The 288,358-nt window shown below is 41.0% G+C and overlaps 3 protein-coding genes across 8 annotated transcripts in view; 1 reads left to right on the top strand and 2 right to left on the bottom strand.

The window, feature by feature from the left end:
* The window catches only part of taf2 (TAF2 RNA polymerase II, TATA box binding protein (TBP)-associated factor), a 97,727-nt gene extending 79 nt beyond the window's left edge, over window positions 1-97,648 (bottom strand). The window contains exons 1-26 of one of the 3 annotated variants that reach the window (XM_048528915.2): window positions 97,146-97,648; window positions 94,336-94,390; window positions 94,087-94,247; window positions 91,648-91,766; window positions 86,170-86,311; window positions 85,174-85,405; window positions 81,889-82,073; window positions 77,080-77,193; window positions 74,349-74,448; window positions 71,884-71,969; window positions 67,636-67,771; window positions 61,728-61,882; window positions 61,294-61,408; window positions 59,602-59,711; window positions 56,109-56,174; window positions 55,745-55,997; window positions 53,618-53,758; window positions 45,524-45,634; window positions 42,654-42,847; window positions 39,597-39,736; window positions 34,428-34,497; window positions 27,375-27,484; window positions 16,010-16,239; window positions 13,023-13,175; window positions 5,809-5,914; window positions 1-3,155 (exon numbers count right to left, since the gene is read on the bottom strand). The exon at window positions 1-3,155 is cut by the window's left edge and continues 79 nt beyond it. In XM_048528915.2, coding sequence (XP_048384872.1) covers window positions 2,890-3,155; window positions 5,809-5,914; window positions 13,023-13,175; window positions 16,010-16,239; window positions 27,375-27,484; window positions 34,428-34,497; window positions 39,597-39,736; window positions 42,654-42,847; window positions 45,524-45,634; window positions 53,618-53,758; window positions 55,745-55,997; window positions 56,109-56,174; window positions 59,602-59,711; window positions 61,294-61,408; window positions 61,728-61,882; window positions 67,636-67,771; window positions 71,884-71,969; window positions 74,349-74,448; window positions 77,080-77,193; window positions 81,889-82,073; window positions 85,174-85,405; window positions 86,170-86,311; window positions 91,648-91,766; window positions 94,087-94,247; window positions 94,336-94,390; window positions 97,146-97,198 — 3,603 coding nt within the window. In that variant the 5' untranslated portion in view covers window positions 97,199-97,648 and the 3' untranslated portion in view covers window positions 1-2,889. Of the gene's footprint in view, window positions 3,156-5,807; window positions 5,915-7,097; window positions 7,318-13,022; window positions 13,176-16,009; window positions 16,240-27,374; window positions 27,485-34,427; window positions 34,498-39,596; window positions 39,737-42,653; window positions 42,848-45,523; window positions 45,635-53,617; window positions 53,759-55,744; window positions 55,998-56,108; window positions 56,175-59,601; window positions 59,712-61,293; window positions 61,409-61,727; window positions 61,883-67,635; window positions 67,772-71,883; window positions 71,970-74,348; window positions 74,449-77,079; window positions 77,194-81,888; window positions 82,074-85,173; window positions 85,406-86,169; window positions 86,312-91,647; window positions 91,767-94,086; window positions 94,248-94,335; window positions 94,391-94,735; window positions 94,835-97,145 lie in introns of those variants that run through there. The other 2 variants (XM_048528913.2, XR_009445727.1) reach the window with 2 other exon arrangements.
* Window positions 97,649-120,801: 23,153 nt separating this feature from the next.
* On the bottom strand, window positions 120,802-155,245 carry dscc1 (DNA replication and sister chromatid cohesion 1). The gene is made up of 9 exons (XM_059646321.1): window positions 155,031-155,245; window positions 152,372-152,540; window positions 150,291-150,425; window positions 146,660-146,750; window positions 144,122-144,260; window positions 135,228-135,280; window positions 133,301-133,458; window positions 128,376-128,524; window positions 120,802-121,477 (listed from the first exon to the last, which is right to left on the bottom strand). Exons 1-9 carry the CDS (start codon window positions 155,222-155,224, stop codon window positions 121,372-121,374), a joined length of 1,194 nt encoding a protein of 397 aa, XP_059502304.1. The 5' UTR covers window positions 155,225-155,245; the 3' UTR covers window positions 120,802-121,371.
* Window positions 155,246-169,309: 14,064 nt separating this feature from the next.
* On the top strand, window positions 169,310-242,217 carry deptor (DEP domain containing MTOR-interacting protein). 4 transcript variants are annotated; one of them, XM_048528402.2, is made up of 10 exons: window positions 169,310-169,422; window positions 170,257-170,370; window positions 199,260-199,438; window positions 201,923-202,046; window positions 207,909-208,087; window positions 218,622-218,804; window positions 225,306-225,482; window positions 228,576-228,646; window positions 229,042-229,146; window positions 237,743-242,217. In XM_048528402.2, the coding sequence occupies exons 2-10, from the start codon at window positions 170,285-170,287 to the stop codon at window positions 237,869-237,871; spliced, it is 1,233 nt and encodes a 410-aa protein (XP_048384359.1). In that variant the 5' UTR covers window positions 169,310-169,422; window positions 170,257-170,284; the 3' UTR covers window positions 237,872-242,217. The 4 variants fall into 4 exon arrangements, with proteins under 4 accessions (XP_048384359.1, XP_048384360.1, XP_048384358.1 ...); XM_048528403.2 differs by having other exon boundaries at window positions 169,310-169,549; window positions 225,306-225,443; XM_048528401.2 differs by having other exon boundaries at window positions 169,310-169,549.
* The last annotated feature ends 46,141 nt before the right edge of the window (window positions 242,218-288,358 follow it).

Raw genomic sequence — 288,358 nt, 5'->3', positions numbered from 1 at the left:
ATTCTCTGAAACACTTGGCTGATAAAACCAGAATCATTTGAATCAGAATAATCTAAAGTACGCATTTGTGACTTTTAAGATCTTGCTTATCACGATGGAAGAAGCCATGCTAAATCTTCAGCCTTCTTTTTTGTCACTGTACTACTGTTTTCAAAAGATGTCCAACTTTTGTTGCTTTTCTAAGATCTGGTACCAGCCCAGAATCTAGTAATTTTGAACTAATGCATCCTTATATTGTAACTAAACAGGAGCTGAATTTTGAAACTTGAAGATTTAGCATTTCAGTCTCAAAAGCAAATTTATGGAGGAAGACAACTTTGCAAAGCTTACAAGATCTTTTAAACAATATTTTCTAAATCAAATAAGTTTCAAGAGATGAGTATACAAATACAGCATAAAAGTAACATGGTTTTAATTTTTTTTGGGGGGGGGGGCGCAAACTATTCCAGAATATTTTGTTTGCAAACTTCAATAAGATTAGAAATACTTGTTGCATTGATGTCCTATACTCTTAAATTAGTTTTCTATTATTATTTCCAACTCAACACTAAAACAAATACATTGAAAAAACTCTGCACCAAATATACATATTTTTAAAAATAATGAGTTTAGAAATAAGATTTGCTTATTTTTGTCAGCGTTACATCAGAATTATAAATGGAAAGTACATACATTTTCAAAGTAAAACTGATGTAATATTCAGTGTCTTAGCACTGTAGACAAGTATGAAAACCATAGCTGAGCTTTAAAAAACTTAATTTGATTAATTACATTTACTGCATGTATGTTAGTATCCATCACAAAAAAATTTGTAATGTACTAAATAAATGCACAAATTTCATAAAATTATACACTGAATCTATAGTTTATAAACATTTTCAAAATCTCACTGTACAAGAAAAAGATTACAAAGTTAGACGGATTGCTAAACAGAAGCCTGTAAAAAGTCGCAGCTTTTACCTTTACCAGGTATACATGGAAAATGCCCTTATTGTTGAATTTACAAGAAATCTTATTCACCGTATTTTAGATGCACGACTCAGCAAATCCATACCCAAATTAGCAGGGCCATGCTAAATATTATGATGTAGGAATTATTTGATCTTCAATAATTATTATTTAATATAGCTGAGAAAAAGTGTTAGCTATATTTAAACCAATAGCAAGTTAATAAGCACTGATGTATAAAAGTGAGAAATACTTTTATTAGATCTTTCATGGTTGGCCATATATAGTCTAGTTTGGAGCCTGTTGTCAAGTAATTTGTATCCTTATATTTCTGCAGTAAACAGCTAGTTAAAAAATCTTAAATCATCACTGTTGTAACTCACCAATTCCACAGCCTATTCAGCTGTAGTGAACATGTGCTGAATGAACAGTGTAAACTACAGTTTGTAATCTTGGGTGTTTGGGAATTATAGGCTAACCTGATAGAAAAGTTGAAGGGTTAAAGACTTGATAGGGAATGCTACAATGTATCATGTTTGTTTCTGTTGTACAAAGTCAGGAAAACATGGAATTGGAGCTTTTACTGTTTGAAAGGGCAGACCGACGGTATAGTTTCGTGGGTGAGAAACTCGTTACAGCTGTATCGAGAGAATTTTTTTTGCTCTAATATGCTTTTTGTTGTAGTGTGTTTGGGGATATTTTTGAGGAGAATGATTGAAGAGAAATTTTAAATGAAGGTTTGTACAATATGACTCAGACGAATATTGGAAACAAACAATTGTAAATAAGAAAAACACAAACTTAATGAAAAATTAGAAGTACTTGAATGATGGGACAGAAAAGATATTTTACCAATAAGAAAAGAAAACAATTACTTGTAACAGACACTGTAACAGCTAAAGACAAATCTTTATTACACAGACCCACCTGAGTTCTGATCAAACCAGAGGAAGTTCTTTGGAGCGACTAAAAGAACTGCTGCCATCATTAGTTACTACAGTATCCCAAGTGAAATTTCTAACTATATGCAACTACTAAAAGGCAAAATAAGTTGGCAGTAAACTCATTAATTTTTTTTAAAACAACTTGCAACTAAGTCATGGAGGAAGATGGATCACTAAGTGCACATCTATGCCAGTGACCAGTGGCAGCTTCATTCAATTGGCCCCATTCTGGAACTGAGATGCATTGCTTGCAAGAGATTAGAAAATACAAGCTTAGTCCACCTGAATTCCTCTCCATTTTACCCCACCACTTTCCAATTCTGTCCCATTTCCCTTCCCACCCACTTTCTACATCAAGTTTACATATTCAGTGAGGTTGTGGAGAACCTCAAGAATTTCACCATTATGTATGGGATTGAGCCACATTCTTACACAAGGAACAGTTGTTCTGGTACAACAGATTCTCAGGCTCTAACTTTTTTCTGTACTACATGATCATTTTTAGTTATGCTTGTTATATACATGGTTTTACTTGGAAAAACTACTGCAACCCTAAATCGCAACAACAAATTTGAACAAGGACAAAATCAGAGTGAGAAATGTAAAGCAAGATCCTGCTAGTCCAATAGACACATTAGGAAAATATGCTACAAAGATTAATTAGAAGGGTGGGGTAGGGGGTGGGGGGTGGGGGCAGGGTGCTTATTTTCAACAGTTTGAAAACAGCAATAAATGTCAGTTGTATAAACCAGCAGCTATTAGTTCAAGCCAGTTAAACACATCAAACAAGTGGAATGAGGCTTAGATTCCATTTGACACGCACTTTGATCATTGTTGACAGCAGTTTTGGTTACTTCCTCAGAAAGCTAAAAGTTTGACAAAAGAAAGGGGCAGAAGTGGTCTTCCTCATTTAACATTCAGTCCTTTACTTTCAAAAATGTTTGATATACATTTGATATAAATGTTTTGATAACTGCTTAGATGGTTCACCATATAATTAATCTGAAATTGATGGAGAGTTTAAAGACCGCCCACTAGCTGGGCTGCTTGTAAAAGTAAACATGTCCTTTTCCTTGTCTTTCCCATCATGTTTGTGCTTGTGTTTATGTTTGTGTTTATGCTTTTTCTTCTTTTTCTTGTGTTCATGATGGTGGTGGTGATGGTGTTCCCCATGTCTCGATGAACTGGACTCTTTGCCAAGTGAAGGAAGTGGAGCAGCTGAATTGGAAATCATGGCATTTTCTATGGCTGTTGTTTCTTTTCCTATGAAAATGGCATATAATTACTTTACTAAACCACATTGCTTTTTATTTTATAAATATGAAAATTTGTGTATCTATATACATTTTGTACTGACTTTCAATATAATTGATAACATAATGATAACATAACATTAACAACATGAAAGGGCATACAGGTCTAACAAACATATGCATACATGGGTGTTGTTGAATTGAGTTGCACTGAATAAAGGCAGTTTAATCAAAGGGCATGTCAACTGTTCTGTTTTCATACAATTTCCTATCCTATGACTTGTTTAACTGCAATTTCAGTAGCCTACTGAACTTTGCAACTGGTTTACAATGAGCTGTGCTGAATGCATAATCACTATAAATCAGAGGGTCCCTACAGTGTAAAAGCAGGACACAGAGCTCACCAAGTCCACACCAAACCTCCAAACAGCATCCCTCCCAGACCCAACCCTCCCTGTAACCCTGCATTTCCCATTGCTAACCTACCTACCTATCTTCCTGGATATTATAGGCAATTTAGCATGGCCAATCCACCCAACCTGTACATCCTTGGACTAAAATGACTACAAGCAAATGTTCAATTCAAATACTAATTATTGGCATGGGTACTTCACTGTCGTTGAGGATCTTGCTCTGAAGACAGTAAGATTTGAAATAAGACAAATATATTTGTTTTCCAATATATGCTAGCTCTATTTAACTGGCAGATTTAGCTTTACTTTTAAGTTTTGTTGTTTTTTTGAAAGCCTGTGCTTAAAATTTGTACCTTTTCATGGATTTCAGTTCCTGACCATTGATATGTTTGTACCTTGACAATGAGTGAAGTGTAGAGGCAACTATAATGCAATCCTTCAGTTATATCCATTTTTCCAGCAAAAGGGGATTGTTAAGACTTCTAGAACAAATAATTCCAAGTGTACTATGTTTAAGACATTCAATTCTGCATTGTAATAGAGGAGTGGTTTATTGTGAGGTTTTCAGTTGGCTCTGAGGGGAGTTCGGGGATCACTGGAAAGGGGTTCAAAGATTGTGTGAAGGGACTGAGAGTCAGTAAGTGTGTCAAGGGGAATGGAAAATAGAATCCAAGTTTAAAGTGCTGCTCTTTAGTTGTGTTGCAAACAATTCAACAGCACAAATGAAGTCGAAGAGTAGTTGAATATTTATGCTGTTAAAAGCAAATCACACAGAAACAGTTCCAGGAGATTGTAAGGTTCTAAAAGAGTCGCCGCAGGTAGATAGGATAGTGAGAAAGTGTTTGGTATGCTTGCCTTTATTGGTCAATGAATTGACTATATGAGTTGGGAGGCCACGTTGCAGCTGCACAGGACATTGATTTGGCCATTTTTGGAGTATTGCATGCAATTCTGCTCTCGCTCCTATAGGATGGATGTTGTGAATCTAGAAAGGGTTCAGAAAAGATTTACGAGGACGTTGCCAGGGTTGGAGGGTTTGAGCTATCAGAGAAGCTGAATAGGCCGGGGCTATTTTCCCTGCAGCCTCAGAGGCTAAGGGGTGACCTTATAGAGATTTATAAAATTATGTGGGGCATTTATAGAGTAAATAGGCAAGGACTTTTCTCCAGGGTGGGTGAGTTCAAAACTAGAGGGAATAGGTTTAAGGTGAGAGAGCAAAGATATAAAAGGGACCTAAGGAACAACTTTTTCACGCTGAATGGGGTGTGTATATATAGAATGAGCTGCTAGAGGAAGTGGAGGAGGCTGGTACAATTACAAGACTTAAAGGCATCTGGGAGGGTAAATGCACAGGGAGGTTTTAGGGGGATAAAGGCCAAATACTGCAATTGGGGCTAGATTTATGTAGGATATCTGGTCGGCACAGACAAATTGGGCCAAAGGGTCTGTTTCCACGCCTTATATCTCTATGACTAAGATTAACTTGTGGTGGTTTTCAAAAAGTTGGGTGACATAAACAGCTGAAAAGTGTTTGCTCGATTTAATTAGAAATATCAGAGCTCAGCAAAAGCACAAGAATAATCTAACTCACTGAAGTTAGCCATTGGCAAAAAGCTGGAGTCGTGTCTGTAAATATGTTATGCATGCAGTTTTTGGAGTCTAACGATGTGTGGATCCAGGACAGGAGGGTGATCTAGAGGAAAAGCAGTTGCTGAGGAGCCCATATTAGAGGGTCTTTTGAGGGGGGAGTTTCAAGACTAGGTCTTCCAAAGTAAAGAATTGCAATTCTTTGAAGTTTAGTGAAATTCGATGACCGATCATGTTATTAATGTCTGGAAGCATTTTGTAAAATCTACGGGATCAGAGTTGATCATGTGATATCTAATATGCACTGTGGGTTGTTTGCTTAAAGTATATTATCCAAGTTAACATATTAATTCTGGGTGTTAGAAATAAGTTGCACATGTATTATAGATTGCATCACTGTTTTAACTTGCTGCTTGTTCGAAACCAGGGAATCTTTTAGCTTTATTCCTTTATTAAATCCTTTCAATCCTAGCTTTTGACTGTTTTTAACAAATGTTTTCAGATCCCTAAGTAAATCATAGAGAATGACAACGCGATTTAATGATTTCATCAGAAACTCCAAAACAATAAATACACACTGGCATATGTCAGGTAACTCCAACTCTGTGTACAACTTGGTGCCCTTTTCTCACATTAAATGCATTAATTTGAGATTTTTCTTACCTGGAGTGGATGGTCTTTCAAGTATGTTTAACTGGTGATAAATGAAAGCCTGACTATCATGAACAGAGTCTATGTCAATCTCTTCATCTTCTTGAGAATTAGAAAACTAAAACAAAACAAAAATTCAGCATCAATAACCTCTTCTAATAAGGCAGAAATGTCACACTACAATTTTACAATGATAAGATTTTAAAAAATACTAAATAGCTAGTATGTAGTCATTACAAATTCATTGTAATCACTCCACAAGGCTACTTGGTTTTGGTTATTTAAAACTGTGAATACACCAAGTCATAAAACAAATATTTCAGCAGAGCAATTGGTTTAATTATGTGTTGCCAACAAGTCTCACTACTTGGAGGCAGAGTTGCAGCTAAATGCACTGGAGGTCTTATAAGGTGAAATCTCTTAAGGCTAAGTAGGCATGCAAAATCTCCCTCCTCTGCAAAAGAAAGTTTAAATATTTATAGTAACAAGCCATTCTGTAAGTTATTACAATAAAGGCAGTTTACTGAAATGCTGAAATCTTGTGATAACGACTTTATCTGGAGGTATTATTGGTTTTTCCCTGTTATTCATAGTAGTGTCTGCTGTACCTGTTTAATCAAGTTGTTTTATTCTTTTAACGTCTTCCTGGAAACCTCTACCTCTTCTACTTGCTGCTTCAGCGGTTGCTTGGTTTATTGTGTTGCTGCTCAAGTTCTCTCATGGGAGAATCAGCATTGCTGCCAGTTATTTCTGAAATGATTACAGCTCCTTTCTCTATGCATTATGTATCACCATCTGTTTTTGCATATTTGTCATTTCCTCCAGCATTGTTTCGGACTCAAGCTAATTCTTCTGCAGCTACTCATGTTGAACCTAATCTGTATTACACGCAAGTTGCTGGTGATCTTATCACAGAGTGATAATATTTGCATTGGATTGATGATTCACAATTTATGGTTCATCCTGCTTCCTTTCTTGCTCTTTCAGCTATTTGCTCACATTTGTGAACTGAATGTAGGTATCCCTCAAAGACTTCATAGTCTCCGAGACCTTATTGTCAATTTTAATTTATTCTGAACTAGTTGTTCAGGTTTTGATGTCGGAGTTTCACTTTTAATTCCACAGCAGATAGCCGAGATTTTAGGTCCACTCATTCAGAAGAAAGTAAGGTGTTTCACTCTTCTTTGATATTCAATTCTGCAAGTGTTTCTTGAATAACGTGCTGTGGTTTCTTGGTGTCTCTGATGTTTGAATAATTCTTTGCATTATAACTAGTGCAGTGTAACAGCATTATGGCTTACCTGCAATTGCTGGCTCAGTGCTGACTACAGCCCAGAGCATTTGTGGAATCCAGGCACATTGATTGTTCTTGCACCCCAGGCACTACTGGCCTTGCACGGGGAATTGATAAGCCATTATAGATCAAGAATTTCGTATTTGCAGATCTCTTCATGGCTTCCCACTGTGGGTACATGCTTTTTAGAATTTGCAGGGTAGTATCTTGGTATTTGTCCATGCTGGCTTATAAGGTCATAAGAAATAAGAGCAGAATTAGGCCATTCAGCCAGAATCTGCTACGCCATTCGATCACGGCTGACATGCTTCTCACCCCGATTTTCTTCGCTTCTCCCCATAACCCTTCAACCCAGTTAAAAATCTGTCTACCTCCTCGTCAAATTTATTCAGTGTCCAAGCATCCACCCCACTTTGGGATAGGGAATTCTACAGACTCACTATCCATTGGGAGAAGCAGTTTCTCAATTCTGTTTTAAATTTGCTACCCCTTATCCTAAGACCATGACCTCTCGTCCTTGAATGCCCCATGAGGGAGCATCTGCTCCAATTCTATTTTACCTATACCTTTTATCATCTTGAATAGCTCGATGTGATCTCCCTCATTTTTTAAAATTCCACAGAGTATAGATCTAAACTGTTCACAATTTCTCTTCATACAATAAACCCCTCATCTCTGGGATCAATCAGGGAAACCTCCTCTGAAATAACTCCAATGCCATCACATCCTTCCCCAAACAAGGGAGCCAAAACCGCGCACAATACTCTGGGTGTGGTCTCTTCTATGCCTTGTATAGTTGCAACACTACTTCCTTACCTTTATATTCTATTTCTTTAGTTATAAAAGCCTACATTCCATTCACTTTCCTTATTATTTGCAGTACATGCACGTTAGTTTTCTGTGACTTATGGACGAGGACACCCACATCCCTCTACATCAGAGTGCCCCGAAGTCTCTCCCCTTTTAGACAGTAGGTTATCTTCCCATTTTTCCAACCAAAATGCATGACCTCACACTTATCCACATTAAACTCCACCTGCCACATTTTGGCCCAAGCTCCAAACATATCTATATCCAATTGTAAGGTTATTTCCTCATTGCTATTTACTGTCTCGCCCACTTTTGTGTCATCTGCAAATTCAGCTATTCGATCCCTGTATCCAAGTCATTAATATAGATTGCAAATAGCTGGGGTCCAATGACTGAACCCTGTGGCACCCCACGAGTTACTTCTTGCCATCCAGAAAAAAACATTTATCCTGACTGTCTGTGTGTCTTCTTCCATCAGCTAGTCACCTATCCAGCTAATAAATTACACCTTATCCCATATGACGTAACCTTGTGAATTAAACTTCTGCATGATCAAACACCTTCTGGAAATCCAGATATATTACATCTGCAGGATTCCCATTATCCACTTTGCTGGTTATATCTTAAAGAACTCTAGCAAATTTGTCAAACATGATATGCCCTTCATAAAACCATACTGTCTCTGATAGAAAGTGTTTTGACTTTCCAAATGGTTCCTTGATAATCGATTCTAACTCTTTCCCAACAACAGATGTTAAACTAACTGGTCTGTAATTTCCCACACATTACTTCCCTCCCTTTTTGAATAGGGTATTTCAGTGGCATTTTTTCAATTCACTGGAACCTATTCTGGACGCTACTATCTCTGCTGCCACTTCCTTTAATAGCCGAGGATGCAGGCCATCTGGCCCAGGGGACTTGTCGGCGCTCAATCCAGAAGTTTGCTGAATACCTTTCCCTTACCATTGTTGATTGTTCTAAGTCTTATTCTTTCTATTGCCTCTGACTTGCACATCTCAATAGGAATGGTACTATTGTCCTTCACTGATAAAACTGAGGCAAAGTATGGATTTAACATCTCTGCCATTTTATTTAAAGTGTTCCCGACTATTAACACTCTGGTTTCATCTTGCAAGGGACCAACATTCACCTTCGTGGCTCTCTTCCCTTTTACATAGCTATAGGAGCTTTGGCTACCCTTTTTGATATTTGTGCTAGTTTTCTTTCATTGTTTATCTTGGCTCTTTTTATTTCTATTAGTATCTCTTTATTTATGTGTGAAAGTTTCCCAATCTTCCAGCCTGCCACTGGCCTTTGCAGTATGATATGCCTTAGTTTTTGACTCTATAATGTCCTGGACCTCCTTGTTTAGCTATGGATGTTTTTTACCCCCTTGTCAGCTTTCTTCCTCACTGGGACATATTTTAGGTGCAAGAAATGGAGTGGCTCCTTAAATAACCGCACCAGTTCATCCACTGTCTTATCTTTTAGCCTTCCTGCTCCATCTATCCAGGCCAAATCTGACCTCATGCCTACGTAATTCCCTTTAATTCTACAACACTACTGTGGGACTCCACTTCTTCACCCCCAAACTGAATTTTGAATTCTATCATACAATGGTCACTTCTCCCTCAAGGATCCTTAACTATGATGTCATCAATTAATCTATCTTCATTACACAATACCAACCAGGGAGCAGGCTGCCCTGGATTTGGTTCCACAACAAAATGCTACAAGAAATTATCTCTAATACAATCAATGAACTCTGCCTCCAGGCTAATCTTGCCAATTTTATTCTTCCAATCTACATGCATGTTAACATCGCTAATGATTATTGTCATGGCTTTCTTGCAATCGTCTAATATTTCCTGGTTTATACTGTGCCCCACTGCGGAACTACTGCATGGGGACCTATCGATACTTCTACCAAGTACTTCTTCCCTTTGCTTTTTCTTATTTCTATACAGGCAAATTCCATACCTGAGTCTCGTGTGCTTACGTCATTTCTCATTAAATGACTGATCTCCTCCTTCACCAGCGAAGCTGAACCACCTTCTTTTCCTTTCAATCTGTCTCTCCAAAATGCTGAGTAGCTTTCACTATTCAATTCCCACACCTGGACTCCTAGTAACCATGTCTCAGTAATTGCTACCAAATCATACCCTCTTGTTTCTATGTGTGCCATTAATTTGGTTTCGAATGTTTCATGCATTTATATACAAAGCTTTAAAATTTGTTCTACCAGTAAATTGCCCTGTTCTCTTCTCATTCCTTGATGCATGCACCCGTTCTGTCCCTCACCTTTATTATCTGGTAACCATCCACCATATTGCTAATCTGCACTCTTACCTTCTCCTTTAAGTTGGGTTTTCTAATTTCCCCTACAACTAAACCCATCCTCCCATCCCATTAAGTTTAAAGCCCTTAATGCTTCAATTTATATAGTAAATCTTTTTAGAAAAATTCCATAGTTATGAAAACTAGCTCAACAATTCTAACCACAAAGCATATTTCGTCTGTATCTGTTCTTGAAGTGGTCCGTGGATTCTCTAAGTTTCTAAATTACAAATTCTAGTTACGAATACAGAAACTCAATCAGAGTCCAAATTGGTCTTTTATATGTAGTCCAAATGTTTTTGTGTAACTTTTGGCTCCTCAGCTGTTAAGCTTGACATATTAAATCCACCTGGACTTTCTGTCCCACTGGTAAGCAAACCTGAATTATTTGCTTATCTGTATTGGACACATCCAAATCCAGAAACCATAGCTCCCTAAAATCTATGTGAACATGTAAAGAAGTCTGCTGTATCCCAAGTTACTTGACATTCTGACAAAATGTCTTTGATCATCCTTAACTGGCTATTAAAACACTGTATGTATAATTTTTTTTTTAATTCTCAGGTTGGGATGAGGGTTAGGGGGAAGAGGAGGGGAAAGGAAGAACTACAAAAAGTTTTCAAATATAAAAGATTCAAAAATCTTCAATTCCAATAAATCTCTTAGAACATTTCTCACAGCAAGTATTTGAGTCTACTCAGTCTTCTTGAATTCTCTTAGAAAATGGCAGTATTTTCCTATTTTCAAAATGGCAGTAATGGGATTCTCTGATTTTTATTTAAATTTAAATTCCAGCTTCGATTAGAGTTTTTCAGTCTTCAACATTATTTCCCCAGTCTGACTAGTTTGTTTTAACTTCAGAAACAGCTTTCTTGCAGCAACAAAGCAATTCTGCTTCTTGTATACAGGTCCAAACATTTCAATTTTTCTGGGGCTTTCCAATTTGTTTCCTTAAAGGCATATTTCATTAAAAGTTATACTCACTGCTCTACAACATTTTCTTCTCCTGTTTCTCTGCTGATTTTCTTTCACTGCTTAAGTATTTTATGGATTCTTTACATTTTGACTGTTTCAAAGCTTTAAACACCCGCCAGTCACATCATATTGATGAAACTGCTCTAAGAATCACTCATCAAAGCTGGGAGGCATAGTTTATTTAATAGGAACACACAGGTTGTTAAAATAAATATTTCAGCACAGGAAGTGCTTTCAATGCAAGTGCTACCTGCATACAAACTGGCTGGTAGGTGCGGTTGCAATCTTTTAAACAGTAGCTGGAGGTCTTAAAGATAAAGTTTCCTAAAGGTAAAGTACACATACAAAATCTTCCATCCAATTCTTTCCTTCTCCGAGCTGTCCTTTGTATTAGCTAGATAGCTTAACATCTGTGCAAGTGAAAATTCTAGAATCCTGCTAATAGGGATAGAGCACTTGAAAAAATCATATAACTAAGAAACATGGCACCATGGAAGGGAAATAATGCTTTACAAAACTATTAGGGTTTGGCTATCAGGGATAGACAAGAGAATCCAGCAAGGTGTATTATATTTCAACTTCCAAAAGGCATTTAAAAACGTATCACATAGGAAATTATTGCATAAGGTTAAGATCTTGGATGTGAAGGTATATATTAAGATTGTGTGACGACAACTGCTAATGAAACAGAAGACAATAATGGAATAAAAAAGATATTTTCACTTCAGCAGGTTAGAAAGGATCAATGGTTGCGCCTCGACTATTTATATTTTACTTCAAATCATTTTGGCTAAGTATTCAGTAAACAGCATTCAGATTTTCTGCTGTTACAAAGGTACAGTGAAGAAAATAGCTGCCAAGTTTACTCAAGTTAACATTATTCACTGACTATTCCTTCCATGACATGCTGCACCCTCAACAAAATGATAATTCCTCCTGATACCTCCAAACACAAATGTCAGTTACCTTCCCATCATCCAGGCTCAAAATATTCCTGTCAGCAACACAGCCACTGCACTTTTTCCAGCCTTGTACACTCTATGCAAGTTTTGATTTTAGGAAGGCCAGTGCCAAGTAAGATATTCAGCAATGCATTTAGAGCAAATGCACGATCCTGAATTACTTATTGCTATTTTAATTTTTCACTCCACTGTGACATTTGTCCTTCAGTTTCAACAAAGCTCAATACAAGTTCAAGGTCTCGTTTTGTTTTTATTCATTTTACAGTTTTCCTACCTCAATATGCTGTTTACAACTTAGAAATAACACTACTTTTTATTCTCTAGGGTACAGAAGAGCTGTACCTGAGCCACTGGAGGGGTATGTGGTGTGAGCTGGTATTTGGGACACGAATACCTTATTGGTACACAGCTGGTAAAGTGATGTGCACATCCTGGATCTAAGTACATTTCTTCCATTACACTCCTGATCCATGGGCACATCCTCCTCACGACATTTTCCCTGCATCATGCCCTTTTCTCCACTCACTTGCAACTATGTGCATCTCCTGTGAGCGCATCATTTGTTTTCAAACTTGTATGATTGTTGCCTCTTTCTGCCTTGCAGTATCACAAATTTATCAGTTAATTGCTCCTGCGTTTCCCAAATTGCTATGCTGTGCTGATTAAAAGCTGATCATCTTCTAGTTCTGATGGATGCTGTTTCAACTAAAATAGAGTCTATTACTCCCCACCATAGATGCTGCTTTACCTGCTCAGCATTTCCAACAATTTAGTTTTCTTAAATTAATGTGAAGAATTCTCCTTTTTCTATAAATTGCATTTGTAATGATTGAAGAGAACATCCTTACTTTGATTTTAAGCTTAACCTTATTATCTTCATCCTTCTCCAGAACCTGTCCGGGTTCCAATGGGGAACCAAGTGGTGTCTCAGCTTTTCTCTTTATGCTCGGCGGAACTCCAGACCCAGTGCTTGCAGAGTCTTTGGTAAGATGCTCCTCTTCCTGGGAAAGGAAAAAAAGGCATTTATGTAGTTCCTTACAAGGCCACAGAAACTTCTCAAACAAAAACAGAAACTTCTGAAAAAAAACTGGGACAGGCAGCATGTGTACAGACAAGACACAGTTAACGTTTCTGATCCAGTGACCATTTTTCAGAACCGTTCAGATGGAGGTCATTGAACTCCGAAATGTTAACTCTGTTTTGTCACCACAGATGCTGTCAGACATGCTGAGACTTCCCAGCAATTTCTTTTTTTGTTTCTGATTTCCAGTATCGATAGTTCTTTGGGGTTTTTATTGTTTTGTACAGAATCTTCTTAACTGCTTCTCAAAGTAGTACTTTTGAAATTCATTCATTTCTAAGATGAGAGGACATACTTCAGCCAATCTGTAGATAGCAAGATTCCAGGGGGGGGGGGGGGGGGGGAGAAAGGACGAAAGAAAGGACGAAAGAAAGGACGAAAGAAAGGACGAAAGAAAGGACGAAAGAAAGGACGAAAGAAAGGACGAAAGAAAGGACGAAAGAAAGGACGAAAGAAAGGACGAAAGAAAGGACGAAAGAAAGGACGAAAGAAAGGACGAAAGAAAGGACGAAAGAAAGGACGAAAGAAAGGACGAAAGAAAGGACGAAAGAAAGGACGAAAGAAAGGACGAAAGAAAGGACGAAAGAAAGAACGAAAGAACGAACGAAAGATGGATGACTAGCTATACTGTTGTTAAGCCGTGGTGATTGATGGATAAACATGGTGATGGGACTTTCTACATTAAATTTAACGGGCAGGAAGGCCAGATATCTAATCTGAAAGATGGCACACGAGACAATGCAACACTTAACCAGTACTAAACACAGCTATCAACCTAGGTTATGTGAAACATCTTGAGTAAGACCAATTCTGAGTCGCAGGGCCACTGCTAAACTAAGGTTGATCTCCCAGATGAAACTCATTATAGGTTTATAATTCTGCTGCTACACTGTAAGAAGGGAAGAACATCTTTCACAATTTCAGGGTGCCCCGAAGCACGTTATGACCAATGCAATTAGACTTCCAACATCACATACATTGACATTAATTTGCACTACAACTTCTTGGATGTGTGAACTGATCCTGTCACACACAACAAAATATTTGGGACTAACAGATTATCTCCTTAACCAATGACATTCAAGGACTGAAAAGAAATGGGACGAGTTAGAATAAAATTAGCAAACGGAAAGTAAAATAAACAAAGGAAAGACTGGATTAAGAAAGGAATTGAGAAATTGATTGCGTACTTGTTTTTTAAAAATAAAATTTCACTGATCCTCTACCCTCAGGAATTATTCCATAGTTTTAAATACTACAAACAGTGTTTCAATTGGCACCTGATGAACCAGCACACTCAATAAACTACCAAAACTGATATCAGATCTTGCCAATGTCCAAGTAGTCATCTGAGGGCGCAAGTGAGAAGTGCTGCTAAGTTTTCAGGCAAAGTTGCATTAAGTGATGTATGCTGTAAATAAAGTATAACAGTGATGTGTATACACTATTACATTTCTACTACTTTGTGTGTTTTTACATTGATTATGTGGACCTCTTGATCAACCAGTAGTACTCCTGGTCCCATAGGTGTTGTTAAAAAGAAATTCAGTGCGTTTCCATTCTAGATCAAGGAGATTAGTGGAAATGTAGGAACATAATTCTAGTTATTAAAAAGACAGTTGCACTCAATTACTAGCCCTAAGTTTAAGGCAAGTTTAACTGAATGTACAAATGGAGCAAATTTTTGAAGCTTCAGGCAGTTGAGAGAGATCCATCATTTTCACAGTGGACTGAGGAATGGTGAATTTATTTTTGCTAATGTAAAATACAACAGAGAACGGATGGCGACAGAAAAGGAAATAAAATTACAGGTAAATTATAGAAGATAACTTGGTAAAGAAAGATACAAAAGCCTAAAGATTTAACACTCACTTGATGAGGCCAATATTTAGAATTAATGTTTCATCTGATTAACTTTCCTTCGAAACCCGAAAATGAAAGGAAGAATTTCCAACATGGCTAATCAGAAGGCAGGAGACTTGGATGAAAAGTGGTTCTGTCAGAGAATACAAACTTCCCCAGCATTTTGTTTTGTAACATCAAGATTAACTTTTTAAAAAAATGAAGCTACATCCTGATGGCTTCATAGAACAGACATTTTTTTGTGAATGAGCATTACCTCAAATTTTTCAGCACTCATGCTAAAAAAAATGCTAACTTGTACTAGTAGTTTAGCCTGCAACCAAACCTACTTAAAGGATCAAACTTGCCTAATTAAGATTTTCAGCATCAGTAGGAGCTTCCTCAATCTTGATGGAAACAGTATTTATAATGACTTAATTTTCTGGAGGGAAGGAGATGAATGAGAATTAAACGGTTGAAAACACTGCACTTAAATTATGCCTGCTCTGATCCTGGAATAGAGGTGTTAATAAAGGAGACTCATTGCAAAAAAAGTAGATTTTTGACTGTTTTTAAATAATGTCCAATAAGTGTACAATTAGCTTATACATTGCAGTCAAAGTTGCTTCAGAGCAGCATTATGAAACATAACCTAGTAACAGACTTCAGAAGGAACAACTGACCAAATACATGGTTGAAGAGGGAATCTTTCACAACCCTTTTAAAAGGAAAGAGATGAAGGAAAACTCAGATCTTGGTGTCTAGACAACTGGGGAAGAGTTGGAACAAAGATGAGAATTTTGAATTGAAAATAATTAGAAGATGAGCCAATATTGTTTGTAGCAAATAATGTTGAAAGAGAGTTGAATCAGCATCAAAATTAATTGCTTGAAAATACTATTATTCGCTTACATTTGTCTGGAAGCCAGGCATTAATCCATGTATGCTTGCACTGCCTACAGTCTCTTGGCCACTCGTCCCCGTTTCAGGTATAATAATAGGATTTAGAACAGTCTTCTTTTCCTTCAAGTTGAGCACAAGACCTAGCTCTGGTAAAGGAAGGCAAGACGGTCTGCTGAGGCCAAACAAGGTATAGTACACGTCCACGGCATCACAGCGAAGTCGCCAGTCGTGGGAAGTTCCTTTAAGTGAATTAAGAATTATTGACGTTTTCCATTAATTACAGTACTGATTTTCAAAACGGACACATCACTTATTTCAAATGACATGTAAAAGACATAGAAACCTCAAGTAATGGCAGCACAATGATTCTGTGCATTGAGAGTGGGGCCTACTGCATAGATAAAAAATTTCCCACCTGCTGCTGAGATGTTTTCACAGCTAGGTTGTTGTGCAACACTGCAAAGCAGAATGGTGGGAGTCATACTTGTCTCCTATATTTTGAATCTAGTTACACGGTTGTCACCCCGTTAGCTAAATAAAAATGCACAAAAGTAATTTATTTTCTGAAGGTAGACTTTCATTTTTAATATTGGATATTTTTATATTGAAAATTATCTGCATCAAGCTTGTCAATAATTCTATTTCATATTTTAATTCTCTAATGATTTGAAGTTCTTATTAAGCAATTGTGAAAACATTGTTACAATGTAATAAATTGTGTGGGAGTTCAGTTATTAATATTAAATAAGGCAAATTTTAATAAAGTGGCAAGCAACATCCACAAAACACAAATGTCTGGCAATGGTATCAGAGATAATGGGAACTGCAGATGCTGGAGATTCCAAGATAATAAAATGTGAGGCTGGATGAACACAGCAGGCCAAGCAGCATCTCAGGCTCCTGAGATGCTGCTTGGCCTGTTGTGTTCATCCAGCCTCACATTTTATTGTCTGGCAATGGTCATGTCAAAGATATGGTAATACCACCGAACATCACATTTTGATGTTCAGCAGCATTACTATTGTTGAATATCCTGTCATTAACATCCTGGAGGTTACCACCGTCCAGAAACCAAATTGGACACATGAAAGAATACCATGGCAGGTCGGAAGTTACGAATTCTGCAGTGCGTAACTCTCATTCTATCTCCCCAATATCTGTCCATTACCATTATGGTCAGATAGCATTTGAAATATTGTGAGCAGTTTTGAGCCCCATATCTAAGGAAGGAATTGTTGGTCTTGGAGGACGTCCAAAGGAAGTTTACAAGGGCTTGTCATATGAGGGGCAGTTGAAGACTCTGGATGTGTACTCCATGGAGTTGGAGTCGCTGATGGCCCTCAACACCCAGTACGCATCTGTTGGCTTGCCATGGTGGCTGAAACACAATGGCCACAGCAGATGGCTATGTATTATTGCATGTCAGCTACAAGAAACTGAAATTCACAATATGCTGCTTCTGGCCACAGACAAGCAAGGCAATGAGCATACAACCAATTGTGCTTTGAAGAAAGAGGTGCCTTCAATTTGTTGAAACCTTCAAGTTGGCTCTGTTTGCGTCTCTCTGATAAAAGTGAATAAAAAAAGGCCAAGAAACTCAGCAGGATTAATACAGAACATAGAACAGTACAGCACAATACAGGCCCACGGTGTTGTGCCGACCTATCTATTATCCTACTAAGATCAATCTACGCTGCATTCCCTACATTTTACTATCCTCCAAGTGCCTATCCAACAGTGGTTTATCTAAAGTACCTGACTTCTGTACCATTGCCAGCAGCATATCACACACATCCATTACTCTGAGTAATGAACCTTCCTATGACATGTCCCCTATACCTTCCTCCAATCACCTTAAAATTACAGCCCCTTGTAAAAGTAATTTCCACCCTGGGAAAAAGTCTCTAACTATCCACTGTATCTACGCCTCTCATCATCTTGTACACCTCTATCAAGGCACCTCTTATCCTTCTTTTCTCCAATGATAAAAGCCCTAGCTCCCTCAGCCTTTCCTCATAAGACCTGCCATCCAGTCCAGGCAACATGCTGGTAAATCTCGTCTGCACCCTCTCTAAAGCTTCTACATCTTTCCTGTAATGAGGTGACCAGAACTGAACTCAATATTCCAAGTGTGGTCTAACCAGAGTTTTATAGAGCTGCAGCATTACCTCATGGCTCTTAAACTCAATTCCCTTCCCAATGAAAGCCTCCAACACACCATATGCCTTCTTTCCAACCCTATGAACCTGGGTAGCAACTTTGAGGGATCTATGGACATGGACACCAAGATCACACTGTTCCTCCACACTGCCAAGAATCCTGACATTAACCCTGTATTCAAATTCGAACTTCCAAAATGAATCACTTCACATTTTTCTGGGTTGAATTCCATCTGCCACTTCTTTGTCCAGTTCTGCATCCTGTCAATGTCCCGTTGCAACCTACAACAGCTCTCCACAACTCAACCAACCATCGTGTCATCGGCAAACTTACGAACCCACCCTTCCACTTCCTCATCCAAATCATTTATAAAGATCACAAACAGCAGAGATCCCAGAACAGATCCCTGCGGAGCACCACTGGTCATTAAGCTCCAAGCTGAATATTTTCCATCTATTACCTCGCTCTGTCTTCTATTGGACGGCAAGTTTTGTATCCAGACAGCCAAATTTCCCTGAATCCCATGCCTCCTAACTTTCTGAATGAGCCTACCATGTGGAACCTTATCGAATGCCTTCCTAAAATCCATATAACACCACATTCACTGCTCTGCCTTCAATGTGTTTTGTCACATCCTCAAAGAATTCAAGGCGGCTTGTGAGGCATGGCCTGTCCCTCACAAAGCCATGCTGACTATTTCTAATCAAACTGCGATTTTACAAATAATCATGAATACAATCTCTCAGAATCCTCACCAATAATATGCCCACCACAGAAGACAGACTGACCGGTCTGTAATTCCCAGGATTATCGCTATTCCCTTTCTTGAGCAAGGGAATGATTTGCCACCCTCCAATAATCTGGTATTACTAAAGTGGATAGTGAGGATGCAAAGATCATTGCCAAAGAGGCAGCAATATCTTCCCTTGCTTACCGTTTGAACCTTGGGTATATCCCATCTGGCCCAGGGGGCTTATCTATCCTCATGTTTTTCAAAATTTCTAGCACATCCTCCTTCCTAACATTAACCTGTTTGCACATATCTGCCTGTTTCATGCTGTCCTCACAAACGACAAGTTCCCTCTCACTGCTTCAATATTCACCAAAATGTATTCAGTAAGGACCACCCAACCTCCTCTGACTCCGCATACAGGTTTCCCCCACTATCCCTGATAGGCCGTTCCCTCACTCTGGACATCCTCTTGATGTTGTTCAAGACGACTGATAAATCCATTTAAGAACAACACACTGCGCAGCATCTGCCAAAGCACTTTCTTTGGACTTTTGAAACAACTACAGAAAACACAACAAAATAGCAAGGGCCAGAATTCAACTAGCAATTCAGTTCTAAGTAGCTGCTGATTCTTTTATGCAGTGCTTGAGGGGATTTCTTCCTGATACTTGAACATCTTCAAGCATGCAACCTTGAAGAGGAACCTGGCTGCAAAATGACAACATATCATAAGGTCAGCTTCACGAGTTGACTAGCATTACCTTTCTGCTTTGCATAATTCCAAAAGGCCTTCAGTGTATTCACGTAAAAACCTGCAAAATGGCCTTCAGTATGCTTTATGTCACAAATGTACTTGATTCCAGAACTCTAAAGCCACTACTTAATGCAACTTCTTGCCCCATTATTTCACAGCAACAGCTAGGAAAATTAACTGAAATGACAAAGAAGTTCAATTTCCTACGATAATAAAAATTATATTTCAACAACTCCCAATATGTGAAATCATGCATTACAATTTAGCAAAATACATTTTTAGTTGGATTGTTTTGACTTCCATTTTCAACATGGAACTGAACTTCAACTGCGATAAATTAAAGAATCAAAGCCTCTTGTATGCATTAATATTTCCAAAACAACTTTAATCAATGACAAACAGCAAATTCTCAGCTTTAGAATTTATCAAAATTGGGTATATATAGACGTTGAAGCTGAGGACATGCTCTAGTGTAATCAATATCTATGCAGCATGCAGGGAAAGAATAAATTGCCAGCAGTCTCCCAATAACCTTTACAGGCTCATTAAATCTTCAACAATAAATTAACAAAGCAAAACAAAAATCAATTTCATTGCAAGAACATACTATAAAATAATGAAGTTTCTCTGAAAGGCTCTATTCATTAGCCAAGTGTTGTGAAACAGTGCATTAGTAATGCTGGAAAACTTTGTGCAGTAATAATCACAGCACAGATCAAGAGGCCCCTGATAAATCCCAGCTGGCCCACTTATTCTGAACAGAATGAGACCCCATAGCCCCATGTATAGGATAACCAAAAGTCTGGATTGTGTTACAAGGCAGAAACACTTCAAGGAAATTGAGATGGTCACAAACTTTAAACTAGACCATTATGTCATTAGCTTAACTCCAAGATACATTATTTGAAATATGCTCCAAAACAGTTCTTTGTAACTCATATGCATAGTTATAACAGTATTCCCTCTCCACTTTTATGAAACAGCGTTTCCTTACATTAGCCTATCCCCATTATACCTTCAGCCAAGTTCCACAAATACAACATTTGGTCTACCTATTAAGTCAATGGCCCGAAGAGCCTTTCTTGTCTTTGTTTTTGAAATGCAAGGTTCATTGGTAAAGTTAGCATTTATTGCCTGTTTCCCCACTTGTTTCAAGAAGTTGGTGAGCTTTGACTTTTTTGGATTGGAGTTCCAAGATTTTAACCCAGTGTAGGAAAAGCAATTTTCAAGTCAACATGGTGTGAGATTCGAGCTAAATTTGCGGATAATTGCATTCAAGGTTTCTAATTTCCTGTCTGTCTAGGTTGTCGAGGTTTTTAGTTTGTAAAGTGCTGTTGATGAGTCGTCACAGCTCAATTAAGATATATGCACTACTGTAAGGTTGTGCAGGAAGTAAATGTACAGGGTGGTTGGAGATCAACAAATTAAGTGGGCTACGTAGTCAGGAATGGCATGCTGCTTGGGTTTTGTGCAAGTTGTAGTCAACAAAATGAGAAGAGTATTCCATCATACTTCTGAATTGCAAGTTGTAGACAGTGGGCAGGTTTTGGATAGTTTAGGCCATGTCTCGTATCTGTTCCTGCCACAGTATTTCTATAGGTGGCCAAGTTCTAGTCTAGTCATTAGTACCTCCAAGGATTTCAATGGCATAGGAATTCAATGATGGTAATGCCACAGGAAGATGGTTGGAGACAGTCATTGCCAGGCATTTATGTGGTGCAAATACTACTCACCGCTTATCAATCTAAGACTGAACATTATTCAAATCTTGCTGCAGGCAAGACGGATTGTTTCAGTATCTGAAAATTTGCAAAAAGGTAGTCAACACTGAAATTATCAATGAATATCCCCACTTCTAACTTTATGTTCAAGTGAAGGTAATTGATAAAATAGTTGGGCTGAAGGTGCTGCCCTGAGGAACTCCAGAACTGATTTCCTTGGTATTCTCAATAACTCCAAATGTAAAAGGGCTCCTTAATGCCATAGTTGTTTAAGCAACGCTTTGATGTCAAGAGCAGTTGACCTCATACTACCTCTGGACTTCAGCTCTTTTGTCCAAGCCTAGAACAAGGCCATAAAGAGGTCAGAAGGTGGGTTGGCCTGGTAAAACCCAAATTGGGAATCAATAAACAGGTTACTGTTGTGTTAACGCCATTTGATAGCACCATAGGAGCAAAGTGATTAAAGGTCTTGTACTGAGTGTAAACCATTAGGTCAGTAATTGGCCAAGTTAGATTTATCCTGCTTTTTTGCAGGCAGGCACACAAAGTTTCTACATTACAGGGTAAATGTCAGTGTTGGAACAGCTTAGTTTGAAGCTCAGCCAACTCTAGAACACGTCTTCAGTATTTATGCCAAAATGTTGCCTCAGTTGATGGTTTCTGCAATATCCAATGCCTTCAGTTATTTTTAATACATGGAGTGAATCAAACTGTCCGAAGAGACAGATTTGAGACTACGAGGTCCTCAGGGGGTGGGAGAGATGGATCAACTTGACAATCCTGGCTGAAGATGGATGAATATGCCTTGTTTTCTGCACTGATTTGCTGGGCTCATCTACATTTGCAGTTTGGGATATTGGTGGAATAGACGCCTAATTGTTCACCACCATTCATGACTGGATGTGGCAAAACTATGAAACTTAGACTGGACCTGCTGTTTGTGAAATTGCTTGGCTCTATTATATAATATTTCTACTGTCTGACATGTATGCTTCAACAGAATGACTTGTTGTGCTCAACATGGATGAGTGCAGATTCATCAGCTGAGGGGGGAGTGGCATGTAGTAATCAGCAGGTTTCCATACCCATGTTTGACCCATACAAGACTTCATGGACTTCTGAGTCAACGCTGAGGAATGCTGCAGCTACCCCCTTCCAACTGCACGCTACTGTACCACCACTTCTGCTGGGTCTGTCACATTGAACAAAATTTAGATGATGCACTGAAGGTATCAAGGGCCTGCAAAGTACAGAGTCACAATCTCCATATTTAGCCGTGCCTGTCCATGTTCTTAGCATGCTTTGTCACACTCTACTTCAATGAAGAGTTGATTTCCTGGCTTAATGGTAATGGTAGATTGGGGGATATCCAGCCACAAAGTTATGGATTGTAATTAAATACAATGTTGATAGCCCCGACAGGACCTCAGGAGTGCCCAATTTTGAGCTGCTATTCCTGTTCCAAGTCTATCTAATTTAGCACAGAGATAATGCCTCAGCAGACACTGGAGTGTATGCTCAATATGAAAGATCTTTGGCTTCACAAATTCTGCCTGGTTGTCACTCCTACCATGTGGCAGGTAGATTGGTGATAGTGTGCTCAAGGATGTTCTTCCCTCATATTGGTTTTCTCACCAGCCACAGCACGCCAAGTGAATATCAGGACTCATGCAGCTCGGTCAATAGTGGCTGCTGTGAGCTACTGCTGGTGACTGTGCTCACTAAAGATTGCGCAATGCTCAGTAGCCAGCACAACTTCAAGTACTGAATTGTCTATACCCAAACACAGCAAGACTTTGACAATAACTAAGCTTTGGCCAACAAGTAGCAAATAACAGGCTCCTGCCTGCATTAAAAGAATTAAGCCATCATCATCACTGCTGAAGTCCCCAGTTCCCACTATCAATGTATACCACAGTGCTGACACCACTACTGGAGCTATCCTGCTAGTGACCAAAAGTTAATCATGAAAAGTCTGTCATGGGAGCTGGACAGGATCTGCAGTTGTCGTTTCCAGCACTTAAGTTGATGCTAAGTGGTTGCTTTGATTTTAAGCCTAGAAGTAATCATGAACATCACTTTGCACAGGCCCCAGCAATATCATTTAGGTTTTCAACAGAGGAAAGGACCATTTCTCCGTGGTTCCTCTAAATTGCTTTTCTTCCTCCAGAGGCAAAAAGTTTCAAGCAGAGCACAGCAAGTCTGCTGTCAGTTGGTATAGTTCCCTAGCAGAAAGTGAGGAGAACTATCAAAAGAAAAGCCAAGTTGCAGAAGAAGCTTGGAACTTCACATTCAAGAAATACTACTAAACACCGAGGCCATTTTTCATATTGTCCAAGTTTTCGAGGTCTTCAACTTTTAATTACTGATAGAGATCTTCATAACCCAAAGCAGTTTCAATCGTAAAAAATGGCCAATCAACTGAGAATTTGGGTGCTCTTGGACGTCACAAACTAGATGATGCATTACTGGAGAAAGTCAAATCAGTTGGGTTCATGAACAGACAGTCTATGATTTTTCTGCAGTTGCAATACTTACTGCATCAGGACCACAACATTGGCTCCTTGTGAAGTGCATATATACGCCTGTCATCTATTTCTCCGAAACAGCAAACACCAACTTGTAACCTATCAGTATCCACACTGAACGGATGATTGCCCACCATTTCTGTGACCTTACACACCTTCCCTTTCCCTCCAATCAGCATTTGAAAGCAGCTCCCTCTTCAGTTCTCTGGTGTACTCCTCAGTCAGCCCCAACACCACTCCCTGCTTTCCTCCCTCTAACGTCCCTTCTGCACAGTTGAGTGCAAGCAAAGTAGTTTAAGCAAGAGACTTCTTAACTCCTCTTTCATCATCCAAGGCTCGAAGCACTCCTTCCGAATAAAACAGCAATTTACTTGTACTTCTTTCAGCGTATGATATCGTGCTTCCTTATTATGGGGTCTCCTATGACTGCTTTGCACAACACCTCAGGTCCAACAAGCATGACTAGGGTCATGTCCATCGTCATTTCAATTTTCCACCTTACTCCCATTCTGACCTCAGCCTGCTGCAATGCTCTAAAGGAATATCAACAAAATCTCAAGGAATAGGGCCTCACCTTTTGACTTGAGACTCTTTAGCTTCTGGATTCAGTGCTATATTTAACAATTCTAGATCATAACATTTCTCTCCATTTTGTTTATTTTTTTTCCAGCTAGTTCATCGTTTCTTGTTTCATTATTTGTTCACTTTGCATATGGACAATTACTATTCAGCCTTCTAAACTTCACGTAGGTTGCACTGTTTGTTTACTCATTACAATAAATCCTTTTGTCATTTAATTACTCCTGCCCTCAATCCTATTACAGGCATCCCTATTTGTTCAAAACTGTTTAATTTCTACTTTTCCTCAGTTACGATGAAGGTTCAATTTCAACCTGAAACATTAACTCAGTTTCTCTCCACAGATCCTGCCTGATCCACTGACTGGTCTGCACATTTTCTCAAACTTATGCATATTTTATCATATAATTATTTTCATTGGACATGTACGTCTAGCACCCATTAAATGCTGTCTTTCCCTCCTATGCATAACCACTCGATAGGTTTGGATTATCACTGATGCATTCTGGAACTATTTCTCACAAGGAGCCTCAAATTTAATTTATTAATTTAGCATCAATTACTGAGCTTAGTTGTATAAAAATCATGTCAAAATGGTGGAATAAAGGTATGTTGTCCTTTTACCACTTCTAGAACATAGAACACAGAACACTACAGTGCAGTAGAGGTCCTTCGGCCCTCGAAGTTGCGCCACCCTGTGAAACCGAACTGTAGCCCATCTAACCTACACTATTCCACTATTAACCATATGTTTATCCAATGGCCATTTAAATGCCCTTAAACTTGGCGAGTCTACTACTTCTAATGCAACATTTTATTACTTCAGATCAATTTTATTTTTTAAAAATCTGAACATTGAAAATATTTTGCACAAACAAAACTACTGTTATTTGCCAATTTCTGTCCCATGGACCACGGCACCACACAAATTTCTAATGCAAGTATTTCAAATATTTCAGAATAATGACAACTTATTGCAGCACAGGCTTAACCTTCATACTGAGCAAATTTGATACACATCTATGAAGCCTGAATTCTCAGATGTGAATTTCAATTATAACATAATCAAAGGACAAACAGCAAAAAAAAACTGGGAAATATTCAAAGGAAATAAGTAAAAAGAAAATCAACAGGAGTACACCACAAGATGTGTTATTGCTGAGGTCTAACTAAAGATCTTTTCAAAATGGAGGATCTTAAACATTTGGTTCAACACTGAACGCCACCCGTCTAACAAAATACTCCAAGATTTTTCTTCCACCTGTCCTAACTGTTGTGCCGGGCCTGGCAGAAGAACAAAATAATTTTTAAAATTGTGGAAGACTGTACGTATTGTTATCTTTCAGCTTATGGTTTTCTTTCAATTGCCTTCCTGCCGTGGTTAAGAAACACTGAGATAAAACAATTTTAACAGGTGGGAACAGTCACGTGACTCAAAGATGGAAGCAATTACTTTAGCTTATAATCAGATTGGTTGTAACAGCCGTCATAAACACTAGAATTAGTCTGACAAACCCGAAGTCCATTTCAAGTGTAAACAGAATCACCATCTGTCTTGGGTTGAGATATTTTCTGAATTACAATGAAATCTCACAGGCATAATATAAAACCATATCGCTGTAATTATTGCAACTACAATGGACGGTCATTTATAATCAAAGGTTTTTATACAACCAAACTACTGAAAATTTGGGTCAATTTGCCACCTGAGTATATGGCTACACACAGCAGCTTCTCTGGGTGAATATTAAACATTTATATAGCAACTAGAATACAAAAATGATTCTTATTAACAATTAACATCTTTTTACAAAAGGTGCAGCCTATCATGCCTGCCTTCCAAAACAACATTTATACAAACCCTTTTATTTTCAATCTGTTCCTAAAAAGTGATAATAAAGTTGTTTCTACTTTTAAGTTAAGCCAGGCATTACAAAAAATTAAAACCCATTCTTTGCTACATCTCTTATTATAATTTTGTGCGGATCTGAAACCATTAACTACATCAAATATTTCATTCTAAAGTCGAACAGACTTCGAAGCAACTGTGTCCTTCAATTTGCAGGTCTCTACACAAAAAGAAAAAACATCTGGAGCAGACTTTCATAACAATAAGATACCAATAAATAAATCAGAGCTTCTGGTGCCCTAATGATTGACCTTTTTATTGAGCACATCAGATATCATAGTTAAGAGTAAAAAATACAAATACATCTCACCCCCACAGCATGAAATAAGCACATTTACGGCAGCTGTAGAAATAATTTGTCTGAAAGTAAGTCTGCACGAGAAAAGCAGGTCTAACAACATAATTCTCATAAAATACTCAGAAATTTAAAGACCAACAACAATAAGTTGCCAAACACTGAAGGAAAGATTTAAGAACAGCCTGTCACTGCCTTTAATTTTCCACTGACACCACTGTCCTGAGCCTTAAAATGGTGCAAAAAGCCACAAAGAACACAAAATTGAAAAAGTGTGGTTGTATTATGTACAACTAATTGTTTTAGTTGGATTTTTGAGGCTTAGAAACAGTAATTCTCAAAGTACACCTATGTGTGAATTAGTGGATAGATCCGCAAACTACTTAACCTATAAAAAAATCAGAAACTGCAACAAAAATTTCAGCCACCATTTCATGCATGATTTTCAAATACAGTTTACTAATGCACACACTTGACTTCAATTTAGCATAGAATAAGCAGAATAGTACTGAACAAGCATAACAGATTACAAATTAACATAAAATGTATGAAGCATTCCCAATGGAATTAAAATCAAAAAATGCTTTAAGTATACAAATCATATGTTTTATTTATATTTTAACTAGTACGTTATATAATTTGGTTAAAAATAAAAACCATGACAGAGAGTCTCACTTAAGAGACTTTCAATTTACCTGAGTTCATTAGTTTCCACAGCTGGTCCACCAGGGCCTCACTGCACAGTGGAGAATCTGTACTCTTGGTGAAAGGTGGGTTTTTGTTGAGCATACTCAAAACCTTATGCCTGTCATGTATAAAACAACAGAATTGTATGAAAGGGAACAAATCTTAATGAGCCTATTCTGCAAGCATATTAGTGAAAAATGTTGTATATAACAAAACAGATTATTATTAAAGTCAGTTAAACCTGGCATTTAGTTGAGAGGTCCACTATCTTTGATTGTAGCAGTACCACCACTTTCTTGGTGCATTACTTGCTATTAACCAAGACCAACACCCCACATTGTATGTCTACATTAAAACTGTTACAAGCATTCAGTCTCTCCACCACCAATGCTTGATACACAATGCTGCTACTATTTACAAGATGCACTGCAGAAATTCACTAAACATCTGCACACTACTCCTTCCACTTTCATCTAGAAGCACAAGGACAGCAAATACATGGGAATACCACCATCTGCAAGACACTCTCTATCCTGACCTGGAAATATATTACTGTTCCTTCAATATCACTGGGTCAAAATCTTGGAATTCCCTTCCTAGGGGCATTGTCGGTACCTACAGCTCATGGGCTGCAGCAGATCAAGAAGGTAACAAACTAGCACCTTCAAAAGGGCATCAAGAGACAAGCAATAAATACTGGCCAGCCAGTGACACATACATCCCATGCGTGAATAAACAAAAAATTCTTTAAGTCCACTTTTGGTTTGTTATACATTTCTTTTTAAAAGTACTTTTTGCTTGAGAAGTTAATTTCACTGTCTCAAAACATTCGTTGTAGATAAACATTTGATCTCTATGTTCTTTAACCCTTTTAATAAATTAAAACTAGTATTTTTAGAGAATTAACTGGGAATCCTTCGCATTTATCTTGGGTTTCTGTTTTTATCGTGGAACTAGAATGAAAGTCTAACACAACACTACACTAGAGCTTTTATTGGGAAAAAAAATCCAAAACAGACTTTACTAATTAATCAACTTAGCTTCTGTAGGCATAAAAGCATATCTGGCCTGACTTACTAATGCTGAACGCTTTATATGAATCAACTAGGTTAAGAAATACAGTTCAGAAAATGATGGGGGCAAGCCAAATAAACAAAAGTCTCAATTTTTCAAACGAAAAAGCCAAATATATATTTGAGCAAAGTCCAAAAGATGCTTTCATTGGAAGCAAAGAGCTTGGCTCTTCTCTTGGCAAATGATTTCATCAAAATGCTTAAAATCTATCACATTTGTATCAAAACATCATATTTTCCAAAGAAAGCTTGCTTTCAATTCCTCTTGGGCATCAGAAAGAAAATGGTAAAACAGAACAGCACATTTTTTTTTTGAGTGAAGCTCATCGTGAGCACCTAATGTTAAAACAAAATCCAAAGCTATTATTTTTATTACAAAATGCATGTTTTAAAAGATGCTGCGTCCATGCATGACTTTTTCTCTATTCTTTCCCATTTTGTCTGCCTTTGCCTCTCAAGAGTATAAGGCCACAAGAAATAGGAAAAGGAATAAGATGTTCATCTCCTCGAGCCTGGACTGACATTCAATAGAATCATGGCTGAATCGATGTTTCTTTTGTCCATTTCTGTGTTTTCCCCATAACTCTTGATTCCTCTAAATGATATAAAGGATCTCAGCCTTAAATATATACAAAGTCTCTGCCACCACAATTCTTTGTGGCAAGGAGTTCCAAAGACACACAAACCTCAGAAGACATGCCTCCTTATCTCAGTCTTAAATTTGCATCACTTTATTCTGAGACTGTATCCTCTGGTACAAGACTCTTCCTAAGGGGGAAAATATCCTCTCAGCATATATCCTGTCAAGTCCCTTAAGAAATACATATGGGATCATCTCTCCTTCTTCTCACCTCCACCGAGTCAAGTCCCAACCTGTTTAGCCTTTGTTCATAAGACAATCCCTCCATACCAGGGATCATTCAAGTGAACCCTCTTGGAACTGGCTTCAATAAAAGGATCTCTTTCCTCAAACAACGGGGAACAAAATTGCTCACAGACTCCAGGTGTAGTCTTAACAGCACCTTGGACAGTTGCAAGTCGACTTCATGACTCTTACACTCCAACTCTCGTGAAATAAGGAGCCTTCTGCACCAATGTGCTAGCTTTCTGTATTTTGGTGCACAGGTACCCCTAAGACCCTTTGTGCTGCAGCTTTCTGCAATTTTTCTCCATTTAAGTAGCACAGCTTTTTTGCTCTCCCTTCCAAATGAACTTTAAATTTTCCCACATTATATGCCATTTGTCAATATTCTGCCCATTTATTTAACCTATCCATATTGCTCTCTAGAATGTCTGCATCCGTCTTGCAAATTTCCTCTTCATCTATTTTTCTGCCATCTGCAAATTCAGCTAGACTACATTCGCTTCCAACCTCAAGTCATTAATATATATTTTGGGCCAAGTTGTGGTCCCAGCACTCCCCTCTGTGAAACACCACTGATTACAAATTGCCATTCTTATCCCCATTTGCTGTTTCCTGCCCATCAGCCAATTCCCTATTCATGTCAATGCACTACCTCCAATATAATGAACTCAATGTGATTCATTCTGCCTTCCTCCTTCTGCTACATTTTCCCCATCCATGGCCAACATTTCTTCCTGCTCAAGCATTTTTTAACATTATTCATTCATGGGATGAGGTCTTCTCTGGCTGGGCGAACATTTATTGTCCATTCCTTATTTTCCTTGAACTCTGTTGTTTGCTATGCCATTACAAAGGGCACTTAACAGTCAACCACAACGCAGTAGGCAGGGTCTCACATGCCAGCCAAACCAAGTAAAGTTGGCAAATTTCTTTTCTTGAAAGGGCTTAGTGAATCAGGTGAATTTTTGCGACAAATCAACAAGAGCTACATGGTCACCACCAGGTTCACTGCTAATTTTAATTCCTTTTAAATTGAATTCAAGTTGCACCAACTGTCACAGTGGGATTCAAATCCATGTCAACAGAACATTAGGGACTCTGCTACTCATCTTGTGAGGTTATCTCTATGCCACAGCCTCCAAACTTACAGTATGTAAAAATGAATAGAAATGTATGTGTGTGAGAGAGGAAGTGACCAATCACAAGTACGCAGCACTTCAGCTGTGAAAGAGATCAGCAAAATAAATCATTACGCTCAGGAAGAGTCACAACTTGTAGTCAGGACAAAAATCCCACAAAGGTGTTTCAAAATCAAGATCGAGGAAATACAACTCCAAAATAACATTTTCAAAATGTAACAGCACGTTAAAGAATGGTCCTTTAAAGAAACATAATTAAAAAAGCAGAAACTGCATACAATTTTACTTTGAAAGCAGCAGGGAGGGATCATAACTGTAAAAAACAATGGAAACAGTACAGGAAAAATATCTAAACTCCCCTTTTCCCATCTCTAAAGCCAACAGGGTTAAAAAAAGCAGATTCACTAACGCAGTAAACAACTATTTCTCAGGTTGAAGTGAAATGTGCAGTGGTGTTGGCAGCTCTGCTCATTTTAATATGTATTTTAAGGTAAAAGGCAAAAATGTTTAAAGGGAGATGTGAGGAAAGGGTGTGAGAGTAGTGGGGATCTGGAGCTCACTGCCTGTAACAGTGGTACAGGCAAAAACCCTCATGACATTTAAGTATTTAGATTTGCAGCTGTGATGCTAACGCATACAAAGCTATGAGCCAAAAAAATGAGACTCGAACAGCCGGTCGTTATTTTTGACCAGTGCGGACACAATGAACCCCAAGAACTTTTCTCCGTACTTTAGATCGCTCTGCTTCCATGATTCTATTAATGAGGTATATACGGAGTACTCAGGTGTACAGGACACAAATTCTGAAGATAAAAGATGACATGAAAATTAGAAATGTGACCCATATATTTACAACACAGACATGCAGCCATCAGCCCACTGTGTCTGTGGCAGTCAAAGATCTGACTAGGGTTCCGACCCAAAACGTCAACTTTCCAGGTCCTCTGATGCTGCCTGGCCTGCTATGTTCCTCCAGCTTCATACTGTTATCTCTGACTACACTAAACTCTATTTCCAAGAAATTGGGCCGAAAGTTGGAGGCCATGATAACAGAAGAGCATAACTAAAATATTGTTACAACAGTTTGTGACTTAACCACATTTTCAGGTAGCAAGTTCCAGACTCCCGTAATGGAATGAAAAAATTCTTAACTGTCCTGTTAGCCTTCCGGCTCTTACTTAAAATCTACGTCCCCTGGTTACTGACCCCTCTGTTAGTGACAAAGTGCCTTCCTACCCATCCTCTCTACGCCCTTCATAATCTTAAACAGTTCTGCCAGGTCTCCCCTCAGCATTCCCTGTTCCTAGAAAGACAGTTTCAGACTAGCCAATCTATTTCTCTCAGCTTAGATCCTCCAAACTCAAGGAAGATCTTGGTAAATCTCCTCTGCATCCTCTCCATTGCAATCAATTCTTTTGTATAATGTGGTGACCATGTCACATAGCGACAAGATGACTTCAAGAAAGCACAAGTAAGGCATGTGAAATTTAACATAAATATGAAGGGATTAAATCTGGTTGGAAGATTAAGGCAATATAAACTTTGTAATTTTAAAAGTAAGCAAGAACTGAGAGACCAGAGGCATATATAGACAGGCTTTTGAACATGGCAGGACAAGTACAGAAGTTTATTAAAAAGCATATAAAAGCCTTGCCTTAAAAGGCAGAATGCACAAATGCCAGAAGTTATCCTAAAACATTGGTGAGCTCTCAGATGGAGTAATGTGTACAGTTCCGGACATCCCTCCTGAAATGTGGTAACAAGACCTTAAAAAGGATGCAAAAAGAGATTTATCAGAATAATTTAGAGGATCAGGACTTCATTTATATAGATGGCCCTGAGATTTGGGGTTGCTCCCTTAGAATGCAAATGGTTCTTCGCTAAAAGGTATTCAAAGTCATGAAACATTTCTGTTGAAGAAACAGGGAGAAATTTTGCCAACAGAAGTAGTAACCAGCGAAAGAACCAGAGGAAGCATGAGTAAAAAAATTGCTGAACAATTAGTTATGAATTTAGAATGCATGGCTTGAAAGGATAGTCAGGAATCAGATTAGTGTTCCAACATTATGACAGTGGCTAAACTTCAAAAGTACTTCATTAGCTGCAAGTATTTTGAGTTATCACGAGGTCATGGAAGTGGCTTATCAATGCAAATGTTTTCTTTCTTTTTACAACAGGAATTAGATTAATACTTGAGAAAAAATTGTTAGGCAGTGGGCAAAGAAAAGGAGAGCTAAAGTAATTGGATAGGCCTGTAACAAACCAACACACATATAATAGGCTGAGTGATGAACCTGTCAAAGTTGTTAAGTTATACAGGTTAGAATAGCTGAACAGTGCTAGCTGGCACTGACACTCTGCTGAGTAAACACAATCACAGCTTGGCAAAATAATCAGGAAAATTTAGAAACTTCTTTATAGTGATTCAAAGAATTTAGTAATAAACCAAACATTGAGAACTTGATTTCAAAATACTTTGCCATGCCTTCAACTAAAACCAAAAGTGATGGAAAAAAATAGCTTGGCAGAATGTGTGGATAGAGTTAACGTTTCAAGTCAATTAATTTTCTTCAAAACTGGGAAAAGGTGAGACACATAATGGGCTTAAGCAAGAGAAATTGAAGGGGCTTAGGGAAAAGAACATAAGAAAAACCTTTAATAAAACGAAAAGGCAAACGGATTAAACTACACGGGGTTGATAGTAAATGGAGTTGTCGAACTGATAGTCATGGGAATGATAAGAAAAGAAATAGAAGATGTGGCCAGAGGAAGAGAAGTACGGGATCATTCATCAGAAAAAGGATTGTGAACAAAAGGAGACAGTTGTAAACTACTCTACAAAAGAAGCAAACACAAGGTAAGAAAGAAAACCTTTCACACAGTTGATAATTAACAACTGGAATGCACTGTCAGATGTGTGGTGGAGGTAGGTTCAATCAAGGCATTCCAGAGGACATTAGACGATACTTTAAATTGAAACAATATGCAGGGTGACAGGGAAAAGGCAGGAGATTGACAACAAGTCAAGATAGACAGAGCAACTACGTAGTCACGACTGGCTGAAGGGTTCCTTCTACACCATAAGCAGCTGCAATATGAAATCTAAGCAAACATTGGAAGAGGAGAGAAAAACCAAAAATAGTTTAAGAAAAGCAAACAAAACAGAGGCAGAGGCAGAGTAATTAGCTGAGTTATTAAATGCAATGGTGAGTCCAGAATACTGCAAAATTATTGACTTAAATACAAAGTGCCTGTTCCTCAAATTAAAAATGAGCTTCAGTAGCACAGATCAGCAAGCTGAAGACAGAAAGCTCAGAGTACAAATGGGGCAAGGAACTGAAACATTAGGTGCACAGAAACTCAAGGACACTCTTATGGGCTGAACAGAGGTATTCTGTAAAGTGTCTGGACTCCATTGTGTAGTCACTGCCACATTCTAAGTAATTCACTTGCACATTCTTGTCAGGATGTGGTCTCTGTGGTCTCTTCTGCTTTGTTTTCCTGTAGACTATGAACAAGTACCAGTCAAGCCAGGACATCCTGTAACAATACATTTCTTTGGTCTCCAACTCACCAATACTTAGTTTCCCAAGCCCATATTCGGTCTTCACAGAAACTGAATTCCTGCTGCATTGACTCCCATTTTAGCCACACTCCAACGAAGAAATATAAATCTTACACATGTAAATATATTTTATATATAAATCTTATATATTTTATAAATATATACAAGAAAGACCAAAAGATTGTCTTGCATACAAATGTAAATTGTGTATTAGAGAGAAATATTAATGAACTGACAAGTAAATAGGTACCGCTTAGAGGATAACATATATCTAATATTGTTAATATTTCACAATTTTGACGAATAATTCAGTTATAAAGGAAAAGACCAAAAGAACACTGAAATGTTAAAGAAAACATTTTTCCTTGTTAGAACCACATGGCTACAGATTTATAGAGGACTAGGTTAATAAGACTCACCTTATGTAAGGCACAGCATCATTCTGAACAAGATCCAGCAACCATTGTAATTCTTCAGTACTCCTGTCCACTGAGGGGAAAATATTAATTAACAACGCAAATGTGGGACAAACCAAATTAAAATATTCAAACTCAAAACACTAAACATATAATGTGTATCGTTTAACAGACATCTATAAAATATTTCTGTAAACATTTACCATGATTTACCAAGACTCAAAAGAACAACCTGTAACTGGATTAAGAAAAAGTCTCTATGAAAAAAAGCAATCAATAGAAAGGTACACTTTCATAAAATTACAATTCCACACAATGTCTCTGCTTGTAGTTCAAGCATGTCACCTTTTCTATTGATCTTTGCTTTTGTGAACTTTATACTATTCCACAGAAAAATGTTTAAGTTACGATTAAAACACTTTAATAAAATCAATGTTTAAAGAGTGTTGAATATAGATTCTAGTACCACTTGTTGTTGGTAACTTGTGGGGATCAAAATCATGCAATGGTCAAGGCAGACTCCTGATTGTTGCCTTTGTTACTTCATATTTATGATCGACAAGCTATTTTCTTTAAGGACTTCTCCTCTAATGCAAAACTCAACTACATACTCCTTCAGACTGAAGCAATTGCAAACACTCATTAGACACTGTGTGCACAAATTAGCTCTATCTATTTAATTTTGACATAGATAATGGGATCATTTGACTGGTATCACATTATCATATGGTTACAAAACACAAAGGTGGCTGAAAACGGGTGAACAAATAATAGATAATAAAGCTACAAGACATGGGAGCAGAATTAGGCCATGAGGCCCATCAAGTCCGCTCTACTATTCAATCATGGCTGATATTTTTCTCATCCCTAACAGACTGTCTTAGTGCTTCTTCCTAATCAAGAACCTTCCTCTGACTTAAATACACTTAATAATTTGGCCTCCACTACCTTTTGCAGCAATAGGTTTCACAGATTCATTACTCTCTAGCTGAAGAAATTCGTCCTCATTCTGTTGAGAAACAATTGTGCCTTCATGCTGAGGCTGTACCCTCTGGACCTTTTTCCTCCTACGAGTGGAAAAATCTTCTCCACGTTCACGTTATCAAGACCTTTTGGTATTCTCTAAGTTTCATTGAGATCCTCTTCATCCTTCTAAACTCTGCTGAGTGCAGACCCAGAGGTCCTCAACAGCTCCTCATGACAAATCCTTCGACCCCAGGAACATCTGGTAAATCCCCTGCAGTGCTAGCACACCCCTCCTTAGAGTATGAAGCCCAAAACTACTCATAATACACAGCATAATTAATGCAGTGAAATATTACACAGTAGGGGAGGCGTTGGCCTGGTGGTATTACGCTGGACTGTTAATGCAGGGACCCAGATAATGTTCTGGGAACCTGGGTTCAAATCCCACCATGGCAGATGGTGGAATGTGAATTCAATAGATGTCTGGGATTAACAATCTAATGATGACCATGAATCCATTGTCGATTGTCGGAAAAATCCATCTGGTTCACTAATGTCCTTTAGGAAAGGAAACTGCCATCCTCACATGGTCTGGCCTATATGTGACTCCAGACCCATAGCAATGTGGTCGACTCCTAACTACCCTCTGGGAAATTAGGGATGGGCAATAAATGCTGCCTAGCCAGCAACTCCCTCATCCCGTGAAAGAATAAAAAAAAGTTCAGAAAAATGGTAATGAAATAAATTTTGACATCATGCCTCATGGGAAAATGAGGGCAGATACCCAGAAGCATTATCAAAGTCATACATCTAAAGCAACATCATACAGGCATCGGCGGAAGGGTTCAGGCAGAGTTTCTGAATTTAGATCGTCAGCAGCAATCCTGGAAAGACTAACATTGGGGTGCATAAGATAAAGAAATGGAACAGCACTGATATCTCGAAACTTTGTAGCGCTAGAAGAAGTTAAGAGAGATAACAGGATCATGGAAGAATCTGAAATGGAATTAGAATTTTAAAATTTAACTTACTTAATTGGTGCCAATTTAAGTCAAAGAGCACAAGTTGATATACACTGAGTTACGCGTGTTACAAGGTTGGGTAGAGTAATTGTGAAGTGGAAGGGAGGAAGCTAAAATGCCTGGTTCTTTACGAGATGTGTGCCTTGTCTATATTTAGAAATTTTTTTTGAAAGTATATGTGAGAGCAGCAGCTGAAGTTGCCAGTACAGAGAGCATCAAAAAATTGAAACAAGTGTATCAAAAAGCCTTTTAGGTGGCATGCAAAACAGCAGACTTGTTTTGATGTTGTGACAACAAATTTGAATTCAGCCAATTAATTTAAACAAAGCACCTAGTCACAGAAAGCCAACTGAACTTAAATCTGACGATGTCGACAATCTGAAAGCAATCACATTAGAAGAATTTAGTTATGTCATTACAGGTAGACAAGACAAGGACAGTGGAAAATCAGGGAGCGCCAACTGCCATCTGAAAAAGAGAGCCATCTGCCACCTGCCAGAATGAGTACTATTCAGCTTTCCGAGAAAGCTCATCTAATTATTCAAAGACACCATGGTATTTTAGCTCAAAGTCATCACTGACAAAATTATAGACAGAAAACATCCCTGCCAGCAGAATTAACAGAAGAAATGTATTTGTGAAAAGAGCGCAGATGACAGAATACTCCAGAAGACTGTCTGTGCGAACTTGGAGAGATTAATTTATAATTTATTGCTTCTCATTGACTGGGTATATATTAGTGGGACTTGTCCTTATTTAAACAGCGTTCCAGTAGAATTTAGGAACAAAAACAGAGTTGCTGGAAAAGTTCAGCAGGTCTGGCAGCATCTGTGAAGAAAATAAAAAATGAGTTAACGTTTTGAGTCTGATGGCCCTTCCTCAGAGCTTTTCTGGGTGTTTTGGGGGTAATTATTAGAGCAGAACCCTTACTTCTGTCATAACAGACTGGGGCTTGTGTTTTAGTTTAATTATCACAGGGGTTCAGTCATTCTCTGTCATAACAGCAGAGTTTCAGATGACTGAGTTTGAGAGTGAAACAGTGAAGTGTTCTAACAGGGGATACATTATTTTTTGAGGATTCATGTTGAAAGATTGCAGACGGTGGTGCAATTGGGTACTGGACCTTCTTTTGAAAACAGGCAATTTGAATGACAATAGGAAACCTTTTCTTAAAAAAAATTTCTTGGAAGTCACATGGCCTATGATTGGACCCACTACCTGGTTGGATTTACAGATGTCAGGAATTGGGTTTTGTTTGGAGACAGTTTGGACACTTGTCAACCACAACCTGCTGAAATGAAGAAGCTATCCAGCTTTGGCTTTTCATTGAAACCCTGGTTGAATGTTCAGGTTGAGAACTGAAATCCAGATCCAGTTTTCTCCTGAAAAACATCCGAGAATTCTTTATCACAATGCTACACATAAAGCATCCTGTTCTTGGATTTCCTATAGGCATTAAATAAGGTGGCATATGGTAGTACTTAGTAAGATTTAAGTGAGATGATTTCAGTGGAAAAGAATCAGGGCCCTATAAAACCTTACGTTACAATGTTCAATTACAAAAAAAAACTGATAGATGCAAGTCACAATTACAAGTGAACATTTCTATCTCATAATTAGCTTATAAAATCATGTTGGATAATTGAAATCAAAGCACTACAAGCATCCATTGCTAAATGTTGATAATATTTTGTGTTAGAGTGATAGTTATACTGCATGGAAACAGATCCTTTGGTGCAACCAATTCATGCCAACCATAATCCCCAACTAAATTAGTCCCACCTGCCTGCATTTGGCCCATATCTCTCCAAACATTTCTTGTCCATGTAATATCTATGTGTCTTTCAAACGTTGTAACTGTACCTGTATCCACCACTTTCTCTGGAAGTTCATTCCATACAAGAACCACTAACAAAAAGCAAAAAGATTCTCCTCTCACATTTAAAATATGCCCTCTAGTTTTGAAATCCCCACCCTAGGGAAAAGACACCTGCCACTCACCTCATCTATACCCCTCATGATTTTATAAACTTAAGAAGGTCACCCCTCAACCTCCTACACTCCAGTGAAAGAAGTCCCAGCCTATCTAGCCACTTCTTATAACTCAAGCCCTCTGTTCCTAGCAACAAGCTGAAACTTCTTCTGGACAGTCTCCAATTTAATAAATTCATTTCGAAAACTGGGTGACCAGAAATGGACACAGTACTCCAGGAGAGGCCTCACCAACGTTTTGTACAACCTCAACATAACCATTCCAACTCCTATACTCAAAGGTCTGATCAATGAACACAAGTGTGCTAAGTGCTTATTTATATATGGGTCAAACTTCAAAGAATTATGTACATGAACCCCGAGGTGTCTCTATTCTACAACATTACCCAAGGCCCTACTTTTAATTATATGAATTCCTGTAATACTTCGCATTTATTCAAATTTATACTCCATCTGCCTCTCTTTAGTCCATTGACCAGCTGATCAAGGTCTCTCTGAAATCTTAGATGACCTTCTCCACTGTCTAGTATGCCAATATTGGTGTAATTGTCATCTATATCATTTACATAAATGACAAAGAAAAGTGGAATTACACTAATCCCTGTGGAACACTGCTGGTCACAGACCTCTAATCCAAAAAACAATCCTCCACCATCACTCTGTTTCCTGCCATTTAGCCAATTTTGCATCCAATTGGCAAGATCACCCTGAATCCCATGTGATCTAACTTTACTAATTAGGCTACCATGCAGAATCTTGTTGGTTTTACTGAAGTCCAAGTAAACAATGTCTACTGCTCTCCCCTCAATCTTCTTGTTTACTTCCACAAAAATCTCAAATCAAGTTTGAGAGAAATGATTTCCCTTACACAAAACCATGCTGACTAACCCTAATCATTCCTTGCTTCTCCAGATGCATACAAACTCTTCCTTTCAGATACACCTCTACTCACTTACTCACCACCGAAGTCAGACTCACAGATCTATAGTTCACAGGCTTCTCCATACATTCCTTCTTAAACAAAGGCCCAACATGAACCACTCTCCAATCATCCATCATCTCACCCATAGATATAGATAATGTGTATTTCTGCTAGAGGCCATCAATTTTCTCCCTAATTTCCATAACATCCTGGGATACACCAGAAAAGGCACCACATTAACATTCATATGTAGTCACACAAAGACCTAACCTTGCGTATAATCCACAACTGCTTCCAAAGCTGCAATGCGAACGTCAACAAAGTGTCCATAGTCTGCGTAAGATTTGAAGAGTGACGGATCGCTAGGAATATGTCCATTCTTCTGTAGCACTCTAATAGCTTTCAGGCAGCTGCAAATTAAACAAAGCAAAATGTATTTTTAAAATGTTGAAGCCAATATGTTCTTTGTTGTTCAACGATGGACTGAGTTTAAAAACTATTAGTGCATATCTAGAGACAATTAAGTTTATTCTGTTCCCAGTCATGACAAAATTAAGTTTTCCATCTTGAAGTTAAGATGGGAGATGGCAGAAGAAAGAATAAAAAGGCTAGAACTGAAGTTGTGGGGGTAGAAGATTAAAAGCTTGGAGGTGATTGTGTTGATCATTGTCTGAGGCTAAGAATAGATTTGAAGATTAGAGAAGTTTAGCAAGATCAATGCTTTGTCAAATAGGTAACCAGTCAGCTGAATGAAGTATGCAAGATTACCTTACACAGAATGACAGTCAGAATGGAGGATACTGAAGAAAAAAATAACTATTTCTTTGGCAGGCCTGAGAAATGGGAGTATCAAGCATAGAGTTTTGCCATAAATGCTGATAAATTATATTGGAGCTCTTTACTGATTCCAGCAATATCATAAATCGCTCTATGTTGTCTGTTTGGCCATAAGTCATTAAGTGATTGAACCACGAACATTTAATCTAATTGAGGCATCAATTAACCCTACTGTAATAACAGCAAATTTCACCAGTCACCTGTCTGGACACTCTCTTGGGTTGCTGGAATTGCAGCTAAATATTGAACTCCACATCATATACACTACCAACAGCATCTGCACGTCTTTAACACCATTTGCCTCCATCACACATAAGCCCCGTGTCTAATCTGTGCTTTCCCAAGTTCGTAGCAATGTTATTGTTATATAATCTTACCATGACAGCTAGAAATATATAAGCACTGTTGTACTAAAAGGAAAACAGCTGCATGAAGAGAGATGGACAGAAGAATGAATCAGTTAATTACTGATTCTTTCAAATTGCAAGGATATCATTAGTAGTGGGTCTTGATTTATGCTGAGATTGGTCTAATTTTCATTCATATATTGTTGACAAATGCACAAGTTGAATAATATTTACACTTGCCAAGGTCAATTAAACAGCATAGTAAAATAATGATGTTGAAATTACAGTTTTGTGATTAGATAGATAACAGGTGCAGATTCATGCAGAGAAAGTACGCAGTATATTTTGCAAAGACTTTAAAAAAGGAATAGCCTATTGAGGAACTTTTATAACAGCGGGGAAATCATGATTAGTGGGGATGAAACCCAGGATCTTAAAATGATGGGAGTTCAGATATAAAGGCCATAAATAATTTTGGCTTTAAAGACGGATTCTGAGTACAAACAACTTAAAGAGGGTAAACAATGAAAGATTCTTTCCGTATTGGCAAATTGCTAACCGGAGGAGAGAAAATCAAGACCACTGGATGAATGAAGAACAGTCAGAAAAATATTACATATTGATGCATTAAATACCCCTCCACAAACAGCTACTGGTTCAGCCACTTTCTCAATTTAGAAGAATAGGGCAAGTATGTGAAAAGGCAGAGGGATGAAAAATTAGGCTGAAATATTATGACTGCAGATAATTCTAGTTGGAGACTTCTAATTTAAATTCAATGGGTTGAGAGGCCACCTCTTTTCTATACATCGCACAATTCACTTAATACTGCCCTGAGGAACATTAAAATTAGAATGTATTTGGTCTGATAACCGAAGTATGCAACAAAACTGAATTACATCACATGAAGTGGATCAAATGGAAATATGCTAGAGGGTGGTAAAATACACAGTTCATACCCTCAAAGTCATAACTTGGCTTGTGCTTCAAAGTGAAAATGTCAAAATGAAGACACAATGGGGTTGAGCATGGATGAGATGAAGGAAAACTAAAGGAGCAAATGGCTTAGAACAGCACAGAAGACTGCCTGGAAATGGGTCTTGCCATACCTTTTTGATCATTGATGGTCTATCCTCTAGCCCGAGGATAAAAATAAAAGCTTGTTTATTCGCAGAATAAAACAGAGAAAAGCACACAGGATCAATTCAATGCTGCCTTTGAATTTTGGATTGGATGAGCATTGTAAGTTACTAAAGCTATACATCTTTAAAAATTCAAACAGTACAAAGCTTTAATTTTTCACAGATGCACAATGTCTTTTTGTTACTTGAAATTTAAGAATTATTAGATATATGAATTGAGCATATGGTTGTGTAATGTAGTTATTCAATCTCTGCTGCCATAACACTGAGGGAAAAATTAGGATTTAATTAAGCATCTTTAAAAGCTATCATGAATAAATAAAAAGTAGAAAATATTCAACTGACACATCCATAGATTTTGTTACAATAAAATAAGAGTGAAAATCAACAAGCAGCGAACAGGGTGCTCAGGAAAGTGCATTGTTCCAAGCATGCTGTGTTAATGCAACATTATTACACATGCTTTTTTCCCCTACTTGATCCATGCTCTCTAACAAAGCTAAAGAAATTCTTATTCAAAGCATCACTCTCACTAAGGAATCTTCACGCTAATCCAGACCTAACAAACTGCACTGAAAACTCTTCACATTTTGACAACCGTTGCAAACCACAGCACTTAAGACAAGCCACTCACTATGTTATAAAACTCAATATTGTAACTTAAACAATCCCAATATTCCTTAACAAAAGGTCAATTGCCACAATGACGTTATCAGATTGTTTCTTCAGCATTCAGGTCTTCGCCAAATACTAAATCTGTTCTTCCTTAGTCCATACCCTGTCTACCAAAATGCATTGAAATCCATCTATTAATTTTTCAGGTACTTTGTTTAAAAACAGACTAACAAATGGGGTGAAAACAATAGTTCCTCCCACCTTCAGTAGCAAGGTAATTAGAAGTTTCACTCAATCATTACTGCTGAACCTAATGGTTAAGAATAGGGCTCCCAATAACTTAACAGGCTGCTAATTTGGGTTTGTAAATATTCATCAAGTAGTACCTGACAGTTATTGTATTTCTATAACTTGGAAGCAGCTTCTCCATGTTTAGAAATCTGGTGATCTCTTCCAGAATTAGACGAACATCAAGATTGAGATTGTCCAACGTTCGAACCTCATTATTGATGCTAATTGCAGGTGTCACCGAGTTGGCAAGTGCGTCTATAAGTTCAGCACGGTAATAGTTGTCTGAAAACTTGAAGCAATTTTTAATAGTAATGATTAAAATAAACCAGATGAAAAACAAACAAACAAAATCTCACAACCAAAAAATTCTTAACTTAATGTACATTTCTTGGAAACATATTAGTTGATATAGTTGAGATGGCAGTTTTTTTGAAGTCACAATCTTCAAATCCTAAAACTTGAAAAATTTAGAAAGAAATGGTAGCATAATGGTTAAGTGAACTCTGACTCAATTTCAAATCCCACCATGGCAGGTCACGACCTGGTATTTAAAGAAATATAACACTAACAGTGGCCAACGGCCAAATGTTGCCAAAAATCCACTTAGTTATGTCATTTACTGAAGGAAATCTGGCGCCATTATCCAATCGTAATTAAAAGGTAACTCCAGATTCTTAGAAATATGGCTGACTTCTAAACCATCCTTAAAATTCTGAAGACTAAAACCAGTAAGACCACTCGGAACAAAAACAAAGTTGCTGGAAAAGCTCAGCAAGTCTGTTCTGAGGAAGGGTCACCGGACCCGAAATGTTAACTCTTGTTTTCTCCTCCACAGATGCTGCCAGACCTGCTGAGCTTTTCCAACAACTTTGTTTTTGTTCCTGATTTACAGCATCCACAGTTCTTTTGGTTTTTATTAAGACCACTCAGAATATACTTGTCCACTGCCTAAGATATGGGCACATGGAGTTAAGTGATGTGTGGTGATGGACAATGAAACAACTAAGAAAATGACATTAAACACACCCATTCATCAAGAATGCAGACCTGTGTTTCTTGCTGACTTTAGCTTTTGCAGTTTCAGAGGATGGTTAAAAGTCAGCCATATTACTAAGAATGTGGAGTTACCCATAAGTTGAGTTCAGATAACGGCGTCAGATTTCCGTCACTGAATGATATAACTGAGTGGATGTTCGGCAATATTTGGCAGCTGATCACTGTTAGTGCTGTTATTTTCTTTAATTCCAGATTTACTTAAATAATTGCATTTAAATTCCTGACCTGCCATGATGGGATTTGAAATCAAGTCTCAATTAACATAAATGCACCTTTCCTTTCTAAATCTTTCAGCTTTAGGATCTGAAGTGCAAAGATATAGCTCAGGTATATGCAACTGTCCTCAGCAGAAATGTTAATTGATGAGCCTATGTTGGCCATGTACAAAGATCCTCAGTTTCACAACTGCTAATCTTGACCAATTCAATTCATTCCAAGTGCTGTCACAAACTGGCTGACAGTACTGTATTCAGTAAAGAAACTAATAATGTCCCAGATGTAGGGTTGAAGACTTGCACAATAAAGCTAGACAAGTCTCTAAACAAGCTGTTCCAGTACAGGTGCAATATTAACATCAAACTAAATGAGGAAACTTATCCAGGTACATATTGTCCACAAAATGTTGGCGTATCTTTCTCCAGTCAATTATCATTTCACTCTCAATCACCAAAGTTATGGGAAGTAGTACTGACAGGGCTATATTCTGGTACTTAATAACCTGCGCATTGACACCTAGTTTAGCTTCAGCCAGAACCACTCAGCTCTGGTTCTAATAATAATTCTACTAATCAAAAGATTAGAATTCTGCGATTGACATGAGTAGACATCAAAGCATTTGACTCAGCATGGGATCAGAGTACCCCAGCTAAATTAAAGTGAATAAGAATCAGAGGGAAACATGATACTCACTATACTCATACATAGCACAACATAAAACAGTTGTGGTTGTGAGAGACAAATCATTTCTGCCCAGTACATTGCTCAGTGTTCTTCAGGACTGCCCCCGAGATACAACCATCTTAAACTTCCTCATCAATGAACTTCCTTCCACCAAAACCTCAAGTATGGATGAGAGTTGATTATTGCAGCGCTGGATTTCTTTTGCCACTCCATAATATGAAGCAGTCCTTGCCAAAATATGCACAATATTCTCACGAGCTGGTAAGTGGTGAGTAAGATTTTCATCACACAGACAATAACAATTTCCAAATGACAGTCTAACCACTTTCTTAACATTAAAAATTACCAACAAATTCTACATATTATCTCAATCAATCTTGATCAGAAAATGAACCAAACTACTTGCATAAATTCTATAGCTTCAAAAGCAGGCCAGCAGCTCATATTCTGCAAAGAATTTAACTGAGTTCCTGAAAGCAAGATACAGGTCAGTCATATGATGGAATTACTTCTATTTGTCTGGATAAGTGCAGTTACATCAACACTCCAGTCTGACACTGCCCTGGGTAAAGAAACCCACTTGACTGGCATCCTATCCACTAACTTGGTCACACTTCCACCAACGCCACTCCATGGCTACATGACTTACCATTTACAAGATGCTTTACCGCTATCCGGGAAGGGTTTGTCAACAATACCTTCCAAACCCATCACTTTTGCCAGCTACATGAACAACAGCAGTAAGCGTATTTGAACACCACAACTCAAAAGTTCCCCATGTCACACACCATCTCAACCTGGAGCTATATTATCAATTCTTCACCTTTATTTGATCAAAATTCTGAACATCTCCACCAAACAGCAATTTGTCTGTGCCTGAATCACAAGGACTACAGAGTTTCAAGAATATCACCGCCTTTGGAAAAAGTAATTCAGGCTGGGCCAGCCTTGTCAGGAGCATCTACTGGTCATGAACGAATACAAAATGGAAGCTCAAAAGATGTATTACCTTATTCTTTCTGTTGTCGTTGTATTTAATGAGGTCCAAAATAAAGGCCAATACTTCCTTGGGACACTGGTTATGGATATCCCGTAGCAACGCCATAGCAACAGGCATTGTCTGTGAACACGTGATGCGCATTGGTTAATTTCCTTAAGAGTATATTTCTCTAAAATGTGACAAACAAGTAGTTTTTTGGAAACACCTTAATGCTCTAGTAATCAATAATTCACAGCAATTTCATATTTTAATATAGTGAACAATTAGCATGCTTAGAAAAACATATATAACATTTGTTCCAAGATTGCTAAATTTACATTACAGTATGGATAGGGACCAGTAAATTTCCTTTTTGCTTAAAGTCAAAGTTTGACATGCTGGATACTTAACAAAAAGAAGAAAGTCTCAAGATTCCATAGGATTGAACCAACAAATTAAACTACTATACACATTTAGAACAGTAAAATAATCTATAACAGACACACAACTTGTACTCTAACATCCAGAATTAATACAAAGTAAATATGTTTAACAGTGATCAAGCACGCCAGAGAATAGCAAATGCAGTCAGGCCAGATCCCACAGATTTGTTAGCAACTCATTTAGACAACAGTAAAACTATGGGTCACCAAAGTTTTTGAGATGTTGTCACCTTTGACTGCAATTGCAATTCTTCATTTCCAAAGATCAAACTTTAAAATTCACTCAAAAAATCACTACATCACAGACTGCCTCAATGACTGCTGAGATCTTAGTTCTTCCAACCCCTTCCCTTAAACTGGATTTCTAAAACTGTATTCCAGCCATCATTCATGGGCATAATTCTAACCCTTTCACAAACAGCTAACTTCACTAATTGATACTATTGCTGGATTTCTTCAAGCTCCAACGCTTTTCAGCTGCACTGAACAACGCTGCTTATGAGTTCCTTTCACCCTCACACACACTGGACTATCAATGGATCCCAGGGGCTTTTCCTCTCAAACGTTCTGGACTGCTGGCATAGCCTTTCCTGACTGTAACCATCGCCCCAGGTTGCACCTTCTGATTCTCAGGACTTCTGAGAACCTTTTGCAGGGAACCTGCTACAGCAGCATCTTTACAGTATGGAACCTCTTCCCGTACTCCTCTCCACCTAACTGCTTCAGATTACAGATCAGTCATTTGCTGCTTCAATTGCTTCTAACTAATTGGTCAAAAGCCAACTGTTCAGTGACTCTTGAATCATCAAGTAACTTACTCAACCTAAGCAGAACCAAATGTCATGACAATTCAAATATCCTGTGTTGCAATGTTCACATACTGCCAGGCTACACAGCACAAACGATTACAAAAAAAATGTTCATCACATACCGAGTGAATCCAACTGCCTGGGTTCAGTTCCCATAATGGCTGAGATCACTGAGAAAGCCTGCCTTCTCAACTTGACACCTTGCCTGACATGTGGTAAGCCCCAGGTTAAACTCACTAGCAGTTGTGTCTCGCTCTAATCAAAGGGAAGCTTATTGACTATGGAGATATCAGGGAAGCTGGTTCATGGATTATGTGATAAATCAAGACACAACTTTGCTATTCAAATAGGGTGAAGATCCCAAGGCACTATTTGAAGTGTCAGATCGCTATGGATTTTGATCACCACTAATTCCTTATGCAACATCGAAGCAAGTTATCTAATTCTGTCTTGAAAGAAATCTGATTGAGCAACTTGGATGCCTATTTGCCTTGAAAAAAGCAACTACACTTCCAAAGTAATTATATGGATGCAGAGCTAAGGATGTGAAAGTGCTTAACACATTACTTTTTTCTAGTTTGGCAGGGAGATGCGTAATAAGAGTAAAGAGTAAATTCAGTTGGGACAAAAAAAAATGTAAGGCAGAAAATTAGTAGACAAGTCTGAAAGGCAAATGAAATAAATGCTTGAGATTAAGTAAATTTGGCAGTGCTGAAGTATATCTTTTTTTTTCCCTATTCATTTGTTGAATGTGGGCGTCGCTGGATAGCCAGCATTTTTTGCCCATCCCTAGTTGCCCTTGTAAAGGTGGTAGTGAGCCAACTGATAGAACCACTGCAGTCCTCGTGCTGTGGTTGACCAACAATGCTATTAGGGCTGAAATTCCAGGGTTTTGACCCAGCGACAGTTTAGGAATGGCGATATATTTACAAAGCAGAATGGTGAGTGACTTGGAGGTGGTGGTGTTCCCATATGTCTGAGGATCTTTGGTAAATTTCTGCAGTGCATCTTATAGATAGTAAACATTGCTGCTACTGAGCATCGGAGGTGGAGGGAGTGAATGCTCGTAGGTGTAATGCCAATCAAGCAGGCTGCTTTGTCCAGGATGGTGTCAGGCTGCTCAAGTGTTGTTAGGGCTGCACTCATCCAGGCAAGTGGGGTGTATTCCATCACACTCCTGACTTGTGCCTTGTGGATGGTGGTCAGGCTTTGAGGAGTCAGGTGGTGAGTTACTTGCCGCAGTATTCCCAGCTTCTGGCCTGCACTTGCAGCCAGAGTTAATGTGGTGAGTCCAGATGAATTTCAGGTCAATAGTAACCCCCAGAGTGTTGATAGTGGGGGATTCAGTGATGGTAACACCACTGAAAGTTAAGGGACGGTGGTCAGATTGTTTCTTATTGGTAATGGTCATAGCCTGGCATTTGTGGTGCTTGAATGTCACTTGCCATTTGTCAGCCCAAGCCTGGATATTGTCCAGATCTTGTTGTATGTGAACATGGGCTTTTTCAGGATCTGAGGAGTCACAATTGGTGCTGAACACTGCGCAATCATCGGCAAACACCCCCACCTTATGATGGAGGGAAGGCCATTGATGAAGCAGCTGAAGATGACTGGGCTAGGGCACTACTCTGAGGAACTCTTGCAGCGATGTCCTGGTGCTGAGATGAAATGACCTCCCACAACCACGGCCATCTTCATATGTGTCAGGTATGACTCCAACCTCCGGAATATTTGCCCCCTGATACCCACTGATTCTAGTTTTGCTCGGGCTCCTTAATGCCACACTCGGTCAAATGCAGCCTTGATATCAAGGACTGTCATATCTCACCTCTGGAATTCAGCTCTTCTGTCCACGTTTGAACCAAGGCCGTAATGAGGTCAGGAGCTGAGTGGCCCTGGCAGAATCCAAACTGGGCGTCACTGAGCAGGTTATTTCTGAGCAGGTGCTGCTTGATAGCACTGTTGATGACACCTTCCATCAGTTTACCGTTGTTCAAGAGTAAACTGATGGGGTGGTAAATGGCCAGGTTGGATTTGTCCTGCTGTGTGTGTACAGGAAATACTTGGGCAATTTTCTGCATTCTTGGTACTGGAACAGCTTGGCTAGGGAAGTGGCAAGTTCTGGAGCTCAAGTCTTCAGTGCTATTGCCAGAATGTTGTCAGGGCCTGTAGCCTTTGCAGTATCCAGTGTCTCCAACCGTTTCTTGTTATCACTTGGAGTGAATCAAATTGTCTGAAGGCTGTTATCTGTAATATTGGGGACCAATGGAAGAGGCCGAAATAGATCATCCACTCTGCATGTCTGGCTGAAGATTGCTGCGAATGCTTCAGCCTTATCTTTTGCACTGATGTGGTGCACTCTTCCATCTTTGAAGATGCGGATACTCATGGAGCCTCCTCCTCCAGTGAGTTGTTTAATTTTCCATCACCATTCACAGCTGGATGTGGCCGGACTGCACATTAGATCTGAACCCTTGGTTGTGGGATCGCTTAGCTCTGTCTATCATTAGCTGCGTTTGCCGGCTTCACCAGGTTGTTGCCTCATCTTCAGGTATATGTGGTGCTGCTCCTGGCATGCCCTCCTGCACTGTACATTGAACCAGGATTGATCCCCTGGCTTGATGGTAATGGCTAAGTGGGGGGTATATCAGGCCATGACGTTACAGATTGCACTAGAGTACAATTCTGCTGTTGATGGCTCAGTGCCTCATGAATGCCAAGTCTTGACTTGCTCGGTCCGTACGAAGTCTGTCCCACTTAGCACAATAATAATGCCACACGACACATGAAGGTTCCTCTCAAAGCAAAGGTGGGACTTCGTCTCCACAAGGACTGTGCAATTGTCACTCTTACTGATACTGTCATTAACAGATGTAACTGCAGCTGGCAGATTAGTAAGGACGAGGTCAAGTATGTTTTCTCCTCTTGGTGGTTCCCTCACCACATGCCGCAGACCCAGTCTAGCAGCTATGTCCTTTTGGACACAACCAGCTCAATCGGTGGTACTGCTGCTGAGCCACTCTTGGTGGTGGACATTGAGGAATACTGATTCACCAGCTGAGGGAGGACAGTTTGTGGTAATCAGCAGGAGGTTTCCTTGACCACGTTTAACCTGAAGCCATGAGACTTCACGGGGTCCGAGTCAATGTTGAGGACTCCCAGAGCAACACCCTTCCGACTGTTTACCACTATGCCACCCCCTCTGCTGGGTCTGTCCTGCCGGTGAGACAGGACATATCCAGGGATGGTGACAGTGATGACTGGGACGTTGTAAGTCATACTCATAGAATCATACCTATGTCAGGTCGTTGTTTGACTAGTCTGAGAAACAACTTGCCCAATTTTGGCACTAGCCCCCACATGTTAGTGAGAACGACTTTGCACGGTTGACTGGATTGTTTCTGGTGCCTAGGTCGATGCCAGGTGATCCGTCCAGTTTCATTTTTTTGAGTCTTGGTAGCGATTACTACCTTTGAGTGGCTTGCTAGGCCATTTTAGAGGGCAGTCGAGAGTCAACCACATTGCTGTGGGTCTGGAGTCATGTGTAGACCAGACCAGGTGAGGGTGGCAGATTTCCTCCCCTGAAGGACATTAGTGAACTAGATGGGTTTTTCTGACAATCAGCAACAATTGCATGGTGATTAGTAGATTCTTAATTCCAGACTTTGTTTTTAAAAATTCCAATTCCACCATCTGCCGAACCCGGGTCCCCAGAAAATCAGGTGGATTTCTGGAATAATAGTCTAGCGATACCACTCGGCCATCACCTACCCATCTACTTCGAGACAAAGACTAAATAAAGCAGACAAGATGAAGGCGCAGATACAAACATGCTCGTATGATATAATGCTATTGCTGAAACAATGGAAGGCCACGAATGGTGGCACAAAAGGTCTAGTAATTCAACTTTCATATTATGTGGCGAGGGGATTTTAAAAATACTAAGTGGGTGGCAATTTCAAAGAAACAATCACAACTCTGAGGAGGGATGATAATATTATAAAGTTCATTAAATCAGGACAGATGGATTATGGTAATGAACAAAAAGGGTGGAAGGAAAGGCATTTTGGTGGTCAATTATAAAAAGTGTGTTAAATGTGTTAAGCTGGGGGAAGGCCAATTAAATTAAGTTGAACAGTGATTTAGCAAAATTGGACCATGAACAGCAACTATGAACACAGATCAGAGGCACAGCAATGGGAGGCATTCACAGGGCAGGTTCAGTGTAAACATGTTTTCACAAAGGAAAATGGCATAATAATCAAATCTTGCACCCCTTAGATGTCAAGGAGCTTACAAGACAAGGTAGGAAGGAAAAGCTCAAGTCCAACATCAAGAAATCAACACTACCAGAAGCAAGAGCATTAGAAGTTAACGCCAGAATTTGAAAAGGAAATTAGGAAAGCAAAGAGAGAAAGCAAAAACATTAGCAAGCAGAATCAAGATGAACCTAAAGAAGTCTTATCAATACATTAGGAATGAGGATAGCTAAGGACAGCAACGCCAATAACAGATGATAGGCATAACCGATATGTAGAGGGTAAAGATGTTGATATAGTTCTTAACGAAAACTTTGCATGATTTTACAAGGATGGATGCACAGATGTTGCAGTTCAGGAAGAGTGCAGAATAATGGGCGAAATGCATGAAAGGAGAGAGGAAGTATTACTGGGATTAGCATCCTTAAAAAAAAACGGATAAATTACAAAGCAGGACCAAATAGATCAAAATCAGTTAAAAGAGCCTGGGGGTAAATGCTGTAAAATCTGATTATCAGTTTCCGAACCTCACCTGTACACAGGTGTGGTGCTGGAAATTGAAGGATTGCTAATGCTGCCCCTCTGTTTAAAAAGGGAGCAAAAAAAATAGATTGAACAATTACGGGCAAGTTGGGCTAACTTCACTGTCGGCATGTTTTGGAAGCAATTCTGAAAGACAGGATTAACGTTCAAAAACCATAGATTAAACAAATGTCATCAGCATAGATTTATTCAGGAAGGATCCAGTCTGACTAACTTGTTTTAAATATTTTTCAGGATGCAACAAGGAGGATTGATGAGGGTAATGTATGGTCTGCATGGATGCTTTATATCACCTGTATTTATGGTATATGCTAACGAGTTGAAAGTATACATGGGATGCATAATTAAGAAGCTTGGAAAAATTGGCTGCACGGTTATTGAGGAGGGAGACTGCAAACTGCAGGAAAATATCAATGGGCAGATCAGATGGGCAGCTAAGGGACAAATGGAAATCAACCCAGAAAAGTGAGGGGGAAATCCATTTGGGGTGGTCAAGAAAGGCAAAAGAAATACATAATTAATAACAGAATGCAGAGTGGTGCAGAAGAAATGAAGTGAATGACTGCAGATCCCTGAAAAAACAGGTTAGGTCAATGAGGTGTTAAGGAAGTTGCATGAAGTTAGGTGAAATGTAGATTGTACAAGCAGGGAGGTTATGTTGGAACTGTATAAATCATTAAACTACAGTCCAAAGACTTGTGGAGTTGTGGTCACCTCAATACAGAAAGGATTACAGAAAGCACTATAGAGGGTGCACAGATTTATGAAGATGTAGCCAAGTAAAACTATGGCAAAAAAAGATTGGATACTCTGGATTGTTCTGCTTGGATCTGCAGGGGGCTGTAGGGGGTGGATTTATTGAGATCTACAATATTACGAAGGATCTGGATAAGGTGGCTGGGAAGGCTCTACTTCCTTAGCAGTGGCCAGTGAGCTTAGGTGTAAAAAGTGATTGCTGGAAAGATTAAAAGAGATGAAGGAAAAAGTTTTCATCCAAAAGGTGAGGGGGCAATAGAGGTAGAAACCCCTAAGTCATTTGCACAAGTGTTGTAACCTGTAGGCTCCAGACTCAGGGTTGGAAGGTGGGACTCGGCTCAGAGGCTTGTTTTTCATTGAGCACAAACATGGTAGATCATGTTTGGCATTTCCGCACTGCAAACTTTCTATTTTATGAAGATCATTATGCTACTCCTTCTACAGCTGATTTTGTCCAGACTTTGCAGAATAGATAACTGTCAGAATGATACATGACAGACAAAGAAGTTAATTATTTCAAAAGTGCAGTTTCCAAGCACAATACAAAGTTCTTTGTTCAGGCATCACTGGATAGGCTATCATTTCTTGTCAATTCTTGATTGCCGTGAGCTACCTTCTTGAAGCGCTGTAGACCTTGGAGAGTAGGGAATACCACAGAACTATTAGAAAGGGAGTTCGAGAATTTTGGCCCAGGTGATAGTGAACATGTGCGGCTTGGAGGTGAACTTGCAGGTGGTGGCGTTTCCATGCATCTGCATCGTTCGTTGTTAAAAACCTGTGACCCCTCCTACCTACAAAGGTTCTAAGAGGAGACTCTTAGTGTATTGTAGATGGTACATTCTGCTGCCATTGTGCATTGGCAGTGAAGGTTGAAGGTGGGGTTGAGGTGCCCATCAAGCAGGCAGCTTTTTCCTGAATGATGTCAAGCTTTTTGAGCATTGTTGGAGCTAAATTCATCCAGGCAAGTGGAGTTTGACGTCATATTGCTGACTTGTACATTATAGATGGTGGTCAGGCATTGGGAAATCAGGAGTTGTGATACTTGGTTCAGAATTTCAGACTTTTGAAGGCACAATATTCTATACAACTGGGTGAGCTCAGTTTCTGGATCAGTGTTGCATTCAAATGAAACAAGCACCACTGTAAAAGGTATTATAACTGCGAATTTAAGATGAATTTGGCAGACAGAAAGAATAATTTCGAATAAAAGTTAATAGTGGTGTTTTATGTAATGAAAATTATCTCCGCTAACATTTCATTAATACGAATAGACTAATTTCTTCTACAATAGCAGTAGTATCATGAAAATGTTACCTTCTGTAGAAAATAACTTTGAAAATTCATGAAATTGTTCGTCTTAACAATATTTGAACAACTCTTGCAGCAGAACATTCGTGTAAAGAGTGATTTCATGGCTGGAGGACCTGTCCAAGTATTCACCATGGCATTTGCAATCTGAAGGAAAAATTTCAGACAACACACAAGGATTTAAACTCCTGCCTATTGAGAATGCCCAAATTTCAATATCTAAATGAACAATGATTTCCACTGCTGGACACCAGACCGACTGACCAAACACAGTATTTGAGGCTGAATTCTATGTTTTAGGCAGCCACTGCTTTGATGTACTAGGTGAGCAGAACTGTGGATTAATCTAACCATTCCAGATCGGCAAGATACTAAAGATCAAAATCGGAGATTAATCACACATTAAGCTGTGCTGCCACCTGTGCCTACAAAGAGTAAAGTTACCGATATACTGCTTGATGCCCGATTCAGACAATTTACCAAATATCATAAAAAAGAGGCTCAACAGTGAAGTACAGTGTGGTCTACTTCTCATCAGGTAGAAATTCTCACAAGGTGGGTAAATTAATCCTAACAGAATCAGTAAAATACTGAAAAAAAAATCAGATTAATATAAACCTCTCTCCATAAAGCATATAAATGAAATTAAATTAGATATTGCAGATGTATTATCAAACAAAATTTCAATGCAAATCACATAAGGAGAAATTGGGCAAAAGCAAGAAACTTGTTCAAAGAGTATGGTTTTAAGGAACATCTTGGAGGAAGAAGAGGAAGAGAGGTGCAGAGTTGCAGGGAGAAAACTGTAGAACTTAGGGACTTGGCAGCAGATGGCAGATAATACAGTGATGAAGCATGAAGCAGTTAGTTAAAGTCAGATTGCACTGAGGACAAGTATATATATATACCTCAGAGGATTCTGGGGCTGGAGGAAATTCCAAAGGGGACAAGAGAGTGGAGAGATTAGAAAATAATGAGAATTTAAAACCAAGGTATTGTTTAATAAGGGGTCCATGTTGGTTAGTAAGCTCAGGGTTCTGGATGAGCAGGACTTGCGGCGAGTTTAGAAACAGGAAGCAACGAGGGGCACTGAACTTTCGAGATTGTGCATTGGATTACGTGAAGTAGAGTTAACAAAGGCCTATTTAAAGGTATTAAAAAAAAACTTTGATACAGAATGAGATAGCTGACATAATAGAGGTGATCTAAGCTAGATATGTGGTCATAAACTCAAATCGAGTTTAGTTAGGACATCAATATTGCAAATGCCCTGATTCAACCTTTATCGTCAGGGAGAAGTACTGAGACATTGGAAAGGAATGAAGTTCATGAAGCCATTGTCTTTAATAATTGCCAAGTCCTTCCAATGATTAGTTAGAGGAAATTCTTGCTCATGCAGTACTGGATTTTGAATAAGCAGCAGCAATAGGGTAGTCATGATTAGTCATCAAGTAGAGTTAAGCATTGTGTATTGATGGAAACTGCTTTTACAGGTGTCCCTGATGGGCAAGATCTTTGGGGATCTCCAGGTGAAACAGTACAGGAACTGGAAGGGAGACCACTGCAGCAAAGGTTAAAAAATATTTGACTGTGATACAACCAGACAAAAATCAATGCAGAATAAAACCATGTCAACATGCAGCCAAAAGTGACATTTTAGAACAGGTAGTGGTCAAGTGGCTGATTGTTATAAATGAATTGTCAAAAGAGGTGCATGTAACATCACTTTCCCAAAATGTATTAATTTCCTGTTATCTACAAATGATAGAAATATTCTGTTTTCTTTCGAAATTTGCAAAAAAGGATTTAATTTGATTACCGGCTTGTTTTGGGATTTGGTTATGAGATTTCAAAGTTAACAGAGAATTCAACAAGACTGTTTTCAGAAATATCACCAGGAAGAATCATAGCATTAAATACGAGTGCTAGCACAGAATCCTTCGCACAAAAAAGAGCTTGCATGTATACAATGCTTTTCACAGCCTGAGGACATATTAAAAAGGTATCACAGGGAAAGGAGCAGTTTTGAAATACAGTTACAGTTTCCTAGGAAGCTCCACCAAACAAGCTTCTTTCCAAGCCTCTCAATAAGTCATACTGCTTGTTCAGTTACAGAATTGCATTGTAGCTCACCTTTGCCAGCCGGAAGCAAGCATGCATTCTGACTTTGTAAAAGCACTGCTCTTGTTCCAGGATATCTGTTAGCGCTAGCCGTGATGCTGGAGTAGGAAATTTTTCTAAAGCATGAATTGATTCCTCCTGGGCAACCACATCCCTCTCAAAGCGGAGCTGGTACTGCCACATGAAATCAGCCTGCTCAAATTCCACTTTTCTCAAAACAGACATGTCTGGATCTATTCTTATCCACAGCAAAGGGGAATCAGCACTACAAAAAACAATTTAATAAATAATTATGATTTCCCTAAAAAACAAAGGATGCTTTAAGTTAGTAATTTGACTGGTTAAAAATGACTTCAGAGGAATGAAAATGACCTACTCCATCGCAGAAAGATCCATATCCACTTCTTCTCCATTCAATAGTGGAATCTTCTTTTTCTTATTCCTAAATAGGAATAATGACATCAAATCAAAATTATGAACAGGTCAATGCAAATAGGCCATTTTAAAACAAAAAATCTACATTCAAACAATTCCCAGACATAAAAATCTCATTATTTTTTGTTGCCGATATCTATCAATGATTATTTTAATAATCAATCAGAACTGCAGGTGCAGCTATGTGGACTTCTTGATGGCATTTAACTTACGTAAAATAATTAAAGTTGCAATTTCTTATATTCACCATTTAACTAATTCAAATGACATCTTATATTGTATTTGCTATTACACAACAAGGACAAATACTGGGATGCTGTCCTACAGGCAGTTTGGCCACACACAGGGTTTATTTTGAGTTACGATTAGGATTGAAACTGTAACTCTGTTCCTAAATGATCTAGGTTCCTGGTCAATTCAAGCTTTCAAATCGATCCCTGTACATGCCCATCCCCCATCAGGATGGTCTCAAGGCTATCCACTTCTTTCTGGACCACAGGCCTGAACCGTCCCCACACACTACCACCCACTTCTGTTTGGCCAAGCTCGTCCTCACCCTCAACAACTTCTCAGTTAACTCTCTTCATTTTCTTCAAGTCACTGGATGGCCACAGTTACCCACATAGGCCTCAGTTATGCCCTGTCTCTTTGCTGTGTACATGGAACATTCCTTGTTCCAGTGCAATTCCAGAACACTCATCCACAACTCGTTCTCCATCTATGCTGTTAACGGAGACCGTTAGAAGCTAACAGTACGTAGTATGTAATGACAGACTATGTGATAACAAGGCCTGGTGTGTGACGTTGGGGGCGCACACACAGATGCTGCTTTCCTCTCTTATCCAGAATTGAAAAAAAAGTTCATCAATTTCGCATCCAATTTCCACCCTGTCCTCACTTTCATCTGGTCTATCTCTGACTTCCCCCCTCCTCAACACCTGTTCCCACTTCTGGGGATAGACTAGCCACTAATATCCACTATAAATCCACCGACTCCCACAGCTACCTGGACTATAAATCCTTGCACACTGCTTCCTGTAAAGACTTCATCCCATTCTCCCATTTTCATCACTTACGTGATGATGCAGCCACCTTTGACAAGGGATCCTCCGAAATCTCCACCTTCTTCCTCGACCGAGGATTCCCAAGCACAATTGTCCACTGGGCCATCAACCAGGTCTGACCCATCTTCCACATTTCTGCCCTCACCCCCTCTCTTCCTCCCTGCAGCAGCAATAGGATTCCCTTTGTCCTGATCTACCATTTCACCAGCATTCACATCCAAAAGACCATCAGCTACTATTTCCATCACCTCCAGTGAGATGTCACAAAGCACATATTGCCCGTCCCACCATTGTCCGCTTTCCGCAAGGACCGTTTCCTCTGGGGCACCCTAGTTCACTCGTCCTTCACTCCCAACATCCCACTCCCTATCCCCTCCCAGCATATTCACCTACAACTGCACAAGTTGTAACACCTGCCCATTAACCTTCTCCCTCCTCAGTATCCTCAGGCTTCCAAAGCAGCACTTTACCTGCACTTCTTACAATCTACTGAGTTGCATTTGCTGCTCTCAACGTGGTCTCCTCTACACTGGGTAAACTAAGAGCAGATTGGGTGATCGCTTCGCAGAACAGTCCTGGCTGCAAGAAAGATCCTGTGTTTTCAGTTGCCTGCCACTCTAACACACCATCCTGTTCCCTGGCCAACATCTCTAACACAGGCTTGCTGCAGTGTTCCAGCAAAGCTCAGCACAAGCTGGAGGAACACCTCATTTTCCAGTTGGGAACCCTGCAGCTCTCTGGACTCATTATCAAGTTCAATAATTTTAGGGCTTAAACTCTCCTATGTGTGTGCCCCCAATGTCACACACCAAGCCTTGTTATCACATAGTCTGTCATTACATACTACCTACTGTTAGCCTCTAACGGTCTCCGTTAACAGCGTTCGCAGCCAAATTATTACTCATACCTTTGTCTGTCCAGCTGTTCTTCTGTCTTTTTAGACTCTATCCCCACTTAGCATTTACTCCTTGCCCCCTCTCTCAACCCTATCTTCTGCACATAAACCAGCATTTTCCCAGCTATCACCAAAAACGCTAACTCTGAGTTCCCTTTACAGATACTGCCAGGCATACTGAGGTTTTTCAGCAACTTCCATTTTTGTTTCTGATTTACTGCATCTACAGTTCTTTTGGTTTCAATTGATAACTCACTAAACAAGGTCTGTGGATGGTAGGTAAATGGATCTAAGGAACAGATCAGCAGAGTAGAATTGCTCTCATGTGCAACATTTACAGAAAATGCAAATACCTGTGTGTTCATTTGCCATTACAAAGAATTTTCAGCAAAATATGAAATTTTGAAACAAAACACCATTTCTAAATGAATTGAGGAAGAGTTGCTCCAAACAAAGTAGGATTCATGGACTGAGAAAAAAAACTTGGACACTGATCTCACCAAGTTGTAACTTGATCAAAATCTTTAAAATTTTTCATTTTAATTCCATTAAGTTTTAAGTACAAATGGTATGCATTTTTTAAATTACCAACTCATGTATCGACCGAAAGAGGCAAAGGAATACATGTGAATCCAACATGGCTGCACAGTAATGCAAAGGTAAGGAGATACATGCAAGAGTATAGTCTTCAGACCTCTGTGACTATTAAATATCTTGATTACCAGCCTACTTCAGAAAACTTCACATCTTTATTGTATTTGTAACAACCTTACAACAATGGGGTATTAGAACAAAAATATTTTATAAATAATTCTAAAATTTGTAAGTAGACTTACAAACACTTACAGTGGAATTAGTATCTTTATTGCAATACTACTTCTCTAAAGTCTATGTTAAATGCCATTCCATCCCATTTTTTCATCCCTCATATTATTTCAATTCCATCCCTCCTAGGCCATTCCATCTTCCATTCAATACCTCCCACACTCCAATCCACTGCCCCTTCATTCCAGTACAAACCCATTTTCAAACCCACATGCCATATGCCTTTCATCCTTCCTTGCTCCTTTATCACCTGCTTACGTCGACCAGTAACCATCAGTGCACAATTTTCCAGGCATTCTATACTGACTGGAGAAAATCTGGAAATGAATTAGTCTGATTGAAGATTTTCTTCAAAAATAATTGGATTTGTGGGACAATCAGAAATAACGACACTGACCAATTTTATGATATTCTGTACTTAAGTAAAAGTCTGCCTTAGTCTTTCTAGTTATGAATATTCTCACACATGAAAGAACTTTCATAATGCATTTCCCATGCAAACATGCAACTTCTAAAAGGGGGAACAAATCCTATTGAGCTCTAACCTTCAAATGAAAATAAAGATGGTTTAGGAAATATCAAACAATTTAACCTCTTGTCAGTTAGGGCAAACTCCTTGAAATCTTATTTCCTATGATACATTCACTTACCGTCTGCTCTTGGAATGGCACGGAATATCATGCTTGAGGCTGTTTTCTTCAATTTGTAGTGTGTGGTTAAATGATCCATCTAATTCCTGGACTGTCACTTTCAGTGGTCCCTGCAAAAAAAAATTAAGGACTTTAGTAGACAAATTGTATTTTATCTAAGAATAAACAATTAAACAATTATAGTAGATAGATGAATAGATAAGACTTTAAAAGTGAAAAAAGCCGAATTAGATTAAACGAGGGAGTTGTTCTAACATTTCCCTCATTTATGAAGATGATCCAATAATGCAGTTTTGCAAGAGGCCTTGCCAGATCCACAATGATCGGTTCACTCACAATTCATCCATCAAATTTCACACATATGATCGATCCAACAGTCTATAGCTCTGGTAGTTTTAATTGAAACCATGTATTATTAATATTCTGCAACCTAAGCTGGTCTCCACATAAATTGAAACATCAGCATTACATTCATACCTTATCGAGTTCTTTGAGGATGTGACTAGAAAAGTTGAGGGTCGAGCTGTGGATGTGGTGTATATGGATTTCAGCAAGGCATTTGATAAGGTTCCCCATGGTAGGCTCATTCAGAAGGTCAGGAGGAATGGACTTAGCTGTCTGGATACAGAATTGGCTGGCCAACAGAAGACAGCAAGTGGTAGTAGAAGGAAAATATTCTGCCTGGAAGTCAGTGGTGAGTGGGGTTCCACAGGGCTCTGTCCTTGGGCCTCTACTGTTTGTAATTTTTATTAATGACTTGGATGAGGGGATTGAAGGATGGTTCAGCAAGTGTGCAGACGACACGAAGGTTGGAGGTGTCGTTGACAGTATAGAGGGCTGTTGTAGGCTGCAGCGGGACATTGACAGGATGCAGAGATGGGCTGAGACGTGGCAGATGGAGTTCAACCTGGATAAATGCGAGGTGATGCATTTTGGAAGGTCGAATTTGAAAGCTGAGTACAAGATTAAGGATAGGATTCTTGGCAGTGTGGAGGAACAGAGGCATCTTGGCGTGCAGATACATAGATCCCTTAAAATGGCCACCCAAGTGGACAGGGTTGTTAAGAAAGCATATGGTGTTTTGGCTTTCATTAACAGGGGGATTGAGTTTAAGAGTTGTGAGATCTTGTTGCAGCTCTATAAAACTTTGGTTAGACCGCACTTGGAATACTGCGTCCAGTTCTGGTCGCCCTATTATAGGAAAGATGTGGATGCTTTGGAGAGGGTTCAGAGGAGGTTTACCAGGATGCTGCCTGGACTGGAGGGCTTATCTTATGCAGAGAGGTTGACTGAGCTCGGACTCTTTTCAGTGGAGAAAAGGGGGAGGAGAGGGGACCTAATTGAGGTATACAAGATAATGAGAGGCATAGATAGAGTTGATAGCCAGAGACTATTTCCCAGGGCAGAAAAGGCTAACACGAGGGGTCATAGTTTTAAGCTGGTTGGAGGAAAGTATAGAGGGGATGTCAGAGGCGGGTTCTTTACGCAGAGAGTTGTGAGAGCATGGAATGCGTTGCCAGCAGCAGTTGTGGAAGCAAGGTCATTGGGGACATTTAAGAGACTGCTGGACATGCATATGGTCACAGAAATTTGAGGGTGCATACATGAGGATCAATGGTCAGCAAAACATCGTGGGCTGAAGGGCCTGTTCTGTGCTGTACTGTTCTAAAACTAAGTTTAAGTGATTCTTACCACATATTTCTGTGTTCCCAAAGAAGTACAATCTTGCTTCAGTTCCAACTCCAAGATGTTTCGTTTCCTATTAAATGCAAAGCTGCCAAAGAACTTCACTACACCACTTTGGTCACTAGTGCATATAATTAAGGTTCTTTTCATGAATTAAGCAATTTCAATTCAATTTGACAATTTAGTGAGAACAAGAAAATCTACACAAGTGTGTACAGTACCTATTTCTGAACTGATGGCACAAGGTTCACAACTTTAAAAATTCAGTAAAGTTGTGGGGAGAGCTGTGGGTTTGCAGTTTGTAGAAGTATCAGGAGCAAGTGAAATAATTTGTATGCGAAAGGGTAACATTAAAGAGCAATCACGCCACACAGAACAAAAGTTCTGACTATAAACTAGTTTCACATTTTGCAGAAGTAATACAAAGACTCAAAGGATACACCCACTGTTTTATCAAAGGTTGAATATCTTTTCCAGACACATTAGATATTGATTTTAAAAATCCAGTTGTTGAAAGTAGCATCTGGCTCCACATGTGCGATTGAAATTTTTGTGATGAAGCAGTACTGGCTAAACTCAGAAGTTTGTTGAAGACCTAAGGCAGTAGACAAATGTTTTTGGACAGCATTACATTGCTTTGCAAATTTAACATTTATAAATGTGTAAACTTCAAGTTTTAGTTCTCAAATGTCTACCATTACTTCAATACGTTTCTATAATTACCACAAAAAAAGCTGACCCTCAATTACCACAAAGAAATATCAGCAGATAAATGCTGAACACGCTGTTCTGCTGATTACTGGAGGGGTTAACTTTCACAGTGGAGAAGCAAGATCAGACAATGAACTTTTCAGCTGCAAGTTGTGCTTCTGTTAGTTGCACTCAGACTTGAGTCAAAGGCTGCAGGTCAATTTCTACGCCAGTGACTTGCAGACAAAACCTATGTTGTCACTCCAGTGCAGTACTGAGAGAGTGCTGCACTATCAGAGGTGTATTTTAGGCGAGACCTTAAAAACTTGCTTTCCAAGGCAGACAAAAATATCCTTACGACTGTCTCAAACACACCACCAATGAGGTATCCCTAACACCTGGTTCAACATTAATCTCTCAAATCAACATCACAAAAACACACGATCTGATCATTACCATGTTGCTAATTAGAAGATCTTTCTATGTAAAAATGAGTTGCCTTGTTACTAATATTTCAAACAACATTCAAAAATATTTCAAACTAAAGCCCTTTCTTAAGTCCTGAGGTTGTAAAATGTCCTCAAGATTGAAGATTTCTTTTTGCATTTGTATACATCAAAATGTAATTTAAAGGTTGTGATTACTTGCTGGATAAAACCAATACAATCCAAGAATTCATATTTGCTGCCTTTTGATCTCTAAAAGAAAGGTTTTGTGGGTACATTTGCTTGCAGCGGTATAGGGAGAAGATTGCTACCATTTTCTATGGTTTCATCTCATGTCAATTAACAATTACAGATCAGTTGGGGAAGTGGATCCAAAAAAGAATAAATCAGAATATTTCCTTAATTTTGGGGACTAGGAGCGATGGAGGAGCTGAAGAACTTTATTTTCCATGCACAGAAATCTTGGGAAATACTTACAGGCCTTGGACGTGCAGTGCAGGCACATTTATCAGAACAGGTTCTAAAACCTTGCCTAGTGACCCCTAGAAATTTATGAGGTTTGACCGCATGATCTAAAGTTAAGGTATTTTGAAATGATTTAAAAATTAATGAGGGTAAACACATGAAACATTTCTCTTTTGTGGGAATCCAGAACAAGTTGGCATGATCTTACATTACAGTTTGCTAATTAGAAATTTAATGCAGAATCACGTTTTCCGAATGAAGAATATCTGGGACAAAGATCAAAAAAGCCTACAGCAAAGGAACAGGCCCTTCAGCCCTCCAAGCTTGCGCCGATCAAGATCCTCTGTCTAACCTGTCATCTATTTTCTAGCAGTCTGTGTCCATTTGCTCCCTGCCCATCCATGTAACTGTCCAAATATATCTTAAAAGACGCTAACGTGTCTGCGTCTACCACCTCTGCTGGCAATGCATTCCAGCCGCCCACCACCCTCTGTGTAAAGAACTTTCCACGCATATCTCCCTAAACTTTCCTCCTCTCACTTTGACCCCTAGTAATTGAGTCCCCCACTCTGGGAAAAAGCTTTTTGCTATCCACCCTGTCTATACCCCTCATGATTTTGTAGACCTCAATCAGGTCTGCCCTCAATCTCAGTCTTTCTAATGAAAATAATCCTAATCTACTCAACTTCTCTTCATAGCAAGCACCCTCCATACCAGGAAACATTCTGGTGAACCTACTCTGCACCCTCTCCAAAGCATCCACATCTTTTTGGTAATGTGGCGACCAGAACTGTACACAGGACTCCAAATGTGGCTGAACCAAAGTCCTATACAACTGCAACATGACCTGCCAACTCTTGCACTCAATACCCCATCCAATGAAGGAAAGCATGCCATATGCCTGCTTGACCACCCTATTGACCTGCGTTGCCACCTACACGGAACAATGGACCTGAACACCCAGATCTCTCTGTTCATCAATTTTCCCTAGGACTTTTCCATTTACTGTATAGTTCGCCCTTGAATTTGATCTTCCAAAATGCATCACCTCACATTTGCCGGGATTGAACTCCATCTGCCATTTATCTGCCCAACTCTCCAGTCTATCTATATTCTGCTGTAATCTCTGACAGTCCCCTTCACTATCACCTACTCCACAAATCTTAGTGTCATCTACAAACTTGCTGATCAGACCACCTACACCTTCCTCCAGATCATTTACATATATCACCAACAACAGTAGTCCCAGCACAGATCCCTGTGGAACACCACTAGTCACAGGTCTCCAATTTGAGAAACTCCCTTCTACTACTACTCTCTGTCGCCTGTTGCCCAGCCAGTTTTTTATCCATCTAGCTGGCACTCGCTGGACCCCATGTGACTTCACTTTCTCCATCAGCCTGCCATGGGGAACCTTATCAAACGTCTTACTGAAGTCCATGTATATGACATCTACAGCCTTTCCCTCAATCAACTTTGTCACGTCCTCAAAAGAATTCTATTAAGTTGGTAAGACATGAACTTCCCTGCCTATCACTGATAAGCCCTTTTTCTTCCAAATGGGAATAGATCCTATCCCTCAGTATCTTCTCGAGTACCTTCCCTACCACTGATGTCAGGCTCACTGTTCGATAATTACCTGGATTATCCTTGCTGCCCTTTTAAATTCGGGGACAACATTAGCAAGTCTCCAGTCCTCTGGGACCTCATCCGTGTCTAAGGACGCTGCAAAGATATCTGTTAAGGCCCTGGCTATTTCTTCTCTCGCTTCTCTCAGTAACCTGGGATAAATCCCATCCGGACCTGGGGACTTGTCCACCCTCATGTCTTTTAGGATACCTAACACTCCTCCTTCCTTCTGTCAACTTGACCTAGAGAGTAAGCAAACATCTATCCCTAACCTCAACATCTGTCATGTCCCTCTCCTTGGTGAATACCGATGCAAAGTACTCGTTAAGAATATCACCCATTTTCTCTGAATCAGTGCATAACTTTCCTTCTCTGTCCTTAAGTGGGCCAATCCTTCCTCTAGTTACCCTCTTGCTCTTTATATATGAGTAAAAGGCTTTGGGATTTTCCTTAACCATGTTTGCCAGCAATATCTCATGTCCTCTCTTAGCCCTCTTAATCCCTCTTTTCAGATTTACTCTACATTCCCGATATGCTTGCAAAGCTTCATCTGTCTTCAGTCACCTAGACCTCATGTATGCCTGCTTTTTTCTCTTGGCTACTCTCACAATTTCACCTGTCATCCATGGTTCCCTAAACTTGCCTTTTCTATTCCTCATTTTCACAGGAAAATGTCTCTCCGGTATGCTAATCAGCCTCTCCTTAAAAGCCTCCCACATATCAAACGTGGATTTACCTTCAAATGGTTTCCCCCAATCTACATCCTCAGATCCTGCCAAATCTTGGTATAATTGGCCTTCCCCCAGTTTAGTACTCTTCCTTTGGGACCACTCCTATCCTTGTCCTTGAATACTGCAAAACTTACAGAATTGTGGTCGCTATTTCCAAAGTAATCCCCTACTGTAATATCAACCACCTGGCCGGGTTCATTCCCCAGCACCAGGTCCAGTATGGCCCCTTCCCGAGTTGGACTACATACATACTGCTCTAGAAAACCCTCCTGGACACACCTTACAAATTCTGCTCCGTCTTGACCCCTAACGCTGCGTGAATCCCAGGCAATTTTGGGAAAATTAAAATCTCCCATCACCACCACCCTGTTTCTCCTACACCTTTCCATTATCTGTTTACATATTTGTACCTCTATCTCACGCTCGCTGTTGGGACGCCTGTAGTACACCCCAACATTGTTACTGCAACCTTCCTATTTCTGAGTTCTACCCATATTGCCTCACTGCTTGAGTCCTCCATGGGGCCCTCCTTCAGTGCGGCTGTGGTATTGTCTTTGACCATTACTGCAACTCCTCCACCCCTTTTCCCTCCTTCTCCATCCTGCCTGAAGCATCGATATCCTGGGACACTAGTTGCCAATCATGCCCTTCCCTCAACCAAGTCTCAGTAACAGCAATAACATCATACCTCCAGGTACCGATCCAAGCCCTAAGCTCATCTGCCTTATCTACTACACTTCTCGCATTAACACAAATGCACCTCAGAACACCTGTCCCTTTGTGTTCATCATCTGCTCCCCGACTACTATTCCCTTTAGTCACACTGACTCCATTATCTAGTTCCCTACAGGCTTTCGTTTCTACCTCTTTTCTGTCCAATATTTGGTTCCCATCCCCCTGCCACATTAGTTTAATGTGGCAGGGGGACACAGCATTAGCAAAAGCACCCCCAAAGACATTGGTTCCAGTCCGGTTCAGGTGTAGACACTTTCCATCAAAACAGTGAGATTGCTGGGTAAAGTCAAGTTTGCATGAGGGACCAGTTTTATTAAGAACCGCTATAAAAGGTTTCAAATTATCACTAAAGGAGGATTTGATTATAGAACAGCCATGATGACAGTCAAACGCGACGTGGACTAACTCAGTTGCTTTCTTTTGAACTAACAAGTCAATAAGGATAGCACATCTCATATAGCCTTTTTGACAAGGTCCCTATGGCTTTGTAGTTAGAAAACTCACGGGATCCAAAGAAAAATGGCAAGCTGAATGCAAAATCAGTTCATTGGCAGGAAGAAAAAGGCAATTGTTTACAGGTGGTTTTGTGTCCATTTCCAGTGAGGACCCAGAGTTCCAGACTAGGCCCTGTGTTTTTTGTGATTTATATCCAAGATGTAGACCACAAATTTTGGGTATCTTTACAAAATTTCTAGACAACACAAAAACTGGCTAAAAGTGTGAAGCTGGATGAACACAGCAGGCCAAGCAGCATCTCAGGAGCACAAAAGCTGACGTTTCGGGCCTAGACCCTTAGATTCTCCAGCATCTGCAGTCCCCATTATCTCTGATCACAAAAACTGGCTAATTGGCTGATAGTGAAGAAGAACTGCACAGACTGCAGACGGACTGACCACGAGGGCAGATAAGTGGTAGATGGAATTCAATCCAGAGAAGTGTAGAGTAATGCCATTTCAGAAGGAGAGAAAGACAAGGAATACATACTAAACGGTGGGGTACTGAGAGGAGTAGAACAGAGAGACCCTAGAATGAATATCCTTATATCCTTTAAGATTTAAGTAGAAAAATAAATTAAGTGTAAACTTTCCTTCATTTGCAGCATCAAACAGTATAACAGCAGGGAGTCTTCACTATGGAATGGAGAACTTTAGTTATTATAGGTTGTGGCAATTTTCTTTCAAACAAAGGAGACTGAGGAAAGAACTAGGTGTACGAATTAATAAGGGCCTGGTGTAGATAAGAAGGACCAATTTCCCCGAGAAAAGGTGCCAATAATCAGAAACCACAGATTTACGGTCATTGGTAGACGAATTGGGATAGTTGAGAAACGTTTTTACCCAGTTGCTCATAGGGTTCTAGAACTCACCATCTGAATGGACGGTATAGTAGAAAATCTCTTCATACTGAAAAAGTACATGGAAAAATATTTGAAGTGTCATAACCTGAAAGGTTATATATGAGGTGCTGGAAAATACTATGTTGGACAGGCATTATTCACCCAGCACAAACAAAATGAGGTGGACCATGTCCTGCTGTGGGCCTCCACGGTCCCAACTAAACAACTGAAGGCAACAAAATCTGAAGTCAAAAATCAGTGTGAACTAGTTCAAATGTAAGGAAACAACTTTTCAAAGAATATGTTTACTGCAAACCTGAAGCATGAACTCCATGCTGATCCTGTTTTCAATGAGTCGCATCACCAGATGGGCTTTACATTGAAACATCTTGTAATACTTCCAGGACAGTGTGTGAGGATGACGAATGGAAAAGTGCAAGTGTGGAGCAGGTCTGTAAAGTTGTTTTTAAAAAAAAAAGACATAAAAGCACTCTTACTGTTTTCAGCAACAGTTCCAGTTCCACACAAGTTGTTATGAGAACTAAAGTATTAATTGTTTATTGCAATTTAAATTCAACTATACATTACATTTAATACTGTCTCTATTAAATTAATTTTAATGTATCTAAATATATAAATAGTGAGTTTTGAGAAGATTTGTAGCTCAGGTTGAGGTTCTGGATGGGAGTTTGCTCGCTGAGCTGGAAGGTTAGTTTTCAGACGTTTCATCACCATTCCAGGTAACATCATCAGTGAACCTCCGACGAAGCGCTGGTGTTATGTCCCGCTTTCTATTTATCTGGTTAGGTTTCCTTGGGTTGGTGATGTCATTTCCTGTTCTTTTTCTCTGGGGATGGTAGATTAGCTCCAAATCAATGTGTTTGTTGATGGAGTTCTGGTTGGAATGCCATGCTTCTAGGAATTCTCGTGCATGTCTCTGTTTGGCTTGTCCTAGGATGGATGTGTTGTCCCAATCAAAGTGGTGTCCTTCCTTATCTGTATGTAAGGATACGAGTGATAGTGGGTCATGTCGTTTTGTGGCTAGTTGATGTTCATGTATCCTGGTGGCTAGCTTTCTGCCAGTTTGTCCAATGTAGTGTTTGTCACAGTTCTTGCAAGGTATTTTGTAGATGACGTTCGTTTTATTTGTTGTCTGTGTAGGATCTTTTAAGTTCATTAGCTGCTGTTTTAGTGTGTTGGTGGGTTTGTGGGCTACCCTGATGCCAAGGAGTCCGAGTAGTCTGGCAGTCATTTTGGAAATGTCTTTGATGTAGGGGAGAGTGGTTGTGGTATAAATAATGTAAGTATCTAATGTGGTATCATGTGGCTGTGGTGTAAAGGTAAAAATCCAAATTCAATTTCTAAACTTTGCATATGAAGTGAAATCTCAGGCAGTAAAGTGGTTAGAAGCACAATGGCCACAAGAGTCTTATGTTGAAATATTATGAGCTCACATTCCTCAATAAGAAGAAAATGATCTGGTTTGAAAATGCTTAAAAACAGACATCAGGTAAGAACAAAATTGATAACCTACCCCGCACCCCCAACATACTCAGTGATTTAGCTCACACATGAATTGCCACTTGAATGTTGGAGTTGCAAAATTAGTGACAAACTGAAAATATTGAGATTAAAAACAAATGATGCATTCATAAATGGACACAAGAAAATATAATACTTAATTAAAAGTAATACTATGCACAACAATAATTATGCCACCTTTGTCTAATGGCAGGATTATAATGAAGTCCTTGTTTTTCTGATAAACCCATGTGCTGTTGTCATAATAAATTTGGAAAAAAGAACAAAATGAGAAACAATGATAAAAAAGACCAAAACCAGCATGCTCAAACAAGAAAAAACACAAGGGACAGTCGTCCGAGTAACAATTTGTTTGTGAGCAAAATCAATAAGTGAAAAGGAAGGCAGGGTGGATGGGAAGGCAGCTGGGAGAAATTGCGAGAGATACAGCTCAGATCTAATCAATAAAGAGCACAACGTTTAATAGCTCCTGTGTGACACAGGCAAATTCTCTTTCTCCCTTCATATCCGCACTCATATGCGTGGTTGACTACATCCTTGATGTCAAAGCTTTTCTATTTTGTCAGGTTGGTGAATTGGGTTGCTGTTTACACTTCACTGCATCTTCATGTATCTAACTGAATTTAGGAGCCAGACTATCAGTTGTAATGAAACAAAAACTGAAACTGATGGAAAATCTCAACAGGTCTGTCAGAGTTAACGTTTCAGGTCCAGTGACTCTTCCTCAGAACTGGTGGTAGCTAGGAAAACATTAGTTTATATGCAGAAGATAGGGTGGGAAGAAGAGGAATCCATCAGTTCTGAAGAAGTGTCAGTCAACCCGAAACGTTAACTGATTTCTCTGCACAATGCTGCTAGATCTGCTGAGCTTTTCCAACAATTTCTGTTCTTCTTTCTGATTTAGCATCTGCAATTCTTTTGGTTTTTATCACTTTTACTGAATTAATTTCTCCCTCTCATATCATTAACTCTTGCACCATCCAGAGGCTTATCCTTGGCTCATAAATTTTCCATCTAGGTCATTCCTTGGAGGCATTTGCAGAAATCACATATACATTGTTGAAGCCCATCAGTACTTCTGCTACTTTTGATTGCTCCACTGGTAAGTCATGACATCCAGTATTTGAGCAGAAATTTCCACCAGCTGAACATTCGGAAGACCAAAGTCTTTGCCTGTTCCCTCTATTGTTCCTCAACGAGAGGGTGAATCAGAATGTTTCCAACATTCTGGTCTTTTGGCCCCAAAATTAGCAACCAATCACATTGTACTAGACCAATATAATCCCTGCTTATATTATTTATTTGTAATTGGAATGAAACCTGGCTGGTTCAATGATTTTCTCATTTTAATTACAGTAGTTCAGTAACTGAAGCAGAGTCACGTGGGTACAGACTTTTTCTACACACACACAATGTGAATTGTATGAAACAAACGCAGCTACTTAAATACAGAGTACAACTGGAAAGTCTCATCCCATTTTCTGACATCATCTGCTACTGAGATTCTAGGCTAGAGAAATTCTCTTTATATCAAACTCGAAGATGCGACTTAACAGATTCTCTCCAGTTCCTTTCTTGTGCACTCCGGAATTTTTTGGATGAATGGTCTCAATACTGAAAGCTTGTATTTTCACAGCTTCTAATTGCCTTCATTTTTCTAATGAAACAAACTGAACTTTTAAACTGAAGTAAACTACCTCTTCCAAACTCTATTCCTCAATTCCTTCCACAATGCCCTTAAACAACCTGCAACAGTCTCTCCATCACGCCATAATGCCCTCTCGCTGCACAACAATCCTTCCCCTCCCATCTGCAACACAGCACCATTCTCTTTCTCTGCAACCCATAATATCTGCCTCCCACCCCATCTTCTCCACCCTTCTCTCCCAAGCAATCCTTGATGCGATCCCTTCTTCAGCAACAACCCTGACCAACCTTCTCTCAGACAACCTTGCTGTTCTTCAACCAATCTCGTTACTCTTGCCACCCTTCCTCTATGTTCCTCAGACATCCTGCTTCCCTCAGGATACCCCCAACCCTGACCCTCCTCCAGCACGTCCCATAATCCCGCCGCCGCCTCTCTTCTTCTCTCCTGGGACTCTTGCAATATAAATCATTACTAACTGCCCATCCCACCCTCATGGCACTTGCTGTCCCTCTTCTGCTCCTTGAACCTCTTGCCACCGTAGTGAACCTTATGAACGTTATCATCTCTCCCCTACCTCTCAACCCTCAGAGACTTTAAGAAGCCTCATCAAGTTGCTCCTCTCCTGCCAGACGATCTTCCCTCAAATTCCTACCCTGCACAACATGGAGACCTTTGACAGCCATCCTCCCAGAGACTTTCTCTAACCCACCACCCCATATCAAGTGACCGTTGTTGCTCCTTGTCACCCTCATCATCCCTCTTACTGTGAACATCCAAAGTCCCATACCATGACACTTCCCTACTTTGTCTTCTTCATGCCTTGTGATGCACCTTCTTTCCACTGTCTCCCACCCGCAACCTACAACCCCATGACACCACCGTCCCATAACACCCCCTCCCCTCGGCGACTCATCAACCCATGACTCCATGACTCTTCCCCTCATGTTTCTCCCTCCCACCTTCTCCTACCCCTTCCCTGTCCCTCCTCATGATAGTGTTTCTTGATTACTACTGTTAAGATTATAATAGCTTAGAGACGCTGTGTTAATGATTTTAGTTATAAAGCTCCAAAAATGTGAAACTAAAATCAATAACACAGAGATTTATGGTTTTTCTATCATAATGATCATTGCTAACTGATAAAACAGACTAAAGCAACTACACATGTCACAAATGCTTCACAGAAATCTACATACAATAAGCAAGCTTTTCTTGGACCTGTGAACTTAACAGTCAATTTTATGTAGTCAAGTAAACTATTAGGCACGGCCAAATTGAACTGATATAGACATTTCAAGGAGCAAACACAGACTTTAAAGAAAAAAGCAGGAAGGAACTATGAGACGAGGCAATTACAAATAAGACAGCACTCACGTTTCTTTCTCTTTCACTCCTGTAAATATGGGATGCAGCAGAACTCCACCAGTCCTTAATTCATATTCCACTATTTTGTCCAGTTCCTATAAATTACAAACATATTTATTAGATCTTTCAACATTTAAATTTGTCATTTGACAAAAATTTAAAACATCCATGTTTGCTTTGCCCCTTATCCATAACGCATAGAAGCTGAAGGTAATGATTTGGCCCATTGAGACTATTCTATCACTCAATGAGATCGTGACTGATCTGATCATTTTCAACTCCACTTTTGTGACTTATTCCCAGACCCTTGATTCCCTTAGGGATTAAAAATTTGCCTGCCTCAGCTTTTAATATATTTCGTGATGCAACCTTGACAGCCTTCTGCAATAAGGAATTTCAGTTTCAGCATCCTCAAAACAAAAGAAAAACGCATTTTGATCTTAAATGAATGACTCCTTACTCTGAAATTATATGTCCTTGGGTCCCTGGCTATCACACAAGGAAAACAATTTTCCACAATGCCATGTCAAGCTACCTAAGAATCTGTATTTCAATAAGGCCTCTTCCCATTTTACAAGCTCAACCTACTCAACCTCTCCTCACAAGGTAGTTCTTCCATACCTGTTATCAATCAGGTGAATCTTTCCTGGATTGCCTCCAAAACCTTTAAGATGAAGGGTCCAAAAGTGTTTACAATATTCTGGATGTGGTCTGACTCGTGCCTTGTACAGTTTTAGCAAGATTTGTCTATTTTTATACTCCATTCCGTTTAAAATAAAGGCCAACATTCGTTATGACTCCACGATTACCCTCAGAATTTGGATGCTAGCTTTTCATCATTCATGCACTGGGGCCCAAAAACTCACATTGTGCTGCAGTTTTCTGCAATCTTTCTCCATTTAAATATATTCAGCTCTTTCCGTTGGAGTAATTAAGTCTGGCGGTAACAAACATTTCTTGGCTGTTATCTCATTTTCCACCCTCTTAAAATATTGATTCATCCAAAACTCTGCTGTCAGTCATTAAAACTAAGTCATCCATCCAGCATCCCTGTGCTCACTGGGCTACACTGACTCTTTTGTCCTCAGCTTTGAAATCTTTCATCCTTTTCAATCCTCATCCTGGCCTCATCCCTTCACATAATTAACTTCATAACCATTAGTGTTCAATATTTCTGTATTCTCCAAACCTGGCCTCTTGCATACCAGTTTTGAATCGTCCAGCATTCAATGCAGTACTTTTAAGTGGCTGGGTTCAGAGTTTTGAAATGTCCTCTCTAAGTGTCCTGTCCACTAGTCCTTATTGAACCCATGTATACTATTCTTACCTTTCTAGTTGGTACAGGTCACAGGTTTACAAGTTGCTGTCAAAGAAAGCCTGCTAAGTTGCCATAGTGCATCTTGTAAATGGTATACATCTTTACCACCATGCACTGGAATTTTAAGATTAACACAATCCACATTCTCCCTAACTTTTTCAACTCGAGGAATTAATAGTATACCAACGTCAAATTTTTTTTTTAACAAGTACTTTTTGAGGAGTTATCATGGGTATGGAGAGGAAAGGAATACCACCATACTGGCCACTGACATGAAAATAAGCTAGTCCATAAATTACAATATTTACTGAATTCAAGTTAAAATTTACCATGGTTATATTTGAACTCATGACTCCTAATTTTTAAGCTCAGTGACATAACTACTACACCTGAGACAGCCACTGCTAATTTTTAATTTTACAGTTTGCATTTTATTGATTCCTGACAGCATTGTGGGTGTACCTACACCACTTGACATGCAGCAGTTCAAGAAGATAGCTCACCACTATCTCTTCAAGGCAATCAGTGATGGACAACAAATGCTGGTCTTGCCAGATCACATGAAAAATTATTTACACTACTGAAATTACACAGATTTTTGGACAGTGAAAGCATCAATGCATAGGCAGATAGGTCAGAAGGTTAGTTACAATCTGATCTACTCCTGCACTTATTTCATATGCGCTTAAACATAAAAAATATGGCTATTTTTTAAACTAGTTCCTATTGAGTTAAATAACCTGATTCTCATGCATAATTGGCCACACACAGATATACCAGAAGACCTGATCAGAAAGGAACTAATTGGATATACTGCATGCCCGGAAACAAACCATGGAAGATTTAGATTAATTCTGCATGCAAGATTTTTATTATGTGGCTATCCTTTTTGCACTGCATTTTGTGGCAAAATACCCATGTCATGAAAGTTTGCTGTAGATTTGGCCATTAATTATTGCTGTAATTCATACAAACACTTCAGACTGACCAGGTTTGCTTTAAAATTAACTTCTACGTTCTGCCACAAATGTTACTTGACTTCTAGGTCATCAGCTCACCATCACGTCAATATTCACTTTGCTCACAATAAAGTTGGCACTACTTTTACAGTAAACCTTGTTCTCTTGAATTGGATTACCAGCTTTGTTCACGCTACCTCTTTAATCCAGTGTCTGTATTCATTAACACCAAATGTCTTTTTCATCCAAAGGCCATAAATGTATCCAGAGATGCCTTTCAACACCCATTCATCTGACCTGTAGAAACAAAGTTGGAAAGATCGTACACTAACAGATGAAGAAATTTAAAATTAGTCTAACAAAAGACACCAATTTTCAAAAATATTGCTGCCCTCCCCAACCTTCAGATGTGGTGCAAAAAAAAACTGAGTTAAAAAAGTTTCAATTGAATACTTAACATGAATTTGAGAAGAAAACTATCAGATGCCAGGTTTACAAATGTATCAAATGCAATGATTAGTGGAAACTCACTTTCCCATGCAGCCTTTGCATTTTATACAAGGCGAAAGCTATTAAGTAACCATTTTACTTCATGTATTACACATTTAGCACATGTGGATTCCAGGTGGCATAAGACTGAAAAGATAACTGACTTTAAAGGCAAAACTCATTGGCTGTAATACTTGATTTTAGTTGGAGTTCTGTGAACCACAAATTATTCCAAGCCAAGACTGGTTACATAATTATAATCTGCAAATTATTTCTTCATGTCATTTTTATCCTCAACACATAACACACGCTCTATCACAAATAGCCTTTATTTCATGTCAATTAACCCATTCAGTATTGAATTTCCTTTGCAGTTTTCCAAATGTATGTTTGCTGGCTGAGCGCATCTGTATTTAGACACATGCTTACTGAAAAATTCTTCTGTTACCCTCCATGCAAACATTCAACCAAAATTAATCATAGGCAATCATCTTAGATTAGAAGTCCTAATTTCTTCAATTATCCACTGAACATATAATCCATCTAAATTTTCTTTAAAATGCCTGGTGACAAAGCACAGTCTGTTTCAACAGAATCCTTCTTTGTTGAAGATACAAATTATTGTAAACTTAAGGGAAATAATAGCAGGCATTGTATCCCATATTCTTTCCTTATATAGTCTTGGATGAAAATATTTTTGTCAGTTTTGGGTGATTTCATACATTCAGAATGATTATTTACCATGTTACATCTGTAAACTGTATACACATTCAGTAGATACAAACAGGGTTGCTAGCAAACAAATCAACTGCAGCAGTGAGTTCACCACTTTGTCCAGTCATGGACAAGGTCAACACAGAGCTTTAGTACTTGCAGGGATGACAGCCATTTTACATACTAAAACTTGAACATATGTACCACCACAGAATAGGGATCCAAACATGCTCCTGTGAATCACAAGTGACAAGTTTTTCATTTTAGTTGTTGCTATGGGAAGGCACAATACAGAAACAAAGTTTTCCAATAATGAATAAAAGCAGGGTAAATCATCAAATCACTTTCATACAGCTAAACTGCACTACTGGCAGTTGCCTGAAAACAGTTGAGTCGTCAATTTTTGTTAGCAATGGCAATCAATATCAGGAAAACAAATTATACAGGAAAAAAGGATAGGCCAACAAGCAGTATGTGAGATATCACCATGCATGTAAATGTTTAAACCCAGTTTGAAGACTTCAAAGACTGTGGAAGTGTGAGATGCAAAATCATCTGAAAGCGTTTGCAATAATGTGTCACAAGTAAAGCTTCAGAACCTTCAGGTCATTTACCCGATATCTCTTTCTCTCAGCGCAGGCACTGTCCAATCTCAAGTATTTCCAGTACTTTGACTTTATTTTAAAATTGGGCTAATACTCAGTAACACTGTAATATTTTACCACACTAAATACAGTCACCTCAAATACTGTAGAATTTAGAGCCACATTTTGAATACATGCTCATTATTATCTTCAAATGTTGTTTATTCAAAGCTCAATCTTAATATTTAATTTAAAAAAGGAGCTTATAACCGTAAAGTGCCTTTCACAATTCTAAAATATCCTTAAGTGCACAACATCCAATTATTTTTGAAATCCTTTGGGTTGGTTGGTAACATAATGCCCTGGTTAACATGGAGAAGAGATCATGTTGAACCAGGAGGGCCTTGGGACATGAAAAAGACTAAATTTTGATGTATTATTGAAACGTGGCATAAGTTTTTACATGTATTAAGGTACAACATTCACTGTAAGGACAAACATCCTTTCTGTAGTTTAGCATCTTAGATATCCATTAAATAATATTTAGTCAGTGTTGATTTTAGTCTTCTTGTTACAGTAAAAGTCTTTGTATGGGTCCCTGGAAATTTCATATCCCTTTTCAAACATTATTCGTTTCCAAGAGGCTCACAACACTACAACAGGAGTATTTCCAGAACTACTTTGAAAATTGCTTTGCCATTGTTACATTCACTTGAGCAGGCAGGCAAGACTTGAATTCTAGTACCTCCTTGCTGCTACTGTGATGCACAGGATTGGGGGAGTCGGTGAGATGGGAGAAGGGCTACAAAAGAACATTTGGTCTCTGAGGCAGGTATGTCATCAACTCAATCAAGCTGATATTGATCCTAATTTCAGACACCTTGTCCATTATGATTTTTCTACTAAAAACTTTATGAAGTTTTTAAGAACAAAAACAGAAGTTGCTGGAAAAGTTCAACAGCTCTGGCAGCATCTGTGAAGAAAGAACCAGAGTTAACTTTTCAGGTCCAGTGACCCTTCTTCAGAATGTAAAGTTTTGTTTCTAAAGTTTCTGTTGTGCTAGAAAAGTCTACATAAAATTTTCAGTGTAGTATACTTACGAAGGGGCATGCCCTTGTCTCTCACCATTTTATATACTCACCATGACATTCTGGAAATGAAACAGCCAAAGAACTGCTGAGCCAAAGCTTGTGCTAAACATCGTCTGGTAAGTGGCGTCTGATCTATAATCATGGCACTGTGCAGAAGGTTTGTGCTAAATGAAAGACGAGAAAATAGACCACATTTTCAGGCAAGCACTAGATTTTATTTAGTCAAAACAAATAGTGTTTTAAAAAGGTGACAGAAATTCAGCTCAAATGTTAACAAGGCTGGCTCTGTACTTTGTTAACTGAAAGCGTGAAGCCTGCCAGCCCTTTCATATTCATTCTTTAAACTTACACTGTACAATAATCACATAATAATTGGCAGTTGTTTAGCTGCTGCAAATTCAATGTTTGGAAAAGTTCATTAATCAACCGTATGTTAGTTAAGAACAAATGTACGAGGGCTTTTCAGCTATTAGAGACCACAAACAACAAGGACTGGCAATGAGCACAAGCTATTTTAAAAACACTCAAAATCTGGAATCAGTATATCAACTACTATGAATTTATAAGAATAATACTAATCAGTTGTCAAAATGATCTTTCTGCGAGTTACAGATGAAACAGCACAAATAATATGTTTGATGCTTCATTATGCAGTGATGTCATTAATCAGCTGAAATGTAATAATCATTTTCTGCTGTGTTTAATTAATTGCATACATTATTCCCTAGGCAAAAAGTAAAACAAATTCATGTTCTCCCAACCTACTTATCAAATTGATCGATTGCATTTGTTCATTCTATATAAATTGTTTTTTCCAAAACGAAAGCACCCAGCATAGGTCTATTTTACGGCTCAATTTCCTTCCTAGTAAAAAGCTGGAGACTAGTATATCATACAACTGCACAAAGATTTGAGCCAAGTCAAGAAAACCATGTGATATAGATGCAGAATTAGGACATTCAGCCCATCCAGTCTGCTCTGCTATTCAATCATGGCTGATATTTTCTCAACTCCAATTCCAGCCTTCTTCCCTGAGCCCTCAATCGTCTTATTATTCAAGAACATATCTATCCCTGTCTTGAAAACATTCAATGACTTGGCCTCCATAGCTTTCTGCAGCATACAGTTCTAGAGATTAACCATCCTCTGGCTCAACAAATTCCTCATTTCAGTTCTAAAGGGTGTCCCCTCACATTGATGCTGTGCCCTAAGGCTCTCCTACTAGTGGAAACATCTTCTCCACATCCACTGATCCAGGTCTTTCAGTATTCTGTAAGTTTCAATGAGATCACCCCTCAACGCATGGAATGCGTTGCCAGCAGCAGTTGTGGAAGCAAGGTCATTGGGGTCATTTAAGAGACTGCTGGACATGCATATGGTCACAGAAATTTGAGGGTGCATACATGAGGATCAATGGTCAGCACAACATTGTGGGCTGAAGGGCCTGTTCTATGCTGTACTGTTCTACGTTCTATGTTCTATCCTTCAAAACTCCACTGAGTACAGACCCAGAATCCTCAACTGCTCCAAATGACAAGCCCTTCATCTCCAGTATTATTTTTGTAAAGTTCCTCTGGACCCCCTCCAACACCAGCACATCCTTCCCTTGACACAGGGCCCAAAACCACTCACAATACTCTATTTGCAGTCTGACCAGAGCCTTGTACTGCTGAGCCTGTACATCTCCACTTTCTGTTCTAGTCCTCTTGCAACGAATGCTAACATTGCATTTCCAATCCAAACTACCAAGCAAACCTGCATGTTACCCTTAAGAGAATACTAAAGTACAACTTCCAAGCATCTTTGTGTTTAAGATTTCACAAGCCATTCCCCATTTAGAAAATAGTCTGCAGCTCTATTCTTCCCATCCAAGTGCATAATTTCACTTGTTCCCACAGCCACTTGTTTTCCTCCTTTCCCACACAGTCTAAAGTGCTTCTGCAGCCTCCCCGCTTCCTGAACACTACCTGTTCCTCCACCTATTTTTGTGTGTTCGCTGAGGTTATTCAGTGATTGTGGCAGTGACGAGGTTGGTTGGCTCGCCGAACTGGTGTGTTGTTCCACAGAGGTTCTGTTACCGTGCTTGGTAACATCCTCAGCGCAGCCTCTGATGAAGCGTTGGTGTGTTTTCCCACCTGGCTTTTGAACTCTGTGGTCTGTTGCGATGGATTGCCTCACTTCCAGGTTTCCTCCATAGTGGAATGTACATGGGGTCGAGTTCAATGTGTTTATTAATAGCATGCTTACGGGAGCGCCATGCTTCAGGAATTCTCATGCTTGTCTCTGCCTAGCCTGTTCCAGGATCTTGGTGTTGTCCCAGTTGAAGTCATGGTTCTCCTTGTCCATGTGGATTGAGATGGGTGAGCATTGTTTGTGTCTGTTTGTAGCCAGTTGGTGTTCATGTACTCATTGTTAGTTTCCTTCCTATTTGTTCGATGTAGTGTTTCTCGCAGTCTCTGCAGAGGATCCTGCAGATGACATTGGTCCTGTCCATGGCGGGGAGTGGGTCTTGAGTTCGGGTGAGCACCTGTCGTAGGGTTGATGTGGGGCATGTGTACCACTCTGATGCCCAGCAGTCGTAGAAGTCTTGTGGTGAGTTCTGTCATCTTCTTGATGTAGGGTAGTGTGATGAGTGTGTCGGGGCATGTAGAATCTTTCTGGTGCTGTTCCTATAGGCATCTCCTGACCCAATACTCTGGATATTCATTATCCTTGAACACTTGGAAGAGGTACTCCTCTTCTTCTTGGCGTACTCGTGCATAAGGAACACATCAGAACTCACCCCAAGACTTCTACAACGGGTGGGCATCAGTGTGGCACACACGCCCACATCAACCCTACGACAAGCGCTCACCTGAACTGAAGACCCACTCCCCACCATGGACAGGACCAATGTCGTCCACAAGATCCTCTGCAGAGACTGCGAGAAACACTACATCGGACAAACAGGAAGGAAGCTAACAACAACAGTACATGAACACCAACTGGCTACTGAAAACATGACCAATACTCACTCATCTCAATCCACATGGACAAGGAGAATCACAACACCAACTTGGGACAACACCAAGATCCTGGGACAGGCTAGGCAGAGACAAGCACGAGAATTCCTGGAAGCATGGCAGTCCCCGAAGCGTGCTATTAATAAACACACTGAACTTGACCCCATATACATTCCACTATGGAGGAAACCCGAAGTGAGGCAATCCATCACAATGGACCCCAAAGTTTAAAAACCAGGTGGGAAAACACACCGACACTTCATCAGAGGATGCACCGAGGATGTTAACAAGCACAGAAGCGAAATGTCTGCAGAACAACAAAGCAACTCGGCGAGCCAACCAACCTCAACACCCACAACCCAAGCTACAGATCTATTCCAAAACTTTAGATTGTGGCAGTGAGTCTTTAAGGATATAAAGGCCTCTATTTCTGTCTTTAGTTTGTGATAAATTTACTGATTTCAGTGTATCTAGCCACAGCGACAAATGGAAAAATCATCTACAGCTCAACCTTTGGACTGATGTGTGACATGACTGAAGTTAGGATCTATGCTTGTGAAATAGTGACCACTTGGATGAGGTAAGCAAGGCAAGAAGCACTCCTGGAAAATGTCTCCCTCAACAATCAAGAAACAAATGGCTTTTTTAAAAAAAAACTCTGAAACAGGGCTTACAGTACATTATGCTGCACAGTAAGTGCCCCAGATATATCTGACCTCAGGTATCAAGTGAATTGGCATAACATTCCGATTTTGGTTTAAAAAGAAATAAAATTAAGCCATTATTTTTAAAAGAAACTGTCAACCATTTGGCTGAATTACAAATTGAGGAATTAATTTCTTAAACAAACTCAAATTGGAGCTCAGCATTTAACTTGTTTTTTTTTCCCCCTGAGATTACTAAGAAAACGTGAAACTTTAGTTTGATAACATTTAAATACTAACCATGACTTCAGTCCTCTCCAGGGACAAATTCACCTGTAGTCAGACTACATTTTCTCTTCATCTTTCTACGTTTACTTAGATGGCTTGACCTTAAGTTTCTACTTTAAGAAATTTGAGCATAATTTTAATTGCTGGTTGGGAGGTAGAACAGTAGTTTTTGACTACCATTCAAAGGGCCTAAAAAAAACTAACCAGAAACTTGGGTCTCATTCACATTTAACTCTCTCAAAAGCTTTACAAGCAGGCTTACACTGATGGTCCAATTCATTAAACACCCTCTCCCACTCCACAGAGAAGAAAATCATTGGTTCAGTCTGTGAGAGGTGCCCAGTTAGCTAATGATAATTGCGACAGTGGTACAGGACTGCAATTGTTTCAGTATACCTCAGTCAGGAAAATCCATGATTTCTGCTTCTAGTTACTACTCAGTGTCTCTGTCATCATCAGGAAAGGACCTGGACATATTCCGATGCCCCTCACCCTCTGCCAATTTTTCCAGCTCTCAATCTAAAGCCCTTAACCTGGGCTTTTGAGCCGTCTATTACTGCACTCTTCAAGATCAGCTTATTCAATAAAGGGAGACTTAAGCCTGTGATCCTTGGACACAAATGACATTTCTTTTGGGGAAATGTCTCTTTACCAATAAATGCACAAGGTGACTCGGGTGCTCATTTAAAAATTTAAACTGCTTCTTGAACTGTCAAACGGTAGTCTTAAAATATTTATGCCTTTTTATTTTACAACTCTCCCAGCCACCTGCATCAAAACCTAGTCAAAGTAGGCAAACGCTTTGCTTAAAAGCTTCTGGCTTTTCTATGTGAACTTGCAGCTAACACATGTTTGAAAGCAGCCCACTGTGGGAAAAGATCATTTAACGCCTCTGAACAAAAGGATTTTCCAAATGGAGACTCACCTTAAAATACTCATAGACGCATATGAAGCTACTTCTACATAAGCTTCATCAACAAATACAGTTTTGTAATAGGCGTAGGGGTATCGGCAGGTTAGAATCTCTTCATAAAATTCAAAAATTTCATGCAGAAAGGAGGTGGTGTGTTTTAGGAGAGGCAATAGTTGAGGTAAGCAGAAATGTGTCACCTGGAAAAGGAGGCATCAGAATATGAAACACTACCTCATTTCAATAAATCAACATTTGAGGTTAAAATCATTAATATATCAAGTTTTGTCCTGCATATAACTTCCATTGCAAGGAATTAATTTCATATGACTCAATTTTAGTCAAACAAATTTTGTACTAAGCCAGAGACAGCATCAGATTTCACTTTGTTTAATGTATAATAAATTTTGTGTGGATTTCTGGTAAACAATATTCAACTTAAATAGGTTAAAGTACAGCATTGTAAAACACGTCGTGTGTGTTTGGGTGCACAAGTGATCTGAGTAAACCATTCAGGCCATCAAGCCAGCTCCTCCATTTAGGTCAGTACAGCACCATTGGCAAAATGCCATCCAGTCTTCATATTCCTTGATGTCCAAAAGACCAAAATCTCAGTCTTAAATATAAAAGGAGCATCCTAAACCTTCCAAGTTGAAGTATTACAATCTTGCGAGTGAAGAAATTTCTCATCTTAATCCTAAGCAATCACCCTCATTTTCACTCATATCCGAGTGTAGTAAATTTGCTGGCCAGCCAGCCAGCCAAAACAACATTTTAGCATCTGCCCTACCAAGCAAGTTCGGAATCAATTCGATAACCGCTCATTCTTCTAAACTCGAGAATAAAGGCCCAATTTACTCAACTTCTCAACAAGGGACAACTCTGTCATTCCAGAGAGAATAGTCAAGTGAACCTTCAAACTACTCTCTTCATTGCCAAGTATAATATTTCCTAAACATGGAGACTACAGTATCTAGATGTGATCTGATCAAAGCCCTGTACAACTGTACAAGGACTTATTTCTGTACTGATCCATTTGCAACAAAGGTCAATATGCCATGTGTCACCCTAATTGCTTGATGTACTTGCATGCTAGTGCTTGGTGTCTGTTTTTTTTAATATTCACTCATGGGATGTGGACATCTCTAGCTAAGGACACCAAGTCTTTTTGAACATTAGTATTTATAAGGCTTTGCAAAACTTTAAATGTTTGATGAATAAATATGCACTAGTGTCATTTCTAAATATTTTTGATGTCTGTAATCTGGGCAATCATTTCCAAATATTTCTGTTCAGTCTTAACAACAGATCACATGATAAATGGCTACTTTTAAAACAGAAAGGTATTAAGTTTTCATGTCATATCATGACCATCAAGCACACACTGCTCTAAAGTGCTTGCAGAACAGCATTGTTCGGTTTAAATCATCCATATCACACGTTGCTGCCCCCATGTGTATTTTTCCCATTATAGCACTTTTAAAGAAGCAATTTGCAACATGCAAAAACTTAGATATTTCTATTTGGAAGCAAAAGAACGCAAAAGAGATAGGACATTTCTTGGCCTGTCTTGAAACTAATCTGCTCTCAGCAAGTAACCAAATCAAACTCAATAGAAGCACACACATTTTCCTAAAACTGACACTACAATCAACACAGCCTGATCTAACAGTGGTAAAAACAGATGACATTTCGCATTGCACTGTTGTTATCACAAAGAATTCTTTGAATTAAAATGTTTTTGCCAAACAACTTAACGTCTAGACCAGTTTCAAAGTCACGAGTAGCAACATTTTAAGCCTTAAAAACATGTAAATTAAAATAACAGTAGATAACGTTTTATGAAGGAAGGCAATTTGTAGCTTTTAATAAGCAAACAGCATTAAAAAGAACAAACTAACTCGACTTAAAGTTATTGAATAAAAACATCAATAAACAAAATGAACACACTGTACAACAATATAGCATGCTAATTATCATACACGATTATCACCAGAATTTTAAAAAGTTAAGTTTGTCTTTCTTGAACAGGAGGCTAAAACTGTTTGTTCTACAGATAGCACAACATTAATGTTTTCTTTAAATGTAATGATTTAATCCGAGAATGAGGGGGGACTGGGGCAACGATTAGGTCATTAATACTTGAAACTAATAATGATTTCCTTAATAGGAGAGGCTGCATAAATCAAAGGTCATAAAACAATCTTCACAAAGTTCCTGTAGGAGATCCAAATCTTTCACATTAAGTCAGTATTTCACTATTCTTCTGTACTTTACTAGCAATCAATGATGACATGAACCTGAAGGAAACCATTATCTTACAGCAGCACTTCAAACATAATGCACGCTGGTAAGAAAAAAAATTACACAGCAGCATGTGACAGTATTTTTGAATTAAACAAACAGTATCATATAAACTCATTCAATGGTGACTTTAGACTATAAATCAATACAACAGCAGTCGCCACAAAAACAGCCATAACCACCCATACCACTAGACTGACAAACTTCAGCAGTCATGCAGATAAAGTTTACTGTCCCAAAAAACACGTGTCATTACAATTCAAACACATTTTGCTCACAAACTGAAAATGTGTTTCATACGGCACTGTCTGAAAATCTGAGTATTTTTCTTCACCAATACAGGTACATTATTTTTAAGCTAAAATTTCAGACTTACTCTTAGCTATAATAATTGAATTTATTGTCATATGACAAACATCCAAAAACTCAACACTCGGAGCTTATTTCATAAATGGTGACCTTGATTACACACTTTTAGGAGTCCATGGGTATCATTAGGTAGGATTAAGGTGTAGTAACTTTTAAGTGCTCCTTATTTCAAAGGCAAATTTATAAAATACCACTTCACTCTGCCAGGCCTGGGCATGGCCTAGAAAATTTCTTATCTGATGTTATCCACTTATCTCTTTGAAGTCACCAATTCAATCAATCAATCATATCAACTGAAGATGAAATCACTGAGCTGGGAAAGTAATTTTTATTAAAATTTTCCTGCTAATTGCATTGATTTACAAAAGTTCATGTTTGTCCAGTCAGTAACTTTTAGGAGTGAATTAAAAACATTTGCACAACCTTAACTAACGCATAATTTGTGCACATTACATGTGTTAAATGAAGCAATTTAAATTATTCATTAAATTCCAATTATTAACAATGAAAACCTTTAGCAGTAAATATAATTAAAATGCAAGTGATTGCTGTGCTTTTGAGCATAAAATACAGGAATAAAAATGGAGTACAAAACAGTCAAACCAAATAGAGTTTTGCCCAACTTACCTCATGCATGTAAGGATCAACCAGTATTTCAAAAGGACCGACAGCAAGAGAAATGTTTGGTGCTGCCGTTGGAATCGTCAACATGTAATGAAAAGTTTTTTTTCTCATGTCATTGGTATAAACAGATTCCACCAAATCTCCATTGGAAACTGCCACCATGGCAGCATCGACCGTGAACTCCAATTTCCAAGTGCAAAGCTCAGAATAAGAATCAACGCAAGGAAACCAAAATCTACAAATGACAAGCAAAAAGCATAAGCTGTCAGAAGTCAAGATCCTCTTCCCTTCATCTATTTCAAAGACTAAAATTTACTCAGCACAGAATTCATTGCATCAGCTGCAATGCCCTCCTTTCCAAAACTGTAGCATCTTTTCCAGGAAACCCCAAGTTGTGGATTGCAACCCAATATTGATGGATCACAAGCTCTAAAGTCTCAAGCCTGCAAATCAAGTAGTTCCACATCGTCTTCCCCCAAGTATTGTGGTCTCCTCCCCCCCCACAGCAAAAGATTTTTCAGATCTTAAAACCATATTTTGCGATTTATTGAAGTATAACCATTTAATTGGCATTTTAAATAAAAAAACAAAGGAAGATTTAATACAGGCATTAAAATTTCTAAAGGGCATTGATAATAATGAAATAGGCATATCCAGTGATAGAAAGGTCAGTAACCAGAAGACACAAATTTGATCTATTTGCAAGACAAGATGAGGAGAATGTATTATGATCCGAAAGGGCAGTAGAAACAGATTAAGTAACTTTCAGAAAGGAGTTGCCTAAATACTTGAATTGGAAAACTTTGGAGGTATGATAGAAGTTCAAAGGAGTGGGACGAACTATTTAGCTCTTTCAAAGAGACTGCACAGGCACGATGAACCAAACAACATCCTTCTTTATTGTATTATTCTGTAATTCTATAATCATTAGACAAGCTTTAAAAATACCCTTGCATAAAAGTATTAGAATAATCTATTCTGAAAATGTTACTTACTCACCTTGTAGAGTTTTCATAACCAAAGGAGAAGACATGTGCACCTCGCTCAGCCATGCTACCTTCCATATTAGGCACAACAAAATGAAGCCCTCCTTTTGGCTGGTCCAAGGAAAATTCGATATGTACCTTCAAAACTTTCATCTCTAATGATGCCAAACACAAAGTTGACAGTGCATGACTAAACAGCTGCGGATTACAACATTCAGTATAATTAACAAACATTTTTACATAACACATTAATACACAAAGAAAAAAGATTGCACCTTAAGTGGTAACTGTACTAAAGCACTGTCCACCTGAACTTGCCTTCACATCACAGTTTGGACACTTCATGTTGCACGATAATCAATATACGTCCAGGATCAAACAGAAAACAATTATTATTTGGACGATATTCTACATTCATTATACTGTGACTCCTTTCCTTGAAGGAAAGGCCATCAATCGAGTCAAAAGAACAAAATAAAAAGCAATTGCTCACCATTTCTATTAGTAGTGACCAAGTCAAAAAACCTTGTTTTTGTTTTTAAAAGATTAATTGGGTATCAGGCTGTAGATAATGCAACTGGGCTGCCTTTAAAGTGCAAAATGTAATTGATAAGAAATGCATGCTAAAGATACTACTTTGAATATAAAATTACGTCTAATGGTACTGGTCACAGTAGATGAAATGAAAATTCTTTTCTTTAATTTATAGAACCACAGAATCCCTACAGTGCAGATAGAGGCCTTTTGGCCCACTGGGATGGTACCATCCCACTGAATAGCATCCTATCCCCATAGCCCCACATTTACCATTGTAAGTCTGACTCACTATGGGGTACTTGAACATGGCCAACCACATGGGATCTTTGGAGTGTGCGTGTGCCGTGAGAGAGGTATCTGGGTTTCATGCACTGTGAGGCTATAGTGCGAACCACTGTGACTCCAGACCATCATATATGGAAGCAATATGTATTAATCTATTCTTAGTGAAATTAAGCCCCTTTACTGAAAGATCATTTCAACTGCCAATAAGCAAAAGTGGACTAAATCCAAAGTAAAATGTTTTTCGGCCGAGATGTAAGAACGCTGGCTGTGTTTTTATTTTATATTTGGCAAGATCAGTTAGGTGACTGCAAACATTCTGACTGATCCTTTGCTTTCACAGCCAATCGATTACTTTTGAAGTTCAACCATGAAGTTATACAGGCAATGTAACAATCAACGTGCACACAAGGTCACGCAAATTAGATAAATCATGCGGTCATCTAAACATAGTAATGCTGTTCGTGGGATACATAGTAACCAAGGTAGCAGCACCACATTTTCTTTCACATTAACCAATTTAAGCATTTTAGCCCTGAGTTTAACTTATCTTCAGAAACACAGAACATTACAGCGCAGTACAGGCCCTTCAGCCCTCGATGTCGCACCAACCTGTGAAACCAAACTGAAGCCCAGCTAACCTACAGTATTTCATTATCATCCATATGTTTATCCAATGACCACTTAAATGTTCTTAAAGCTGGCAAATGCTACTTTCAATAATGTGCCAATTAGGAAATCAATTCCTGTGAGTGCCATCAAAGCCAGAAGTGTTTCACTCAAATCTGTGGGTTGCACTATTTGAGCCAAGCTGACACAGTATCATACCGCATGGACAGATGGCATTCTACCAAACATGTTAGTGTCAACCCATTGAGAATACTTTTCAACTCCAATCTCCTGCTCCTGTATTACAGTACTACAAAATTCTCCATTCCATGGCCTCTTTCATGGTCACTAACAAGTTTTATTCTAATGTATATTCAGGCAGTGTAGTCCAGATCAAAAAAACTCAGTTGAAACATTTTCCTCCAGTTTCAGTCCACCCCCACCGAATATTTTGTTAATTATTTACATCTTGGAAAGGTGCTACAGGATTGGATGTGCTAATTAACATCTTTATTCAAAACGTAAAGGACAAAACAAAGGTAACTTCAGGGCAGTTAACTTAACGTCAGGTATTGGGCAATTTTTGGAGCGAATTACAAAGGTTCTAATAGCACAATCTTTAACAATGTAATACAATCAAGCAGGGTCAGCAAGGCTTCATGAAATGGAAAGCATGCCTGGTAAATGTATTAGAATTCTTTGATGAAGCAATAAAACAGATATTTAAAAGGGCAGCAACTGATGTAATATATTTGGATTTCCAGAGGACATTTGCGTTAGGCTACTTAATAAGAGCCCACGATGTTGGAGGTAGTATATTAGCATCATTAGAAATTTGGCAGTCCTACTGTTCACGTGATATATACGGGCTTCAGTGAGGCCTTTGACAAGGTCTCACATGGAAAGCTGGTCCAAAAAGATAAGACCGGTCTAAAAAGATAAGGCCCCGCGGGATCAGAGTTGGCAAACTGGATTCAAATCTGGACTGCACATAGGAGAAGAGTGCGATGATGCAGCTTGTTTTTGAGATTGGACCAGCAGTGCACCACAGGGATTACTGCTGTTTGTTTCGTACTTTAACCACTTGGATGTGACATGAACATTGGTGGTATTGTTGGCAGTGAGGAGGATGGTGTCTTGCTACAGCTGGATATTGATTAGCTCATGAACTGGGCACCACAACAGCAAATGGAATTTAAGCCTGATAAGCGATTGCAGATGCATTTTGGGAGGTCAAATAAGAGGATTTGCACATTGCATGGTAGGTCCTGCAAGGGTACTGAGAAACAAATGGGCTTTGGTGTACACGTCCATATATCTCTGAAGATGCCAGCACAGGCAGACAGGATGGTGAAGGTGACTTGCCTTAATTAACCTGGACACAAGAAAAATAGTAGGGAAGTCCTTTGCGACATTCTATAGCATTGGTTAGGTCACAGATGGAATATTGTGAGCAGTTTTAGTTGCTACAGTATCGGAAGGATGTGATTGTGCTGGAGACTGTGCACTGGAGATTCAGCAGAATGTTGCCAGCAGTGGAAAGTCTCAGTTATGAACAGAGACTGGGGAGGCTGGGTTTGTTTCCCTTGGAGCAGAGGAGGGGAGACATATCAAATTGTGAGAGGGATAGACAGGGTAGAATGTGAGGATCTTTTCCCCGTAGTAGACGTATCTGGAGTCAGAGGGCGTAAGCTTATGTGGTTTAGAGGAGATTGGGAAAAAAAAATTTTGCCCAGAGGATGGCAGAAATAATGGGGCGGGCAACCCGGGTTTGTGGTTGAGGAAGGTACTCTTGCAACATTTAAGAAGCATCTGGCCATCCACTTCAAATTGGACATAATAGGTGATGGACAAAGACCACATAAATAAGATTAATATAGTTTGGTGTCTGTTGGTCAGCATGATGAGCTGAAGAACCTATTTCTATGTTGTATGGCTTCTATGAGAATTAGGACACAAGATTAAGATAGCTAAGTCAACATGCACCCACTTAACACCATGCTATTTTCTTCATAAATATGCATTATTGCAATGCAGTTTCTCACTTTACAGATTAAGAGGGGCATACAATCATATAACATGAATGAGCATTAAGACCAGACCTGGAACAAAAAAAACATTTTCTAGTCTGTCACTTTAAAATGTCAGAATTAATACTACACAAACAATTTTCACCAATGATTCATGCGTATACATACAGAAAAATTAACACTTTTGCTCTTGGATTAATTTTAAAAGTACTTTTTCCTGATACTTGGACAATACTGGTAAGGCAAAGTACAGTGAACATCCCTAGTTGCTCTGAAGGAATTAGGAGTCAACTGTACAGTTTGGATTGCAGCCATGAACAGGGTAGACTAGATGAAGTGGGAGGCTCTTCTCAGAAAAGTTGTTTTATTTTTAATAGTACAAACTGGCTTGAAGGCAGAGGGTGGTGGTGAAAGGTTACTTTTCAGACTGAAGACCTGTGACCAGCAGAGTGCAACATGGGCACGTGCTGGGTCCACTGCTTTTCATCATGTTATATAAATGATTTGTATGTGAGTAAAAAGGCATGATTAGTAAGCTTGCAGATGGCATCAAAATAAGTGGTGTTGTCAACGGTGAAGAAGGCTAACTCAGAGTACAACAGGACCTTGATCGTGCTAACGGGCTGAGGAGTGACAGTTTAATTTAGATGAATGAGAGGTGCTGCATTTTTGTAAGGCAAACAAGAGCAGGATTTATATAGTTAATGGTAGGGCCCTGAAGGGTGCTGCCGTGCAAAGAGGCCGAGGGGTTCAGGTGCATAGTTCCTTGAAAATAGAGTCACAGGTAGACAGGGTGATGAAGGCAGAATTTGGCATGCTCCCCTTCACTGGTCAGAACATTAAGTATAGGATTACGATGTCATGTTGCGGCTGTATAAAACATTGGTGAGGCCACTTTTAGAACTGAATGTAGAACTGCACAGCATAGTACAGGCCCTACGGCCCATGATGTTGGGCCAAACTTTTACCCTAAACCTAAGGTCTATCTAACCTCTCCCCTCTCCAGCAATGCATTCCACACGCCTACCACTCAGAGTAGAATACTGCATTCAATTCTGGTCGCCCTTCTTTCGTGAGTTTTTTTAATTCATTCATGGGACGAGGGTATCTCCAGCTAGGGAGCATTTATTGCCCACTCCTAACTGCCCAGAGAGCAGTTCAGAGTCAGCCACATTACTGTGGGTCTGAATTCACATATAAGCCAGACCAGGTAAGGATGATACATTTCCTTTCCGAAAGGAACCGGATGGGTTTTTCTCGACAATCGATTCATGACCATTACTAATTCCAGACTTTTAGTGAATTCAAATGTGGCAGGATTTGAACCAGGGTCCCCGGAACATTACCTGGGTCTCTGGATTAATAGCTCAGTAATAATACCACTAGGCTATTGCCAATCCTCTACTGTGAAACTTTTAAGTGTTCAGAAAAGATTTACAAGCACGTAGACAGCACTGGAAGGTTTAAGCTACAGGGAGGGGATGAATAGGCAGAGGCTTTTTCCCTAAGGCACTGGAGGCCGAGGGTGACTTTATAGAGGTTTATAAAATCATTAGGGACGTGGATAAGGTGAATAGCCAGTGTCTTTTAACTAGGGTGGTAGAATCCAAACCTAGAGGTCACAGGTTTAAGGTGAGAGGGGAAAGATTTAAAACAGGCCCTAGGGATAACTTTTTCAGGCAGAGGGTGGCGCATGTATGGAACGAGCTGTCAGAGAAAGTGGTGGAGGCATCTGGACGAGTGTATGAATAGGAATGGTTTAGGAGGATATGGGCGAAACACCAGCAAATGGGACTACGTCAGATCGGTAGGCCTGGTTGACACAGACAAGTTGGGCCAAAGGGTCTATTTCCGTGCTGCATGGCTCTACAACTTGTTTACTAGTCCATAAGTTGTTCGTTTCACTAAAATCAATTTCATAATTTTGAATTCAAATCCTCGTGCGGCAATCTCAGACGTTCTAACTGATTGCCTGAAACATTAGGTGACTGTATCCTGAACACTTATGCTCTGCAGTGTGCGTTTATAATTACCATCAACATGTTTCCATAGTTCAGATGGGACTTTGATGCACAGCTCTCCATTTCCTGTGTCTGGGTCAACTGCGCTGACTGCTGCCGCGTAGGCATTGGAAAAATAATTAAGATTCCGCCTAAAATCCAAGGGAAGAAAGAAAATTGATGTATTCCATATTTTAACAGTCCCAATCGGCTAAATTGTTTACTTCTGCTCCTATCTTATGATCAAATGATGGAGCATCAATTTTATTCACAGCAATTACTAATTAATCTCATTATTAATCATGTTTTGCTGATTTTGGGAAGCAAAGGGCACAACTTGTATTTTTAAGAGTCAGTGCTGTTTAACATAGAACATAGAACATTACAGCACAGGCCCTTCGGCCCTCGATGTTGTGCCAACCTATCATATCGATCTCAAGCCCATCTAACCTACACTATTCCATGTACGTCCATATGCTTATCCAATGACGACTTAAATGTACCTAAAGTTGGCGAATCCAGTAGTTACAACATTGCTGCTTCCGAGTCACAGATTCCAGGTTCAAGCCCCATTCCAATTATTTTGAGTACAAAAATCAAGAATAACATTCAAGTACTGTATTAAGGAAGCAGTACACTCTCTGCGGTGGCATCTTTCAGACAAGACATTAACCCAAAGTCCATCTGCGGCTATTTTGATAGATGTAAAATGTCCCATTGCATTCTGTTGTAAAAGAGCAAGGGCGTCACCCCTTGTGTCCGAATCAATATTGATCCCCCACTCAACATCACAAAAATGATTATCTTAAAATTATCCCATTGCTATTTGCAGGACTTCATCAAGTACATATTGGCTGCTGTATCTGTAACAGTACTTTCAAAAATATTTCATTGGCAGTAGAGCACTTTGAAATATTGAATGGTTATGAAAAAATGCATAAATGCAAGTTTTTTTTCTTATCTATTCACACTACAAGAAAAACACAAGTGATAGAAAAAAACATTACACTCATTGATAGCTTTACCACAAATCATTTTATCAGGTCACTTTTTCTATCTAACTTATTTCTTTCAAGAGGATAAACCAATGTGTTTTTTGCCCATCAAACATGTGCCAATATTTTGTTAGCTTATGGTAGATCTGTACGCCAACTCTATGTTCCAATAACTCTAACTTACCTAGTATTAATCTTACTCCCCAACTTTTAGTTTATCTGGTAGTCAGTGCTGCATGGAGAAACTGTCCCTGGAGGAAACAGTTTCTGGATTTCCATCAGAGAGAAAATGCATAAGCAGACTTAACTTCTAAATAACCTCATGCAAATTTTATGGTCACATCCCCTTGTTCTAAATTCCTTCACTGGTGAAAATAATTTGTTTTAATCTAAGCAAGCCATGTCCATTGAAATCAGTTATAATTAATTCTTTAGGGCTAATATAGTTCTGCTGAATCCACAAGCACCCATTCTGAAACCCAATATATAGCCTCATGTTTAGTGCCCAAGTCTTAACCCAATACTTTAGATGGAATCTGTACAAGACTCTGCAGATCTGTAGAATCTTGCATCACTTTTGAATTCCAAAACCCAAAATATAAAAGTGAATACTGTGTGTGCGCCTTTCTGTACATAAATACTAACTTTCACTAACTTGTGTACGTCAGTATCCTGGCCCCTGCATTGCACCTAGTAAATATCTGAATTATTTTATCAAATCCAAACTTCCATATATTCTGACATACCATAATTATGCCTGTCCCCTTAGGCTGTCAAAGTCCCTTAGTAAATTCCTGCTCCCATTCACAGAAGTTACTTTGCCACCTGAGATGGATCTGATGGTATGGTACCATATTAAGGTCAAGATCATATTATAAAGTAAACTAAAGCTATTTCACATCCAAGAAAGCTTAGCTGTTTGATCTCAATCTAATCAGCAGTACTTCACCATAGTACCCTGTTATTTTACAGTTGTTCTACTTTTAACATAATTAGGCAGGTCCTTGCTGGAAGTATACATCCATAACCTCTGTGACAACAGCATATTGGTTGGCTACAATGGCCTGACATCTGAAACAAAACAGCCCGCCAAGAAATTACTATCTTGACTCACAAGAAGGAAGCCACTTGAGCTGCCAGCTCTGAGCAACAATATTCCAGTACAAATCAGTACTGAGAAACAAAATAATAATGCATTTTATATTTAATATGCACCCGGTGAATTGGTATGTTAAAATGCTACATCTTAATGCTGTTTTGAAATTACAGCACTTAATATTTTTGGGGTATTCTTAAAAGAAAACAGCAAATTCAACATTGTTAACATTCAAAGGTGTAAAAACTCTGTGGTCTAAATCTGATGAACAGCGAATCACTTTTGACTAAAATCTTGAGATTTCTCCCTTTTCTTTCAGATATATCCTTTCATTCCATCATGCAGTTTCAGCACTTAAACGATTGCTGGTGCCATACTTACTGCTTTGATTCATGGTGGCAGACTTCTAAAGTTGGATCATTGTAAATAAATGCAGCTTCCAAATCATTTACTCTTACTCTGTAAATCCGGCACTGCTTGCTGTTCAGTTTTATTCTATTGAGGTTAGCAAGCGATGGAAATATGGTCAACTCCACAAATCCCTGCAAACATGATTATACAAAATTCTTGTTTAGCATATCTGAAATCATCTTTTGTTAAAAGCGTGAAAAATATATTGTGAGTACTTACTATAACAGACTTCCTCTGGAAATTTATATTATTTATGCAGACCACCTGGTGAGTTGTATAAAGACAAATCAAAAGTAAATCACAGTTCAGTGTAATGAGTGCTCAGACAACTAAATAAATTAATTATTTGGCACAGTTCAAACAGTTAGATTTACAGAGTGGGGGTTATAATAGCAGCACTAATGCCTTGTGATGCAACGGAGTGTCCATACCTCAAGGCCCAAAAGCTCAAGTTCAAGCCTCACCTGGTCCAAAGGCATGACATAAAATATCTGAACACGTTGATTATGAGCATCTATAAAGCAACACAGAATACACCCTCGTTCCTTTAGTTCAAACTCTGACCTAAATCTCAATGTAATGTTTTACAGAGATTTGGCCATTGTGTGATTGGACATACCTTGATTACAGTGTAAGCAGATATCCACTTAGAAATATAGAAGCCAGGAGTAGGCCATTCGGCCCTTTGTCCTTGCTCTGCCATTCAAGATCATGGATGATCCTTTATCTCAATGCCACGTTCCTGCTTTCTCTTCTTTACTGTCTAAAACATTACCAATTACTTTCCTAAACATACTCTGACCTCACGGCATTCTATGGTAGTAAATTTCACAGGGTGACCATCTTCTGAATGATGAATGTTTCCTCATCTCAGTACTAAAGGGCCTAGCAAGCATCTAGTCTTGCCCTATTAGAATTTTTATATGTTTCAATTACATCCCCTCTCATTCTTCAAAAATATAGTGAATACAACTCCAGTCAAAACAATCCCTCCTAATTCGCCACTTTCTGCGATCCCAGTATCAACCAAGTGAACCTTTGCTGCACTCCCACAATGGCAAGTATATCATTTCTTATGTAGGGAGACCAAAACTGCATACAATATTCCAGGAACGATCTCATCAAGGACCATACAACTAACTGCAGTGAGGCACCTTACTTCTAAACTCAAATACTCTTGCAAGGCCGACATACCATCTGCCTTCTTAAATGATTGCTGTCCCTGCCTCTTTACTTCTATTGAATGATTTACAAGGCCACATCCACATTTACCAACATATCAGTAATAGCTATGATGTACTGTATCTGTCATATATTTATCTACTCATTCAATATCTCTATAAGTGTCAAGAAGCCTCCTTGCATCGCCCTCACAATTGTTGTGAATAGCTGGGATCTATTACAGCAGTACATCACTACTTACCTCCTGTCACCAAGGAAAAAAAAACCCATTTATTCCCACTTTCTGCTCTGGTCTGTCAATCAATTTTCAATTCACTATATTATCCCCAAACCCATCTGTTTTAACTTTTCCCACAATAATCTTATGGGGGATGTTATCAAAAGCCTTCTTGAAATCCAAATACAGCACATCTACTGGTTTGCGCTCATCCATTCTACTCGTTACAACCTCAAAATTTTTCACTGCCCTTGTGGTCAGAACACCTCCCTTGAAGGATTCAGATCTAATTGAGATTGCTTCCTACACACCTCAAAAAAACATGTCCGTTCTTCTGATTTTGAAGCAATATAAACAATTTTAATATACTATACATTAACTTGCATAGTACTTCAGACGTAACTGAACGTGAGCTTTCACCCACTTACATGTAACTCCTTCAGATAAAGGTTACTATTCTACTTTATCTGTTTACACTTCTCACATCTCACCATGAGCTTCTTTGATTTCTATACATGGCATCAACATCACTCAGAATACATAACAGAAGCAAGTCACAGTTCAACGAATGCATGCCAACATTTATATTCTACTCGAAAACCATCTCCCATCATTCCTCGTGGAATTTTCCCTGCTTCTTCAGATCCTAGCTTCTTGGGATCCAGAAAATACCCTGATCTTCTTTATTAAGCCCAAAGTCTCAATCCTCTGCATTAAAAGTCCGTCTGCCAAAGTTCTGTCACTCAACCTATCAATGTTCCGCTGCAACATTCTGGCCCAAGCAACAACTATTAAATATGAATATAGCCTAGTTTTTCACTCAGGTTGAATCTAAAGGTACACAACTATAATGCCCATTTTTTAAAAAAAAATTTTAATTTCTCCACCAGCACAGATGAATATCCATAACATCTCACTACCTGAGGTATCAATTTTAAGCAAGTCACCTCACCAGTCCTTCAAAAACTTGAGCTTTTCTAGAATTTCACAGCACAAAGTATTACATCATAAATACCTGAATCAAGATCCACGCTCATTAATGACTTCCACCTCTACACAACCAGTTCTCGCCCTATCCTTGCTTTAAATATCTCCAAACAAAACGAAAGCTTCATAACTTGCAGCATCTTGTAAAGTTGAACTCACTCAAAGCTCTAAGTCTCTTTCTCTGCTTTCTTTCATGGCACTCTTTTAAAAAAAACAGCATTACGTTCTTAGTAGCTCGTGTCATTTTTATTAAAAATAAAACGCTTTGGGACGCGTTGTTAAATTGAAGGCGCTATGTGTATAATGGCCAACTGCAGTTATCACTCAAATTCCTCCAAGACCTCCCTGGGCAATGGTCTAAGGGGCAAGATTATGCCTTTGCTCAGTTACATCCCCAACCTCTTTTCTGTCCAAGAGCCCACATCTTCAGTTCCAAGTGAATGACTTGCGCCTGCGGGTGACTTAAGACGCTTCTTGCAGCCTTAATGTCGAACGCCAACTTCGGCAAAAGTGTTAGTGAGAAATGGAGATTATGAGGGAGCCAGAGGTTGGGGGCGGGGTGATGTTGGAAGAGATAAAGTCACGCTGAGGTAAGAGAAAAACGCACTAATACAGCGAGCGAGAAGAGACGGAAGATACTTATAATTTATAGGGCCTCGGGCTCTCGAACCCCTTGTCTCCCTTCTTCCTGTTCATGTCTAGCTAGGCCGCGCTCATCGCTCTCACTCTGGGTTAAACGAGGCAAAGCTCGGCGTCGCCGCCATTGCTCCGAGTCGCGGGGGGGGAGAGGTTGGGGCCAGGTGGGAGGCGGCGGTTGTTCGAGCTTGCGCCTGGGCCCGCTCTCGCTCTCTGTCGTCACCGCCCCTCCGCAACCCCCTCGCGCCGTCTCAAACCGCCGTCCGCCAGGGCGGCCATCTTGATGCCGACCTTTGACCTCCCCCGCCCGAATTCAAAAGTCTACCAAAACTTCCGTTGTTTTCCCTTTTGCCGAAATTACAAAGGGAAGTTTCCAACACCGCGCTTCCCCGCCATGCAGGGGAAAAAAAAAACAAAACGCCACTTTTTTTTATTTGAACGATACAGATTTCCCTACGCCGGCCCGCTCACTCCGCGAAAACCAAACGAAGAAATAGCACGCGTGCCTGGAGATGGGGAGCGAAGCTGCGCGCGCACGTCAGGAGAGCGTGCGGCCGTTGCTACGGGTTACAGGGCGAGTTCGGTGATTGGATGGGTTGTCACGGATCACCAAAGCTGAGCGGAGAGTCGGTCCAATGGGAGGCTGGGCTTTGGGCTTCAATCAGCCGGCACGGGCAGGATGGGCCGAATGGTCTCCTTTTACAGTGAGAAGGCGATTCCTCGAGGCTAAGACACAGGATGTTTGAAATAAAACTGAAAGGTGCTGGAGAAACTCAGAGGGTCAGGTAGCCTCTGTGGGTAGAGAAGCACAGTTAACATCCTGAGTCCCATATGAACTGGATTTCATGCAAGTTTCTTTTTGAGGGTTATCCTGCTGGACGTGGGAATGGGGTCTGTTGAGCTGAGCAGGCTTGGTTAAAGTGGGGAGATTCTCTGATGTATCTTCTAAGGAAATGCCCAACCATAGAAGGTAATTGGCAGGCTCCCTGCACAACATGTTATATTTACTCATTCTTAAAAACAAATTGTTGGAGAAACTCAGTAAGCCTGGCAACATCTGTGAAGAGAAAACCACCCCACCAATTCTTACATCTACGTTGTCCTCCTTGATAGGGGTCGATAGAAAAACAGAAACCTGTCATGTTATTTAATAGATAATAAAATGTGAGGCTGGATGAACACAGCAGGCCAAGCAGCATCTCAGGAGCACAAAAGCTGACGTTTCGGGCCTAGATCCTTCATCAGAAAAGGGGGATGGGGAGAGGGAACTGGAATAAATAGGGAGAGAGGGGGAGGCGGACCGAAGATGGAGACTAAAGAAGATAGGTGGAGAGAGTATAGGTGGGGAGGTAGGGAGGGGATAGGTCAGTCCAGGGAAGACGGACAGGTCAAGGAGGTGGGATGAGGTTAGTAGGTAGATGGAGGTGTGGCTTGAGGTGGGAAGAAGGGATGGTTGAGAGGAAGAACCGGTTAGGGAGGCAGGGACAGGTTGGACTGGTTTTGGGATGCATTGGGTGGGGGGGGGATGAGCTGGGCTGGTTGTGTGTTGCAGTGGGGGGAGGGGACGAACTGGGCTGGTTTAGGGATGCAGTAGGGGAAGGGGAGATTTTGAAACTGGTGAAGTCCACATTGATACCATTAGGCTGCAGGGTTCCCAGGCGGAATATGAGTTGCTGTTCCTGCAACCTTCGGGTGGCATCATTGTGGCACTGCAGGAGGCCCATGACGGACATGTCATCTAGAGAATGGGAGGGGGAGTGGAAATGGTTTGCGACTGGGAGGTGCAGTTGTTTGTTGCGAACTGAGCGGAGGTGTTCTGCAAAGCGGTCTCCAAGCCTCCGCTTGGTTTCCCCAATGTAGAGGAAGCCACACCGGGTACAGTGGATGCAGTATACCACATTGGCAGATGTGCAGGTGAACCTCTGCTTAATGTGGTATGTCATCTTGGGGCCTGGGATAGGGGTGAGGGAGGAGGTGTGGGGGCAAGTGTAGCATTTCCTGCGGTTGCAGGGGAAGGTGCCGGGTGTGGTGGGGTTGGAGGGCAGTGTGGAGCGAACAAGGGAGTCACGGAGAGAGTGGTCTCTCCGGAAAGCAGACACGGGTGGGGATGGAAAAATGTCTTGGGTGGTGGGGTTAGATTGTAAATGGCGGAAGTGTCGGAGGATGATGCGTTGTATCCGGAGGTTGGTAGGGTGGTGTGTGAGAACGAGGGGGATCCTCTTTGGGCGGTTGTGGGGGGGCGGGGTGTGAGGGATGTGTTGCGGGAAATACGGGAGACGCGGTCAAGGGCGTTCTCGATCACTGTGGGGGGAAAGTTGCGGTCCTTGAAGAACTTGGACATCTGGGATGTGCGGGAGTGGAATGTCTTATCGTGGGAGCAGATGCGGCGGAGGCGGAGGAATTGGGAATAGGGGATGGAATTTTTGCAGGAGGGTGGGTGGGAGGAGGTGTATTCTAGGTAGCTGTGGGAGTCGGTGGGCTTGAAATGGACATCAGTTACAAGCTGGTTGCCTGAGATGGAGACTGAGAGGTCCAGGAAGGTGAGGGATGTGCTGGAGATGGCCCAGGTGAACTGAAGGTTGGGGTGGAAGGTGTTGGTGAAGTGGATGAACTGTTCAAGCTCCTCTGGGGAGCAAGAGGCGGCGCCGATACAGTCATCAATGTACCGAGGAAGAGGTGGGGTTTGGGGCCTGTGTAGGTGCGGAAGAGGGACTGTTCCACGTAACCTACAAAGAGGCAGGCATAGCTGGGGCCCATGCGGGTGCCCATGGCCACCCCCTTAGTCTGTAGGAAGTGGGAGGTGTCAAAAGAGAAGTTGTTGAGGGTGAGGACGAGTTCAGCTAGGCGGATGAGGGTGTCGGTGGAGGGGGACTGGTCGGGCCTGCGGGACAGGAAGAAGCGGAGGGCCTTGAGGCCATCTGCATGCGGAATGCAGGTGTATAGGGACTGGACGTCCATGGTGAAGATGAAGTGTTGGGGGCCAGGGAATTGGAAGTCCTGGAGGAGGTGGAGGGCGTGGGTGGTGTCACGGACGTAGGTGGGGAGTTCCTGGACCAAAGGGGAGAAAATGGAGTCCAGATAGGTGGAGATGAGTTCGGTGGGGCAGGAGCAGGCTGAGACGATGGGTCGACCAGGGCAGGCAGGTTTGTGGATTTTGGGAAGGAGATAGAAACGGGCCGTGCGGGGTTGGGGAACAATGAGGTTGGAGGCTGTGGGTGGGAGGTCCCCTGAGGTGATGAGGTCATGAATGGTGTTGGAGATGATGGTTTGGTGCTCGGGTGTGGGGTCATGATCAAGGGGGCGGTAGGAGGTGGTGTCAGAGAGTTGGCGTCTGGCCTCGGCGATGTAGAGATCAGTGCGCCATACAACCACTGCGCCACCCTTGTCTGCGGGTTTGATGGTGAGGTGGGGGTTGGAGCGGAGGGCTGCCCGTTCTGCGGGCGAGAGGTTGGAGTGGGTGAGAGGGGTGGAGAGGTTGAGGCGGTTAATGTTAACTGCACCTCTTCCTCCGGTACATTGATGACTGTATCGGCGCCGCCTCTTGCTCCCCAGAGGAGCTTGAACAGTTCATCCACTTCACCAACACCTTCCACCCCAACCTTCAGTTCACCTGGGCCATCTCCAGCACATCCCTCACCTTCCTGGACCTCTCAGTCTCCATCTCAGGCAACCAGCTTGTAACTGATGTCCATTTCAAGCCCACCGACTCCCACAACTACCTAGAATACACCTCCTCCCACCCACCCTCCTGCAAAAATTCCATCCCCTATTCCCAATTCCTCCGCCTCCGCCGCATCTGCTCCCACGATAAGACATTCCACTCCCGCACATCCCAGATGTCCAAGTTCTTCAAGGACCGCAACTTTCCCCCCACAGTGATCGAGAACGCCCTTGACCGCGTCTCCCGTATTTCCCGCAACACATCCCTCACACCCCGCCCCCCCCACAACCGCCCAAAGAGGATCCCCCTCGTTCTCACACACCACCCTACCAACCTCCGGATACAACGCATCATCCTCCTACACTTCCGCCATTTACAATCTGACCCCACCACCCAAGACATTTTTCCATCCCCACCCGTGTCTGCTTTCCGGAGAGACCACTCTCTCCATGACTCCCTTGTTCGCTCCACACTGCCCTCCAACCCCACCACACCCGGCACCTTCCCCTGCAACCGCAGGAAATGCTACACTTGCCCCCACACCTCCTCCCTCACCCCTATCCCAGGCCCCAAGATGACATTCCACATTAAGCAGAGGTTCACCTGCACATCTGCCAATGTGGTATACTGCATCCACTGTACCCGGTGTGGCTTCCTCTACATTGGGGAAACCAAGCGGAGGCTTGGAGACCGCTTTGCAGAACACCTCGCTCAGTTCGCAACAAACAACTGCACCTCCCAGTCGCGAAACATTTCCACTCCCCCTCCCATTCTCTAGATGACATGTCCGTCATGGGCCTCCTGCAGTGCCACAATGATGCCACCCGAAGGTTGCAGGAACAGCAACTCATATTCCGCCTGGGAACCCTGCAGCCTAATGGTATCAATGTGGACTTCACCAGTTTCAAAATCTCCCCTTCCCCTACTGCATCCCTAAACCAGCCCAGTTCGTCCCCTCCCCCCACTGCACCACACAACCAGCCCAGCTCATCCCCCCCCACCCAATGCATCCCAAAACCAGTCCAACCTGTCCCTGCCTCCCTAACCGGTTCTTCCTCTCAACCATCCCTTCTTCCCACCTCAAGCCACACCTCCATCTACCTACTAACCTCATCCCACCTCCTTGACCTGTCCGTCTTCCCTGGACTGACCTATCCCCTCCCTACCTCCCCACCTATACTCTCTCCACCTATCTTCTTTAGTCTCCATCTTCGGTCCGCCTCCCCCTCTCTCCCTATTTATTCCAGTTCCCTCTCCCCATCCCCCTTTTCTGATGAAGGGTCTAGGCCCGAAACGTCAGCTTTTGTGCTCCTGAGATGCTGCTTGGCCTGCTGTGTTCATCCAGCCTCACATTTTATTATCTTGGAATTCTCCAGCATCTGCAGTTCCCATTATCTCTGATGTTATTTAATAAGTAATTTAATATACTTCTCGACTTACTCATATCGTGAAATTGAACACTCTTGAAGTACAAAAGAAATATTAAATTCAGTTGAAGCTTAGTAGAAAGCAACTTCGAATTTCATAGAAACTATAAATATCATTCTAACTTTGGATTTGGTATGCGCAGCCAATGGATAAAACTTGCAAACCTTGATACGGACCCAAAAAAAGCTAATAGCCAAAAACCAATTAAATTGAGAAAGGCTCATACACTCACTGCAATAAGCAAAGCAATAGGGATTCTCTGGTAAGGGAAATGGACAGCCATTTCTGCAGCAATGGATTTGTCCACAGTATGCTATGTTGTGTCCATGATGTTAAAGTCAAGGAGGGAACAATTGCACAGCACTCTAAACAGTGAACAGTAAGAGATCAACGTCTACATTAATATTAACAACATACATAGTGGCAGGAATGGAGAGATTATAGGGAGTCAGAAAGGAGACTAGCATGCAGATCCTTCAAAGTAGTCATCCCCAGATTACTTACAAACAACACAGAGGAGTGAAGAAATAATTACAATGATACAGCAGTCAAATGCATGACTGGAGAGATGCTTCATGAGGAGAAGGCATTAGATTCCTGGTATTCTGACCCATTCTATTGGAGGTGGTACCCATATAGGCCAGACAGGTTACACCTAAGCAGAACTGAGATTAATGCCCTAGTGAAATGTTTTGCTAACTGTTGGTAACAATTTAAATTAAATTGACAAGGCGTAGAATTAAAAAGGAGAAATAAGGTGCACTAAGAATTTATAGAGACAGATGGCACCAGAGTAAGAAATGGTAAGGTATTAGATGCGATAAGAGTAAGAGGGATTGCAATAAGGTCTACACAGTAAGGTCTAAATTATGTTTGTAATGCCGGTATGCTTGAAGCTTGATAGGTATGGTCCGTGAGCTTCAGGCACAGGTAACTACATGAAATATGTTGTGCTGCAGATGGAGACCTAGCTAAAGGAGTACAGGGCTGGGTATCAAATACTCTTGATACGAATTGTTCAGGAAAGATGGGGAAGGAAAGAAAGTATTGATTGACGACAATATTACAGTGCTAGAAACAGAAAACGATGTTCTAGAATATTCAATAACACTGGTCAGATTTCATTTAGTTAGAGTAAAGAAAAGATCCAAAATTAAATCTTCCGGAAACTCTAAAGTTAACAAAATTGCAACTCAGAAAGAATAACCATTGATGGAGATGGTCTGCTGACAAATACAACCAAACAATGCAGTTCTCTTGAGCCTAACAATGAAGAAGTTTAGGACCAGAATGGTGTTGTCAACTGTATCAAAAACGCAGAGATGAAGAACAAGGAAAGATAATGCACAGTTGTGGTAAGTTGTGGAAAATGTCTTTTTTGACTTGTTTGGAGAGATTTGAGAATGGAGATGTGGGAAAGATGGGCATGAATTTGGCAGGTGACAATACCCAAATGCATTTTATGACACCTTTAATGTAGGAAAAGTCCTAAAGCATTTCATAGGAAAGTTATCAAACAAAATTTGAATCCAGCCCACATAGAGATTGGAAGGGGTGGTTAAAGGAGATTTTACAGGTCAAGTTATAAAAGAAAAAAAAGCAATAACTTTAAGGAGGGACTTCCAGATTCCTTTGCTCCCAGCAAGTTTTTTATTAATCCTTATCGATCTAGCTGTTGTGCCAGCAACAAAACTGGTAGCATTCACTGTTTATACATCTCTGAAACCAGAAACCACCTGAGGAGTGCACATATACAGTTAAAAACAGAAATTCAGAAGTGTCACTCAGTGATTCTGCAGTTCCCCAAAGGTTTTGCTCTTGAACTGTCCCCAGAATATAATCAAATAGAAATCATTGAAGGGATGAGAATGGGAACTGTTCCTGTCTATGTACTCAATCCAAAATTGTCGTGATCTTGAAAGCCTTTATTAAAATTTCCTCTAAAAAGTGCAATCAAAGCTTCTCCAATGTATCCAGATAATGACAGTCCCTCAGCCCTGGAACCATTCTTGTAAACCTTTACTGCACTGTCTCTGAATCCTTCACATACTTCCTAAAATAATTGTGCGTAGAATTGGACATACTCCTCCTGTCAAATCAGTGTTTCAGAGGATCATCACAACTTCCTTAATTTTGTACTCTGTCCCTCTGTTTATAAAGCCTTATTCTTTTATAACCACTGACCTATCATGTATTGCCACTTTCCAAACTTTATATACAGATATCCCCAATCTCTGTTTTTGAACAACTTTAGAATTATGCCCTTTGCTTTATATTACCTTTCCTTGTGCTTCCATAGCCCTATCTATGTCCCCTATAATGATATACACCTTTGTCATGTACCCCCTCAACATTTGCTGCTCCAAAGAAAATAACCACAATCTATCCAATACTTCCTTGTATCTCACATCTTCCAGTCCAGGCAGCATCCTGGCAAATCTGCCACTCCCTCTCTCGGGTGGTGCATATTTGGAATGAGCTGCCAGAGGAAGTGGTGGAGGCTGGTGTGATTACAACTTTTAAAAGGCATCTGTATGGGTATATGATTAGGAGAGGTTTCAACGAATATGGACTAAATGGGACTAGATTTACCGAGGATATCAGGTCGGCATGGATGAGTTGGACTGAAGGCTCTGTTTCTGTGCTGTGTATCCCTGTGACTCCATGACCCTATTTGGAAGAGTGAGCAAAACTCTAATTGGATGTATAAATTTCAATGAAGTTCTTAAAGACAGACAAGGTGATAAAGAGGCAAATGAGTTACGAAGGGAACTGCAGAGAATTTATAGATAATAAAATGTGAGGCTGGATGAACACAGCAGGCCAAGCAGCATCTCAGGAGCACTCCTGAGATGCTGCTTGGCCTGCTGTGTTCATCCAGCCTCACATTTTATTATCTCGGATTCTCCAGCATCTGCAGTTCCCATTATCTCTGCAGAGAATTTATAGCAGCATTCCTTCAGCTTGATGATGATGATGGCAATGATGATGATGGTGGTGATGATGAGTGTAGTTGTCACAACTTTAACCGAGCCAAGGCCCGCTCATATCACACATCAACAATGTTTTGTCTGTACCATTCAGTAATGCACCGGCTATAGTATTTCACCATTAAACAGCTAAGCTATCTTGGCAGACTTCAATTTTGGCATTGATCATTTTGGTCACAATAACAATGCCTTGGCACAAAACTGTTTCCTGAGCTTAAAATACAATGCAACATTTTCAAAAATGAGATCCACCAAGTTGCATACACGGTCATTACTTAATATCGGCCACCAGAGGGAGTAACACTCCCACAGTGTTCCAATTGAATCCTGAATCAGACTTCAAATAATTTATCAGAGATAATGGGAACTGCAGATGCTGGAGAATCCAAGATAACAAGGTGTGGAGCTGGATGAACACAGCAGGCCAAGCACCATCTCAGGAGCACAAAAACTGTCATTTCGGGCCTAGACCCTTCATCAGAGAGGGAGATGGGGAGAGGGTTCTGGAATAAATAGGGAGAGAGGGGGAGGCAGACCAAAGATGGAAAGAAAAGAAGATAGGTGGAGAGGAGAGTATAGGTGTGGAGGTAGGGAGGGGATAGGTCAGTCCAGGGAAGACGGACAGGTCAAGGAGGCGGGATGTGGTGAGCAGGTAGGAAATGGAAGTGCGGCTTGAGGTGGGAGGAAGGGATGGGTGAGAGGAAGAACAGGTTAGGAAGGCGGGGACAAGCTGGGCTGGTTTTGGGATGCAGTGGGGGGAGGGGAGATTTTGAAGCTTGTGAAATCCACATTGATACCATTGGGCTGCAGGGTTCCCAAGCGGAATATGAGTTAGACCATAAGACATAGGAGTGGAAGTAAGGCCATTCGGCCCATCAAGTCCACTCCGCCATTTAAATCATGGCTGATGGGCATTTCAACACCACTTCCCTGCACTCTCCCCGTAGCCCTTGATTCCTTTTGAGCTCAAGAATTTGTCGATCTCTGCCTTGAAGGCATCCAACGTCCCGGCCTCCACTGCAATCTGCGGCAATGAATTTCACAAGCCCACCACTCTCTGGTTGAAGAAATGTCATCTCATTTCAGTTTTAAATTTACCCCCTCTAGTTTTAAGGCTGTGCCCACGGGTCCTAGTCTCCCCGCCTAACGGAAACAACTTCCTAGCGTTCACCCCTTCTAAACCATACATTATCTTGTACGTTTCTATTAGATCTCCCCTCAACCTTCTAAACTCTAATGAGTACAATCCCAGGATCCTTAGCTGTTCATCATACATTAAACCTACCATTCCAGGGATCATCTGTGTGAATCTCTGCTGAACACGCTCCAGGGCTAGTATGTCCTTCCTGAGGTGTGGGGCCCAAAATTGGACACAGCATTCTAAATGGGGCCTAACTAGAGCTTTATAAAGCCTCAGAAGCACATCGCTGCTTTTATATTCCAACCCTCTTGTGATAAACAACAACATTACATTCGCTTTCTTAATTACGGACTTGACCTGCAAATTAACCTTTAGAGAATCCTGGACCAACACTCCCAGATCCCTTTGCACTTCTGATTTGCAAATTTTCTCGCCGTTTACAAAATAGTCCATGCCTGTATTCTTTTTTTCAAAGTGCAAAACCTCACATTTACTCACATTGAATTTCATCAGCCATTTCCTGGACCACTCTCCTAAACTGTCTAAATCTTTCTGCAGCTTCCCCACCTCCTCAGTACTACCTGCCTGTCCACCTATCTTCGTATCATCAGCAAACTTCGCCAGAATGTCCCCAGTCCCTTCATCCAGATCATTAATATATAAGGTGAACAGCTGTGGCCCCAACACTGAACCCTGCGGGTCACCACTCATCACCAGTTGCCATTCCAAAAAAGAGCCTTTTATCCCAACTCTCTGCCTTCTGTCAGACAGCCAATCCTCAATCCAAGCCAGTAGCTCACCTTGAACACTATGGGCCCTCACCTTGCTCAGCAGCCTCTCATGAGGCACTGTATCAAAGGCCTTTTGGAAGTCTAGATAGATAACATCTACTGGGTTTCCCTGGTCTAATGTACTTGTTATCTCTTCAAAGAATTCTAACAGGTTTGTCAGGCACGACCTCCCTTTACTAAAATCATGCTGACTTGTTTTAATCTGACCCTGCACTTCCAGGAATTTAGAAATCTCATACTTGACAATGGATACTAGAATTTTACCGAATACCGAGGTTAGGCTAATAGGCCTATAATTTTCCATCTTTTGCCTTGATCCTTTCTTAAACAAGGGAGTTACAACAGCAATTTTCCAATCATCTGGGACTTTCCCTGACTCCAGTGACTTTTGAAAGATCACGACCAAAACCTCCGCTATTTCCTCAGCCACCTCCCTCAGAACTCTAGGATGTCGCCCATCGGGGCCAGGAGATTTATCAATTTTTAGACCCTTTAGCTTTTCTAGCACTTTCTCTTTTGTAATGCCTACCGTACTCAACTCTGCACCCTGGCTCTCCCTAATTGTTGGCATACTACTCATGTCTTCCACTGTGAAGACTGACGCAAAGTACCTATTAAGTTCTTCAGCTATTTCCTTATCTCTCATCACTAGCTTCCAGCATCAATTTGGAGCAGCCCAATATCTACTTTTGCCTCTCGTTTGTTTCTTATGTATTGAAAGAAGCTTTTACTATCATTTTTAATATTACTAGCTCGCCTACCTTCATATATGATCTTCTCCTCCCTAATTGCTCTCTTTGTTATCCTCTGTTTTTGTAGCCTTCCCAATCTTCTGATTTCCCAGTGCCCTTGGCCACTTTATAGGCTGAATCTTTTTCTTTGATATATTTCCTGACTTCTTTTATCAGCCATGGCTGTCTAATCCCACCCCAGATAATCTTTCTTTTCTTTGGGATGAACCTCTGTGCCGTGTCCTCAATTACACCCAGAAACTCCTGCTATTGTTGGTCTACTGTCTTCCCCACTAGGCTCTGCTTCCAGTCGATTTTCGTCAATTCCTCTCTCATGCCCCTGTAATTCCCTTTATTTAACTGTAACACCATTACATCTGATTTTGCCTTGTCTCTTTCAAACTGCAGACTGAACTCGACCATATTATGATTGCTGACTCTGAAGTGTTCCCTTACTTTAAGGTCTTTTATAAAGTCTGGCTCATTACATAGCACTAAGTCCAGAATGGCCTGCTCCCTTGTGGGCTCCATCTCAAGCTGTTCCAAAAAGCCATCCTGCAAACATTCCATGAATTCTCTTTCTTTGGATCCACCAGCAACCTTATTCACCCAGTCCACCTGCATATTGAAGTCCCCCATGATCGCCACGACCTTGCCTTTCTGACATGCCCTATTTATTTCTTGGTGCATCTTGCGCCCCTGGTCCTGATCACTGTTTGGATCTTGTTTATAGGATTATGTTACTGTTCCTGCAACGTTTGGGTGGCATCATTGTGGCACTGTAGGAAGCCCATGATGGACATGTTGTCTGAGGAGTGGGAGGGGGAGTTAAAATGGTTCATGACTGGGAGGTGCAGTTGTTTATTGCAAACCGAGCAGAGGTGTTCTGCAAAGCGGTCCCCCTCAGTCATGTTTATATGACCTTCTTGAAATTGTATTATTAAATTTCCAATTAAGTTCTGTGAAGACATATCAGATTAAAAATTTGCATTTTAATTCTGTTTCAAAAATACACCAAAAGTTTAGAATAAATTACTGCTATTATCAAATGACCTTAAAGCTACTGAACTCTTACAAAACATGTTAAAACTGAAGGAACTGCAGCTGCTGTAAATCAGGCACAAAAGCCGAAGTTGCTGCAAAAGGTCAGCAGGCCTGGAAGCATCTATGAAGAAAAAATCAGAGTTAACGTTTTGGGTCTGGTGATCCTTCCTCAGAGGTTCTAGCCAAGCCTCCTATGGAACACCATCAGCCCAAACGCAGACAGGAGCTCAATTCTGGAAGTGAAGTTTGAGTGTATTATTGAACAGTCCGAGTCAAACACGAGGCCAGTGGGGATTAAGGGAAAACTTTCCATTGATTGGAGTCATACTTAGTGCTATGGAAGATCATTGTGGCTTTTGCATACCAATCATTGTCGGAACTCAGAACATTGTTGAAGAAGTTCCTCAGGGCACATTTAAGAACAATCATGTTCAGTTGTTCCATCAGTTATTTGCTTGGGGGTGGCACAGTAGTTCAGTGGTGAGCAGTGCTGCCTCACAGCACCACAGACCCAAGTTCAATTCCACCCTCAGGCGACTGTCTGTGTGGAGTCTGCAAATTCTCCCATGTCAGTGTGGGTTTCCTGCAGGAGCTCCAGTTTCTTCCCATAGTCCAAAGATGTACATGTTAAGTGGGTTGACCATCCTAAATTGCCCATAGTGTCCAGGGATGTGTGGATTAGGTGGATCGTTCATGGGAAATTCAGTGTTACAGGGATTGGGTAGGAGTGTGAGTCCAGGTGTGTTCTTCAAAGAGCTTATGGACTAGTTGGGCTGAATAGCCTGTTCCCACACTAGAGGGATTCAATAATATTTTCTTAAAGGGTAGTGTTGGAAATAAGGCTGTATCGTAATGACAACATCATGTTCATCAGTATACACAATTCCATAGATAATGAAATAGTCTATTGCCATTTACAACAATATTTGGATAATAGGCAAACATTTGCAGATAGATGGAAAATAACAATCACAGTACACAAGGGGTAGGCACTGATTGTTGTGAACAAGTATCAGTAATACTAACCAAACTTATGGATTGCCATAAGACAACACATTTAGTTCACTAATGTCTTTCAGGGAAGACAATCTGCCAACCTTACTTGCCTAGAGGTGACTCTAAGCCAACAGAAATTTAATTGACTCAACTTCCCTGTGAAATAATCTAGTCAAACCATTATGAGAAACAGGGGCAATGAAACTGATTGACCAGGCATTGAGTACATAGAAGACCATAAGACCGTAAGACATAGGAGTGGAAGTAAGGCCATTCGGCCCATCAAGTCCATTCCGCCATTTAAATCATGGCTGAACATAGAAGAGTACAGCACAATACAGGCCCTTCAGCCCATGATGTTGTGCCGAATTTTTACCCTAATCCTAAAGTCTATCTAACCTCCACTGCTACCTTATACTATCATCCATATGCCTATCTAATAGCCGCTTAAATGCCCCGAATGAGACCAACTCCCCTACCCTCTCTGGCAATACATTCCATGCCACTACCATTCTCTGAGTAAAGAATCTACCTCTGATGTCTCCCCAATACCTACCTCCTTTCACTTTAAAACTATGTCCCCTCGTTAAAGCTACCTCTACCCGAGGAAATAGTCTCTGGCTGTCCACTGTTTCTATACCTCTGATCATTTTGTACACCTCTATCAAGTCACCTCTCATCCTTCATCGTTCTAAAGAGAAGAGCCCTAGCTCTCTCAACATTTCCTCATAAGACCTTCCCTCCATTCCAGGCAACATCCTGGTAAATCTCCTCTGCACCTTTTCTAACACTTCCACATCTTTCCTGTAATGAGGTGACCAGAACTGGACACAATACTCCAGATGTGGCCAAACCAGGCTTTTGTATAGCTGGAGCATACCTTCACGGCTCTTGAACTCACTCCCTCTATTAATGAAAGCAAACACACCATACGCCTTCTTAACAACTCTATCCACCTGGGTGGCAGCTCTCAGAGAACTGTGGACGTGAACCCCAAGATCCCTCTGCTCCTCCACACTGCCAAGAATCTTTCCGTTAACCCTGTATTCTGCTTTCAAGTTTGTCCTTCCAAAATGAATCACCTCACACATTTCAGGGTTAAACTCCATCTGCCACTTTTCAGCCCAGCTCTGCATTCTATCAATGTCCCTTTGTAGCCTAGAACAGCTCTCCGCACTGTCCACAACGTGACCCACCTTTGTATCATCCACGAACTTGCTAATTCACCCTTCCACTCCTTCATCCAAATCATTTACAAAAATCACAAATAGAAGAGGATCCAGAACAGATCCTTGTGGTACGCCACTCGTAACTGAGCACCATGTTGAATATTTTCTGTCCACTACCACCCTTTGTCTTCTAAGGGTCAGCCAATTCTGAATTCAATCTGCCACATTTCCCCCATCCTGTGGCTCCTCACCTTCTGCATGGGGAACTTTATCAAACGCCTTACTTAAATCCATGTATATCGCATCCACTGCTCCACCTTCATCCACGTGTTTGGTCACCTCTTCAAAGAATTCAATAAGCTTTGTGAGGCATGATCTACCCCTCACAAATCCATGCTAACTGTCACAAATCAAACTGTGCCTTTCCAAGTGATCATAAATCCTGTCTCTCAGAGCCCTTTCCAATATTTTTCCCACCACTGATGTAAGAATAACTGATCTGTAATTTCCGGGGTTATCCCTGTTCCCTTTTTTGAACAAGGGAATGACATTTGCCTCTTTCCAATCTTTCGGCACTATACCCATGGACAATGAAGACAAAAAGATCATTGCCAAAGGCTCTGCGATCTCGTCCCTCACTTCCCATAGAGTCTTTGGATAAACCCCATCAGGCCCGTGGGACTAATCTATCTTAACTTTCTCAGAATTCCTAGCACATCTTCTTTACTAACATCAACCTCCTCTAGCCTACCTGCCTGTTTCGCAACGTCCTCCTCTACAACTAGGTCCCTTTCAGTTGTGAATACTGAAGAAAAGTATTCATTAAGGACCACTCCTATCTCTTTAGGCTATGTGCACAAATTCCCTTTGTAATCCTTGATCGGCCCTACCCTTTCTCTGGTCATTCTATTATTCCTCATGTACGTGTAAAAAGCCTTGGGGTTTTCCTTCATCCTATCTGACAAAGTTTTCTCGTGCCCCCTTATAGCTTTCCTAAGCCCTTTCTTCAGCTCCTTCCTGGCTAACTTGCATCCCTCCAGAGCCTTTTCCGTTCCTCTTTTCCTAAACCCTACATAAGCCTCCTTCTTCCTCTTAACCAGTTGTTCGATCTCTCTCGAAAACCATGGCTCCCTCAGTCAATCGCATCTTCTCTGCCAGCTAGGCACAAACATATCGAGCACATGCAGTATGCATTCCTTAAATAATCTCCACGTTTCAATAGTGCTCTTCCCTGACAACATCTGTTGCCAATTAATGTTACCCAGTTGTTGCCTAACTGAATTATAATTACCCTTCCCCCAATTGTAAACTTTACCCTGCCGTATGTACCTATACATATCCATGACTATTGTGAAAGAAACAGAGTTATGATCGCTATCGCCAAAATGATCTCCTACCAACAGGCCTAACACTTGGCCCGATTCATTGCCAAGCACCAAATCCAAAGTGGCCTCTCCTCATGTTGGTCTATCTACATACTGTGTCAGGAATCCTTCCTGAACACACTGGACAAAATCTGCTCCATCCGAACTATTACAACTAAAATGTTTCCAATCAATATTTGGAAAGTTGACGTTACCCATGACTACAACCTGCGACTTCTGCACCTTTTCAGTATCTGCCTCCGAATCCACTCCTCTACTTCTCTGCAACTATTCGGGGGTCTGTAAAAAAACCCCAAAATAGTGACTGCTCCTTTCTTGTTCCTGACCTCAACCCAAACTGACTCTGTAGACATATCATTCTCAAACTGCCTTTCAGTAACTGCTGTACTTGCCCTGACTAGCAATGCCACTCCCCCACCTCTTTTTCCACCCTCCCTATTTCTTTTAAAGCATCTAAGTATGGTACAACTGTCAAAACAACTCTGAAACACAAGCACGCAATGTTGCGTATTTGGTTTGAACAATAAACCAGAAGTTTGTAAAGCAAAAGAAATGAAGATAAAATAGAATAAATCAGATTATTTTCTGATAACACAACTTTAGAGATGTTGAAGGCACAGTAAACTGTAATCCTATTAACCCCAAAAACACTCCTTTACAGATGCCCAAAACACTATCCCATAAACAATACCCAAAAGTAACTCTTATACATTACATACAGTACAGGAATTAACCTCTTTCTCTAATACCTCAATCAGATTAATTTAACTGTGGTTTCAACTCACAGGCTGGAAAATCTGCTGGCCTCTTTTGAGTGCTTTCATCCACCCAGTTTAAACATACTCAGCTGCCAATAACCTCTTCAGGGTTTTATTCAAACATTTCTAGTCTAGGATTAATACTAAACCCCTTACTCCATAGAACATAGAACATTACAGCACAGTACAGGCCCTTCGGCCCTCGATGTTGTGCCGACCTGTCATACTGATCTCAAGCCCATCTAACCTACACTATTCCATGTATGTCCATATGCTTATCCATTGATGACTTAAATGTACCTAAAGTTGGCGAATCTACTACCGTTGCAGGCAAAGCGTTCCATTCCCTTACTACTCTCTGAGTAAAAAAACTATCTCTAACATCTGTCCTATATCTTTCACCCCTCAATTTAAACCTATGCCCCCTCGTGCTTGCCGTCACCATCCTAGGAAAAAGGCTCTCCCTATCCACCCTATCTAACATTCTGATTATTTTATATGTTTCAATTAAGTCACCTCTCAACCTTCTTCTCTCTAATGAAAACAGCCTCAAGTCCCTCAGCCTTTCCTCGTAAGACCTTCCCTCCAGACCAGGCAACATCCAAGTAAATCTGCTCTGCACCCTTTCCAAAGCTTCCACATCCTTCTTATAATGCGATGTCCAGAACTGTACACAATACTCCAAGTGCGGCCGCACCAGAGTTTTGTACAGCTTCACCATAACCTCTTGGTTCCGGAACTCGATCCCTCTATTAATAAAAGCTAAAACACTGTATGCCTTCTTAACAGCTCTGTCAACCTGGGTGGCAACTTTCAAGGATCTGTGTACATGGACACCGAGATCTCTCTGCTCATCTACACTACTAAGAATCTTACCATTAGCCCTGTACTTTGCCTTCTGGTTACTCCTACCAAAGTGCATCACCTCACACTTGTCTGCATTAAACTCCATTTGCCACCTCTCAGCCTAGCTCTGCAGCTTAGCTATGTCTCTCTGCAACCTACAGCATCATTCATCACTATCCACAACTCCACCAACCTTAGTGTCGTCTGCAAATTTACTAACCCATCCTTCTACACCCTCATCCAGGTCATTTATAAAAATGACAAACAGCAGTGGACTCAACACCGACCCTTGCGGTACACCACTAGTAACTCTGCAGCTTAGCTATGTCTCTCTGCAACCTACAACATCCTTCATCACTATTCACAACTCCACCGAACTTAGTGTCGTCTGCAAATTTACTAACCCATCCTTCTACGCCCTCATCCAGGTCATTTATAATGTAACCTATAATGTAACTATAATGTAACCTCCAAGGTAACCTATTTTCTATCTTCCCCTTTTTTCAGGACCATTGCTATAAACATACAAGGACTTCTGCAGAAATGTCCCTAACTGAATCTAAACAAAACAAGTTATGGGTGCTTAACTTTTAAAAAATACAGAAATTTCTGACAGAAACCCTGATCCATAATTGTTTCTCTTGCTTGCTTGTACATTATCCTGAGGTACATTATCCTGAGGTACATGAAAAAAATTAATTCTGAAAACTACCTCTCAACTAAATTGTTTTCAAAGATATGATCCTGGCTTGAGAAACATTTGCAGAGCCCCAAAACTCCACGTCACTCATTCAAAAGTCAAATATCTAAACTCAGAAAATAAATAATGTTAAAATATATATGAATCTCACACCCTATATCACACAAGTTACCAGATGTTAGTGAGGAGGGTTTTCAATACTTGACTGGGCTTGGACTGTCTGTGTCATGTGCAGTGCCTAAGTCAGTCTGTCTTCTTTTTATATTTTTCTATTTCAGTTTAATTCAGCTAATAGGGTGAACTATTCATGTTGGATTCAGGGTGTGCTTGCCAATTGGATACAGAATTAGCTTAATAGCAGGAGACAGAGAGTAATGGTGGAGGGTTACTTTTCAAGTGGAGGCCTGTGATCAGTGGTGTTCCACAAGGATCGGTTCTGGGTCCTCTTTTGTTTGTCATTTATCATAGAATCCCTACAGTGTGGGAACAGGACCTTCAGCCCAACAAGTCCACACTGACCCTCAGAGGGTCAGTTAAGGATGGTTAAAAAGTCATTTGGCATCTTTGCCTTTATTGCTTAGTTCTTTGAGTACAGGAGTTGGGAAGTCATGTTGTGATTCTACAGGACATTGGTGAGGCCTCTTCATGAGAGGTATATATAGAATTAATGGTAGTTGGTTTTGTTCCCCCTAAGACGGGGGAGTTTCAACACTAGGAGTCAGATTTTTAAGGTGAGAGGAGAATGGTTTAAAAAAGAGGCAATTTTTTTACGCAGAGTGTGGTTCACATGTGGAATGAACTTCCTGAGGAACTGGTGGATGTGGGTATAATTACAATGTTTAAAAGATATTTGGATAGAAACATGAATAGGAAGGGTTTGGAGGGATACGGGCCAGGAGCAGGCAGGTGGGACTAGTTTACTCTGGGGATTTTGTTCAACATGGACTGGTTGAACCAAAGGGTCTGTTTCTGTGTTGTATGAATCTATGACTCTATGACACACTGTGGCAAGTCTGGAGTCACATATATCAGACTGGATAAGGACAAAATACGTCTTTTGCGCTAACAGTATAGTTTCATGATCAACGTCATAGACATTAGCTTTTCAATTCCAGATTTATTTATTTATTTGAATTTATATTCCTCAACTGCTTTGCTACTAATTGTGTCTAGATCATTAGATCAAGCCTCTCGATTATTGTTCATTATGCTAGTAAATCAGATATTAATAAATTCAAAGCTCGTATGCATAAATCTGGTGAAAAATACATTTGGAACTTAATGCTTAGTTTCAAATCTGCCTGCTGTTATTACCAACAGGTTCTGGAAATAGAACTCCACAGCAACAATTGAAACAGGAGGATATGTCATTCCAGCATGCACATCAGGCTATGACATGAAAATGATCCTAATACAACTTCAAATTCCATAGTGCACAATGTGTTCCACACATCCTCCATCCATCAGGATGAGATACTGAGTAACAACAAGTGGTGCTTAAAAAGACCACTGTAGGCTATTTTGGAAATAGTCATGATAATTCATTTCTCATAGCCTAAGAAAAATTACATTGGCTCTCTTTTCGTGATCCTCTTTCCTTCAAGTGGCAACTGCCAGCTGAACTCTACAAAGGAGCCATCAGATTTCTAACTTTCCAATCAGGTTGTAACTGGGGCACAACTATTAAAGTGCCAGATGGCATGGCTTGTCAATCACCAACTGAATGTCTAATATCTGCTGAAAATCAAAACTAAGTTAACAGATTTTAAGGGTGTTCACATCACAGTCATGTGTTCAAAATGAGGCATCAGAAAGTTAATGTAACTGAATCCAGGGGAGAAATTAATCTTTTTATTTCCCTTCTTCTTCTTGTTCATTTGCCATATTGATTATTAACCTTCTATATGCTCATATAGACTGTTATTCTTCTTGCTGCCTGATGTGATCCTTGTGCTTCTCTCTGCCTATCCCAAATTTAGTGTTTGTCCCTTTAAATACTGTTTTACTGTTAGCTTGTAAGCAGTCTTGTAAAATTTGGGACACCATGTTCCTTAATGAAATTTCACTGATGAGAACAATGACGTCTGATGATGAATGATTAATAAACATAACGTGCTGATGATACTAATACAATTCAACTCATCTATCAAAAGACAAAAGTGCAAGCAATGCATCATTCTACTTAACTTGCCTGGTGCTCAGAGTCTCTTTGTAATAAGGTAACAGAATCCCCACAATGAGGAAGCAAGCCATTCAGCTCCACACTGACCCTTTGAAGGGCATGTCACCCAGACCCACCACATATCCCTGCATTTCCCACATCAACCTACACATCCCCGGACACTACAGGGCGATTTAGCATGGGTAATCCATGTCACCCATAAATCTTTGCATTGAGGGCGGAATTCAGAGCAAGCCCACACAGACACAGGGAGAACGTGCAAACTCCACACAGACAGTTTTCCACAAAGACAGTGGACCTGGGTCCTTGGTGCTGTAAGGCAGCAGTGCTAACCACTAAGCTTACACAAGTATAATTAGCAAGAAATCACTTGGTTAGGTTTGGAAAATGTCAGCACCTAATGTGATTCAGTGATTTACATCCTACTTTAATCTACAGGAAATGTGCCTTCTTTAGTCAGATGTCAGACAGCCCTGACTCACAGGAGAAAAAAAGTGGATGCTTCACCAATTTATAAGTTACTGTTCTATTTTCAGCCATCTGAATTCTACACACAATTTGCCAGCTTTTTTAGGAGACGTCTGGCAGCCATTAGCTAAGTTTCCATCTATTTATGAAAAGTATTCATTTGAAAGACTTTAAAAGCCATAATTTATAGTAAAACTTTTATGTTGGCGTTCCATTGTTTACCAATGTCAGAGCTGGTTAGACTTATTAAGGCTGAACATTGCTATGTAATAATGAGAATAATACAAATTTTAAAGTACAACCTATTAAACAAAAGCTTCAGTCGATCTTACACTGAAGATGTACCAATTTTATTGTCAAAAAATAACTAGAATACATTAAGTAGCTAATGATTGAACAGGAAGATTCTTGATCCAATTTCTGGACTATTCTCAGTCAGTTGCCCGACAATAACCCTTACTATCGCGAGGGGAACTCGCAGGTATTCATATTCCTAATCACCATGCATCAAACTTGTGAGTAGGTAAACAGATTGGCTCTGAACCAGAACAGGATCAAGTCTTATTGTGCTCCTTCCCAGATTCAAATAACCTGCCTTCATGCACCATAAAATCTCACAAATGCACAAGTACATTTGTGTAAGACACCAAGGAATAGGATTCCAGCTCGAGCCATAGGAGAGAATTTGAAATGGGAGAAAAGAAAAATGAAGGGAAAGATTGTCCTTTGAATATATGGGTTGACCCTGTGGTTTCTGCATATTCTACTACTCACTCTTGGGGCTTAAAGTTTCAATGGATAGAACTTGAATTGTAGAATCCCTACAGTTTGAAAACAGACCCTTTGGCCCAACAAGTCTACACTGACCCTTAGAGCATCCCACCCAGACCCATCCCTCTATAACCCACCTAATCTACACATCCATTCACACAACTTGCATACCTTTGGACTGTGGGAGGAAACTGGAGCCCCTGGAAGAAACGCACACAGACAAACGGAGAATGTGCAAACTCCACACAGTCACCTGAGGGTGGAATTGAACCCAGATCCCTGGTGCTGTGAGGCTGCAGTGCTAACCACTGAACCACCATGTCACCCCAATTTCTCTGCTTTCTGCCTGAAGGAACTAAATCAAATGAACGGTCTAAAACTGGAAATGGCTGATGAAATCCAATGTGAGCAAATGCGACGTTTTGCACTTTGGAAAAAAGAATACAGGCATGGACTGTTTTCTAAACGGTGAGAAAATTCGGAAAACAGAAGTACAAAGGGATCTGGGAGTGTTTGTCCAGGATTCTCTAAAAGTTAACTTATAGGTAGAGTCTGTGATTGAGAAAGCAAATGTAATGTTGTCGTTTATCTCAAGAGGGTTGGAATATAAAAGCAGTGATATGCTTCTGAGATTTTATAAAGCTCTAGTTAGGCCCCATTTAAAATACTGTATCCAATTTTGGGCCCCACACCTCAGGATGGACATACTGGCCCGGGAGCATGTCCAGCAGAGATTCACATGGATGATCCCTGGAATGGTAGGTTTAACATATGATGAACGTCTAAGGATCCTGGGATTGTATTCATTAGAGTTTAGAAGGTTGAGGGGAGATCTAATAGAAACTTACAAGATAATCTATGGTTTAGAAGGGGTGGACGCTAGGAAGTTGTTTCCGTTAGGCGGGGAGACCGTGGGCACAGCCTTAGAATTAAAGGGGGTAAATTTAAAATGGAAATGAGGAGACATTTCTTCAGCCAGAGTGGTGGGCCTGTGGAATTCATTGCCACGGAGTGCAGTGGAGGCTGAGATGCTAGATGCCTTCAAGGCAAAGATCAACAAATTCTTGATCTCACAAGGGATCAAGGGCTCCAGGGAGAGTGCAGGGAAGTGGAGTTAAAATGCCCATCAGCCATGATTTAAATGGCGGAGTTGACTTGATGGGCCGAATGGCTTTACTTCGACTCCTATGTCTTATGGTCTTTTGCATTTAAAAAATACTTGGTTCCATGCTTTAAAATTCAGTCATTTGGTAAAACTCGAGAGGACATATTAACTATTGTAGGTGATGGAAAGGTTTTATATTGATGTAATGGTGATGAACTGAGGAAAAGAATGGAGCATATTGTTAAAGAAGAATCTTTACATGTAACCATGTGATAATTCACCCAACGATTGTTAAAACAGAATTGTTCTCAGGATCAGCATTTAATGCCCACGCTTTGTGGCCTAACAAAGTAGGCCTTCTATCCAAACTACAAACAAAGAACAAGCGTAGGCTATTCAGCCCTTCGATCCTACTCCGCAGTTTCATGGCTGATCTGATTTCAGCCTCAACTTTACACTCCCACAAATCCCCAATAAGCTTTCATCTCCTTGGCAATCAAGAATCTGTCTACCTCTGCATCAATAGTATTCAAAGATTTTGCATCCATTGCCTTTTGAGGAAGGGAGTTCCAAGGACATTCAAGTCGCTGAGAGAAAAAGAGGTTTTGACATCTCATTTTTAAATGTGCACACCTTTATTTTTAATCTATGACCCTTAGGTCTAGATTCTCCCACAAGAGGAGACATCCTTCAACATCCATCTGGTTGTATCTCCTCAGAATCGTGTTTCAATTACGTCACCTCTAACTCTTCTGAACTCCAGGGGTGCAGGCCTACTGCAGTTCCTGTAATACGAATCTCTCACAAATGATCTTAGGTAGAGTTTTCCAGGGCATCAACACAAAGAAGGAATGGCAGTATCAGCTAAATTGTATAAACTGAAGCCGTCACTCTACAGTGGTAGATGTCGTCCAGTACAGATGTGCCCATCTAATGTTTCATTTGTATGGTGTTAAGCTCAAGTGTTGATATGCAGTGAATGACATATTACATAACACTGCTAACTTGAACCTTCTCAGTGAGATGGCAGAATTTTTTTCGTAGAATACCTGACCCTTGCTATGTTATTGTACTGACAGTGTTGATAGTGGTTGGTCCAGTTAAGCTTCCTATCAATGTCAGACTCGGGGACAGGAGGACTTTCCTTTAGTAATTGTCTTTATCCTGCAATCACATGGCACACAAATGGTAACTATGCAGTGAGGGCTGTTGGTGAATTCACTCACAAAGCCATTGAACTGGTCATCTTTTCTGATTCACTGTCACTGCTTTTTTGCTTCAAATGATTGTGATGCGGCTACAATTTGAGAAAAACAGCTGCATAATATGTGCGCATGTGAACTAGAAAAATACATGTGCATTTGCCAGGGAGACCTCAACTTACTGCATATTTTTCAGTTTTCCCAAGCCTAAATCCAACAATAATTTGGCTGACCATCACTTTTTGAAAAGACTCAGTGACATCAAAAAACATCAAATCAGTCGAACCACACCAGAGCAGTTACATATTTTCCTTTTAATACGTAAGTCCAAGGTCTGGTGTAATCAGTGCTTCTCTCAAATCACCATTCAACACAATGCAACAGCATAAGTGATCAGCATATGTCAAATGTTGTATTCACTTCACAATCAACATGGTGATCAGCATATGTCAAATGTTGTATTCACCTCACAATCAACATGAAGTCTGTACAGAGCGAAGCACATGATTGTGCAAGACTGCAGAGTGCAAGAAAGGCTGAGATTTTTTTCATCACAAATAACATGACTACAAATCCATTGAGACTTTAAAAGGAAAAGTAGAGCTACTGCATCTAGATATAACATTTTACTACAAAAGTTTAAAGTAACAGCCTACTCTTTGACAGAATTAACAGCAGTGTCATTCCAGAAAATATATCCTTTATTTTTATTAACAAACCAAAAATATACCACTTGCATTCTGAAAAATAATTTCATAACAATTTCAAATCCACAAAAATGGGAGATGGAATGAGAGGCAAACATGCAATGTCCATTTTTTTGGGCAAACATTCTTCAATGCATTTCAAGCTTTCAAATCCATCATTATATTGGTCTTCTGGAGCTAAACACTTTCGTGCCATTCTGCATCGATGAACGAGCATATTTTGTCAGTAAAGTTCCAACAGTCTGCTTTTCTCCACATAAACTCCTGTTAAAATGGGAGATTAATCAAATAGCTTGTAAGTTGTTTAAATACAAGGTCAGAAATGTGAAATAATATTGACAGGTTTCTCAATAACAAGCTTTTTCTGATAAAGTAAATCTAAAAAGAACTCTATTTATCCTTCCGGGGATGGAAACAAATACACATGGAGCTTTAAAAGCATCCAAAATGAAGGGCAAATTTAGGTGAAATGCTCATTCCAACATTTCTTCTCTGAATAAAATACTGTTTACAAATCTACCAAAGAGATATTGCTAATTTTTCATGTTTTTGGTATTCTGCGCAATTGGCAAATTTGGTACTTAAGAGTCAGCTTCATTGATAGTTTGGAAATCTGATGGCATCAGTGGGAAGTTTTTGCAACAATAGTGAAGCTATTCTTATTGTTCAATAAAGCCATGAGAGTGGTCAGGATTTGGTCATCGTTCTTGGCATGACTTCACTTCAATCATAACCAAAATCTGATGCTATTGAGCGACTGTATTCATCTCATGACTCATTTATCATTTGTATCTTTCCTCCAAACTGAATTGAAGAGGGTAATTCATTCTTAGTTTGTTTCAGTCAATGCAAATCTCAATGTGGAAAGAGAAGTCTTTTGAGAATGGGATTTTCTGGGTAAGTGGATACATGAAATGCTGCCCACAATGAACATCAACAATAATTCAAAGATGCTACTGATGACTGATGGTATGCAGAAACACAACATAGAAAATAGGTAATGAAATGTGAGGCTGGATGAACACAGCAGGCCCAGCAGCATCTCAGGAGCACAAAAGCTGACGTTTCGGGCCTAGACCCTTCATCAGAGAGGGGGATGGGGAGAGGGAACTGGAATAAATAGGGAGAGAGGGGGAGGCAGACCGAAGATGGAGAGAAAAGAAGATAGGTAGAAAGGAGAGTATAGGTGGGGAGGTAGGGAGGGGATAGGTCAGTCCAGGGAAGACGGACAGGTCAAGGAGGTGGGGTGAGGTTAGTAGGTAGGAGATGGAGGTGCGGCTTGGGGTGGGAGGAAGGGATGGTTGAGAGGAAGAACAGGTTAGGGAGGCAGAGACAGGTTGGACTGGTTTTGGGATGCAGTGGGTGGAGGGGAAGAGCTGGGCTGGTTGTGTGGTGCAGTGGGGGGAGAGGACGAACTGGGCTGGTTTTGGGATGCGGTGGGGGAAGGGGAGATTTTGAAACCCTGTCCGTCTTCCCAGGAACTTAGCTTTAAGTGTATATTGTTTATATTCAACTAATTGCCAGGGGATGTAAAATCTTTTCAAGAAACAAAATGTTAAGTGCCTCTTTCTGTAGGCAAAATATTTAATTCCAAGAGGTTTTGTTACTCAGTGGGCAGCATTCCCAGATCTGAGGCTGAAGGTTCAAGTCCTACTCCAGAATATGTTGGCCTTAGGAGAAGTATTATGATTGCAGTTTAGTCGGTTAGCCAGTAGGCTAATCCTTTTAATGCTTCCCCATCGTTCCTTCGAGGGAACTAAAGTATATGCCAAGAACTAACAAACGTTTAATTCTACCTTGAATAACTTCTTCATTCCAGAACTAAAATTTCAGGGGAATTCTCTAATTCTCAGCCTGAGGAGGGCAGTGTCCATTGTGTTTTGTAGCAAGAACAAAACCATCAGCATTGTATATATCAAGTAGCATCTCATAGATCTCAAACAGTATTGATTATCTCCCTCAGCTTACTTCCTTCACATTTCAAGTATATATAATTACAGCCCTGTTAAGAATCATTCATACCTAAAGAAAAATCCAAACACCTTATTTCAGTCAATGGAACTGCACAAGATTTCACATTTCTAAATAAAATCAAACTTAATAAAGTCTTAAACAAAGTAAGTATAATTAACTTACAATGTGGTCTGTACCTGTGGACGCTTTGCATTCAGACTTATTTCTTACTTGCCCAAAGAATTGTTAATGACTTCTCAAATCTTAAGATTTATTTCTATCAGAACCATCCACATGTGTGCCAGAATCCCCTGGAAACTATGTTGATTCTCCTCAGTTCCCGCTATTCTGAGGTAAGACTTTCATGACCCACCAGCCAACCATCCCCCAAACCCCCCATGACTGTGGATGCCTCAGTCGCTTGTTCTCGTTGTTCAACTCAATAGTTCCAAGCTCACCTGTGGATGCTTTGTTTTGCTACTAGACTCAGTGAAGTTCGCTGCAGATTTTTCCACTAGCTTCAGTCTAGGCAATCTTTCAGCTTCTCTTCCTTCAAGTGAACCAAACGGAGAATAGGCACAAATTGCATTCCACGCAGCAAATTATGAAGTTTGCTTTATTTCCCCCCACTTACAGCACAGGCCTACTAACTGTCAGCTACTTTGACGACCTCCTCCCAGTGAGCTGCTACCTGCAAACGCCATGCCCAAGCTGTAATTTCCTCTTAACAGTTTACAAAAGATGGCAAATGGCTGATTCCTAGTTCTTTATCTAAGTAAGCCCACTTTTTACGCAAAACAAGTTTTATGCTCTTGCTTTTATAGCTGTTAACTTCTTAAGTCAACATGGCTCTACCCTTTCAAGTGTGATTAACTCTAAGCCTTTTTAAAAATTGCACTAACTTGAGTTCTGCACTTATTATTTTCTCAACCAGACAGCCTATTTTCTACAACTGAGACTTTACTTCCAAAGTAAAGGTTATATTCTAAAGCATATAAACACGTTTGACAGTCCCTTGGAATGAGGTTGATGCTTGTGGGACGACAACATGCATGTGAAGTGTTTTAATGTCGGGGACTATTGCACTGCAGTTACCACTTGATTCTGGTTGAGCAGGAGACTTCCACTCTTACTATCTGCCACAGGCGTATCACGAGGCTGCACAGATTGATATCCAACATTTTGGCCATGTTACAAAACTCCTTCCTTGGCCATCAAATCCTGAACCCAGAGTTTCTGGCACAGAGATAGGAACACTGCAACTGCACCATGAAACCTACATGTAAACTACGCATGACATATCTACAACAGTAAAGCCTGCTTTCTAGTGTTAGGCGAATTCAAAACATATTAAAGAAATTTCATCTCACAATTTACATGGTTTCAGAGTTCCTGGTTCATTTCCTACTCATTCTAGGCTTGACCTCAATCAACTGTCAGTCCAGCAAGAATACAGTAAGATTAGGATGACTGGGAGTGAGAGCTTGGTGAAATGTCAATGCTGTATTGAGTGATGTCAGCAGTTTATTGAGATCCTACAAAGTGAACTAAATTCACACCTTCTTATTAATTACTGAATTGGCCACGACCATTTATGACTGAATATAGCAGGGCTGTAGAGCTCTGATCTCCGATAGAATTGCTTAGGTCTATCCATAGACATAGATTCAACTGATTTTAGCGTGCATGTAATCCAGTATTGAGCTTTCAGGTTGGCACCTCATATGCAGGTACAGCTGGTGCTGCTCCTGGGTGTGAAAACTGGTGTTGGCAGGGCAGAAGAGCAGCACTTTGGGTCTGAAGTTACTGTTGGCACGGAGTGTTAAAATGAGAAACTGGGCTTAGAGTCAAATGTTGAGAAGTGAATAACAGATGGGCCAAGTTTCTCTTTCACTGGACCTCAGAACATTGGAGCAAAGAGTTAAACTTTGATTTAAAAAATGTTAGAGGGCAGCAAACGCAAAAATGATCCAGAATTAGCACATCATGATTCCCAGGGAAATAGCGGTAACCCAAGACAGGAGCAGTGAAAATAGGCAGAGTGTGAAGCAATTATTATTCGCAGAAGAAATCTGTGAAATCAGATCACTCATCAAATTGTTCCAATAACTTTTGCAGATGACACAAAGATTGGTGGTAGAGTAGACAGTGAAGAAAGTTATCTGGAAAACAGCAAGATCTTGATCAACTGGGTCAGTGGGCTGAGAATTGACAGATGGAGTTTAATTTAGGTAAATGCAATGTGTTGCATTTCAGTGGGTCAAACCAGGGCAGGACTTACAGAGTCAATGGCAGAGTCAATGACCAGGGAGTGTATTAGAACAAAGAGATCTAGGGGTACAGGTTTATAAATCCTTGAAAGTGGAGTTAAGATAGACAGGGTGGTGAAGAAAGCTCTCAGCATGCTTGCTATCATCAGTCAGAGCACTGAGTATAGGAGTAAAGTTGGAAAAGCACAGCAGGTCAGACAACATTTCAGGAGCAGGAAAGTAAACATTTCGGGCTGAAACCTTTTGCGAGGACTGGGGAGGAGAGGCCAGATGTAAATACAGCAGAGGGGGGTGCTGGGGAAAGGGTAGGAGAGATAGTGATAGGTGGATGCAGGTAGGGGGTTAATGTGATCGGTCAGTGGGAAGGATGGTGCAGATAGAGTGAGTATGAAGATGGGCAGGTTAATTCAGGTCCGGGAGGAGAGGAGGAGGGGGAAGGGATGGACATGGGATAAGGGTGGGGGTAGAGGGATTTTGAAGCTGATGAAGTCAATATTAGGGTTGTTAGGCTGTCAGCTCCCAAGGTGAAATACCAGGTGTTGTTCCTCCAGTTTACATTTGGCCTCACTCTGGCAGTGGAGGACACCAAGGATGGACATGTCACCAGGGGAGTGGGAGGGCAAATTAAAATGGATGGCAACCAGAAGGTCAGGTTAGTTGGTGCATGCAGATAGATGTTCCGTGAACCGGTCCCCAAGTCTGCATTTGTTATCCCCAACATAGAGGAGACCACATCGGGATCAATGGATGCTATATATCAGGTTGGATAAAGTGCAGATGAATCTCTGCTGGATCTGGAAGATTGATGGGGGCCTTGGATGGAGGTGAGAGGAGAGGTGTAGGGGCAGGTGTAGCACCTCCTATGGTTTCCGGGTGTGGGGGAGAAGGTGGTGGGGAGCATAGAGCTGATAAGGGAGTCATGGAATGAATGGTCCATGTGGAAAGCAGACATTCCACCTACCATTCCCCAGCCCCAACCCCTCCCTCTATTTACTTCTGTCAAAGGGTTTCGGCCCAAAACATTGACTTTCTTGCTCCTCGGATGCTGTGTGACCTGCTGTGCTTTTCCAGCTTCACATCTACTGACTCTGGCTTCCAGCATTTGTAGTCCTTACTGTCTCCAAGCCATTGAGCACAGTAGTTGGGACATCTTGTTGCAGCTAGACAAGATGTCGGTAAGGCAACATTTGGGGTTTTGGATGCATTTCTGGTCACCCCAACGCAGAAAAGATTTACTAGAATGGACTGGAAGGTTTGACTTATAAGGAGAGGTTGCATAGGCTGGGATTTCTTTCCCTGGAGCATAGGAAACTGAAGGGTGACCTTACAGAGGTTTATAAAATCAAGAGAGGCATTGATAAGGCAGATAGCTGAGAGCTGTTCCCATAACTGGGGAGTCTAAAACAAGAGGGCATAGGTTTAAGGTGAGACAGGAGAGATACAAAAGGGTCCAGTGGAGCAATTTTTTTCACCCAGAGGGTGGTGAGTATTTGGAACAGGCTGCCAGAAGTAAAGGTGGAGGAGTGTAAAATTTTGTCATTTAAGAAACATATGGTCAGGTACATGGATGGGATAGACATGGACGGATTTGGACCAGATGCAGACAGATTAATTGTGAATGGCAAACTGGTACAAAAAGTGAAGTCACATGGTATTGTGGTGAGCTGGCAATATGGGCACAGAACTAGCTTGGTCGTAGGAGACAGAGGGTAGTGGTAGACGGATGCTTTTCAGAATGGAGGGCTGTGACTAATGGTGTTCCACAAGGATTAGTGCTGGGACTTCTGCTGTTTGTGATCTACATAAATGATTTGGAGGAAAACAGAGCTGGTCTAATTAGTAGGTTTGAGGAGGATACAAAGATTGCTGGAGTTGTGGATAGTGAGGAGGATTGTCAGAGGATACAGCAGGATATAGATTTGTTGGAGACATGGGTAGAAAAATGGCAGATTGAGTTTAATCCAGACAAATATGAGGTGATGCATTTTGGAAGGTCAAGTACAGGTGGCGATTATACACTGAATGGCAGAACCCTTAGGAATACTGAAATGCAGAGGGATCTGGGTATGCAGGTCCACAGATCACTGAAGGTGGCAGCGCAGGTAGCTAAGGTAGTAAGAATGGCTTACAGCATGCTTGCCTTTCATTGTAAGGAACACTGTATATAAGGATAGGCAAGTTATGCTGCAGGTATTCAGAACATAGGTTAGGCCACACTTGGAACATTGCATACAGTTCTGGTCACCACATGACCAGAAGGATGTGGATGCTTTGCAGATGGTATAGAAAAGGTTTACCAAGATGTTGCCAGGAATGGGGGAATTTTAGCAATGAAGAAAGGTCAGATAAAATGGGTTTGTTTTCACCGGAATGCAGGAGGTTAAGGGACAACCCAATAGAAGTTTATCAGATTGTGAATGGCATGGATAGAGTGGAAAGTATGAGGATTTTTCAAATGGTAGAGGGGTAAATTACTGGAGGACATAGGTTCAAGGTGCGAGGGGGCAAAGTTTAAGAGATCTGCAAGACAGGTTTTGGGTGGTGAGAGCCTGAAACATGTTGCCAGAGGAGGTGGTGGAAGCAGGCACAATAGCAGCATTCAAGAAACACTTAGGCAAATACAGGAATAGGAAGGGAATAGAGGGATATTGATCCTGAAAGCGAAGACTGTTTTAGTATGGAAGGGCAAAAGGTGTCGGGGCAGGCTTGGAGGGCCAAAGGGCCTGTTCCTGCACTGTACTATTCTTTGCTTTTTAGAACTCGGAAGCATGTACAAGTTGGGCCAAAGGGGTGGTTTCCATGCTTTAAACCTCAATGGCGCTATGACTGTGACAGATAAGTTTGTTGTATCCACCTTTTTTATGTGTTTAATACACAGAATTCAGCAACTCACAGCGAATATCAACAGGCTGCACAAACTCATTTCTAAAGATACCCACTGGATGTATGGAGCAATATCTTCCTCAGTCCATTTTGCTCTGATGCTAAATAGGCTGCTGAAACGTTCCTGTGTGTTCTCTGGCAGATCCTCGACATTTAATTGAAAAATCACTTGTGGTCTTGAATTTCTATCTACAAGAGCAACACCCTGTACAATAGAAAATTACAGAAAACATGGATTAAAGCGCAAAATTTTGAAAGGAAATCTGAAAAATACAACTGCTTAATTATCAAGTGAATGATAAATATCTAGTTACAAAGCACAAATAACTTCGGAATTAAAACCAAAAGAACTGCAGATGCTGTCAATCAGGAACAAAAACAAAGCTGCTGGAAAAGCTCAGCAGGTCTGGCAGCATCTGTGAAGGAGAAAGCAGAGTTAACGTTTTGGGTCCAGTGACCCTTCCTCAGAACTGATAGTGGCTGGGAAAACGTCAATTTATATGCAGAAAACAGGGAGGTGGATGGGGTAGGGAGTAAATGATAGGATGGAGCCCAAAGAGAGAGAAAGACAGTTGGACAGACAAAGGAGTTGCTAACGATCAGGCTGAAAGGGTGAAAAGTTGTTAATGGGGACTGTTAGTGACTAACAACAGGGGGTGTGTAATGGCAGGCTATGTGGTAACAAGGCCTGTTGTGTGGGGTGGGGGGCTGGGCCACGGGAGAGTTTAGGCCCTAACATTATTGAGTTCAACATTGAGTCCGGAGGGCTGTAGGGTCCCCAAGCGGAAAATGAGGTGTTGTTCCTCCAGCTTACGCTGGGCTTCACCGGAACACTGTAGCAAGCCAGAGACAGAGATGTTTGCCAGGGAGCAGGGTCGTGCATTGAAGTGACAGGCAACAGGTAGTTCAGGGTCTTTTTTGCGAGCAGAACGTTCTGTAAAATGGTCACCAAGTCTACGCTTCATTTCCCCAATGTACAGGAGACCACATTGTGAGCAGCGAATGCAGTGGACTAGATTCTGGGAAGTGCAGGTGAAGTGTTGTTTCACCTGGAAGGTATTTTTGGGCCTTTGGACACTGGGGAGGGAGGAGGTAAATGGGCAGGTGTTGCACCTTCGCTGGTTACAGGGCAAGATGCCATAGGGCTGCTTGGGGTATTGAGGGTGAAGGAAGTATGGACCAGGATGTCCCGGAGAGAACGGTCCCTGCAGAAGGCAGACAGGGAGGGGAGGGGAACATGTGTCTGGTGGTGGCATCCTGGCGGAGGTGATGGAAATGGTGTCTGATGATCTTCTGGATTTGGATGCTGGTGGGATGGTTGGTGAGGATAAGGGGAACCCTATCACTGTTGGCGGGAGTGAAGAGAAAGGGTGAGGGCAGAAGTGCGGGAGATGGGTCGGACCTGATTGAGGGCCCTGTCAACAACGGAGCTGGGGAATCCTCAGCTGAAGAAGAAGGTGAGCATTTCGGAGTCCCCCTTGTCGACGTTGGCCTCATCTGAACATATGCGATGGAGGCGAAGGAACTGAGAGAATGGGATGGAGTCTTTACAGGAAGTGGGGTGTGAGGATGTATAGTCCAGGTAGCTGTGGGAGTCGGTGGGTTGGTCATGGATATTAGTGGTCAGTCTATCCCCAGAAATGGAAACAGAAATGTCGAGGAAGGGAGGGAGGAGTCAGAGGTAGACCAGGTGAATGTGAAGGCAGGGTGGAAATTGGAGGGGAAAGTGATGAACCTTTCCAATTCCAGACGAGAGACGGAAGCAGCACCGACGATATAATCGATGTATCAAAGAAAGAGTTGTGGGTAAGGGCCAGAATAGGACTGGGACAAGCAATGTTCCACATACCCCGTGAAGGGACAGGCATAACTGGGGCCCATGCGGGTACCCATGGCAACCCCTCTTACCTGAAGAAAATGAGAGGAGTTAAAAGAGAAGTTGTTGAGGAAGAGGAGGGTGATGATATCATCAGTGTTGCTTCCCTCTCTCGTCTGGAATTGGAAAACTTCATCAATTTCGCCTCCAATTTCTAACCTGCCATCACGTTCACCTGGTCTTTCTCTTATGGAGTAAACACAGCAATCGCAAACAAACAAATATGTCACAAATATGTCTGAGGGTCACTGGACCCGAAACGTTAACTCTGTTTTCTCCTCCACAGATGCTGCCAGACCTGCTGAGATTTTCCAGCAACTTTGCTTTTGTTTCTGATTTACAGCATTCACAGTTCTTTTGGTTTTTAAACAAATATGTCAACCCAGAGGACTCAATCTAAAACAGGAGCAGGTACTGTCTCTGTTGAGGAGTTGTTGGTTTTGCTGTGATCCAGTAATTTCCATGATGTCTGCGAAGATAGCTAGCATTGTGCTTTCTAAGGTTCAAAACAATGAACACCTTCTCTCTTTGCTTAATTATTTGTTACTTTGTCTGAGAGCTACACATATACACATCCATTCTGCAAACTAGTGCTGCAAGTCATAGGGGATTGGTTAGTTCAGTTGGCTGGAGGGTGGGTTGGGATGCAGAGTGATGCCAACAGTGTGAGTTCAGGTCCTGCACCAACTGAGGTTACCATGAAGATCCTGCCTTCTCAACCTTTCCCCTCACCTGAGGCTTGGTGATCCTGTGGTTAAACGCCACCAGCCATCTTTCTCTCATGATAGAGAAGCACTGTGGTGACCTTACCTTTTACTTTGAATGGTAGAAGGAATAATTTGACAGTGCATTGACCGATGAATGTGCCATAAATAATATTCCCTAAATGGAACAGCAACAAATGAGGAAAATGAAGCAGCATCGAAGGTGGGCAGGGAACTTACTATAACTGAAGCAAAGCATCTTTCTGGATCCAGAAATTCAAGGCCACTTAAAACATTCATGCCAAATTATCATGGAATCAAGGATTACCAAGAGTTATTTTATATCTGTTACTTTCCAAATCACCTGAGAAAGGGATTTAAGTCATGAACCATAATTTTATTCTGGGTGGACCTAATGCTTTTAGCTATGTGGTAGTTCAACAGCAACTTCAAATGTTAACTGGCTGGCGTACCACATAACATCATGAGAGAAGAATGAGGCAATTACTCAGCCAAATGCAACTAACTTGGCATAAAAAAAACTGAGTAAATTCTCATCAGTTCCTGGAAATGTTCCATATATGAATCAACCTTCACAATTGTGCATTCAAAGAACAAAGAAAATTACAGCACAGGAACAGGCCCTTCGGCCCTCCAAGCCTGCGCTGATTGAGATCCTCTGTCTAAACCTGTCGCCTATTTTCTAAGGGTCTGTATCCCTTTGCTCCCCGCCCATCCATGTACCTGTCCAGTTACATCTTAAAAGACACTATTGTGTCTGCATCTACCACCTCCGCTGGCCACACGTTCCAGGCACCAACCACCCTCTGTGTAAAGAACTTTCCACACATATCTCCCATGAACTTTCCTCCTCTCACTTTGAACTCATGACCGCTAGTAATTGAGTCCCCCACTCTGGGAAAAAGCTTCTTGCAATCCACCTTGTCTATACCCCTCATGATTTTGTAGACCTGAATCAGGTCCCCCCTCAATCTCCATCTTTCTAATGAAAATAACCCTAATCTACTCAACCTTTCTTCATAGCTAGCACCCTCCATAGCAGGCAACATCCCGGTGAACCGGGAAGGAAAGCATGCCGTATGTACCTTTCACTGGTACAAAAATTTGCTACAGAGTTAAGGAGCAAGATTGGACACAGAGTCTGGGAAGAAGATGTGAAAGGGATGGGGTAGACAAAGAAAAAAGTGAAATAAAAACAGAAAGTACTGGAAAAACTCAGCAGGTCTGACAGCATCGGTTTTTTTTTCTCTCTCTATCTCGCTCTCTCTCCACAGATGCTGTCAGACCTGCCAAGTTCCTCCAACACTTTGTTGATACTTCAGATTTCCAGCATCTGCAATATTTTAATTTTGTGAAAGAAGGTCTAATTTCTGATAATAAGGAGGCACAGGGAACAAATGACTGAGACAGAAATGTATAAAGTATTATGGTGGTTTGCATCAGCTGTTGACGGAAACCAGGAATCGAAACAAGCCTACAGAACTACTGTGAAATATATGAGAACAAAGATGTTGAATCCCAATAAAGAAGAGTGCTGAGAATGAAAACAGCAGCTCTGACAAGGAGTGAAGTATAGGCCAGAGGAATGCGGCACGGTTGTTTTTCCAAAATGTTGGCGATTCTCTTTTTTTGTCTTTTAAATATTTAATTGTACTTTCTGTTAATTAAATCTATGACTTCTTTCCCTTCTTGTTTTCAAAACAGAATAATCAGCATGATTGTCAAGTGCCAGTGAATTTTATCTGCACTGACACAAATTCTTGTGCCAATTTAAAAAATATCATCATGTCGGCCTAAGGTAATAAAGTGTGAAGCTGGATGAACACAGCAGGCCAAGCAGCACCTCAGGAGCACAAACGCTGATGTTTCGGGCCTAGACTGGTCTAGACCCGAAACGTCAGCTTTTGTGCTCCTGAGATGCTGCTTGGCCTGCTGTGTTCATCCAGCTTCACACTTTATCATCTTGGATTCTCCAGCACCTGCAGTTCCCATTATCATGTTGGCCTAAGGTTTTTTTAAAAATATACCTGTTGTCAGATATTGATGTGGGTCTGTTCATCACAGGAAGTACAGAGCAGGAAGTAGCCATAGCTTCAGAGGAGTAATAAGGAATGAATAATTTAATTTCTCAATCTTTCAGCACAATCACCAAATGGTACTAGCAAAAACATGGGAGAAGGTGGTGTTCTCATTATGTACTCGGGTGTAGGTGAATGATATGGTGGTTGGAGGTGGGAGGGGAGAAGAAGTGGTACGGGGGTAAGGTGCCTTAAAGTATTATAAATAAGACAGAAGATTGTCTTATTCGGTATTAGTACTGGGAAGCACAAAGAAACTATCAGAACGCAAGCAGAATGTCAATTATTCAAGAAATGTGTACCTTGAGTTGATCGAGCCTTGTTGTCATGCCCTCAGGTACGCTCTGCTGCCACACCTCCTCAAACTCAGACAGGTTGAATTTTACAGCATTCCTTAACAGCATCAGTGCGATGGACTTACAAACTTCATCCTCATTTAATGCATAAAACACTTCTCCTGCTGAAAATGGAGTGTAGCATTTTGATAAGTTATAAACATATGCTCAGACAGAGTCCACAACCACATACAGAACAGACAGGTGGGTTCACAATCATGACTATCCATGAAATGTAACGGTTTAGATGACACAATAGTAAATAAACCAAAACAAATCCAACATTCATCTAAAATGGGAATTTGTTTTTCAATCATACATTGGAACGACCAAGTCTCGCAGTTGGAACCCAAACTATCAAACGACCCAAGCGACAAAGCAGTTGCCATCTGGCCCTAGTTTGTTCTTTGTAGAAACATACAGTTCTTAGCACAGCATCTAACTGATTTCAATCTAACTCAAGAGATTTTAAATTACGCTCTTGCTTGAAAATGGGAACAATTCCTTTAGTTGCTTCTGCCCATCTCCTCCCTCAAGACTAATTTCGTCTCCATGAAATGTTCGCTTTCCTCACTTTAGCCACAAAACAGAGGTGAACCCCACAGGTGAGGAGACAGTGATTGTCCTTGACAATGATGCCACATGTCACCAAGTTTGGCAAAAAGCAGCCCTAGCAAAACTGGATTCAATGGCAATTAGTGGAGGACTCTCTGCTCTTTAAAGGCCTATCTAACAGATGGGAAGGTGGTTATAGTTGTTGGGGATCAACCAGCTCAGACTAGGACAATATTGTAGGCATTCCTCAGGATACCGTCCTCATTCCAAACATTTTGAACCACTTCATCAATGACCTTCCGTCCATCATTAGGTCAGAAGTGGGCATGCTAGCTGATGATGCCATAATGTTAAATACTATTTAGGACATTTGCCTGAGAATTTCTGCCCCCACCAGAGGTGGTGGCATAATGATACACAGTCAGGAGGGAATGGTCTTGGAAGTTTACAACATTGATTCTGGATTCCATGTATTCTTATAGTCCAAGGTCAAAGAAAGTTGAGAGAGAAAACTTCCTGCTGAATACTCCCTATTGCCATCCTTCAACTGGTGAATCAATGCTATTCCACTACAAACAAAATTCAGAGGAAGCACTGAGGGGAACGAGGACACAGAATGCACTCTAACCAATTGCCTTTAGTAACCATCACCAAGTAGCATGACTATCGACAGAGCTCTGAAGTGTGTACCTGTCACCTGGCCAATCCACCTTACCCGTACATCACCTAATATTAAGAGAACCTGCTTGCCCCAATAATTATCAAACTTCTCTGATGGTGTGTCTGTCCATGACAGCATCAGGAGGAGTGTCCATCCCACAATCATTTTGGAGACTAATTCCCAACCTCACGCTTATGCTACCTTCCATCATTTTGTGACATTAATACCACGGCAAATGGGGTAGATTAAGAACGGGTTCAGCACCTCAAAATTGAAACCCTGCAGGCTGTTAGCAATGGCAGAATTATAAATCACCAGCAATCTGCACCCTCATTACCCTACCATATTCTTCAATACTCCACCAACATCGAGCCAAATGACCAAATATAATTCAATGTGAAGCAACTTTCATGCCAGCAATAGCACCAAATGTACCTGAAATTCAGGTGCTTACCTGCCAAAGCTAGAAGATTGACAATGTATGTACTAAACAGCAAAAGCAACATGCTATAAATAAAGATCAATGATCCGACTATCACTGGATCACATCGCTGCTCCACAACTCTGCCATAGCAATCAATAATGCATACAACATGGCAAACATATACCTAACTGTAAATTTCCATTTTAATAGTTGAAATTCAATTAATTAATCAATGATTTGTATATCTCACTTACCTTCATTTGTGTATCTTTTGCCATAACAATTAAGGCAATGTTCTATCATCTCCCTAAAGGCAAAAGGCACAAGCACATAGTTTAATATGTGAAACAAACTGACTGAAGAACAGTGTATCTACAATTGGGAAACATTTAAAACGAAATAAAATGGATTAAATCAAGTTAAGGAAGAAAGGGGCTAAATTTAATGCTGGGTTTTCAAAGTTGAGGGAGTTGAGATCAAACTTGAAGTAAAGCAATACTTGACGGTTTCCGGTTGAATCATAAAAGAGGAAACTAGCACAAGTGCAAAGAATACAGGAAAGCTGCGCAAAGGAAATCTGGGCTGGTTAAGTGGGATTATGTAGCAAATAAAATTGCGGGGTGAATGCAGCTTATTATTTACAAAGAAAACAATTACTCAAACTTAAAGGTGGATAAATGACTATAATACGAATTCTACCCTAGGGACCTATAAGGGAAGTTATGGAAGAAATAACAGATAGTGTAACTGTAATTTTCCAAAATCTTTTTAGATGTGTTCAAGAAGACAGGAGAGTGGTAATTGTAACACCACTCTTATGAAACAAAAATAAGTCATGAGTTTATCGGTCGGCTGTTGTTCAATATTACAAGAAGACACTGCTGAGCACTTGGAGAAATACAAGTTATTCAGGGCCAGTAAGCATGCATCTCTGAAAGACTGACTATGTTGTCAAAATTTATAGAATTCCCTGAGGAATTAACAAAACAGTTGATAAAGACAATGCACAGTATATGGTGCACATAATTTTAAAGGCATTTCATAAGATATCATATACCAAACATCTGACAAAGATACCAATTGCAGAGATAGATAGTTGTTTGGCTAAAATCTAAGGATCAAGAAGAAGGATGATCCTGAAGCTAGAGAAGCTAGAAGTTATCTCACAGAAGCCTGATGAGACCACTCTTCCTTGCTACAAACGTAGACAATTATGACTTAGAAAGTGGATTCAGTATTACGGCCACTCGCACAATTAACTTCATAGCTACTATGTACTACAATTCCTTTATGTGCCAGTTTTCAGGTCAGAGAATTCTGTCACTGACTCACATACATGATTCGTTGCCTTTGATAGTGTATGTTTACAGAGGGATCTTGATCAGATGGGAAAGTGAGCTGAGAATTGACAAATGCAATTCAATACAGAAAAGTGTCAGGCATTGCATTTTGGAAAGTCAAACCAAGGTAGGACTTGTACAGTAAATGGTAAGATCCTGAGGAGTGTTGTGGAACAGAGGGACCTAGGAGTACAAGTTTGTTGAAAGTGGTGTTACAGGCAGGCAGGGTGGTGAAGAAGGTATTTGGCATGCTGGCTTTCATCGGTCGTGGCACTGAGTATTGGAGTTGGGACATTATGTTACAGTTGTATAAGTCGTTGGTGAGGCCACACTTACGAGAATTGTGTACAGTTTCAGTCACCTTGTTATTGGAAAGACACAGTTAAACTGGGAAGTGTGCAGAGAAGATTTACAAAGATGTTGCTTGGAATAGTAGACCTGAGTAACAGGGAGAGGTTGGCCAGGTTAGGACTTTATTCCTTGGAACGTAGGAGAATGAGGGGCAACCTTATCGAGGTGTATAAAACCATGAGGGGCATAGACAGGATGAATGTGTGTAGGCTTTTTCCCAGGGATAGGGAGTTGGAAACTAGAGGACATAAGTTTAAGGTGAGAGAGCAAAGATTTAAGAAGGACCTGAGGGGCAACTTCTTCACTCAGAGAGTGGTGTGTATATGGGATGGGCTGCCAGAGAAAGTGGTTAAGGCAACATTTCGAAGACATTTGGATAGGTATGTGGGTGGGAAGTGTTTAGTGGGATATAGACCAAATGTAGCCTATTGGAACTAGCTGAGTGGGCATCATGGTCCACTGGGACCAGTTTGGGCAGAAGGGCCTGTTTCCATGCTGTATTACTCTACGACTCTATAACTAGCTTAATTAGGCAAATTACGGCATTCAGCACACAATTTATTTACAGCAACTACAATCTGCACTGTTCTCCTTGAAGAATCAGAACCACTGACATTTTATGGTAACTTTTAAAAGATGGTATATGATAAAAAATTTAAAGAGTCAACAATTTAGTCCAGTTCCCGATTACATTAAGACCGATTGATCAGCTGTACCCAAGTGTCCTATCATTGACAAAACTGAAAGGCAATGCAAGGAATCTGTGGCCCTGCTGCTTTTTCATTCAAAATGCAGCATTTACCCTGCAACATCCAGCACACAGGATGTTTGGAATTGAATTGTTTGGTTATCTGTGCCAAACGCATTGAATTGCTAATTTCTGCAGCGGTAGATGAACAACTGAAAAAAATCTCCCTGAAAAGTATTTATTCTGCCTTTCAAACATTGGCAAAACCGCAATATAACTGACATACAAATTACAGAAGCAGCTCACAATAATTAAGCTTAACCCTTTGTGTATACTCTTTGATTACTCATTAAGTTTTTGTTGCTGAAAACAAAAACATTTCATATTTATTAGTTATCGAAAAGTTTAAAACTTGCAATGTCAGCATACTTTGGTGATGCAACCAGCTGGTAATTTAAATTAGGAATGCAAGATTCAAAAGCAGGAATAAAGCTATCTGGCCTCTCGTGCTGCACATTGAAATAAGATAGTGGCTGATCTGAAAGAATCCTTAACTTCACTCTCCTGCCTGTCCCTGTCCCCCATAGCATTATTATAAAATGTAATTACTCAGAAAGAGTTAATGTTGAAGTTGCATTAAGCTCCACCCAATTTGATGATGTCAGAGTCCCTGGGTGCAGAATCACCAGTCGAGCATAGGATATGATAAAGAGAAACATGTTATCTTTAGCTCCCAATAATCTTTGCGATTATGCATAACTTGTCAATATAACTTGAGCATATTGCTGTCATGCAATAATCTAGGTGTGCTTATGCAGCAGGAGGCCCTCTTGTTAAGACTTGGTGGTCTGTCCCCTGCCACTAAAAACCAGGACAGGCCATTAGACTCAACACAGAAGGGGGAATGCAAGGGGTCTGGTGGCATAGTGGTGATGTCCCTACCTTTGAGACAGGATACCTAGGTTCAAGTCTCACCTGTTCCTGAGGTGTGTAACAACATCTTTAAAGAAGTTAATTTGAGGGGAAAAACAACTTTTGTTTATCTCACAAGGATGTCAAAGAACTCAATTTCTAAGGGCTCTCCTAGTGCAATGGCTGTGTCCCAGCATCAGAAGCAGGAGGCTTGGGTTCATGACCTACCCGCTCCAGAGTGTGAAACAGTGTCTCAGAACAGGTTGATTAGAAAATATCTAGAGGGGGAGTTTATTTTCTTCTCACCCACTTCCAGGGGATATTTACTGTTGATTTAATGACAATAGAAAGTGAAGACAATTTCAAACACCCCGTCCTATACAACATGGTGATCAGCCACGGAAATATTGCTGAAAATTCTCAAGGTAACAATAGTGGATTAAATCTATTCAAGAAAGGTTAAAAAAATTCTGAATGCAGTAAATTCACCACTTTAAATCTATTATCACTGTAAGAACACGAAGGAAGTCAGTCTATATCCAAAATGCAGAAATTGATGAGCAGATAGGTGCACAGAGCAAAACCAGCACTCCAGAAGAAAGATAACAAAGTGTGGTGATGGAATAACTCTTAAGAGCATAAGCATGGCAAAACATAAAGCATCTGAAAAGCTTTTCTGATGAAGGGTCTAGGCCTGAAACGTCAGCTTTTGTGGTCCTAAGATGCTGCTGGGCCTGCTGTGTTCATCCATTGGAAAAGGTATCTATGTTAGACAATATACCACCATTAGAGAAGTTACCCAAAACATAATGGAAACTGGTGATCTAATTGATTAGGATTTCACAAAACTTAGTTTTGTTAATGGACATCCCACTAAATTTAAGCTTGATACAGAGTAAGTGCCAATGTCCTATTAAACTAAATACCATAGCTTAAACAAATAGAAGTCACAATTAACATAAATGAGGTTATATGGTGGAGATGGAATAACTCTTAAGAGCATAGGCATCTTATAAGTAGCATGGCAAAACATAAAGCATGAAAAGCTTTTCTGATGAAGGGTCTAGGCCCGAAACGTCAGCTTTTGTGGTCCTAAGATGCTGCTTGGCCTGCTGTGTTCTTCCAGCTCCACACTTTGTTATCTCAGATCCTCCAGCATCTGCAGTTCCCATTATCTCTGACTCCAAACGGAAATCTTCACCTTGGAGCTGGTAAGAGGTGCAGGATAAGCAATGGGGTTAATAAGACAGTGAAGAGCAACCACACTGGGAAGAGACAAAAGTTTTGGAGAAGGCAGTTCTGTAGGAGCAATTGCTGAGTGCCAAGACTAAAGTTTGAGAGCAAGGGAAATACCTTTGTACTAACAGCACAAAAGATAAGGCTACAAGTAATACAATGGGAAGATAGCATTTACACTTCAAAATAAGCATCACCACCATCGTGAGCAAGTTCAACGAGGCATGGTCACTACAGACAAGACAAAGACTGTCAGTCACTTGTAAAAGAGGTGACGTAGGTCACAGTTTCATAGCAGCAAAGAAGCCAGATGCTTGCTCGTACCATGAATGCTATCAGACTACATCCATTGGAAAAGGTATCTATGTTAGACAATATACCACCATTAGAGAAGTTGCCCAAAACATAATGGAAACTGGTGATCTAATTGATTAGGATTTCACAAAACTTGGTTTTGTTAATGGACATCCCACTAAATTTAAGCTTGATACAGAGTAAGTGCCAATGTCCTATTAAACTAAATACCATAGCTTAAACAAATAGAAGCCACAGTTAACATAAATGAGGTTACATGGTGGAGATGGAATAACTCTTAAGAGCATAGGCATCTTATAGGTAGCATGGCAAAACATAAAACATTATAGAGTTGAAAGTGTTTACACGATTCACAATAAATACTCCTCACTTTTGAGCCTGCACATCTTGTCCTTAACACCCTTAAGATAGTAGGAGTTCAACCAGTTCCCAAAAGAAACTGGTCCTGATACAAACTGTTGTTGACCAACTAGCAAACAGCAATCAATAGAAGATTTCACTGGGCTTCCTAGACTAATGATGGAACCTAAACAATAAAGAATCTACTGTGATTAGCCATGTTGCCCTGAGACATTAGGTTCATACAGTCAGAGGAAGGGTGCCACTGATTTTATAGGACTGGTGGAAATATATTCCATTCGGATTATTGATGAGGAACATTTCAATCCTCTTGAAGCAGAATTGACAGTGGTTAAGAGAGGGAGAAACAGTGTAGTATCTCCCTGACTTCTATGAAAGTCAGCTTTTCTTAAAAAAAAGGGAGACAAATGAGTGTTGAAGTGCCAGGATTTATTCCTTCAACTCACCTTCCTCCAGTTGTGTAAACACGCTAGAGCTGGGAGATGAGCGTATATAAGTGCTACTTACTGTCGCCCCAGCAACCACTGCTCGCTGAATCAGCAACTGCGCACTGGCTATGGTCAGCAATCAGGGTGTTAGTGGAAAGGTGCCCAGCACACTGTGCTCAGAAGAGCTAGAATTTGCTTCAACCTTGTGGGCAGCGTCATTACATTCACATTGCACACAAACAATCCCATTGAATGTTAATCTGATGGGTTTTAAAATGTGAGCTGAGCAACCGCTATATGTGGCAGCGGGAAGGGGGTATAGTTTGACAGAGTCACTCTGTGAAATGCAGTGGGATGGGAATGGTATGAGAGGAATGGCATGGGAGGATGGGAATATAGTTAGCCTTTTTCAGACTCAGGGTCATGATTCTGTTAGAGTCTCTGTGAAGAAAACACTAAGAAAGATCCAACCGTACTTAAATTGGGTGAGTTTTATGTCTGAGATGAGAAGTTTCGATATTGTTCACGTCTTTGATGAAACAGCAATCAGAAATTAAGTATAAAACTGAATTAATGAGCGACAAATCCCCAGGGTGTTAAAGGATGTAGGCGAGCATATAGTAGTTTCCCAAACTACTTTCCCAAATCTGTCCAAGTTCCCAAGATACAGGAGTCATCCGTCTGGATTAGAACATTGCAAATCACTCTGCTTTTTAAGGAGGCTGAAAGAAGAATACTACAAGCCAATAAGATTAAGGAGCAGAATTAGGCCATTTGGACCATCAAGTTTCCTCTACCTTTCAATCATGACATATGTTTCTCAATCCCATTCTCCTGCGTTCTCCCTGTAACCCTTGATCCCATTGCTAATCAAGAACCTATTTATACTCAACAAAGTCAATGACTTGGCCTCCACAACCTTTTGCTAATGATTTCCACAGATTCACCTCCATCTGCCTGAAGAAATTCCCCTTCATCTCAATTCTAAAGAGTCGTTCCTTTATTCTGATGTTGTGCCTTCGGGCCCTAGTCTCTTCTACTAGTGGACACATCTTCACCTTGTCCACTCTATCCAGGCCTCTCAGTATTCTGTACATTCAAATGAGATTCCCCTGTCATCCTTCTAAATTCCATCGAGTACAGACCCAGAGTCCCCAACCACTCCTCATACATCAAGACGTTCATTCCCAGGATTGATTCTTGTCAATCTCCTCCAATGCCAGCACATTCTTCCTTAGACAAGGCCCAAAATTACTCATAATATTCCAAATGCAATCGGACCAGAACCTCAGCAGTACATCTCTACTCTTGTATTATAACCTGCTTGAAATGAATGCTAACATTGCATTTGCCTTTCTAACTACCAACTGAACTTGTATGTTAACTTTAAGAGAATCCTGAACTAGGGCTCCCAAATTCCTCTGTGATGCAGATTTAAGAAGCCTTTTTCCATTTAGAAAATAGTCTATACCTCTATATTTTCTACCAATGTACATAACCTCACATTTTCCCACATTGTACTCCACCTGACACTTCTCAGCACACTCTCCTAGCCTCTACAAGTCATCTGGCAGACTGCCCACCTCCTCAACACTACCTGCCCCTCCACCTTTCTGTGCCATCTGTAAACCTGGCAATAAAACTGTCAATTCCTTCATCCAGATCGTTAATACCTATCATGAAAGGTTGTAGTCCCAACGCTGACTTCTGCAGAACTCCATCAGTCACAGGCTGGCATCCTGAAAAAGACCATTTTATCCTGATTCTCTGTTTTCTGCCACTCAGCCAATCGTATATCCAATTGTGTGGAAGAATTGTATGCAGGACAGTGCGCAGCTCCTTTGGAACACTGACAATCTGGTGAAACAGGGAACTAGGTCGCAGATAAGTTCAATGCAGAGAAGTGCAAAATAAAATGCACTTTGATATAAAGAACATGGAGAGACAGAACAAAATAAAAGATACTCTTATAAAGGTTGTACAGTAGCAGAGAGACCTGAATGCTTTGGTGCATAAGTCACTAAAGGTAGAGAGAGCTGGTAATAAAGGTATATAGTATTCTCAGCTTCATTAACAGGGAAAGAGATGTTGAACGTACACTGGATACTTGTTAAATCCCAACTAGCGTATTGGGTACAATACTTGGTGCCATACTTTAGGACGGATGAGAATTTTCAGCCAGAGACTGCAGAAGAGATTTATGAGAACGGATCCAGGGATCTAGAGAAACTTCAATTATGAGGATAGATTGGTGAAGTTGAGATTTGGAGAGAAGCAGGAAATCTGATGGAAATTTTCAAAATCACGAGGAGTCTGGGCAGAGTAGACAGAGAGAAACTGTTCCCACTCGTAAAAGGATCAAGAACCAAGGCACAGTTTTAAAAGTGTTTTGCAAAAGAAACAAATGTAAAACAAGAAAAAAAACTTCCTAACGCAACAGGTTGTTCATTTGGAATGCACTGCCTGAAAGTGAGGCACAGACAGGTTCCATTGAGGCATTCAGATAAGGTCTGGATGATTATTTAAACAAAATATTAATACGAAGGGTTATGGGGAAAAGGCAAGAGTTTCACTCTTAGTCAAAATGTTTACAAAGCTGACATAATGCACTGAATAAATTCCTTCTGTACCTTAACAAACCTGTAATTCTATAAAGAGAATTGTTCTGTGGTGAGTTCAGTAACATGGATGGATTGGAGAAGCTGGGGTGTGGGAAGGGTGAGAGATTTTACAGAGAAGTTTTACATAATGAGGATCTAGACAGTGAAAACAGAAAAAAGCTGTTCCCAGTGGCTGAAGTTCAAGAACCAGAGGACATAGATTTAAGAAGATTGACATTAAAAAAATCTTTGGAGACATGAAGTAAACCTTTTTATAGCATGAGTGATTAGGATCTGGAATGGACTTGCTGGGAGTGTAGTGAAAGTAGAGTCAATTGTAGATTTTGAACGAGAATTAGATAAGCAGTTGAAGGAAATTTCCACATCTATGCAGAAAGTGGGAGGGAATCAGACTGGTTTACTGTTTTTGAGGTATGTTAACTGGCCTCCCCGTGTATGGTATCTACTCTATGATTCTGTGAACTCTTCCAAGATTAAAGCTGACTTTAATGATCAATTAAAACTGAAATTTGTGTTACTGGCTTTGGGAAAGTTTGAAAACTATTCTGTGAACTGTGATATGTTGCGAGAAGTTAGATTTCTCTGTTTTTAAACCATCAAAACTCCCCTCTGTACATCGTCAAAGACATGCACAAAATATGAACACTTACCAACAATCAATTAGGCATTATCAAGTTTGCCACTGTCGAATTAAAATAAAGGACCAACAGGAGGGCAAGGCACTTTTTAGAATGTTGCATGAAATACAAAGCTATTTACAACATGATGTGAGGCACAGTTTTATTCTGTGCCAAAGTTCATGACCATACCAGAAACAAAAGCACATCACCTTACGGCAAGTAGCAAAGCACATTTCAGTCATCAGTACCACTGGTTTCTTTACACTCTGTCACTCACCTTGGTTCAAGAAGTTCCAGTTCTTGTAGACAAATAGTGAGAGGAATCTTACTGAAAGACCACGACTCGGAATCAACCAACTGGGTCACATGGCTCAACAGCTTCATTTCATAATCAAATTCTAAGATTCTCCAATACCCTAATTAGCAAAAGGAAAATAAACGGGTATGGTAAAATCTCTAACGACCATGTCTTTTTATTTAGTGTTTTCTTTAAAAAAAACTGGGGACTCAGCCGAAAAAGAGCTGTATTAAAAGCCAGTAGTTGAAATAGAGGCTACAGTTTTGAAAGAAAGTAACCTGACACACATTGCATCGTGGAGATAACTAGCTGTTTGAACACTTCGGTGACAAATTGGAGCCAAGAGGGTTGACTGATGTAGCTTTTACTGAGGACTAGTGACCAGTTATGAATGATACTAGTGGTGTACCGCAAGGGTCGGTGTTGGGTCCACTGCTGTTTGTCATTTTTATACATGACCAGGATGACGGCGTAGAAGGATGGGTTAGTAAATTTGCAGACGACACTAAGGTTGGTGGAGTTGTGGACAGTGACAAAGGATGCTGTAGGTTGCAGAGAGACATAGATAAGCTGCAGAGCTGGGCTGAGAGGTGGCAAATGGAGTTTAATGCAGACAAGTGTGAGGTGATGCACTGACGGACGAGTAACCAGAAGGCAAAGTACAGGGCTAATGGTAAGATTCTTAGTAGTGTAGATGAGCAGAGAGATCTCGGTGTCCATGTACATAGATCCTTGAAAGTTGCCACCCAGGTTGACAGGGCTGTTAAGAAGGCATACAGTGTTTTAGCTTTTATTAATAGAGGGATCGAGTTCCGGAACCAAGAGGTTATGGTGAAACTGTACAAAACTCTGGTGCGGCCACACTTGGAGTATTGTGTACAGTTCTGGTCACCGCATTATAAGAAGGATGTGGAAACTTTGGAAAGGGTGCAGAGGAGATTTACTAGGATGTTGCCTGGTATGGAGGGAAGGTCTTACGAGGAAAGGCTGAGGGACTTGAGGCTGTTTTCATTAGAGAGAAGAAGGTTGAGAGGTGACTTAATTGAAACATAGAAAATAATCAGAGGGTTAGATAGGGTGGATAGGGGGAGCCTTTTTCCTAGGATTGTGACGGCAAGCACGAGGGGGTATAGCTTTAAATTGAGGGGTGAAAGATATAGGACAGATGTCGGAGGTAGTTTTTTTACTCAGAGAGTAGTAAGGGAATGGAACGCTTTGCCTGCAACGGTAGTAGATTTGCCAACTTTAGGTACATTTAAGTCGTCATTGGATAAGCATATGGACGTACATGGAATAGTGTAGGTTAGATGGGCTTGAGATCGGTATGACAGGTCGGCACAACATCGAGGGCCGAAGAGCCTGTACTGTGCTGTAATGTTCTATATATCCACAAAGCTCAGTCTAACAACACCATCTGATTTGGAGATGACAAGGTGTAGAGCTGGATGAACATAGCAGGCAAAGCAGCATCAGAAGAGCAGGAAAGCTGACATTTCAGGTCTGGGCCCTCCTGAAGTCCAGACCCGAAACGTCAGCTTTCCTGCTCCTCCGGTGCTGCTTGGCCTGCTGTGTTCATCCAGCTCCACACCTTGTCATCTCAGATTCTCCAGCATCAGCAGTTCCTACTATCTCTGATTTGAAGATGCTTTCGGTTTCTCAGTTAGGTGCCCGAATTGGTCCAATCTAAACATTAAGAACTCATAGGTATATGTCCATTTTCCAGCCACTTACCCTGATGAGCACTGTGCCATAAATAATTTGTTTATTCTACTGTGGGGAACAAAAAGAACAGAGTCCATCATGTTCTGGTTGTCATCCACACACCACATTTTCCAGCAGGAATCACTGGACCACAAGCAGAGTTAGTTAACATTTCACCCTTATCCTTACTGTCGGCTGACATGACAATGGCTTGTATCTGGGGCCTTTACAATTTAGATGGCTCAGTGTTGTAAGATGCAATGCTGCTCTTGATACGAGATCTTACAGCTTGGATGTTGTCCAGTCCCACAGTCTTTACTGTGATTAGCCCAATCAGCTGCTGCTTCATGTCACTTGGACTGAAATAAACAATTGTTGGCCGTGGGAACCAGGAGCCTTCTGCTATTTATATCTTCGCAATATTCTGTGTTAACCTAACAGTCTAGCAAAAGATATATAATCTCATCTGCTGAACTGAAGCTCCAAGATTGAATTTCTGCAGATGTTTCTTCTAATCATCCACAATAATCTCAAATAGAAGGTTGTGTAAATACAGAAAAACAGCATAAATGGCATCTAAGATAATGTGAACTGCAGATGCTGGAGAACCCTGATGAAGGGTCTAGGCCCGAAACGTCAGACTTTGTGCTCCTGAGATGCTGCTTGGCCTGCTGTGTTCATCCAGCTTCACACTTTGTTATTATAAATGGCATCTGTGCTGTTTTTGCTATTCTACAGCAAAGTGACATGAAATGATTTAGAGAATCTGCTGTGGAAATTCAACAGCATGAGTTATACACTACACTTACAATTTACCTTCAATCCTGCATGCATGTATTTGCTGCAATTGCTGCATTATTTCCTGTTCACTGGCCTGAATCCTTTCCATTAAATCTTCCTTTGTATACTGCAATGCAACAGCAATATCAGTCAAAAGACAAACATATCAGAAATTAACTTTAATAAATTTTGGTGAAGTAACAGATGGAATGAAAGGCATGTTGGAACCATGATGCTTCACAAGGTAGCAAGTTGCAGGGTTAATAAACTCAGGGGTGGGATGAAGCTGTGAACTGACACTATGTGTAGTTTAACAATCAAAGAAAGAATCATCTTATGGTTGGCCTTCACTCTTCACTCAGTTGTCACCTAAAATTCCAGTATAAATCCTGACAGTTAATTACCTGCCCACCCGGCAAATCAACTGTGGTGTTGGTCCCAGATGAACTTCCTGACGAACGAGGGGTTTGGAATGAAGATTGACATCTTCAATAAAATGGTCCCTCATACGATCATATGAACTTATTGCTGATTTTATGAATTCTGGAAACGTAATTATTATTTTCTGCATTGCAGATACTCTTTCCCAATTTCCAATTATTCTTCAAATTATGCAGCTTGGCACACAAGACAGAAAGAAGAATATATTGCATTTGCACAGTGCCTCTCACGATGACACAAAACATTGCCAATTCAGTGCTTTTGATTTGTGGTCACTGTTGCAATATAGCAAACTTGTAATCAACTTGAGCAGGAAATCACAAACAGTGATATGTGTTAATTACATTGATCAAGGGATAATTACTGGCCCAGATACCTGGGAAAATTACTCTGAATTTCTTTGAAATAAAGTCACAGGATCATTTATATCCACCCAAGCACCTCAGAAAGCAATTGCTGTATGTAAATGTTGAATATAGAAGACAGAAACTCAGGTAGTACAATGTTCCTTCAGGATTACAATGGTAGTGTCAGCCTAAATTCTTCAGCCAAGTCTCTAGAGTGTGCGTAAACACACAGCATTCAAACTCGAGGACAGGAATACTACCAGCTGAGCCAAAAGTTGGTCTTCGTAGCTTCGCAAATTTTACCAGAAAACCGGAACAATTTCAGATTTAATTCAATGGCGTGTGCTGAGAAAACTGATTTCAAGCTAGACAGGCTGATGGCTGTTACAATCATCCTCAGTATCACTAGTTTGAGGAATTCATAAAATCAGCAATAAGATCTTGTTCAAAGTTAAAACATATTTTTATCTCAGGACTTCCTGACCTGTGGATCATAACCCAGTGGGCGGTACAGGTCAGCACTGGGTACCATGGAACACAGACTGAGGTTTCACTGCCAAAATAGTATCAGAGATGATGGGAACTGCAGATGCTGGAGATTCCAAGATAGTAAAATGTGAGGCTGGACGAACACAGCAGGCCAAGCAGCATCTCAGGAGCACAAAAGCTGACGTTTCGGGCCTAGACCCTTCATCAGAGAGGGGGATGGGGGGAGGGAACTGGAATAAATAGGGAGAGAGGGGGAGGCGGACCGAAGATGGAGAGTAAAGAAGATAGGTGGAGAGAGTGTAGGTGGGGAGGTAGGGAGGGGATAGGTCAGTCCAGGGAAGACGGACAGGTCAAGGAGGTGGGATGAGGTTAGTAGGTAGCGGGGGGTGCGGCTTGGGGTGGGAGGAAGGGATGGGTGAGAGGAAGAACCGGTTAGGGAGGCAGAGACAGGTTGGACTGGTTTTGGGATGCAATGGGTGGGGGGGAAGAGCTGGGCTGGTTGTGTGGTGCAGTGGGGGGAGGGGACGAACTGGGCTGGTTGAGGGATGCAGTCGGGGAAGGGGAGATTTTGAAGCTGGTGAAGTCCACATTGATACCATATGGCTGCAGGGTTCCCAGGCGGAATATGAGTTGCTGTTCCTGCAACCTTCGGGTGGCATCATTGTGGCAGTGCAGGAGGCCCATGATGGACATGTCATCAAGAGAATGGGAGGGGGAGTGGAAATGGTTTGCGACTGGGAGGTGCAGTTGTTTTTTGCGAACTGAGCGGAGGTGTTCTGCAAAGCGGTCCCCAAGCCTCCGCTTGGTTTCCCCAATGTAGAGGAAGCCGCACCGGGTACAGTGGATGCAGTATACCACATTGGCAGATGTGCAGGTGAACCTCTGCTTGATGTGGAATGTCATCTTGGGGCCTGGGATGAGGGTGAGGGAGGAGGTGTGGGGACAAGTGTAGCATTTCCTGCGGTTGCAGGGGAAGGTGCCGGGTGTGGTGGGGTTGGAGGGCAGTGTGGAGCGAACAAGGGAGTCACGGAGAGAGTGGTCTCTCCGGAAAGCAGACAGGGGAGGGGATGGAAAAATGTCTTGGGTGGTGGGGTCGGATTGTAAATGGCGGAAGTGTCGGAGGATAATGCGTTGTATCCGGAGGTTGGTAGGGTGGTGTGTGAGAACGAGGGGGATCCTCTTGGGGCGGTTGTGGCGGGGGCGGGGTGTGAGGGATGTGTCGCGGGAAATGCGGGAGACGCGGTCAAGGGCGTTCTCGATCACCGTGGGGGGAAAGTTGCGGTCCTTAAAGAACTTGGACATCTGGGATGTCATTCCACATCAAGCAGAGGTTCACCTGCACATCTGCCAATGTGGTATACTGCATCCACTGTACCCGGTGCGGCTTCCTCTACATTGGGGAAACCAAGCGGAGGCTTGGGGACCGCTTTGCAGAACACCTCCGCTCAGTTCGCAAAAAACAACTGCACCTCTCAGTCGCAAACCATTTCCACTCCCCCTCCCATTCTCTTGATGACATGTCCATCATGGGCCTCCTGCACTGCCACAATGATGCCACCCGAAGGTTGCAGGAACAGCAACTCATATTCCGCCTGGGAACCCTGCAGCCATATGGTATCAATGTGGACTTCACCAGCTTCAAAATCTCCCCTTCCCCGACTGCATCCCTCAACCAGCCCAGTTCGTCCCCTCCCCCCACTGCACCACACAACCAGCCCAGCTCTTCCCCCTCACCCATTGCATCCCAAAACCAGTCCAACCTGTCTCTGCCTCCCTAACCGGTTCTTCCTCTCACCCATCCCTTCCTCCCACCCCAAGCCGCACCCCCAGCTACCTACTAACCTCATCCCACCTCCTTGACCTGTCCGTCTTCCCTGGACTGACCTATCCCCTCCCTACCTCCCCACCTACACTCTCTCCACCTATCTTCTTTACTCTCCATCTTCGGTCCGCCTCCCCCTCTCTCCCTATTTATTCCAGTTCCCTCCCCCCATCCCCCTCTCTGATGAAGGGTCTAGGCCCGAAACGTCAGCTTTTGTGCTCCTGAGATGCTGCTTGGCCTGCTGTGTTCGTCCAGCCTCACATTTTATTATTTCACTGCCAAAAGGTGCTTTTTCCAAAAATGTTGGGCGTGACCTTATCAACTGATCTTTCAAACTGGAGCCCTGCTCCAAAAGGGGCACTGGAAAAGTAGGTCGTTAAAAATTTCTGAAGGTTAAACACCATGCCACTGGCACCCACAGCTCACCATCCCAACACTGGATTTTCTCACTGATGTGTCAAGGTAATTTTCAGAGCTCAAAATGGGGTCTCTGTAGGGTAAGGTCTGGGACTATTGTTCCATATTTTGGATATAATAGTCTGAAAGGATAAATATACACTGACAATACCTTTGAATAAGTTGAATTTCTTTCTTTCTCACTCGATGGCCCCTCATATTGGTTTTCCATTAGAAGTTTCTTCAACTTCTTCAATTTGGGTCGAGTTCTTTTCAATTCCCAGTAGCTTTTAGCAAAACCATAAATCTGTACAAATCACAGCATTTTTGAATTAAAACCAAAACTACAATATTATTGGAAATCTAAATAACTGTTCTAAAAGGTGAATTACGAAGATATGCAATCTCAGTTCGATTTGAGGACGATTTATGTTATTTCTGCATCTTATATTCACATTGATAACAAGGAATATTCCACTTGGGAACCCTGCAGCCCAATGGTGTCAATGTGGATTTCACAAGCTTCAAATCTCCCCTCCCCCCACCGCATCACAAAACCAGCCCATCCCGTCCCCACCTCCCTAACCTGTTCTTCCTCTCACCTATCCCCTCCTCCCACCTCAAGCCACACCGCCATTTCCCACCTACTAACCTCATCCCGCCCCCTTGACCTGTCCGTCCTCCCTGGACTGACATATCCCCTCCCTACCTACACTCACCTTTACTGGTTCCATCCCCACCTCTTTGACCTGTCTGTCTCCTCTCCACCTATCTTCTCCTCTATCCATCTTCTATCTGCCTCCCCCTCTCTCCCTATTTATTTCAGATTCCCCTTCCCTTTCCCAATTTCTGACGAAGGGTCTAGGCCCGAAACATCAGCTTTTCTGCTCCTGAGATGCTGCTTGGCCTGCTGTGTTCATCCAGCTCCACACGTTGTTATCTCGGGTTCTCCAGCATCTGCAGCTCCTAATATATCTGCTGATACTTGTCATTCAGTTCCAAATAATTATCTTATCCTTTGCACATAGCCTGCATGTTAAACTCTTATTTACTCAAAACTGATTCCACAGCCTTATTCCCAAGCCCCATGAACTTTATTCTCGGTCAAATTTCCATGCTTCTTTTCCCCCAACTATTCTGCTCAACCACTTAGACATAGTCTGAACCAATCTTTTGTTTCCACACCTCTCCTTTAAATCTTACACTGCTATCACTGTTTGCCCGCCATCCCTGTCCTCCATCCAATCACAAATTTCATCCTTGGTATTTTTCCCTGTCCCTTTTCCTGCTTCAAACCTGATCATACCTAACAGTTTCCAGTTCTGATGAAAGGCCAGCAGCCTAAATGTTCTATCTCTTTCCCTCTTTATAGATACTACTTCACTCATTGACTGTTTCAATGTTCTTTTATTTCAGATTTCCAGCATTCACACAGCAGTGATAACAAGGTGTGGAGCTGGATGAATACAGCAGGCCAAGTAGCATTATAGGAGCAGGAAAACTGACGTTTCGGGCCTAGACCCTTCATCAGAAATGGGGGAGGGGAAGGGGGTTCTGAAATAAATAGGGAAAGAGGGGGAGGTGGACAGAAGGTGGATAGAGGAGAAGATAGGTGGAGAGGAGGCAGGCAAGTAGGCGGCAGAAAAACTGCTCAATGTCCAAACGAGACCGGTAAAGGTGATGTGGCTGTAGCACCTGGTTTGCTTCAGGACAATGTGTGAGCAGTTTCAAGGCCGAAGAGATTACGAAAGAGTTGCAGTGGGACAGAGATCCCCTGAGGTTTGTCTGGAGGGAGGAGGGTAACTTCTTCAGGGTAGGCATCCTTAGAAGAGACTTGGCAGTGAGGTTAAAATTGTATCAGAGATAATAGGAACTGCAGATGCCTCAGACAATTTTAACCTCACTTGGAAGAATGGCAGTTTCCTTTCCTAAAAGACATTAGTGAACCAGATGTGTTTTTGCCCAACAATTGACAATGGGTTCATGGTCACCATTAGATTGTTAATTCCAGACATTTATTGAATACAAATTCCACTACCTGCTGTGGCGGTATTCGAACCCGGGTCCCTAGAACATTATCTGGGTCTCTGGATTAACAGTCTAGTGATAATACCACTAGGCCATCACCTCCCCTACTACTCCCCAGCAGGACTCCCATTTGGAGATTTTGTTTTAAACAATCTGTATCTCAATAAATATGTGCAGAAAGATAATTATCCCTTAAAGAAGTCCGTGTGAACATAAATACTTCACCTGACAGTGTATCAAACTGTCTGCGCTTGACTCAGATCCAAGTTGATCAGGGGTTTTGAGGTCAGGTATGATGAGCAACATATTTGACGTATCAGCAACCTTCAGATCATACGTTTTATCTTCACTACACAGCACAGCATGTTCATCCACATCACCTCGAATAGTCAAGCTGAAAGCAAAAATGTAACACACTGAATGCTTTATAAACATCAGTTAATGAGGATGAAATTATACCTCCTCAATTTGAAATGTCAAAACATTGAGAAAAACATTCAAATCTCCAGGGCAACACAAGTCTGAGAACCTTCAGCTACCATGTTAGCAACAGCACAACAAAAACAATAGGAAGACAACAGAGATAGCAGCAACAGAGTGAGTGCACAGAGACTGATGTGAGGTCAAAGACAGACAGTAGCAGCAGGCAGTGGGATCAGCGGAAGGATAAAAAAGCACAGGATGGCAGCACCAAGCGTGAAGACAGAGTGAGACCAGGCAGGTCCTTTAAGAGGAACTTTAAAGTGAAGATGGGAATGAGACTTCACTGAGGTTTGAATGTCCATAATGTTGTTGAGAATGAGCGGGTTGAATCTTTATTTAAAAGGTTTGTAATCAGTTCATTTTAAACAGTTCTTGTAGAGTATAATATGGTGATGGACTTTTTTTTCCCTTTGTGTGTAATAAACTTTGATGTTCTGTTGTACTTACACCAGCAGCCTTTGAATATCTACAGCGACCGACCGCCATGGTAAACAGATAGCAAAAATAAACATATGGTCTATCCAGCAAGCTCTCACTCTGGGATCTGACTTGTCCAGAGTTACCAACAGCTGGGATCACAATCACTGTGAGTCCTTCATGGTGTGTTGCCTCCCTAGTGCCAGGATAAAGAATATCACACAAATGAATGTCGATTATTCCGTCAAATGAAGGGAGCAAGCTAACACGCAGATAGGTATTGAGGTCCTATGGTTGGATTTTCAAGATTTAGGGAGCAAATTAACAAAACGCACTTCCAAGATGATCTCTGCATTATTCCTAGTCACTTGTAACAATTGAGGGAAGAAATAAGAAAAACAGAGGACCAGGAGGGAGAGGTTCAGGTTCTTTGGGCCACTTCTGGGGCAGGAGACACCAATTCAAACGATGCGGGTATGCAAGAGTAGAAAAGAAGAACAGGATGTGTAAAGTGAAAATGTGAGCCAGTATTGGATAAGTGAGGCATACCATATTATATAGGTAGTGAAGAAGGCATTTGGTGTGCTTGCCTTTATTGCTGAGTGCATCAAGTTTAAGAGTTGGGAGGTCATGTTACGGCTGTACAGAACATTGGTTAGGCCACTTTCTTAATAGTGTGTGCAATTCTGGTCTCCCTCCTACAGGAAGGATGTTGTAAAACTTGAAAGGGTTCAGAAAAGATTTACAAGGGTGTTCCCAGGGTTGGAAATTTTGAGCTATGGGGAGAGGGTGAATAGGCTGGGGCTTGTGAAGTCCACATTGAGTTGAGGTAAACAACTGCACCTCCCAGTCATGAACCATTTCAACTGCCCCCTCCCCACTTCTCAGACAACACATCCATCCTGGGCCTCCTGCAGTGCCTCAATTGCGCTATCCGCAACATGCAGGAACAGCATCTTATATTTCACTTGGGAACCCTGCAGCCCAAGGGTATCAATGTGGACTTCACAAGCTTCAAAATCTCCCCTCCCCCTGACCACAGCCCAAAACCAGCCCAGCTTGTCCCCGCCTTCCTAACCATTCCTCCCACCTCAAACCCCAACCCCACCCCCCCCCACCTCCCCCGCCGTCTCCTACCCACTAACTTCATCCTGCCTCCTTGACTTGAACGTCCTCCCTGGACCGACCTATCCCCTCCCTAATTCCCCACCTACAGTCACCTTCACTGGCTCTAACCCCGCCTCTTTGAACTGTCTGTCTCCTCTCACTCTACCTTCTTTTTCATCTTCTATCTGCCTCCCCCTCTCTCCCTATTTATTTCAGAACCCCCTTCCCCTCCCACATTTCTGAAGAAGAGTCCCGACCCGAAACGTCAAGCTTTCCAGCTCCTCTGATGCTGCCTGACCTGCTGTGTTCCTCCAGCTTCACACCGTGTTATCCCCAATTGTTAATGCTGTTTTAAAATGCAACGCCTCATTCGGGGCCATGTGTTTGAATTACATATCGAACACACCGTCGTGTTCCAGGGAGGCAAAAGTTTGAACCTTCCTGCTGGAGATCGCTGCCGGTGAAAAAGTCAAGAGTCAGGCAAAAGCAAAAAGTTCGGCGGATGCTGGAAATCTCGGAGTGCCGGAGAAGCTCAACAGCTCTGGCAGCATCTGTGGAGAGAGGCAGAGTTAACGTTAACCTGCGGAGCTGGTCCAGCATTTAAGACGCTGCTGGGCCTGCTGTGTTCATCCAGCCTCACACCTTGTTATCACGGATTCTCCAGCATCTGCAGTTCGCATTATCTCTGATCAGCATTTTTTGTTTTTGTTTCTGATTTCGGTTTTTACTTTAACGTTTCGAGTCTGATGTGAAGAAAACGTTAAAGCCTGTCTTCTTCCCCATAGACGCTGCCAGACCAGTTGAGTTTCTCCGGCACCTTCAGGTCCCAAAGACATAACCTTGTGCACACTCAGCCGCGTCACAACGGGAACCCTACCTCTGCCCAGATTCGATGTGTTTGCACAGCGTTTCGTCCACTTCCATGAGGCAGTAATCCTCGGAGCTGAAACTCTCGCTGAATGAGAGGCATTGGACTGTTGGTTGTAACTCGGACGGGTCTAGTTTGGCCACATGTAAAGTGGCGTGAATCTGCGACAGAGTCCTATCGCAGGCAGCCCCTCTCCGAGCCATGTTGCCCAGAGCCGGGCTGATTGACAGAGAAGGGAACCAAGAGAAAGGAGCCGGGCACCGGAAACTTTCGGCAATAAGATACTGTATCCAATCCGAGCAGAAGGCGGGAGAATGGCTATTTCCTCAAACAAAAAGCAAAGACCGCGCCAGTTGTGTGGACTGAGTTGTGGGATGCTGTGGTCAGTGGAACGTGCTCAATTCGTGGCCGTTTTAAATACGCACACAATAAATTTGAAACAAAAACAGAAATGAACAGGCCAATGCACCCGAAACTTTAACTCTGCTTTCTCTGCACAAGTGCTGCCACACTTGCTGAGCTCATGCTCCCCAGAGGAGCTCGAACAGTTCATCCACTTCACCAACACCTTCCACCCCAACCTTCAGTTCACCTGGGCCATCTCCAGCACATCCCTCACCTTCCTGGACCTCTCAGTCTCCATCTCAGGCAACCAGCTTGTAACTGATGTCCATTTCAAGCCCACCGACTCCCACAGCTACCTAGAATACACCTCCTCCCACCCACCCTCCTGCAAAAATTCCATCCCCTATTCCCAATTCCTCCGCCTCCGCCGCATCTGCTCCCACGATAAGACATTCCACTCCCGCACATCCCAGATGTCCAAGTTCTTTAAGGACCGCAACTTTCCCCCCACGGTGATTGAGAACGCCCTTGACCGCGTCTCCCGCATCTCCCGCGACACATCCCTCACACCCCGCCCCCGCCACAACCGCCCCAAGAGGATCCCCCTCGTTCTCACACACCACCCTACCAACCTCCGGATACAACGCATTATCCTCTGACACTTCCACCATTTACAATCCGACCCCACCACCCAAGACATTTTTCCATCCCCTCCCCTGTCTGCTTTCCGGAGAGACCACTCTCTCCGTGACTCCCTTGTTCGCTCCACACTGCCCTCCAACCCCACCACACCCGGCACCTTCCCCTGCAACCGCAGGAAATGCTACACTTGTCCCCACACCTCCTCCCTCACCCCCATCCCAGGCCCCAAGATGACATTCCACATTAAGCAGAGGTTCACCTGCACATCTGCCAATGTGGTATACTGCATCCACTGTACCCGGTGCGGCTTCCTCTACATTGGGGAAACCAAGCGGAGGCTTGGGGACCGCTTTGCAGAACACCTCCGCTCAGTTCGCAACAAACAACTGCACCTCCCAGTCGCAAACCATTTCCACTCCCCCTCCCATTCTCTTGATGACATGTCCATCATGGGCCTCCTGCACTGCCACAATGATGCCACCCGAAGGTTGCAGGAACAGCAACTCATATTCCGCCTGGGAACCCTGCAGCCATATGGTATCAATGTGGACTTCACCAGTTTCAAAATCTCCCCTTCCCCCACTGCATCCCTAAACCAGCCCAGTTCATCCCCTCCCCCCACTGCACCACACAACCAGCCCAGCTCTTCCCCCCCACCCACTGCATCCCAAAACCAGTCCAACCTGTCTCTGCCTCCCTAACCGGTTCTTCCTCTCACCCATCCCTTCCTCCCACCCCAAGCCGCACCCCCAGCTACCTACTAACCTCATCCCACCTCCTTGACCTGTCCGTCTTCCCTGGACTGACCTATCCCCTCCCTACCTCCCCACCTACACCCTCTCCACCTATCTTCTTTACTCTTCATCTTCGGTCCGCCTCCCCCTCTCTCCCTATTTATTCCAGTTCCCTCCCCCCATCCCCCTCTCTGATGAAGGGTCTAGGCCCGAAACGTCAGCTTTTGTGCTCCTGAGATGCTGCTTGGCCTGCTGTGTTCATCCAGCCTCACATTTTATTATCTTGGAATCTCCAGCATCTGCAGTTCCCATTATCTCTGATACACTTGCTGAGCTTTTCTTTTTCCAGCAACTTCTGTTTTTCATTCTGATTTCCAACATCCTCAGCTCTTTCGTTTTTTTATAGAATGAGTTGGATCTTGCGGTTTGACTGCGATAAAAGAGCGCAAAGCAAATGTTTATTAGAATAGGTTCAGCACTTGGGCAGTTTGAACAAGCTGCTCGGACCGAATCGCAACTTTTAATATTTCTGCTGTTTTGTTATAGCTGCTTGTGGGGGGTTTTACCCTGTCCCTTACTATCCTGCTTCCTATCCCCGACGGTTTTTTTTCTTATGGATCCCCTTTATTATGGATCCGCCCTTGACCTCCCTCAAAGCCTTCCTCCACAAGGCAAGAAAACGCTGCCTTCTTTCTAACAAATCAATAGATGAGCTGCCGAAAACGTTAAATGAATACTGGTCTCAGCGGAGAGGCAAAGAGATCTAACTTTCCATGATATCCAAAAGAACTGAAACAAGAGCAGGCACCCATCCCTTCCTCCCAACCCAAGCTGCACCTCCATCTCCTACCTACTAACCTCATCCCACCTTCTTGACCTGTCCGTCTTCCCTGGACTGACCTATCCCCTCCCTACCTCCTCACCTATACTCTCCTCTCCACCTATCTTCTTTTCTCTCCATCTTCGGTCCGCCTCCCCCTCTCTCTCTATTTATTCCAGTTCCCTCTCCCCATCCCCCTCTCTGATGAAGGGTCTAGGCCCGAAACATCAGCTTTTGTGCTCCTGAGATGCTGCTTGGCCTGCTGTGTTCATCCAGCTTCACACTTTATCATCCAGGAAGGACAAGAGTTTCATTTATCACATTTTGCAACAATATGCCAAAGTGATTGTCGCACTATGACTTCCTTTGGAACACGAGGGCCTGCAGATCCTCTAGCCTGCTCAATTACTCATTAGAGTATGAAACAAAAACAGAAATCGCAGAAAACTCAGCACATCTGACATTTTCTGTGAAGTGAAAGCATTGTTCATGTTTCAAGTCCAGTACCCTTATTCAGAACCTCAAACTCATCAGCTTATGGCTAAACTGAACCTGAATCCACACTACCATACACATGGCCATAGTTTCATAGTCTTTAATATGCTTTTCAAACAAAAAAAAGTCAATCTTAGTTTTAAGATTTTCTGTTGATCTAGCCTCAATAATGTTCTGGGGGAGTGTCTAAATAGTTTTCAAATTCCCTTTGTGTATAGAAATGTTTCCTGACATCAGTCTTGACTGGTGTACAGAGTACCTATCACCACCATTCCGCCTCCTTCCCCCACCCGGCTTATCTGCAGCTCCCCCTAACCCCACATCCAGTCCTGTAGAAGGGTAATACCCAAAACATTGACTGCTTGCTAGCGGGCCCAGAGAATTCTATTCCAGAAAATACACTGAAGAAATTCACTGCCTTTGGTACTCGAGTTGTTTTGCTTCTAACAGCCCATGTGAAGATTAAAATCTCCCATTATAACAACGCTGTTACAGTAATAATTTTTTTTCAAACTTGTATTGCCATACTCTGCTGTTCTATTATTACAATCAAAATGTCAATGAACAACTTTCTCCAAAGAATGACACTGTTTTTGTTCCTCAGTTCTACCCATAGAGTAACCACTACCTGATCAGCTTTACTGATATCCGTTGTAAAGCTGTAATAGTGTTCAAAATTAACATTGCTATGTCATAATTTATAACTAGGAATATTTATCTCACATATTGCAAATAACTTTCAGTCGTAACTACTATATCATGTTCTTTGAACTGGATTTACACTTCTACATCACAACAGAGTACAATGACATATTATGTGAGCAAAACAAAGGCAGTTGCAATCATCTTCAGTGTTGGAAAATAATATCATGGATGAGGCAATAATAATGGTATACGGTTGAATGTGTGACTGTCATCAACTTGTCCTTCATTCATAGTTATAATATTTTTAATTAGTTTTATTCAAAATTATTACATCCTGAATCTGGACTTTTGGTGATCACCCATCACAACATTCCTGTTCCATTTTATTTCAATGAGACTGGACATGAACTTGGATGTCAGGCTTGAAAAGATATTTCAATATAGCTTATCGCTCAATCCCTTCCAGAGAGTTTTCAACACTTTTGTATTGAAGATCAGCTCTGAGGAAAAAATGGTCAATTACTTGGTCTTTTACATATAAGATTGTAAATAAGCAGATAAAGGGATACAGCAAGTCTCTCTTCTCTCTTCAAGTTCTGCTGCATTCCTGAAAAGTGTAAATTTTAGTAAAACAAGCTGAATTAAACCAGATTTTTCCCATTAAAGACAGTGAAACAGCAGGTTCTTCTAGATTTTTCTCACCATTAAAACATTATAACTGGAAGTTAAAATGCCACATGTTGCTGACTTCCCATATGGTGAATGAAATAACGCTTAAATAGAATAAAGTTTGAAATGTAAAAGAAATATGCTAACTTTCTACTTGGCTCCTCTCAACCATCTATAAACATAGAACATTACAGCACAGTACAGGCCCTTCGGCCCTCGATGTTGTGCCGACCTGACATACCGATCTCAAGCCCATCTAACCTACACTATTCCATGTATGTCCATATGCTTATCCAATGACGACTTAAATGTACCTAAAGTTGGCGAATCTACTACCGTTGCAGGCAAAGCGTTCCATTCCCTTACTACTCTCTGAGTAAAGAAACTACCTTTGACATCTGTCCTATATCTTTCACCCCTCAATTTAAAGCTATGCCCCCTCGTGCTCACCGTCACCATCCTAGGAAAAAGGCTCTCCCTATCCACCCTATCTAACCCTCTGATTATTTTCTATGTTTCAATTAAGTCACCTCTCAACCTTCTTCTTGCTAATGAAAACAGCCTCAAGTCCCTCAGCCTTTCCTCGTAAGACCTTCCCTCTGTACCAGGCAACATCCTGGTAAATCTCCTCTGCACCCTTTCCAAAGCTTCCACATCCTTCTTATAATGCGGTGACCAGAACTGTACGCAATACTCCAAGTGCGGCTGCACCAGAGTTTTGTGCAGCTTCACCATAACCTCTTGGTTCCAGAACTCGATCCCTCTATTAATAAAAGCTAAAACACTGTATGCCTTCTTAACAGCGCTGTCAACCTGGGTGGCAACTTTCAAGGATCTGTGTACATGGACACCGAGATCTCTCTGCTCATCTACACTACTAAGAATCTTACCATTAGCCCTGTACTTTGCCTTCCGGTTACTCCTACCAAAGTGCATCACCTCACACTTGTCTGCATTAAACTCCATTTGCCACCTCTCAGCCCAGCTCTGCAGCTTACCTATGTCTCTCGTCACTATCCACAACTCCACCGACCTTAGTGTTGTCTGCCACTTCACACTCCCAAACTCTCGCTTCAGCAAATGTTCTGGGAATGGGCAACAGGATCCTGGACTTTATAGAGACAGGAGTTGAGTTCAAAAGCAATGATGTTATTGCAAACTTTTATAAAGTATTCGTTCAGCCTCAAGTGAAGAATTGTGTCCGATCCTGAGCACCAGACTTTAGGAAGAAAGGAGAGGTATTACACAGAAAGCACAATGCAAGCATTATTGCAAGTATGAGGAACTTCAGCTGTGTTGATAGATGGGAGAAGCTGCAGCTGATCTTGGAGAAGTAAAGGTTGAGAGGACATTTGACAGAGATCTGCAAAATCACGAGGGATCTCTAGGTCGGTAAGAAACTGTTTCCGTTGATGGAATAATCAAAAATCAAGGGACACCAAAAGAAGAAATGGCAACATGATAAAAAGCTTATTTTTGGACAGTGAATGGTTAGGATCTGGGACGCACTGCTGGAGAGGCTACTGGAGGCAGATTCCATCATGGCTTTCAAAAGAAAATTGGTAAATTAACTGAAGTGAAACAAAAGGGTCATGGGGGAAATTGGGCTATTGGTATTAGATAAATTGCTTTTCAGAAAACCAGCACAGACACAATGGGTTGAATATGGTTCAAGAAGCAATGAGCCTAACATTGATCCTTGGGGAAACGCATCTTCATCCCTCTGTCTGAAAATCTGTTCACCACTGCTATTCTTTATTTCCCATCACTCTGCTACTGTTCCTTTTATTCCATGGATTTCAACTTTGTCCTTAAGCATGTTGTGAGGCGCTTTATCAAATGCGTTTTGCAAGTCCCCATACACCACGTCAACCTTCACCAACTGTATTACTTCATTAAACAACTCCAGAAAGTTAACTAAACACAATTTTCCCTCAGCAAATCTGTAGTGGCTTTACTGTTTGACTAACCTGATGAGGCTCTATGACGAAGTAAAAGATAAGGTTTTTGTATATGGTTTTTGAATTCATATGATAAAGTGCCACATATTAGACTTGTTTAGCAAAATGAAAGCTCATAAGATTATAATAGCTGTGATAGGATGAATATGAAGCTACTTAACAGACAGAAAATAGACAGTATTATGAACAGAGATAGTAGGAACTGCCGATGCTGGAGATTCTGAGATAACAAGGTATAGAGCTGGATGAACACAGCAGGCCGAGGAGCAGGAAAGCTGACTTTTCGGGTCTAGACCCTTCTTCAGAAAATCATTTTCTGAAGAAGGATCTGAGCCTGAAACATCAGCTTTCCTGCTCCTCTGATGCTGCTTAGCCTGCTGTGTTCATCCAGCTCTACACCTTGTTATCTCAGTATTATGAACAGTTTTCGCTCAAATGGGGGGAAAGAATACACTTCCCCAGGAATCCATTTAGGGACCATTGTCCTCTGATAAATTAATTTGGGCTTGTGTTTTCAGAGGATAATTTCAAAATTTGCAGATGACAATAAGGAAGATGGTCATAGACTTTGGAAAGACATAAAATGATGAATGGGATGACGTAAGTAAGACTAAATGTACTTAAAGAAGTGTGAAGTTGTACATTTTGGTGGGGAAAATGAAAAGGCGTTACAAACTAAGAAATGTAATGTTAATACGGAATCATAAACAGAGAAAAATCTAGAAACCTGTGCACATTTTTTTTGGAGGTAGCAGGACACATTGAGAGCTTGTTCACAAGTATTGGTGATATTTGGATTTATTACTGGAGACACAGAATACAAAAACAAGAATGTTACGCTAAAGCATTATAAAGCATTATCAGCCAGAATATTGTCTGCCACTTTGGGCATGACACACTGGGAATAATGTCAAGATCAGAGAGAGGATACAGAGGAAATTGACAAAAATGTTACCGGGGTGAGATATTTTAGATACCTGGAGAGATTGGAGTAACAATTTGTTCATACAGCAGAGTTGGTCAAAAGGAAATTTGATAGAGATGCTCAAAATCATGAAGCGTTTTGTATAATAATTAAGGATAAACATTTTTCATTGGTAGAAGGATTGACAACAAGGTGATAAAGGCTGGGCAAAAGTACTAGAGTACCATGAAAAAAATATTTTTCTACCATGCATTATATTGATCTAGAGTGCGCTGTATGAAAGGATGATCAAAGCAAGTTCATTTTCGAAGGAAAAGGTGAATACTTGAACAGAACAAAATGACATGACGAGAGGGAATGAACAGGCATGAGGTAAATTGAATGGCTTGAGGGAAAAGCCACCACAGCGCAATGTGCCAACAAGTTTCTTTGATATATAATGCTATCATTCAAGGTGGGATCAGTATTGGATTGCTCTACCAAAGAGCTGGTGCAATTAAAATGCACTGAATGGTCTTTTTCCATTTTAACCATTTCTGTCATGCTATAATTATTTATTATTTGGTTTCTCACAGTTCCAAAGCAGGAATTAAAATTAGAATGTGATAGGCAGATGTCAAGTATAATGAACATTACAAGAAACATGTGAGTTAATGTAAAGACACAAATAAATGGGATTTTGAACTTTTTCCAATGTAACTATGGGAACATTAAGTGTTCAATTGCAAACAGTGGGGGAGAAATTGGCTCTGTAGTTCAATTTATTATTTAGACTCTATGGGTGAGGTCTTCTAAACCATAAAATTTGCATCAGTGATAAACGTACTCAGTCTAAAGGGAAATATGCCAAAAGAAATCTTGGCCAGAGCAGTCTCCTTTTTGAGTATTCAAAAATTCAAAAGCATTCTCTTCCAGCTCATTCTTATGCACTAGCTCCCGCAAGAAAGAGAGAATTGTGTCTATCGGTGTCCTGCATTACATTTGACAGATGTGGATGTCATGGTAGAATAGCTGCTAGATGTGTCAGGGGGTTGGGGGTAGGTGGGCAGGGTATGGCTAAGTTGGAGGTATTAGGCTTTCAACAGGCTAAGCACGTTAGGGAGAGGTGAAATGTTTGAATGTTAGGATTGCATCCTGATTGATTGATAGATGTGACGGGGTTAGGTGAACTGGGCAATGAATGAGGCTAACAATGTGATTAGAAGGATATTCCATTTGAAGATGAAATCATTTTTTTGACAATTCATGTGAGGTCATTAAAGTTCTTCCTGCGTGGCACCACCTTCTCAGAACAGCACTCTTGGTCTTCAATACAGTCTCCATGCCAAAAATGGCCCAATCGATCAGCAGCCTCTCCCTTTGCTGTATAAAATGGTATCCCTATGTCTAAATCTGTTGCTTGAGTCCTGGTTCTGATGAGTGCAAGACGAAAACCCACAACTTATTGTCTTCTTTTAGCAATGTAAGTTCATTACATCTTCTTAATGCCTCCTGAGTAATGTTTGCTGTAGGTTTGGGCAGTTGCTCAACAACATGAAAGTCCCCATGCACGCTGCACACAAGTTGGCCCTCTTAACTTACTATGCACATATTAATTTAAATTTAAGGGGACCATAGATTGAAGAGTTTAGTTTATTGCCACCAAAACTGCAGGGGTTATATGCTCCACCTATGTGGTCAAAGTGTCCATAAGGTCATTGCCAATGACACATTAATCAGTTGCCTACATTAAAGAATCAGAGCAATAGGATGAATGTTTTGCAAATATTTCAAAGGAATCCAAATCCTGGGATTGTGATTTACTTGCTGCTCCACTCCAAACAGATGTGCATCCAGCTGCTGATGGCCTTCTGGCTCCCTCCCACTTAATGCTGTACTGCCTTGCTGTTTACTCAGGAATGAGGGAGCAAGGCAATAATTGGGGAGAGGAAGTGAGGATATTGGTCACAGAGTGACCAGGGAGATAGCAAGCAAGGTCTCAGTTGGGGCACCAAACTGGACGTAACGAGGCAGTGAGAGCCCAAGCAAAGTAGGATAGCCAGGTGCCAGAGATATCACGTGAAATCGCAGAGCAAGAGGCCAAGTGGAGTGAGCAGTAATGAGGCTTCCTTACAGGTCAGTGGCATCATGCATCATAATTTGGGTGGAGATGGCATCCGTGTCCGGCTTCAGGCTCACAATGATGATGTCAGTAGTGCCAACTTCCTCTGCCAGTGTGGTGGCAGAACATGAAAAATGTTACAGAGAATGTTACTCCTGAGCACATGTCTGAACAACACCTTACCCCTCTCCAAATACAAAACACCTCTCTTCCTTTCCTCCTCTCCCATGGCCTTCAGTGTTCTGCTAGCAAATCATACTATTACATAGTCAGCCATTCTCCAGTCTTTTGCAGCACAGATTCAGTTCATAGAGACCTCCTGCCACTTCTTCCAGCAACAGTTCATCTCCTGTTCAAGAGCTGCAGGATATCTTTACTTTGCACTACTTGCTTGTAATATCAGGGTTGGTGCAGATGCATGTAGCCAAAAGCAGATAGCTCTGATTGAACACAGGCAGTAGGTAAAATGATAGGCATACGAATTTAACGTACAACCTGTACAGCATTCACCACAGACATTTTCAGATCTTATCCAATTTAACACCTAATGTCTGCGGTTCCATTTAGAACACTGCACTGCACCACTTCATCTTTTGCTTCAGACACATCTGCAGCAGACCTTCTGCATCTTACCTTACACACGCAACAGTTCTTCACCTCTTTGAAACTTGTTCTTAGAACACAAATACATTCTTCCACAGCCCAACCACGCAGAAGGTAATGTCAGAACATAACAACGCTTAAAATCTAATGAAGAGGTCAAGCTAGTTGAGGGAGGGGTGCAAGGAAAATCATAATTTTGATAAGTATAAAGGGTTTTTATCTATTAATATCATAGCTAGCTTCTTGAATTATTCGTGGGATCATATTGGTTGCCAAGTTATTCTTGGGCATAAATGGTACTTGTTGGGGAAACAGCAAAAATTGGAAAATCTCTTTTCATAATTCAATGTCATTTCTCTTCCAGTATTGTTGTCTTTTAAGTTAATCAGAATTTGTTCATCAAAATGAGGTGTAAGCCAATTTTGTTCAAATGCACATTAATGTTGGTGGATAACCATTTGAGACTGTTCTAAGTTCTGAGGAAAAGTCACGGGACCCAAAACGTTAACTGATCTTTTTCTTCACAGATGCTGCCTGACCTGCTGAGCTTTTCCAGCAACTTCTGTCGTTGTGTGAAGCTTTTCTGACAGTTGTCATTGGGTCAACTCCTAAAATCCCAATGAAATATCTACATCCTTCTTGAGGATTTATTCTGTACCTCTGACCAATGCACTTCTTGTGATTAAAAAGGTAGTACAGAATTTAGTTTAAGCATGAAATCCAATAACTTCATTATTAAGATTGCTTAATTGTAGAAATGAAAAGTTTGGAAATTGAGTCACATTCTGCTTCAGTTCTTAAACTTTCTTCTGCGATTTAGGAAAGATTTTAGAAACTTAGAAATTCTTTAATCAGATTCATACAATACTCAAGAAGAGGGATAAGAATCCTTCTTTTTCCAATGAAACACACAACTTCATTTTATTAACTTTGTTTTTCTCTTGTACAGTTTCATGTTCCTTTTGTTGTACCTTCAACTTCTTTTTTCCTTCCATATGCTTGGCGCCCCCAGTTGTAAATTAAGGGTTACAGTTTAAACTCAAATCTCAATATTTATTTGTCCATTTGAGGCTTTAACCAAAATGGCAACAGAAGACAGTCTGGTGTATTAATTCAGAAAACTTTACTTGAATCATGCATATCAAAACAGTGTAACAATTTTACAAGCTTACTGTAACCTTCACTTTCCAGTTCAGCTTAAGGCAAAGGATGGATTCACCACCTTGGACTCTCTCCAACGCCTCAGGGTCTTCTGCATCCAATTCAATGGCAGCATAGCTTCAAACTTAGTATGGACCCTGGTCAATGAAAGCTGCTGCTCAATAACTCTCAGAAGAAGCGTCCCAACCCAAAACGTCAGCTTTCCCGCTCCTCTCATGCTGCCGGGCCTGCTGTGTTTCTCCAGCTCCACACTGTGTTATACATGACATTGATCATTTGTTCTTTCTTAGGGGCCATTTGTTCGGTGTTGTCTATTTGTTTCTGTAGTTACGGATGTCTGGAATGAGCTTTTGTTTTAATTTTCATCTTTTAAATTGGAGACTGGGCAAGTTTGCTGTAGCTTCAACACTAAATAAACCTAATACAGAAGATCACAAATTACTAATGTAAACTAAACATAAATTGCTGGAGAAACTCATGAGGTCTGGCAACATTTGTGGAGACAAAGTAGAATTCACATTTTGGGTCCAGTGATTCTTCATCAAAACCAGAAGCGATGAAGAATTGAAAGAGCTGAGAGGATGTTACCTCTCCTTACTTACCTTTGAAGTTTGGACATTCTCACAACTTGGATTTGATAATGGAAATTAGATGCTTAGGGGTCTCCCACCAATTGTCCTGTAATTCTAAAACATTTCTGTATTGACTTCATTCTATTTGTAATCTTGTCAAGTAACACTAAGCAGAGTCACATGATGTTAAAGTACTAAATCTACATTGGTTACAATTAAGCTGAATAATATAATACTACATTAGTCAATTGATATACTTAAATTGTACGAATATAACAAAATAAAAATGAAATGTCATCTTCCTTGCTGGTCCCATACAATGTGTCGAAGAGGAGTTGTAGTATGTGACAGCTTCCCTGAGCAAACTGATCATAAGGTTTGACTCCTAATATCTGCTAAATCTTACATGTTTTCTGTGACGCACTTACTCTGTGAGTCACAGAAAACATGCTCCCATCAATCTTAGTATCCTGAGGTGAAGAATGGAAAGGAATTCTCTGGAATTCCTGCTGCACACTATTCCCTATCTTTGTAAATTTAAATTTTAAATGAAGGAAATTGACAAGGTGTATACTGAAAGGCTATTTTTTCATATGGGAATGACTGGAACTCAATGACCAGGTTTAAAAATAATGGGCTTCCATCTAAGGCAGAGATGAGTAGAATTCTTTTTCTCTTAGATGGTCTTTGGTCTGTGGAATTCTCTGCCCAACGGATCAGTGGTTGCTGGGTAATTGAATATTTTTTGGGCTGAGTTAGATTCTTGATTGGATGTCGAAGGGTAAGAGGATAGGCAGGGGCGTGCAACTGAGGTCACAATGGGACCGACCATAACCTCAACAGTTTGGTGGGTCAAATGCATTCTCCTAATCCTGATGTCTATATTCACGGAAAAGTTATGTGGTTCAGCATGTGAGACAAAATTCAGATTTGGTTTGTAATGTTTTCCACAAGTGAGCAAATAATATCAATGACTTCCATTTATATAAAGTCTTTACTATGGTAAATTGTCCTAAATGGCTTTACAGGGCCATTATGTAAAAGGCAGCACTGATTCAAAGAATACGATGAACAGATGGCAAAAAAACTTAATCAAAGAACTCGGGGTATAAAGAGCATTTTAAATGAGGAGAGAGAAATGGGGACATGGAAAGTTTCAGAGATGGAATTCCAGAGTTTAGGATCCAGTCAGTCGAATAGAAGGTATGGCTGCCAAAGTTCAAAGCAATGTGCAGATTGTTGTAGGGTAAACCTCACTAAGCAAGTCCGTCAAGATTGGGGTTGTAAATATGAATTGAATTGGACTGTGAACCAAGGGAAATTGGTGACCATAGAGTGGGTGGGTGGAGGAAATTTGGTACAAGTTGAGCAAAATTTTTGGATGAGTTCAAGTTTATGGAATCGATAAGGTGGCGAGGAACGTTATTCCACACAGGGAACTGGCACCTCTACCAAAGGCCAGCAAATCACATCAGTGAAGAAAATGAACACACACCAAAGAAATTGACCAAACATCCTCAGACAGCACCTTCCAGTCTGATGATCACCTCCATCTAGAAGGACAAGGGCAGCAGTTATATGGGAACACCACCACATTCAAGTTCCTCTCCAGGCCACTCACATTGCTGACGTGGAAATACATTGCCATTCCTTCACTGTCACTGGGTCAAAATCCTGGAATTCCCTCCCTAATGGCATCATGGGTCAACCCACAGCAGGAGGATTAGATTAGATTCAATTCCCTACAGCGTGGAAACAGGCCCTTTGGCCCAACAAGTCCACACTGCCCCTTGAAACATCCCACCCAGACCCAACCCCCTATAACCCACACACCCCGAACACTATGGGCAATCTAGCATGGCCAATCCACCTAGCCTGCACATCTTTGGACTGTGGGATGAAACCGGAGCACCCGGAGGAAACCCATGCAGACACGGAGAGAATGTGCAAACTCCACACAGACAGTCGCCCGAGGCTGGAATCGAACCTGGGTCCCTGGTGCTGTGAGGTTGCAGTGCTATCCACTGAGCCACCGTGCCGCCCCTGGGCAGTGGTTCGAGGAGGAAGCTCATCACCACCTTCTCAAGGGCAACTAGGGATGCCCACATCCCACAAACGAGTAAATAAAAAGATACACTACCCCCCCAAATCAATGATACCCACAATTTGTAATAATTGCGCAAAAGCAGCAGCTATTGAATGTTAACACAGTAGTGCTTTCTCAACACTTTTTTTTCATAATATTAAGATACCGCCAATGCTTAAGTCCTCGAATATAAATAAAAACAATGCTGCTGGATATAGTGTCGGCCGTATCAGTGGGCAGAAACGAGAGTAAATCGCTGTATTAACACTGGCTGATATCTGGTCTGACATAAGGCTTTGCCATAGATATTGATTTTTCTGGTGACACTGCACTCACACCTAGCCTCTGGATTTTATTTTGAAGACGAAATGTCTTGTTAACTAAGACAACAAAGCCAACCCATTTCAGGGGGTGAGCGCTAACACGAGGCTCAGAAGCTAACACCCCACCCCTGGGGGAGGGTCACGCAGCTTCCAGGCTGTTGCCAATTTGTGGCTGGGATCGAGCTGCTGGAGTGGACCTTGGTCGTGGACAGGGAGAGGCTGCGAATCTGGCTTTTCGCTGCAGCTCGAGAACTTCCTTTTGAGAGAAAGCACGCCTGACCCAGAGCTTTCAAGCCCATTTCCTTCTCGCCGGCAGAAGGTAAAGAAGCAGAGGGCCGGGGCTCGAAAGGAATTGGCATTGAGGCGATAATATACCGACTGGTGTGTTCGTGCTCAGGCTGCTTTAGCCCGAGGGAGGACAGCCAAGGGAATGAATGCAGATGAGGGTGAGAATTGGCATTTGACGTGCTAAAGTGCACTCGTCAACCTTTGTGCTGAAAGGCACCCTCGTGTACATACTGGACTTCGGATATTTGGCTGTGGGTCTAACGTTGCAGCGTGATGGTTTAGTTACTTTATGGAAGATTAGCTAATGTGCATCAGTTGCAGTAGGGCGCTGCGATTCTGTTTATTTTTGTGGTTGGCATTGTCCCTGCATACTGCCATGAAATCAGGAATGTCATTAACATTTGTGCAAACGCCTCTTCAGGGCAGGCATTAAAACCTTTAACTCCAGATGGAACTGCTACAGTGACTAATGGGCGGTAGTGGAGGAAAGTTTTTTTCCAGAGCTGGCCAGTTGTTTCAAGGGTAGGGGTTGATCCTAGGAGACGAAGGGTTAATTGACCTTTCAGGAATTTTTACGTGAAAATTGCGGCTCGGTGCAGTCGAGAAACGTGTGGCAGCATAGTTTCCTTTGTTGGGTGTCTGTGTAAACATTTGTTCTAGTTAATAAACAAAATCGATATGCTGTAACAAAGCAATTCCCCGCAATTCTCCGGCAACATTGTTAACTGTGCAGTGCGAGATTTGAAGAGTTTTGTTGTTGGAGTCATTCCTGGTGGACAAAGCTCTTTTGGTCTCTTCAAGCAAGGAAGCTCTTCTCAAACTGGAACACACAAACCAGTTTTTTTTGTTTTTTCTCTTCCACAAGGCGCTGCATTCCTTGAAAATTCCTCGAAATGGAAGAGATCGGGAACGCGGTGCAGAAGAAAACTGCTGATCTAGAGCACGTGGCCGAGGTTTTAATCACAGGGGAGCAGCTACGGTAGGATTACTAGTTTGTGGACGATTTCCAGTGCTATTTCCATCCTGTCACATCGTATCTAGCTACAATTCACACTATTCAGTACTTCAGATTTTTACTGTCGGTGTTTTGTCTTTCCGATTACTTCGGAGTGCAGCCGGAATGTTTTCGTCATGGGGAGTGTACTTATAGTAAAAGGCCTTTGGAACGGGGATCATTTCTGAACTACAGAAATCGGACGAAGTTGATGCCTTCTCTCCTGTTTCCTTGCTCGGAAATTCGAAGTAAAATAGTTTAGTGTGACCCTTCTATCGCGGGTCTTTGAACATGCGGTGTCGTATTCTCATTTGCAGAGTACCAAATGCATGATTTTGTAAATAACTTTTCTCGCCTGCCCATTCCTAATTGTCCTTGAGAAGGTGGGGTGGTGACTAGCCTTTTTGAACCGCTGCAGTCTGTTTGACGTAGTAGATCCATAATGCTGTCAGAGAGAGAGCTCCAGGGTTTTGACCCAGTGACAGTGAATGAAGGATGATTTATTTCCAAATCTGCTTGGAGTGGGAACTTGCAGGTTGTGGTGTTCCCATATATTTGCTGTCTAAGGAGCCTCAGTCGATTTCTGCAGTGCACTCTGTAATTGGTAAACACTACTGTCATTGTGTGTCTGTGGTGGCCAGAGTGAATGTTTTGTGAATGTGGTGACAAACAGATGCCACTTGGAGTACCTTGGATGGTGTCAGACTTCTTGAGTGATGTTGGAGCTGCATTTATCCAGCCAAATGGTGAGTATTCCCTCATACTCTTGACTTGTGCTTTGTGGGAGATTGGCTTTGGGGAGTCAGGAGGTCACTTAGACATTGCAAGAGTTTTTCAGTATTTATTTGGCTTGTCTAATTCAGTTTCTGGCAAATGGTAAGCCCCATGATTGTTGACAGTGCTGGATTTGGCAGTGGTAATACCATTCAATGTCAAGGGAGGATGGTTATTTCTTGTTTGTTGTGTATTGTCATTACCTGGCATTTCTGTACACAAATGTTATTTGCCAGTTGTCAGCCCAGCAGTAGATATTGTTTCAGTATCTGATGAGTGATGAATGACGAAGAACATTGTACAATCATATCTTGAAGAACCTGAAGTGAATAGAAAGATATTTTAAATTTTTCCTATCTCCTCAAATTTTGGTACATTTCGATTCTATTTGGCATATTTCTATGCTGATGGAAGATAATGAGTTTGCAATCCTTTCAATACAGTGACCCCTTTTTAATTACTTCGCTATTCACTGTAAGCAAAAGAAACAAACAAAAAGCTATTTAAAACAGCATCTGATGCATCTAACTGAAACTCTACAATTTGCTGCTTTAAGATATTTTTCGGCAGGTCATCAATATTGATTTCTGTATGATGTCATCTGATTGTTTGATCTTCATTTCTTTGAATTTGTACCTTCGTTTTTTAAATTTACAGTTTCCTCCCTTGCTTTCATCGATATCCTTGGATGCATCTGATTCAGACTGATGGCCCATTCAGCCTTTTGAATTTTTCTTCTTTTTATGTTTAGTCTGTGCAGTGTTTAAATGACCACTTCTTTCATTGTAACTTGGGCAGCATCAATTTCCTAAGTAAGGGCAAGTGCAGCGTACTCTTTTACTACCTCAGCTATGCCCTCTGCTTTCATGCATAGATTGCCCTAACTGTGTATTGGCCCAATTCTTTCCGATACAAACACTGATATGCCAAAAACAGGATTTTATATTCCCTTCTGCGTTAGCTGTCAGTCTCTTGCCCTGTCTCTCTGCCTTTATTTCTCTTATTTCCTTTCTGAGTTTCACCTGGTTGCCACTTGTATTATCTATTACAAGCAGCCTTTTACTTGCTTCATCTTACGCTTTATCTCTTTAATTATGCAAGGAGTTGGTTTTGCTTGGTCAATGTTCACCCTTGTGACACCATTTTCTACTTAGATTAGTATCACAATTTCTTTAAAGGCAAAGCATTGATTTATTATAATTTTACTTGCCAATTTACCTGGACCTATTGAAATTGACATTCACCCAATTATATATTTTTGCTTTGGATTGCTGCTTGTCTTTTTCAAATCCAGCCCAAATGTAACCCAAATGTTATGATGCACTGGTTGTTATTTCCTAAATGCTCTTCTACTGATATTTGACACACTTGACTCACCTCATTCCCAAGAACCAATCCAACAATGCTTCCTTCCTCATTGGGCAGCACCATATTGGTTGAGAAAATTCTCTTGAACAGGCCATAAAGACTCTTCATTCTCTCTGCCTTTTATATGAATATTTCACAGCCTATATTAGGACAATTCAAGTCCCACATTGTCACTACTCTATAGTATTTCCATGTCTCTTCAAATTTGCCCCTTAGTATCTTCCCCAAAATTCAGTGGCGTACAAATAGATCTAATTGTTTCTTAACTCTGCCAGAAGAGATTCTGACATTGACCCATCTAGGACATGCTGTTGCTCTGTCCAGCACTGTATTATTTTCCATAATCAATACAACTTCCTCGTATCCAGGCATATTTGGAGCCTGGTGTAATCCTTTTTTGAACCCGGTTTGTGCTACCACACCACTATAGTCCCTGGCTATCTGTGCCTGCAGCTCCACAAATCTATTTGTTGGGTTCTGAGTGCTTAGATACAGACATGCACATTCAGCTCAATTTACATCTTGCTGCATTCCTTCATATTCTGACTTTACATAATACATTACTATTTTTGAATCTGATGCTGGTAGTCTGTCAGAATGATTTGCTGATCTTTTTTACTACTTCTTGACCTTTCAGAACTGAAGAAGAATCATATTAGGCTCAAAACATTAACTATTTTTTGCCAGATCTGCTGAGCTTTTCCAGCAATTCCAGTTTTTGTTTTTGAATTTTTCCTGCATTTTGTTTTTATTTCAGATTTCCAGAATCCGTGGAATTTTGTTTTTGTAGCAAATTTGGCAGGTTGATTTATACAAAATATTTTATGTCTGCTGTCATTCATTTCTTCTCTTACTGTAGGGCTAAACTAAATTACTCAGTTTTAATGTAATCTGTTGTCTCACATCCTTGGATTGCTTTCAGAATGGTGATTAATACATGTGTAATATAAATTTAAAAATATCAGAAGCAAAAAGAAACAGATTTTGATCTTTTAAAGTTCTTTCCTTTGTTTCTTTGCTTTGTATGCACTGTATCTAGTGTTTTTGCTTCAACTGTCCCCGATGTTTAAATTAGTACCATTGTTGGCTCCAGTCGGCAATGGATGATATTTGTACAGTGGTCAATTCAAATTGTTTTATGAATTTGCATGGTTAACAATATCCTTGTGCACATCATTTACAACTTCTTTGTTTCCCCTACTGCTGTTGGCTGTAGGTGTGCCACTGTTTCAGGCATGGCAGACAACATTAGAGACCGTTTAAATGGCCAAAAACACTGTCTGGGCTGTTTAAGGCATCAGTTTTAACTCTTACAAAGGTAAACTATAACAGATGCTAGACATACTGTAATAAATAAAAACAAAACAAAAACTGGAAATACTGAGCAAATGAGGCAGCACCTGTGAACAGAGAAACAGTGAATGATTTTGAATGATGGCCTTTCATCTGAACTGGAAATAGTTAGAGATATAGCCTTTGCACTTACTTAAAACGTGCTATGCTTTTCTGATGAAGGGTCTAGGCCCGAAATGTCTGCTTTTGTGCTCGTAAGATGCTGCTTGGCCTGCTGTGTTCATCCAGCTTCACACTTTGTTATCTTGGATTCTCCAGCATCTGCAGTTCCCATTATCTCTGATGTAAAATCACAGTTGTCTACAGTCAATGACACAGTATTCAATAATAAAAGTAAATAGGTGAACAGTCAAAATATTTGTAATTCCTGTTAATTTATTTTCTTGTAAGCCATCGAACTTGCATCTCTCAAGTACCTTACTGAAGTAGCGATCCTTCATATATAAGGTTGTACTATAGGGCTTATCTAGCTTTAATACTTATTTTTTTCCTGCTACTGCAGCGTCTTGGGGAGAAAATTGTTTTCCTGATAGCGACAATCTCACAATAATCTTGACAAAGTGGCTTTTATATACATATCTTCATATAGCTACTGACTTAAGAGAAGCATTGAATATCCATGATTTTTCAGCATGGAATATAAAATGGACTGAGCTTTGTTGCAAGAGTTCCTGTTGACAGCACTATGCTGTGTATATTTCACCTCTCAATGTGGCTGAATCAATTTTTAAATTATTTTTGAGATGTGTTAATAATTCAGGTACCGCATTTCAGATTTAAGTATCACCCTTTGAAAAGAGAGTGAATCACTTGCTGTTGTTCTCTGTCCTCTAATTGACCATGAAATTTTTGTAGGAACTATTAGCTTCATTCTGACCTTTTGAAATGTTCAGCAATTAGACATTGTGGTAAAATCAAGTTTAGCTTTATGCTACAGTAAATTATAACATGCATTGCACAGTACTCACTCCTTATGTAAGAGTTCCCTCTGACTTACAATAGTAATGTCCGGTTGTTCGTAAATTTTTGTAATATTACTTCCAAAATATTAACAAACGGGTGTAAATAACTTTCCTGCCAAGTGGTTGTTCAGTTTTGGCAAGTTGTATGCCAATCGCATTTAGTTAAACCTAATTCTATTCTTGTCTCCCTTCAGTACTGATTAATGTACTTTCAAACAGGGTCATTGAATAACAATGAAGAATAGAAACACTGCCTCTCACCTACAGCTATTAGATTCACGAGAAGTTTTAGAGGTGCAGTTGCCACCACTTAGCGCATTTGAAACACAAATGATTTATCGTTTGTATCAGACCGAAATTGATGGCTCTTAACCATTTGCACTGACATCAAATACAAAGTTGCCATTTGTAGTATTTTAAGCACTTCATGGCAGAAACAGCTGTGTGTTTGTTCACCAATTGCGTTTTATTCTACTTTGTGTTTCTGAACTTCAAGTTCATCATCAGATGTTGAATTACTGTGTTTATTTTGATGCAGTTGATTTACCATCTGTCTGTATTTAAATGTTTAGATTTTGCAAAATAAACCAAACCTTTTAGAATTGCATAGTGCACTATAATTAATTGTTTATAAATTCCTGATTTTAAAATTATAGCTAAGTACACGTAATGTGCATATGTCTTTTTAAAACAATTAGTAAATTGTGATAAAGTGATTTTGAAAATAACAACACATTGTCAGGATTAGGTTTTCAGTTCATGTTAGGAAGCCATACCAATAGATGTAAACTGATGGAGGGTAACTCCAATATGGGCCTGAAAGCCCTTAGTCCATGAAAATAGCACGAACCTGAGCTGCATTGCCTTTCAATTGCAGGACCTTATCTGTCAAGTTGTTCTGGCCATTGTATAGCAGATTAATTGTATTTGCATAAATGAACCTCCTACATGTGTTAGGGACTTTGGTTTCATGTTTCTATGCATCAACTGTTTGTTCTGTCCATGTGGATCCCATACCAGAAGGGAGTTATCCTGGTTCATTCCCGTTGTCATGGTTTAACACTTTTATCTTAACAAACACTACTGAAACTAGACATTCATCTCGTTTGATGGATTTTAGATTGGCTGCAGCAATTGTCTATATAACCAGAACACTTTCTCTTCAATTCCTATTCTCCAGTGTTCATCAGGGATCCTGACAAGATGGGCAAGAAATTGAATAAAGACACAAAGATATTTTAAACTAGAAAGGAGGAAGCAACTAATAAAGTAGTCAAATTTTGAAAACATTAGCACTTCTTGTGCCATTGGACGACATAAGAGACACTTTCATATGTATATAAAAATCTACTAGAGAAGGGAATAGCGCCAGAAGGACTAGGAGTCAGCCAATGTCCTTCTAAAAAGGAAGATAAAACAAGTCCAGGGAATTACAGCATCACTAGATACGAAAACTGATGCAATCTTTTCTCAAAAATGTCCTGTCAGAAATCTAGAAACTGTCATCATGAATTCCAAAACAAAGTCTTGAGGGAACAACGTTATTGAATTATTTTGAAGAATTTACTAAACGTAAATAATGTGAAATATTTGGATTTACAAAAAGGCCTCTTCGGAGATACCCCTTTGTAGGTTTATTAAAAATATGTGGAGTAAAGGGTCAGATAGAAAAATGGGTTGCAAATGGCTACCAAAGAGAAAATCAACATGGGGCTACAAAAAGCAGGAAACAGAGTTCCATAGGGATTGACAATGGAACCAGTGTTCACTGTTTAGCCAAGCAGTTTGGACTCTGGAATTGAAAGTATAATTTCTAAGTTTGTTGGCAACAATAAGTTGGAAGATAAAGCTATACAAAGGAAGAGTTTGACAAAATATAGCAGGATATTAGTAAACCTGCAAAATGATGTGTGATTGCCAAATGAATTTCATTGTTGATAAGTGTGAGGTGTTGCATTTGGTCAGCAAGAACAAGGAGGCCAGATACAGCTGGATAATAAAAACCAAAAGAACGGCAGATGCTGTAAATCAGGAACAAAAACAAAGTTGCTGGTAAAGCTCAGCAGGTCTGGCAGCATCTGTGGAGGCAAAAACAGCATTAACGTTTCGGGTCTGGTGACCCTCAGAACTGAAGTTCCTCAGAGCTTTCATCATTTCTGAGGAAGGGTCACTGGACCCAAAACATTAACTCTGCTTTTTCCTTCACAGATGCTGTTAGACCTGCTGAGCTTTTTCAGCAACTTTATTTTTGTTACAGGCTGGTTAATAATCTAAACTGGGTGGAGGAGCCAAGTGAAACATGAGATACATGTGTAAAAATCACAGAAAATAGCACCACTGGTTGATAAAGTCATAACTAAAAAGCAAGCATTGAGATTGATTTCTAGAGGGATAAAATTAAGAAGCAGAAAAGATACGTTAATCTCATACCCATCATTGATTAGGGCATAACAAGGTGTGGAGCTGGATGAACACAGCAGGCCAGGTAGCATCAGAGGAGAAGGAAGGCTGACATTTCGGTTCTGGACCTTTTCTTCGGGGGGAAAAAAAGAAGGGTCCAGACCTGAAACGTCAGTTTCCCTGCTCCTCTGATGCTGCCTGGCCAGCTGTGTTCATCCAGCTTGATACCTTGTTATCTCAGACTCCAGCATCAGCAGTTCCTACTATCATTGCTGAGGACATATTTGGAATACTGTGCACTTTTCTAGTCTCCATATTATGAAAATGTTTTGGAGGAATTGGAAAAGACACAAAAATAGTTCTGATATTGTCCTTAAGATTCTAAGAGAATGGAACTATGAGGAAAACTGACAGTTGTGGCTCACACTTTGAGAGCTCCAAGGGGAGGCCTAATCACTTTAATGAAAGTGTTTAATAGAATAGACTTTGAGAAAGCCATTCTACACTGAAAAAAATTCAAAACTGTGTCATAATTACAGAGAAAATCATTACTGTATCAAATAGAGAATTCAGCGTAAACACCTTAATTCCCTAAATAATGTGCTACCAGAAAACTTGTAGTTGAGGCAAATAAGAGAAATGTATTTGAAAGGAGGTTAGATAAGCCCCTAAGAAAGAAACAAATAGAAGCTTGACCAACACAAGGGAGTTTTATTCCACTGAGCCATCGGATTTTAAATGAGAAATCATCTATTTTAACTTGCCATTATTTGTAATATGGATGTGACTGATTCCTGTGTATTTTGTCTTGGTCTTAAAATTTTGCTGACCTGTGATATTTGAAGGTATGGTGAGAAGCATTTTAGACATTACTTTTTAAAGATACACCCTAAATATTGAACACACAGTTAAGCATTTCTAAACAATGTAACCCATCTTTAAATTACTTCTATTTGCATTAGATTAAGTGAAAATCATAATTGATGTTTCTGTGTCCTCAATAAATGAAAATATGTAGCACTTAGCTCATTCAGACTACCTAGATTCCATGTTCAAATCTTGGCAAGACTGTATGTTGCTGCCCCAAAGGGCCACTTGTTCAGTATTTTGGGATGTCTTATGCATAGAAGAGGTATATTATTGCTCTTGTTTTATAACACAACTCAAAGTAGTTTGATCAACTGTCTTTATCCAACACTAGTTGTTATCAAATTGCATCTTCAAGGATCCAGTGGTGTTTTCAAGATATCAGAAGCAGACCTTGAAATACAAGAGCTACAATTTGGACCATTGTCAATGCTACATGATTCCATTTGCATTCTTACCTGATCCATACCATAACATACTCCTGTGTCTGGAACCAATGGAGTTTAACATAAGTAATTAAATCAATTACTTTTGTCAAATCTCTGTAGTGTGGAAGCAGGCCATTTGGCTCATCAAGTTTGGCCCAAAGAGCCAACCAGACCTACACCCCTGCATTTCCCAAGGCTAATCCACCTAGACATCTCAGGCAATTTATCGTGGCCAATCCACCTAACCCCGACATCACTGGACTGTGGATGGAAATCAGAGCACCTGGAGGACACCCACACAGACACGGGAAGAACATGCAGACTGCACTGAAGCAGTTGCCCAAGGGTGGAATCGAACCTGGCTCCCTGGTGCTATGAGGCAACAATGCTAACCCCTGAGCCACCGTGCCGCCCCAAACTTTGATAGAGAAAGTGAAAGCACTGTGACTAAATTTGCAGGTGATACAAGAGATAGGAAAGTGTGTTGTGAAGATGTTGTCAGAAGATGGAGATCAATATAGATTGGTTGAGTGTAGAACCAAAGTCTGGCAGATGGAGTGGAATGTGAGAAAATTCAAATCTATTCAATTTGACAGGAGGAAATTAAAAAAAATAAATGGAGAATGAGAGTGAACATTGTTCTGAGGTGCAGTGGAATATGTGTTCCAGTGCATGAGTCACAAAGCTTTAGTAAGTAAAGCAGGAGATTAATTATCCTTTATTCTGAGATAAATTGAACGCTAAAGATGTTATGCTTCAGCTTTACGAGGCATTGATAAGATCACATCTCCAATACTGTGATCAGTTTTGATTTACTTAATTGAGGGAGGATGAAAATGTATTGGGTGAGTTGCAGAGGAGATTTACTGCAATAATACCTCAAGTGAGCTGGCTGCTTATCAGGAAGTTTAGATAGACTGGGTTTGTTTACAGTCGACTTTAGAAGAGCGAGGAGTGATTTATTTGATGTTTCAGTTCCGGAGTGGTCTTGACAAGGTGGACATAAAAAGACATTTCCTGTTATGTGGAGGCCAGAACCAAGTTATGTTGTTTTAAAGCAAACACAAAGTGTTGGAGAAACTCAGCCGATCTGGGAGCATCTGTGGATTGAAAGCAGAGTCCACATTTCAGGACTAGGTCTGGCAGATCTGGACTCAAAACATTAATGCTGTTTCTCTCTCCACAGATATTGCCAGTCCTGCTGATTTTCTTCCAGCATTTTCTGTTTTTGTTTCAGATCTCCAGCATCCACAGTTCTTTGTTTCAAGATTAGAGTTTTCCCTTTTAGGACAGGGAATAGAGGATTTCTTTTTACTTAATGAATTGTGTGATTTTGGAACTCTGCCTTCGGAGGCATATCAATTGAATATTTGTAAGGCCAAGTTAGATATGTTATTACTTGATAATGTGTTCAGGTTTATCAGGTCTGCATGGGACTGTCGAATTTAGTAAACAGTCAGATTACCCACGATTCTGTACAGAATGGCAGAGCAAGCTTGGAGAGATGAAAGGCCTACTTCTGCTCTGACTTTGTGGTGATGTCCCAAATTCTATCCGACATTAATCCCAAAGTAATTTGCAATTCAGATTATAGACAAGATTGTGTGACTAATTTTGTCGATTGCAGTGTTTGATGTATTTATTTATTTAATTCAAACAAATATTTAATTGGTGACAAACTACAGTCACTAACTCAGTTTAATAACTGAGAGCTTTTCAGTTCTGCAAATAACCGTTCTTTTAGTTATAAAGAATCATCGAGCTTTACGGAAGAAGGCTGTTTGGTCAGTCATGTCCATGCTGAACTGTCCAAGTTAGTTCTGCAGACTTCTTGCCACAACTCTGCATGTTAGCCTTCTTCACATTAACGTGCATTTGCCTTTGAAATGTTTATTTGGTAGCTGCTTCCTCCACCCTTTTGAAAGAGTATGATACAGATTATAACAATCCTGTTTAGTGGAAAATAATGTCGACCCATTTGCCTTCCAGTTAGAATTTTTAAAAAATTACATGTGCTTTTAGTTATCAAACCATTTGTTAACCTCTTCCAAGTTTCTCCATTAAGCACTTTCAAAGTTTGCAGTAGTTCCATTGAGTCTTTTAATTTTCTCTTCTCAATGGAAAACAGTCCAGTTTCTCCAATCTCTCCAGACAACTGAAATCTTGCCTCTCTGGTATTATTGTGGTAACTTTCTTTTAGCCTCTCAAAGAACTTGATGTCCTTTCTAAATTGTACTGCTCAGAGTTGTTTTCAGTAATCCAGCCGAGGCTTAACCAGTGATTTATTAAGTTTTAGTATGAGTTCCTTGTGTTTTTGCATTCAAAGCTCCTAGTTATAAAGATAAGTATGCCTTTTGCTTTCTTAACCAGCTTGTCAATAAGCCCTACCACCTTCAAAGATTTGTACATGCATCCCTTGGTCCTTCTGCTCTTGTACCCTTCTCAAAGTAATGCCTTTTCAATGATATAAGAACTAGCGATGCTGGGGTCAGAGACAACACAGTGTGAAGCTGGAGGAGCACAGCAGGTCAAGGAGCATCAGAGGAGCAGGAAAGTTGATGTTTCAAGTTGGGACACCTCTTCAGAAATGACACTTACGAAGAAGGGTCCCAACCTGAAATGTCAACTTTCCTGCCCCTCTGATGCTGCCTGACCTGCTGTGCTCCTGCAGCTCCGCACCACCTTTTCAATGATACTGCTGTTCATTGTTGTTCTTCGCAATGCGCTTCACTTCCTAATTACCTGTAATAAATTTTATCTGTCATAATCTTCTTTTTCCCCAACATTTGTTACACCCTCTACACAGTCTGCTATCCTTGCCAGTCACTATACTGCTAAGCTTTGTAAATGCAAATTTTGAATTTGCACTTTTGCTAGAAAAGGTGAGATTACTTTTAGAGGAATGTTTAAAATATGCTTTAAGATTTCAAGTCTTTTGCGTATGTTTACCGTTGTCCTTTAATTCCAAACAATCCAATCCCATGGTACAAAATCCAAGTATTTGAACTCCATGATTTGGTGCAGTCATTCAGAGCATATTTGTCTGTAATATTTGTAGCTGTTAACCTGGAGATTAAAAACATAAGTCTTGATGTCTTTCACCCTCACTTTCTATCTCAATTTGTAGGATATGCAAGGAAAAAATTAGACACAAAGACTCACAATCCACAAACCAACCAGCGAGGGGCAGAACTAATCTGAGCCTGTTGGGAGCAAGAATAAGCCTTTTTCTTTTAGCTTATATTTGAGTGTTTAGGGTGTGGTTAAAAAATAAGTATTTGTACCTTCCCTTAGGGAAGAAGAATTTTCCTCTTACTGCATTAAAGTTTGCACCATTGTAGTGTCCCTTAAATTGTCTTCTGTTGAAAATTCCGCTGGAAATTAGATAGAATTTGTTACTGAAGGTCTCTGGGATTGTATCTATAATTTCACCTTAAAAAAATGAAGTATCTTTGCTGCAGTTGGTAGGAAAAACAATGGAAACTGTGAAAATGTGGAACAATTGCACTAATAACCTTCCTGCAAAGATTACTTTCCAGAAACAGGAGTCAACTCTTTGTTTATTTGAAGTATGTGTTGTATTAAGACTGCAGAGGAGAAAGTGGAATGTGTATTCCTGTGTTGCATCCAAGTGTTCCTTATGTATAAGATAAGGTAAATCACAGATAGTATTGTGATCTTAACTGGTAAATGTTTAACATGGAAGTGCATAGTAGCAAATACATTAAGCAGAAGCTAATTTCCCAAATGAGCTGCTCTAGATAACTTGATGAGTCGGAAAAAGATGTGGCAAAGGTTGATTGGAATTAAATATTGATGTGCTAAACAGTAATTGGAAATTTGGAGACCTTCAAAGTAAGTACAGTTTGGGTACAGAGTAGACACATTTACAAGAGGGGATTAAAGGCCAAATGAATGTGACCCTGCACTTACAGATTCAATAAGTTAGTATTAACTATTTTCAAATATGAGCCCACTTTAACACTTGAAAACTAATATAACCCAGAAGTCAACATAAATAAACAGCAAAATATCATTTCAGTATAGAGTTACTAAAGTTTTTATTATAGATCTGAGTTTTTCAAGTGCTTTCTAAATGTGTTATTTTATGTACTCATGTAGGGCTTTGTGAGGCACGTTCCTGAGAGGCAGAAGACTGGGTGAAGAGCCGGTTTCCCCTCCACCCACTTCTGCAGCTACTTGCTGTTGTCCCCTTACTTTTGGCCTTGTTACAGGCTTCTGTGAGGCAAAGTCACAAATCCAGGCTAAGGATCTGATACAACAGGCAGAAAGAAGCAGAAACATGGTCAAGTTTGAAATCTCTGCCAGTCTTTCCAAGGTCAGGCAGACGATCTCCCGATTTAATTTTGAAGTCATTGGCTGAGTTCTCTTGTCTGTTTTGCTTGTGCACAGTCGGGAGCTCATGACCCCAGTTGCTGCTAACTCCCATTGGCAAGTACAATTCACAATTTGTGAGCCACTAAAACGCTCACCCTGGAAAAGCTGGGACTGTTATCAAAGAGAAGGTGGAAAGGAGATTTCAGAGGTAGTAGGAACTGCAGATGCTGGAGAATCTGAGATAACAAGGTGTAGAGCTGGATGAACACAGCAGGCCAAGCAGCATCAGAGGAGCAGGAACGTTTCGGGCCTAGACCCTTCTTTGGAAAGGGAGATTTGATAGATATATTTGTAATCATAGGGAAACTGGGCAGGGAAGATAGGGAGAAAAATTTTCACGAGGGCACATATTTGAGGTGATTGGCAAGAGAAGCAATGATGAGATAAGAAATGTGGTTTCTTTTGTGCAGTGATTGCTTAAGATCTGGAATGCAATGATTGAGTGATCGGGGGCAGATTCAATTATGGTTTTCAAACAAGATTTGGGGAATTCCCAAGAGTGCTGCAGGGTGGTGGTACTGAGTGAATTCCTCCTGCAAAGAGCCAGCGTGGTCCCAATGAGCCAAATGACCGCTTTCTGTGCAATAGCTTTCTATTCGTCTGAATAGGCTTTTATTATTTATCAAAAACAGTCAGTCAATTTAATGAGGGTATTGTGGTTGACATTGTGAATGTGGGCTTTCAAAGGCGTTTCACAAGAAGTCACATAACAGACTTATAAGCAGATTTGGGATTAAAGATGTTGCAGAGAAATGAAACTGAGCAGAAAGGTTATAAATTGTTGTTTTCAGACTGAGGGGAATACATGTATATCAGTATTTATGCTCCCTTTGTACATGAATGACCTGGACTTGGGTATCACAGGATATAGTATCAAACTTTGCAGATGACACAATTTTAAATGTGGGAATTAATGAGAAGATAGCAGCCTTTACGAGGATATGGACATCAACTGAGATAGGCAGATGTATGAGAGATGAAATTTATCACAATTAAATGTGCAGTGATCCTGTTGGTAGGAAGAATGAGGAGAGACTTTATGAACTGAAAGTAGTAATTTTAAAAACTGGTGCATTGAACAAACCCAACTTTGGAGTGCGTGGAAAAAAAAATTGAAGTTGGCAGAGCAAGTCGCGAAGGCTGTTTAAAAAGGCATTCAGCATCCTTGGTTTTATAAATAGAGGCAAGAAAAGGAAGCTCATGTTAAACCTTTGCTTTGGGCTCAGATGGAGAATGATGTTTGACTTTAGGAAGGATGTCAAGGTGCTAGAGAGCGATTGCAGAATGGATTTTGTAGAGTGACACTGGAATGTGAGGGACTTCAGTTTTACGGCGTGACTTGAGAAGTTTGAATTGTATTATTACAGTAGTGAAGGTTATGTAGAGTTCTATAGAATTTACATCACAGATGCGGGCCAGTCAACTGAACCAATCCTTCCTAGCATTTATCTGCCACTCGAGTCACTTCCCAAACTTTGTCATCTACCTGTATTTCACTATCCCTCACCTGCTCGTCCAGCTGTTGCTTAAATGCAATTCACCTAAGTTATTCCCTGTGGTGGTAAGTGCCACATTCTTACAATACTAAATTGAAAAATCATGTTTTCTCAGTTTCCTATTTAATTTCTCAGAATGTCTACATCTACTTCTATCAAAACCATTCATAATTTTGAAGACTCCCTTGCCTTTTATCCCACAAGAGAAAAGAGAGCGAGTTATTCATCCTCTCCTAATAGGTGTAATCTCATAGTTCTGATATAATGTTTGTAAACCTATTTTTATAACATCTCCAGTGCCTCCAAATTGTTTTTAAATCACAGCGACAAAAACAGTATTTGGTATACCATCCATGGTTAGATACATGTTTAGCATGCTTTTCCTATTCTACAGTTGTGCCCCTTTAGAGCTAAACTTTAGCCTTTGGTTTCTCCTTTCATGAATGTGCGATTAAACTTTGCTTACAGTGATTTGAAAATTTGTTTTCCTGATCCATCCGCTCTCCATGTCTATCCATGTTCTTATTTTCCAAGTAATATGTGATCACTTTGTTTCTCTTAACATGTAAAGTCTCACACTTCATTTGCCCATTTTACAAGTTTATAACTGTCTCGTAATTGTCATACGAATTAGGATCAAGTGTAGACCTTTGACACTTCGAGCCTGTTCCACCATTTAACAAGATCATGGCTGATGTGACTGTAACCCCAACTTCACGTTCCTGCCTACATCCGATAAGCTATCACCGTGTGCTTACCAAGAATCTGTCCATCTCTGCTTCCATAGCCTTCCTCACTATTGGCTGTACCCAATATGGCAGAACTGGCAAATCCCAGTTTGAATCCCAGTCATGAAGGAACTACAAACCTTGTTCTGTCTAGTGCCCATGATGCACTTCTTGTGTTACTCCATCTCTAAAAGAAAAAGGTCATAATACATAGAACCCCTACTGTACAGAAGGAGGCCATTCAGCCCATCAAGTCTACACAGAACCTCCAAAGAGCATCCCACATAGATCTAGACTCCACTATATCCTGTAACACCACATTTCCTGTGGCTAATCCACCTAATCTACACATCCTTGAACACTACAAGCAATTTAGCGTGGCCAGTCCACGTAACCTATACATCTTTGGACTATGGGAAGAAAGCAGAGCACCCGGAGGAAACCTGCACAGACATGGAGAGAACATGCAAACTCCACACAGACAGTAAGCAAGGAGGGAATTGAATCCAGGTCCCTAGTGCTGTAAATCAGCAGTGCTAACCACAGACACCATGTCTCACCTACAGTGCAAAGAATTTGCATATATTTGGTGCCATCCCAATCTTAAGACGTTATAAAGGATTTATTTTTAAGTGAAAGACTTCTTGGACCCTAGCTATTGTTTTCATGCAATAAGTAGGACAGCCGAAGTATTCAACACAATGTCCAAAATCAGCAATGAGCTTATTGCCCAGCCAACTGCTTTCAGTTAAAGAATAAATCTTGGCATTGACACGTTGCTGTTAGGCGAAATCTTCTTTTTGGTTTGTGTATCCAGCCAATAACAGATTTGTGCCTGTGTCAATGTCTGTTTCAGTTGCCCCAGTGCTGTGCTGAAATGCCAGTTTAGATTATTGTGGTTGCAGTGAGGGGAAAAAAAAATCTTATGAATGGAGTCGGATGGGATGGCGAAGAGGAGCTAGTATGGTAATGTGTTGTGAATATATACTGTACTACATAAGCCATCCCTATGCTTCCTTTAGTGGGGATAGTTAATGGATGATACAGTTTAATGGAGTCAGCTGTAAAACACACACCACAAATATTCATTGAAAGACTAATCACCTTCCATATGGTCACTGCACAATCAAGAGCATGAGGAATTTGTGTACAATAATGTTGATGCGTAATTATGTTGAGCCATCTTGAATCACAAGCCCCCTTAAGAGGAAGAAGTAAAACGACGGGAGGCAAGAAATTTTGAAACATAAATGACTTCCTCTTATCAAGGGTTAGAATCTTATTCTAAAGTGCCATATGAATTGATTGAACTTTAACTCTGTATGTTGTGTGCTTTTGTTTTAGAATTTATACTGCTACTGCATCCCTAACATAAACACAATAAATGTGTGAACTCTAGCAATGATTGTTCGGAGGCACTTTGACTCTGCTATGAGCACTGACATTGGTAGTTTTTCACTTTACAATTTTATGAACTCGATGCTGAGTTCAATAACTATAGATCATAACCACCACACCCATTTCTTTCAGAGAGCAGGTGCTGATAGCAGGTTCTACTGTTGCCGGGATCCCTCAAGATAAAGAGGCAAATGATGGACCAAACATTATGATATTGAAGGTAAAGAATATATTATACAGGAAACTATATTCAGGCTTAGATGAAGTAAGAAGAGAACATTTAAAAGCCTTTGGATAAACAGAATTAGAAGTGATAACAGAGATTTGTGATCACTTAGATATCAAAAGATACATTCTAAATGACATTCGAGACCATCATTCTTATTGATGCCTAAGAAACCTAAGCCAAAGGTATGCAATCATTTTCAAGCTCTGTGCTTAATGAATTGTCTTTTCAAAAGGCTCTTGAAAATCATGAGAAAAAAATCAATAGTTCATTTTGAAGCAGAAATTAGTGGAATACGGACTGGGTGACATTCTTCAATAAATCCCTAAAATTAAACAAAACTAATTATATATGAATCACATACTGTGCAGTGAGAACGGAGTCAGTTCTGTTTGTCACCAAAAGAGAATAGAAGTGTCACTGATATGCGACATTGACAGGAAAGATGTAAGATTTACGTAGAGCCTAAATGTTGCAGTTAAATAGCGAGCATTAGGTGAGAAAAGGGACAGTTGAATGGGAAAGGAAGAATATGGCAAGGCTGTATCTTTTTGCCAAAATTATTCAATCTGTACCAAGAACAAATACTTCCAGGGGTGAAAGTTGGAGGCAAGAAAATAACAAACTTATGGTACACTTAAGGCGCAACATGACTTGCAGAATCAGAAGTTTAGAATATGGATTACGTATGAACCCCAAAAAGACAAGGGTCAATGATAATTAGAAGAAATACGTTATTAGAAACGAGTGAACATTGAAATAGATAGTGTGACCCTGGAATCATGAGATAAATTTGTCTGTTTAAGGCAAACGATAACGTAAGGAAATAAATGTGATGCTAAAGTGAGGGAAGGATTGATGTGGCCAGAAGTAATTTTGTGAAGATGAATGATATATTAGCAGCAAGTAAACTGAAGCTTGTCATAAGGAAAGAAAGATAAGATGCTAAATTGTATCCACTTTCCTGTATGCGCTAGACACTTGTGCAAAAGATAAAGATCAACAAAGAGAAGTGATGCCGTTGGATGCTAAGACATAAGTTTAAAAAAAAGACGGATAGAGGTGCACCGTAGCAAAATACCTTCTATAAAGTGACATCTAGAGAAGAGAATTGTGCTATTTTGGCTATTGTTCAGAGCTGTAAAGCTACAACAATCTCTTTGAGAAGACAAAGGTGAATGTCAGCAGAATGAGGGTTGACCTAAGCGTAGTAGGATGATGGATGACACAGTGGTTCCAGGCAAATCCCAATGGATGTGTGTGGAAGGTGCAAGACAGACAAGTGCGATCTACCATAACAGCAGATCTCATGGCCGGAGCAGCTATGAATAACCAGATAATTATATATATTTTTTTGTTTGTTTCATTGTCACCCACAATTGCACAATTGTCCCTTCTGTATCTTTTCTCTCCAGGCTTTTCCATCACAAAATTTCATCTCTCTCTCTCTCCTTCACTCCCTTTTACTGATCTACTAATCTGTAACAGAAGTCCCCCACTGCCCCAAAATCCCCACCCCTTCTGCTAGCTGTGTTTCTAAGATGTTGCTGCTTGCTTCGAGAGGGTCAGCAGGTCAGAGGTGGTGAAGAGAGCGGAGGTGGAAATGGTAGGGGACAGAGAGGGAAGAGCTGGAGGTTGGAGGGAAGAAGGACAATCTCAGGTGGAGAGAGGAATTGGAAGGGAGATGGAGACAGCGGTGTAGTTGGGAGAAAAAGAAGGAGACATGTGGTTGGGAGAGGAGAGGGAGAAGCTTAGTAATAGGGTAAGAAGGGGAAACCTGAAGATGAAAGAATTGGAAGGCGAATGGAAGGGGAATGACATGGAGAACTGTGGAGAGGGTGAACTGTGTCCTGGGGTTGCAAGATGTGGAATGAGACAGTGAGAACACGATCCAGATGAAAAGTCTCACCATATTCTCTACCCTCAACCCTGTTACATCTTGATCATGTTCCTCTCCAGTCCATTTACACATGCACCAGCGATCTTGCACATCCCCACCCAGGACCCTGTACGCTCTCGACCACAAGCTTGTGTGTGCGCATGTGTCTCAGTGTAAATCCAGGTCACCACTGAAATTCCCTCCTGAGGGACTGTTAGCTAAGTCCATGATATTGAACTCAAGTTATTGACCTGACTGAGAAGTCAGCTGAGCTATAGACACGGTGATGATAATGGGTAGGTTTCAGCAGAAAGTGACAAGAGGTGTCCAGCAAGGACAAATGGCTAACATAATGGGCTTCAACTATTCACTGCTTATTAAAGATTTAAGTGATGGAATGTGAAGTTCTGAAGAAGACTTATAATGGACTCAAAGAATTCTCTTTGTTTTTTGTCTCCACCAGCGCTGCTAGACCAGCGTCATTTTGAATTCACTGTAGCAAAATGCATTCTGTATAGTGATGTCCAGAAAAGGAAATATTGCTATTTTGGCCCTTAACTAAAAAGCAACAAAGATATCTTTTAGAAGGCAAATAATGTAAATTAATGCAAAAAATGGCCAAAATGAATACATTTAAGGGGATGGACAAAATTGTGGTAAATGCATTTCCGTGTAAGAGATCATCCCCCCTGGTATTTGTCAAGGATCAATCAGGAGCTTGCTAAATGGTGAAAAACAGGACAGTGAGGCCAAAGATTGTTGAAGACCATCCACATGGATCATGAAAATGTCATGAGCAGGTGCAGAAAATAATCAAAAGGCCCAGTAGGAAGCTGGACTTTGTATTTAGAAGGCTAGAATACAAGGGGTGTGAGTCACGCTTTAGCTATCCGAAGCCCTGGTTTTGTCAGACCTGCAGTACTGTGAACAGTTTGGGCACCAAATCATATCACCTTTTTGAGGAAGTGACACGTAGATATATTGGAAAGCTAGGAGAAAAGAATGCACAAACTACTGGTTCTTTTGGGAGGTTAGTGGTCTATTGAACCAGTGTTGAAGATAATCAATATGTGGGAGATATACATAAGCAATTTCCACAAAGTGAGCAGTCATTGCCTAAAAACAATTAAAACCAAACATTTTTTTGATGAAAATTGTGAAACAGCACTTTATGCAAGGAGTGGTGGAAGCTTGGCAATGTCTTGTGTAGATGATGATTGTTTATCGAACTTATTTTTATAATTGAAATGACAGGTCAGCAGTGATCTCATTAAATGGTGGAGCAGATGTGAGAGAATAGCTCTTCCTCTTTCTATGTTCCTAAAATGTTTAATGTAACCTTTCCCTCCTGAACAGTTCCAGTCCCTAGATCTTCAACCAACCACACCTGTTAATGCCCTTACCTGTGAACATTATACAAACTCCAGTTGCTGTAGTTCTCACCCAGACTGTTTGATTTGATGGAGTGATAAGCAATATTGGCTGTTTTGTATGGTGTTACTTTGTGCTTGAAGCAGGCCTCTTAATGAAATTACTCTTGGGATTTCTGTTTTTGATATTGACATCATCTGCAATGACTTCAACTTCTTATTGATTGAATTGCACCTGACTGAAACAAGTTTTCTCACATGATGTACGATGGTTGACAGTGCTGTGAATTTGTGAAACTTAGCTTCAGAGAAAAGGCTACAGCAGGTAACAATTTTAAAGGGTCAGAATTAACACTGGTGAAGAGCTCAGTGGTGTGCCGACGTTATCTGATGGCGCTGTTGCTAATTCTACTATCACATTTTGCTAATTAAGAACAAGAATGTAGAACATGGAACCATACAGCACAGGAAAAGGCCCTTTGGCTCACCATGCCATTCTAAACTAATCCCACCTGCCTGCATGTGGCCTGTATCCCTCTATTCCTGCCTGCTCACACATCCGTCAAATGCTTTACTAAAGTCCATGCAGACTACATCTGCTGCCCTACACACAATCATTTTCACCGTTTCCACAAAAAGCTCAATCAAACTCGTGAGGCAAGCCCATCCCACACAGTACCATGCTGACTATTCCTAATGAATCCATTCTGTTCAAAATGAGAGTAAATCCTGTCCCTAACAATCTTCTCCAATAATTTCCCTACCAGCAATGTGAGGCTCACTGGCCTATAATTTCCTGGATTGTCTACTTTACCGTTTTGCTTTACTGACCAAAACAAGTCATTCAATCATTCAAATTTCAAAAATCTCAAGACTTGTGTTTGGATCACTCCATGGCCTTATCCTTCCTCATCATTAATTATGCTGTATCTCAAGGGAAGTGATTAGCCTGTTCTGTTTGAGACAATTGCAGTTGTATGGTATAAATGTAACTTGCCACTTATCAGTGCTGGGTTGACTGTTGTCCAATTCTTGTTTGAAATGAAATGGTGAACTGGAATCAATAGCCAGCATTCCAATTTCTGAACATTAGAAGGCAGGATGTCTTTGATGAAGCAGTTGGAAATGGTCTATGTCTTTGTCCTAGGAAAGTTCCTGTAGAGATCTCTTGGGGCTGAGAAGTTTGGCCTCCAGTAATTGTGCAGGTTATGACTTCAGTGAAGGTTTTCCAGCCTGATTCTCAGTGACTCTAGTTTTTGCCACACTCCTTGGCCTCTCATAGTCAGAATGTTGCTGTGATGTGCTGGTAAGTCACTCTCATCTAGCCTCTGGAATTTAGTGATGTAGAGCTGGATGAACACAGCAGGCCAAGCAGCATCAGAGGAGCAGGAAGGCTGACATTTCGGACCTAGACCCTTCTTCAGAAATCACCGAAACATCAGCTTTCCTGCTCCTGTGATGCTGCGTGGCTTGCTGTGTTCATCCAGCTCTATTCCACGTTGTCTCAGATTCTCCAGCACCGGCAGTTCCCACTACCTCTGGAATTTAGCATTTTGTTCATGTTTACACCAAGATACCAATTGGATCTGGAGTGAAATGACCCTGGTGAAACCTAGATTGAGCATCACTGCTCAGTATATTAATGACAGCACTGTGGGCTGACACCTTCTGTCACTTTAATGATTGATAAGTCAACTAATGAAGCAATACTAAGCCAAATCGGCTTTATCCTGTTCATATTGGAGTGGGCAAAACAAGGCAATTTTCGAATTGGTCAGAGGTCAGGAGTTCAACTGGAACAGCTTGGCTAGAGGTGAGGCTAGTTCTAGAGCAAAACTCTTTTGCACTACAGCTGAAATGTCATGGACCCATAAGCCTTCATTTGTCTCATTGTGATGATACTGACCTCAGATGGAAGTTAGTATGGATGATCCACTTATAATCAAGACCCCTCCCATTCCAGTTATACGCACTTCCACCCACTTCTGTCGGCCAGAAGAAAATTTGAGCACACGTATGAACAGATTCAGGAACAACGTTCTTCTCTGCTGTTAGACTTTTGAACAGATCTATCAATTGTTAATTCTGATCTCTCTCTGCACGTGCTCTGCCATTGAACACTTATTTTGCACTCTCCTTCTTTATATGATATGATCTGCCTGTGTAGCATGCGAAACAATGCTTTTCACTGTATCTCGCTGCATGCGACAACAATAAAATCAGTCAGCACCTCAGGCTGAAGATGGTTGTGAATGCTTCTGCCTGATCTTTAACATATGTGCTGGGTCCAACATTGCAAGAATGGGATTGGAGCCTCTTCATGTTCGTTTTTTATTATCTATTAAAATTCATGACTGGATGTGCACAGACTGACGTCATTAATCAGATTTTTCAGTGTGGGATCATTTTACCAACAATAGCATGCTGGTTCTTTGATTATATCTCAACTAGGCAACGGGGTTATTGAAGGAAGCTAGCATTGAGATAGTTTAAGATTAAGCTCTGATCACAATCTTTAAACATCCTTTACATTTCCATGACATCAGAACACTTAAGTGTTACCATTCAAATTTGGATTACCATAAACCTGCTAACAAAAGCCCAGTTGAATGTCAGTAGTGGGACCAACATTGAAGACAAAAGTTAAATTCTCACCTGGAGAAGTATGAGTAAAAAGGGCCAGACAGAATGGATTTGTTAAACACAAATCATATCTATTTAACTGATTAAGTTTTTTTGATGACATACCCGAAAGGGTAATTGAAAGTGCAGTTGATGCTGGCCTTAAGAATTTACAGAAAGCGTTTGATAAAAGTACCAAAATGTTAACTTCTTTGGAAAACGCATGGACCATAACAGTAAGACACTTTGTTTTAAGTTAGTTCAGGAAGAGGGAGAGCAATGGTGAGTGGAATTTTCCAGACTGGAATGAAGCTTTCAAAGGGATCCTCCAGGTTTCACTATCAGTAGTACGTCTGAGAATGAAGTGACATATCTGGTAACAATTTTTCCTTTCATCCTCTGCCTTCAAGGAGAATGACCATAGTTTCTCTCTCAACATGACTGAAGTTTTTCTTACCCCACCAGTACCATTCTAGCAAATCTCCTTCACACTCACCCAAGGTCTTGACAGCTTTGGAATAAAATGCACATGACAATAAATAAATCAAATCAATTCAAATCTTTTCAAAGCGTATTGCCCCAAAATGACTATAAAACTCCATCTGGGCCCTCAGCAATGTTCTATAAACGTTTTGCATGAATCCTTGCTGGTGTGATCGATGCCTCTATTTATAAAGCCAGGAGCCCTCTTTAAAGAATCTTCCCTACTTAGCTTACCACATTCAAAGATGTGAGTACATATAGCAACTGGGTGGAATTTTATTGAGGCCTGAAATTTGAGAGCTATGGTCAGATTTGGAGCAGAATTACCGAGAAGTCTTGTGGTAGTCCCAAAGTCTGGATCATCTTTCCATCTTTTATGCATCGCGAGGTAAAGTTCTGACGAGTCTGCTGCAAGGTGCGAATTAAAAGTGATTATTGCTTGTTATATGCTTTATTATTGGTTTGGTTCAGCTCACCTCATTAATATTCAGCTTCTTGTCTTAAGAAATTTGCTGAGCAAACTAGACATCAAGAATTCTCAATGAGGAAGACAGAATGGGTCCACGGCTAATTGCTTACTCCAAAAGATGTTGAATTTTTTGCACTAACATCTTGGTATTATTGCCTTGCCGTGTCATTTAGTGCAGACACAAAGTCAGGAAACTCATCGTGGTAGTTACTAGGCCTCAGGCAAGTCATCGGAGAGAGCCTTTTCTCAGGAGGTCCCAATACATAAGTCACAAGCACCTTACGATTCCACAGGGGGTTCGATATGGCCAGTCACTCAGTCAGAATCAGGATCCTCTCATAAAGTATGAGGGGCTGAATTTGGGCAGCCCACCACACTCTTGACATTTTCTGCTCCATTTTGGTTGATTTTCTCTTGGAATGAGACTGAAGCGAGTACTAATGGAGATGAAAGCCTGTGGCGTGGCTGCTATTCCTTGTGCAGCTGGAAAAGTATCCTGAGCGAGTGAGTAGGCAGCACTGAGGACATGCAGAGCTAGTGGTGCTACAGATTTCTCAGTGAGAATTATATAGCACGAGTCCTCCTGGGAGGTGGGTCTTGTATCAAAGAAAGAGCGAACGTTTGGAGGAGAGTGAAGACGGTAGCACTTACACTTACACTATTCCACCCCATCAGAGTGGCCGCAATCAGAAAAGCGGGACTCCATCGGGGCAGGGCAGGTAGATACTCAGGTGAATTTGCCAAGATGAAGAAAAAAATAAAGAAATTGCAGGGTCTCACAGCCAAAAATCATCTAAAAAAGACTCAACACAGCTTGCACTTAGCCAAAACGATGTAAGATTCAGTTCCATGTCTCTGTTCTACATTTCTTTTTTTAAAAAGTAGCATTTAGAGTCACACAGTGACATAGCATTGAAACAGGCCCGTTAGCCCACCATTTCTGTGCTGACCAACAAGCGCCAAACTACACTAATACCATTTATCTGTACCTGTCTATAGCCTACTATGCTCCAGAATTTGAAGAGTGTGTACTTACTCCCACTACCCTCTCAGGCAGCACGTTCCATGTATCTACCACCCTCTGGGTGAAAACTTCTTCCCTCAGATTGCTTCTAAACCATTTACTCCTCACCTTATGCTTATGCCCTCTGGTCTTAGACAGATCTGCCATGGGGAAAGATTTATCGACCCTACCTATATCTCTCATAACTATGAATTCCTCAATCAGATCCCCTCCCTCAGCCTCCTATGCTCCAAGAAAAATGAACGCAGCCTATCCAGTCCCTCCTCATAATTGAGACTTTTCATTGCAGGCAAAATCCTGAATCTTCAGTGCAATCACAACCTTCTGTGGTGACCAGAACAGCGCACAGTATTCCATCTGTGGGCAAACCAATGTTTTATGAAGTTGTAACCTGACTTCCTTGCTCCTCTATTCTATACCCTGGTTAATGAGGGCCAGTTCCTGGATGCATTCTTCACCACCCTCTCTACCTGTGTGGCCACCTTCAGGGATGTTATGTACTCTGTTTCTCAGTACTCACTTGGGACTTACATTCCTTGTGTAAATCCAGCCTTTATGAGATATTCCAAATGTATCACCTCAAATTTATCAGGATTAAATTCCATCTGCTCCACCCAAATGATCTGCTGATCAATCAGACTGTAGCCTGAAACCCTCTTTCTCACTATCAACATCAGCACTAATGTTCACGTTTTGCATTCACATCCAAGTCATTAACATACATAAGAAACGGCAAGGGTCCCAGCACTGATCCCTGTGGTACACCATTGGTCACAGGCTTCCAATCACAAAAGCCCTCCACCATCACCCTTTCCTTCCCGTTTGCAGGCCAATTTTGGAGCAAGCTTGCCAACGCGCTTGAGATCTCATAGGCTGTTACCTTTTGGACCAGAACTCCATATGGGACCTTGACAAAGGCCTTTCTGAAGTCCATGTAGACCACATTAATTGCTTCAGACTTTTGTTACCTCTTTAGCCACCGGCAAGGCCCCAGAAGACTGGAGTAGCCAGTGTTGTTCCTTTTAAGTGCTCAGGGCTAATAGTGAGTTTGGGTTCAGAAATGGCAGCTTTTTTTTGATAAACTAACATTTTCTAAGAATGCAGCATGTAAGACTGGCGAAGGGAGCAGTAGGAAAGTCAAATACAAAGGGAACAAAGGCGTGGCTGAGGGTTTCATGGTTGAGGTCTGAGATAAGGGTCCAATGGTGATGTTACGTAGTGGAATTATGTGGGCAGTGGTGATTGAGAAAATAAAATGTCAATAGATCAGTTGGGATCTGAAATAACTGCACAGAGACCAGTATCCCTTCACCAAGTCATCCTTGTGCACTGTACACTGGCTATAGCCCAGCTCAGAGTCAGTCCCCTGAATTGAGGAGATTCTAATCTCCTGGTTATTTTGGCCAGCCAGGGCTTTCCTGATTGGTCGAGGTTAACAACCCCAATCAAGGACTTTGTGGTCAACAAAGTCTAGCGGGTTTCAGCCACTACATGGTCATTTCTATCAGCCTGGTTTAGTCACAGGATGGATGGAAGTTGGCGTTTTGTTGGGACCCAAGGTGCAGGATTCAGTCTTTCTAAAGTATAAATTGGCGAAAGTCCTTGTGTTGGAAGTTGGACAATTGGTAAGACAAATTAGAGACAACATTGAGGTCAAAAGAGGTGACAATGAAGTCACATCTGTTGTTGTCAGTGCGCTTGCAGAACCTGATGTCTTCCAGTAATATTGCTTTGGGGTAGTTTGCGTGAGAGAAGTCATAAGAGAGTCTCTCACTGACTCAGGACAATAGAGTGGGAACAAACAGGGGCAGAGCCATTGGCTAGACACTCGGGGAGGATGGTTTCATCAAATAGTCAAAAGTCGCAGACCAGTACTGATGGGTGACGAGCTGGAGGGTACGTAGCATGGTCACAATCTAATGAAATGTGATTTCTAACTTTGAAGGCTTTTTCAGGCACTGATTGGAGAAATTCAAACATGGAGTTGTGAAAGGTGGGGAGGAATATGGAAAGTGGAAAAGGGTTCAAAGATAAGTTTTTGAAAGACAGAGTGACTGCACATTTGAAAAGGAGCAGTACCTGGCTATATTAACTAACATAAAAGTCCAGGAGGAGTTGTTGATTGGTTATCGATTTAGTGGCAGTAGGATCATATAAACAGGGTTTAGGTCTCCTGGTCAAAATGTGACCGTGATGGGAACTAGGAGAAAAAAAGAAGTTCTGGCATGATCTTAATGTTCATTCCAAGTTGTAGTAATTTAGTTATTCATGTTCAAATCAGAGGGCATTCAATTCCTACTTGAATTTTTGTTGGTAGTTCTTCACAAAATATGGGATAAAGAACTCCTTACATCGACAAGTGAATATAATATATTCATTGTGGAGATGTCATTATGCAGTGAAAAATGAGGCTGGTTGGGTTTTACAGACTGTAAGACAAAAGGGTATTGAATGATTCAAAAGTGCCATTTTGTATCAGAATATATGACATTTGGGCTTTTCAAAATTTTGCTGTTACAACAGTGGCTGAGCAGAATTTCTTCCATTCACTTTCTTTAAAAATAATTTACCATAGAACTGCCTAATCTACAAGCCTGTGACTCCTTGTACATTTTTTGTGCCTGGAGAGCAGTGAAACAGTATTTCAACTGAGGAGGAGAAAGGGATGGAAATTTTTTTACCTCAAGTAAAGATGACTTCCTTCAGAAGTTATTATAACCTTTCAGTCCAAGGTATATGCGGCATTATGGTTAATTGGCTTTGTTGCAGTGTAACAAATTGAGTTATTAGTTTTTGTTTTTCTGCAATCATCTGCCTCCTAAAATGTCTCTCGCATTTTCCCGTAAATCGTTCCTAATTTCTTGTTGCCTCCCAAGTTGTCTTTTGCTATCTGTTTGTCTCCTAATCCTTCTTGCAAATGAGACAAAGCTAAATCCATGGACTTCTGTCATTCTGAATTTGAGCTTGCATTTCATCAAACATAGAACATTACAGCGCAGTACAGGCCCTTCGGCCCTCGATGTTGCGCCGACCTGTGAAACCAATCTGAAGCCCATCTAACCCACACTGTTCCATTATCATCCGTATGTTTATCCAATGATCATTTAAATGCCCTTAAAGTCTACTACTGTTGCAGGCAGGGCATTCCATGCTCTGACTACTCTCTGAGTAAAGAACCTACTTTTGACATCTGTCTTATATCTATCACCCCTCAATTTAAAGCTATGTCTCCTCAAGCTAGCCATCACTATCCAAGGAAAAAGGCTGTCACTGTCCACCCTATCTAATCCTCTGATCATCTTGTATGTCTCTATGAAGTCGCCTCTTAACCTTCTTCTCTCGAGTGCCTCAAGTCCCTCAGCCTTTCCTTGTAAGACCTTCTCTCCAGACCAGGCAAGATCCTGGTGAATCTCCTTTGCACCTTTTCCAATGCTTCCACATCCTTCCTATAATGTGGCGACCAGAACTGTACGCAATACTCCGAAGTGCGGCCGCACCAGACTTTTGTACAGCTGCAACATGACCTCATGGCTCCAAAACTCAATCTCTCTGCCAATAAAACCTAACACACTGTACACCTTAATAACTCTATAAACCTGGGTGGCACCTTTCAGGGATCTATGCATGTGGACACCGAGATCCCTCTGCTCGCCCACACTACCAAGAATCTTACCATTAGCCCAGTCCTCTGTATTCCTGTTACTCCATGTTTCTAGATTTTGGCACTCTCCAATATTTCACAGTTCATTGAAGTTTTCTGTGCAATATTTCCGCTGAGTATCTATTCTCTAGAGCAACCAATCCTCAGATCTTTAACCTTTCATCACAGATAAGGTTTCTTCAGCTTTGTATTAACTTGCAAAATCTTGCTGTAATGTAGTGATCAAGTAGGACTTAGCATGCAGACATGTCACAATTCCTTGAGTTAAAAGTGGTCTACAGCACAGAAAAAAGTTAGTTGGCTCATTGAGTCCGCACCAGTCAAATACAACCAGCTAACTGTTTTAAACCCATTTCCCAGCACTTAGGCCCATAGCCTTGTTGTTGACACCTATCGGGGATTTTGCTCTTGACCTGCCTTTATATATCCACCCCCGATTAATTACTGCATTGCTGACTTCACTGAGCTATGTCTGTCTGAACTGCATTGTCGCCTTGAATCAATTCTTTTCCAATCTCATCATCTTGTACATTTCCCCCCTGTTGTTTCAGTTTATCTGGTTTCTGGTACTTGGTGTTTCTGTATTTGGAATATCCACTCCTCATTACAGTTTCTGTAGCTTTCTAAATTGTACCTATTCAACCCTTTACTGAATTCTGAATTTCACATTATGCTGGTAAGGATGAATCACTGATAGTAGGAACTGCAGATGCTGGAGAATCTGAGATAACAAGGTGCGGAGCTGGCCAAGCAGCATCAGAGGAGCAGGAAAGCTCAGAAGAAGGGTCTAGGCCCGAAATGTCAGCCTTCCTGCTCCTCTGATGCTGCTTGGCCTGCTGTGTTCATCCAGCTCTGCACCTTGTTATCTAGGATGAATCACTGGGTGTTTTGAATCAACAGTCTCTTGAATTTCATTCGCTTAGAAACCTTCGGTCACTGCTGATAAATTATTGTATGTCTACTTTCAGGCTCAGGCTTCATGAAGAAAAGGTTATCAAAGATCGGCGATATCACCTTAGAACCTATCCAAATTGTTTTGTGGCGAAAGAATTAATTGATTGGCTGCTGGATCACAAAGATGCTGCTGACAGGAACATGGCAATCAAGTTGGTGCAGAAACTATTGGACCATAGTGTCATCCATCATGGTATGTTTGCACGACTATCAATCAGTTCAAAAGATTTTTTTAAAATGTCAATGGCTGTGCTTCCTATGGTAAAAAGTCACATGTAAATTTGGCGAATGTGATTATGAGAAAACCCAATTTTACTTCACGCTACCTTTTTCCATAGCCTTCCTCCTTCTGTCCCAAAATCTTTGCTGTTCCAAACAGCTAATATTCTGATGTAAATAATCTTGATCCAGATGTGCTAATAAGTGGATGGTGCAGCAAGATTTACACTGAAGTTAAACAATATGACTTCACGTTACATATTTGTGAAGTGTGCAAAGTCAGACTGAACCCATGTCATACCTGGTACAGTCTGTCAGGGCGCTGATGTGTTATCACACATTGCTCCAACATGAAAATATTCGAATGTTTACAATACAGTTTTACAGTTTGCGGGAAGTCAAATAAAGTGTGTGTTTAAAATGAATACTGAAGTCCGCATGTATCTTTTCGCTGTTGACGTTGCTGCATCTCAAATGCATCACTTGAGCAATGTGACAAACTGATTACTTCCTGCTCCACCCGCTCCTGGTTTTAGGCAAAAAAAGAGTTCCATTTGCTGTATTCAGTTTTACACTGTGCTGTCCCAGACACAGCCAACATTTGTATTACGGTTCAGGAAATCTCCTGAAGAGCCCTTTTCACACATTGCTCAGCGTGGGATTTAATAAAGGGTGGGTATATTTAGATTGCTGTCAAGTTTGCCTCTTCATTATCTTTGCTGTACATGCAATATATAATTAAGTTACTCTAAAGGTGGTGGTTAGTCAAACAGAGTTAGTAGAACTATGTGAGTGATGCAAAAGACGTAACTGTTCACATTGTCAAAGGAAGTACATGTCTCTCTCAATACATACTTCTCTTACCTCCAAACAAACTTTGTTTGCTTGAAATGAATTTTGTAAAGATGTGAGTTGCATGTACAGTGACAAAAGCATCTGATTTCCTTTAATTTGTTAAATGTGGTGTTATTCGTGTACACTTTTTATTACCCTGTCACACATTTAAACTATTAGGAATTCAACATTACAATGTGGACAAAATAAACCACTGCCTCTGTATTGTTTTCTTCGTTAACCAATCTATAAACCATTTCCTGAGCTTCTTATTGTTTTGGAAAACAAAAAATGCTGGAAATCACAGCGGGCCAGGCAACATCTATGGACAGAAAGCAAGCTAATGTTTCTCTCCATGCTTGCTGCCTGATCTGCTGTGATCTCCAACATTTTTTCGCTTTTCGTTTCGATTCCAGCATCAGCAGTAATTTGCTCATATTGTTTCTGCTGGTAACAGCTGTGATCGGGCTATGGTTAATTTGAAAGCAGGATTGATGGGATAAAGTACAGAGTTGATCAGAATCTCCTGTAGATTGCTGCTGGTGTAAAATTGTGTTACATATAATAAATCATTGCTGAAGCATCCCAGGCATAATGGCCTGGACTTTCTGATGGCCACTTTCTTTGGGGAGGCATGGTAGCTTAGTGGTTAGCACTGCAGCCTCACAGCGCCAGGGACCCAGGTTCGATTCCAGCCTCGGGTAACTGTCTGTGCGGAGTTTGCACATTCTCCCCGTGTCAGCGTGAGTTTCCTCTGGGTGCTCCGGTTTCCTCCCACAGTCCAAAGATGTGCAGGCTAGGTGGATCGGCCATGCTAAATTGCCCATAGTGTTCAGGGGTTTGTGGGTTATAGGGGGATGGGTCTGGGTGGGATGCTTCAAGGGGCAGTGTGGACTTGATGGCCCAAAGGGCCTGTTTCCACGCTGTAGGGAATCTAATCTATTTTAAATTTTTTGCGTGGGGACTCTGTGGAATCCCCATCATAGCAGATGTCAAAGGAATTTCTGGGGACATTGATGATTGAAGAACCTTGTGTTCGGCTGTGCCTGAAACGTTCTGAAAGTATCCATTTAAATCAGACATCGGAGGGTTCTGAGGAAATTAAGTCAATAGTTACTCGGGGAATGTAAGATTTTTAAATATATAGTCTAACTCTGAGTAACAATCCTGACTTTGCAAACATATCTCAAACTACGCTCCCACAGATGCTTAACCATGCCCCTCTGCTGACATTAGCCCACAATGAGACCTGAGCTTCCCCCAACTCCTCCAGCCATCTATGCCCCAGTTCCAACTACCATCACTTGACCTAGGCCATTTTTAGATTTTAGCACAGAGCGACTGAGTTCTGTAATAAATGGAGCATCATTGTCCTCTCCCAAAAGTCCAACACTGCAAGGGAGGTGTAGGAATGGAAGTATGGTTCTACGTTTTGAAGGAGTCCCAGTTGGAATCTCCTGTCAGGAATGTAGAGCTCTGTTGTTGCTTAATAAAAAGGAGCAGAGAGGATAGCTGTGTGTGACTGCCACTCCTTGAAAACTCCAGCCCCATGTTCTCTAATGAAATGGTTCCGACCTGTGCTCCAAAATGTATTAAACCTGAAACTTTCTGTATTTTTTTTTAGTTTGTGATGAACATAAGGAATTTAAGGATGCCAAACTCTTCTACCGCTTCAGAAAAGATGATGGCACTTTTCCATTGGATAGTGAAGTGAAGGTTTTCACGAGGGGTCAAAGGATATACGATAAGTAGGTAGATCCCATTTCAGATGGACCTTTCGACCTCTTATTGCCTCATAATAATTGATACTGCTTTATCAATGGCAGCACTCTCAATCTTCTCAACTTTGAAATATCGTATCCTGATGGATTTGGAAGATGCCAATTGAGGATAGAATCTGTTAGGGGTCTGAGCAACATGGGCTATGGTGAGAGGCGCTTCAGAAACAGCAAGAATTCAAAACCATCCTGTGCCATGTTTTACATTTTTCACAAGCAGCCTGACAGGATTCTCACTGTGCTGTGGCGAGATGCCAGTTGACAGGGATTACTGCTTGTTAAATGTCTTGTTAACACCGCATTAATATTCAGAATCCCATTTCAGTGAACGAGCCAAACAAGCTAGACATGGGGGAAAACTCAACATGGAAACCAGAGCAAGCAGCTGGTGGGTTCAGTGCACCACTTGCTCTGGATGATTTCCGTGGTGACTGTGATCAAACTGCAGCCCTGGGTAAGGTACAAGAGCTTTACTCCCTCCTCCTCCAAAGACATTGTTGTCTTTACAGTTGTTTGAGATGCTGGCCATGCAGTCTTGCAGCATTGGATGGCACACTGACACCAAATGTTGTAACGGCTGCAGCAGGTACATTTTGTGCACACAGGTCTGGCACCCTCTTCACAGACCACTGGGCTGCTTGCTTGCTCTGTTAGAGTTCACTCACTTAGCACCAACATGCTTATTCACAGCATGTCCTCCTTGCTTTGTCTTAGTAGCTGTGCCAGTTAACGCTCTCACACAACCAGGCTGCTTGCATTGCTGGTCAGAAGCCCTCAGCCTGGGAGGCAGTGGTGGAAGGTGGACATATTGCTGTATGGCAGTGTGTGCTACATGAATCTCACAGCTGTACAGTGTACCAGAACTTCATGCAGCACAAACACTGTATGTGTAGCAAACTGGCAAACGCTATCGGTGGGGGTGTGTCACCAGTAAAATCCGTGGATGCATTATTTTGTCATTTATATAAATGATTTGAATGAGAATTTAGGAGGTATGGTTAATAAGTTTGTAGGTGACACCAAGATTGGTGGTATAGTGGACAGTGAAGAACGTTATCTGGGAATGCAGTGGGATCTTGATCAATTGGGCCAGTGGGCTAAGGAATGGCAGATGGAGTTCAATTTAGGTAAATGCAAGGTGGTGCATTTTGGTGGGTCAAACCAGGGCAGGACTTAGACAGTCAATGGTAGGGCTCTGGGATGTGTTCAAGAGACCTAGGTGTACAGTTTCATATCTGCATGAAATTGGAGTCACAATTAGACAGGGTAGTGAAGAAGACTTTCAGAATGCTCGCTTTCATCGGTCAGGGCATTGAATATAATAGTTTGACATTTTGTTGCAGATGTACAAGATTTTGGTGAGGCCACATTTGGACTACTGCATAAAATTCTGTTTGCCCTACTATAGAAAGGATATTAAACTAGAAAGAGCACAGGAAAAATGAACTAGGATTCTACCTGGACTGGAAGATTTGAGTTACAAACAGAAGTTGGATAGGATGTAACTTATATCCCTGGATCATAGGAGACTGACGGGTCACCGTATAGAAGCTAATAACATCCAGAGAGGCATTGATAAGGTAAATAGCAAACAGCTTTTCCAAAGGGTAGGGGAGTCTAAAACTAGAGGGCATAGGTTTAAGATGAGAGGGGAGAGATACAAAAGGATCCAGGGGGGCAGTTCTTTTCACGCAGAATGCGATGAGTGCTTGGAGTGGGCTGCCAAAGGTAGCTGTGGAAGTAAATACAGTTTTGTCATTTAAGTAACATTTGGACAGGTACATGGATGGGATATGATGGAGGGATATAGGCCAAACACAGGCAAATGGGGCTAGATTAATTGTGAAAACTGCCTTGCATGAGCATGTTGGGCCAAAGGGTTGGTTCCATGCTGTAGATCTCTATGATTCTGTGAAACAGACCTCAGATGGAGACGATGGCCTAGTGCTTTTGTCGCTGGACTATTAATCCAGAGACCCAGATAACATCCTGGGGACCTGGGTTTGAATCCTGCCATGGCAGATGGTGGAACTGGAATTCAACAAAATATCTAGAATTAAGAATCTAGTGATGACCGTGAATCCGTTGCCCATTGTTGAGAAAAGTCCATCTGGTTCACTACTGTCCTTACGGAAAGGAAACTGCTGTCCTTACCTGGTCTGGCCAACACGTGACTCCAGACCCACAGCAATGTGGCTGATTCTGATCGGCTCTCTGGTAATTAGGGATTGGCAATAAATTAGCCTAGCCAGTGACACTAACCCTGGCTGAGCGCAGAGGATCATTGACCTTCCGTGGAACATGCTGTCTGTTGTTCTGTTCATCCTGGAGATGGCACTGACCCAGGTGGCAAGCTCAGAGCAGGTTTGCAGGGCCTGGTGGCCTGGCCTCCTCTCTCAGTTCCCACCAGGATCTCCAGCTTAGTGTTGGTAGATCGCATTGCCACCTTCTCCTTTTCCGACATCTTGCAGACATGTCTACAAATGAGAAGGGCAGCCTCAGAGTTGGCCAAGTGGGCTGTGGTATTTTCAAGATGGCACAGAAGATTTCAGTCTTTGGCTAGATATTGGCAGAGTAGTTGAGTTGTGGTAACATGGGGCAGAAATTGGATGTGAGAGACACTGTCGGGTGGGAACAGGCAATTTTAATGCACAAGTTTGATCAGATAGGGCGAGGAAATCTGCTAGGCCTCATGGTGAAAAACCCTTTGAAAACTAAACACAGCTCAGACTTACCAAAAAACATAACATTCAACTCGGAATGACTTTTCTAGCAGATTACAAAGCTGGAAGTGTTCAGGCGGTCAGGCAACATCTGCAAAGAGAGATTCAGAATTACCATTCTGAGTTGATGACCTGTTTGTGAAAGTGTCTGTATTGTTGTGATGTTCTGTAACCATCAAGTATATTCCACATGCAGAGCAAATTAAATGCTTGATTTTCAATCTAGAGTCAGTAATTAGTGACATGAGTGAATTGATGGTGGTCTTTAAAAAAAAAGTCAATCCGGACTTGGAAATACTCCAGTACAGCATTGTTTAAACTCATCAGAAACTTCACCAATCTCTTTCTCTTCGCCTGTGTCACCTCATTCTCCCATATATCCCCTGTTGCTGTTCACCTATATTTCTAACATGCAGTTCTCAGCAGCCATACAGTGGCAATGAAAGTAATTTCAGTATAACTGGAAAAGCATTGAGCAATTTAAGGAAACCCTGCATTCAAACTCAATCTATTGGACAAAAAAAACCCAAGCTGAAGATAATGTTGCAATCCTTTTATACGGCTATAAAGTTTGGAAACAAGCACAAAACCACAGTGAAATCCTATTTTGTTCTGATAGGCTGGTAGAAGCTTCAAAGAGTTTGATTTTAGGAAAGCCAGCCAGCAGCTACCCACCAGAAAGAAGCACACGCTGCAGCAATAACAGAGGATGGACAGACTGAGATAACAAAGTGTGGAGCTGGATGAACACAGCAAGCCAAGCAGCATCTCAGGAGCACAAAAGCTGACCTTTCGGGCCTAGACCCTCTGATGAAGGGTCTAGGCCCCAAACATAAGCTTTTGTGCTCCTGAGATGCTGCTTGGCCTGCTGTGTTCATCCAGCTTGACACTTTGTTATCTCGGATTCTCCAGCATCTGCAGTTCCCATTATCCCTCATGGACAGACTGAGTATGCTTCTGTTTTGCTATAGAACAGTGAGATGTGTATAAGATCCTAAATGGTCTTGACAAGGTTGGGGTGGGGTGGAGAATGATATTTTCTCTTGGGGGTGAATCCAGAAATAGGGGTCCCTGTTTGAAAATTGGGTGTCATCCTTTCAAGACAGACGAAGAGAAAACTTTTTTAGAGGGTTGAACAACTTTGGGAAGTAATATTTGGCTTCTCCTGCATGAAGTTTGAAACACAGACACAGCAGTCATGATTGGGGACTGAGTGGCTGATTTCTGCTCCAAATTCATATGTTTATGAGCTTACTCCATTCAAATGGGATTTCTGCCCCTCAGTGACCCCCGAGAATTGTCAGTCACAAGTCCTGGGATCAGGAGTCAATACTTTAGCTCCTTGAGTCTGCTCCGCATCATGGCTGATCTCATCTCAGCCTCCCAACTCCACTTTGCTCTTCCCAACCCTTTAACCTGTTACTAATTAAAAATCTGTGTTCAATGTCGTTAATGATTTCCAGAAGTTGGATGAGGCAAGGTGGGTGAGGTAAGGCGGTAGAGTGGCAGATCAGTGGACCAGGTATATGGGTAAGGCAGGGAGGCCAGTAGGATGGGTAAGGCAGGAAGTAAGTAAATGAAGAATGGGTAGGTTGGGGAAGAGAGTGGCATTTAGTTTGGAACATGGGAGAGTGTGGTGGAGCTGCTGGGGCAGGTCCAAGGTGGGGCGATAGAGTTGGGGTCAGGTCATAGGGGGGTATGGCATTAATTTTCTTCAGGTAGAAGTGGGAGAGAGCTGGGGATGTGGGTGTGTCAGGTATCATTGGATGGCTAGAGGGCTGGAAGGTAACTGGTCAAGGAGGGAACTTTTCTGTAGGCTTCCAAATGCTGGGTAATTGGCTGTCAGAAGTTTCAACTTCCTGGGAAATTCACAGAGTCAGCTGTGTCAGGATATCCATGTGTCTTGATTTGCAAATTGTTTGTATTTTTCAGCAATGGAGATCATCCTATTCTTCAGCAAGATCTGGGCTGAACCTGAATTAAATCCTAAAATAGTCCAGCAGTGAGTTGTAACTAAAACTTTATTCATAAGTTCCAAAAGCCTAGAAGCTACTGACAAATGGTATTAGCCTAACAAGTGAGTTTGGTTTGGCTTTTCTGTTCTGAATGATTCAACATTTTTAGAAAATATACTCCTCTTTCTGACTTTGTTAGTGAGGACACAATAAGTTTCATTTAACAAACATTTTCATTTTCTGTAAATGGAAAAAAAGCACAGACTGCTTTTGGTGGGAGAGTGGAAGTATTTTTCATTTTGATTTACATTTGTCATGAACATGAAAAATATTCTTTTAGTCTTTTTGGCGTAGGAGTTTATTTCAATGCTGATGTCCTATATTTTATAAATTTTCCTTTCTCTTTCTCCTCCTTTTCCTCCCTTATTTGTCCCTTGTCAAAATTAATTTTGACAGTACAAGCAAAGCTGAGGAAAACTAACAGGGGTCTCTCTTTGCAAATTCCTGCATGCAATGTCTGAAGTTGCCTGCGTTGTTTTTTTTTAAAATAAAATCTTGGGTGCCTGTGCATGAAATCAATAAATTGAAGCTTTAAAATGTTGTCTGTACTTTTACTCAAAAGTATTTCATTGTATATCTTGTTGTTGTATCCAGGCCTTCTAAGTCAACAAATTATAAATGTCAAATAACATGGTATGAAGCTGGATGAACAGAGTGGGCCAAGCAGCATCAGAGGAACAGGAAAGCTAGACGTTACGGGTCGGGACCCTTCCTTTCAGAAGAAGGGTCCTGACCCGAAACATCAAGTTTTCCTGCTCCTCTGATGCTGCTTGGCCTGCTGTGTTCATGCAGCTTCACACCGTGCTATCTCAGATTCTCCAGCATCAGCAGTTTCTACTCTCTCTGTAACAAATTATAAGTGTCTCTTTTTTTTTATACCAGTTGCCACACAAACTCATGAAATATCACTGTACTCAAGGACAATTTATTGTGGAATCTGGAACGTTCAGTGCAATTTTAAGTTTGCCTTAGATTGAAGATTGCATTCGTATATAGACTTCTGTTTTGTTTCTCTCCTCTCTTAGGTCAGTTGCTGTTTATGTACGCATAGCTATTTTAAACCAAGGGGTGTATTTGTAACTTTGTCACAACAGGTTGATGACCACTGAGAACTACCTAATGCAGACAAGGGAGGAAGAAGGAATGAAATATCAGCGTGCCTTTGTAGCAAGTGAATTTGTCAACTGGCTGATACAAGAAGGAGAGGTTGCCTTAAGGAGTGAAGGGGAACAGCTCTGCTGTAGATTGCTGGAACATGGCATTATTCAACATGGTGAGAAATTGATTAACTAATTGCCATTTGACATGCAATGTGAAGCACTTGTTCCCCAGTGTGGCACAGTGCTGGAGTCCCTGCCCCTGGACTGCCAGGCCTGAATTCAAGTCCCACCTATTCCCGAGTCATGTCATAACATCACTGAACAGGTCGATTATAAAAACAGGTAGAAAGAGTTCAAGCAAATGGTGACTTATCTGTGCACTGCCCCAACCCTGGCCTGGTCTTCAGCTGTTTGTTGGTGCATAATAGTTTTATGAAGCTCTCTGTTTAAGTGATGAGGAAGCCCAGCTTGATTTGATCTCAACCTATGATACAATTGCAATTTGCCAAAGAGTCCCAAGGCTTCCAAATAGAAATTCATCCAGGATCCCCCCTTCCAATTTCTGTTCCACACTACCAGAACTTGTGGCCATTTAGTGAAGAGGACATTTCCTCCTGGCCTTCTGTAATACATTGGTGGAAAAGCAAGAGACACTAGTTGCCAGTATATACAGAACCAAATGAATTTGAGCATAATAAGCAAACAGAAAAACAAAAACACTGTAGGAGTGTGCATGACATTCAGAGCATCTTTTAATCAAATAGCCAAAGTTATGCTGGGAAGACATTTTTATTTTGAATAATCTTTTTGCATTTTGTCACTGAACAGGATTTTAATGCAGCTTAGAACAACGCAAGCATAACTTGTATAAAATTGTTCCCAAAGTTTCCAACATAATATATAATCCTTTGCTCAGCTTTGCAGGTCTGAAATGTTTTCTCCGAGTCACTTGCAGAGGCATGTGTCAGCAAGTTTTGCAGATGGTGATTCAGTAGCAGTGTCTCAGCATGTCTTGAGTTACATTGCCAAGGTCTTAAAGAACAAAGAACAAAGAAAATTACAGCACAGGAACAGGCCCTTCGGCCCTCCAAGCCTGCGCCAATCGAGATCCTCTGTCTAACCTGTCATCTGTTTTCTAACAGTCTGTATCCCGTTGCTCCCCGCCCATCCATGTACCTGTCCAGATACATCTTAAAAGACACTAACATGTCTGTGTCTACCTCCGCGGGCAATGCGCTCCAGGCACCCACCACCCTCTGTGTAAAGAACTTTCCACGCATATCTCCCATAAACTTTCCTCCTCTCACTTTGAACTCATGACCCCTAGTAATTGAATCCTCTACTCTGGGGGGGAAAAAGCTTCTTGCTATCCACCCTGTCTATACCCTTCATGATTTTGTAGACCTCAATCAGGTTCCCCCTCAATCTCCGTCTTTCTAATGAAAATAATCCTAATCTACTCAACCTCTGTTCATAGCTAGCACTCTCCATACCAGGCAACATCCTGGTGAACCTCCTCTGCACCCTCTCCAAAGCATCCACATCCTTTTGGTAATGTGGCAACCAGAACTGTACACAGTATTCCAAATGTGGCCGAACCAAAGTCTTATACAACTGTAGCCTCACCTGCCAACTCTTGTACTCAATACCCTGCCCAATGAAGGAAAGCATGCCGTATGCCTTCTTGACCACCCTATTGACCTGCGTTGCCACCTACAGGGAACAATGGACCTGAACACCCAGATCTCTCTGTTCATCAATTTTCCCTAGGACTTTTCCATTTACTGTATAGTTTGCCCTTGAATTTGATCTTCCAAAATGCATCACCTCACCTTTGCCCAGATTGAACTCCATCTGCCATTTATCTGCCCAACTCTCCAGTCTATCTATATTCTGCTGTAATCTCTGACAGTCCCCTTCACTATCACCTATTCCACCAATCTTAGTGTCATCTGCAAACTTGCTGATCAGACCACCTACACCTTCCTCCAGATCATTTACATATATCACAAACAACAGTGGTCCCAGCACAGATCCCTGTGGAACACCACTGGTCACAGGTCTCCAACTTGAGAAACTCCCTTCTACTACTACCCTCTGTCTCCTGTTGCCCAGGCAGTTTTTTATCCATCTAGCTAGCACACCCTGGACCCCATGTGACTTCACTTTCTCCATCAGCCTGCCATGGGGAGCCTTATCAAACGCCTTACTGAAGTCCATGTATATGACATCTACAGCCTTTCCCTCAATCAACTTTGTCACGTCCTCAAAGAATTAGTCTTTGTGGCTCTAAATGGCATCTTCAATTAAAAAACACACCCTATTATTTTTCATTATCATGCACTGAATCAGTTGGTCGTATCAAGACAATTTCTTGGGCAATCAGAATGGTGGTTACAGGCTGCAAGTTGAAAGTGGGTTGAAACAAAGAGATTATAACCATACACAGAGGTTGCTAACAAATTCCTTAGAATCAGTAATGATTGGGAGCAAGAACTTTGGCTGATTTTGTTCTCCTGACCTCAGCCACTTGAGGTTTGACATCAGCACTCTGGTACTGGCGGGAATCAAGGGTTTTCATCCCAATCCTAGATTGACATGTGGGTCAGATCTTGCAGCCAGTCTCGGGCCTTTGTTGTGCTACTGTGTAACTGCAATCTGAAGAGCTGTTCTGTTTACTTCTTTAATGACTTGGCAGGCTGTCACCCAGGGAAATGTTGCCAGTGGGACCACCACGCCCAATGTGCCAAAATAACTCTTCTCTGCAATCGCCACAATTCAAAGTGTCTAAAGTTGTTTATCATGCGTAACTTTAGTGTTTGATCTGCAGAAAAGCTTGTGAAGTATTGCTATAAGATTTTAAAAAGTTACCAGTTGTGCTTTTCCCTGAGACAGTCTGAGGGTAGGGTTTATAATCCAATTGGAGGACAGTGAGCAGGCTGTCAAATCTAGTGAGCCAATCAGATGTCTTCCAACTCAAATGAAGCAGCAGTCTGCAATGACAGTTGAGTCAGATGGAGCACCAGAGTTTTGAAGGTTTTACGTAAAAACTAGGAGCAGGAGTAGGCCACCTGGCCCTTCTAGCCTGCCCCGCCATTTAATAAGATCATGGTTGATCTTTTTGAGACTCAGCCCCACCTGCCCGCCCATTCACCATAACCCTTAATTCCTTTACTGTTCAAACATTTATCTTGCCTTGCCTTAAAAACATTCAGCGAAGTAGCTTCAACTGCTTCATTGGGCAGGGAATTCCACAGATTCACAACTCTTTGTGTGAAAAAGTTCCTCCTGACCTCAGTCCTCCATCTGCTTCCCTTTATTTTGAGGTGATGCCCTCCAGTCCTTGTTTCACCTGCTAGCAGAAACAACCTCCCTGCCTCCACCTTATCTATTCCCTTCATAATCTTATATGTTTCTATAAGATCCCCCCTCATTCTTCTGAATTTCAATGAGTAGAATCCCAGTCTACTCAGTCTCTCCTCATAATCCAACCCTCTCAACTCTGGAATCAACTGAATGAATCTTCTCTGCACCCCCTACAGTACTAATATGTCTTTTCTCAAGTAAGGAGACCAAACCTGCACACAGTACTCCAGGTGTGGCCTCACCAGGACCCTATACAGCTGCAGCATAGCCTCCTTGTTTTTAAACTCCATCCCTTTAGCAATGACAGACAAAATTCCACTTGCCTTTTTAATTACCTGCTGTACCTGCAATCCTTTTAGCGATTCATGCACAAGGACACCCAAGTCCCTCTGCACAGCAGCGTGCTGCAATTTTGTACCATTTAAAACATAGTCCATTTTGCTGTTCCATTTTGACCTCCCACATAAACATTGTATTCCATCTGCCAGACCTTTGTCCACTCACTTGGACTATTTATATCCCTCTGCAGACCTTCAGTGTCTTTTGCACACTTTGCTGCACCACTCACCTTAGTTTCATCTGCAAATTTTGACACACCACACTTAGTCCCTAACTCCAAATCATCTCTAAGTTGTGAACAGTTGCGGTCCCAACACTGATCCTTGAGGCACACCACTAGCCACAGACCGCCAACCAGAAAAACACCTATTTACCCCTACTGTTTGCTTTCTACTGGTCAACCAATCCTCTGTCCATGCCTATACATTACCTGTAATGCCGTGCAACTTTATCTTAAGTAGCAGCCTTTAGTGTGGCACCTTGTCAAATGCCTTCTGGAAATCCAGATACACCACATCTACACATTCCCCATTGTCCACCATGTAAGTAATGTCCTCCAAGAATTCCACCAAATTAATTAAACATGACCTACCCTTCATGAACCCGTGTTGGGTGTTCCCAATGGGACAATTTATATGCAGATGTCTTGTTATTTCTTCCTTAATGATAGATTCAAGCATTTTCCCCACCACTGAAGTTAAGCTACCTGGCCTAACCTGGTTTTAAAGTAAAAAAAGAGGGTTTTTCAGCCATGCCGCTGCAGGGTGGGGTAGGAATAGGTCACTGTTGCTGTACCCAGGCCTATTTGGATCCCTGTACCCCTGTCTGCAGCCTAAGAGCTGCCTCCAAACAGTTGACAACCTCCTCACTGGTGGCTCAGTTCCAGAATTGTGCAGTTACCTTTTCCCTTCTGGTTTATTTGCTCTACCGAGATTGAGTCACAGAGTTAAAGTTTGCAATGTTGTAAGTAACATTTGCATTGGTGTTGCTGCAAAATAACCAGTTTACACAATCTCTTATGAGATAACAAGATGTAGGGCTGGATGAACACAGCAGGCCAAGCAGCATCTTAGGAGCAGGAATGCTGACGTTTCAGCCCTAGACCCTTCATCGGAAAAAGAGTCTAGGCCCGAAATGTCAGCTTTCCTGCTCCTAAGATGCTGCTTGGCCTGCTGTGTTGATCCAGCTCTACACCTTGTTATCTCAGATTCTCTAGCATCTGCAGTTCGTACTATCTCCTGTACACATTCTCTTATATTTGCTTTGAGGAGATGGAGAGCATTAGTACAGCAGCATTTATTACCGACACCTGCCCTTTGGCTTGCTCAAAACCAATTACATGACTGTTTTCCTCGGTCTGAATTAAGAACCATCAACCTGAAACTGTTCCCGAGAAGAATCATGGGATTCAAAGTATTAACTTTGTTCCTGTCTCCGCAGATGCTGCCAGATCTGCCGAGTTCCTCTAAGGCTTTCTGTTTTTATTTCAAAACTCAAGTATCCTCAGTATTTGCTTTTAGATTAGCCTGAAATTGACGCTGTTTCCCTTAAAAGCTGTGCAGCCCTGCTTGCTAAGATTTCCAGCATTTCCTGTTTTTCTTTCCGATTTCCAGCATCTGCAGTCTTTTGATTTTGTGTTGTTGTCACATTTGTTGCTCTTTGAACTTCTGTTCTTACAGCCAGCCTCGGGCCTTTGTTGTGCTACTGTGTAACTGCAATCTGAAGAGCTGTTCTGTTTACTTCTTTAATGACTTGCCAGGCTGTCACCCAGGGAAATGATGCTCGTGGGCCCACCACGTCCATTGTGCCAAAATAACTTTTCTCTGCAATCGCCAGAATTCGAAGTGCCTGAAGTTGTTTATCATAAGTAACTTCTGGTGTTTGATCTGCGCAAAAGCTGGTTAAATATTGCAATAAGATTTTTTAAAGTAAGAACTACAGATGCAGGAAATCAGAAACAAAAGCATAAATTTAATGTTAATTCAGTTAATGTGTCAGGTCCAGTGACCCTTTGCAGAACTGATTTTAGCTCGGAAAAGGTTGGTATATATGCTGAAGATTGGGTGCGGGGAGGTGGGGGCTAGTGGATATGGAGCCCAGAGAGAGTAAAACAGCTGGCCACACAAAGGATTGGGAGAATGAATACCTGATAATGGCGAGCGTTAATGGCTGACAATGTGTTGTTTGTGGGAGCAGCCCATGTAATTACAAGGTCTGGTGTGTGGGGGTTGGGGTAACAACATGGCAGAAGGTGCTCAGACCCGAAAATTATTGAACTCGACATTGAGTCCTGAAGGTTGCAGGGTCCCCAATTGGAAAATAAGATGCGGCTCTTCCAGTCTGCACTGAGCTTTGCTGCAGCAAACCTGAGACAGAAACACAGTGGGGTGTTGAAGTGGCAAGCAGCAGGAAGCTCAGGATCATTTTTATGGACATATATTTTCTGTGGTCCATCTCCACCCATCGTGTGCTCCTCCTCCACCCATCCCCTTTTCAGCATTAGTCGAAGGTATTTATTTTCTTCACAAGTGTTATTTGCTGGCCAACTCCATATATTTTTTACAATATCTTCAGGAGATGTGATTCCGCCTTACAAGTGAGGATGGGGGTTTGTTTACTTGGTACGGATGTTCCCATGTGTACCAACACAGTACTTTGTAAGGCCATGTTCTTCACGAGTGAGCTTTTACAATGTGTCATTTGACATTTCCAGCTTGCATTGGCATGGAGTGTTTCACAGCCAAGTCTGACATTTATTCGAGTCTGTGAGGAGCAGCTGCCGGTTACTGAGCAGCAAGTCAAGGTGTTGCTTCTCCCTCCAGATATTCAGGTTAATAGAGCATACTACTGCGAACCGCCCGTGATCGGCTGACTGCATTAAAATGCCAAGCCTTTTATCTTCCAAGCAGCCAGTACTCATCTTGGGAAAGGACCCATTGACTTCCATTATCCCTCCTTTTTTAACTGCTCATACACAAAGTATTTGAGGCAGTGATCCGAGTTGTAATCTACTTGCTCCGATAGCCAGAGAGTTGTATGAATGTCAACCGTGGTACAGGTTGAAAAGAATTTGCCATGTGTTATCAAAATAGTTATCCTTGAAATTGTTGTCAATTCTTTAGAACTCTGATTATAGCAGACAAAAGTAGTATGAACTGCAGATAACAAGGTGTAGAGCTGGATGAACACAGCAGGCCAAGCAGCATCTTAGGAGCGCAAAAGCTGACGTTTTGGGCCGAGATCCTTCATCAGAAATATGGGTGGGGAAGGGGGTTCTGAAATAAATAGGGAGAGAGGGGGAGGCGGATAGAAGATGGGTGGAGGAGAAGATAGGGGAAGAGGAAACAGACAGGTCAAAGAGGCGGGGATGGAGCCAGTAAAGGTGAGTGTAGGTGGGGAGGGGATAGGTCAGTCCGAGAGGATGGACAGGTCAAGGGGGTGGGATGAGGCAAGGAGGTAGGAGATGGGGGTGGGGCTTGAGGTGGGAGGAGAGGGTAAATGGGAAGAAGGACAGGTTAGGGAGTTGGGGATGAGCTGGGCTGGTTTTGGGATGCGGAGGGTGAGGGGAATAGATTTTGATGCTTGTGAAGTCCACACTGATACCATTGGGCTGCAGGGTTCCCAAGCGGAATATGAGTTGCTGTTCCTGTAGCCTTCGGGTGGCATCATTGTGGCACTGCAGGAGGCCGAGGATGGACATGTCGTCTGAGGAATGGAAGGGGGAGTTGAAATGGTTCGCGACTGGGAGGTGCAGTTGTTTAGTGGAAACCAAGTGTAGGTGTTCTGCAAAATGGTCCCCAAGCCTCCACTTGGTTTCCCCGATGTAGAGGAAGCCACAACGGGTACAGCTGATGCAGTATACCACATTGGCAGATGTGCAGGTAAACATCTGCTTGATGTGGAAAGTCTTCTTGGGGTCTGGGATGTGGGTGAGGGAGGAGGTGTGGGGGTAGGTGTAGCACTTCCTGCGGTTGTAGCAGAAAGTGCTGGGTGTGGTGGGGCTGGAGGGGAGTGTGGAGCGGACAAGGGAGTCACAGAGAGCGTGGTCTCTCCAGAAAGCAGTTAAGGGTGGGGAGGGAAAAATGTCTTTGGTGGTGGGATCGGATTACAGATGGCGGAAATGCTGGAGGATGATGCGTTGGATCTGGAGGTTGGTGGGGTGGTACGTGAGGACAAGGGGGTTTGTGTTTTGGCTGTTATTGCGGGGAGAGGGTGTGAGGGATGAATTGCGGAAAATGCGGGAGACATGGTTGAGGGCATTCTCGACCAATGAGATGCGTAAGTTGCGGTCCTTGAAAAACGAGGACATCTGAGATGTATAGGAGTGGAATGCCTCATCCTGGGAGCAGATGCGGTGGAGGTGAAGGAATTGGGAATAGGGGATGGAATTTTTGCAGGAAGGTGGGTGAGAGGAGGTGTATTCTCGGTAGCTGTGGGGAGTCGGTGGGCTTGAAATGGATATCGGTTTCCAGGTGGTGGCCAGAGATGGAAATAGAGAGATCCAGGAAGGAGAGAGAGGTATTAGAGATGGCCCAGGTAAACTCCAGGTTGGGGTGGAAGGTGTTGGTGAAGTGTATGAACTGTTCGAGCTCCTCGTGGGAGCACAAGGTGGCACCGATACAGTCATCAAATGTAACGGAGGAAATGGTGGGGTTTAGGGCCAGTATAGCTATGGAAGAGGGATTGTTCCATGTAACGTACAAAGAGGCAGGTCCAAGCTATTTCCCACATTTCCCGCAACTCACCCTTCACAGCCCGTCCCTGCAAAAACAACCAAAACAGAATCCCCCTTGTCCTCACCAACCCACCAACCTCCTGACCCAACGCATCATCCTCCGACACTTCTGCCACCTACAATCCGACACCACCACCAAAGACGTTTATCCCTCCCCACCCTTATCTGCTTTCTGGAGGGACCACTCTCTCTGGTCCCTCCACAGTCCCCTCTAGCCCCACCACACCCAGCACTTTCTGCTGCAACCGCAGGAAGTGCTACACCTGCCCCCACACCTCCTCCCTCACCCCCATCCCAGGCTCCAAGAAGACTTCACACATCAAGCAGATGTTCACCTGCACATCTGCTAATGTGGTATAATGCAGCTGCTGTACACGTTGTGGCCTTCTCTACATCAGGGAAACCAAGTGGAGGTTTGGGGACAGAGATAATGGGAACTGCAGATGCTGGAGAATTCCAAGATAATAAAATGTGAGGCTGGATGAACACAGCAGGCCAAGCAGCATCTCAGGAGCACAAAAGCTGACGTTTCGGGCCTAGACCCTTCATCAGAGATGCTCTCTGATGAAGGGTCTAGGCCCGAAACGTCAGCTTTTGTGCTTCTGAGATGCTGCTTGGCCTGCTGTGTTCATCCAGCCTCACATTTTATTATCTTGGAGGTTTGGGGACAGTTTTGCAGAACACCTAGGCTTGGTTTGCACTAAACAACTGCACTGCCGGGTCGAGAACCATTTCAACTCCCCCTCCCATTCCTCAGACGACATGTCCATCATGGGCCTCCTGCAGTGCCATAATGATGCCACCTGAAGGTTGCGGGAACAGCAACTCATATTCTGCTTGAGAACCCTGCAGCTCAATGGTATCAATGTGGACTTCACAAGCTTGAAAACCTCCCCCACCTTCGCATCCCAAAACTAGCCCAACTCGTCCCTGCCTCCCTAACCTGTCCTTCCTCCCACCTCTCCCCTCCTCCTACATCAAGCCCCACCCCCATCTCCTACCTACTAGCCTCATCCTGCCCCCTTGACCTGTCTGTCCTCCCTGGACTGACCTATCCCCTCCCTACCTCCCCACTCCCCACCTCGACTCACCGTTACTGGCTCCATCCCCGCCTCTTTGACCTGTCTGTCTTCTCCTCTATCCATCTTCTATCCGCCTCCCCCTCTCTCCCTATTTATTTCAGAACCTCCTTCCCCTCCGCCATTTCTGAAGAAGGGTCGAGGCTCAAAATGTCAGCCTTCCTGTTCCTCTAATCCTGCTTGGCCTGCTGTGTTTATCCAGCTTTACTGCAGACAGAAGCCCAGTTTATATTCTTTAAAGCAGCTTAATTTAAAACTTATAACTGCCATTGTGATATTGTTTTCATCGCAGGATTTTTGATGAATTTTAATTCGGACTGGGTGGGGCTGGGGTGTGGATGTGCAAAAATGTGATTTTAGGCAGTTGTCAGACAAGGATATGTGTGTCAAGTTGACTCCAGCCTGGTTGAATGCTGTTAGAGGAGAGAGAAAATAATTTAGGTGAGGTAGCGGAATTGAAAAAGAAGATTCCTTCGTAATTGATTGAAGCGATGACAAAACAGATGTGTGGCCATTTCGTGGCCGTTTTTGTGACAAATGTGACAGCAAGTTTAGGAAAGTAAGATAGAGCGGGTGCGGGTCAATGGCTTGAGAATGGCGTTTGCGGTAGAGCCTGGAGGCAATAGAGGAAATGTCTTCTTCTAATTCAGCGTTGGATATTGGACAGTTTCCATTGCAAAGTATGCTTTTATATGTATATATTTGTATATATGTATACCTATATGTATATGTATATACATATATAAATATTGTTGTTTGCAACCCAACAAAAAATTATGATTAGGTCTTAAATTCATTCAGTTTTGAATTTATTTTTTAAAAACACAGCCTTTGATCTTCATGCATTTATTCTCAGTTGTGCAATGTATGTCTCTAAACAAAATATTTGAAATGTTTACATGTAATAGGAGATGTAAGGTACGTGGTGCAATTAACTGGAATTGTCTAAATCTTACGAACAAATTTCCATAATGATGATGTTCAGTCTGGAACTACGAGACTGAAGCTTTTGCAAAGAGTCATTTCAGTATTTTTCTCCTGTTGTGCCTTTGTGGCTATTGCTTTGTATTAATTGTTCTTTCAGAGTTCAAATTGCGCTGTTTGACAAGCAGCCTGTGTATTTACCAGCACAATTAATTCCTCCACTTTCACCATCCTGTTTATCCTTTCTCACTATTCTGTACACAGTGGCCAACAAACACCACTTTGTGGATGGTAACCTCTTGTACCAGTTCCGCATGAACTTTCGCAGAAGGCGAAGACTGGTGGAGCTGCTGAACGAAAGTGTGTCCTTGGCACCTGACAGTCATGAAAGCCCTTTCTGTTTACGAAAACAGAATCCTGACAACCCGAATACCAGCTTCCTCTCAGGTAAAAATGATTTACTCTAAATGCCCTCTGACTTATTATTGTTCTATTTGGTGTTCCACAATAAATGCTTGTGCTACATTTTGGGAGGTTGGTTTAGGCAAGTAGTCAACTTTCATGAACCTTCAGATTAATTGGGCTTCCAAAATGCATGCTGGTACAAAAGTTTTCACTTTCATTGTTTCTTTTCCTTTCTCTTTTGTCCGTTCTGTATAACCACCCTCCCAGCTCCCTGTGATCTCCCCTCCCCTCCCGACACTATCTGATGATAAGACAGTGTGCTGTCTGCCATTCCGGTGAATGAAGAAAGTGGGCTGCGTCTTCCAAAACAGGTGCACGATTTTAGTTGCTAAAGTAAAATTTGTCTTATACGCAGATGGACTTGTACAGAAAGCAGGCATGGAGTACTCTGGTTAGAGTATACAAAGCAACTGTTATCAGCATGTCACGCACCCTGTGAAAGATATCCCAGATTCAGCATCTATCACTTATAAATTGCTTGTGGTAAATCAATCTTATATCAAAATGATTGAAAAGCTAATAAAATAATACTTGCTTTTCAGTCGCATTCTGCTTGACCATTGACTGCCTAATAATTTCTCATCTACAACTGATGCTTTTGTGAATTTAAATTTGGTTGTAAGGATTGCTTTCATGAATTTAGGTTTAATGAAGCATTCTTCCTTTCTTAAAGCATATTTATATTTGAAAATACATTTAGTCTTTGTTATGAGAATGGGAGTAACATCTCCCATGAGAACGCATGAAGGAGAGAAGTGCCATTTAACAACCCCCCCCCCTCCAAAGTCTACTGCTTTTCACACATAGAACAATAGTGCAAGGTCTAAAATGTTAATTGACCAAACCTTCAAAGCATTTGTGAACAGCAGATTGCAAGATTGAATTAGAAAACAGTTACTTTTTTTTGTAGTCTGGCAGCAGAAAGAATATTTGACGTTGGTATAGTTCTCTGTCCTCTTGCTTGCCACTTTCCGTGCTTCAGTAAATGTTCTTTAACTTCAAATTATTGAGAATTGATCTCTGAAGCGAGGTGGCAAATGATTCAAGGGAGCAGTAAAGCCCATGTAACCACACCAGCCCAGCCCCACCCTGAATCTGAACTCTTTGAGTACATTTACTGTTGTGATCCATACATACACACCAATTCTCCATCTCTTACAGGATTGCTTATTTGGAACATGGATGTTACTGTTATCCTTGGTGCCTCTGAGGAAAGGGGAATATCTAGAGTTCCCACAATGACTCGGTTAAACAACATCCCAACTTGATCCTGCATTACTGTTTGTTTAGAGCCACTGGATCAAAATGGTTGTGGTCTGCATGAGGCTGTACATTATTCTCAAGGATAGCAGCTGCTCAACAAAGAGGTTACCCTAGGGGAAGTCCAAGGGGTTGTGAATATTTAAGGAACCAGCAAAAAATAACTAAAAAGCTTCAAAATAAGGGAGAAAATTAATAATGAAAGTAAATTAGCAAGAAATATATTTTTTAAAGTTTTCCTGTGGGTACACAGAAAGAGAGTGCTAAAGTACACATTAAACTCTAGGAGGATGTGATAGGGGAATTGACAACAAGGATCAGGAAATTGTAGACAATTTAAACCAATATTTTGCATCAGTCTTTACCTGGAGGACATTGTAGAAATCCCAAGGATATCAGATAAGCAAGGTGTTCATGGGAAAAAAGGGTCTTGTTAAAGTCTCCATTACAAAAGAAAAAGTATTTGACAAATTAACGGGACTAAATGCATAAGAGTTGCCAGGTCCTGATGTATCCAGGATTCTGAGCATGGCTGCAGAGATAGTGGAGGCATTGATTGAAATATTCCAGAACACACTGGATTCCAGAGGGTTCCAGTGGATTGGAATGCGGCTAATATGCCAGTGTTGAAGAAGGAAGTGAGACATAAAACAGGAAACTATATGTTAGTTAGCCTAAGATTTGTTGTTGGGAGAATGTACATTATTAAGGAAGCAATTACAGTACAAATAGAAAAGATTAACACAAACAGACTCAATTCAGCTTTATGAAAGGGAAAGCTTATTTGACAAATTTTCTGAAGTTCTTTGAGACCACACAAGCAGAGCTGATAAAAGGGAATTGGTAAATGTAATATATAGGGAATTTCAAAAGGCATTCCTAAGGACCCTCTTAAAAGACATGGTTTTGGAGATGATGTATGTAGCATGGATTGAGGATTGGTTAATATAGAGAAGATGAAGACTTGGAATGAATGGGTATGTTTCAGGTTGGAAAGTCATAACTGGTGGAATTCCAAAAAGACTAATCATAGAGACTCAATTCTTTACCATCAAAATTCTTGACTTGGAGGAAGGCGGAGTGTAATGTATCCAGATTTTCTGATAGTACAAAGATAGATGGGAGGGCATGATGTAATGATGTAATGACGTTCTAAGAAGTTTGTAAGGAGATACAGACAGGTTCATGAATGGGGTTAAACTTGGCAGATTGGGTTTAATGTAGGAAAATGCAGATAGGAGAATCAAAAGGCAAGACCTTTTGGGAGACCCAAACAGACTGCAGTGTAGAGGAACCTGGATGTTCTTCTGGATGAAGTACAAAATGCTAACATGCAGGTGCAGCAAATGAAATTTTGGTCTATGTTGCTGTGGGAGGTGGTTGTAGTCGAGTTTAAAACTAGAGAAATTTTGTTTCAACTGTACAGGGTTTTGGTGAGACTGCACCTGGTATACTGTGTACAGTTTTGGTCCATGAATTTAAGGAAGTTCAAAAGACAGTTCAAAAGAGATTCACAAAGCTAGTTCATGAGGTTAAAACGGTTGAATTATCAAGAATGCCTGAACAGATTTGGCCTTTATTCTATCGAATTTAGAAGAATGAAGTGTGATTTCATTGAATATTTTGCAAAGGCTTGACAGGGTAGATATTGAGAAGATCTTTCCACTCATCGGGTAATCTTACACTGGGAATCATGGTTACAGAAAATCTCTAAAACTGAGATCTAAAGGAATTTCTTCCCCCAGCAGGTAGTGAATATCTGAAATTTTCTACCAGTAGTGTTGTGGAGGCTAGATCACTGAAAGTATTTAAAGAGGAGGCTGATAGATTTTTGAAATGGTACTCAAGACGGTATTTCAAAACTAAAAGAAATCAAAGGACGAGCAATCATAAATTGTGTTTTAGACATTACACGAAAACTTTAAAGATGCAATGTGAATAAAACTAGAGAGATTAAGGATATATTCGGGTACATAACCCAAATATGTATACTTATACAGCCAGGGTATAAAAATCAAATTAGAGTTGTACAGCCCAGAAACAGACCCTTTGGTCCAACTTGCCCATGTTGACCAGATATCCTAAATTAATCGAGTCGCATTTGCCAGCATTTGGCGCATATCCCTGTAAATCCTTCCTCTTCATATACCCGTCCAGATACCTTTTAAATGTTGTAATTGTACCACCTCCACCATTTCTACTCATTCCTAACACACATCACCATCTGTGTGAAAAAGTTGACCATGAGATCCCTCTCTTTCCCCTCTCTTCTTTATCCTATGCCGTCTCGTTTTGGACTCCCCTACCCAAGGAAAAAGACCTTGGCTATTCACCCTAATAGTGTACTTCATGATTTTATAAACCTCTATAAGGTCACCACTCAGTCTCCGTTCCAGGGAAACTGGTCCCAGCTATTCAGCCTTTTCCTGTAACTCAAACCCTTTAACCTTGGCATCATTCTTGTAAATCTTTTCTGCATTCTTTCAAGTTTGACTGCATCTCTCCAATTGCAGGGAGATCAGAATTAAATGAAGTATTCTAGACATGGGTGAGGTTCCAGAGACTTGCTAATGTTGTCCCCTTTTTTAAGAAGGGCAGCAAGGATAATCCAGGTAATTATCGACCGGTGAGCCTGACGTCAGTGGTAGGGAAGAAGATACTGAGGGATAGGATCTATTCCCATTTGGAAGAAAATGGGCTTATCAGTGATAGACAGCATGGTTTTGTGCAGGGAAGGTCATGTCTTACCAACTTAATAGAATTCTTTGAGGACGTGACAAAGTTGATTGATGAGGGAAAGGCTGTAGATGTCATATACGTGGACTTCAGTAAGGCGTTTGATAAGGTTCCCCATGGCAGGCTGATGGAGAAAGTGAAGTCACATGGGGTCCAGGGTGTGCTAGCTAGATGGATAAAAAACTGGCTGGGCAACAGGAGACAGAGGGTAGTAGTAGAAGGGAGTTTCTCAAGTTGGAGACCTGTGACCAGTGGTGTTCCACAGGGATCTGTGCTGGGACCACTGTTGTTTGTGATATATGTAAATGATCTGGAGGAAGGTGTAGGTGGTCTGATCAGCAAGTTTGCAGATGACACTAAGATTGGTGGAATAGGTGATAGTGAAGGGGACTGTCAGAGATTACAGCAGAATATAGATAGACTGGAGAGTTGGGCAGATAAATTGCAGATGGAGTTCAATCCGGGCAAAGGTGAGGTGATGCATTTTGGAAGATCAAATTCAAGGGCAAACTATGCAGTAAATGGAAAAGTCCTAGGGAAAATTGATGAACAGAGAGATCTGGGTGTTCAGGTCCATTGTTCCGTGTAGGTGACAACGCAGTTCAATAGGGTGGTCAAGAAGGCATATGGCATGCTTTCCTTCATCAGACAGATTATTGAGTACAAGAGTTGGCAGGTGAGGCTACAGTTGTATAAGACTTTGGTTCGGCCACATTTGGAATACTGTGTACAATTCTGGTTGCCACATTACCAAAAGGATGTGGATGCTTTGGAGAGGGTGCAGAGGAGGTTCACCAGGATGTTACCTGGTATGGAGGGTGCTAGCTATGAACAGAGGTTGAGTAGATTAGGATTATTTTCATTAGAAAGACGGAGATTGAGGGGGGACCTGATTGAGGTCTACAAAATCATGAAGGATATAGACAGGGTGGATAGCAAGAAGCTTTTTCCCAGAGTGGGGGACTCAACTACTAGGGGTCATGAGTTCACGTGAGAGGAGGAAAGTTTATGGGAGATATGCGTGGAAAGTTCTTTACGCAGAGGGTGGTGGGTGCCTGGAACACTTTGCCAGCGGAGGTGGTAGATGCAGACACGTTAGCGTCTTTTAAGATGTATTTGGGCAGGTACATGGATGGGCAGGGAGCAAATGGACACAGACCGTTAGAAAATAGATGACAGGTTAGGCAGAGGATCTCGATCGGCGCAGGCTTGGAGGGCTGAAGGGCCTGTTCCTGTGCTGTAATTTTCTTTGTTCTCTGTTCTGTATAAGTACAGCCACAACATAACATTCTAACTCTTATACTCAAAACACTGACCAATGCTAGTCACCACCTTCACTACTTATGGTCCTGAGATGCTGCTTGGCCTGCTGTGTTCATCCAGCCTCACATTTTATTACCTTCACTACTCTGTCTATCGGTGACCCCATCTTGAAGGAACTGTGAACATTCACCCCAAGGTCTCTTTGTTCGGCAACACTCCCCAGGGCTCTACTAATAATTTTACATGTCCTGCCCTCATTTGTCTTACCAAAATGCAACAGCTCACATTTATCTAAATTAAATTCCGTCTGCCACTCCTTGGCGGACAGACCCATCTGATCAAGGTCCCATTAGGCTCTGAGATAACCCTCTTCACTGTCCATTACACCACCAATTTTGGTTTCATCTGCAAACTTGACAGGTGCAAATTCAACTTGAAGGTTATGACATGGTAACATTATTGAGATATCACATCAAGGTGGTCACCATTAAAGGCTGATCAAAGTTTTCAAGATATGAAGGGAAATGGAATGAAATCGATAGAAGAAACCATTTGTGCTGGCTGGTTGAGTCTCGAACTAGGGGCATTATCTTGAAATTTAGAACCAGACTCTTAAGTTGCACAAATTACGAAGTACTTCTCCAAGCATGGTGTAATAAATGGTTGGGGCCAGCTTCACCAAATTGCAGATGGTGCTTCATCAGTAATTGATTTTAATATCTGAACTTGATTTCTAAACAGTATGGTGCAAAGGAGCTAAGTTACAGATCCGCAGTGATCTTATCGATCTGGCAAGGAGAACCAGCCTAAAGGGGCGACATGACCGACCCCTGTTCCCACATTCTTGGGAACAGCTGGAGAGGGAAATACGTTCCAGACTGTAGGATGACATCTATATCTCGAGATGCAATTTTTTCAGTGTGTGAACCCTGACTATTTCCACAGGCCCATGCTGTGACACTAATTCAGCTCCTTACAGTTGAATTAGATTGGGACCCTCTAACCTGGAGTGGACTAAAATTTGAACTTGTGATTTTTTTTTTTGTTTGAGAACACGCTAAATAGTTCCCTGAAACTTATCTGATTTTTATGACGTAAAAACAAAAGAGAATCCCCTACAGAATTGATAGAGTAGCCAGCGATGTGTTTTTTTTTAAAACTTGGCAACTTGGTGAAGCTCTACTGAAACCTCTATTGTTGAACATGACATATGCTCTCTTACAGTGAGCCCGACAAAAGAAATCAAGATTGGTTCTGCGGTTCGACGGTGTAGCATGAGCAGCAGCTGTGCCAGTAGCGGCTATTATAGCAGTAGCCCCGCCCCCAGCAGCAGCCCTCCTCTGCTGTCCAATCCAAAGTCTGGTAAGGGCTGTGACCATGTGGAATTGCTGACAGTACAGTGTAAGAAGTTACAAATCACACATTTCTTCGATTTGCAGCTATAGTTTTTAAGGGGGAAATGAAGTGAATGACATAGTCAATGATTTGTTCATGTTCTGTACGTGAACTGTCATTGTGAAATGTTGGCTCTTCTAGTGATTGACTCCCCCCCCACCTCCGTTCTTCAGTTCTTCATATCGAATGGTTCAAGTGCCAATTCAATCCCGCATCATGGAATTTTGCTTTTTATGAGGACCTGAGTGAATGTCAGTGATTAAAGCAGTGAGCACTCAGCCAAAATGACCAAGAAGTTTTTTTTTAGAATGGAAGGCAGTTCATGTTCCCACAATAAGGTCTGGAATATTGCACCACAGGCAACATTAAAGAATTATGTGTCCAAGACACATGCACACTGCCTTGTTGACACAGTTCTGACAAGTCTGCATATCATGACTGAGGTTTCCTTTTGAATATATTTTTTTAAAAATCAGTTGAAAAATAATGATGTGAAACTCAGTCTGCTTTTTTGACATTCAGTTAACTTATAACATTAAAATTAGACAAGTTAATTTGTTTCTTGAGGGAAAGGTCTGTAAAGGGCAATGATGAGTTCCACTGTATTTGTTGCTACTTATGCTAAATTGGATCAATCTCTTTACAACTATCACAATTCTTCTAAATATAGACTAAGCTTTTTCAACAAAATACAGAGGATACATCAGCATATCATCATAAATGTCTCATAGAATTTGAAGAAAGTGCAATCTGACTGTGGCTCAGAGCTAAAGCTAATATTCAATAACTGCCTGTTGTTGAATTACATAATTTCAATAACTCACATTTGAAAAACTTTATAATTAGCTGCTGTTTGTTCTAATATGTTTTAATCTTGAACAAGGTTTTTTTGTTTAAGATAACAAAGTGTGGAGCTGGATGAACACAGCAGGCCAAGCACCATCTTAGGAGCACAAAAGCTGACGTTTCGGGCCTAGACCCTTCATCAGAAAAATCTAGGCCCAAAATGTCAGCTTTTGTGCTCCTGAGATGCTGCTTGGCCTGCTGTGTTCATCCAGCTCCACACTTTGTTATCTCAGATTCTCCAGCATCTGCAGTTCCCATTATCTCTGATACAAGGTTTTTTTGTTTGGTATAATTCTGTTCTTCAACAATCTATTTTCTTTAGTCACCATTAATTCTCACATTAATGCAACAATCTATCCTTAGGCCCCTCTTCTTCCTCATTTACCTGCTGTTCTCATTAAAATGAAACTTTGGGTTGTACCCAAAGGCTGACAATGCCCAACAGTATTTTATCACCACTTCTGTTGACCCTTATACTGTCTCTAAATTGTCAGGATGCATGTCCAGCTGAATGTGCAGAAATTTCTTTCTGTCTAATACTGGGAAAAGCATTGTATTTGATCCTGCTAAAAACTCCATTCCATGACCATTATCTTCATTCCTCCCATTGATAACGGTCTGAAGGTAACAAGACCATTTTTAAACTTTGTGTCTTCTTTGACTGAGAGTTGAGCTTCTCATTATGTATTTCCTCTTTCAGCAAGACCACCTACTTCCAACTCTGTATCATTACCAATGCTGCCCCTATCCTCTCTCCTCCTGAAACCGCATCTGTGTCTTTCCTATCTCTAGTACAATGCTATTCTGTACAACTTTACTTCTTGCAGCCCACAGATAACTATAACTTTTCCAAAATTCACCTGCCTGTATCCTGAATCTAACCAAGTCACCACTGCTCACTGACTTACATTGAGTCCCAATGCAAATTCATTTTAAAGATTCTCCCCCAGCTGCTTAGCTCTGCAATTTCCTCAGCAAAATCTCTTTGTCTGCACTTCTAATATTCTCCATTTCTTTAAACAACTTCTCGTCATTTGTTATTATCTCTTTGTGGTTTGTCTCGTTTTGTTTGTTGTGCCTTGTACAAGCCTGGTCAACACAGATTCTTGGGCACCATTAGCCTATATTTTGACTTTTTTGTAATTGAGCACTTGAATTAGCGAAGTTGGAATTTTTCAGGTAATTCATAGCAATGAATGAATCGAATGAATCTTTTCATTCTCAATTACTCTACTGTTGATAATTCAACATGCAGTACTAGTTGAGCAGAAACGTCCTCTGAGTAAAAATTGCAAAAATTGAAGTCATTGTTTTTGGTACCCAACCCAAATTACTTTCCCTTATTACTAGCTCCAATTCTGTTCCTAGTGTGAGTTTAAATTACGTATAATCTATTCATATAACCTTTGGTGTCTCATTTGATCTTGATCAACCTCCAACACCCACGACATCACTACAGCTGGCCACTGCAACCTTTAGTATTGCTCAGTTTTGTCTGCAATCACCTCAGCTGCTGTCAAAGTCTTTGTCTGCTCTAGATCTGCCTGTACCAACTCATTTCTGGATTGTCTCCCACATTCTAAGCTCCAAGCTTGAGATCTTCCAAATTCTGCCAGAGACTCAACTGGCAGCAAGTCTTATTTCTCTCCCCTCCCTGTGCATGCTGACCTGAACTAGTTCCCAGTCAAGCAATACTTTCATTCAAAATTTTCATTCTTGGTTTCAAATCCCTCTAGGGCTCTGTGTCCCTCTAACTCTGTGATCTCCTCCAACCTCACAACCTTCTGAGTGATCTGCGTTCCTCTAATTTTGATTTTGATTTCTCCACCATTGGTGGTCGTGTCGTCAAGTAGCCATGGCCTTGGAATTCCTTCAGGATGCCCCTCCACTTTGCTTTCCACCTTTAAAGCACTTCTTAAAGTACACACTGTTACCAGACTTTTGTTTAGCTGAACTAATGTTTCTCTTCTGTGGTTTGGCATCATAGTTTGTTTTGATAATGCTCTTGTACAGTGCCTCGGACATTTCATTTTGTTAAAGGTACAATTGAAATTTTAATTGTCGCTGCATTAGAATAATGTCTACATACTGCTTAAACAAATAATAACAAAAAGAAAGACTGATTTCCTGTTATGATCCTGACTACAGAGTAGTTCCAGTTGTAAATGTGGCTGAACTGATTAGTTAAAGTGAATTGGAGACAATGGGTTGTGAATCACATTTACGGCTTAAGAATTCTGCATTCTGTTTCAGTTTTAAAGAGACCTGTAACGACAGAGGAGCTCTTAGCTCCTGGTGCACCCTACACAAAGAAGACACTTACAGTAAGTCTGTGCTTTAAATCGTATTCCTTCCCCAATCTGTTGCACTTTGCAACGATTCACCGAGCAGTACATTTTCAGAGTTATGATATAGTTTCACTTGGTTACAATTGAATAGTGTTGCATTCTTGAGATGCTTAGATTTGCTGAAATAAAAGCCCAGTTTACACTTGAGTGACTTGTCCTTTTTGAAAATATTAAGGAGGCTCATCAAACCAGATTTTTTTATGATCTGTATTTAGTTTATTGCAAAGATAGTCACTGCATTCAAAAATAAGAATTTTGTGAATACAGAAGCCAGATTAAACATTGGAAATTTGTTTTTTGAAAGCGGACGTTGGGTGCAATTTTAATATGCCTGTTTATTTAAAAGTTTTGCAAAACTGGCTTGTTTTCAGATTGTGGGTGATGCAGTTGGCTGGGGATTTGTTGTACGTGGAAATAAACCATGCCATATTCAAGCAGTGGATCCCAGTGGCCCTGCTGCCGTAGCTGGAATGAAGGTAATTCTTTTTGTCTTCGTCAAGCACAGTTAAGTACAGATGACTAAATGTTGTCTTGTTCTGTCAAATATATGAGCATTTCTTTCCAAGGTTGTGCTTTTTCAATGAAGTTGTTAGCTGCAGCCCAAACATTTCCTAAAGCTCGACATGTACAATTGTATGGTACAATTTTCATGGAGTTCAGAAACTCAGACTTTTGAATGTTCACATATGCAGACCTTTGGAGGTTCAGAGCAAGTAAATAAGACTGTTGAAAGATGTGTATAAGAACTTCTGCTGTGTAAATACAGCTGGAGAATGAAAATCAAGGACTTTATGACAACCCTTTTTGGTTTCCTGGTTAATGCCTGGCTGCAGTCAAACAGTATTTCTCATGAACACGTGTAATTGGCCATTTATTGTTACAGTATAGGGTGGGTCTGGGTGGGAAGCTCTTTGGACTGTTGGTATGGACTTGATATGGGCCGAATGGCCTGCTTCCACCCCGTGTAGGAATTTTATGACTCTGTTGAAATCCTGCACACCCTCTAGTTAGACAGACTTACAGTGGCTCTCGAGGGCACTTAAGGATGGGTTGTAAATGCTGGCCTTGCCAATAACACTCACACTCCATCGAGTAAAATCAAGGTATTTCATGCAGAACGTACAGCCCTGGGAAATGATCAAGGTTTGTCATTACAATTTAAAGAACATTGTTTTTATGTATCCTTGAATGCACTGCACTCTCAGTAAATCACAGAAGGGTTACAGTACGGAAGGGAGCTATTCATCCCATTGTTTCTGTACTGGCCCTCCAAATAACGCCTTGACTTCTTCTCCTGCCTTTTTCCCCATACCGTTGCATGTTGGATAATCATTTACATAGAGCAATATCCTCTTGAATGCCTCAATTGGATCTGCATCCACTGCACTTCTAGGCAGTGAATTCTAGATCTGAATTGCTCACTAGTGCGTGAAAACGTTTTTCTTACCTTGCATTCGAATCTTTTGCAAATTGCTGTAAATCTAAGCCCTCTCATGTCTGGATCTTCTTACAAGTGGGAACTGTTTCTCTCTATCTACTCAATCCAGCCCTTCTCGATCTCGAAGACTTATATCTAGCTTCTTCTTAGCTGTTCTTCTGTCCAGGATGAAGAGACATAACCCCTTCAATCTGACCTGTCTCCAAGGAGGATAATTCCACACTTTTCAATTTATTCTTATGATTATAATTGCTCATCATTGGAACTGTTCGCGTAAATCTGTTCTGCCCTCTCTTCAGTGTGTTCATATCGTGTGGTGTACACAACACTACACTTAAAATTTAACCAGTTAGTTACGCAGGTTCAGCCTTACTTTCTTGCTCTGGTACTCTTTGTCCCGATTAATCAACCCAAGGATGCTGTATGTTTTATTAACTGCTCTCTCCGTTTGTCCTGCCACTTCAATCGTGTGTGCACGTATACTCCCGAGTCCCTCTGTTCCAGCACTCCTTTTAGAATTGTAACTGTGTTGTCTCTGTGTTTTACCAAGAAAATGCATTAGTAGGGCAAAAGAGGCTGTTATATAAAGTGTATGCCTCATGTGAAGGCTACAAATTGGGAATATTATTCAGTAAGTAGTGGGCTCATTCAAATGCCAGCTAAGAAAACTCAGGAACTGCAATGAATATGTTCATGAAGAAAACCCCATTTAATCTACACTATCATGGACAGACAATATCTGCAAGGCGTCTTGCTGTTAATGTAACTAGTGCTTTTGCCTTGCATTGCTCAGAATCAACGCACTGTTTTATAAAATGTTATGCCATGTAACACAGAATGCATTACTCTATTTGTATTTTGAAGCTGCGTAGCTTAAAACTCATAAAGTCTCATTTGATTCATAATTGGTTGGGTAACTTTGCAAATTTAATGTGCTCATCATTCATGCCTCAGCCAAAATTGCATATATTTTTAAATTGGTACTGATTTTAAACATTGTGTGACATTTGTACACTTAATATTCCTGTCAGGTGTTCTGTGGTGATGCAGATTTAAAGGATATCCTTTTCCTGTCATGATGGAAGTGTTCTGAATGTTGAGTGCCATGACTAAGATTGAAATTGCAATGAGAAATGCGTTGGGGATGAAATTAATTATTTTTAGTCACCACCTACAAAGGAATGAAGAGAAAATGAAATAAATAAATAATGAGGGGAAGGAGTAACTAATTAGAATGAGGTAAATGTATATTTTCTTTTGCGCTTACAGAACATCATCTCTGCTGAGATTGAAACTTTCAATAGCTAATTGTACCTTTCCACCATCTTTCTCGGGCCTAACGTTGCTTCTGTTTTATCAGACATGGAGTTTTTGAACCTCTGTTTTCTCTGGCTCGATGTTGCCTTCAGCTTAACACTGTAACCTTATCAGTGATTGAGTTCTCTTTGCTGGTCACTGTTGAGACTGCAAAAGATGGTTTGGAACTTCAGGTCCCATTTAATGCAAAGCACACCAAATTCTCTCCATTACAGAGACAATCGGTTTTCCCTCCTGTAGTAGCCCCAGCTACACCTATGCAGACACAATAATCATAAGACCATAAGACATAGACGCAGAACTAGACCATTCGGCCCATCAAGTCTGCTCTGTCATAGCTGATACATTTTTCAACTTCATTCACCTGCCTTTTCCCGGTAGCCCTTAATCCCCTTACTAATCAAGAACCTATCTATCTCTGTCTTAAATATAGTCAGTGACTTGGCCTCCACAGCTCTTTGCAATAAATGAGATTCACAGATTAACCACCCTCTGGCTGAAGAAATTTCGCCTCACCTCAGTTCTAAAGGGTTGCCCCTTCACTCTGAGACTGTGCCAAAGTTTTGGTCTCATTACTCCAGGAAAGATATACTTGCCATTGGAGAGAGTGTAGTACAAAGCCTATGCTTTAAATTTAAAACCTAATCTCTTAAATCTTACAAGATTCTTCGAGGGCTTCACAGAGCAGTTGCTGGATAGACAATCCTACTGACTGGGGCCATAGTCTCAGAATACGAGGTAGACCACTTAGGACGGAGGTAAGGATGAATTCCTTGTGAATTCTTATCATCTCAGCTTGGCAGCTAGGATGGTGCAGTAAGTGGCGACTGTTAAATTTTTATGCTGTCCTCATGTTGTAATTCGTGGAAGTTGGACAGGTATAGAGTTATTTCATTGACGTTGTAAGGTATTATTGGGAAATGAAAGGGTAGACAGAGAGGGCGGCACGGTGGCCCAGTGGTTAGCACTGCTGCCTCACAGCGCCAGAGACCCGGGTTCGATTCCCGTCTCAGGCGACTGTCTGTGTGGAGTTTGCACGTTCTCCCCATGTCTGCGTGGGTTTCCTCCGGGTGCTCTGGTTTCCTCCCACAGTCCAAAGATGTGCAGGTTAGGGGGATTGGCTGTGCTAAATTGCCCATCGTGTTCAGGGATGTGTGGATTAGGTGGGTTATAGGGAGATGGGTCTTGGTGGCATGCTCTGAGGTTCGGTGTGGACTTGTTGGGCCAAAGGGCCTGTTTCCACACTGTAGGGATTCTATTCTATTTCTAAAAAAACAACTTCTGCTGTTTGATACATCTTGGACCAGAAGGATTATCTAAAATTTAGAACCAGATCTTTCGGAAGTAAAATTAGAGAACGCTTCTGCTTACAAAGGGTGATGGAAGTATTACAGTCTTTTTCACCAAAGGCAACTGATGCTGGATCAATTGCTAATTTTGATTCTGAGAATCATACATAATGAAAGAGGACAAAGCTTTGGGAGCAATTTAATGGTGATCCAGTTGAAAGATGGAACAGGCAGGGGTGTCAAAATAGCTTCCTCCATTGCAGCAATGTGGAAACTCTACTTTGAAGATTGTGATACCGAGAACACTGGTAAAAATGAAAAAGCGAGTTTAATTGTGTCCAAGCTACGATCAGCAACTTTGACAGAAAGAGGCATGAGCAGCAGAAGATCATCATCTTCTCACGTGTAATTTGGGATGGGTAACAAAATGTTAGCCAAGCCAACAATGCCTAAATGCTGTGAAAGAATAAGAAAAAAAATCATTGCACTATTAATGGAGACTCCAGATGAATACTGTGTTTCTTTACTGCTACTGTTACCATTCCATTTGCCTTTGATTCCTCAACATTTCTGGTATTGAATCTCGCTCACCCTCGATCTGTGACCTTCCTGATAGTTCTACCTCCCCCTCTGTATATAGAAGAGGTTGCATTGGACAAATATTGCTGGATCTGCTGAGTTTTTCCAAAATTTCTGTATCACTGTTTGGAAAAAGGAAGTCTGACATTTGCAGGAAGTGCTGTAGTAAAAGGTTATGATGGGGCCCCAGTGCCCCTAATTAGCACAACTGATTTTTCTCTTTCCTGTCAGTGACTGAAAACAATGGGCTTCACGTGAGAACATTATTTGTTTCAACTATAGTCACGGTGCCTGCCTACAGCTGCCATTAGGGCCTATACAGGAATAATTTGGCACTTTCAGAAGTGGGTATTGATTACAGTAATGTCTTCTTCTGTAGATCAGGATAATTATTAACCTACTTTCTCCTGCAAGTTTGGTATTCAAGTGTAACTAAAAACAATATCAACACATATTGTTGTCAAATTATACTGTCTGATTGAATAATTCTCATGATTTACGCTCACAACACAACTGGATAAGGTGGTAAAGAAGAAATACGGCATGTTTGCTTTCATTGGTCAGGCAGTGAGTATAAAATTTGGGTTAGTCATGTTGCAGTTTAATAAAACTTGACAAATGTGCAAGAATGGACCTTAAAGCGAATAATGCACAAGTGTGCACAACTCTAATGAAAAATCAGTGTTTTAAAGCATTCACTGTGGTCAGCTTTTTTTTCTGAAATTGAAAGCAGATCAAAATTCCTGTGTAGTTGACAAAGACTGGTATTAAAATGAACTACATCGCTTCGTCTAACTGATAGTTATCATCATCAATTAAAACTTCCAGTAGTGCACGAGGCAGCCATGCTTCATATTCTTCGACAGATTCTGTCTGCAGGTCATTGTAAGTAATATTATCCTGCCCTTGATAGCAGCCCTCACTTCTACTGGAGTCTCAGGATGAAATTTGGAATGGTGATCGGGACTATCTTTACTTTCTCCAGTTTGAAGATACTAACATTAATCTTTCTGAAAGGCTGTTTGGCACACTTGCATTGTTGGCAGTGGCATCCTGTTTGAACAATGGTAAACTCATCCAGTTTCTCAATGCTATCCATCCCATTAGTTTTTCTACCTCGGTTTGACACCAGTGTATAGAGTGGATTTTAGTTTTATTCAAGTCTGTTTTTAAGTAATCTTTTTCATCTTCCTTAGGTTTCCTGTTTTGTCCTGCCTACATTTGTGAACAAGAGTTGACCATTCTGCCGTTCAGCAAGACTATAGCTAACTCCGTGATGACAAAGTGTGAAGCTGGATGAACACAGCAGGCCAAGCAGCATCTCAGGAGCACAAAAGCTGACGTTTCGGGCCTAGACCCTTCAACAGAGAGGGTTCATCAGTCTAGGATCGAAACGTCAGCTCTTGTGCTCCTGAGATGCTGCTTGGCCTGCTGTGTTCATCCAGCTCCGCACTTTGTTATCTTGGATTCTCCAGCATCTGCAGTTCCCATTATCTCTGATACAACTATAGCTAACTCCATAACTGCATCTTAACTCCATTCAACTCAACCTTACCTTGATTCCATATTCTTTTATATTCTTTTCTAACCAAACTTTACCAACAATGTCAAACTTAAAATTACAATATTATACTTAATTACAGTTAATTGAACTAGCACCTTACTGTATTTTGGAACAAAATATCACCCTTTCTGCAAAAGATTATTTCCTAACTTCTCTCCCAAATGCCCTAGCTTTGACTTTGCAGTTATATCCCCTTGTCCTAGACTTTGTTGGTGGAAACTGTTTCACCCTGTATTCTATCCATTTTCCATTCCTTTCAAAATCCTATTAACCATAACCAAATCCTCCTGCACCTACTGTCAAGAGAATTGAAGCCCACTCTGTGAGATCTCACATCATAATCTAATCCATGAAGTTCTGGTGCATTTAGGATGCACTCCTTCCAAGATTGATATGTCTTTTCAAAGTGCTGTACCCTAGAACTGGTACCCAGAACTAGGTGTGCTCTTACCAGCTGCAGTGACATTGCCAATCCTGGGTACAGAAATATGGCTCCCTGCTGTGTTCCTTCTTTCCTTAGTTAATATACTGAGAAGTTGAAGACCGAGCACAGAATCTTCCAAGGAACCTAACTATTGACTCAAATATGTACCACTCCTACTCTTGTTTTCTACTCTACAATTAATCTCCAAATGAAGATCAAACATTTTCCTTCAATTATGTGAACTTTAATTTTAGCTTTAAGTCTGTTATGTGGAATCGATTATCAAGTGCCTTTGGATGTCTATTCAGTCATATCTATATGCATTCCTCTGGCCAGTTCTACAGTTTCTTTTTCAATCAACTAGATTGATTACACTTGAGACATCCTCCATAAATTCACGTCGGCCATCTGCAAATGCTCAGTCACTTTGTTCTACTTTATAGATTCCGATAACATCCCTGGATACCAGTGCTGTAGCTATATGGAGTAGCTAGGCGAGGGAAGCAGCAAGTTCTGGGGCATATATCTTCAGTACAGTTGCTGAAATGTTGTCAGGACAATAGCCTTTGCAGTATCCAGTGCCCTCTTTATATCATGTGGAGTGAATTGAATTGGCTGAAGATTGGTGTCTGTGATACTCGGGGCCTCTGGGGGAGACTGCAGTGGATCATCCATTTGGCACTTCTGACTGAAGAATGTTTCAAAAGCTTCAGTTTCATCTCTAGCAGTGATGTGCTAGAAAACTCATCACTGAAGATGAAGATATTTATGGAGCCTCCTACCCTAGTATATTGTATAATTGTCTCCTGCTTCCCACTACCACTATTCATGACAAGCTGTGGCAGGGCTGTAGAGCTTACATTTGATCCTTTAGTGATGAAATTGCTAAGAAATGTCTATAAACAACAAACACAGAATATTCTGGAGAAACCCAGCACGTTTGGCAGTATTTGTGGAGAGAAACAGAATTAACATTTGAAGTTGTGTGGAACATGCCGTGAGAAGAGTCATGTGGGATATGAAATGTTAACATTGTTTCTGTCTCCACAGATGTTGCCAGACCTGCTGAGTTTCTCCAGCACTTTCTGTGATTATTTCAGATTTCTAGCATCTGCAGTGTTTTGCTTTTATTTAAGCACTGTCTATCACTTGCTGCTTCTGCTGTTTGGTGCACAAGTAATCCTGTGCTGTATCTTGATGGACACCTCATTTTTGGGTATGTCTGGAGCTTTTCGGCATGCCCTTCTGCACTCTTTGTTGAACTAGGGTTGATCCTCTGACTTGATGGTAGTGATAGAGTAGGAATATGCTGGCCACGAGGTTGCAAATAAATTTATTGCCCAAACAACTAGCTTGGCCTACTCCTGAGATCAGCAGCATCACTAATGCTAGTCTTCAGCCAATTCAGTTCACTTTACATAAGGTCAGGGGGATATTGGGGACATCAGGGAAGAAGATGGTGTAGCGGTAATGTCACTGCATAGGAAAACTGGAGGCCAGACTAATGGGCAAACAAGTTCAAATATTACAACAACTGATGGAATTTTAAAATTCCATTTGTAAACCTGGAATATGAAGTTCAGATGAAATTATCATCAATTTGTAACAATTCATCCAGTTCACTTATGTCCTTTAGAGGATGACATCATTTGCCAGCCTCACTTGGTCTAGCCTACATGTGACTCCAAACCCATAGCAATATGGCTCACTCTTAACTACCCTCTGAAATGGCCTAGAGAGCTTTTCAAATCAAAGAGAATTTAGGAATGGGAAACAGATGCTGACCCTACTGGCAATGCTACTTTTCCATGAAAGAGCAAAGGAAAAAAAAATTCAAGGAACTGTGCAAGGCATTGGGAACCACAAGGGAGATGGACAACACTTCAGCAGTAGCCGGCAGGTGGTGAGTGGATAGGTTGTCCGTTGGATTTTTATGCCTCACCACGCCTTCCTGCACACCAGCAGAGGAGCGTCAAATGGAGCTCTGTAGTACTAACGTTTGACAAATCCCCAAGATAAAGTTGTTTCCACCTTAGAACTTTAAAACAATGCAGGTAAGGATACGGCAGATATTTTTATCTGTAATCATCGGACACACTTCCCATTTATGAATGACCTCTTTTAGGTTTGAATGACTGATTTATTTCTTTCATTGGATGTGTGTGTGTCTGGCAAGGCTGGCATTTATTTCCCATCGCTAATGCTCTGGAGGAGGTGGCAAAATTGTTTGCATATTCTCACTCATTCTATAAGTTAAAAAAAACGACTAATGAAAACCACGTACACTGCTGTATGATCTCACAGTTGGATTTTAAAGAAAATTGTTGCTTAAAGTTTACTTTTCATGAAGTATAAAATCAGAACTTGTGAATCTGTCCTTCCAAAAACTTTATGAAGTACTAAAACTTCACATGATATTGAATTGACATTTGATGCCAACTATTTTGATCCTCATTTTTAGGTTCGCCAATTTGTAGTCTCCGTAAATGGCCTGAATGTTCTTCATGTAGATTACAGAACTGTGAGCAATCTCATTCTAACTGGCCAGCGTACCATAGTAATGGAAGTCATGGAGGAAATTAACTTCTGAAAAGAAAATGGTAATTTGGAAGCATGCTACTAATCGTGCATTGGCACTGGAAGATAGGAGAGATATATTGGAAATGCACACCTGCATTTCCTTTGTATGCCAGAGTAAGAGAATGTACAACCTAGCTCTTTGCTTCAGGAGTTAAAACATTGCCTTGTTTGTATGTGATTTAATTTGCTTACCATTGCCTCAACGTATAAATGTTTAAAGTTTTATTAACACTGAATGTGAGCTGCCTGGCATATAGTATGTGTTGCAGTAATGAATTGATACTTGAATGCAGAAAATAACTTCTGCTGGTGCATTTTGTCTCTCTAAGTGGACATTTCCCATTCCTCATAGTGGGATCTAGGGTGTAATTAGATGAGTTGTATCTACATGTGGTAGAAATACCTCAACACTTGAAAATGTAGGTGCCTGTTAATAGTTTGAAAACCAAGAAAAGGAAATATTTTTGATTTGCCCCTTTTTTAATTCCTTCACTGTAAGTAAATAAATGCACAAATTTTTTGTGGGTGAGATATTCCAAGAGTTAGTTGGGAATTTACATATGTCACCCTTGTATGGAAAATAGGGCCTTAGGAAACAAAGAATCGAGGTTTCATAAAATTAACATTATTGTTGTATGGTGTGACATCTGACGTAAAAGAAGTAGATACTGTCCAGAATCTACCCCTCCCAAAAGGTGGAGGGGAAGGTAATTGGGTGGATTGGCATCAGGGAGATCCTGGTCATCTTCCCAACACACAAGCAAGTCCTTCTTACCCTGACACCAGTTGGGACTCTTCAGTGGTCAATTAATAAGCACTTAGGGGCCTCTTCAGCCACTGCAGAGCAACACCATTTCCAAAGGCTGAGAATACTGGCAGGTTCCCCTACAGCAAGAATAGATTGGCCTGCCTGCTGTGCTTGTGCAGTCCTCAATCTGTCCCAATCTGATGACTTTCCATATTAAGCAGAGGTTCACTGGCAGATCTGCCAATGTGGTATACTGTATCCATTGTACTCGGTGTGGCTTCCTCTACATTGGGGAAACCAAGCAGAGGCTTGGGGACCGCTTTGCAGAACACCTCCGCTCGGTTCGCAATAAACAACTGCACCTCCCAGTCGTGAACCATTTCCACTCCCCCTCCCGTTCTTTAGATGACATGTCCATCATGGGCCTCCTGCAGTGCCAAAATGATGCCACCCGAAGGTTGCAGGAACAGCAACTCATATTCCACTTGGGAACCCTGCAGCCCAATGGTATCAATGTGGACTTCACCAGCTTCAAAATCTCCCCTTCCCCCACCGCATCCCCAAACCAGCCCAGTTCGTCCCCTCCCCCCACTGCACCACACAACCAGCCCAGCTCTTCCCCTCCACCCACTGCATCCCAAAACCAGTCCAGCCTGTCTCTGCCTGCCTAACCTGTTCTTCCTCTCACCCATCCCTTCCCCCCCCCACCCCAAGCCGCACCTCCATTTCCTACCTACTAACCTCATCCCACCTCCTCGACCTGTCCGTCTTCCCTGGACTGACCTATCCCCTCCCTACCTCCCCAGCTATACTCTCCACTCCACCCATCTTCTTTTCTCTCCATCTTCGGTCCGCCTCCCCCTCTCTCCCTATTTATTCCAGAACCCACTCCCCATCCCCCTCTCTGATGAAGGGTCTAGGCCCGAAACGTCAGCTTTTGTGCTCCTGAGATGCTGCTTGGCCTGCTGTGTTCATCCAGCTTCACATTTTATTATCTTGGATTCTGCAGCATCTGCAGTTCCCATTATCTCCAATCTGAAATGTTTGGCTAGGGGAGTAGGAGGCAGCAGATATAACCAAAGGGTGTGGCTGTGAAAGCTATAGTTGTGCCCTTGATTCTAAGTTCCTCTGACCTTTAGGCCCAGCTCCCTGATTGACCCCTTTCCTTCCTGCTGCTCCTGCACTTCTGGTTAATTCTGCCATAAGCAGCTTCCAACCTCTGATTGGCCACCCCTCATGTCGGGTGGGATATCGCTATCCTGGGAAGTGATCCCACCAGGCAGCCTACCAGGTAATCCCTTACGTGTTCGATAGGCACAGGATCTGTTTAGCTTTCCATTCAAAGGGTTATTGGGTTTAGGGTCATTCTGCCCACCTTCACTCAGTAAAAAATCTTCAGTTTTGTACACTTGCCACTTTTATGCATTGATGTGATTTAAGTGTATTAGAAAATAAGATTTTAGCACGTTTTCTTTCCTAACAAGCCATCAGGTCACTCAAGTGCCAATGTATCCTGAGACGGTCTCCAATCTCCAGATGAACAGGGCACGAATAACAAATATAATACAAATAGACAATGTAGAAATCAAACTGTTCTGACTACGAGTATCACTTTATTTGTTGGAAAAACTTAGTGAGTCCTAGCGCACTGTATCGTTCAGCTTCAAAAAACGGAATAAAGCAAATAATATTTGCATTGATTCTTACCATTAACATTTCTGTTGAAAGAATGCTGAATTAAGCTGCAGTTGAAATAACTTGTGGATTGCCTGTAATCTTGAATGAACAATCCAAATCTCTCAAAGTTTGCTGTAAGTAATCTATTAGCAGACCAACAGCTAGCCTTGCCATATGGATGGAAGTATCACTCATCTGATCTGCTGGCTGTAATCAAAAATAGAGCAAACAATATTTGTATTTGAAATTAAAATTTCATTTAACTGTCAGATTAATCATCGTTTAGGTACAACATGTCCAGTGGTACCAGGGTTTTTACGCTTGGTGTTTTCGGTTGGCTTTTCTTTTAAGTTGTTTGTTTTCTTTCTTTATGCCTTGGCTGATTAAATTTCATTCAAATTACTCCCTTTTTGAAAGTGAATTAAATATGACATCTTGAAGCTTGAATTTATCTAAAATTTTGTCAAGCTCATGCTTTAAATGAAGTATGCTTGGAATGAACAAGGACTGAAATGTGACTTCTGAAGTTTTCTGTGCAATCTGTACATAACTCATCTATCTACCTCGTTGGCTCTGTCCTACTGGGAAAGGAAAAGGAGAATATTTTTTGCAGTATTGAAAATTTAGTTTGTATTCAAGCACAAAGTGGAAAACCAAAGCGTCCTGGTTTGAATAGGTATTTCCAGTCGCCACAGGATATAACATATGACAAAATGACAAATAGATGTTCAAGCTCAAGGACTAATTTAAGACATAACACAAGCATCAGATGATTAAGAATTATAAAGCAGTGCTACCTATGATTTATAGAATTGAGATAGATAATGGACTTGATTAAGTACAACCTGGTACATATGTCTGATATAGAGCTTTTAAGTTAAATGTTCCCTTTTACTGGGCATTGGATTTCAAATCAATGCCATAAATTTGAGACTACCAGAGATAATCCTATAAGTGGTGTGAATCCCAACTCATTATTCAACCAGTGTCTATTTCAAAGTAAATTGTGTAATGTTATTTGAGAACTTCTTTTCTCTATAGGTTTTAAAATGAAATGTGAGGCTGGTTTCATAAATCTTATAGTGCCATCATTTATGTTTGTGTTTTTATTTTGAACTCTGACATTGTAATTCATAACTCCAGTCAGTCAAGTCCTGGAGGACTGTATAACCAAACTTTGTCTCATCTATTACTTTAACCTTTAGCTGCTTAAGTTAAATGCATACTCAGTAAGATCTGATGTGGGACATTTACAAGGCTTAACGCTTCCAGCCTTATATTTCAGGAAATTCTATTTGGTAGGAAAATATTTCAATAATAAGTACGCTTGTATAAAAGAACATTTTGGTAACTTGTGTAAAGATGACTAAGAATATATAAGAAATGTTTACACTTCTGTTTAAATACTTAAAATCTGAATCAGAATATTTTGTGCTGGTGCTAGTAATATACTTCCGAAGATTTTACTAATCAGATTTAAGTAACCAGTTGAAGTTGAGTCTTCCCATGCACGTTCATATCAAATCTTTTCTGATAAGTCTAAGGCTAGGATATTGAATAACAGTAGGAATGCAGGGGCTGCAGATGGAGTTACCCATAATTCTAAATTTTCATTGGACTGCTGTAAGTTAAAACTCATTGTCATTGCTAAAATATTTTCCAGCTTTGTTATTTCCATATCTGCTTACAAGTAGCAAGTCTGTTTGTAGGTTACTTCTAAAGTTTTAAGACTCCATTTAAACATTTTGTGGCTATGTCTAGAATTGACTAGAAAAATACTCACCAGGGTTTAACCTTAGTTCAGATTGGTCAATAATGACTGCCTTGATAAAGGATTAATCAGAATTTAGATACAGATTTATTTTTGTATATGGATATGTGGCTTTTTATCAGCTGTTATTAAATTGTATCAAATGTATGTCATGACAACCATTGTAGCAAAAAAATGTGAAATAAATTTGTGTGCTAATCAGTTCTTGGAAAGATCTACTTTTGTTTTAACATAACATGCTTTCACTGCAGAAAGCAGCTTCCAGATAAAGTAGCTGACTATGTTCATTTTCTAAATGTAGCTCTTCAAGCCAGCACTTTTTGATTTGAAGCAATCATTAATTCTGTACACACATTGGTTATGTTTTGTGGTTCATTTGGCTTTGACATAAAGAAAGCCTACATCAGATCACAAGAAAGAGAGATAAAGTGTGGCTAATCTGATAATGCTCAAATCAAAGTTATCTCAATACTGTGTTGTCAATGCATAATTGTTCAGAATCACAGATTGTTACAGTTCCGAAACAAAAAAAGCCATTTGTTAGGAGACACGATATGCAACAATATTTACTGTAAAGCTGTAAACCTTGAGGGTCTAGGCCTGAAACGTCAGCCTTCCTGCTCCTCTGATGCTGCTTGGCCTGCTGTGTTCATCCAGCTCCACACCTTGTTATCACAAACTGGCAAAAGATTTGTTCAAGGCACCTGTTAGGAAGCATTTTTGTCAGCAAAGAATAACTTAATATTTTGAATGATCTAATGGGTAACAAGTTTGCTAATAACCCAAAGCTCGATGAGAATGTGAGTAGTGGGAAGGATGCAATGAGACTTCAAGGTGATTTCGATAGGTTAAGTGAGGGAGCAGATGGACTATAATTGGAAAAATGTGAGGTTATCCAGTTTGGTTGGTTAAACCCAACTGCACACAATTTCTTAAATGATGCAAGGTTGACAAAGGTCTGAAGGGACTTAGGTAACTTTATTCATGAGTCACTGAAGGCTAATGTCATGCGGTAAGCAATGACAAAAACAAATGGTATGTTGCCTTTTCTTGCAAGAGGATCTGATTACAAGGAAAAAGATGCCTGGCTGAAATTTGTATAAAAGCCTTAGTGAGACCTGTTTTGGACCACAATACTGGAGTATTATGAACAGTTTTGGTCTCCTTACCTAAGGAAAGATATCATTGCAATACAGGCAGTGCAGTAAAGGTTCATTTATGATTTCAGTTTCACTTTTTCCTGTATTTCTTGATTACCATAGTGTTCAAAAATCTATTAGGCTTCGTCTTGAGTCTGTCGATCAACTGAGTTCATACAGGCTGTGCAGAAGGGAATTTTGTGGATTTACAGTCCCTATGACTGAAGACAATTCTCCTTACATAGGTCTTAAATTGTTGATCTCTAGTTCTAGACTATCCATCCAAGAGAAACAGCCTCTAAGCATCTACTTTAGGGAAGGAAATCATACAGTCTCGGAGATCTACAGTACAGAAAGGAGCTTTTCGGGCCATTATGTCCACACTGGTCAAAAAAGACCTCACTACTCTAGTGCCATTTGCCAGCATTTGGCTCATGGCCTTGTACGCTTTGGCATTCCAAATATGCCAAAACAGTTATGAGGGTATTTGCCTCTATCACCCTTAGAGACACAGTTTCAGATTCACACACCGTCTGGGTGAAAAAGTTTTTCCTCAAATCTCTAAACCTTCTGCCCCAACCTTAAATCTGTGCCCCAATCATTGTTTCTCCTTTATGGAGGGATCAGTTACCCTATCTGTGACCCTCATAATTTTATATGTCTCAATTGTATCCCCTCTCAATCACATACGTTCTGAGGAAGAAAAACCCCAATCTGGCCAATCTCTCCATAACTGAAACTCTCCAGTTGAGGTAACATCCTGGTAAGTTTACTTTGCACCTTTTCCAATGGCTATCACATTCCCTCCTATTATCTGCTATCATTTCTTAATAACAACGGCAATGTGGTTGGCTCTTAACTCCCTTCAGGCATGGCTTAGCAATCTAGTCAGTTGTATTAAATCACTAAAAATATCTCAAAGAATAGTTAATTTGGGTGGACCACTTGGCATTGACCTAAAAGTTGGAAACAACCATGGCAAACTCAGCTCTAATGAGCCTGCAGAGTTCTCCGAATTAACATTTTGGGGTTTAGAGCCAAAATTGGGAGAGTTCACTCACAGTCTGAGCAGGCATGTGTCTATGATAGAGGAATCCACCCAAACTGGGATCTCTGCATTCCTACTTCCATGGACGGCTTGACGGATGGAGAAACACCCAGGAGACCACAAAGTGGGTACCTGTTAATGTGAATCTGTAGATCATCACAATGTGGTAGTGGGTCAGTGAGAAGTGGATACTGCACCTGAACATCTGTCCAGGAGCACCTCCATCTGCAAGAAGCAAGGATGTACCACTGCACCAAGAAAAATGAGGAGCTTTCAAGTGTAAAATCTAGGGGTACTTGGTTTTATGCATGTTGTGCTGTGTGTCTCAAACTTGCCTGCAATTATTGAGAGCAACATGATGTTATGCAGAGTAGGAATAGGAAGACTACTCACAGGGTGCGTATCATGGCCGTAATGTTTGGTTACCTCAATAGTGAGAGCCTTATGGTAGCAAAAAAAGGATGGGTCATGTCAAATATGTAGAATATAGGCACATTCTAGAATACAACTGTAAAATGCAGTATGTTTACAGTCCCTCTGGACAATGCAAAACTCATTATTGGGCCAGAATTTGCTGCAACATAGACATTTTATAGATTGCTGCATGAGTTGGATTTAACTCTCACCCCTCAGTTCAGAAACTTCTGGACTATAAATTACTGGAGTTGCAGAAGTTGTTAATAGGTTCTGGGGAATGTCTGAAACTTTAGTGATCAATGGGACCAATGCACTTAACCAATAGCCTTAAGAATAGAGAAAGCAACAGCAACAATGGTAGGGAAGGATTTCAGTGAATGAGAGTCAAATTAGATAAAGTTAGGAACAGATAGATGGATAGAAAAAGATTGTATTGAGTTAATAAAAAAGTGTCATCAAAAAGTTTTAAAAGTAGTTTATTGTTGGAAGAGATTTTCAGTTTTGATTTTTCATTTTCTGCATCTGTAAGGTTTTATTAGTAATGCAGGATCATATATAAAAGAATGCTTCCATTATGAAATGCTGCATTTAAATTTTTACACTTTCAGTCATTTTACTGTGAAAATGCAGCAAGTTCTAAAAACTCAAAGGAAATTTAACATCAAGGGACTGTTTGCCAAGACTAAATGGATTAAACATGCGGCTGCTTGCTTGCTTTCTTCGTGCATGGGGTCTTCAGTGCACAGTTACAGTCTGCTTGCCTCTGTGGCTTGTACGGACATTTAGTACAGAACCAAAGCCAGACAAGCTTTAAAATCTGCCCACCCCCGACCTCCTCCCAAGACCAGCCCATCTCATCCCCGCCTCCTTGACCTGTCCATCTTTCCTCCCACCTCACTGACCAACCCGCACACCCACTGCCTACCTACTAACCTCATCCCCGCCTCCTTGACCTGTCCATCTTTCCTCCCACCTCACTGACCAACCCGCACACCCACTGCCTACCTACTAACCTCATCCCTGCCTCCTTGACCTGTTCGTCTTCCCTCCCACCCCTCCCTCCTCACCTCATCCCAACTCCCTACCAACACTCACCTTTACTGGCTTCATCCCTGCCTCCTTGACCTGTCCATCTTCTCCATCTATCAGCTTCTCTATCCACCTTTTATAATCGCCTCTCGCTCTCTCTATTTATTTAAGAGTCCTCTTCTCCCTCCATTTCTGAAGATGGGTCCAGACCTGAGGCGTAGGTTTTCCTGCACCTCTGATGCTGCCTGGCCTGCTGTGTTCCTCCAGCTCCACATTGTGTAATCTCTGACACTGTCATCTCACCTACTGTCTCTTAGATCATGAGTGAGTTTGCTCAATAATATACAACGTGCCCATTCAAATAGAGTAAAGCAAAGAACTGCAGATGCTGGAGATTGGAAACAAAATAGCAAACTGATGCTCTAGGACATCACTCTAGTTGAAGGGAATGCAGGAGAATCAGTTAAATCCAAATCTGCATGAGGCTGCAGGTTAGACCTTGCAGGAGTTTTGGTGCAATTCTCTAGATTCAGGATCAACTCTCCTGCTCCTCCTGGAAAGGCTGCCATTTGGGAACCATTTGTTCAGCAGCCACTAGCTGTAAAGAACTCCACTAGGTTACAGACAGACTTATACAGCTGGCATGCAAACATAAAGTGCTGGAGAAAATCTCCATTTCTGGCAGCATACATGGTGAGAGAAAGAGTTAATGTTTAAGATGCAACATGATCCAAGTGTTAAATTTGTTTCTAACTCCACAGATGCTGAGTTTCTCCAGCATTTTCTGTTTTCGTTTCAAATCTGCAGCAACTGCAGTGTTTTGCATTTAATCCTGTACAACTGGGCATAGGATGCACAGCCCACTCTTTTGTTGTTCAAATTGAAATCGGAGGGTGGCGGCTCCTCGGCAGAATCTGTAATGTGTCTTTGAGCTGTGACCTCACCTGAAAGGAGTGAATAATTTACCAATATGTACCCAAATGGAGGATCCTTGACAATTGCATGAAAGTAGTCAGGGTAGAGCAGTAACCGACAGCACTGTTCTACAACGCTTTACAAGTCTATTCAGCACGAGGCTCTTAAAGCCAGTACCAGGCCAAGCCTTCTGGAATTTTCTCCTTTGAAGCCTCAGACAGGTGAAAGTTCAAAATTGCAGTTTTGACCCTGTTGCTGCTGTTGTGTGGTGTCTCTGAAATATCGTTGATTTGATTTTAACTCCACAAAAATCATAATTTGCAGTTTCTGCATATAGCACGGATGTTGTGCGAAGCTATTTCTAGAGCTATTTCAGGAAGCTCTGTGAGTAAGGGTTGGCAGGTCTGCCAATGAGAGGCCAGCTGGGCAATGAATGAAACACATAGCTGTAAAACGAAAAATTGAAACCAAAGAAAACCAGTCTGTCTGTTCTCAGAATTAATAATAGAGGGGAAGAAACACAACAAAATAATGCATCTTAAAAAAGGGAACAATGAATACTTGGAAAATGACGAAAAAGAATCAAACAAGGGGAAAAAAAATCGTAATATTCATGAATACCTAGCAGATCAGAATCAATCTGCTTCTGAATGACCAGTAGAATATTTGCATCCTGACTCCAAGCTGACTGCGTAAATGTAAAGATGCAAACCATCTTTGTTTTGTGCAATGATAAGAGTGCATTTACAGACTTGTTGGACAGTCTAGTTCTGGTTATCAAACTTTGCCAAAATTGTAACATGAAAATAGCTGAACTAAAATGGTAATTGTACAAGACTAATCTTGGAGATTAATGTTCACTTTAATGTTGTATATGTGTATCCAAATAGTTGTTTAGCAGCACAGAAGTGTTGCTGACAAAAAAACAACTTTCGTTGAAAGTTTCGGACTTGCACTCATCAGGATAATTCACAAGAATTCTGGTGTAAAGAGGGACTATATCTTTTAGACAATATGAACAATGTGTGTTGATTGGCAAGTAGACTGTGATTGGTAGAAGCCGAGAAGAATGAATCAGTCAGTTGACGACTAATGTTAACTGCCAAGATTTATTGAAATTGAAAGCAAGCAGGTTGACTCCGATTGGTCAAGACTTTCTCTTGAGGAATGAACCAGAGAATGATGGTTGCTCACGTCATTAGATTGAAACAGACATGAAATGTGTACAGAAAATAAAAAATGCTGGAAAACACAGCGAGTCAGACAGCATCCATGGTGAGAGATCAAGCTAACCTTTTGAGTCTAGATGACTCTCATCAGAGCTGATGTGAAGTACAGAGGGGGCAGCAGCTATGCATTTTGGTGGGGGGGCGGGGTGCGGTCGGGAGTGGAGTGCTGAGGGAGAAAGGTTGCTGATAGTGCAGATTAAGTGATTAGCTGCAGTGATTTGATCCTACGATGTGTGTACATGCTCTTTTTGTGGGTGAAGAACAGGATTAGGGTTTGGTGTGTAAATATACGCAGCTCCAGAATGCACAGGTGCACTACATTGGGACCCCAGCAGATAATTGTAGATTGGTTGTCAGCATATTTCTTAGCTCACTCAGGATTGTTTACTACATGTTGTTAAATTCAGTAATCACTTCTAATCACGTACACTGTGTTTAGACTTTTGCGAGCACAGGCTAGTAGGGAATAGTTAGTGTCTATTGTGAAGAACTGAGGGACACGTTGTTTGATAGAATCTGACAGTCATTTTGTGTGATTGGCAAACATCTTTTTAGTTTGATTGCAATATCCTTTTGGTGATAAACACTAAAACACTGTTGCTGCATAGTAGCAGAGCAAAATAGACCTTCACTTATTGCTCAAGCCGTTGCGATATCTTACCCCCATCAAGCTAATCTGACATGTACTGGGCACCAATTTAAGGCTGTTAGAGATAATGGGAACTGCAGATGCTGGAGAATTCCAAGATAATAAAATGAGAGGCTGGATGAACACAGCAGGCCAAGCAGCATCTCAGGAGCACAAAAGCTGACGTTTCGGGCCTAGACCCTTCATCAGAGAGGGGGATGGGGAGAGGGAGCTGGAATAAATAGGGAGAGAGGGGGAGGCGGACCGAAGATGGAGAGTAAAGAAGATAGGTGGAGAGAGTATAGGTGGGGAGGTAGGGAGGGGATAGGTCAGTCCAGGGAAGACGGACAGGTCAAGGAGGTGGGATGAGGTTAGTAGGTAGCTGGGGGTGCAGCTTGATGTGGGAGGAAGGGATGGGTGAGAGGAAGAACCGGTTAGGGAGGTAGAGACAGGTTGGACTGGTTTTGGGATGCAGTGGGTGGGGGGGGAAGAGCTGGGCTGGTTGTGTGGTGTGGTGGGGGGATGGGACGAACTAGGCTGGTTTAGGGATGCAGTAGGGGAAGGGGATATATTGAAGGGGAGACATTTCAAGCCCACCGACTCACACAGCTACCTAGAATACACCTCCTCCCACCCACCCTCCTGCAAAAATTCCATCCCCTATTCCCAATTCCTCCGCCTCCGCCGCATCTGCTCCCACGATAAGACATTCCACTCCCGCACATCCCAGATGTCCAAGTTCTTTAAGGACCGCAACTTTCCCCCAACAGTGATCGAGAACGCCCTTGACCGCGTCTCCCGTATTTCCCGCAACACATCCCTCACACCCCGCCCCTGCCACAACCGCCCTAAGAGGATCCCCCTCGTTCTCACACACCACCCTACCAACCTCCGGATACAACGCATCATCCTCCGACACTTCCGCCAGTTACAATCCGACCCCACACCCAAGACATTTTTCCATCCCCTCCCCTGTTTGCTTTCCGGAGAGACCACTCTCTCCGTGAGTCCCTTGTTCGCTCCACACTGCCCTCCAACCCCACCACACCCGGCACCTTCCCCTGCAACCGCAGGAAATGCTACACTTGTCCCCACACCTCCTCCCTCACCCCTATTGCAGGCCCCAAGATGACATTCCACATTAAGCAGAGGTTCACCTGCACATCTGCCAATGTGGTATACTGCATCCACTGTACCCGGTGCGGCTTCATCTACATTGGGGAAACCAAGCGGAGGCTTGGGGACCACTTTGCAGAACACCTCCGCTCAGTTCGCAACAAACTACTGCACCTCCCAGTCGCAAACCATTTCCACTCCCCCTCCCATTCTCTTTATGACATGTCCATCATGGGCCTCCTGCACTGCCACAACGATGCCACCCGAAGGTTGCAGGAACAGCAACTCATATTCCGCTTGGGAACGCTGCAGCCCAATGGTATCAATGTGGACTTCACCAGTTTCAAAATCTCCCCTTCCCCGACTGCATCCCTAAACCAGCCTAGTTCGTCCCCTCCCCCCACCACACCACACAACCAGCCCAGCTCTTCCCCCCCACCCACTGCATCCCAAAACCAGTCCAACCTGTCTCTGCCTCCCTAACCGGTTCTTCCTCTCACCCATCCCTTCCTCCCACACCGAGCCGCACCCCCAGCTACCTACTAACCTCATCCCACCTCCTTGACCTGTCCGTCTTCCCTGGACTGACCTATCCCCTCCCTACTTCCCCACCTATACTCTCTCCACCTATCTTCTTTACTCTCCATCTTCGGTCCGCCTCCCCCTCGCTCCCTATTTATTCCAGCTCCCTCTCCCCATCCCCCTCTCTGATGAAGGGTCTAGGCCCGAAACGTCAGCTTTTGTGCTCCTGAGATGCTGCTTGGCCTGCTGTGTTCATCCAGCCTCTCATTTTATTAATTTAAGGCTGTTAGTTAGGTTTGCAATGTGACACAATTATACAAGATGGAACTCACATATATTAGTACAGAGGCCCTTTTCTGGCAGATAGAACTGAACTTCGTAAGCGACAACCCCTGCAGTTCATTTCTCAGTATAATGCTTTGACCAATCAGAGTCGGCTCACTAGGTTTGAATTTAAAAACAGCTTGGAAATTAACTGTCAGTCATCCACTATCTGGCACTTCGTCCATGGCAGTGCCTCAACCAATTGCCAAATAATCAGCACGCTCTGCTCATACGATACAGAAAAATCTTATTCTCCTTTACATTGATATTCTTGCAAATTGTCCTGATGAATGTGAAGCAAAAAGCGTCAACAAAATGTGTTTTTTCAGCACTGTGTTCGTTGACTAATACAAAGTTCATAATATTCAATATTTTACATTCCTGAAAATACACCAATCATTAAAAATTCTTCTCATGTCATCAGAGTAAGAAAGAGATTTCGAAGACTGAGAATTCAACCTCAAAAAACTAAACATTTATTAAAGGTTGAGCACTGCGATAGGCTGCTAATAGTCAATGCTGTGAGACCTTGTTATAAATTAATAACAAACCATTATTCTTTTGTACAGGTACAAATAGGATTAGGATTTGCTTTAATCTCAAAAAAAAGGACTATTTTCTTTCTACTTATAAATAGCCTGTGGATGCCTATAACAGCTAGAAATAATGAAATAATAAAATGTGAGGCTGGATGAACACAGCAGGCCAAGCAGCATCTCAGGAGCACAAAAGCTTTTGTGCTCCTGAGATGCTGCTTGGCCTGCTGTGTTCATCCAGCCTCACATTTTATTATCTTGGAATCTCCAGCATCTGCAGTTCCCATTATCTCAGAAATAATGAAATGGTTGTTCTTTGGATTTTATGTTCCATGGTACAGTTTCATCGGTTAACAGTTGCAGGAAGAGCAATGGGTGAGTCATGCCTGTTGCCACATGGTGAAATGAAATGGCCAATAAATTCTTGAGTCAGGAAGTGGGATGATAAGACAGGGCAGTCAACAAGTTTACATCCAGTGCAGTAATGAATCAGTGTCCGTAACCATTACTTTAAAAAATCTTGAGCTTTTCTTAGCAATTTGCAGTGTCGGATTAACTTAATTGATGAGCGTTATCTCTTTGGCTGTGACATTACAGTGTACTAATGTTTATTTATTTCCATGTCCACTGACCCAGTATAATAAATGGATAATACTCTAACTAATTTTGCCTGGTCGTGTTCAAATTTTCTTGAACCATTTCACTTCATAAACCATGTGAACAATCAGACATTCCTTCTGTGCTTTTTTAAAAATTCTTAAAAGGGTCTGGTGTCAATGACAAGGCCAACATTTGTTGCCTCAAGAGCAGTTAAGAATCAGTCACATTCATGTGGGCCTGGAGTCACATGTAGGCCAGACCAGGTGAAGATGGCAGATTTCCTTCTTTAATGGACATTAGTGAACTAAATGGATTTTTATGATGATTGACAGTCATTACTGTCAGACATTACTGATTGATAGCCAGAGAACTTTTCCTCGAGAGGTAGCTATTATGAGGGGGCATAGTTTTAAAGTGAGTGGAGGTAGATACAGGGGTGACGTCAGAGGTAGGTTCTTTGCTCAGGGTGGTAGGGATGTGGAATGCATTGCCAGAGAGGGTAGTGGAGTCGGCCTCATTAGAGGGAGTTAAGCGACTATTAGATAGGCGTATGGATGATAGTACAAAGGTAGGGGTAGAGGTTAGATAGACTTTAGGTTTAGGGTAAAAGTTCAGCACAACGTGTGCTGTACTGTTCTATGTTCTATTGTATGAATGTCATTAAACTGGCACATTGTTTTAAAATTCCAGCTTTTTCCTTGATCTGTATGATGGGATTTGAAACAGTGTTCGCAGAATTTTAACCTGGGGGTGTCTGGATTACCAAATCCATTGGCATTACCACTGCACCGTTGCCTCCCTACTCATCTCAAGCATAATGTGTCACTTAATATCAATCATCAGATGAGTGGAGTCAAATGTTCTGATTTTACAAGTGTAACTTATATGTCATGACAATGACTGACATCTTTAGTTTTACCATTTTTGGAAGACCAATGGTTGTGACTTCTCTGACCTTCATCTTGTCCATGGACATAGCTAGATACACAAAAGCCATAGCCAGAATAGTGCTGATAACGATGGTAGACTGTCCAGCCTTCAATCCAGGTTCCTGAATGTCTCTGCCAGACCTGCCTGCTACTCGTGTGTGTGTTTGTGCATTTCGGTGACGTCTCCAGTAATCCTGAGTTACAGTTACTTGGGGGTTTTCTTCCTCAACTGCTTGAGGAGATGTAGCAGCGAAGTGCTCACCAGAAAACACTCTTGACTCTATTCTAGCTAATGCAGCCGCAGAGATGACAGTACCTGAGCTGGTGAAAGCTGCAGGACAAAACCTTGCCTGCGCAAACTCTGAGGGATCTGTATCTTTTTCCTCAGAATTGGAGGAGGCGCTGATGGCCGGAAGAGCTGGTCTCTTGTGGGAGGAAGCTAAGTACGTGCTGTCGGTGCCTGCAGAATACAAGAGGGAGAGTGGGTTATGCAGTGGGGTCAGAAGCGTAAACATCTTAAGAACACAATCCCAGTTATGGTAATGGCATCAGAGATAGTAGGAACTGCCAATGCTGGGGTATCTGAGATAGCAAGGTGCAGAGCTAGATGAACACAGCAGCCCAGACAGCATCAGAGGAGCAGGAAGGCTGACGTTTTGGGTATGGACCCTTCTTCAGAGAAAGGGTCCAAACCAGAAATGTCAGCTTTCCTGCTCCTCTGACGCTGCTTGGCCTGCTGTGTTCATCCAGCTCTACACCTTGTTATCTCTATGGTAATGGCACATTCATGTCATCATGAATATTGCTCGGTTGCTGGGACATGGAAGATGCATCTCTCTCCACTTGTTTCCTTGAAGTCAATGAGGGGGTAAGCATCATCAGCCCTGCCACCCATCTTGGCCCCCCCATGCCTGATTGTGGGCTATTTTCACCTGCAGTCCGACAAAGAGCACGAAATGGTGAGATGGAAGTGGCTGCCTCCGCTGATACTGTTTGTGCAAGTACAGAAAAGCAGGTGGCGGTGACCTAGTTGAAGACTGTGAAGTGCAAAGGGCAGGAAGGGTTAGTAGTTTAAGTGGATAGGATGGGTGAGAGTTGTTGAAAGTAAATGCCACAAAGAATATTGAGAGTGGTAGACTGTAGGCCTTGGCAGTGGGTGGGTACAGTTGCTCTAGCAACATCCAAGAAGCCCAACACCATCTAGGATAAAGAAGCTTGTCTGATTGGTATCGCGCGCACCATCTTAATATTCACTGCCTTTGTGACTGATGCACAATAGCACACCCTGCTGCCATCAATGAGACACCAGAAACTCACCAAGGCACCACTGATAACAACTTCCAAACCAGTGACCTCAACTGCCTAAAAGACAAGGGAATACATGGGAATGTAATTACCATCAAGTTCCCCTCCAAGCTTCATGGCATTTTTACTTAACTAATATTGCTGTACCTTCAGTGTGGCTGTGTCAAGATTATGGAATTCCCTTCTAAACAGCATTGTGGTTGTAGTTACATCAGATGGACTGTATCAATTTAAGAAAACAGCTCACCACCTCCTTCTTCGAGATGTGCAACAAAAGATGGCCATTCAGCATCATAAAAAATATTGATAAACTGTTGCATTTCATACCTGTTATCCTGGTGTCCATGTTTTTGATGTTACAAATGGTATTAGAGGTGTGAAATGATGATGCAGAGCTGCAGTGACTGCATACACGTGACTTCATGGATAGTGCATGTCAACTTTGAGATGTACTACATCTGAATGGGATACCAATCAATTAAAGTCTGAATGATGTGTGGCCATACACATTGAATGAAGCAGTTAATGCCTTGCACTCAACAACATGTATGAGGCCGTCATGTAGCAGCAGTCCACTCTGGCATCTCTGTTTCAGTCAACAAGATAAAGCTGCAAATGGCTACTGTGTGACAAGGGCTTTGATAACATGGCTCATAAATCTGATGTACAATCCACACTTCCATGGGCAGTGTTTATAAAATGAAAAGGAGATGGCAGAATAATGTTATTATTACTGAATAAGTAATCCAGATACCCGAAGTAATGATCTAGAGGTTGGAGTTTAAATCTCACTGTGGCAACTGGAGATATTTTAAATGAAATTGAAAATCTGGAATTACTATGCCTCAGTAATGATGATTGTGAAACTATTGAATTGTGGTACCTGGTTCACTCGTGATCTTCTGAGAAGTAAGTGTGCCAGTCTTAATCAGGCTGCCTTTCATCTGAATCTGAATCGACAGCAATGTGTTTGACTCTTCCCTGCTCTGGAAAATGGCCTAGTAAACTGCTAATTGTATGAGATGACAAAGTGTGGAGCTGGAAGAACACAGCAGGCCAAGCAGCATCTTAGGAGCACAAAAGCTGACGTTTCAGGCCTAGAAGGGTCTAGGTCCGAAACATCAGCTTTTGTGCTCCTAAAATGCTACTTGGCCTGCTGTGTCCATCCAGCTCCACACTTTGTTATCTCGGATTCTCCAGCATCTGCATTTCCCATTATCTCTGCTAATTGTATGAAACTGCTGTATAAAAATTGAATAAGAAACCAGACAGGCAATCTGGAATCAAACTGGAATCACATAGGAAATAACAAAGGCCAAGTTGACCCTACAAAGTAATTCTTATTAATCTCTGGGGACTTGGGCCAAAATTGGGAATGCTGTCCCATGTGCTAGCCAAGCAGCCTGACGTGTGAAGTCACCACAGTCTACCAGACCAAAGGGCTGCTCTCTCTTTAAAGAGATGACTGTTGGTGTTTTAACCCAAGGGTCACCACACCTCAGGTGAGTGGAGGGGTTGAGAAGGAGAGTCCTTCATAATGACCTCAGTCAGTGTGGGACATTGAACTCACACTGTTGGCACCAGTCTTCATTGCAAATGAGCTGTCCAGCCAATTCAGCTATCCAACCCCAACAGTTTGACATATATATATAATCAACAAATCACAACGGATAGCCAATACCCCACATTTCACTATTATCATCACATGGTATATTCAGTTGCGTCAGCAGGACAGACCCAGAGTTGCTGGAATATCAGTATACAGTCTGGATCTGAGATTAGGTGAGCCCAGTTACGATGGTTCCCTCCATGAAAGGCAGAACAGAACCCAGCACAGACAATGATTGGTCTGTCATTCTGGGATATCTGCAGGTTTTCTGCCCATGTCATGGTGGACAGCTGTGTGGGAGCCACAAAACCTCACCCAAAAAGTTAACTCTCAGTTTGGGTACGTTCATAAAGAAATGTGCAACTAAGCTCACTTTATGTGTTGAAAACACAGGAAGACGTTGAAATTATACTGTAGATATTAACATATGTTCATTTGAATTCCTAAGTCCATTATTTTCATGCTCTGTTTTAGACCAGGTAATGCATCTTCTAAAGGAGCAGAAAGTGATATTTGATGAGTACAGTATGCATTTATAAACTTTGAAAAAGTTAATGACTCCATTAAAGCAGTAGAGGATTGTATTTCAGATGAACACATTAAGTATTCGTGCTAGAATCCTATGGCTCAATTTCAAAGCCATGCACTTTTTCCCCAGTTGAATAATTAATTTGTTTGTCTCTATATAGATCGTCTAGTTAGCAAGGTAATTGGTAGAATTGTACATAATTGAAGAGAACAGTCTTTGTAGCTGTGTTTTGATGGTCTAATACTATGTTTTAATACAACAACAGTGTCTATTCTTTACCTCTGGCTAAAGCCTTTAATTTAATACCGGTTGATCTCTCGTGCTTTTGATGAGTCAATCGTTATGCTGTTGGGAGGGAGGAATGTGAGGTGTGGGAAGGATATCCAGTCCCATTGAAGTAATTTGGAACGGAGATCATAATTTCATCATAGACTCTGGGTGAATTCTGTCAGTGACACGCCATTCCACTCCCTTTCATTTCCCATGCCATTAAAATTAAAATTTAAAATGTTGGCTTGGTGCATGGGAGGCACACAATTCTATGGTAGGAGATGGGTTTTGTTTTGGTGCTGAAACCTGGCATCAACTGATAAAGATGGATGGGCTCAAATAGTGACTCCTGGACACAAAAGGAAGTTCTGCATCATGGCCAAAACATTCCTGCCCAACTCCATTTCCATTAAATAAGATTTCTTGAGAGCACAAAGATGGCATGGCTATTTTTCAATGTTAAATTTGTCATGACCTGACGAGGTGGGGTGAATCAGTCCTGTTTTTAAACTTCCTTGGTTGGATGCAGCAAAGATTTTTATCTTGCAGCTGTATCACCCATAAAATGTAATGCAGTGCAAGTCAAAACCAAGGAGATAAATATAAGTTTTTTTTTAAAGTGAAGACAGAAGAATATTAGCCCTGAAAAAAAATGATAAAATGTAATATTAAGCATTTAACAAACACACATGCAAAATTTAAAAATGAGACAGCATCTAGTACAAAAAGGAACATCAAGACTATATAGTTTAAAACATCTTTACAGTCCCATATGTGTTAGAATTTAATCTGAGACTACAGGTGTTTTACTGATGTCTTATATTTCAGCAGAGATGGAATTTGTAGGCATTCTTGACTTCTCTAACCTAACCCTATTGAATTTGCTTTACCATGGGACATCGTTCCTCAAGAGCTTGAGTGAAGTAAGAAGATAAAAAGAGTAAGCCTCTGAGTTTTGTTCTTTTGAATCCATTATTCTGCTTCTCTTTCACTCCCTAGATGTCGGTTTCTTTGAAAATTCTCATAGCTGGCTATAATGTTTTCCTAAGCTCGATATTCAGCGAATGACTTTCATCCCAATCTGTGAAACTTCCAGAAAAGTGTAAATAAAACTAGAGATACAAATCTCAATGAATGGTTTTTGTCATTCTGATAATTTTCACTTCAATTCAGCGTCAGCTTTGTTTAGCTTTCCTTCTAATTTTCTTTCCAGCTGTACAGGCTTCCGAGGTCTGTGCATGTAAGCTACCTCTGGAATCAGAAGGCATTGCTGAGATGCCATTTGTAGCCACATAGCTTAGAGGTAACCGTGGTCTTGTTTATTGAAGATAACGGGAACTGCAGATGCTGGAGAATCAGAGATTACAAAAAGTGTGACGCTGGGTGAACACAGCAGGCCAAGCAGCATCTTAGGAGCACAAAAGCTGACGTTTCAGGCCTATTGTTTATTGATGGTTTCATGTGTTTGGCTCAACTAGAGCAGGTGACCATTGCTGTTATCTGAAGTCAGTGTTTTTCCTTTTTAAAACCATTTTAGTTCATGAAAGAGCCCAGGTAATAAAATCAGATGATGGAAGTCAAAAATTGATAGTCCATTTTGACAACAATCTTCACAAGTTTCACTGGTAAATACTTTACTCTATATTGATTTTCTTTTATTCATATATGCATCATTGTTATTTGTTAATTTGTTAACTACAGATTCTTGATCAGTGGAGGAATCAAGAACTATAGGGAAAAGGCATGAATGTGGACATTGGGAATGTTAGATTGACCATGATTCTTTTGAATGGTGGAGCAGATTTAAGGGACTGTTCCCACTTCTTATGGTCTTATGGTTAAGTTTGACTTAGTCAAAAAGCGAATTGACTCATGGTTGTGATGCTTTGATGCTCACAAGGGAGTGAGGGATATTTATCATGTTGTGCTCTTTTTGTTTAGTCTTTATTGAATGCTTATGTTAGTGGCAAGTGTTGTACACTGTGTGGGTCATGGCTGAACTTGCAGGTGTCGCTGACCCTACCTTCTGTGTATTGTAATGGAGCTTCTCCAACTATTTCTGATTTTGTCCAAGATTACTCTCAGCTGGGGGCTAACTGAAATGTGGTCGGTTAATTCAAAGCCTCTAAGGACTTTGTCAGCAAACACTGAAATGGACTCACATTTGAGAATTACTGACACAGCCCTTTTGATCCCTCATTTTCCTTCCTTGCTTCTTCCATCAGATACCATGCCCTTCTCTAGTCACATCTCCATGACCCCAGCCCAACTGTCTGACCTCTCTTGGATCCCTTTTCCATTTCTCCATGCCCCTGAACCCACACTGCATCCCAGCCACTACTCACTCACCTCACCAGTTTGAATATCCATGCAAACATCCATTCTCCTATTCACCTACCTTGTGAGCAACAAGGAAACCTACCAACCCTGCACACAATTGCACAAAACCAATTGCTTTAAATAACCCAGGATACTATTAAACAAAAGTAAACTGAGTGCGACAAGATTTCATGTGTCAGAGACTTCATCTTGAAAGTAGGATTTCATTAAAATGATTTTGTGTTAAAATAAATTTGTGTTTTGCACAAATACACATTCATGGAATACATAAACTTGCCAGATGCAGCATGATGCCTAAAATATTGCAAACCCAGTTAACTTTATCTCTACAATTCAACCATTGTCAAGAAATTAAAATTTCATTTCTGTTTAATTCAGTTACCCATCAAGCCATGTTTCCCACTCTTGCAGACCCCATAACATTCTCCTCAAATTGTGTGTGATTGGTTGCTGGGAAATAAATAGCCTTTCTCCTAAATCGTTTTATGTAGATGAATAAACTGATTGATTCATTACCTTGATTCGTATGTATTTATGTGTCTCACTGAAGTACATTCTAACTACGAAATCCAGTCAATACAAACAATAATGAGATTGTGATTCGTTAAGTATTTTAGTGATTTTGGTTGACAACACAGAAATTACTTTGTCACTTTTGAATTATGCCCTAGGATCATTTATAACATTGGAAAAAATAGATAAGACCTTGGTTTTACAACTCTTCTGAAAGACAGCAACTCTAGATATGCAACATGCAGTCAGTGCTAATAGAATGCCAGCATAGATTATTTTCTCAAATATCTGGAGTCTGCCTTGAAACCCTGATTTCTGACTCAGAGGCAAGAGAGAACTACCGAATGAGTTACAGCCATCCAAGGTACGTTTAAGTTGCTCTTTCATACACTTAATCAGTTTTCTCTCATAGAAATGGGTACAAGGGTCAAAGAGCTGTGGTTAAAACAAAACAGGCAGAGTTTCAAAAGGCAAGTTAATTCCATGTTTTGAAATTTGCCCTTGAAATGTAGGGAACACTGACCAAGCTTCATTATGCTAGATCCATTACGAATCAAGCACATTGTGTGGGATATGAGTTAGACGTAGACTACAGTAAGCAGATATTATATCTTTCCTTCCCTGAAGGACATCAGGGAAATAGTTGGGTTTTGAGAGCATAGTCATAGTTTTATCATTTTATGAACTTTCTGATCAAATTTGTTGAATTATGAACTCATAAAAACAACTTACATTTCTGGTGCCTTTAATGGATGAAATATCCCAAAGAAACTTCTGGGCGGCTGGTCATCTGCAAGCAGTTTCCAAACAAATCATAAAACACTTCAGTTACAGTATAAAAATTTACACTTGTTTATTTCTATTATGTAAACTAATGCAAACGTTTCGCTAAACTCAGCTTTAATATTGTCTTGAGCCATGTTATGTTCTTTCAAAGATATCAAGTAGAACTTTTGAGTAAAAGCAACATAGAACAGTCCTTTCCAAGCTCCTTCCAGTCCTTGTACATAAGGTTAGCTAGCCTTCATATTTAAGCTTTGAGAATTTATTTTTAAAAAATTTCTCATGGTTTAAGACCAGTCACTCTGCCAGTACCCAGCTGTTGGCTTCAACCATAGAACCAAGAACGCTGGCTCCCCTTCTACCCAGGACAGTCCAAGGTTGTGCGTCTAGTGTAAGAGATGCTTGAGGATATCCTGTACCTGCAGTATACTTTCTGAACATCTGTAGCCTTCCACCAGCCATGGTGCAGTGCTAACTGCCGAGTTGTTAAAGGTGGGGAAATCCAGCAATGGTTATACTGTTGAATGTATTGGTTAGATTCTCTCATGTTGGCAATGGTTACTGGCTGGCAATTGTGTCACACAAATATTGCTTACCACTTATCACTGAAGCCTGAATGTTGTTCAGGTCATATTGCCTACAGGTATGGATTACTTCAGCATCTGAAGTGTCACAAATGGTGCTAAACACTATTTAATTGCCAACAAATAACCCAATTTATGGATTTAATAATGGAGGGAAAGTCATTGATGAAACAGGTGAAGATAGTTGAACTTCAGACACAATTCTGATAACACCCCCTGTAGCAATGTCCCAATCCTTACGATTGGCATCCAAACCAAAAGTGGCTATTCATTCTTTTAAATAGCATCACTGATGGGGTTCCTTTGAGTTGCAAGTTGAGCTGTGTGAGGTTAATGGTGGCTGTTATTAGTAGTACTCAGAATCTCAATGCAAGGCAAAACTGACTGACTGAGTGCTTTTCTACGGCACACTCTCCAAGTACCCCTTCTAATTACCTGCCCAATACATTATTCAGAGCTACTCACACAAGCAGACTAAATACCGATATCTTGGATCAAGACAATACTCAGTGTGCCAAGAATAAAGCATCTATTTATTTGAATTTAGGGAGTCTGTGCCTAGTAATATTATCACTGGTCTGTTCACACAGGGACGCAGATCAAGTTCTGGGGTCACACGTTTGAATCCCACCATGGCAGATGTTGGATTTGAATTCAATAAAAATCTAGAATTATGAGTACAAGGATGACTGTGAATCTACTGCTGATTGAAATACCCAGTTCACTAATGTCCTTTAAGAAAGGAAACTGCTATCGTTACCTGGTGTGGAAAACATTATTGGATGCAGTTGAAACATATAAAATTATTTTTTGCATAAATATTCACCATATTCTTGCAAGTTTTGTAAGGTATTTATTATAGCAACTTTTCAACCATGAGTTCAAACATTTTCTATTTTTTTCTGTCGCTTTGTTCAAAGTAGAATTAAATTTGAAGAAGAATGAGCGAAAATTAAGTAAATTTCCTTTCGTAAAACATGAGTAACAATGCACCCACCAAAATTATAAATTAATTTGCAACCATCTTTAAAGTGACCAGAACTTAAGGAGTAAAAATTAAAAGTGACCTTCAGTAGATCCATGAATAAATAAACTCCAATGGTGTCTTTTAGATCATGAGTGAATCAGGTTTGATACCTGATATCAGCTGAGGCAGATACAATGTGCATCAGGAGACTACTGTATTCTGAGACAGTGTGGGAAGACTTGGTGCATAAAATTATGTACTAAATATCTGTGGATGCTTGAAGAGAGCTCTCTAAATCATTGACTTCAGTAGAAGAGGGTAAGAAACATGAAAAGGCATCCCTGCCAAGGAGATAGCATAGTATGCCCAATATCTCAGAAACAAAGGAAAACATCTTGAGAAACAAGTTACAATAATTATTGAGCGTCCATAACATGCAGGCGTGAGGCAGTTTATTTGGTGCACAGGAACAAAGTTCTGAGTCATATATCCTATACAGCGAACATGGTTTCCACAGAGGCATCAAATTTGGGCAGTGAGTCATAGTCATACAGCGTGGCAACAGACACTTCGGTTCAACCAGTCCATGACGAACATAATCCCAAACTTGACTGGTCCCACCAGCCTGCTCCTGGCCCATAACCCTCCAAACATTTCCTATTCATGTATGTATCTAATTGTCTCTTAAGCATTGTGACTGTACCCATATCTACGACTTCCTCAGGAAGCCTAGATCCTTTTAAGTCACAGCACCAGAACTGAGGAGAAACAGAAGTGAATTCAGGGACCTGCACAGTACTCCAAATATGCACAAAATGTACAAAAACACAGGTCTGTGAAATTGAATTCCGGGAGGTGATGGCCTAATTATATTATCGCCGGACTGCTCATCCAGAGACCTGGGTAATATCCTGGGGATCCAGGACCATGGCAGACGATGGAACATGCAAGATTCCAAAACACATGAAAGACAAGATGGTCCAAGTGTGAAACTGAGATCTCCATGAGGTTATATCATTGCAAGGATGATTGTCAAATCACCTATGAGTTTTACAGCCTCTTAGACTCTTGAACACTCAAATGTTTAAACTATTCTTTCTGAGTAAATAGTTTTGCAACTACTCTTTCATTATTGGTTTACATAAATTTATTTTGCAGTGAAAGGAGAGGTTGTGTTAGTTCTTTTAGAACTGTGTCATCTGGCAATGAGATCTAGACCCAGGAAGAAAAGGCAAAATAATTATTTCATTAATTTATTTTGTGAGCCTCTTATAAAGTTCCTGGGGAGACACTGGGATAATAGGATCTAGAATGCTCTAACCAGTCATTGATTAACCACCATCTCTGGCCTTTTCCCTGTGTAAGGTGTGATCCCATTAATCACGGTGGGAGGATGGGCTGAGGTATTCATGTGTCTTTGATTTTAGGAAGAGCGCAGATCCCAAGTGAAAGTTATCTGGCTGATTTTTGCTCATTGACTGTCTTAGGCTCATCTGAAAGCTAGGGTGTGTGGGAGGGGTCTGCGTGTTTCTACATATCACACATGCTTCAAACCTGTTTACACATTAATTGCCACTTCACATTTATCTTAACATTGTAACATGGTGGCAACAGCTGCTCAAATATAAGTAGTGATGATAGATATGTTCCTTTGGATTTCATAGTTTAGGTTCCCACTTGGACCTGACAAAGCAATGAATACGGCAAACTATTTTACACAGAAAATGTATACTATTACCTCCTATCTACTGAAACTTCCTAATATTTCAGATGGCCGAATAGAATTTGTAAATACGGGGAGACAATCCCCATTTAGGATTTATTGCAGCAGACTGTGTACCTAGGCTGGACGATAAGTATGGTCTGGACCTTTATCTGGGTTTTTGATTTAAAAAAAACACTGAGCCCTGCCCCACATCTCTCAAACCCTTGAAGGAAAGATGGTGATGTCACCATCAAACACATCTCTCCTGTTGCACTGAGAGATAGTAGGAACTGCAGACGCTGGAAAATCTGAGATAACAAGGTGTAGAGCCGGATGAACACAGCAGGCCAAGCAGCATCAGAGGAGCAGGGAAGCTGACATTTTGGGTTTGGATCCGAAACGTCAGCTTTCCTGCTCCTCTGATGCTGCCTGGCCTCCTGTGTTCATCCAGCTCTACCCCTTGTTATCCCCCATTACACTGTTCCAATGAGGTGCAGTGCAGACTTGAGGAACAGCTCTTCAACTTTCAATTTGATGATTCACAGACTTTGTAACTCAGCAATGAATTCAACAATTTAAATTTGCAACCCCATTTTGTTTTCTTTCCTTTACATATTCTGGTTTTTCTTTTTTCCCTTTAATTTTTGATTTCCAACATCAGCACTCTTGTTTTAGACACGTCTTTTGTTTCTTTTCAGCCACATTCCCTTTGGTCCCTGCGGTATTAACTCCTCTTTCATTCAGTCTCTTTTCATCTCCAACCTATCACAGACTTACCTCTAACCATCCTTGTTATACCTATGCTCAAAAGTCTATTTCATTTCTGAATTTTTCCTAGTTCTGTTGAAAGGCCCTTAACCTAAGACATTAACTCTGTTTCTCTCCTGCAGTTGCAGTCTGATCTGATGAGTATTTCGGGCATATTCTGTTTTCATTTTGAATTCCCAGTGTCCACAGTATCCTGCATTTTGAAGTGACATAATAGTTTGTCTTTCACTAAGGTCACTTTAATACACTTTAATGCAGTGTTCCAGTGAATCCCAACACAAGCTGGAGGAACAAACCTCATTTTCCGCTTGGGGACCCTACAGCCCTCTGGGGTCAATATTGAGTTCAATAATTGTAGGGCCTAAACTCTCCCATGTCCCAGCCCCCCCACCCCACACACCCGGCCTTGTTACCACATAGCCTGCCACTACACACCCCCTGTTGTTAGTCACTAACAGTCCCCAATAACAACTACTCACCCTCCCAGCCTGATCGTTAGCAACTCCTTTGTCTGTCCAACTGTCTTTCTCTCTCTCTCTTTGGGCTCTATCCTGTCATTTACTTCCTACCCCACCCACCTCCCTATTTTCTGCATATAAACTGACATTTTCCCAGCTACTGTCAGTTCTGAGGAAGGGTCACAAGACCCAAAATGTTAACCGTGTTTTCTCTTCCACAGATCCTGCCAGACCTGCTGAGCTTTTCCAGCAACTTTGTTTCTGTTCTTCCCTTTAATACATACAGCTTTAAAGATAACACTTATATTTGTGGAAAATATAGGCCATTTACATCTGCCTCCACAAATGGTTGTCAAAGTGATGGCAATAAATAAAGATCTTTCTTTAAGGAATGGGATCCAATAAAGCTTCCTGAAAAGATTTCCAATCCCACTATTTGGGCAAATTCTGTAGTTCTTATTGTTTGTTCATTTCAGCATTAGAGCTACCTCTAGTAACTAACTATAAAACAACTGTGTGCGAGATTCCAATCTACTTCCACTTCATGTAGTGTGTAAAGGAAAAGCATAAACATCTAAGGGAATTCTAATGAGCAACATCCAGCCTTGTCATCCATACTGATTAATAGCTCTCTGCAACAGCTAAGCATTGCGTACACTGAAGATATTTGCTGACTGCATCAGTTATATAAACACAGGCGAATTCCAAAACCTGGGGTGTCTTTTTCAAGATTCACAGCCATACCCTGTCAATGATCAATAAAGATGCGACTGTTAACAAGACCCTGTGATTCTAATAAACCGAGCCTTGACTCAGTTGCATCATCCACAATCGTTGACCTATGCTGGTTCGCTATCAAACAATGAAGCGGTTGTGTAGATAATGCAATATAATTCATTTCATATGCACAAACTCAGGGAGAACACACTTTAACATCTTAACACTTAAATTGAAGCGTATTTAGAATGCCTTACAGAAGAAAATTCATTTACCATTTCACAGCATCTCTCTCTTACCTCCTTGCCAAGAGATAGATGTATCAATGAGTCAACATAAAACTCTTGACGCCATCTTTAGCTGTAGTGTTTGGTAAATCAATCCCAATAATTCCTATAAACAGTATTTATTCCTCATTGCTGATCCTAATCACAGCAATATGTCAGAATGCTGTATGTTTAAAAACTTGGACTGATCAGAAACTCAAAAAGCCAAGTATAGTGACAGCCAATAATATTCTTGTATTGAAACTGAACAGGCAGTGAAGTATCTACAAATTTCTCCTGAGAGTTTTTCAATGGGGAAATTTTATTTTTCCATTAGTTCCTCTGTTCAACAATGTCCCCTGTTGAAAACTGGCACCCAAAAGTAATTATTCTTTCCAAAATCTTTGAAAAACACAGATAATAAGTAGTAAATAAAATAGTTTTTTGGAGAGGCTGTCAGCATTTCGCAGGGAAAGAGTGGAAACCTACTGAATTCGTTGGAGACTGAGTTCCAGCAAATCTGAAAAACAGTTTTGGATCAAACCCATGAGCCAGATGACCGTGTCCTCTTTCCCACAGCTGTTAAACATGAACACAGAATTATTTAGGCACTATTACCAGTCAAGTTCCCAATGCAGCTGACGATCAGATAACTTGGCTCCAATCTCACTCTGTGGTTGCAATGAAAGGTCACAGACCCTGAAACATTAACTTTGCCAGAAACTCTGAATATTTCAACATTTTCTGGTTCTACATATTGCCCTACGACCACGACTTTGAAGTAGAACTCCTGATCAAATATTGCTGTCAAATTGGTGGGACTGTTAGACTGTGGGACATTACACAAGGATTAGAATAGTCAAATAAACACTAAAAGAGCACTTTTAGTAAGCTGCTTTTTATTTTTCATATAAATGATTTGGACGTGAACATAGGAGGACTGGTTGGTAAGTTTGCAGATGACAACAAAATTGGAGGTGTGGTAGACAGCGAAGAAGGTTACCTCAAAGTACAATGGGACCTTTGATCAAGTTTGAGAGCTCATGAAGAAAGTGGAAAGTTTGATGATGAGCCTGGAACATTCCGAAAAATCGGTGTCAGATGTTTTCACGGGTTGAACCTTCTGGTCTTGAAGGGGGTGAAATGAATGGTATATGGGTGAACTGAAGTGGACGAGGGTCAATAAAATTCAGATTCTTGCTGGAGATTTCAAATTTTGCAATTAACTTTACCCAGCTGCAAAAAAGCAGGTCAACCTTCCCAACTGGAAAAATTAACTGCATTTGCATTTCATTAAGGGGACCTCACTAGAATCAAATTGTTCTTCTCAACAACTTCTATCCAACCAAGAGTCACGTCTCTTCAGCTTCTAGACAGTACATAACAGGTGGATAGGCCTTCCTCCTTTACTTTGAGGTTTGTACTTGACCTTCGTTTGGTCCTTTGTACAGGTTTAAATGTGGGTTGCAATGAGTAATGGTGTACATTCTCCAAGGGGTGAAGCAATGCCTGTTCTCTTTTTGTCTTAGACTGTGTCCCCTATCCTCAGCCAGGGGAATAATCTTTTCTGCATCTATCCTCAGGAGCCCTGCAAGAACTTTGCTTATTTGCAACGGACCACTTTCATTCTGCTAAACATCAGAGAATATAGGCCCAGGTTATTTACTTTTTCACCATAGGGCAATCTCTCCAATATTGGAATTAATTTGGTGAGCCTTTTTTTCACTCTCTCTATGTCAGTAGAGGATAGAAAAAGGACCACTGAGGTGGAGGGTACAAGTCAACAAAGTACCTATCCATTCTCTGAGATTTGAGAGTGTCTGGACTGGATATTAGCATATTTTGGCAATGTGTTCTTTTTGTTAAGTTTCATGGAGGAATTTTCTCTGCAAGGTCTAGTGAGTTATCTCACATTATCGTCAAAATGTGGCCTCTGAGTTGGAGTGTGCCTTGAAATATTGGTTCTAGGTGTCCAAGGTGGAAGTGCACTGGAACAAGAGGTGAGCTGGAGTTGTCAGGTGCTCATTCAGACTTCCATTTCATGAACTTTTGGCATCTAATTTCCATCTGTTCTGTGGTACGTTAGAAAGTTTGAAATTAATGAGGCCAGAGTCAGTGTTAGTGAGAGTGATAATAAGCAATAATTGGCATAAGAAGGCTTCTCATTGCTCCCTAGCAAGAATCTCATCATGATGCCAAAAACTATATTAATGACTTGGATATGAAAGTAGAAGGTATAATTAGTAATGTTGCAGATGACAAGGTGGTGCTGTTGATAAAGAGGAGGATAATCTCAAGCTACAGTCTGATGTTGATTAGCTGGTAAATTGGGCAGAGCAGTGTGGGAGATGGAATTACAAATTGGTTAGGCTACAGATAGAATACTGTGTGTTAGTTCTGGTCACCACATTATCAGGATATGCTTGTACTGAAGAGCAGATTCACCAGGATGATGGTTGGGATGGAAAGTCTCAGTTATGAGGCGAGACTGGGTCAACTGGATTTGATTTCCCTGGAGAAGAGGAGGCTGAGGGGGTTTCTGACTGAGGTATACAAAGTTTTGAGAGGTATAGTCAGGGTAGACCATGATAAGGAGCAAAGTATTGTAGCTGCTGGAATCAGGTTTAGCTCTGATGAAGAGTCATCTAGACTTGAAACATTAGCTTGCTTTCTCTCCATGGATGATGCCTGACCTGCTGCCGTCCAGATCATGATAATCTTTTCCCATGACAGGCGTGTACAAGACCACAGGGTATAAAAGTTTAACAAGAACAGTAACTGGTTTAGAGGGGATCTGAGGAAAACATTTTTCACCCAAAGGGTGGTAGGAACATAGAACGTACTGCCAGAGAGGGTAATGGAGGCAAGTAATCTCAGATTACTTAAAAACCATCTGGCCGATCACCTAAAATGCCAAGTAGGCTACAGACCAAATGCAGGTAAATGGGATTAGTGTAGTTTGGTGATTACTGGTCAACATTGACATAATGGCCTGTTTCTATGTCACAACTCTATAGCTCTCTGTGACTCCATAACTAACTTTGTTGGAAAATGTGGTTTGTTGGTGCTAACATCAGGAGAAGCCTCGTTTGATTTTTCATGTGATTCTTCCATCTTTTCACTGCAACTCACTTCCTTCAGGGCCGTATAAATTTATGCCCATTGTGCTCTGAGGAGGTGGTGTTAATAGCAGGAGATTGTCTTGTCCTTCATCCTTTCCAAGTGGCTGGAGCAGGAAGGTGAAAGGACAAGTTGCTGATTATGCACAGTCCCTTATGCAGACAAATGTTTGATACTATCTGCACGTCTAATAACAGGAGATTGCAGGCTTCTTGTGACATTCTTGTTTTGCCATAGGTGCAGTAACAGTCATAATCCTCCTCTATATTACTCAGTCTGCCCTCTGTATGAAGTGAAGATGCACACACATGGCCCTCCTCCACCAGTATGGGCCCTCTCCCTCCCGTTGTGAATAACTATGTCCTGCAAACGGAGGAAGAGAAGAATTGAATGTAACTGCATGAGTGCTTGAATAACATGCAAATGCATGCTAGGTCCTGAGCACTCACCAGTAAAAGAGTAGTAAAGTGCTCAGGAACTGTTCCTGGCATGAGGTGGCTGTCCACGTGATCTTGGGACTTGCAGGCAATGATCCTAGTTAACATGCTTATGCAGTGGCACAGAGTTTGCAGTGAGAAGATGGTATCACTTACCCTTATGAGACCACACATTCCCTACCTGTACTTGTTCCTGATTTTTTGTACGAGCCACTGATAGTGACCTGTGGTGTGACCTCAATCCAGGCTGCCCAGGTCTGATGGAAGGGATTCCTGGTGCCATCAATGGGGAAGAGGACCCACTTTGTTCACGGAGAGGCTGGACCAGACTTGCATTGTTGGAACTTTGGGCCAGTTTCTGTTTGGTCTGAGGCACCTCCAAGATTGGTTGGGGAGACTACAACTGCTCCAGTGATGCTGCAATTGTGAATGAACTGGTGGAACTTAAATTTAGCACCTGGATATTGAATTGCAGAAGGTCCTGGTTGTAGTGAAATCTTTCTGGGTGTGTGCCTTATTAGATTTGCCATAAACTTACTCAGCAACTTGCATCCATACATACTGAGTGAAGTGTGTTGATCACTTGGGAAAATTTGTCCCATACCCACATGAAAGTGATGGCATCTGATACACTTGTGCTATACCAGAATGAAAGGTTCCAACTTTCGACTTTAAATAAAATTATATTGTGCTACATTGTAATCTGAATGTATTTTTGATGTGGAGATTCAGTGGGTGTCGGGCCATTGGATTTCTATGTTCTTTCTGTGTTCCTGTTACATTGGTAAAAGAGGAGTACTTGATGTAAAATGTGAAAACTTTTAATTGTAATTCATGTGCTTCTTTCTCTTTAGGCAGACTTCTGTCATAAAGAGGAATTTTTGCTTTAGATGATCCTGTAAATTAGAAGGTGCTGATTCAGCCTCAAGTTATATGTCAGTCTCAGTTTAAGTTTGAATTAACATCAATCATTTACAACGCCATCCAATGGCTTCCATTGACTGCCATTATTTTGATAAGTACAATTATCATTCGCTAAATTTGCAGTGAGCTTTGCATAATAACTCCTCCACCCATAGGTTGCAAGAACAGCAACTCATATTCCGCTTGGGGAACCCTGCAGCCCAATGGTATCAATGTGGATTTCACCAACTTCAAAATCTCCCCTCCGCCCACTGCATCCCAAAACTAGCCCAGGTCATCCCCGCCTCCCTAATCTGTTCTTCCTCTCACCTATCCATTCCTCCCACCTCAACCTGCACTTCCATTTCCTACCTACTAACCTCATCCCGCCCCCTTGACCTGTCCATCCCCCTCCGGACTGACCTATCCCCACCCTACCTCCCGACCCATACTCTCCTCTCCACCTATCGTCTCCTCTATCCATCATTGATCCCCCTCCCCCTCTTTCCCTATTTATTTCAGAATCCTTTCCCAATCCCCCTTTTCTGATGAAGGGTCTAGGCCTGAAACGTCAGCTTTTGCGCTCCTAAGATGCTGCTTGGCCTGCTGTGTTCATCCAGCTCCACAATTTGTTATCTCAGATTCTCCAGCATCTGCATTTCCCATAATCTCTGATCCTGACTGCATTGTCACTTTGTCTCATCATTTGGATTGGCATGAAATTGTGTCCTCTAGTGGTGAAACCATTGAACTGGATCCATTAGCCCTTCTGACACTTCCTATCAGGATTCCTCCAACAATTTCTGTGAACAGATGACCTGCTTCACCACGTATTAGCATGTAGAAGTAGGGAGGTAGAGAACTGACATTTTCCCAGCCACCATCAATTCTGAGGAAGGGTCACCAGACGCGAAACGTTAACTCTATTCTCTCCTTCACAGATGCTGCCAGACCTGCCGAGCTTGTCCAGCAGAGATAATGGGAACTGCAGATGCTGGAGAATCCAAGATAACAAAGTGTGAAGCTGAATGAACACAGCAGGCCAAGCAGGAGCTCAGGAGATGCTGCTTGGCCTGCTGTGTTCATCCAGCTTCACACTTTGTGCGCGTGTCCAGCAACTTTGTTTTTGTTCCTGATTTACAGCATCCGCAGTTCTTTTGGTTTTTATTTAGGAAGGTAGAGTACCTGATGCTGTGGCTTCAGAAAGATTTGCCCTTTCATGAAGTTTGTTCCCCTGTGGGGATTATACCCAAGACAAAGAGAAACATGAAGTCAAGATAGGAGAGAGAAACCATACTTGAACAAATGAGAATGCAAGTTGTAGATTCTCAGCATGCTGCATCCATCCTGACTGGAAAAATGGGCTATAAGTAATATGCGCTGGCAACACCAACCCCTTCCAGCCTGAGCCTCATAGCTCTACCTAGTCTTCCTGACCTACATGATGAGACTCATTCCCCACACCTTCCTATGTCTCCTGACACCTTGCTTTTTTCCATGGTATTTCATGCTGCTTGTTCTGGAGAAAGAGGGTGAGAGCGAACAAGATTTAAAGAATTGGAGATGTATAATTCTTGTATGTATGGCGGGTGTGTTGAGAGGTGTAGAAGGATCAGACAGTATGAGGTGATATATAACTTATTACAAAATGTTTACAGTGCAGAAGCAAACCTCTGGTTTTGTCTGAATTACTTATTGAGATTTTTAGCAACTGTTTTATATTTACAGCTGGAAATCTGGTTTCACCCTAAGCAGAAAAACCTAAAGAAATTGTACGTAACTTAAAGGAAGGAATAATTTCTAGTAGCATGATTAATGCTTAGAAGGTTTTTTTTAAATTTTCCAAAATCTCTATGTTAATTATAATAATATTTGCACTTAAATGGAAATACTGATTCTTAACTATTATACTTTGGAAGTTGGAAACCTTGTTACTATTTTGTCTCAAGTGTAGGCAGATAGCAGTTAGTGAAAAAACTGAGCACTAGGGGGCAGAGTTGTAAAATAATTGATAAACAAGAGGAGCATGAGGAGAAACACAGTGAGTGGATGGGATCCTACTATTTCTGGGATCTAGAAGGTGTTGGTTGGGGTGAGGCAGGTTCAGTTGAGAAGGTATTTGATTATTATCTGCAAAGGCAGAAAGGGCAAGACTACAGGGAGAAGGTGGGGAGTAGCACAAGCTAAACTGCTCCTTTGGAGAGTCAATGCAGACATGCTGGGCCAAATGGCTTCCTCTGTGCTGTAAACATTTTGTGGTTCCAAGCATCAGAAATATGTGACATTGAGGCTTTCAGAGTATCTGAAATGAAAGGGAAATATGTATGACTGAGCTTAGCGTCACCTGATTTCAGGTTTGTGCAGCCTTCAGCATAAAGCCAGGAAAGATCTCTTCATGTTACACTTTTCTCCCCCCATAGAACCTCTACAGTGTGGAAGCAGACCCTTTGGCCCAACAAGTCCACACTGACACAAAGAGCATCCCACCCAGACCTATCCCCCTAATCCACACATCCCTGAACACTATGGGCAATTTAGCGTGGCCAATCCACCTAGCCTGCACATCTTTGGACTGTGGGAGGAAACCGGAGCACCTGGAGGAAACCCACGCAGACACGGGGAGAATGTGCAAACTCCATACAGACAGTCACCTGAGAGTGGAATTGAATCCGGGTCCCTGGCGCTGTGAGGCTGCAGTGCTAACCACTGAGCCACCATGGATGACCATATTGGTACAGCTGAGAAAATACGCCAGCAAGATCGGAATCTTAGACACAGGTTCGAGTAATATTTTTAACAATGAGTGCAAGTCACATGAATTTCAAATTAGGATTTCAGTCACTCTGGAGTTAGTAATTATTTCCATAATCTATAGTTATGTAATTTATAAAGTGTGTTCTTGATAAAACAACATACACATATTTTTGTAAAGTCACCAAATAACTTGTGACACATTCTGGCATGTAGGCTTGATTGTGTATGCAGGAATCCAGTGAATGGCATCATAAACCATGAGAGAAAGTCATCTGAGCCACAGGTCCTGTGACAGATTAATTGAAAGTCAGGAAGTCGCCAAGAGCCGACCTATTCGCAGGAATGGGACTTGACTTTTGCAGATACTGGGTGGTGAGTTTTTAGCTGAAGGTTGTTAGATATAAAGGGAAATTCATGTCAGCTACTAGGTCAGAGATCCATTCAGTCAGGTATCTCTTGAACTCTTGGCAGAATGCTTAATTGACATATATGCCACTGATATTCCACCCAAAACTCAGTTTTGAGACGGATTTTGCTTCATTGCAGTGAAGGGTTTCATTCTGTTGGAGTTGGCATGACAATACAATTGAGTACAGCAGGAAGTGTTGCTGTCCAGTATGGTCCTCAGGCATGTCCCTGGAATTTTACGGAATTTGACACCTTTCTGGGGCTTTTGAACTGTCCCAGAATGGTTGAACTCAGGGGTGTGACCAGAATGTGTGCATTAACTTGGCCCTCAGACCACAGTTCCTACAGGTTACCCCAGAAATTTGTGAAGGATTTGTGGAATGCACTGTACTCAGTGGATAATTCTGATCTTGTCTACCCACTGCGAAATATAAGGGTTTCATAGTTCCTCCTTTATTATGTGACATAGTGGGTCATGTTTTCAGCCAATTTTTAAGTATTTAAAGTCTTTTGACTGTAAAACGTATGTGATTTAGAATTCTCATCCCGAAAAGGATGTCATTACTGGGAAAACTAGAATTCCCGTGACTGAGACCAATGCATTTTTGTTCGGTGGGAGTTTCAAGGGATGTGAAACAAAGGTGAGTAAATGGATAATAAAGTGTGGAGCTGGATGAACACAGCAGGCCAAGCAGCATCTCAGGAGCAAGCTGAGTTACCAGGTGAATCACAGAGCAAGCTCCAGTGACTGAGTGGCCTATTCCTGATTCTCTGTTCTATGCTGCAGAGGGTGAAATATGAATTGTTCCCATCTCCAATCATACTTCTTTTTAATGTACATTTCTTTCCCTTCTTCATGTTCAGTGTACTGCATATCTAAAGAAAATTAGATAAATTCATTTCTACACATATTGTCTCTATCTTCCCACATATTTACATCCAGAATGGCTAAGTTACAAAGCACACAGGCATCTCCATTCAAAAAGACATCACAAAGTTTAACCTGCAATTTCACAATTACAGCAGGGTCTACATGATTAAATGATTGAGGCAGAGAATAGAGTCTTCAACCAGAAAATGGCCTTCATAAACCCTGACCTCCAGGCGACCCAGAAGATCAGCCAACACTTCCAGGAGAGAATAGATCAGTTGCAGGATCTCATTTGCCACCTCCAGGTGCAATTCCTCAGCTACACGTGGCATAACATCTTTTATTGCGTAACCTAAATGCTATATAATTTGTTGTTTCAAAATGGAGCTGCTACGAGATAAGATGGGAATAAAGAGCTTTTGATTTGAATTGTAGAACAAGGACCTCCATATTGCCACCTGGGGGCAAGATTTCACTCGACCAACATTGCTCAGGTCAGTGCAACTGACTGAGGACACTTCACCCTTATTGTGTGGCACAGACAAGAGAACCCAGCATCCATGCCTGTATTCACTCTTCTATATCCTCAATACTCCCACCAATGGGATGGCTATTATTCTCACATTGCACCAAGTAATGATTCTCAAAGCCCTTCTAGTATGATGGATGGGTTGTTAAAAATAGGGTTCTCTCTGTATTCCTTTGACTCTGACGCATATTGTCCGCATACATGGCTTTAGTTGTGTTTACATTCACACCTTATATTCGCCCTCTTTTCTCCATAGCTGTAACGTACTGCAACCCCCACCTCAAAATGAAAGGGATGAGTGCCGAGGGTGTTTACAAGGAGAATGTCCATTCCATACTTAAATAACTGAAAAGGTAATATTTTAAAACAAATGAAAGAAAGCACCCCAGCAGTGCAAACAACATTAAAGTAACAATGGGGGAGGATTTTTTTTGGAAGTTTTTAAAAAGATTTCCTGAATTTTTCTTCTCTGTCCATTTTCTTTGATTTAAAACTGTTTCTTTCTGAATCATATTTTCAATGCTTTTGCACATCAGGGCTTCAATAACATTATTTTCAAAATCTGAATTGACTACACTGATGTTAAATGAGAATCACCCTCAGCTACATGTCTTCACCTGTAGCTGGGTGAAGTGGGACCAGCTCAGTCCCTTGGGGGCATAGATATGGTGAATAGCAAAGATCTTTTCCCTTGGGTAGGGTAGTCCAAAACTAGAGGGCATAGATTTAAGGTGAGAGACAAAAGATTTAAAGGGGAGCTAAGGGGCAGCTTTTTCACAGAGAGGGTGGTACGTATTTGGAATGAGCCATCAGAGGAAATGGTAGATGTAGGTACAGTTACAACATTTAAAAGCCATTTGGGCAGGTACATGAATAGGAGAGGTTTAGATGGATATGAGCCAAATGCAAAAAACTGGGACTAATTTAATTTGGGAAAACTGATCAGCATGGTTGAATTAGACTGAAGGGTCTGTTTCCATGCTGTATGATTCTATGACTCTAATTACAGAAGTATGAAGAAAGAGTTGTCTAAAGCAGGCAGGAAAAATAGTCTAAGGGGAAGGTCAAGTGATGAGCAGTGGCAGGCATTGAAGGAGATATTTCATAATGCTCAGGAAAAAAAATTATTCCGGTCAAAAAGAAGAACTTCAATGAGAAGGCTGGAACACTTGTAGTTAACAAAGGTGGCCAAGAGGAATATCCAATCATAAACTAAAGCTCACAAAGTGGTGAAAATTACTGATAGGCCAGGAGATTGAAATCTATATAATAATCAAGCATATCCAAAAATATCAAACTGTATTTGAATATCATACTATGTATTTTTGTCTCTGAGGTGATCTTATTGAAAGACGAAAAGATATTGGTGAGGGGGGTTTATGTATCCTCTCCACTGGTCCTAATGTATCACATGATGATCAAAGTATCCCGTTAAATTATCTTTAAAAGAATAGTTAATCGTCACATGTGCACATATCTCCAAGTGAAAACTGTCCATTAATTACCTTTCACTTACTTTTCACTTGGTATATTCCATTTAATTACACCTTAAGTGAAATATTCTGATTTGATGTTGTGTCATTTTCTTGTCACTATCTTTTATTCTAAGTGACATGTCGTATCAATTACCATTATATTTGATTCAGGAGGTTTGAGGAAACCTTACTGTCCAAATAAAGAGGTTTACGTAAGATCTTGAAAACAGGAATCAACCGATACTTCGAGATTCCAAGCATTAACAAATTTTGCTTATTTGTTCTTTCTTAAACAATGTACATGTAATTTTCTCAAAAGTAACTTGCGAGATTATGTTTTACTATTCTTTCTTTTAAAGTTACCCCAAATTAAAATCTGGCAACAACACACTTGAAGTTTTTGCAATGTGCAGCCTCAACAGTGTTGTTAAGCTGTTAGGTTTTGATACTAGTTAGTTAACTTCTTCCTAAACAATCTTACCTGCTTTTTAAAAAATAAAATTTAAAACCAACTATGCTGTTTGCACTGACTTTTGATTTAACTTACTATTTACACTTCAGATTTGTTTTTCTCCTTAAACTTCACAGAAATTTCTCAATGAGTGCTTGAAATAGCATCTTGTGTCAAGTTATCCTAATTTAGTCACAATTATGTACCATAAGCCATGCCCAAAATAATTTGCCAGTCAGTGGATATCCCAGAATTAGCTGATGCCTATGCTGTCTTTAAATCCTATTGTGCACTGTCTGCTCGGAGCTGTCCTGTACAGTTTCTGACATTTGTGCGAGCCAGAGTAGACATGAAATCTGTGCCTCATTACTGTGAGCAGGGAACTGGAGGTTCTGGTGTCACTCAACCAGTGTGTTATCTATACCAAGTTGTTGCGTGTGCTGAGCCTGAATATAGGTGCATGACAGATATGTGTCCCCGGTTACTCATGTGTGGATGCCTCACTGTATGGTGAAGTGAGCTCAGCCCTCGTCTGCAGGGTATGACCCCAAAGACTGATCTGAGGTCTAGGAAACTCTAGCACTATTTAGGTCCTTTAAACTGAGATTGATGAATCCTGCCATGCAATGCATGATGGTTTTAGTGGCTGCCTTCATAAGGAAACAAAGCTGGGGTCAGCAGGACCATGGTCAATGCTAAATCCAAGAGCAACAACAGGCCAGCATGGAGGAGGGTCAGCACAGCTGCAGGGACCCTCATGATGTGTGGGGTGTGCAGTAGAACCAGATTTTTCAGGCCCTAACTCCATTTTCTGGGCATGAGCAAGGCACAGTGTTGACACAGACTTCATATGTCCCAGGACACTGCGACAGGACCATGCCAACTGCAGGAATGGGACTTGACGGTTGCAGGAGTGGGAGGCCATCCTCTGCTGATGATTGCGAAGGTCACTGCCGCTCTGAACATCTATGATACTGCCCTCTTTCTGGGAGCAACACATGACCTGTGTGGGATCTCTCAAACGTACACCCACAAATATATCAAAACAGTAACCAATAACATCTGTGCAAGGTCACATTAGGTCATTTTATTACTCAATGACAAGGTCTGAGTTCCACCCTGGGGAGTTGGATTTGACAGTATAGCTGCGTTCCCCCTAGGTGCAGGGCACCGTTGACTGCACATACGTGATCCTGAGAAAGATGTATCACAGCGCTATGGATTTCATCTACAGGAAGGGATTTCATTCAAGCCTACTACCCTAGCAGCTGCCATAATTCCTACACCCTGGAGTACTCTCTTGCACCCTGGTGCATTTAAGGGACCAGGTGCTTTACAAGTCTGTTACTGTGTGATGAGGGTTACCTGCTGTGACCATGGCTCATGACACTATTGTGCAATCCCTAACTGATGTTGAGTGCAGGTTTAATGTTGCTTATGCCTCAATCAGGGTCATGGTGAAGTCAAATACAGGGCTACTGAAGATGTGATTCTGTTGCTAGGTCTCATGTTTGGGGAGGCCTCCTGCATAGTGCAGACAGAATGTGTCACATCATTGTGTACTCTTCACATTCGGAACAGGCAATGAGGTGATGTGTTGAATGCACAGGACCTCGGGGAACTGGAGCACTCTTCCAAGAAGGAAGACAAGGATATTGGGGAGGAGGAAGTTGCTGTTGTTCCATGACAGAGCTCAGCTGCATCAGACTCTGCAAAGCACACACAGCCTCATTGATACCCATTTCCAAAAGGTAAGAACTGGGTGAGGCAGACGATCATGGACCGTAAATGAATCTTTGGTCATGTTGCCAAAATCTGATTTGCATTGTGGGGTGAATTTCAGCCTCTATTAGATTTGTTTGTATTCACTTTTGCTTTCTGTAAATAAAAGCTCATGTTTACATTCATCAAATGGCTTGCCTGTATTTGATGTTCCCTTCTGGGACAATGACAGATTGCAGGTCTACGGAGGGCATTGGTGCAGGGTAGTGCTGACATAGATGGGATGTAGTGAGGGACAAGTAAAGTGTGTGCCCTGTTGGTTGAACTGTGACTAGGATGAAGGAGTGGGTTTGTATGTGTGAGGGAGGGTCAACCATGCCAGTGATGTGCTGTGGGCAGCATGGCTTTGGGGCTGCTGTGCCATGATGGTACAGATGAGGTCGAATGCCAGATTGCCAACACTTGTCCAGGTAAACAACAGACTTTCAAAAGTGGCACAGGTGCAAAGGTACTGAGTGGCAAGTTGTTGTGGGAATGGCACTCAGTAAGATGGGGCTGAGATCAGACACAAGGGAAACCATGGTAGGAATTAAAAATGGCAAGTTTGGTGAGATATGACAAGCAAACTTGTTAAGCCTCATGATGAAAGACCCTCCAAACAAAACTTGACAGCTTGGAATTAGCCAAAAAATGTAAAATTCAGCCCTTTATCTCAGAAGATGAGAAGTGGCTTGGATGGTCAAGGAGACATCATTGAAACGCAAAGCCTCTAATCCAGATTTGATGCCTGCAGTTTTGTTTCTGAATCTGCCAGACTCCTAGTTCCCTGACTGTGGTATTAGTACCTAGGTGACATGTTTAAAAACACAAAAACAAAATCCACTGTGGCTCTGGTTAGATGCACAATGCATTAGCAACATGCAATCATAACAATAAACCTGGAAACGTAAAACATAGGTTTGTTCAAAAACACATATCTGACAATATGGAAAATTAAACATGGCCATCAGCTAAAAAATTAAATTGAGAAAGAACAGGGCAAAACATTTCCCAAGTGCATGTCATGTGCCTATCATGTCATAGTTTTACATACTTTGTTTTAAGAGACAAAAAACTTTCCAGATAGATGCAAATTGTCTTTTCAATTATTTTTCTCATTTCCTTGATTGTGCTCAAACGTTCCAATAGCCTCAAAACTTTTATTATCTTTTGTTATATCACAACTTCAAAAAATACATGCATCTGGAATGAGATATTTTTCTTATCTCTTGCCCTTATCAATTTTTCTTTCAAATTTTGAGTTCAAATTGGATGTCTGGTGAACTTTAGCTTATCTGTATGCTTTGGGAACAAATTACAACATTTCACAGAACAGAAAGTTTATCTTAAACTAAAATTGAAACATAAAGTTCACATCATTTCAGATTCTTGTCTTTAAAACTTTGTAACTTCTTAAACCAATTTTAAATCTTTGATGTTTACAGACAATGCCTTGTTTTAGTTATAACTTGGCTTGAAGGTAAGGCATGCTTTCATTGTAATAGTCATGGAATTTTTTTACAAATGCACTCTGACTTCCAATGGATGCCTCTTTGACATCATTGGGGATAAGGGATTTGTGCGAGCTTGTGTCTGCAATAGACGGGCCTTCATCTTTCCCTCTGTCTCTATCTTAGGTCTGTCCCAGGTGACATTGAAGTCCAGCTTTGCCTCACTACATCTGAGATGCACTGCAAAAGGGTAAGCATTCTCAACTATGTTCCCATACCCACTAAAATCACTGGAGAATCACTTCCTCCCAAACTATCACAGGACAGTTTAAGGTCATATGGTCTCATTTTTGAGATAGAAGTCACGACTGTCTCTAGATTAGTTGTGCCTGATACTGTTTGATTTTACTAAAAAATGGGATAAGGTCTGTTTCATGTTCTAATCATTTGTTAAGTTCTATGTTCTCTCTGTAATTCAATGCCTGGTTCAAGAGTTAGATCTATTGCAGCTTTTTCCTTACTATGTTCCTTCTTATGTATTTTTAATATTGTGGTCCTTATTATCATCACCATATCACATAGGACAGTAGTGTTTTCCCTTTCCCAGCTTACGTACCAACTCCCATAGCTCCTCGTTTCCCTTATTCAGCTGTAAACATGCAGATGTACTGGGCTAACTTAGTTTGGACTGTTTCGAACACAATTGTTCCTTTCAGGGTCTCTTTCGAAGCTGATCAAGGAAATATAAATTTTCCATCGCACATTTCGACAAAAACCAATGCAGCTCCCTCTATCAAACATTCTCTGTCTTTTGTAAAACTGTCTATCAGTCAAATTCTAGAATACCCCAATGCCATTATAACTTTCTGTTTTACTTAAGAATTAGTCAACAAGTGTTTAACTGCGATCTAAGACTGCTGCTTCTTAGCTTCTCAAATTTAAAGCCAATTATATCTTTACTTCTGTGATATCCCACTTCTGATACCTCTATTAGATTTTGAGCGTACATAACTGCAGTTAACTCATATAAGTGGTCTACGATTTGAAGTAATTTTCAAGTTGATTCTTAAGTTTGTTTAGAGCAGCAGTTTAGACATGATACACTAATTAATTAGACAAAAAGTGTATACAACCCACAACAACTGAGGATGGTTCACTGATCCACTGATCCACTTTTCGTCAGAAGATGAAAAAGCAGTTGACATGGAATTTTTTTATTCATTTATGGGGCGTGGGCATTGTTGGCATTTATTGCCTTCCCCAGTTGCCCTTGAGAAGGTGCCTCTTAAGCCTCAGTGAGCTGCCTCTTAAACCACTGCAGTACATGTGCTGTAAATGGATACACAATATCATTACGGAGGCAATTCCAGGATTTTGACCCAGTGACAAGAAGGAATGGCAATTATTTCTCTAAGTCTGGATAATGAGTGGCTTGGAGGGAACTTGTAGTTGGAGGTGTTCCCATGTATCTGCTGCCCTTGACCTTCTGGATGCAAGTGGTCATAGGTTTAGAAGGTGTTGTTTAAGGATACTTGGTGAATTTCTGCTGTGTGTCTTGTAGATAGCACACACTACTGCTGTTATAAGCATTAGTGGTGGAGGAAGTGGATACTTGTGTGTGTGTTGCCAATCAAATGGGCTGTTTTGTCCTGGATGGTGTCAAGCTTCTTGATTGTCAGTGGAATTGCACTCATCCAGGACAAGTGGGGAGTACTGATTTGTGCCTTGTAGATGGTGGGGAGGCTTTGAGGTGTCAGGAGGTGAGTTGATCTCATTACGGAAGGCAGCATCTTGCTCTGTAGCTGAAGCTTTTGCGAATGCTTTCCTGGGTCTCCTTCCTCCTCTTCTGGTCCATCTTGCATCTTGAGAAGGTGGCTCCTTGATGGCGATCTAAGGACCTACTGACAATGATTGCCGTCTGACCCTGAGCACTTGTTGATGCATTCTTTTTCTTGGAATTGGTAATTTACGCGGTGTCAATCATTGATTTGAATTGTTTCAACCAATGATCGCCGGACGACAACGCATGATATCAAGGTGATCATTGTTCCCTTGTCCACCTTTATCTAAAGGTGAGTCATCTTCCCTTCTAAGAACAAAGCATTTTCTCTTTCTAGACACTGCATTGATAAGAGGTTTAACATGGTGCCAGAGAAATCTTTAATGCCAGTTTAATGAAACATCATGTTCTTCATGGTCTCTGTGATTCTTGATTTTTTTGGAACTTTATTTTGTCTTTATTTACGAGAAATTTGGCAAGTTATTTACTAGTGTAATATTAGTTAAATGAGATCTTACGCTACACAGTAACTAAGAGGAAAATTCAGATCTAAAAAGACTCCAATTTACGGTAAAAACTCGATGTAGGCCCACAGTTTAGAATAAGTAGCATGACAGCTCAATGCAACAAGCAATTACATTTCATGTGAGGCTTTCTGTGTGATGAATGAATAGAGTTAAGGTGAAATTTAGGGATAGCAAGGACAGCCATGTTCACCTTATGAGTTTTGAAAACACATATGTCAAATAGAGTGCGAGCAAAGTTACTCTAAGTGGCAAAAATGTTGTCTATTTGATTACAAGTTGAATCCTGAATTAAGAATTCACTATATCTGCTTTACATACACTGGAACAACTGCAGCAACCTTTGTCAAAGAGTGAATGAAACACGACAACCTCCAAAACTTGAAAAAAAGTTGCTCTAGAGCCCCCAAAGAGACTGACCACTCAGAAAAAAGACGTCTGATAAACAGTCCTAAATAACGGTTGATGACTGTCGACTACTGCTTCAGAATTTTTGCTCATGTTTTAAGGTCATGGCCCGCAAATGCTTTTTTGTGTGGAATCAGAAGCAGAACTGCCTCATTTGTGACTAATGAAAAGATTGATTTTGTCTCGAAGCATGGTGGGTCAAGGAATTATAAGTTGAGCTGACATTAATGAGAAATGAGAAAAGCATTAGCATTCAGACATGCAATTGTCACTGCAGTCCTCCTTCGAAGTATTCTGTGTGGAAGTGGAATACATGGTCGTGGTTCTTGACATTTTGCTGTTGAGTTTTGTAAATTAGCATCAAATTTACTTGCGCTAAGTGTTTCTCTTTGCTGAATTCAAAAGTTAGCCATAGCTCAAAAGCAAAAGCAGTTAATAAATTATATGTCTAGCTGGATTTTACTTTGCTGAGTTTGTTGAATAGATAGTTGTATTTTTCTAATAGATTGTACAATTTCCTGTTAAAGCTGACCTAGCCAGTCTTACCCCATTTCCAAAGACAAAATTTTGTCTTCATGCAAAAATTTATGGCCAGCTTCCTTATCCTTAGAATATCAATAAAAATTTGTTATTATTTAAATCTATGCTGCCTAGTGTTACTGATAGGCCACTTCTGGTTGCTTGGCAATGTGGAAGTAAATTCCAATAAATAAAATCCTTAAAAAAATTATGATTTGCTGATAGGAGAAAAGAGACAACCATACATGTTATGTACTGAAGGAAACTAAAGTAATAAACTTTGCAATTGGCTCTGTTATTGTGTATCAGTAGCAGCAATCCAAGTTTGAATGCAGTTATAACTACAAGTCACAGACCAGAAACTTAAATCTCAATACCCAGGGTGACGCTCCAGTGCAGTACGGGGGAAGTATATTGTTGGAGATGGTGTCTATCAGATGAGACAATAAACTAAAGCCCTCCCCTTCACTTACCTGCCATGACATTCTGCTGCTGCTTTAAAGTTGGGGGCCCTCTATTAGCCGTCCACTTTACGAACACACAAATGGGCCGAATGACGATTCAGGTCTGGACTTTTCTGAAGAAGGGTCCCGACCCGAAACATCAGCTTTCCTGCTCCTCTGATGCTGCCTGGCCTGCTGTGTTCCTCCAGCTCCACACTGTGTTGTCTCAGACTCTGGCATGATGAGGAAGTGAAATTTGCATCTGATACTGTCAGCACAGTACCGTAGAAAGCGCAGGGGGTAAAGAAGGTGCAGTGATGAAATTTAAAAGTCAGGAAAGCCAAGAGCAGCATGAAGAAATGTTAGCAAATAAAATCAAAGAAAACCAGAGGTGTTTTATGTTACACACAAACAGCATGAGGATAATGATGAAGACAATATGTCAGAGACTGAAAAGGTACTTCTGTGTGGAAGTGGAATACATGGCCATGGTTCTTCATTAATACTTTTCATCTGACTTCATAAGAGTGTGACGATGCAAACATCATCAAGAAGGAAGGATGAGATAATTTGGATGGTATTATTGATTAGGGGAGGCATAAAGGGGTTTATGATTTTTGAAAGGAAATAAGTTGCCAGCCCCAAATGAGGAATAGCTAGGTCTACGAAGACAAACAAATGTTAAAATGGTGGAGAAGCTGACCATCATTTTCCGTTTGTCTCTGGCTCCAGGCATGGTGTTGGATCACAGAAAGGCCACTAATGTCCTGCTTGGAAAGAAAGGAAGAGGTACTCACCAGAATTACAACTTTGATGTTTGACAAATTTTTGAACATATTTGTGAGGGGCTTTATGGCTATTTCAATTAATCAAGGGCAATTAGCATGGACTTGTTTGAATTAGCTTGCATTTGAGTTACTTGACTGAGATTTGTAAGAACCTAATAAAAAGTGTACTTTGTATTGTTCACACAGATTTTAGTAATTGGCTTTTGACAAGATGCCACGGATGTTTAGTTTGAAAAGAGCCCTGAGCCCTAAGGAGAGTGGTACAAGAACTAAAGGTTATTAGTCAATGAAGATTATTTCCAATGAGATCTCACAGGATTCCATGCTAATTGCCTTGTTTTTGTGACATATATATACTCATATACGTATATACACACACACACACACACACACACACACACACACACCACCTGTTACCTCCCACACTTCAAAGATGTACAGGTTAAGTAGATTGGCCATTCTAAATTTCCCTACAGGGTCCAGTGTTGTGCAAGCTAGATGGATTGGCCATGGTAAATATGGGGTTACGGGGATGGAGTGAATCTGGGCAAGATGCTGTATGGAAGGTCGGTGCAGACTGGATGAGCTAAATGGCCTCTTTCTGCACTGTAGAGATTCTATAATATCAATGATTTGACTTAAATATTGGGAACATGGTTAGGAAGTTTGCAGGTGCTACAAAAATGTACGGTATGGTTCATAGTGAAGAAGAAAGCCTTGGAATGGTCAGATGGTCAGAAAAGTGGAAAATGGAATTTAATCTGGAGAATTGTGAAGAACTTCATTGGGGAAGGGAGGATGCAACAAATGGTAGGATATTGGAAAATGTAGAGGAACGGATATATAAGAATATAATAGCAAGAAATTTATGCTGTGGTATTGTGCACAGTCCTGGCCACTGCATCACAAGAAGGATGTCATCACAATCAGTGATGATATAGAGAAGACTTAAAAAGATATTGCCAGGATAGGAAAATTTTCACAAAGGGGCTCAGTCAAAGTTTAATTACTCGAAAGAACAAGATAGGGCAAACAAATTCAATTACAAAATGGGTAGAACTCATGGTGAAAATAGTGTGCTTAAGATAGCTGCGAACCAGGTGAGAGGTTCAGAGGGGTGGCGAGAAAACAAGTGACAGAAGTAAAGAGGAAGTATGAAAAGAAACTAGCAACTAACATAAAAGGGAATCGTAATGTCTTCTGTAGGGATAAAAATAATATAAGGGTAGTAAAGGAAGGATTAATTAGGAACCAAAAAGGAGATTTACACAATGAGACAGACGGCAAGGCTGAAGTACTGAACTAATATATTGCACATGTCTTTTCCAAGGAAGGTGATGTTACCCAAACTATGGCAACAGTGTAGGAATATCAATTGATAGAAGTATTTGAAATAGATACACAGGAAGTATTGGATAGGCTTTCTGTAAAGAAAGTTGACAAGGTATTAGAAACAGATCAGATGCATCCAAAGATGCAGAAAAAATTTGAGCATGAAAATTGCAGCGGCATTGGCAATGATTTTTCAATCTTTCTTAGACTAATGGGTAATTCCAGAGACCCATACAGAGGAGGAAGTGCTGGACATCTTAAAACGCATAAATCACCGGGACCCGATGTGGTGTATCCCAGAACTTTACCTGAAACAAAGGAAGTGATTGCTGAACCCCTTGCTGAGTTATTTGTATCAATGATAGCCATGGGTGAGATGTCTGAAACTGGAGGGTGGCTAATGTGGTGCCATTATTTATGAAAGATGGTAAGGAGAAGCCAGGGAACTGTAGACCAGTGTGCCTGATATTAGTGATGGGTAAGTTGTTAGAGAGGATTCTGAGGGACAGGATTTATATGCATTTGTGAAGGCAGGCACTAATTAGGGATAATCAACGTGGCTTTATGCATGGGAAATCATATCTTACTAACTTGATTAAGTTTTTACAAGAAGTGATAAAGAAGATTGATGAAGACAGAGTGGAGGATATTATCTATATGGACTTCAGCAAGGTGTTCGACAAGGTTCCATTTGGTATACTGGTTAGCAATGTTCGATCACATGGAATCCAGGGACAGCTAGCCAAATGGATACAAAATTGGCTTGAAGATAGGGGGCAGAGGGTAGTGCTAGAGCATTGCTTTTCAGATTGGAGGCTTGTGACTGGCAATGTGCTGCAATGATCACTGCTGGATCCACAACTTTTTGTCATTTATAGAGATGATTTAGATGTGAATATAGAAGGATTAGTTAGTAAGTTTGCAGCTAATACCAAAATTGGTGATGTACTGGACAGTGAAGAAGGTTGTTTCATAGTACAATGGGATCTTGATCAGATGAGGGATGGACTAAGGAGTGGCAGTTTAATTTAGATAAACGTGAGGCGTTGCGTTTTGGTAAGGCAAATCAAAGCAGGACTTATACAGTTAATGATAAAGTTCTGGGAAGTGTTTTTGAACAAAGCAGTCTTGGGGTGCAGGATTATAGTCCCTTGAAGACGGAGTCACAGGTAGGCAGGGGAGTGAAGAGGCATTTGGTTTGCGTGCCTTTATTGGCAATATCAATGCATTGTATGTAAGAATTGAAATATCATTTTGCGGCAGTACAGGACATTGATTAGGCCACTTTTGAAATATTGTGTTCTGTTCTGATCTCCCTGCAATAGGAAAAATGTTATTAATTTGAAAGGGTGCACAGAGAATTTACAAAAATGTTGCCAAGGTTGGAGGGTTTGAGTTTTAGGGAGAGCCCGAATAGGCTGTGGCTATTTTCCCTGGAGTGTCAGATGCTTAGGGGTGACCTCGTAGAAGTTCATAAAATCATGAGGGGCATAGATAGGGTGCATAGCCAAGGTCTTTTTCCAAAACTAGACAGCATAGATTTAAGTTGAGAGGGAAAAGATTTAAGACGGACCTAGGGGGCAACTTTTTCACACAGAGGGTGATGCATGTACAGCGATGAGCTGCCTAAGGAAGTGGTGGTGACTGGTACAATAACAACATTTAAAAGCCATCTGGATGGGTAAGGTTTAGAGGGTAATGAGCCAAATGCTGGCAAATGAGACTAGACTAATTTAGATTAGATTACCTACAGTGTGGAAACAGGCCCTTTGGATCAACAAGTCCACACTGCCCCTTGAAGCATCCCACCCAGACCCATCCCCCTATATCCCGAACACCCCTGAACACTACAGGCAATTTAGCATGGCCTATCCACCTAACCTGCACATCTTTGGACTGTGGGAGGAAATTGGAGCACCTGGAGGAAACCCACGCAGACACGGGGAGAATGTGCAAACTCCGCACAGACAGTCGCCTGAGAGTGGAATCGAACCTGGGTCCCTGGCGCTGCTGAATTTAGGATATCTTGTTGGCACAGATGAGTTCGACCAAAGGGTCTGTTTTCGTGCTGTACCAGTCAATGAATCTGTGATTGGAGAATTTCAAACATGAAGCAACTGCAGACTAATCATTTTAATTTCAATGGCCGAGAAACTCCTAGAACCAATAATTCAGGACAAAATTAATAGTCACATTGACAAATGCAGAATATTTAAGGACAGTTAGCATGGGTTTCCTAGTGGAATTGGACATTGAACTAATTGACTGTATTTTTTTGTGAGGTAACAGAGAGGACTGGTGAGGGTAATGCTGTGGATAAGTTGAAGAACTTCCAGAAGGTCCTTGATAAAGCGTGTCAGAACACATATTAGCAATGTTAGAACTCACAAAATAAAAGGGACCATAGCAATATGGATTTAGAATTGGCTGAGTGACAGGTCACAGAGAATAATGGTTAATCAATGTTTCTTTGGCAGTTAAGGTTGGTAGTGGCACTCACTGGGGTCAATGCTGGAACCCTTATTTTTCTTGAAAGATACTAACAGTCTGGACCTTGGTGTTTAGAGCACAGTTTCAAAATTTGCAGATGACATGTGAATTAGAAGCATTGTAATTTGTGAGGGGACTAATACAGAACTTCAAAATGACTTTTTAACTTCGCACTGTGGGTCAATATAGCAAATGGAATTTAATGCAGAGAAGATTGAGATAACACATTTTGGTAGGAAGAATCCAGAGAAACAATACAAAATAAGGGTGCAGCTCAAAAGGGGGTGCAGGAGAAGAGGGACCTGGGAGTAAATGTGTATAGGTAACTAAAAGTAATTGAAAGTATAAATTCAGCTCTAACTCCATTTGCAAAGTTGCTGATGATACACCACTGTAGTAGGTCGGATCTCAGGCAATGACGAGACAAAGTACAGGAAAGAGAGAGACAACTGAGTGGCATGATATAAAGACAGCAATCTTTGACTCAATGTCAGGAAAATGAAGGAGGTGGTCGTTAACTTCAGGAAGCAGAATGGAAGATTTGCCCCATCTATATCGATAATGTTGAGGTGGAGCTGGTTGAGAGCTTCAAGTTCCTAGAAGTATCACCA

Source organism: Stegostoma tigrinum, chromosome 5 (assembly GCF_030684315.1).
Source record: "Stegostoma tigrinum isolate sSteTig4 chromosome 5, sSteTig4.hap1, whole genome shotgun sequence".
In the NCBI taxonomy this organism is placed as follows: Eukaryota; Metazoa; Chordata; class Chondrichthyes; order Orectolobiformes; family Stegostomatidae; genus Stegostoma; species Stegostoma tigrinum.
This window is presented reverse-complemented; position numbering and strand designations above follow the sequence as displayed.

Bases quoted from the DNA above. Each gene is read 5' to 3' on its own strand.
- dscc1 (XM_059646321.1), bottom strand. From the start codon at position 155,224: ATGGCTCGGAGAGGGGCTGCCTGCGATAGGACTCTGTCGCAGATTCAC. The intron at 150,426-152,371 runs GTGAAGTATTTA...TGATTTGTACAG, and splicing joins ACAGTTTGATACACTGTCAG to ATTTATGGTTTTGCTAAAAG. The intron at 146,751-150,290 runs GTATTGTCAGTG...GTTGCATTGCAG, and splicing joins GAAATTCAACTTATTCAAAG to TATACAAAGGAAGATTTAAT.
- deptor (XM_048528402.2), top strand. From the start codon at position 170,285: ATGGAAGAGATCGGGAACGCGGTGCAGAAGAAAACTGCTGATCTAGAG. The intron at 199,439-201,922 runs GTATGTTTGCAC...ATTTTTTTTTAG, and splicing joins CCATAGTGTCATCCATCATG to TTTGTGATGAACATAAGGAA. The intron at 202,047-207,908 runs GTAGGTAGATCC...TTGTCACAACAG, and splicing joins GGTCAAAGGATATACGATAA to GTTGATGACCACTGAGAACT.